This window comes from Anomalospiza imberbis, chromosome 5 (assembly GCF_031753505.1).
Source record: "Anomalospiza imberbis isolate Cuckoo-Finch-1a 21T00152 chromosome 5, ASM3175350v1, whole genome shotgun sequence".
Taxonomy (NCBI): Eukaryota; Metazoa; Chordata; class Aves; order Passeriformes; family Viduidae; genus Anomalospiza; species Anomalospiza imberbis.
The window spans coordinates 22,293,328-22,559,631 of record NC_089685.1 but is presented as its reverse complement, the minus strand read 5'-3'; the positions used below and the strand labels follow the sequence as shown (position 1 = coordinate 22,559,631).

General features: G+C 38.6%; 4 protein-coding genes and 1 long non-coding RNA gene across 11 annotated transcripts in view; 4 read left to right on the top strand and 1 right to left on the bottom strand.

Annotated features, from left to right (window-relative positions):
* Positions 1 to 13,246, top strand: part of ING3 (inhibitor of growth family member 3) — a 16,892-nt gene extending 3,646 nt beyond the window's left edge. The window contains exons 2-12 of one of the 5 annotated variants that reach the window (XM_068189888.1): positions 506 to 612; positions 794 to 894; positions 2,281 to 2,346; positions 4,443 to 4,539; positions 6,695 to 6,766; positions 7,061 to 7,180; positions 9,125 to 9,282; positions 9,635 to 9,825; positions 10,965 to 11,157; positions 11,653 to 11,691; positions 12,305 to 13,246. In XM_068189888.1, the coding sequence (XP_068045989.1) occupies positions 799 to 894; positions 2,281 to 2,346; positions 4,443 to 4,539; positions 6,695 to 6,766; positions 7,061 to 7,180; positions 9,125 to 9,282; positions 9,635 to 9,825; positions 10,965 to 11,157; positions 11,653 to 11,691; positions 12,305 to 12,421 (1,149 nt within the window). In that variant the 5' untranslated portion in view covers positions 506 to 612; positions 794 to 798 and the 3' untranslated portion in view covers positions 12,422 to 13,246. Of the gene's footprint in view, positions 1 to 389; positions 613 to 793; positions 895 to 2,280; positions 2,347 to 4,442; positions 4,540 to 6,694; positions 6,767 to 7,060; positions 7,181 to 9,124; positions 9,283 to 9,634; positions 9,826 to 10,964; positions 11,158 to 11,652; positions 11,692 to 12,304 lie in introns of all 5 variants that reach the window. The other 4 variants (XM_068189889.1, XM_068189887.1, XM_068189886.1 and 1 more) reach the window with 4 other exon arrangements.
* A 13,864-nt stretch (positions 13,247 to 27,110) lies between these two features.
* CPED1 (cadherin like and PC-esterase domain containing 1) lies at positions 27,111 to 167,811 on the top strand. 2 transcript variants are annotated; one of them, XM_068189884.1, is made up of 23 exons: positions 27,111 to 27,400; positions 27,887 to 28,362; positions 40,732 to 40,915; positions 62,133 to 62,239; positions 64,097 to 64,172; positions 74,792 to 74,948; positions 76,444 to 76,609; positions 87,330 to 87,472; positions 88,852 to 88,924; positions 90,562 to 90,729; positions 91,732 to 91,836; positions 92,869 to 93,038; positions 98,882 to 98,949; positions 99,276 to 99,320; positions 101,167 to 101,353; positions 102,735 to 102,903; positions 147,044 to 147,161; positions 152,472 to 152,608; positions 160,156 to 160,376; positions 160,638 to 160,739; positions 160,948 to 161,035; positions 162,876 to 163,022; positions 166,605 to 167,811. In XM_068189884.1, exons 2-23 carry the CDS (start codon positions 28,111 to 28,113, stop codon positions 166,830 to 166,832), a joined length of 3,111 nt encoding a protein of 1,036 aa, XP_068045985.1. In that variant the 5' UTR covers positions 27,111 to 27,400; positions 27,887 to 28,110; the 3' UTR covers positions 166,833 to 167,811. The 2 variants fall into 2 exon arrangements, with proteins under 2 accessions (XP_068045985.1, XP_068045984.1); XM_068189883.1 differs by lacking the exons at positions 27,111 to 27,400; positions 27,887 to 28,362; positions 40,732 to 40,915 and having other exon boundaries at positions 62,086 to 62,239; positions 91,708 to 91,836.
* An 18,534-nt stretch (positions 167,812 to 186,345) lies between these two features.
* On the top strand, positions 186,346 to 197,808 carry WNT16 (Wnt family member 16). Its single transcript, XM_068189882.1, has 4 exons — positions 186,346 to 186,455; positions 186,554 to 186,801; positions 188,722 to 189,008; positions 195,496 to 197,808. Exons 1-4 carry the CDS (start codon positions 186,370 to 186,372, stop codon positions 195,958 to 195,960), a joined length of 1,086 nt encoding a protein of 361 aa, XP_068045983.1. The 5' UTR covers positions 186,346 to 186,369; the 3' UTR covers positions 195,961 to 197,808.
* A 3,469-nt stretch (positions 197,809 to 201,277) lies between these two features.
* FAM3C (FAM3 metabolism regulating signaling molecule C) lies at positions 201,278 to 230,885 on the bottom strand. Of its 2 annotated transcripts, XM_068189880.1 has the most exons (10): positions 230,745 to 230,885; positions 218,884 to 218,943; positions 214,562 to 214,666; positions 213,395 to 213,424; positions 212,874 to 212,997; positions 208,292 to 208,350; positions 206,697 to 206,747; positions 206,204 to 206,288; positions 204,128 to 204,254; positions 201,278 to 203,109 (listed from the first exon to the last, which is right to left on the bottom strand). In XM_068189880.1, exons 2-10 carry the CDS (start codon positions 218,894 to 218,896, stop codon positions 203,020 to 203,022), a joined length of 684 nt encoding a protein of 227 aa, XP_068045981.1. In that variant the 5' UTR covers positions 218,897 to 218,943; positions 230,745 to 230,885; the 3' UTR covers positions 201,278 to 203,019. The 2 variants fall into 2 exon arrangements, with proteins under 2 accessions (XP_068045981.1, XP_068045982.1); XM_068189881.1 differs by lacking the exon at positions 213,395 to 213,424.
* On the top strand, positions 208,371 to 210,031 carry LOC137473844 (uncharacterized). Its single transcript, XR_010999018.1, has 2 exons — positions 208,371 to 208,626; positions 209,528 to 210,031. It is a non-coding gene; the product is annotated as an uncharacterized lncRNA (long non-coding RNA).
* Positions 230,886 to 266,304: the final 35,419 nt, after the last annotated feature.

The following is a 266,304-nucleotide window of genomic DNA, read 5'->3' as shown; positions in this document are numbered from 1 at the left end:
AACTCAGTGGGAGAAGGGTGGAGGAGAAAGGGAAGGGAATCCCTGTTCCTGCCTCTATAAACAATGAAAAAAAATAGCTTGTGGTTGACATTTTCCTTTCTAGAGATAGTTAATGTTAGAAAATGGGTGGTTTTATTTTTTCCCCCTTACGATATTTCTCAACTTCATGAAAGTGAGAATCCCATCCAAATAATACTTCATCAGTGCATTTACTCCTCTGGGGGTGGAGGGAATAATTTGTGAATGCTTTCAATTTGCTCTGACCCTTCCTAGCAAACAATGGAGAGGCCCTGGACTAAAGGCAGTGACTTTGCTCTTCAGTTGGTCTACCTTTTTGAGACACTAATTTTTTCCAATTATTTGGTTTTGTATTTGACTGTTTCTCTTAGGAGAACATTTTGTTTCCTGCTCAGTTTGTAACTGGCTAGAATGTTCCAAAGTCAGCAGTCTAGAGCCCTGGGTGAGGAGTTTGGGTCGTGCTTTAAGTCACTACCACTGCTCTTAGGGACAAAAAACCTTTAGAACTTGGAGTCCTGCCTGTCCCATGCTGGAGAGCACAAGAACCTTGATGAGAATCCTACCAGAATGCAATTCTGCTTCTTGGAAATTAAGGTAAATATTTCCCTCCGCTGTCCACTGTTGCTTGGTTGTTTTGGTTTTTTCTTTTTTTTCCTCTCTAATAGTTTGCACCTCAGTCCTGTCAACTTTGTTTGAGAAAAAAATTTCCCCTTATTTTCTAATGTTTATGGACATGAGAAGATAACATTTGTCTTAATCTTTTCCTATGCTACAGATGCAATGGATCAGCTTGAGCAGAGGGTAAATGAATTTTTTATGAATGCAAAGAAAAACAAACCTGAATGGAGAGAAGAACAAATGACATCAATCAAAAAAGTAAGGATATCATAAGAGTGGATCAGATTTTTCTTTTGCAAACTAAGACAACCTTAGGAAAAAGTAGTTTATGATTGATGGGGGATTTAAGTGTTCAGAACTGTGCCTTCCCTTGGGCTTTCATAGAGTTGGATGGAACTACATTGGAGGAGAAAAGTGAATGAAAGGTTTCTTTGATCAAGAATTTCTCTGAAGTTTTGCTGAGCACTTGCTAGCATTTAAAAAAATGTAATCCTGAAATGGTGAGGAAGCCTGGTACTAAATTTGGAGCTCAGATTTTTTTGTTTCTGTTTGTGTGACATGAAGTTGCCCAAGTTAATGTGCTTTCTTTTAAAGGATATTTTTCAAGCTTAGTTTCAGCATTTCCTGTGATTTTCTGCCTATGTCCTTCTACACATTATACATATGGTCTATTTAGCTGGAGAGAGGGAGGAGTGAGAACATGAATATGAATGTATTCTGTGTTATCCTTCAATACTTTGAGCATTGGTGATGGTATTTTTAGCAATGTAGCCAATTATTTTGTCAGGAGAAACTCCTTTGTAGTCTCCTACAGTGGCTACTTTAGTCCCTAATTTGGGTAAGGGTTGTTTTCTTCTTTAATTAATGCAAATAGGTTTTTAAATTCTAAAAAAGTAAAAGGTCAGAGCTCTGACTCTGCTAGAATAAATTATTTTTTTTCTATTGACTTTAGTTGAATCAAAATTTCAAGTAGTTTTCACAGAAGATAATATTCAGTGGAAATTGAGAATTAAAAGCCAGTAAAATCTGTTCAAATCTAAAGTAAAAGCATCTGAAAACATACCTTTTTAAAAAAAATTGTCTGCAAATTTTCATTGGTTAGAGGAGGCTTTTGGATTGTTTTAGTCAAATTATTTAGAATGCACTTATGAGTTAGAGAAACTTAATTTAAAGTAATTTAAATTATATACAATATTATCTCTGTTTTAACTAGAGTGCTGGAAGGGCCTCCCCACAGAGTACTTTGGCATCGTTTTGAGGAGCAGTAGGATTTGTGGTGGTCCTGAAAATAAAAGACACAGTCTTATTTTAAGTCCATACCATGATGCTGTGTAATATAAAATCAATCCAAGATTGTTTAATTTCTTGTAGCATTACTTGCAGAAATCTAAATATCACTGTAGTAGGAAGTGCCTCCTTCTTGTAATTTGGCTTTTTCTAACAGAGAGAAAATAAATTTGTATATATTATATCTCTCATTTAAAATTCAGATGATTGTTGTTTACAGTAAATTTTCAGTCTTTCTGAAAACTGACTTAAATTTGTCCTTTTGACTTCTATTTTGTGCTTCATAACAGCAGCCAAAACTTACTGAAATTAATTCAGTTACATTCATAATTTAAAATAAAATTCTCTTAATAACAGGATTATTATAAGGCTTTGGAAGATGCAGATGAAAAAGTGCAACTGGCCAATCAAATATATGATCTGGTAAGTGGACTCAAGACTTGTGGCGAATTACCTAAATTTATGCCCTAAGAAGTTCTAAGCATTTTGGTAAGCACTGTAGTTGTGCTGCCTGTACTTTTATGTCATCTACATACAGATGTTTTGCTGGTGAAAGAAACATTTAATATTTTACTGACTTCTAAGAATTTTGGGTAGTAAGTCACTTAAATATAAAACAGAGAAATAGTATTAGAAATAATAAGATTTTAATGCATGGTTTCAGCCTGTTTAGGAGACTGGTTGAGAGAATCCCTTGTGATGCAGTGTTGAGGAGCCCAGGAAGGCTGGACATCCTTCAGGAAGGAAATCTTAAATGTATAGGAGCAGCCCATCCCCATGTGCCAAAAGAGAAGCCAGCAGGGAAGAAGACCAGCCTGGCTAAATACAGAGCTTTGGCTTCAGTTTGGGAGAAAAAAGAGTGTATCGCCTTGGGAAGAATGGGCAGGCAACTTGAGAGGGCTACAAAGATTTTATGAGGTTATATGGGGAAATAATTAGCCCATGTTGAACTTTATCTGGTTACTGCTATGAAAGACAAAAATATTTTAAAAAATATATCAGCAATAAAAGAAGGGCTGTGGAAAATCTCCATACTTTACTGGATACAGAAGTAAACAGTGATGGAGGACGAAGAAAAGGCAGAGGTACTTAATGCCTTCATTGCCACAATATTTAATAAGAAGACCAGTTGTTCGCAGGGTACCCAGCCCCTGAGCTGGGAGAAGTGGGTGGGGAGCAGAATGAAGTCCCTGTAATTCAAGGGAGGCCAGCAACCTGCTGTGACACTTGGACACAAACAGGTCTAGGGCTGTGATGGTATCCACATCTCCCCACTGAGAGAGATGTGGAAGAGGTCACTGAGCCCCTTCTGTGTATTTACCAGAGGTCCCAATAGACTAGAAATTAGCAATGTAATGCCCACCTACAAGAAGGGTCAGAAAGAGCATCTAGGGAAGTTAGGGCCTGCCAGCCTGACTTCAGTGCTGGGGAAGGTCGTGAAGCAGATCATCCTGAGTGTCATGACACAGCGCAAGCAGGACAACCAGGGGGTCAGGCCCAGGCAGTGTGGATTTAGGAAAGGCAGGTCTTGCTTGACTGACCTGATCTTTAATGATGAATTGACCTGCTTGAGGGAAAGGCTGTGGATGTTGTCTACCTGGACTTTAGTAAAGCCTTTGACGCTGTTTCCTACAGCAGTCTCCTGGAGAAACTGGCTCCTCGTGCCTTGGGCAGGTGCACTATTCATTGGGTGAAAAATTGGATAGATGGCCAGATTCAGAGAGGGATGGCATGTGATTTAAAGTATAACATTTAAGTATATTTATTTTACATTTCTCAAGAGAACAGAACCTGCAAGTCAGACTATACTCAAATATAGAAGACATAAAACAACTGCTTTAGTTTCACTAGAGCTAGCCAAAAGTTTGTTCTAGAAGTTGGAACTGCCCCTTCTCTTTTGCTTAGCTGGTAACTGGAAAAACCTCTCAGTTTTTAATAAAGATGGGTAAATTTTGCTGTATGATTACAAGATGTAGAAAGCATTTGGAATGTAGTGTTTCTTTTCATTATAGTGAGTTGAGAATTTTTTTTGTTAAGTTTTGATACCCAAGAGTACATCATAGTTTGCTGAAACACACAGGAGTCTCCACTTTGAGTTAAGACTCAGTACATACTGAATTTACTGGTGTTTATAGTGGCACACAAATTGCTCACAGGTTTCAGTTCAGAACTTGTGACTTCCCCAGAGCAGCCCAATTTCTACTGAAGTCCATGTTGTGTACTGTTCTTTCTCTTCCCCTTTAAGTTTGCATAACCAGAGTACCTCCAAGTCTTCATCTTCATTTCTGAAAAGAAGTATCTTGGAGCTTTCCCTATGCTATTTTGGTGTTAACAGCAGTGTCTCTGCTGAGTGAGGGAGATGGAGGTGACCAAGAAGATCCCTTCTGTGCATTATTTGCTTAGTGCTGCATGGCACAAAATTTCTGGAATGGAAATACTTAGCAAGCCTGAGATTAAGGATGTAGATATTCATGTTCCAGAACTGGATGCTATTTATTTTTGCTTCATCTAACAAACAGGTAGACCGTCATTTGAGAAAATTGGACCAGGAACTCGCTAAATTTAAAATGGAACTTGAAGCAGATAATGCTGGAATTACAGAAATATTAGAGAGACGTAAGTACGCACGATTTTCTTTAAGAACTTGACAGACTTTCTGTCAATTTGCAGAATTAAAGTATCATACACTTGTTAGTGGCTGCCAGTATTTTCACCCATGTTTTAACCCACTTTCAAATTTTAGTTTAACCCACTCTCAAATTTTAGTTTCAACCTCAATTTATAGCAGTGAAATCAAAATACATTTGAGTAAGTAGAATAATTTTTGCACACAGCTGTTATCCTTGTGAATTGCTACAGTAAGATACATAATTCTCTAAACCAGTTTTTAATGGTTGTAGGTATTCAGCCAAGTACTTTGGCCTAAACATACCACCTACCCAGTTGCAAGGGTAACATTTCTTCCTTGAACTGTTTGCCACCAAACTAAGGAGGATCATTATTTTAGTTTTCCACATATTTGGTGGTTTTCTATTTTAAAGGGGCAAGAATGGGTTGTTCTATAATGGGCCAGTGAAGGAAAAGTACTTTAGGTAAGAAACCTGCATGTTAAATACAACCATGCTGGTATTCAGAATGTGCATAAAAATGTAAAATTACAGCTTTTTTGCCAGCTTGGTGTAGAAGAATCTGGCTTTTCTGTACTTATCAGCATTTAGACATCAAATTCAAATGAGATTGTGATAAATTTTTAAGTTGATTTAACTACTGTGATTTTGGAGGCAGTGGCTGTCCTCATAGCCAAAGATAATGAAAATTGACTTAAGCCACTTGGGGATATTAGGAATAAATATTCTTTCTTGGAACTTTAGTGGCTGTGTTGTATAAGTTGGGAGTTTGGGGCTATTTTATTTGTAATTGCTATTACAAGTAACAGGCACAATAAAAGAAAACTCTAAATTAAATGCTATTAATTAACTGGCAACTACAGAAAATCACTAGTTTAGTTTAGTTTAAATCCCAGCTGGTTTTATGATGTGGTGCTATCTTCTGTTGAACCGTGTGTTTGGAGAGGTTGCTAGATAGGATTTCAAGATATCAAAATAAGAGAAGCACTAGACTGCATGTTGCATCTTTAAGGTTTGCTTGGTTTGAGGGTTTTGTTTCCTTGTTTGTTTTTAAATAAAGCTAAAAATAGGAGACTTAACATTTTTAGCTTTCAGAGTAAGTAAATTACATAAGGCTGAAGTCCCACCAGAGGGCAGCCTTTGGGCAAGTTCATAACGTGATTGAAGTTCGTTCAGCCAAAATAGCTCCTTATGCTTTGATCCTCTTCTAAAATAATTATATTTAAACTTTGGTGATATTTATGTAATACTCATGTATTTCAGTGCTTTTTAAAAGCACTGGAAGAGGTAAAGAAATGCTGAGGCTACAGATTTTGAAAAATGAATGTGAATTGCTTTCTTGTTTTGTCTTCTGTGTAAATGTAAGTCAGTAGGTATTGCAACTGCTTCAAAATCTTTTTGTTAGAGATTGATGAACAAAATATTGTATATTGTTCCAAATTTATAGTCAAAGTCTCTCCTATGTTGTGATTATTTAGCCTTATCTTACAAGAAATGTTATTCTTAGACATATACTTGGATTTATGCCCATCTGACTTTTCCCTTTTTTGGGAGGGAGGATGGGGGGGGGGTGGGGTTTGGTGTTGTTTTGTTCGTTTTGTGGAGTTTTTTGTTTTGTTTTTATTTGTATTGTTGCTCTGTGTATTTTGGATGTTAAGAAAATCTGGATGATGATCTGCAGTTCTTTCTTTTGAATGTTAAATCATCTTGAAAGATGAAACTGTTGTTGTCTTGAGTTTTGACTGAATGTGACAAGGTAGACTCCGTGGGACAAGATGCCTTGTTTATACAGTTTACATTGTTCATACTGGTGTAGATTGTAAGCACTTTTGTGCAGCCATTCTGCAACTTATTTGATTAAGTGGCATGGTAAGGGCAATGTTGTTGGTTTTTCTTATTGGCCTTGATTTTAAGTTCTTGATTTCAACAGTTGGACAGTAGCAGTCCAAAATTTTATTTGAGAACTAATCTCACTGGCTCCTGGTTGTATTGTAGAAAGGGTTTCAACTGCAGCAAAAATTCTTCTGATTAAAATAAATATAACTGCATTGTGATTTGGTTAATATTTTAAAGATCCTTTTAGTATGTAAAAGTTAAAACGGTGCCAACTCTCAGTTTTTGTATCCTTCTGACCTCCCTTTTAGGGTCTCTGGAGCTGGATACACCAGCACAGCCTGTGAATAACCATCACTCCCATTCTCACACTCCAGTAGAGAGTAAGTATTTGAAACTTATAAAGATGGCCACTTTTTTTTTTTTTGTTTTGTTTTTTTTTTTTTTTTTTTTTTTTTTTTGTTGAGTAGTATGAGGGAAAAGATGGTTCGGAACGTTTTTCCCTCCATCATTGCAAGGAGAAAACAAAGTGTAATAAATACTAATAACGTCTGTTAAGAAGAAGTGCATGAATGAAATAGGTTTTGCTGGTGAGAATTAGTTGAAAGTGCCAGTATCATTTGCATTTCAAGCTGAATAGATTTTACATTTGAGTTCTCTTCATTTATTTCATTTAGAAAGGAAACACAATCCATCTTCTCATCATAGTACAACAGATCATGTTCCTGAAAAGAAGTTTAAATCTGAAGCTCTTCTATCTACCCTGACATCAGATGCTTCTAAAGAAAATACACCAGGTAATCCTAATTGTCTTTCATTTAATTGCTTTTTAGTCAGAAGAAGAGAAACTTAATTATATTTGTGAGTTAGTCTTCTGAAATCACAGAATCATGGAATAGGTAAGGTTGGAAGGGACCCCAGTGGGTCATCTGGAACAGCCTCCCTGCTCAAGCAGGGTCATTCCAAAGCACACGGCACAGGATTGTGTCCAGACAGTTCTCGAATATCTCCAGCGAGGGAGACTCCACAAGCTCTCTGGGCAACCTCTTCCTATGCAACCTGTCCTGTGTGTGGCCACCTGCAGAGTACAGAAGTTCTTCCTTATATTCAAGTGGAGCTTCCTGTGCATCAGGTTCTGCCCATTGCCTCTTGTCCTATTGCTTGGCACCACCAAGCAGAGCCTGGTTCCCTTCCTGTGACACCCTCCCTTGACATGCTCATAGACAAGGATGGGGTCCTGTCTCAGTCATCTCTTCTCGAGGCTGAACAGGCTCAGCTCCCTCAGCCTTTCCTCATAAGTGAGGTGCTTCAGTACCTTAATCATCTTTTTTTCACTCCACTGGACCCACTCCAGGAACTCCATGTCTCTTGTACTGAGGAGCCCAGAACAGGACAAGTCACTCCAGATGTAGCTTTGCTAGGGCTGAGTAGAGGGTCAGGATCACCTCCCTCAACCTGCTGGCAATGCTTTTCCTAATGCACCCCAGGACACCACTGGCCTTCTTAGCCCCCAGGGAACACTGCTCGCTCAGGGACAGTTTGTTGTCCACCAGGACCCTGATGTCCTTCTCCACAGGGTGGCTTTTCAGCAGGTCAGCCCACAGCCTTTGATGTTGCATGGGGTTATTCCTCTCCAGGTGCAATGCTCTTTCCTTTGTGGAATTTTTAGACCCTGTGCCATCGATAATGACCTTCTGGGATCTGCCATTCAACCAGTCCTCAATCTGAGGCTGATACACCTTTCCCTGGGATTTTCAGTCACTTGAAACATGAGAAATAGCAGGCATTCTTACTCATCTGTGTTGTCCATTAAGTGTGTCTTCTTTGTTGTTATTTAACATCTGTATGATGGCTGTTTCTTTTTATTTACACTTTGAGAAAGATAATAGTACAGTTTCATTCAGCTAGTAGTAGAAATATAAGAGGTCAATGCATTATTTTTGGGAAAAAATGCACAGAACAATTTCCAAAGTAAGGGCAAGAATTTTCACACCTTTTTTTTAAGAGTTGGTCCAAAAATAAAATTTTTTCATGTGTTGTCTATGTCAAAAAAGAGAAGTCTTTTTGTATATAGTGACTAAAAAAAACTAAACCTTTCTGCCTGTTCTCAATATTAAGGTACTTCATAGTTTCTTTTCTGAAAATTAAAACTAAGGAGTCTTAGTAATAGACAACTACCTGAGTCATGTTTGTCAGTTTTAAGTAGTTCCAGTCATGACTATTTCAGTTTTATTTTGAAGAAACTTCACATGACGCTGCAAATAAAATGTAGTTATATTTGAGCAGCTGTCATTCTGCAGATGACCCTGGAAACTGTGTGGCATTAAAACTGATCTGTAGTTTCTCGAATTAAAATGGTTGAAAGTTTAACTCAGACACAGTATAGGTGTGTAATCATTCTTATCCTCTTCTTGATGATTATGGTAGTGAGAATTGTTTCAATATAGGCATATGTATAGTAGCTGCATCTGTTCTTCAATAGCTGAGTATCACTGTGAGAGCTGTCTTTCTAAAAGGACTCCTTGCACATGAGGATAGATAGGGAACAAGCTTATTTTTTTCCCACATAAACAAATACTGGCTGTGTCTAATTACTTTTAAAACCTTTTTTCCAAATGATTAGACTGCTCTGATGCGTAAATGGAGTTCCTACTCTTTCACTGGTTGTCATATAACTCTTCTTAAAATGCAAAGGAATTTAGTTTCATTTTAAATTTCATAAATGTGTTCTATTCATCAAGGGTGTCGAAACAGTAATTCATCATCCTCTTCAAACAATGCATACAATACAAACTCTTCTCAACCATTGGCATCATATAACCTGGGCTCATTATCTTCAGGATCCGGGGCCGGTGCAATTACCATGGCAGCAGCTCAAGCAGTGCAAGCCACAGCACAGGTAATGTCAAAATATTCTTGTTATTCTGCCATCCACTTAAGATTAAGAAGAAAGGCTAGCGACTACTTTTTTTTTTTTTTTTTTAATCTGAATTCCTATGATCACTTTCAGCTGATGTGATTCAGTTCTTCTATCAGAATTTAATTAATATGCGACAGTTTCATCCTGTTTAGCTTGCCTAAAGGGACAACTTGTTTTCTGACTTTTCCTGGAAGATTTTTCACACATTTAACTGCTTTCTGTGTGTAATTTTGTTAACAAAATAATGAGTGAACCTGTGCATATTAGCAGTTAGCAGCCTTATGTGGGAGCTTTACTGTGTAATCTGATACAATATCAGCATTCTTTTTAGATGAAGGAGGGAAGACGAACATCCAGTCTAAAAGCCAGCTATGAAGCATTTAAGAACAATGATTTTCAGCTTGGAAGAGAATTTTCATTGTCCAGAGATTCAGCTGGATATTCATCATCAGCTCTGGCCTCTACATTAACTCAGACGTTAAGTTCATCAACCACAGATTCACGAAGTGGCAGAAAAAGCAAGTAGGTTTTCTTACTTGTTGACTGCAATTGTAACTTTTAAGACAGATGAGTTTTCTTTTAAAAGGTTATGGGCGATATTAGAAATACATTGTATTTAATATCAGTGCTGGGGGGAATCAGCAGAAGGTAGTTACTGCCTCTTGGGGCCATTTTTTGTGCAGGGCTGTGTTCCTTAATCCTTCCATTTATTTTTCTTTAAGCAAACTCATTCCATTGAATGGCTTTTTTATCTGAGATACAATCAAGTTTCTTCCCTCACTTTTCTGTGTTTTGGAAAGATTTGATCTAACAGCAGTTGTTGGGAATTATTGTGCAATGGTTGTAGATGGTTTTGAATTAATCTGGAGATGTTTGATGCCAGTTTCAAGTAAACATGACACTTTAATGACTGACCATCTAGAACAGGGAATAAATTTCATTTCTGATTGAAATGAAGTTTTAAAACATGTTTAACAACAGACTATCACAACACATTCAACAATCAGAACTTGTACTTGAAAGAATTTTTCTCAAAATGCCCATTCTTTTAAATTGTCTTGAGTTTTTCTTCATATTTGTGTGTGTTTACAACTCAGTTAATAATGCTGTTTTAGAAGCATTTTTCATCTATGAATATCTTGGGTGTCAGGTCTGACCTATAAGCAAAAGCAGAGAAATTTTATTCTGGCACCATTCCCATGGAGTGATTGCTCATGCTTGAATGGATATTAACAGAGAATCAATCATCTTCCAAACAGTTATCTGTTGTACATGACATATGACATTATTTATATGTAAATTCCTGTTTTATTGGTAACAACTTTTATAAGGACTTGACATGAAGGCGGTTGATGGAAAACATTGTGAAGAAAAGCATTTGTTAAAGCCACTTGACAGTTTAGAGCTGTTAAATTCCATTGATTAGAGCAGTGCGTCCTGCGCTTGTAAGCTGGTATGACTTGTTTCCTTTTCCAAGAGCATACAGTGGGTGCATTCCAGTGCTTGCAGTGGTTGAGTGAAATGTGATGGTGAATAATAGCTTTGGGATTTACATACTGCAGTATTTCAGAGTCAACAAAGTACTTATTTAGCGATTCTTTGACTTGGCAGAAAATAAATCATCTATGCTACTTTTTTCCTTTTTTTTTACTCTTCCTCAGAAACAACAACAAATCCTCAAGTCAGCAGTCCTCATCATCATCTTCTTCTTCCTCTCTATCATCATGTTCTTCTTCATCTGCACTGGCACAAGAGCTGTCTCAGCAAACTGCAGTAATACCAGAGTCTGATTCTAATAGCCAGGTTGATTGGACCTATGATCCAAATGAGCCACGTTACTGTATTTGTAATCAGGTAAGGATGGCCCCCAGATTGAAATACAACTACAGCTGCTGTTTTGATGTAGCTGAACTTCCTTCTCTGAATTCTAATTTTGAAAAAACTATATTTTTACTCTTGAACTTCTGATCTGTTTCTGTTTGCTTACTGGTGATGTGAATAATGAACTGTTGAAGGTGAAAATAGTCAATTTTTTAAGTGATGTGATATCCTTGGAGAGTTATAAATCTGGAAATGGAGACTTCAGGAATAATTAAAATAAAAATTGAGGGGGTTTGCAGTGAATTTAGTTTTTTATCCAATCTGAAATACGCCGATGTATCTTCTTTTGCATAAACAATTTTGGAGAATCAATTCACTATGAATTGTCATGATGGTGTTTAGGTTGTGTAACAAAAGTAAAATGGAAATGTTGTTACTGCTATTAATGGAAAAACCTCAAAGGAAGAAATTTGAATGTGGCCCTTTCAAAATGTTAATTGCTAACGGTTTTTTTTCTTATTTTACTAGGTGTCTTATGGTGAAATGGTAGGCTGTGATAACCAAGATGTAAGTAATAAAGTTCAAAAGGTTCATGAGAGGCTTGTGCATATAACTATTGCACGTAGGAGTTGCTTTTTTTTAGAGTTTGAGTAGAGATTTTTTAGAGTAAATTGCGTATGATTTGAACCATCCTTCAGGAAACTTCTCATGTCTCCACATAGCTTAGGTTCTTTTAGAAACCTGCAGCCTTTGCTAGGTTCAAAAATGCCCTGCTTCAAAATATCCTTTATTTCTGAGAATTTTCAGCTATTTCACTACTAATAAGAGTTCTCCTTTTCAAATAAAAAAGTTTTCAAATAACAGTTCAATATAATAATGTATTTATTGAGATAACTGCATTTAAACAGAAGTGAGTAATAAGATTTCTTTGTCAAACTAAGTATTTCAAAGCAGAACGTACTTATTTTGCTCTGTAATGCGAGTCCATATATGACTCCTAGAATTTTTATCATTTTTCTTAGTGTTCTGAGTGTATGTTGCAGATCCTCCCCTCTCCTTGTTTTGTCCTGTGATTTGTGTGAAATGCAGAATCTACACTTTCCACTCATGTTTCATTTTCATAGAACTGTATTTTGAAAAAACCCAAGTCACAAACCCTCTCTTTTAACTCTTTTTATAGTGCCCTATTGAGTGGTTCCACTATGGATGTGTAGGACTGACAGAAGCACCGAAAGGGAAATGGTACTGTCCACAGTGTACAGCTGCAATGAAGAGAAGAGGCAGTAGACATAAATAAGTTTGTTCATCTGGCAAAAAAATGCATACTAAAGGCTTTATAAAGGACTTGGGAGGAGAGGGGCAACTCTCACCACACTTCCTTGCAACCACTGAAGAGTAACATAGCAATCATAGAATGGTATGGTTGGAAAGGACTGTAAAGATCTTCTAGTTCCAGTCCCAGTCATAAGATCTTGAACTATTGGTTTTGCTAAGTTGTGTTTTAATATAGTAGGTAAATTATTTATGCACCTTGATGTGCTACAGATACTATTCCAGTGAGCCTTGGTTTGTTCCAGTGGCCAACATATGCAGACATTTGTACTATCAAACCATTTTCTCTAAGCAGTGGGCATTCTACAATTACTCAATCTTCCAAAAATTCAATAAGTCAGGATTTTAAATGTATGTTTTATATACAACAGATATATTCTGCTGCATGTACTGTACTCAAGAGCTGTTACGTAACACTATGTATATTAATAGTGCAAAAAATCAGTGCTTCTGAAAGGAAAAAGAGACAGTCATTTTTAAAATGCCTTTATAGCTTTGGTTCTTTATGAAACTTAATTCAGCAGGCTGAAGAAAATGGTTCTTGTATACAGCGGGCTGTTGTCCTTTAGGGTACTTGAGTATGTAAAAACAAAAAATGCTGTAGAATACAACAAACTTGTGCCATTAGTCTTTATATGTTTCTGCTCCAGAGAAGGTGGAGGCCGTAAGAAGAAAAAACCGTGTTAAAGTGACGATAAATTTTTATACCAAATGTGTTTATTTTTTTGTGCAAGTAATCCTTTAAATTTGAATTGTATTAGGTGTAAAATAAATGAACCTCAACTCCTCAGATTAATGTTTCCTGTACATTTGTCAAAAAAAAGGTCTCTCGCTGAAATGGTTTCACAAATTTCCTTTTTTTTTTCTGTGGCTCTTTAATGCAGCAGCACTGAACAGAAAGATGGGGTTTATGCCTGTTTTTTTCCTTCCTCCTTCTTTCTGCTATTAAAAAATATGCTTTCCCTTTGAAATAAAGATTTTACTTCAGCCCTGTGTTAGGCTGAAAGACTGTGGCTGTCATGTGGTAGCTTTCCAGATCCATGAAGAGAAGGGAGGGAGAGAAGTAAGCAGTGTTCCATTGCATGACCGTGCAAATAGGGTCAAGGGAATAAAAACAGATAGGTCCATTAATAATAAGAGTATGTGTAGAGAATGAAACCAGGCTTCTGTCACACCATGTTTTTTTCAAAATGAAAAAAGTAGGCATTTAAATAATGAACTCAGGAGAAGTACATGTGAAAGAAGGGAAATGTGATTATGGATGATAAATAGACTTTGGCAAAAGAATAGGATAGAAGTTGGTGAAAATAAACAGCAAAGAGCGATTAACTAAGGTTCCCTTGAAACTGGGAACCCAACCTACTGTGTATATATTTCTGTGGAAATCTCAGTCTAAAAAAACACTTGAAGACTAGAATATCTGGTTTTAAGTGAGGCTGTTGAGACAGTGGAGATAACAAAGTGTTTGTTTTGTGGGAACCTGGTGCCATGCTATAAATTGAAATTAAATAAGCAACCAGTAATCTAGACTCCCTACACTGAATGTCTGTCCCAAGGGCTACAAACTAGTCCTTTGAAAATTAAGACTGTATACAGCAAAATCTCTCACTCTGCTGGTAACCATACCTAAGATGGTACCAAAACTACAAATCCAAAATATAATTTCAACTTTTAGTGTGAATATTGGATCCCTGTTTCATTGGGAAATATAAATTATTTTTTCATTGAAAAATTAGAGACCTCACAAGAAGAAAAACTTGTCCTTATTACTAAATTAGTATTCTGTGTCAAGAAAACAGAAATGGACAAATGTGAAAATGTGGGAAAAATTGCAATACCTAAGTCAAAGATGTAGAGCAATAAAACCTGCATATACTTCTGCTATCTAAATAGGAAGCCTGTAAAGAAGCTTACAGTTCAGGTGATTAGACCGTAAAAGCACTGAGCACTGTGAGTAGCTACATATTGAGAGAGTTCATGCCTCATGGTCAACAGAGTTGCTGGACACTACCCTAGGTAGGCAAGTACAGGTGCAAAGTCTCTCATTAAAGCTTCTTTAAAATCAGTGATGCAGTGGTTGAAGAGTGGGCATCCCTTGATTGGGAGATCCACATTGCTATTTGGAAAATAGAATAATAAAGAGTAAAGGAATAAATTAGTAATATCCCCAATGCACTGCTAAAGAAGAGCAGGACTCTGCTGCTCAAGAGTTACACATGAGATCAGTTAAAGAAGCCTAAATGGGAACATAATATTTGCATGTATGTTTTTTTTTTAAAAAAAAATGGAAAGTGCTAAAAGCATCAGACCAATCTCATGACAGACTGTCTGATAAAGTGGAAAATGTATTTAAACATTTTGATAAAACAATGTAAATATAAAATAATATGTAAAATAATATTTAGATCACACTTTACCTGCAGCTGAGTCCTCTGAAGTAGCTACTGCTATGTAGGAAAGTGCTTTGGAAGTTATCTAGTAATTTTATGGAAACCTCAGCTTACTGTTCAGCAGCAGGTCACAGAAGTGCTGAGAATGACTCAGTAGGAGACAAAAAATAAAAGTTTTACACTGTGTAAATTGATGGTGCAGTTAGGTCAATGTAGTGTAAAATTCTCGTCTGCTCTTACAAAAAGCAAAGCTAGGAAAAGGCACAAATTGGAGGGTCAAAGCTGTATAATAACACAGCTGAGAAACAGATGAATTGTCTGGGACTTTTTTGGATGGGAAAGAGGCAGCTCCATGAGAATATAGCAGGGATCTGCAAATTAAGTAGTGGTGTGAAAAGGTGTGTGTTTTGATAGAAGTAGTGGTACGGAAGAAGCCAGTCTAAAATGAAAAAAATGAGCAACATTTGTTCACATGTGACATTACAAAATGGGACATACAGCTAAGATCTCTGGATCGGAAACGCACTGAAGATTCATCAGTAGAAGTCAAAAAAGTTTGTTGAGGGAAGCGTTCCAGGTTGTCTCTGACAGTCCTAAAATCCTCTGGCACTTAATGAATGCTGTTTGATACCAGACACTATGTTAGGCAACCTTCAGCATAAGGCAGTGCAGTTTCTTTTAGTTTCAATGTTCCAGCATTTCGGTGAACTTTTCGGATGAGGGGTATTTGTAGTACCACAAACTGAGAACCAATGTGCTAAGCGCTCTTAATGGAACAAAACACTGTCTATTCCTCGTAAAGAGTATTGTCTGTGTGCATTGGGGAGCTGTAACTTTTGTTTATTCTAGATCTGAAATGAAAAAGGGGGAGAAAATACATGAATGGATACTAATCTGAAAATCCCACTAGGTTGTCTCTCTGAATAGCAAGGGATAATTTGCATTCTTCTTTACCAAACTTTGCAAAATGTTATTCACACACAGTAAAGGTTAGAAATTCTGAGGTTTGTTTCACTTTTCTGTTCTGCCTCACCAGGGAGATACTTTCCACTGTGAGTTGGCTTTTCTTGGCAAGTTTTTTTCATCTCCTTCCTCATTCTTCTGGAATTTTTTTTCTGGACCATACATTTTTCTTCTTCAAGAGAGATAGCCTTTACCTTGACAGCAGAGTATTCAATTCTTTTAGACTAAAATCTCTGAGAAGCAGAATTGCAAGAGGAATAAGACTCTTGAGTTTTTACACTCTCTTCAGGGTACACATGAATAAAGTTAGGCCACACCATATGAACATAGTCACTTCAGTTTTGTTACTTCTCCCTGGTTTGACTAAAATGCTCTGAGATTAAGGTAACTAAAAGGAGAAAAATGTCACACTTCAGTATATACCAATTTACAGTAATATTCCTCTTAGCACTTTCAAATCTGTATCTTGCTTTTATACTCGTATAGTATTCAATAAAGACAAACAGCAACTTTTTCCTCTAGATAAATCTTATAGTTCAGAGCCATTTGAGCATGCAAAAGTTGTCAACAAGTCGCATGACTTGTCAAGTCATGCAACTTGCCTGACAAGTTTCAGGCTTATCCTTCCATTAGTCTTATATTTTAAAACCCCCAGTAATTTCCTAAATTAATTCATTATAGATATAGCGTCTTGATTATAAGCATTACTTTAACTGCATGCTCTGTTATCTCTTTATAGGGATAAGAATAATTCCCTTATTCAGTCCTCAAAAAAAAAAAATCCTGAAGGTATTGAAAAGAAAAATCCGAGCGTATTACAGCTAGAATAGAGAAATACTTGCCTTGTGACTGTACAAGAAATCTACCTGATGCAGTAGAAAATGATGAACAGCGTTAGGATCCACAACTGTATTAATATTTTTAAAGACCTAATACCTATTTGTGTCATGTACCTTACATTATGAAGATTCCTGTGTATTGTGGCAGCTCTGTTCCTTTCTGAATACTTATTTAGCGATGTTATTAAATCAAAGACGTCTGCCCACATCTATGAAACAGGCTACTGCCAATTAGAAAAAGTTTTATTCAAGTTAAAGAGAACAACGAGCGGATTAGATGCAGTTGTTCAGCTACAATTTTTATACATTTCTTAAAAAAGATAATTTTTTTGAGGAATCTTTGTTGCTGAACAGATTTAGTCAGTTAGTTAGTTAGTTGACAGTTAATTTGGTTTGCCTATTTAAGGTGGTATAAGCCTTCTTTAATAGAAAAATAAATAACAGTTATACTGTATTTGCAAACATGAGGATTAGTGAAACAGAAATAGGGAGCAATGTGAAGATAATTTTATGCTTCTTCTGCCTTCAAAATTTTAACCTTATAATTTCAAAGCAAGTTTTATGTTTTGTTTTCAGAAAAGGACATGTGGGATAGATGTTTAGATAAACATTCCAAGCGTGAGTGTAGTTAAGAGCTGGAAGGGGTCAGTCAGGGAAGTGTTAGGGAATTAGGGAATCCTTTTTTGTTAGATATACAGGAATAGTTTTCCCTGTGATAATAAAAGAAATTTTGTTTACAGCTCTTTTATCTTCTCTTTTAATGAGATAAAAATTACATTGTTATTAGGGGATGGTGTATAAAAATAAGTGCTCATCATATTTAAAAATTGTTCTAATAAATGTTCAATTATGTAGCTTGCATGAAAAGATGACAAGCTAGAGTGTTTCTGCTGTAATGAATTCAGTTGGATATGCTCTTCTTGATTTAAATTATTTAAAAGTGTGTTTAATCTCTGTGTCATTGTATTTGGGGCTAGATTAATCTCAGGCTTTTAGACAGCAAATTCTGTAGATTGAAGGATTAGCCAATAGCTGAATGAACTGGCCATAAAAACATGTGTTCATTAGTCGGGTTTGGAAAACAAAACAGTTCCGTAGTATTGACCAACCCCTTATTTTAATTTAGGAAGGTATCCCATACATCCCAGGGATCTTGCTGGTAGCCTAATATTATTGGAATGGCTAAGGAACTGAGGAATAAGCAGAAGTTAAGGTAGGAGTTACTTTAATATTGCCCTAAAAAAATCTAAATTATGTATTAATCATTTTAATCCAGAACTGAAATTTTCTTAGACAAAGACTTACAGCTTACATGTTTTTGCACACAGAAGTGAGGATTTCAGAGTGTACCTCTAAGAGTGTCACATAGAACAGTTCTGCCCGTCTCTACTACAACATGGTTGGTTGCCCTTGTAAGACATAAATACAATCTAAAAAACACATTGGGAAAACATCTCTGTGAAGTTTTAGCCCAGGACAGGGAAATGAAAGATGATTCTCAAAACCAGAAAAGAGATGAAAATCCAACTTGAAGTTGGATTTAACTGTTTTTATTATCTGCATTAATGTTCAAGATTTTCCAGTGCTGAAGTACTTTTCACTTTGAAAGTGCCCTCCAAACACTCACCCACAGCTATTTACCTAAAGACTTCTGTTAAGAGGGTGAAAGGAATGTACTAAAAATGTCTCTCTCTGGAGGCTGACAAGCCTTATAATATAAAAGAGTCTAAGTTTTCCTCTTCCCTATTGTTTGAATCTTAAGCAGCCATATTTAAACTCATGACGGAACGAGACACCAAAACATATTGTTCCTAATTACATCATCACATCATAAAATCGTAACCTGATTTCCTTTTTAGCAAATGATAGTGTGATTTTAAATTAATCCCAAAACTTGTCTGTAGCTCTCTCTCCAAAGACTCTTTTAAAATAAGCAAATTAATTATCAGTCTTACATACATTTTATTAATTTTCGGTGTTGGCACTACCTGATTTTACATTATTTTCCAAATCAAAGAGTCTCTTCATTATGCTTTAGTTTTTAAAGTTCATCAAAACATAGTTATACAGAAATAGTGATTAAATAAAAAAAATGCATTAGGAGGTTATTCAGCTACCTCATACACTTTTTCAGAACAATTCAGACTTGGTTATATTTTGGTTATGTTTTAATTTTTTTCCAAATCAAATCCTAAGTACATCTACCTCTAGTCCTAGAACATAACTTCATAGTTAAAAAATATAACAAAACAACCCACAAAAGAAACAGGCTCCAACAAACCAGTAATGAGACAAAGAACAAAAATGCTTTCATTCACTTTTCAGCCCCTCTAGACAATTCCAAATATGTGTGAAATTTTGAAAAATTACAGCAAAACATTTTAGATCTCTCAGACCTGAGAAATATCTTTCTTAAACCTTGGTTTTTCAACCGACTTTGCCTGGAATACTAGTTTTATACATGACCTCTTTAATCAAAGTGGTCAAGATCACCCACTGGCAGTGTGATGTTCAGCCTTCTCCCAGCTGTAGCACAGCAGTTCCACATGACATCCCTCCCCACTTTCAGCTTTCAAGCCCATCAGGCACGTTTTGAGCAAGCTGTGTGGCCCATGAGGCCGGAACTGAGAGGCAGTGTAGTGACTCCGCATGGGGCAGGACACAGAGAACGCATCAGACCTCATACCAGCTGCAATGCAGATGTTCTGTGTGGACTCCTTCACTCCATTTATTCAGGCCACCTGGCTTTGTAAGATGTAAAAATGGTTAAATCTAATTTTCAGCTTTACTTTCAGAAATATCACATTGAGTAGGTTGTCAAAAGTCAGTGCTTAAAAGATGTAATGTACTTAAAGGTATTTCTAAAGTAACTTCTGTGCCACAGTGGTTGCTGTTACCTTGTTCTGCAGCAATCACGCTGAGGCAGCTGGACTTGTGAGAGAAGCTGTACTGTTATAATTAGATCGAGAAGATAAGATGTATACTGTTATCTTTTCCTTCCTATCCATAAGAACAACAAAATAGCATGTCTTGCATCTTCATGTATTCTATTCACTTGTACAATATTTTCTCATATACGCTCACAACATGTGGAGTGCCCCAGGTGACACATTTCTGAGCTGGTTCATTGTATATTCTGGCAGCACCAAGAGAATGCAACAAACTGTTACAAACTGTTATATACTCTGGCATATATAATAATGTCTGGCCTTGATGGGGTTAGTTAAATCTATGGCTGGCTTGAGAGGCACAGTTAAGTACTTAGTCAACATTTCTGTGTAATGTGGTTGTCTTAAAACTCTCCTTGCTAACAGAAGAACTCTGTTAAACAAATATCCATCAGTACAAAGCCTTTTTATAGGAAAAAATCAAGTTCTTGTTCCCTTGTGCCTAAAACATCCACATATCCTCTGAATTTAGTGGAGGCCGTGATGTGGTTTAACCGTTATGTTTGCATGGATGTTTACTGTACTGGGATGAACAAAAATGTAATGACCAGAATGTCTGAAATGAATGGCACCTGGAAAAATTGGTCCAAAACTACAGAATTTCTTTGTCAAGCCTGCTGGTGGCAGGCACCCCATCTGCACCAGCACAGACTAAATCATCTACAGGACAGCACAAACACCTGTACGTATCTAAGAGCATTGCACCCTTGTGTAATGGACACAATAGAAGTGACAAAATTTGTTTGTAGGAGACTTTCATTTGTTTCTGTGCTGCAAAGAGGCATCAGAGGACTGCTGAACCTAGAAGATACTGGGATAGTCATGCAAAAGTCTGAGTGGTCTCAGCAAAGCAACCACTTTGCCAAAGAAATAGAGGATGTTCCTTATCATGTAAGCAGTGAAAAGGAAGAAAGGTGGCCAAAGATAAGGATACAGAATCAAACACAGTTTAGGGGATAAACTGGAAGATGAGGGTTTATGGAATGAGGAGTCTAATTGTATTTTTCTATTGCATCTTCTTAAAGTGAGTTTATTTGAAACCGACACCTCTTCTGAGAGGCAACAATATCAAAAACAGTTCTTGGGGGTGAGTGTCGTGAATTCTTGGGTGACCATGGCTTTTTTTACATTTGGACTGAATTGGGTCCACTTATGGTGTAGGAGAAAAAAATAAGCACACCACTAATCTTGGATACTTACATAATAAGACCAGGCTAAAGTGAAAAGGGAACACATGGCAATGAAATTACTTAGTTTACACAGAAGAAGAAAGATCTTGTGACAGGACCTGGAGGACCATGACATTTCAGTTCTACATTAGGGGTTTATTGAAACAGAATATAGAACAATTAACTCCAAAACCAAACAAACAAAATGCAGAATGTTAAACATCCCAATTAAAAACATTTGTAAATACTTCTCTTCCCTATGCAAAATGCCCTTACTGAATGATTATTTCCTTCATATTTGTTGCTCTTGTTCAAACAACTCCATGGCTGGCTTGCAAGCATCATACATTCCCACTGCAAAGGCCACTATTTAGGATACATCCTGCTCTCACTCTAGAGGTCTGGCTGAGGAATTAATCTTTCCCCTCGGCAGTAGCCTCCAAACTGGTACACTTACCTCTTGCTCTCCCTCTCCCCACCTCCTTCTTATGGGAGCTTTTCTGATCTAGTGCTAAGGGAGGAGGGCCCAGGCCTGGTGTGGGGCAGGTGTTCCCATACAGGAACACTTGGGGAGGAACAGGGGTACCCTTATTGCAGATATCATTGAGCCAGCATGGAGTGGCTAGGACAGAGTCAATGACACTGGTATTCTCATGTTCTTTCCACTCCCACTGGTCATTTTGATAACATTTTCATCTAAATATATGCAGCTAGGAAAGACTGCAAGGAAAATACTATTTTGCACTTAAAGCTCTACTTTGCACGTCAGAGCCCTTCTGCAGTTACAAAGAAGTGATGAGCTCTGCTTGCAACAGAAGTGCATGAGAAAGCAGAAGAGTATTTGTGCAAATGCCTTTCATATAATAAACCCAGAAAATGTAACTGAAAGACAATAAGAAGGATCAAGATCACCTATGCAAAGAGATTATTTACTGTGTTAAAATAAGAGAATGATCTTGAGAGATAACAGAGATACGGAGATTAGAAAAAGTCTGTAGGAAGACCTGAGAATGGAAGTTCAAATACTTTAACCTGAAGTGTGAAGAAGAGGGGGACCAACAAGATGCCAGAGAAATTATATGGAGCATCACAAAATAAAATAATTGCTTAAAGTAAAAAGGAACACAGATGCTGTCAGAGGTCATAAGGCATTTCACTTTGTTCCAGGTTCTTGCAGCCAATTTGGGCACTTTTTGATTACCACTGATTCTTATCCATTTTTCAGCAGTAACCAGTGAGTCTGAGCAACAAAACTGGCTACAAAATCCATACATCTTTTCTCTCTGAATGACTGCTTCAAGGGGATTATGTCAGCAAATAACTGTAGACAGGGAGAAGCAGAGAATTTGCTGATTGATTTCTTTCTCATGACATTCAAATTTGCCATTTAAGCAGGAACCAGTATATTAATAAGACTTTGGTCTTCAAATGCTTTCCTGTATCCTCATGTCCTCATGTCAAGCAACTTGCTGTATTATTAACATATATAAATAAAGATACCTCTGTTTCACTGTAACCCTTCTGCCAAAACACAGTACTGAAGACTATGCCTGAGACACAGAGATGCCTCTGAACAAATAACTCAACTGGCCCAGATTCTACCTAAACTTTAGGGAAGCTGGTAGGTTTGATAATCTGATGAGCTGAGTATTGAGCTTTGCCACTACCTAAAGGATCCTGTTTCTTTCCTCTGTTTGCATCCTCTTTCAATAACATTCTCCTGCTGCTTAACGTGTACCAGCATGAGGACTCACTGGAACTCTCCAACTGTCAATTAAATTCTCTCACATGGCAGAAAACAGCCAAGCTGTGTACTTTCTTTTGAAAGATCTAATGAGCAGCACCACCAGGTAGGAAGAGAGGAAGGGAAAGAGCAGGATCAGAGGTAAGGAAAGTGCCAGGTTCTGCACTTGGGATGGGGCTACCCTGGATGTGTGGACAGACTGGGGAATTTGATACTGGAAAGCAGCGCTGAAGAAAGGGACCTGGGGGTCCTGGTTGCTGACAAGTTGAATTTTAGTCAGCAGTGCCCCAGGAGGGCCACCTGTGTCCTGGGGTGCCTCAGGCACAGCATCACCAGCCAGGCAAGGGATGGGATTGTCCTGCTCTGCTCTGAGCTGGGAGAGCCTTACCTCAAGTGCTGGGGGCTGGTTTGTTTGCCACAATATAAGAAAGATATAAAGCTATGGAAGAGTGCCCAAAGGAGGACCACAAGGAAGGTGAAGGGCCTTGAGGGAAAACCGTAGGAGGAGCAGCTGAGGTAATTTGGTCTGTTCAGCCTGGAGGAGACTGAGGTGAGATCTCATCACAGTCTACAACTTCCTCATGAGAGAAGAGGAAGGGCAGACACTGATCTCTTCTCCTTGGTGACCAGTGAGATGACTTGAAGGAGTGGCCTGAAGGTGTGTCAGGGAGGTTTGGGCTGGATATTAGAAAAAGGTTCTTCACCCAGAGGGTGTTTGGGCACTGGAACAGCTCCCTGGGGCAGTGGTCACAGCACCAGCCTGACAGTTCAAGAAGCGTTTGGACAGTGCTCTTGGGCACATGGTGTTACTCTTGGGGATGGTGCTGTGCAGGGCCAGGAGTTGGATTCAATGATCCTTATGGGTCCCTTCCAACACAGCATATTCTGTGATTCTCTACTTGCCTGCTTTCACTGTGAACCAAAATCAGGGAGCTGAGTTTAAGTGGGATTAAGACATGAACCTTTGCTCTCTGGAGCGGAGTGAAATCACTAATTTCAGGGGTTCTATGAATGGGACAAGGAGAGAGAATCTGGCCTTTTACTGTGCTGGGATTGATTTTAACTTCAGTGGTATCAAATCTTCTAATATGCAGAACAGTAATGTATTTTTCCTGTTTTTTTCATTTGTTCTGTTCTTCCCCATTCACTTCTTATAATGGGACCACACACAGGATTAAAGACACTACAAATCTAATTGCAGTCTGGAATGAATTTAAAGAGATGTAAAAATTCAGGGAGGGTGCAGCTGAGCTGGTTTTCTCCAACACAGCTTAACAAGATGCTTTGCTTGAATATTTACAGTGCTATGGAGGCCTATTCTTCATGAAGCTTTTAAATAATTTTTGAAGTTAGAATTTATGGCCCTTGGCACAATTTTTAGTATACTAGAAAATAAAAAAGAAATTAAAGAGTTGAGCATAAACAATGAAAATTGCATGTAGGTTTGCTCTGTGAAGATGACAGATGATTACAAGCACTTGAGTATCAGTTAATTTAGAAATTATCAGTTTCCACTTACTTTTCATGTGATCTCATTTATCACAGAAATGGTTGCTAGGATGCTATGCTTTGAAATTTGAAACTTTCTCCAGACAAAGAGCAATTGTGAAAAGGTTTTTTTAAACGTATTTTCTTTTTGGCAGCCTCTCTATAGTGAAATTATTGATGCTAAATGGTTTTCTTATATCAAGACTCCATCGTACTTAATTTATGGTTTATGTTAGATCTCTGAGTGAAGTTAAGCATGCATAAGATGTATGTATTCAGCTGACCTTAAACTCCTGTTAACTTTCTGTGCCTAATATTTTCTCCTTGCTCCTGGCAATTATGTTTCCATGTTACTGTTTAGATCATGGAAATAATTTTTCAGTGGTCACTAGCTTTCACCACTGAACAAATATGGAGACTCATGTAAAATGGAAGCTGTGTGTGTATAAGCTGAGTTGCTTAAAACCCCAGTGAGATGATGAATAGTGAACATTACATGCCTGCATGGCACCTTGGCTAAATCCTCTCAAATCCCAGTCCCTGAGATTTTTTAGCAAGTCTTGCGACTTTCCTCTCACCTTTTCTGTGTCAGGGTCACTTTAAACACTTTTAGTCTATTCCAGAGTATGCAGATGGAACTGGGATTCTGTCTGCAAGCACTGGAGATCACTTTTGACAGTCATGGCTTGCTGCTTTTGGCACAACCTTGCCTCATGCTGAGCAGGACAGTAGTTAGCTGCTGTAGGGAGCAGCCTGGCAAGAAGTCCTGAGTGAGAGGCAGAAATAGGAAGAGGTAAACAGACTAGAGAGCCCTTAATCCATGCAATGGGAGCAGCCACTGGAAGGAACAGGTCAGGGAATCTCAAACAGAAAGTCAACACTAAGCTTGTTTTGTATTTCAGAGAGAGAGGGTTTATACATTTCTTCTAAAAATTATGAAATACACACATATACCTATGAATATAAATACTTAGCTGGATAGTTCTGATCTCAACAACAGTTATTTGAATATTATATACTGAAGAATCTTCTTTGTGAATTTGAGACCCAGGAGGCCTGACACTTTATCCACTTATATCCTTTTCCTAAATGACTAGTTAATGCCAGAGGAATTAGTCCCCATATGCAATACTCCTGACTTAACTTTTGACATGTCAGAATGGGGCCAGGTAAGTTAGTAGACATGTAAGCCCATAAATGTTGTGGGATCCTGATTCAAAAGACAACAGGAATTGTGTTCATTGCACACAAGCTGTGACTGAGAAGAGTATTTACATCCTAAGAAATGGGCATTACATGCTATTGTCATGAAAAGAAACCAAAAATTATAGAGAAAAATCCAGCTCACTCCTCAGAACATCTGGGGAAAGCAGATGGATAGAAGGCTGATTCCAAGGAATATACAGGAGGTAGAGTGATCCACCCGCCCTCTGCTGATAACTCCTTCATCTGTTTCCTGCTTGTCCTGAAGTCTTAGAACCCATGAATGGTTTTGGGGTTGCAGGAAAGATGAATTGACTCTGAGACATTGGGGAAAATGCGAGGATAAAGACTCCACTTAAATGCCTGAAAGGGGAACACAATGTTGGGCTGGAGGGAGAGCACAATTACTTGCTGTGCTGAAGGTAACTGAGGGAGCTGGGGGTAGGGACAGAGAAAAGTACTTTATTCTAGTGTGGGATTCTCCAAGGAGGTATGAGCTCCACATTATGAAGCAATCAGTAAGCCAAATCCTTATAAAATATTTTAAATCAAGTCTTTTAGGAATAGCTCATAAAGCTCTGACTAACATACCCTCACTAGGAGTCTGAGAGAAGTTGACAACCATGCAAATGCCACCCACACAGCTGGTGGTTGTGGGCCCAGAAATCAGGGCATTCCAAAATCTGCAGGACAACACCTTATAACAATAAAGCAAGTCTCCCCTTCTGTTGATGGCATCCCTGTGGCTCCCAGGTAGGCTGGCATTAGTGTCTCTGCAACCCTCCTTTGAATGCACCAGCTCCCTGAGTATCCCTCTCCATTGGAAGGAAGAGACCTACCCCACAGACAGCTGCAGGGAGTACCATGGTTTTCTGATGTCCTCTAGCCAGATTTGTTGGCTTGCTAGAGGTTTTGCAGCACAGGTTGGCTGGAGCAGGGCCTGAGAATGTGAAGTGGTATGCTGGGAAGGAGGGAACACAAGCAGCATGTCTCCAGAGAGCAAAGATGGGAGTTCCTCTGTGGCTTATCAGCATTGATCACAGCAGGGTACAGGAAACTGGAGTAGTCTCATCTTGCTCAGGATAACCCAGGAGTTTAATTTAGGCAACTACAATCCCAGACATAAAACTAAAATGCAGTGTGTGTGACCACTGAGGTCCTGCATGAGGTATTCAATCACCTTGATGGCATTTTTCTTTGTCTACAAACTGATAGGTTTCATTTGGGGGGGGGGGGGGGGGGGAAAGAGGAATTTTTAAGCTGAATAAAAATCAGCACTTCAAAAAATATATAGTCCACCCTTCCTTGCTGTTTATAGGTCTCTAATTCGGTAGTGCTGCTGCAGCTGCCAAACTGTAGATTGGCTCAAAGTTATCATAACAACATTAATTTCTTATATATGAGGCGGTGTAGGAAGAATTGTATTTTCAAAAATCGTTAACTAAGTATGGAAGATAAAATAGATTACTTATAAACAGATATTTTTAGTTAAAAGAACTTGATTATATTAGAAGTTCTGGTCTATAAATATAACAGAGTTTGTGAATTGTTCCCATCTGTCTGGTCCCTGTCCTGTGTCAGTAGGGGGAAGTAGTAACTAAGACCTTCTCTGGCTTAGAAACTAAGTGCTTTCATCAGAGTATTTTTGTCCACCCTCCTTTCTCTCCCTCTTTTACATCAGCAAGAAGTTTTATTTATATTCTGCTATGAGATATTATATCTACTACGGAAAATTACTGACAATTGCTTTATCCAGTGATGCTTATGTCCAAGTAAATCTGCTTAGTTTACAACATTTTTTGTTAATCTGGATTAAAATACTGCAGGTGCTTCTCCCTGAAAGATATTAATATTGTTTCAATTAAGCTAATCACTGTAACAGCAGTTTTCTAAAAATTGCAGTGATGGTGGCTTTGAGGCATGCAGCATGAGCAAGGACACCTCTCGTTCCCTTTCCAGACTTCAGGCTGTCTCTCCAAATCTTGTGCCTGCCCTGAGCAGAGCCAGTTTAGCTCCACCCTCTGAGCAGTCCAGCCCTTATTTATATGAAGTCTGTGGTCCAACTGGCTTCAGATGGTGTGTGTTATGTGCGTGTGCCTGCCTCCTGAGTGAGTGAGACAAGCTGGGATCATGAGCCAGGGTTGTTCCAAGTGGTTTTAATCAGCAGCCCATTAGAGGAGAACGGAAAACTTCAAACAGGGTAAGAACCAAGTAAGTAAACCTAACTTTGAACTTGCAATCTGGACAAAACAAATGCAAATGAAAATCTTCATAATCTGTCAGTTTCCAGATAAATTATCACTTTTAGAGAGAAAGCTGTGCCTTCTAACAGGAAGAAGGAAATTTAAAAGGACTGGAATGAAGGAAACTGTAAAAACAAAGTGGGAATTGAGAATGCAAGAGAGAAAAAACAGCAAACGATTGTTCACAAAGTTGATACACTCTCTTACGTTTTTCAGCTGTGGACAGGACATGTTAAGCTTTAACCTCTTGCTTTCTTGAATACTACTGTCTGGCTGAGTAAGCAGTTCCTTTTGCAAAGGGGGTGAAGATTTCTGCTCTTCACCTGTCTGCTGGCAGGTTTGTTTTCCTGAGAGCGTGGAGTGGAAGAGCTCTCCACGGCTCCTTGCAGGATGCCCCATGGCGTGCTGCTGTTTTCTGCTGCTCACTTGTTGTTTGTTCACAGGTTGTTCCAGTAACTCCATGGGATGGTGTTCCCCAAACCTCTGCTCCTTTGGAACTTGTGACTTCTTGCCTGGCACCAGGAAAACACTCAGCAGCAGAAATGGGAAAATTCATGCTAGTTTTGGGTGAAGTGTGCCTCTGACGTTTTTTTATCCTGGCAAGACGTGGCTACTTGGACTGCATCTGCAATGTGGCAAAGGGCAAAGTGAGGTCGGCAAAGAGGCCATGGTGTGTGGGCAAGTCTCCAGATGCCGCAGGCTTTGTCGCCCTCGTCCCTTCCTTCTGGCCCTAGTGGTGGCCCTCTGTCTGTTCTGCCAGACCCTGACTCCTCTCATGACCAGCAGCATCCTTTCAGCAGTTGTTAATGGGATTGCACCCAACAAACTGACTAAAACACAGCAAGGAAGATACAAGGAGGTCTCCCCAAGCACCCTTCACTGCTTCCTCCCTGGCAGCAATTCAGAGACAGTGAAAAAGGTAAGTCAGCTGGAGCAGAGTGCTGAGCAATAATTAGCAAAGCAAGGGATAGCAAGTCTGGCAGGATCATCTGAGTCCAGCTAAAATTAGCCTAAGCTTGGAAGTCTGGGATCTGTATACAAACAAATGGGTGATCTAATGACAGCAGCATATGCACAAGCACATTCCCATGACCATCTCCTCAGTGTGCTGTTATTAACACAGGAATCCTGAAATCTTCAGCTGAAATATGGCATTGCTGTGTGACTCCAGGAAGATTTCAGTTTGCTGCACAGACCGTGCTTTATTTTGGCTTTAGGAATTGGTTTAGAGGCTTTACAGTACAGGCACGTAAATCAGGAGCCAGTGGGGTTTCATGGAAGTGACTGAGGCTGTTAATTGGCACAGGGACTGCAGCTGCCATGTATTAAAGTTATCTGCTCGTCAGCTCTGAACTTTACTGGAATTCTGCTGAGAAGCTGAATTTAACTACATTTGAGAAATAAAAGTTAAATTCAGCATCTCAAATGCAAAACTGCATTTGAGAAATAAAATAATATTTTCAAATCACACTGTATACTTTGGAATCTTTGTCTCAAAAATTTTACTTTGTCCATAGGTTACCTGACTTCATGTTTATTTTGGATAGGTTTCCTAGGATGGGTGTTAAAAACCTAACAAAAGGAGACGCTGTTATTTTTGTTGGAAAATGTAGCTTGTTAAATGGTCTCCAGACTGAGGTAGTTATTTTTACTCTGGAATCTGTGATCAGCACAAGCACAAATGTTTCAGGCTTCCTTCAGTCCTATAGAGGAGCTGCTAATGGTCCAGCAGATATCACACTGTGAAATTATCATTATGCTAACATTTTCCATACAACTTTAGCAGAAATATAAAAAATTTGTGACCTCGCAAATTCTGGACAGCAACCACATAAAGCAGTTCAAATATTTAAAAATAAAAAAAAAAGTACCAGGCTGCTTCTTTGATTAGCCAGAGTTCATAGTCTAAAAGGTCAGCAATATTGATTTTAGGAGAGCAGCTGTAAAGTGCATCTTCTGCAACAATCAAAAACAGATATGGAGAATGACTGTGGCATGAGCTCTTTAACCTTAACTCTTAAAATACTGGGTGTTTTTCTTACAGCACATACTGCATTTGTCATAATTTTATATTTTAATGACCTTTTAGTACACTAGGTACCCAGATTCAGATCTGATCTGCAATATGACATAAATAATTAAAGCTTAAAGGGAAATAAGCACAGCTGACATATGCGGGTTGCATTGTGTTACATCTATAGAAACAGTCCATTCCTTTTTACTCATTGCTGTTGTAATGGCAAAGAACATTTCATACCTTGGGCTACTTAATGTCTGCAGGAACTGGTGAAATAATGGCAAAGTTTTGCTAATATGCTGCTTGGCTGAAAATATCTGTAGTGTCTTCTTTTGCAAATTGCCTGAGAAAAAATGCAGATTGACATCTAACTTGGTGTGCTGGCCAATTGAAACAAGAAGAAAGCTTTTGTTTTTACAACATGCTGTACTTACTCCTCTCCAGCATACGTGGCTGAATGTGACTATAACATGCACATGCTGGACCTGCAGTACAGATGTGTGTATATTAATCCTTATAGGTATGTTTTCCAGGGCTGTGCTACCTTAACACATTCCTTTTCAAGTTCTTAAGACCACCCATAGCTGGCTCCCTGTTTGTCTTGAATTTTTCCTCTAGAGCATGATGAACAAAATGTCTTGCACATGTTGGGATGTTACTCTAAGTTGCTCTCTGTTTCCCAACTTTCTCTGCTGGTTGTGTGGGCTGAATAATAATCTCAGAGAACAGAAAAGACAAACCTCGCCAAAAATCTCTACCACTTTGCTTTGAAAGTGTGTTCTTGAACTGTGTATTTTCATCCACTGCTTATTCAAATAGCTGAACTGTTATCTGGCTTGATTTTATTGGGCACTCAGTAACATCTAAGACAGATGTCACCGCTGAAACTTTACACTGTTTTATTTTACAGTCACGTGCCCACTGACAGGAGCTAGTTTGGAAACAACTTTTCATTAAAGCTCTAGTTAAAATCTTCATGCATGAACCTGGAAAAATACTTTAAAATATAGTTATTCACATTTGTAATTAACTAGTCATACATGTATTCTTATTCAATAAATAGTCCAGCAAGAAAATTTAAATGCATTAAAAACAATCAATTATATAGTTAAATGGTGACTTAAAGCAAACACTGCATCACGTCTTATGAAATCTAAGTTCATGAATAAATTTTAAGGAAAATAAGACCCTGCTGGAGATAGTATTTTATAGGTAGCACGTAGTTTTTAGGGGTTTTGAGCAATTTGTTCTTGCTTCCTTCTTGTTCTTGCTTCCAGTACTGTGAGCCTGTTGTGAGAATTTGGTTCTGATTGTTATTACAGGGGAAAAATCCCCTTCCAAAATCTAATAATGTCTTCATTTGGAGTATGCATAGCACTAAGTGCCTCAAAAAAACCCCACAAAACCAAACCAAAAAAAAAAAAAAACAAACCAAAAAAACCCTGGCATCTTTTATGAGCCATTTGTTGGAAGCAAAGGAAGAGACCTTAGGAAAAGTCCAGCTTTGCCAATGTATTTCTGATATCAACTTTCACTTCATTTTGAAAAGTTACAGACAAGTGTGGAAGAAGCATGGGGATAGACATTGTCAATTACATCTGTAAATGTGTCATCCAGGATGCTCTGGGATGGAGCCCTTCCTGTTGGGCACATAGTACAAGCTGTCTTTTTTAAATTGCAAAAATGCAGATTTCATTCATAGCCTGGAAAACTAGACAGAGCTCATAGTACTCCTCTCTCTGATATCACACAGTTTTAAAAGCTGCCAGAGATCTTATCCTGAAGCTTTAAATTCACAGGAACAGAGGTCAAAATTCTAGTACAAAATTAAATGTTAATATCTGAAGCATGAAAAATAGAAGGCTTATTTCTGAATCTCCAGCATTAAAGGCAGTAGAGCGTGATACCACATCTAGCAGAAAGCTGTCTGCAGGTTTAGCAAGGCAGGAAGGATGAAATATTTGTGAATATATACAGTAGGGAGAAGAGCTGGTGCTGTAGCATCAAAACTGGAATAGGTATCAACAACAACAACAGAAAAAGCCATACAAACCCTCTGTGTAGTTTGCCTGGCATAGTATTGTGCCAAAAATACTTTTGGTACCAGCCAGCCAGCTGTAATACTGTTATGCTTATCTTAAGTAATTTTACTCTGCTTCTCTGCCAGTTTTGAGAAGAGCTAATTATCTGGTTAAGCTGTGCTTCCACTCACAGAATTAATTCAGCCAGAGGCAATTTAGATGTCTCTGCACATGAGTAATTTTGCCCAGGTAGATGGTGTACCTCTCTGCTGGGTAGAAAGTATTTAGACTCTACTGTTTTTAGGAGGGCTCATACCTGGTGTTCAGTTGCTTTCCCAGTCATAAAAGACCCAAAACCACTTTTCCTTTTTTTCTTAAAAGGCCCAATTCCCAAGCCATTAAGCTTTACATCCAGGCTCAAATTGTGAGCCTGGTTCACCATACTGGCAATGGGAATTTCTGTTGGATCCTGGAAAGCAAGATTCTTTTCCTTATTTCTTCCACAGCTGGAGAAAAAGAAGGAGGAAATTATTAATCATCTTTTATAGTTATTACTCCTGTGATAGGCACTTTTTTTGGCATATTAGTTTTCCAGCCATTGTGAACATATTTAAACAAAAAACAAATACACAAAAAAATTTCCCATTTTAAATTGGGTTCCGAAAGAGATTATTTCATGGATACTCACCAGACTTCACATCCCCTGGCCATTTAGGCCAGCTGAGAACAAGAAAACAGAGAAGATACACAGCTGATTATATGAGAACTTGATGAGTGGGTTAGGCTGGCATCCAAATAAATGAAATACCACAGGTGTGTCAAAAAAACCGCTGTCTTCCTTTTAAGGCCCTGAACCTGGCATTTATGTTTTGTGTAAAAGATGTATCTCAAAGAGGAACTATACTGAAGTGAGCAAACAGCAAGGACAAGAAAAGGCTTTTTATGGCTTCATTCTGAACAAACAGGATAGGATATAATTTCCTAGAAGTGGACAGTATGAAAGATTCAAGATAATAACAGCCTGATGTGGCCATATTTGAAAGATGCTATGTAGAAAAAGAAGGAAAAAAAAAAGAAAAAAAAAAAGGGAAACATGATGGTTTAATCTTAACCAACATCTAGAGGAAGATGCAGTTGAACATCTTGCATAGGTTACTGGGCCAGGCATCTATATTTGAAAATTGACAGCGAAATTACTGAAAAGCTGAGAAAATGTTACTAGAACATTAGAACACTGGACATCCAGAGTGGAATTATCCTCTCTTTACTTGAGTGCTCCACTCTGTCAGAGGCAGAAAGCTGCACTTCACAGTCAGTGGAAATGAGACTGTGTCTAATGCAAAATTCATCATGAATTAATACAGCCATTAGAACAATTCTAGTGAATTTCATCCTCTAAAGACATGTCTCCTTTTCTATTGATTTTTTTTTTATGGAATATGCCCACTTCAGACAAAATAAGCAGGCAACAAAGGAGACAGGAGCAGAGTCTGTTATGGAAGAAGGCATGGGGAAAGGAAAGAGATGTAGGAGATGTAGGAGAGTAGGGAACTACAGCTGCAAAGTAATAGTAACCTCAGAAAGTACAGAACAGATTGTGTACAGAGATGGTTGAATTTGTGCAAGGGAAGAGAAAGCGAGATGAGAATGGAAGTGGAAAGAAAAGAAGACAAAGCTAATGAGAACTTTTGAAATGTAAATATCTGAAAAAGGAAAATTGAAGCTGGATAATAGAATGAGATGATTTTTGCTGTTATGCAGAATGGAGAGAGCTCTGGATAGAAAAGATTGCATTATGCATAATAAGGTTTGATCCATTTTTAAGGTTTGATGCATTTAAAAATAAAATTAACTTAAAAGCTACTGTATAGAATAAGTATGGGAATGAGAACTTTTCACAAAAGAACAAAGAACTTTGCTAGTATGGAAGCTGTTGCAACTAGAAAGCAATCAACATAGGAGGGTACAGTATCAGCAACTGCTTTCCTTGGAATGATACCACATTCACATTGCCCCTATGAAAGCAGGACATTTGTTTTCCCCTTTTGTAATACGGCACTAAGGAAACAACTATTTTTACTGAGCAGATAGCTAGAGATATTCTGGTGATAAAGGGCAAGGCTATTGTGGTAGCAGTCAGGAAAAAGGGGCAGGGTGGAGGCTTTGCAGGAAGAGAACTTTGGGAAGGACACATGAGGAGCAAATGGAGGCAGAATCTCACTCCTACATTTCACTGCAACTTCCTCCAAAACGAGGTGTTTTGGTAAGTGGTAGGATTCTAGTTCTACTGTCTGTCTTAAGACAGGGCCGTTGGTAAGTGGTAGGATTCTAGTTCTACTGTCTGTCTTAAGACAGGGCCGTTGGTATCATGAACTACATGCAGGCATAAAGCAAAAAACATTTTGATAAAATATCTCTGTACTTACTGCTCAGAGTGTTGGTGATGACTGTGCAAATAACTCCAGTGTTGCTCTTGGATTTATAATATCATCAGAAGACAGCCATCAAAGTAATGCCAATAATCCAATTGCTTGTTCTGTATTTATCCAACAAATAATTCAAAGCAGAATTACATTTCAGCCATTTCATTCTACAACCAAGTCCTTTCTGATTAGGAAATTCAACAGAACATAATTCAAACACATTTCAATATCCTCCAGAAAGTGAAACAGGAAATTAACTTCTCTCTCACTTCTTGATATAGCAGCTATGCACACTTTTAAATAAAATGGTAGTATGAATAACTTACTATTTCTATGAACTCTTATGCAAACACAAAAAGGAATTTAGAAGTCACATTTGGAGTTAATAAACATCTGCATAGTCCCATAAATGAGTGGCTTGGGGTATTAGAACCACATACTAAGTTTTTATTATCATTCTTCTTATTGATGCTGTTCAATAATAGTTCAATATTTTCTGGGAGTCCCATTCATGTATTTTTTGTAATGTTGTTCTGCTAGGTGATATTTAGTAGCAAAAGTAGATGCTGACTTCCTTTGCTAGCTAAATGGGAATTTAGGCTGTTCACTGCCTGTGAATATCGCTAATAGTACTGGCCTTGTTTTTATAGGGCCGGTTTTCCTTTGTGGTATTTTTGTTGCGCTCTGCTTTCATGCAAAGGCCTTTTGGTTTGCACAGTTGCTCATGCATCTCCTTTGCAGCTGCTCAGTACCGGCAGGAAGAAGTGGGGTTAAAGTAAGCTGAAGTCAAGTTACTTGAAGCTACTGGACCAACTCTCTGACAGTCTTGGCTAGCTCAGTGTGAAAAGTGGCTGCTTGTAATCAACACAAGCTAATGTGGGACTAATGACACCAGAACTGGGTAGCTGAAAAGATGATTCACAGTTTTTGAGCTCTTTCCTGAGAGAAGCTTAGGCTGACATGAGTTGGGCCATTATGTTAGGATGGAGAATTTTGTTTCTGCAGCTGAAGTGATAGTCAGTGAAAATCTATGGCAACAGTTCAAACTGAATATTTACTTCTTTTCCAGGCATAGACAATGCATCAAAATTTATGGAATTATGTAATATTCTTGGAATCTGAAAAAGCTGCCAAGGAACTGTTTTGCTCTCTTCAACTTGAAATATCTTCACTATTTTCTTCTTGGCCAAAACAAAAACAGTAATTATACATCATAAGATTCAGTTACTGACCAAATTCTAGATTTTTGGAACAACCCAGAAATTCTGTACAATAGAGGAAAGCTTCAGAGACTAGTAGAATCAATTATATCTTTATACATTCATAACCTAGAATTGGATATACCGGTTTCAAGGGAAATGTCAAAACATTTTCTTTTTAATAGAGAACTTCACAGCTCCTTGGAAGTTGCAGACAGACTGAACTAAGAATTGCAACTCTGAAAATGGATGTCTATTTTCAGTTGCAAAAGGATGGTTATATAATTAATCATATTTTATATTATATAAACTGGGCCTTTTATCTTGTTTGTTAGGACATCAAAGAAGTATACATTTGATACAATTAAAAAAAATCTTTAATAAATTTTAATGGAGCTCAGTTTGTTTTCTTTTGTGTTTTTCATGTTATTCTGTAAAGTGAAAACAAAACTACAAAATTCATTTTTATGCATTTTTATTTACTTTACAGCCCATTCTGGTTTGTTTGGACCAGTTGTTAAGGCTGTGGATCATCTGTGTAACAGCCAATTAACCTAAAATGAGGTCAGTGACTCAGCTAAGTGCAGTATTTTGTAAGCTGTAAGAGCACATATATCATGTCAAAGCTGACATAGGTCTCATCCAAAATCACATGGGAAATCTCAGCCTCGCTGTAATGCCTTATTAATTTCTGTGAAGAAAAGCACACTATTTTCTAGGTATGACATGGGCTGCAGATGTTCTTACCAATCCCTTTCATGTAAGATACATTGAACCTGTAATAAACTCACCTACTAACAAATAGTCTGAGTCTTCAAACTGAGAAAGAGTTGCTGAGAAAGAGAAAAAAATTGCTGGGACATGGGAACATTTGACCATTTACCAATTATTCTCAAAATTTTTAAATGTTATGGATACATTTTTTGTGTGTGTCTGTCTGCTGTACATTAAAATCATAGGAATGCCCAAAAAATCAGAACCATAAAATGTGGAAATATGTGAACAGCTTATTTTCATCTATTGTACGCTGCTTCTCTTGTATTAACTCTCTGTCCAGACCTCATTTTTATGATTGAGAAACATTTTATGAAAACCAGCAGACTCTTTATATATATAAATATGACTGTTATTGGTACAATATTGGAAATTCTGAAAAACATCTAGTAGTAACTAGATCAGCATGTCCAGTGATGCAAGGCAACTTGTATAAAGCTTTGGAAAAAAGTATGGAATCACTTGCTACAAGCATGCAGTTGGCCAGATTTTAAAAAATAAAATTCTATGTAGCTGACAACCCGCCCCACACTGCACTGGCTTGGCAAACAGAGAGGACACGTTGCATGTATAACCTGGACTGCAAATCGCTATGAAAGGACAGGGCAGAGAAAATAAATTTGGCAACACTAAGAATGGATCTCAAGCAAGTACCCTAAAAGGTGTGGATATACTTCATATTATTAAATAGTACCAGATTAGACATCAGGTCAAGCTGTTAAATTTAGGCTCCTGAATTGCTTCCATGTCCCAGAGACGCCGTTGCGGCTCTTGCGGAGGCTGGTGGACAGAAGCGCCTGTACCCAGCGCCGGTACGCAGCGCCCGGCCGGCGGGCAGGGCGCCGGGGCACAGGTCAGTGTGTCCCTCCCCGCTCGCTCCCTCCCAGCACTGCGGCAGCAGGTGTCTCCGGAGTGAGTGTCCCAAGAAAAGTCCCCGGAGAAGCGGGTGCTGTGCTCTGTCTGTGAGGGCTGTCGCAAGCCCTCTGATCACCCATCGGCGCCCGGTGGGAGCCGGACGCTGCGTGGGCCCCGCGGAGGCGCTCCGGGCCCTTTCCTGTGTGTTTTGTGGAAATGACCCAGGTCACTGCCGCTGCCTGAACTTCCTCTTTTTTTTTTTTTTTTTTTTTTTTTTTTTCTTTCTTCCCCTCCTACGGTGTTATCAGTATACTGTTGAATATTCGTCACTGCCAAGCCAGAGCGTTGTACACACAGCAGCCCTTAGCCCTTCCCCAGGGACCTGAGGAAGATGCCTTCCGCATCAAGGCTGGCGCTGGGGCGGGATCTTCCCTGGCACACCCCGCTGCAGGCAGGCGGGCTGAGCCCCTGGGGACGCCTCGGGGCTGGCTGGTTCCTGTCCTCTGTGCCTCGTCCCTCGGGCCCGGAGGGCACCGGGGCCAAGGCCTGTTGCAGCACATGTGCCAGTGGGAGAGCCCTGGGATGCTGGCCCTGGAGTACTGGCCACAGTGGAATGGAGCCAGTGCTGTTTGCTTAGTGTTTGAAGCAAAATACTTCAGAGGTGACACTGCAGGAGGCTTTGCTTCCAGGAAAAAAGGTGTGTTTTCCTGGCATAAAAAAAGTTATGGTAATTGTTAGTGAGGAGGGAGGCATACAAAGTGAGGTCACATCCAAGGCAGGACCCTCGCCCCAGGCCACGCGGGGAGGGAGGGAGCAGGAGAAGCCATAATCGCCAGCAAAAATGGAACAGGAGCAGAGACGCTCCCGGTGTGCAGCCCCTCTATACTCCCCACGTGTCCCCAGTTCACCCGGCAGCGCTGGCCCCTGCAGCACACGTGGGATGGAAAATGGAATTTTCTTGCAAAATAAAGCAAAAGCAGTCTCTGTCTTCTGGGTTTCTTCCACGATTCAAGTGAAAGTAGGAAATGGAAAGTAGGAAGTGTTTGGCTGCAATGCCTGAAGAGGAGGGAGAGAGAAGGAAGAAGAAGGGAGAAGTGAGAAGGAAGAAGGGAGAAGTGTTTGGCTGGAATGCCTGGAAGGGAGAGAGAGCACAAGAGAGGGGCTGGGAGAAGGGCTGGATTTAGGACTAGGGAGGGAGGGAAATGAAGGGCTGCCAGCAGCTGCTGGCGCTGCAAGAGAACAGGAAATAGAGAAGAGGAAAGGAAGGAGGGGCAAAGGCAGAAGGGGACAAGAGTGACGTTGCTGTGATGGGCAAGGGCCATCTGAGACTCGAACACTGTTCCTGCCGCTTGTTTAATGTGTTTGAAAAATTCTGGGATGTCAGGAACGCTGTCAAACAGGTGACCTAACACAGTTCCGATGACTTCACCCTGTGTTATGTGTGCTTACTCTGGCCAGCAAGGATCAACCTTTACTTGAATATCTCAGTTGCTAAACTAGTTTGGGGTTGCACGTTTAGCAAATATATGTGGAAGACTCTGATAGTGTTGTATTTTTTCAGGGTCCCTTCATCAATAGTGCTAATGCTTTCCATGGGCAATGACAGCCCTGGAGCAAAAGAACATTTGGTGTTTGTTAGTAGCAAAGGGCTCTGAAATAGTTTGTGCTCTTTACTGCTGCAGAAAAGCTTACACTTCAGCCAAGCACAATGTAAAACTGCATCCCACACTCAGGGGACTGCTGAGAAGAGTGACTTTAGCAGTAGATCCCAGATCTATAAACAACTAGACACAACTTGAAGGACATTTATTTGTATAAAAGCATCTGTCTCTTTTCAGCATAGTCTACTGTGCAAAAAATGTGGTGACTTGTTTGTGTAGTACTTCCTATCTCCAGTGATAAGCTTACTAAAATTAGGAGTTATAACTTAACTTTTAAACTGCTGACAACTGTTGAATTTCACGAATTTGCAAAGAACTAATTTAATGTCCTGAATTTAATCCCTGCTGGTATGTTTCAATCCTAAAGACAAATATATTTCACCAAAATAAAGTCTTGGTTTTTAATGGTGTTTTTATTCCCACATTGAGCATCCTATTTTTATGCTTTATTTTACTGGGGTTTGAACAGCAAGGTTTTGGGGTGGGGGGCTACCAGGGTGGCTTCTGTGAGAAGCTGCCAGGAGCTTCCCCATTCCCCATGTCCCACACAGTCAATGCCAGCCAGTTCCAAGACAGACCTGTCACTGGCCAAGGTTGAGCCCATCAGTGATGGTGATAGCAACTCTGGAATAACAGATTTTAAAAGGGGAAAAAAGCGATTGTGCAACTGCAAACCAAAGAGAGGAGTGAGGATGTATGAGAGGAGCAACTCTGCAGACACCAGGTCAGTGAAGGAAGAGAGGGAGGAAGTGCTTCAGGCACCAGAACAGAGCGTTACCTGCAGAATGTGATGAAGACTGTGGTGGGGCAGGCTGTCCCCTGCAGTCCACAGAGGTCTGCAGTGGAGCAGAGATCCACCAGCAGGCCATGGAGTACCCATGCTGGAGCAGTCTGTTCCTGAAGGACTGCGCCCAGTTGAAGAGGCCCACGCTGGAACAGTTTGAAGAATTGCAGCCTGTAGGAAGAACTCACGTTGGAGAAGTTCGTGAAGGACTGTCTCCAATGGGAGGCACCCCACACTGAAGCAGGGGAGGAGTGTGAGGAGTCCTCCGGCTGAGGAGGAAGGAGCAGCAAAGATAATGACCAAGCCCCCAGTCCCAGCCCCCTTTCTCCACTGAGGGAGAGAATTTGGGAGGGAAGCTGAACCTGGGAAGAAGGGAGGGGTGGGGGGAAAGTGTATTGGTTCTATTTCTGATTATCTCACTCTAATTCCATTTATTATCAAACAAATCAGTTTCCCCAAGCTGCGTCTGTTTTGCCTGCGACAGTAATCAATTAATGATCTCTCCCTATTTTGATCTCTACCCACAAGACTTTTAGTGTATTTTTCCCTCTGTCCAGCTGCAAAGGGGAGTGGTAGGGTGGCTTTGGTGGGCACATGTCTTCCAGACAGGGTTAACCCACCACATTTATTTAAGACATAAAATAGCCCCCTTACCCAAAGATTTGATGGCAACGCCCCAGTGATTTGCCCTTTTCAGAAATTAATGTTATGTTTGCACTATGACTGTGTGTTTGGGGTGTCTCTTTTCCATTTTTTTCTTTCAATAAGCTCATACCCCCAGGTAGATATAGAGGAAAGGTTTTCTTTAGATGCCATTGTCCCTAGGCACTGTATGGGAAGACAGTAAGTGGTAGATTATCCACGTGTTCCTTGGGATTCATTGGAGATATCAGATACCTTTCCACTTGCTCTTATATACAAGTGTCTTTGCCAGTCTTCCTATGGGCTAGATGGTGTTGGACTAATAAGGCAATAAAGGACTGACAAGGTTACATTTAATTTTCTAGAGCACAGTAATCTCCAGTTCTGTTTAGGAATCCTGTGTATGATTTTACCCCAGTACGCTTCTTACTTTTCTTAATAATGCTGTATAGCAAAACTCAGATGCCTGCACATACTAACTGCATAGGACCCACATTCCTTGGAACAGTTCACCTGGGACCTACCAAGGCCCCTCTGTTCAGGTGACCACAGTCACAGTCAAAGTCAGATAGCAATTGCTGTTACCAGCTCACCAGAGCAGCCCAGATTTCAGGAAAAGTTGTTTCAACAAAGGGAAGAACATGGTTGAAAGATCCTTGAGTCCTAACCATAGCTTTCAAACCTTTATAGTATCAGTTCAAAATTAAGATAGAAAAAATGGAGAGGGAGACAAAATGGAATTTGTGGTCCAAAGTCCCTGATATAAAGGAAATTCTTAATGATACTAGAACTATTTTTGCTGTTGTCACACTAAGTTACTAGCTGCGTTTTGTGAAAAACAACAATTGTATTTTGTACTGCTGAGGAATGTCCTGTCTTACCACCATTGTCTTTGCACTGTGTTTGCTGTAGATTGATGCCTCCATTCTCCAGTACTTTGGAAGCCACACGAGAAGAGCAGTTCTCTATGCACCTCTTGCTCACCATGAAACTGACCGCCAGCTCTGTCAGCGCATCCTGGCAAAACATGGATATACAGTCACAGTCCTTGAAAACAGGGGACTCGTGGAAGATCTGAGGCATGAGGGCCCTTACAGTAAGAATTATTGGACTTAGTTAAAATGTTAATTAATAAGTGTAATCACTAAATGTAGAATTGATCCAGTGTTCTTCAAGAAATATAAAGCATAAAAACTCTGATAAAAGTAATGATAGAAGCCAAATTCTAGCCCTTCTCAGATGTGTGGATAATTTTCCACAGTTAGGTGATTCTTCCATTAGCTATATCCTTCTGTAAAAAAATGCAGCAGACTAGTTCATCATAGTCTTGACAACTAAATCAGATCGGTTTGGTTCCTGATGACTTCTCATACCAACTTCATCAGTATAATGAAGAATTTCAATAGAATGTTTCATAACAAAACACGTACCTGCTACATTTTCTACCTTATCCTTTTCTCTCCTAAAGAAAACTTGTTTGTGTGAAGGTTATTTTTTCCTCTAGTAATGTTTTGATTGTTCTGTAAATTTGTTATAGAACACAATATGGAACATTTTGCACTTGATGCTGAATCTGGGATAGATTATTGTTGGTTCTCAATTCCTCTTGAAATTTGATCTGCACTTCAAGCAGTCTACTGAAGAATCCTGATCTCTTGCAGAAAGGACTGTAGCTTGATTGTGTAGAGTTACACTGTGCTTGATAGAGAAGCTTGGGCACCAGCTAGATATGTGATGACCATATTTGAGTGTTCTTGGACACCTCAGAGGTATGAACTGAAACTGTGATGCCAGTTTGGTCTTGGAAGTCAATTCAGGAAATGGAAGGCTTTGAAAAAAGTACATAGGCTACTATTCTGCCAGAAGAAAAATGGAATAGTTGGATATTTCTTATGCTAAAGGGAGTACTCTTTGCATCATTCAGGCTTGCAATATACTTCTGGAGCTACCAGAGAGCTTGGGTTTGCTTTGAGTTTTAACCAAAACAGATAATTTCATAGATAAAATCACAGTTACTTAGCATGCTTGAGATTGCTCAAAATTCCCTCACTGATTTCAAGTTTCTCTAAAAAACTTTCTTGAAAATGAGATACATGTGGTTTTCTTTGGCAGGCTGTACCAAAAAAGTAGTAAAATGTCTTCATCTTACTCTTACTTTAATCTAGTTTTGTAGTCACCTTTTAGTGACTCTTTGCCTTGAGTGCTTTCCATCTCAGAGTGACAAGACGCACCATGTCTTGCAGGCTTTGCTAATGTCAGATGCGCTGCAGAAAAAAGTTGGTGTCTCTGGGGACCACGTGCACCATCTCTGTGAAATACTTTTGTTTCCAATGGCCAAGGAAGTGGGTATGCCAAATTCAGTTACAACTTATAAAAAAGAAAAAAAAAAGACTGTACTAGATTTTCCTACAGTGCTGAGTTCAGATTGAAGTTCTCCTGTTTTTAAACTCAAAATATTGCCTGTGCAGAAGTGAGCTTAACTGTGGATATTTATACTTTACAGGCCAGAACCAGTACTTCCTGTAGTGTTTTTCCAGTAATAATAATAAAAAAAAAATTATAAAAAGCTCAGGTATTTTCCAGAAACATCCCACAGCTTTCAGCAGATGTTGGATTATGTAAAAACGTCAAATGCTTGCCAATTTAAGGCAAAGAGTAAGACTCTACTGCCATTTCATGGCAGCATAAATCTGCCTTTAACTGTTCGCTGTTAAGTAAGTGTCTAGCTTTAAGGTTATGTTTTAAAAACAAGAAAAAAGTAGTAGAGCGTGTCTACATACCAACCTAATGATCTTGTCTTTCAGCTAAGCAAATTACAAAGTTAATTTTCTTCCCCAGTAGATGATGGGGTTTACTCTTCTGGGTGGGATAGTACTCCTTATTTTGGAGAAGGGTATTTTGAGCTATACTTTGGCATAATATTTTTCTAATAGAAGTGTTATAAGTTATTAAAAATATGCTCCTTTAGGCCTCAATTAAAAATATATAGATAATGAACTGAGAAACACAGTATGAGTGCTGTGGAAAATCTAAAAAAAGAGTACATTTCTTATTACTTGGTATTACATAGCAGCTCTATAGGGTGCTTTTATTTGTGTGCAGTCTTTCTTACTCATGTATCTTTCAAAGTTCACTCTAAATTTGAAAGGATTTTTTTTTGTTTTGAATGGCTGAGAGCCAAGACTGTAGCTGAAGTCATATATGGAAAAAAATTCACCACAAAACATTCCTAACTTTTTTTTGTGCTGGCCTGCTAAGAATTTTGGGACCAGTTCTGCTGCTGTTTGAATCCCAAATGTGACAGCTCTGCACACTGATCTTCCAGAAAGATCCTCAACACCTGGGCTACAACACTGTGTTGAGTTCATTGCAGTCAGAAAGAAACATCAGGGGAATAGTTTTCTTCAGTGGAAATTTTTCACTTCTTACTAACCAACCAAAACCATTTTGAGTTTTGGTAACTGGAAAGCAGTTGGCTAAAATGAAAAAGAAAAAAAATTAATCATAGCAAAGAGACTGTGGTTTATGGGTTTACTATCAAAAATCCATACAGATGTATTCTGCAGTAAAACATAAATTATTCAAACCCCTAAATTTTCACTGAAAAATAGCTTTGTCAGTGAATTCTCAAGCAGCTTTGCTTGAACAAAACATAGTTTTGCTTTCACCATTCCTTAGCAATTAAACCCACATGGAGGGAAAATTTCATGGACTGATGATATCTGTGCCTGCTCGGAGCTCTTTGAGACTTCCTTTTGCAACAGCCCTAAATGAGCCAGTTTGCTGTAAGTTTAATATGTCTCTTACTCTGCTGCTGGGAGGGAGATAGAGAGGTGGAACTGTGTTACAACTGTGTTAGTAGCAGATGATGGAATAGTCAGATTTTGTAGAGAGATGGGATTACCACCTTGGGAAATCTGCTTTGACATGGTCAGTATCTCCAGTAAATATCTGTGGTAAATCTGTTTTGAAGTAAGCAGTTCAAAAGAAGTTGCTGATGAGCAAACAGCTCATCATAACAGCTGATAAGAAAGGTACCAGGTTGTATTGGCCAGCGCATCTACAAATGGCACGTTTGTTTGGTCTGACAGGTCTTCCTTCCTCCCTCCGTCCTTCCTTCCTTCCCTCCCTCCCTCCTTCCCTCCTTCATTTATAAAATGAGAAAATCTGCCTGTCCTCTGGAGAAAGCCCTACAAGCCTTACACTTACTTCCAGGCTTTCTCAGGGGAGATTTGCCATACTCATCTGTACAAGCCTCTGGGCTTCCTTGCCTCAGCCCAGGACAGAGCTGTGTTGCTCTATCAGAGTTGAGTGGGATAAGCCACCTGGCTTCAGAGCCCCCTTAGATCCTCCCAGAGTGGCAAATGCTTGGGAAGAACTTGCCAAATATTTTCCAGTGACTTGTGCCTTCTTCCCTGTTCTTCCATTCTGAGAAGCTCTCATCTCTGTTACCACAGTAAAGATTAACAGGTGTGTGTGTCTCTATGACTCTGTGCTACCCTGCCAACATTTTGACAACATTTTTTAAAAGGAAGGTTTTATCTCAGAAATTAATTTCACTAGTAGGCATTTCTGCCCTCCAAAAATAATGTTCTCTAGTTACTGCCTGCTGCCTGAATCTTTCCTGAATTCCATACTTTGCCCAGATGACATCTTCAAAGATAAATAAATTACTTATATCTTTTCTTACAGAGCCATCAGTTTTTCTGTCCTTTGCTGAATGTGCCTGCCTCATTACTCTTTGGTGACCCTCTCTTTGTAGGCATTTCCTTCATTTCTCAATTCTTCACATTTACTAATAGTTAAGCAAATTTCAGCAAACTTCAGGCTCCAAGAAATGCGTGCAGTTGTATGTTACAAATCTGACTGGCCACTTTTAATTCATTCTGCAATAACATGCAAAATTCTGTCATTACTGCTAGCTTTTGGAATGGACAAGATTGTGCATAAGCTCAATGGTAGCCCATCAGTTTGACCATGGAAAAAAAGCACAGGTATTCAGTCTCCTGACAAACTGAGTGCATAATATTATATGCTCCCTGCTGCCTTAGACTGTTAGTAATTTGGTGGAAGCTTTTGCAATTACAATGAGGGACTTTAAAAAAAGAATCATAAACCATTTTCATAGTATTGCTTTTTCACAATAATTTCCTATTTTTAGAATACTGCAGTTAAGTATTTAAAATTTACTATTGCCTCTTTTTCCAGTTTGAATGACATCCATTGAAGATTAAATTTTAGCCATGCCATTAGAAAGATCGCAACAGTACAAATATTGATTTGGGTTTGGATTTTTTGTGTGATTTATTGTTCCATAAAATAAGTATTGAAATCATCTTAGCTTTGTTCAATATTTAGCTTTTCTGTCAATTTCCCTGGAAATCAACACCATTTTCATGTCCTATTCATTTTCCTGACATTGTTAAGTAGGGATAATATACTACCTAGATACTTAAATGTACATATATTGCAAAGAAGATTAGATCTGAAGTTATTTCCTCTTTTCTGACATTGTCAATATACACTGAATTATGTTCTGTTTGCTGCCATTTTAAAAGCATGCTATGTTAAAATACTTGGCTGTGTAAACTAAGCCCTGGTTCCAGCAACGAACATGATCTAGCTTTCTGCAGATGTGGGAGTGATACTTGGGTGGAGCTGCACCAGGAACAGGAAGGGATGATTGAGACAACAGACCCATGGGAGCAAATCTGAGCAAATCTTGGCCTTTCTCTTTATGTGCTTGGGTCAAGAGATCTGTCTGGTATTTAAAGTGGCACTACTTTATGTATTACAGCAAGGAGTAAATGCTCCCTCACTGGTAAAGCCACCTGAATTATATTCAGGCATAACTCATTTTGCTGTAAAATGGTGGCATGAGAATTGTGTTATTATGGCAGATAAGGCCTCTGCTGCCCCCCTCTTGGCTCTCTGTAGAGAGTTCATTTGTTTCTTTGTACCTAGTGGTGGTCATTCCCAGTGGTAAAAGCTGGTGCTTGAGAAATATCAGGGAACATGAGGCTGCAGGAGCAAGCACAGGTGTTGATGTGGAGTGATGCTAGCTGCAAAGTTTTCTGTCTCTCTATATAGTGCATGAATGAAAGGGTAGCTGAGGGGGTGGACAGATGAAGGAAAATTCTCATTTGATTTTCTCCAAAAGCAATTTTCCAAGTCAGTCTTTGTCAGTTTTTCATTTTGGTTTGTTCACTCGGTTCACTTTACTTCACAGTTCGAGTTACAAGGCCAGAAAATGTTGCCACATCATGGAGAAAACTAGGATAGAAACTGTATGAGTCACTGTCAGAGCTATGATGAAATGCATGCTCTTTGCTGTATATCTTTATTCCTTTAGCATATTGTATCACCTCTCACTGTTCATACTTTTGACCAGAGGCTAAATAGGAAAAGTATCAGCTTAATTGCTGACATCTGGCCAGCAGCAACCACTTGCAGAAGTGCTCCTTCGTGAGTGCAGCCATTAACAGTTTCCTCAGAGCTGCTAATTAGTCTAGAGAATAAACTACAGCCATGAGTTTCAGAGGCCCCCAGGGCCACGGCTGGTGACTGTCAGACAGGCGTTTTTCATTTTCCAAGACATACCATATCAGCAAAATAGTGAAAATGAGAGAAGGTGCTGGAGACAGGAAGACACAGTGATGCTTTTTCTTCAGTGAGTGTGAAGGCTGGTATGTTTGGGTGGAACAGAGGTACTTGTTAACACAAAGCGTTAATAAATTCTGCTGCCAAGGAAAAAAGAACAATCTGTTCATCATGCCTGTAGTAATCAGGGCATGATGTACTACAACAAAGTTGTTGTTAGGAAATCTGTTTTGGGAGTAAAGCTAGTGAAGTAATCAAATGGATTCCCTGGAGCTGTGGAGCATTCAATCTTAGACGTCTTGAAATATTAGGTAAAGAGATTTGTTTGGGTGTAGTGAGTCCCCTGGTGGGGTAACAAGATGGTCTCTCAGTCTTCTTGGAGTATATCACTAGCTTGGAGAAAATCAGGCAGACAAAAAACTAAAGAGGGAAAATGATAATTTCTAAAGATAGATTCCAGGTATTAATTAGCTGTGGTGACTCAGAGCTTGAAGGAACAAACAATATGTGGTTTACAGCATCTTCTTAAAATGCAAAATATTCTCAAAACCCCCAAAATTTATGAGAATATATTCCTGACAGGAGTGGGGAAAAGGGAAGGGAGCAGAAATCAGTAGTGCTTAGGTAATAGCCAACTGAACTTTGAGAAAGTAGAAAGCAAATAGCGTATTGTGAAATAGGGATGTTTTTCATGGGATGGCATGTAAAATAAGTACTAAGAGAACCAAACTTTCTCCCTTACTGAATATTTTTCTGTGAAGTTAGAAATACAGCAGCAAGAGAAGGAAACATTAGTTTTAACTTTTTTCTTTTTTTTCTATTTTAAAAATTTTTCAGAATACAGGTAGGAGGAGCCCCTACTTGCTGTTTATTTCAGCCTCAGACAAATTTCCATGAAATCCAACTAACTTCAGCAAACAATTATAAAGACTAAAGGCCCCAAGGAAAATTTCTTGTGTGTTCTGTAAACATCTGGTTGCCATTTTCAATTACAAGGACCAACCCACTGAAGGAAGCAGTTTAGTTTTTTTGGAACAGAAATGGGACACTGGGGTTTTTGTTCTTTTTCATAGTGGAGAGTAAAGGAAATGTCAGGAATAGAGAGGTCACTAGATGCTCAGCTTTTATAAATACAAAAGTCTCTGAGAAAATTAAAGTAAATTGAAATCAGGTTCTGAAAGTGTAAACAACCCTGTGGAGGTAAGGTTAGATAAGCAGGACTGGAGATCCTAGCATGCCAGCAAAAGCACAAGATCATTCTGTCATAAGTAAGTAATTTAAAATACTGTGCAAAATAATAATGGTGAAGCTAGCCACAGAAATATTTTGTGGGTTACCATACAAATACACATGTATATTCGAATCTAGCAGATGTAACTTCCCAAAATCCTTTTGGTTAACTGTTGGTACAAATATATAACCAACAGTATACAAAACTGGTTGATTTCCTACTGCAAAATATATGTCATGTGAGTCCTGAGCTAAGTTTTGACAATTAAAACACACATTTTTGTATGTTGTTAAACAAGGAGCTTTCTGAACAAGCTGAATAGGTAGAAATGTGATCCTCAGAGCATACTGAGTTACAAGCATGTAACAGATTTAATCTGCTTCCATAACATGGAGGTTCATTTAGTTTTGGGGAGGAAATGCATACCAGAAATACATTATCTTGATCACTTTTTAGTTTTGCTTTTAGCAATTAATCTCATGCCACACACATCATTGGTTTCAGTACAAGACATAACTTTCTGACATACACAAAGGAATTCTGCTCTCTAATGTGATGCTGTGGTTTCGTGTTAGAAAATCTAAATGCATCATATAGTTTTCTGAACAATATGTATTCTTCTTCCTAATTACTAGCAGAACATGTTCATGCTTTGTAGAAGGGCACACAAACGATTTCTTTGTATTACTAAAATAAACCCTCTGTAAGATTGTACTGAATCCTCTGTTTCAAATGCAGACTTTTCATTTAGAAAGTGAAATTCTTTATTTGTTTATAACAAAATTATAAGGACATTGAGCTCTGCCAGGTAAAACCAAATTATAGCATTTAGTCCTAAATGTACCAAATATATCTTTCTCTGATTTTCTGTTTACTTTTTAAACAGAACATACAGTCCAGTGGAGAGTGGTATTTAAGGGGCTGACTTAGAGATTACAATAATTAAAATGATACATGCTGATTACACAGTGAGCTAAAATTAAAACTTTACTGGAATAAATTATGTCATGTTAACAGAATCTGAAAAACACCAGTGTCCAGGAAGGACCAAAGGAAAGCAGCAATGTGCACGGCTACTGAAATTAAATAAATACAAGGGATTTAGGCATCAGTATAGCTGCTTTGTAATACGCTAGTAACATGCGAATCCTGTAAAAAGCTTTGAGGCAATTTTTCATAACTGTAGTGTGTTGGATAAGAAGGTAACAGCATACAATTGCTTTTTAAAGTATTTTTAAAATGTTTCCCTTTAAGAAATGAATCCCGGCTCTGATAGGGTTCAAGCAGAGTCTCTGGTTTATAAATATATATGTCTGTTCCTAAATGTCAGGTAATTGTCTGCTAATATAGGTGCTGGGAGAATGTCAGTCAGTCTAGCCAGAAGCCTGTCACCATCCTGTCAGAGCACTCTCTGTAAGGGATTGTTGTTAGGACTGCTCAGTGATTTGGCTGCTGGAAGCTGTGGACCCTTTTTGATGAAGTCACTGGCTCCGAGCCCTGGTCAGCTGTGAGAAGTGTGCTGCTGCCTTTCATCACTGTGCTCCCATTTTAGGTAGCAGCATTATATACCACTGAAACAAAAACTGGTTTTTTTTCTTTTTATTTTTTCTTTGGCGACCATTACTGTTATTGGTTCAGGCAGCAAAAAGCTTATACACTGTGTAGGCCTTCATTGTAATTTACAGCCAGCCCACTCCATTCCTAGGTTCAGATTCCAACTTTCTCCAGCTGCATCCACTTTCAGCTGACAGCTCTTTTGAATGCTGCAAAGCCACCCCAGACATCAAAAGTGCAGTAGCCACCCACAGTTTAGAACATGTTCCTGAAAATTTCACACAACATATTGTTGTTATGCTGGCTTATATTACCTCAAAAGGGAATCTTTTCTTCATGATTATTCTACCCTTCTGATGTTCATTGTACTCCCTCAGAGCTGATTTTTCAATGTAATATTGAATATTTTATTACTTAGCTCCTTAGGTTATCCATTTAGAGGTAATCCTAGTTTGCACAGATGTCAAAGAGAATAGAGGCTCCTCTGACGTTCTCAGAAATTGAAACTATTTCTCAGTTTCAAGTTAGTTATGAGATCCTTCATATTTCTGGAAAAATTGTTTAATACAGAAAATGATTACTAAAAGTGACACACTGCCTTGGTTAAAAAGGGAAACCCCCACATATCATGACTTTCTGTCATTTTTGGCTGGCATGTTTTCTTGCAAAGCAATGTCCATTTTTCAAAACAGGCAAAATATTGAAGGGATTTGGATTGAAAAGTAACAGTGGATTAGGATTTGAGCAACTTTAGCTGGTAGCAGGATTTTAAAAATATAGTCTTAACATATTTCCTCAATGGTGCCTCACATAAATAACATACAGTCCTACACTGAAAGAGGGAAGCACAGAGGAGCTGAGTGCTATGCATTTTGGAAAGTTTGAAGCAAATTGTTCAAGTCATAAAGTGTTTCTATAACAAGATTATTGTTGTAATGACTTTGTTCCTGACGTTTGTGGTAATGCTTTCAAAAATAAATATTTAGCTATAAAAAGGATTTTCAGTTTTAATTTATAGCAACTACTAAAAGTGTATATATAGAGAGAGCTTACAGAGTGTTCTGTGTTTTGTAAATGCAAGATGAAACTGGCAGAACCACTGTTATTTTAGATCTGATAGAATACATCTCAGTTGATCTGTTTATTGAAGAAGGATTTTTGGTGTAAAATGGAGAAGTAAGACAAGATCATTTTTTGTTCATTTCGAAGAAGACCAGTTCACTACTTTTTTTTCTGCAATAGGTAAAATAGAGGACATATCAGCATACCGAAGTACTGTTCAACAGGCTGATAAACAAAATAAGAAGAAGATATAGCTGTTTTGGAGAAAATCAAGAAGCATTTTTCTGTCTAAATGGGAATTAGGCATTTAAATATTTTTTTCCCATTTGGCTTCAGCAAGTGTATAAAAAACCTCTCTCACTTCAGGTTTCATAGCCACAGTGAGGCCAAGTATCAGTGGAGTCTGTCTAGAAGTCATTCTTCAACAAAAAACAATTGAGGTAATTTTCTATAAGGATGAGGCTGAAGTCATGGACTTTAAATATATAGAGCTTGACACGTTAGTCCTGTTTTCCCTTGGAATGTAGTGTTAGGGCTTTAAAAAAAGCTCTAAGGGTAGAAGTCAAGATGTGTGAAGTAAGAGAAAACATCAGGTTTTCTTCTTCCTTGACCCAGCTCCATGGCATATATGATTTACACCACAGATGTTACAGTACACATTTTTTTGCAAATCTAACAATATGAGGGTATCTGTTGATCTTCAAAAGTGAGGTCTGATCCTACATTTCTTTAAAATGTTTGCAGAGATAATTTTAAGGTCTCCTTTAGAGTCCATGTTTTATGGATGCTCTACATGGCATTCCAGATATCTATCGACTTCCACTACCCCATGGCGTGCCAGGTGAGTAGAAGTGAAAGGCAGCATAGTGTGATACATAAAAAACAGTATCTGTGAAGTACAGCTGGAAACCTTACATTAGGCATGATTTAATTATTGCATCACTGTCTTCTGCAGTTTTGTCTAACTCATAAATAAAATGGGTCAATTCCCCAGGTCTAAGGACAAGTGATGCAGTATGGCTCATGTCCATGTATCTAAACTGTTTTCTCTGACTGACGGTGGCCTGCTTCTTGCTGAGTTTTAGGAACTGTCACTGGCTTAGGCTGTCTCCTGGGACAGTGCATGGCCACCCAGGGAGAGGAAAACAAACCCAGTACATGATTGCAGGCCAGTGGTTGAGCCTGTGTCCTGACACTGTTTAGTTTAGCCATTGCCTTTATTCCCAAGCTTCTTTTTTTCAGTATTGTTTCATGTCTCCTGGGTATTATGGAACCAGGCACATTAACAAAGGTGGGTATAGGTGCCTCAGTGCTCTAATTGCAGTGATCAAGGTCTGCGATTTGGATCTTAAAATATGTTTTTTTTTGTTTCTTGAATATGTGATCAAACATCATTATTTTAACACTGTAGTTGGCATTCTCATTCATTGTAATTAGAATGAGACAGGACATTAAGACAAATAAACCCATTTACTCCTTAGCTGCTTATCCTGAGGCTGCTATATATGCATAGAAGGAAAGAGTCTGTTTTCTCAGCTCTACCTCCGTTTCTGCCTTTTAAAGTGAATGATGAATTCTCATTAGTGCCATAATTCAGAGGGCTTCTCAGCTCAGGTACCTAATGTTCTGTTGCAAAGAGTGGGAGTGGTGGAAATGTTGTGATGAAATGCAGGGTGAAAAGTAATCACAAGCTGGCAATTTGGTTTCCTTGGGTAGAACTCCTCCTCCCTAGGAACTACTTTCAAATTAAATCTTCTTTCCAGCCACCAGCTCTTTTTGTTTGTTGCGTGTGCCTTTCTAAAAGCCCAGACTTTTCCTTATAAAAGTATGATCTGCAGGTTTTGCAATAGTCTAGTGGGAAAAGTGCCTCAGTACCACATGTTCTTGTTAAGTTCTATGTACACACTCATCCAAGTTAGGATGTGCTTCCACAAGGTCTACAAGGTGCTTTGGGGCTCCTGTTCACTCATGTTCGGCACTCATGTGGAGGAGTCTGCCCAGGGACATCATGGGGGTACCAGGGCAGGGGCTGTGTCTCTCTGACAGGGTTACTGGGGTTACCCCACCCGGCATTGTGCCTCTGTGCTTCTTTGTGTGTGCATAAGAGAGAAAGGTATTTTGTGGGTAGATCCCCTTCCTGTGATGTCCCTGGGAGCAGCTGGAGCAGGGTGCTGTTTGAATTCTCCCACCTGCTGCTGTTCCTCTGGGTTCCATTGCACAGCCTGGTCCCTGCATGTCTCAGCTGCATGACCCTTCATCCCACATGCACATTCTCTCCTTCCAGTTTTCACCTGGTTCTTCATGCCAATCTACTCTCAGTAGCCTGTCTCTAATATTTCTCAATCTGTCTTTTTTGTCAGGCAGTTTCCTTCTCTACCTTCACAGAAGGTAAGAAAACACCTACACAGATGGATTTAGCTGAGCTTTGGTGGATCTGTGACGTCTGTGCTTTAATTAGGTACCAAGTACTTTCATCCCACTGAAGGTTAAGTCTAAGTCCCACAATGTGTGGGTGAGAAACATATATAGCAGCTTTGGCCATCGTGGCTTATGTTGTGTATTAAATACATATAAAGTAAGAATTCCAGCATTTGGGTGCAGTTGGGGTTGTAAGTTATTTTTGCTTGCATACAAGAAGAGCATACCATATTGGATTATTAGGAGCTTTTAGTTTCACTGAGGCTTGCTGTACAGAAAATATCCATGTGTGAAGAACATACCAGAGTAATCTGAATATTCATCCAAAGCATGGTGTGTAAGCACAGAAGTGGAATAACAGGCTTGAGTGTTTGAATTGCCCCAATATGTTTGTCATTGGGTCAGAACTGCATATTTTCCTTTTATTTGCTGTTGAACTCTACTACAGCTCAGAAAGTATTTTGACAGCATATTTTCATACCTTTACAGGTTATGCTATGATAAAACCTATAGGCTGTTAGAGTTGCAATCTGTAATACAACTCAGTGGAGAATTATTCTTAGCTTGACAGTCTTTCCTGGATAGACTGAGAACCATCTAATGCACCTGCCTTACAATACTGCAGTATTCTTATCCCCATATCAGGCTAATGTAATTTTTGAATGCACTTTTATTTCCAGTATTATGCCCATTCTTTGGATGCACAGAAAATTATATGGATATAGTTTAATAATACTGCAATTTAATTTTTTTTTGCTACCTTTGGTTGTCTTACCGACAGTTGTCTGCAAATTGAAAACCCAGCTTTAAAACTTTTCTGCGGTCTGAAATTTCTTTTTTTTTTGTTGTTGTCTGCTATAGTATGGTAATTTATTGATTGAAGAAAGGATTGTTAATCTATTGCATAGATTATGATGTAAATGGAGAAAGGATTGTCCTGTCCGTTCTCCATTCTTAAACATATGCCTGCAATAGATTTCTTTTGCTTCTTTTAGAGAAAGTCATCTACCCTGTATTATCAATTGTTCCAGTAAAGAAGAAGCTAACTCTTTGACTTGGTACCTAGGTCTAAGGCACTTTTAGAGTTTGAGACCAAGTGGAGAAATTAAAATATCTTTACATGTTTGAGAATATTTCTGATAGAAACAGGTAGCTCTTGGCTTGCAATGCTAATTTTTTTTGCTTTTGAAATTTGCCTTTGGATTGACAAGGAAAGCAAGCTTGAAACCTGTCGCTGATATAAATAAACAGTAATAAAATAATTTTTTCTTTCAGGCAATAGTGGAAGCATTATGCCTCTTCATTTGTAATTAGACCCAATATCCCTCCACAACACTTGCAAAATAGATACAGGATAGTCAAGCATTATTCTGTTTTTATGAAAGGCACTGCAAACAACTTCAAATGCCTATTTTAATGCCCAAATTCTGAACTCAGATGTGACTGTGCATTATTTCTGGAGCATAGGGCAATGTTTTGTGCCAAGCTGTTCAGGGACAGATGAAGTGTCCTTGGAATTAAACTGGTTCCATTTGATTCACACCAGCCTCTCCTCTACAAAGAGTGCTTCCCTTGACACTTCAAATCCTCTTAGTTAGGGAGTAGTTGAACCAAAAAAAAAATCCTCATCATCCTCAAGGGGAGTGAGTAGTGACTGTCTTCAGGATTCCTTCAGCCTTTCCCTGGCAGCCACACAGCAACTGCACAAAGTATTTTGTGAATGAATTGACTGTGTCCAACCATCTCAGCCTCAATCATAGGGTAGGGTATTTTTTTACATTTAAAATACTCGACTGTGATTAATGTGACAATAGATTTTAGCCTCATTTGTCCAGCTAAGCTAGTGGTTATGGGGCTATGTATTATGGCAGAGTACAGTCAGTCTGAACACACTTTGAAACAGTGAAAGATTTGCATATAGGCAGGTGAATAGCTGCTTTCCAGAATAGTTAAGAAAAATATCAGAAACCTCACCATCTTGTCCTGTGCTATCACTCATGTGGAGTGATTGTTTCTTCACTGCTGTTGCAGTGAGTCCATATTTGTAATAGCTCATGACCATCAAGGGCCACACCAAAAAAGAAATTAAAATGCTTCCAATAGCTACTGTTTTAAGGAGAAAATTTCCAAACACCTAGGTTTGTGACATTCCTTTAGGGAAAGTCTTACAAATGAAATAGTGATATCAAAAACTTGCAAGAGGACATGTCATTAGCAAAGAAAAACTGTTCAGTCCAACATGCGGTATTCTGATATTTGCACAAGACAGTCAAACTGCTGTAACCAGAAATAGGCTTCAAAGGATATTTTCCCCTGGAGTGCTATCTGTGAAGCTCACATCTTCAGAGGTGTAGAATTCCCACATCCCCAGCCCCTGTCACACAGCCTGCCTGATGCTGCTGCCCACTGAGACGCAGAAGAAGATAAAATTCAGCCTAGAATCCAGAGGCAATTAGTGAGGCAGAAGTTCTGTCTTTCAGACATCTGTTAGTGCTTCCACTTTAAACTCCTGGCTAGCAAACTATTGGCTCTTATAAATTGACTACATGGCAGGGTTGAAGCCCAACATATTCCTCTGTCCAATTTGAAGTAGGATTTGTGCACAAACAGCTAATTCCATAAATATGTGCTTTTCACCCGGCTCGGTACAATCTGTGCTCCCTCCATTACCAATCAGGAGCAGAGGAGGTTAACTCTTTTTATTTTCCTTGTATACTATGAGGATCATGACTCACGAAGCTTGTATTCATCTAAAACTTTTTTTTTTTACAGATCAGGATTACAACATGCTATAAGTATAACTGAGTACAGTTGAATGCATCAATATGTAAACAATAACTTTTCCTGAAAATCTTCACTTTACATCCAGGCAGCTTAGAGGTGTCTGAAAATATATTTCAAGTAGAGCTGACATGAATTTTTCTTAAAAAAGGATCCTGTACGAATATCAGGATCTCCCTTAGCAGAGGTTCTATAGTCTCCTTAGAGTAAGGTATTCCAGTATTTGATACATGTGTTTAGAAACTGTTCTTTATGTACCCTTTGCTGCAAATTAAAATGTTTACTTTGTATCCTGTCTCCACTGATTAAAGAGACAACTGACTTTGGATGGGTAAAAATTTATTCAGTAATGGTGTGGTTTAACCCCAGCCACCAGCAAAGCACCACCCAGCTGCTCGCTCATCTCCCCCTGGTGGGATGAGGGAGAGAATCAGAAGGGTAAAAGTGAAAAAACTCATTAATTGAGGTAGACAGTTTAATAGGGAATGCAAAAGTTGTGTCTGAAAGCAAAGCAAAACAAGGAATTAACTGACCAGTTGCTGGAACAGACAGCTGTTCAGCCATTCCCAGGACAGGAGCTTCATAATGGATAGAACTAAACAGGTTAGTTGGGCAAATGCCACCACTCTGAATGTGTGTGTCTTCCCCCACCCCCTGCTCCCTTCTTCCTTCTTCCCCCAGCTTTTATTGTTGAGCACAGCATCATATTGTTATGGAGCATCCTTTTGGGCCAGTTGGGGTCAGCTGACCTGGCTGCGTCCCCTTCCAGCCTCATGCTAATCCCAGCCTCTTTACTACAGGTCAATGGGACACCAAGAAGGCACTGACACTCAGTTAAAACAGTGGTGTGCTGTAAACTGGTTTGTACCAAATCAAAAAGACATCACTGTGTGAGTTGCTAGACAAAGGATTGAATCCATCCAAGTCAGCCCCTGTAGGAGGTTTTCCACAATCTATCTTCTTTTTCTAACGCTCTCCTGAACCCGGGGAACAATGTTACTGGAAAGGTATGACCAACACAAAATGAAGCAGAAGGATTAACCCTTGATCATTGTTACCACTGTAACCCTCATAAATAGGATTGGTTACAATTCTTGATATCTGCAGGGCTATTATTTAGAATTCTGTGGGGAATTGGCATTGAATGAATTAAAACTGAAATTTTAAAGGAGCGGATTCAAGTCTTTCATCATCAATAAATACTTGCCAACAGCTGAAAAGTTATTTATATTTGCTTTCTTGGTTGTTTTGTGTGGGAGCCCAGGGTACAGGTAATATTTCTCTGTCTGCTCTGAGGGGTCCTGACACTCAGAGAAGCACTGACTTTGACCCTCACCCATGGAGAAAGCTTCCAAGATTTTGAGATAGACTAGGGTCTACAGGAGTGTGAAATAGATAATAGAGAATAGTATAGTTTATCACAGGGAGAAAGATTTAGGTTTTGGGGGTTTTTAGTATGGAGGCAAGATGGAGGATTTTGGGCACTGTCCTAAGCTGCTGCTTCTTCTTCTTCATTTACCCCATTTTCTGCAGTGTTGGTGGCATAGGGTGATTGGTCAAGGAAAGCTTCAGCCTTAGGTTACGTGGACAGACAAGGGTTGAGTTATTGGTGGATGAATAGAAATAAAGCATGTTTTAAGAGTTAATTGGGTGAAACAGCTTTAAAAGACCTTGAAACTGTACATCTTGTGGCCATTTTGTGGTGCTTTTCCTGCTACCAATCTGGTACAGACAGTGTGCTGAAGTTTTGATAACAATAAGCAACAAGCTGAAGACCGAAAAAGTCCCGTGCATCTCTCTTTCCTGGCACAGAACTGCTACAGGTGTGTCTCCCCCATCAAAGGAGCCCACTGTGGGGCCCAAACACCCATAACTGGTGCCCCGTGTGTCAGTGTGACTCAACTAAGAAGAGATCATCCCAGGAGTCCCTTGGAGCAGAGCTCCAAGAGTTGGAGGGTTTTTTTTTGGTAACAATATTGTATTGTTAGTTCATACGCAATTTATAAATTTGGTCCTTCTCTGCAGTAGTGCTCTATGGCAAATTGTTCTTCTCCATCTGATTTCATCTTATGAGCTATGGCACTTTTAACTTGTTTTGAATTTGCTTGGATTGAATTTGGACCAATTATCAGAATTATTTTGAATTCTGACCATGCTTTGCAAAGTCCTTATACTTCTTTTCAACTTGGTGTCACTTGCTATTTATAAATGCACTTATTATTCCATTATTCAATTTGTTACCAAAAAATTTGATCAGAACTGAATATATAGTAGAGTATTTTTTGAGGTTCTGCTCAAAAAAAATACACTTTGATAGTGGATCTGACTTCATTTTTTCAAATAGCGGTGCAATCACCTCATAGGTATGTTATGTGGAAACAATGTCAAAAGACTTACTAAAGTCATATTGTTTCATTGCTAATATTTGCTTTGTTCACTAAAACAGTTACTCTGATTTCTGTTTACTAGGTCAGTTACTCTGTCAGAAGAAAGGAGACTACTTTTATGTAATATGCTCTTGAAAAAAAATGCTGGCTGTTTCTTGTTCTCTTCTTCTCCTCTAGTGCTCATAAACTGGTTAATTTCAAGGTAGTGGTGTGAGCAAATGCAAAATTGCAAATTGACTTGAGATTAAAATAAAAAAAAAAAACAAGTGGCTTTTTTTTTATTTCTCAGAATGAATGAAATACAGGAAGATAAACATGAAAGATGAAAATTTCATTTGATTTTCAAAGTTCTTTCATGTCAAAATTTAGAATGGAAACCTTAATACTGCAAAATGAAATTTCAGCCTATAGTAATGACATTAAACTTAGTCATTTGATTAAATTAAGTAATATACACATAAAAGATTAAAATTCCAGAGGTGCATGCATCTAACAGTTTTCCTGCAAAATTTAGCCTCCAATGCTATAGCTCATGGGGAGAATGTGATCATTTCAAGGACTGGAATAAAATCACTTTACTTGAGAAATCACCTTCAGAAATTCTTGAAGTTTAGCTATAAACTTGAAACCCCATTAAATCCTACAGTTCTCATTTGCTTTCTGTTAACTTTGGTCTAATATATCAGAATACAAAAACTCTCTGCAGAATACTATATAGAAAAAGCTAAATGCTTTTATTGGTGTCTGCATTGCAATTTCCTCTGCTGCTAAAAACTGTTTGCTTTTCTCCCTAGACTATTATTTTTTAAATTATTTTTCCACATTAGCTGTTTTAATTATTTCAAATGACATATCAATGTCAAAGCCAATGAAAACACTGTTATCTTATTGAAAATTCGAATTTTTACATAACATCAAATTTCACTTGGAAGTTATTGCTCTCTGAATTAAATAGCATGTCCTTTGACTCATTCAGAATAAAAGGTGATCACATCAGATTTCAATCAAATTATGCTGTGCTACTACTAATTGAAGTAGAAACTTGGGTCGGTATTCTTAGGTAAACATGAGATACACATTGCAGGTACAAATACTTTTTGATATGGGACTGGATGATGGCTACAAGGACTGCAGGAGAGGAGAGGCTAAGAGCTGGCAAAAGATAGGTGAATAAAAGCATCATGCTGCCAGCATGTATCCACCTAATGCTCACTTTGCCCACATAGTTAGATATAATTCTGCAGATGAGCATTCCTTGTGTATGCAAGGCCTTAATTAACAGGCTGAACTAAACTGTCTTGATTTGAGAAGGTATTTAAAGAGCAGAAGAACATGCAATTGCATATTCTTGTCTTGTTATCACTCTTTTACTTGTCCAAGTGCAAAATAATACAAAGAGTAGGAGAGTATCTCCATGGCCTGTGATTTCATATTGTCTAACTGATCTACAGCTCCTGTGTGCTAAGCTCCACTGGTTTGCTGGATAAAGCAAACAGGATTTCCATAACTAAAGACAAACTTCATTCTGTGGGAGAAGATTTATGCAAATTGCTAGTAATTAAATTGTTCAGATATGAAGCATTCTTTTTAACCTTCCCCCTCAAATGCCCTGTAAAAGCCTGCTTCTGGTTTGAATTTGAGAAAGCAGCAAAACTGTGTACATTGAAAATGGAATATTAATGGCATTATTAAAGCTTCTTAATAGTCTCTAGAAACATTTTGAAACATGAGTCCTTCCATGCAGATGGTGTTTATTATTAATGTCACTTTTGTTCTTTCTCTTTTATTGTAGAGTGTTTTAGCTCACACGTATCTTGCTTTACTTTAACAATAAGTTCTGTGAATGGGATCTTCGGTCCTTTGTGTGGCCCATGTGATGTTGTTGGAATACTAATAACAGTAGAACTTTTTTCCTGAGATATAGTTCTGCTGTTATTAAATATGCAGAAGGAAGACAGACTGTTGGTTTCCTGGTCATAGATGTTCATTTTCCACAAAAAGTTAAGCTCTGGAAGGAGTGACATGGACAAATTTGAGGCAAAATGGATTCCTAGAGGAGCCTGTTCTAGAACTAAATAGCTGTTGTAACCCATGACCCTTTTGTTTTTGTTTTCTAGTAATGTTTTTTTCAGGTATAGATTATGAGGAATGTATCAATACATTTAAATAGGAGTCACACTGCTCTGTCAGCCTGAATCTGAGAGACAGCACTAGGTGTACACTGTTTTTCAAATAGGAAGTCTCCTGACTTCTATAAATAGACATGTTTCAGTTCTGATTGTTCTGTACTGAAATAACTGGCTCAAGGTTTAATTACTCTGAATAGAAAACACAAGTAATGGCAGGCATTCAAACTCTCCTGAACTGTTCTACTTCCTGGGCACTGGCTTAGAAGCACACCAGATCTGAGGGTACATTTTCCTTTTCTTCCCTTAGGTGCATTCATATTGATCGCTCTGATGTATCCTAAAGGCAAATACACAGTGCAGCATATCCTCTGGAGTCAGGGATCAAATTCTTCCCAGGGCAGGATGTGTCACAATAAACAAGGGAAGGAAATTAACTGCTTCTGAGAAATGGAGTTCCCTCCAGCTCCCTTTCAATTTGCACACAACTAGGCATTGTGATTTATATGTAATTATAATGATTTATTCAAAGGTGTTTACTACTCAGAGGCATAACCTCTTGCTTATCTGATAATTACATAGCTGGTGAGGTCATTGAGTAGGTTGTTAGCACTGCCAAACTTCTGCACTAAAGTGAGGTATTTGCTTGTACATTTCTTTAATGTTTTGTTTGTTTGCTATCTGTGGCATTTTTATCTACCTGCATGGGTTTTTTGTTGTTTCTTTCACAAAGAAGCATGTAGTGAATCTGTCTTGCCTAAATTTCATGTACCCTAATTACTTTTATATCATAATACTAGTTGTCATAATGTGATATTGAAGGACTTGTTACAGTAATAAATGCAGTGTAACTGAAAATTGATCTCTTCAGATTTGTCACACTGCTTAGAAACATAAAAAGTGATAGTTACTTTCATAGTCCTGGATCCATTCTACACAATCAGTTCATTACTGTACTTAACATAAATTGAGTGTTAAATCTCCTAAAGTGGAATCTTTACCTTGCTTGACATTTGTAATCATGATTGGGATAGGAAAAAAAACACATTCTGGAGAAAGAAAGAAAGGAAATAAATAAAATAAATACCTCTGTGGGCCATTGGTGGGACCAAATTAAGGGAGTAATCTAATAAAATTAAGAAGGTATCACAGATGGATAGCACAAAATGGTATAAAATAACATGTAATGTTCCCAACCCTGGGAAAAAGAACCAACCAGTCCCTGAAATAGCTATTCTGTAGGGAGCTTTGTGACCTGATTCTATACCCTTGGATGCTGTACTGCTTCTCTGACTGCCCTTTCTGCTTGTAAGTTCATTATTACTGATTGTCTTCCTGTCAATGAAATAATTTACCCTTTATTGAACATACTCATAGTGTCCTCAACAGATGTAATAATTCCGTTGTGAGCTGTCACCATCTCTAACTGGTCCAGATAACAAAGGCTGTATACAGAAGAAAACAATTGAGCATGTGAGGAAGCTGACTAAAGTTCTTTGAAGCAATAGTGGCATTTCTACACCATATCACATGCTGAGATATGAGCAAGTTCAAGGCCTATTTGTATCTTCAGGTCAGCTTTGCCCCAGGAAGGAAGCATCACATTAGCTTGGAAGCTAGCAATCTAATTTCCACTCATACAACAGTTCTAGCTCTGGCAGTCTGGTGTCTAATATTTAGGAATCCGCTACACCAGAATTCCTGCTTCTTGCAATAGCATGACCAGTAATATTTCCTGCAAAATTTACTTGCCATTAAAGAAAGACCTCACAAGATCATATTGCCTGTACTGGATACATGTTACAAGCATGCATGTTGTGGAGTTCAGAAAAAAAAAAAAAAAGAACAACTTAAAGCAACATCATGTTATCACACTTTTTAATTTCTGAATGTCAAACAGGTCAAGCAGCAGGGTTTGGACATCGGTAGGCAGATATAAACAGGGAATGCCCGCTGTGAAACACCTAAATGTAATTCCAAAGCTTGAACTGTGGTAGCAAATATGTCTTTTATCCTTCTGCCACCTGTAGCTGCTCATGTAATTAGCTCTCCAACAGTTTGCTGTTCTTCAGGATATCACTCTAAGTAATTTTTATGCAAATAAGAATTGCATGATATTTTCTTTCTCAAAGTGCTTCTTTTCTTTCTGGATAGGTGGTATGAACCCTTGGGATCTTTTCATCTGCTTATCTTCCAGAAAAAATGGTGGCACTGGCTGCTTTCAAACAGAAGATTTGCATAATCTAGAGCTTTTCCAGAAGGTATGAGATTATTGTGTTATCCTTTGTGGGAATGTAAGGACAGGCTAGCCCAGATTTTCAGCCCTCACTCATAAAAAGACAAGTATCAAATATTTATTTTATACTGCAGCAGCATTGTTCCGCAGAAATTAAGTTTTTTCATGTTTTCTATTTACTGAGAAAGACTTGTCAGGTACCAACATTTCATTCTTCTTTGTATCACGCCCAGTTATCAAAAGGAATTTCTCATTTGAGCATATTATGTTAGTTTGGTTGTAAGTATTTCAGTGTAAATACTGAAAATTGTTACAACTTAGTGTCAAGTTTCCTTTTTCTCTTCTTTAGCTTGAACTTTTGCATTCTTGGCTGCCCTTAACCAGCATGTCTGGCCTCAAAATTGTCTATAAGGGAAATTATTTAAGCTATTTTCCTTATTGGAAAAGATAATTTTGAAATTGTGAGAAACAAGTATAAAATGCATGAAATAATGTAGAATGATAAAGATGGATGAATTTAGGGTTCATATCTTATATCACTACTGAGTTTCACCTAATGTAATTCCTTTTTTGTAAAGAAAATTTAGGCACTTCTCCAAACAGTGACAGCGCTCCTACAATCGATAATGTATAATTTGGACCAGGGCCTTCAAGGAAGTTCTTTGCTCTGGCACTGCAACCTTCTTCCTCATGGTCCAAAGCATCAGTATTAACAACTATCTTGGTATTTTCAGGATTGCATTGTGGTTTTTTTCTCACTTGAACATGTTGTGGGCACAGTTTAGGTTACTTAGAGGTGCAATTTCTATGTAAACACTTGACCTGTTGATAAAAATATGTGAGTGATATAAACTGAAATCTTTGATAAAATGTGACCAAGCTACAGATACAGTTTGACTAGTATTTTAAGTAAAAAATACTTAAAACAATAATGATGGCAAGACTCTAAATTATTGACTCCAGCTTGAGGGTCTGAGGGAAATGGAGCTGCTTTTAAAAGGTGCCCCTGGTGATAAAAAAATCCATTGATGTCCACAGAAGTCACAGCTTTGAGTATGTACACTGGGGTTCCCTGGGACAGGATGCCTTATCAAAGTGTATGCAAAGTGAAATTTTTTATGGCAGTTATAATTTGCTAGAAATATACATGCTTTGAATATGCTCAGATAATAAAGCACCCCAGGCTTCTGCAAACTGCTTTTTTCTCATTCTGCCTGTATTACCATATCTGAGCCTCTAATGCTGTGCAATATAATAATCCTGACAGCATGCTGCAATGTCCAGATGTGTCACACATGAATAACTCAGACACAAAGTGATCAAAGGAATTGTCCAAGTTCTCTCAGGAAGTCTGCAGCAGAGCAGGGACTTAAACCAGATGGCCCATTCCTCCAGAAAACTTTAAATGTTGAACTAATATTACTTGCTGCTGGCATGTCCATACCAAAGTGCAACACAGTGTTTTGCTGCAGAGCCTGCCTGTGATTTAGCTGCATTAGCTTACTACAGATCCCAAGCACAGCAATTCAAGAGACATAGGGTATTTCCATCAGGGAGAGACAGCGGTTGGTAACTGGACAGAGCACAGAAGCTACAGAGACTGAAAAGGGGACAGGGAACGGATCAACACTCAGCAGCCAGAGGGAAAGATATAGGCCTAAAGTTTTGCACTGTTATGAGCACGGAGGAAGAATCCACACCTTAACTTCATTATTCCAACATTGCATAACATTGCAAAGTTACTATTTCCTCTTGACACTGATGGGAGTTTTGTGCATGAGTTGTCTCTGATAAATTAAACACAAACCCATTGAAGACATTTTCCATTGAAAAAAGAACACTTTTTGAATTAAATCATTAAAGCTTCTCTTTTTACATACAGGTAAACCTACTTCCAGAAATCCAGCATTTTCTTTGCAGAAAAGAGGGATTATGCCAGATAACAAAAACCTTTTCAGGTAATCTGATTTTTTCAATTATGCTTATGTTATGATGATCTTTTAATAGTTGTCACAAGAAGTTTTTGAAATGAGACTGTCAGCTTACAATTCCATTTTATTTTTAGTCATGAATGCATAGAGGGAAAAAATAAAAGACTGATAATCCATTTTAAACACACTTAAATATAGATTACAATTATACAGTATCTTTCCAGGTAAAGACATTGCATTTTTGAGCTCTTGCATATTGCAGAAATAATTTGGCTATAAGTGTCTTATTTTTGGACTGTCTTGTGTTAATATAGTGTACTGTTATTTACACTTCTGTGCCCTGGGTTTGGTGTAATATGTTTGTTCAGCTTTACAAAAATGTTGTGGCATGGAGAAGGAGTCAGAGCTTGGTTCCCATCCAGACATAATTTACTGATAAAAAGCCTTTATTGTGTATTAAGATCATCAACCAGAAAAGTTTAAAGGTTATGGGCAAATTTCCAAAGAATTCTAATTTACCATGGGTAAAATCCATCTTTGAATAGAAACTGGAAAAGAACCTGTTATGTACTGTATTAGGTCTATTTAAACCTCATTCTCTTTCCCCCTTTTATATATATATATGCTAAATTTAACACAAAAGGAAAGGATTCATTACATCTCATTTAACCATTTAGGAGTATGTATCTTCTGAAAGCAGTATTCTAGTCTTCCATTTAAGTCAGTGGAGAGAGAGATACCTACAAATGCTACTTCTTTTTATCTCAAAATATGTATTTAAAATAGGTGTGTTGAATTAGTTTCTGCAATTATGTTTCACCACTGCCTACAGAAATTGGTGGGCCCTGCTCACATTGTAACAGATTGCCTTCAAAAAACATTGGTTTGTTCTGCTACATGAAGAAAGGCCAATTGCAGTGGTTTTATTATTTTACTACCACAAAACCACAAACACGAGAGGCACTTACTACACACAGAGCTTTCTCTTTAAATTATGTGCATTTCCACTGCTGTCCACGGTGCAAGCCACCTTGTATATGACCCTTCTATCAAGCTGTTCAGTATTTTCTCCTGTACTGGGTTTACATGGCAAGCGTTTGGTAGTGGGGGGTCACAGGAGTGGCTTGTGAGAAGCTGCCAGAAGCTTCCCTTAAGTCCAGCAGAGCCAATGCCAGCCAGCTTCAAGATGGATTTGGTGCTGGCCAAGGCCAAGCCCATTAAAAATGGTGGTAGCACCTCTGGGATAACATATTTAAGAAGGGAAATAAAACAATTGCAGAACAGCAGCTGGAGAGATTAGTGAAGAAAGAGTGGGAGGAGGTGCTCCAGGCAGCAGAGCAGCAGATACTCAATTGCCTGCAGCCCGTGGTGCAGCCCATGGTGTAGCCCATGGTGTGACAGCTGTGCCTCTGTAGCCCATGGAGGTACACGGGGGAGCAGAGATCTGCCTGCAACCCATGGAGCACCCAGTGCCAGGAGAGATGGGTGCCTGAAGGAAGCTGTGAGCCTGCGGGAAAGCTCCTGGCAGTACCTGTGGAGAGAGGAGCCCAGGCTGGAGCAGTCTGTTCCTGAAGGACTGCACTGCTTGGGAGGGACCCACACTGGAGCAGTTCATGAAGAACTGCAGCCTGTGGGAAGCACTCTCCTTGGAGAAGTTCACACAGGGTTGTCTTCTGGAGAAGGGACCCCATGCTGAGTCTTCCCACTGAGGAGAAAGGAGTAGCAGAGGCAATGTGTGATGAACTGACCACAGCTCCCATTCCCCTCTCTGCATCACTGCAGGGAAGAGGTAGTGACTCAGGAGTAAGTGGGCAGATTTGGCACAGGACCCATTTCCTTTTGGTCCAGCAGTTAGAGGTTCAGAGGGATATCCTGTGGTATCCTAGATGGCAATAGATGTCTCTTTGTGAATACTGAATTTTACACTTGGTTTTTAGAGTAAGCAAATCCAAAAGAGCATTTATTTTCAGCATAATTCAGGGTTAGGTGAATTGCTCCACACTGACTGTATAGACTACACTGAGGTACACTGACAGGAATGTGAATTTAGATTGTGGTACACAGTGGGGTCATCTCTGACCACACCAGACCTCAGTTTCAAACCATGAATTAATCCCACTCAGTATCACTGGATATGCAACATGTAGTTTAGAATGAGTGGGTCTCATCCATAAAAGGCGAAATTAGAATCAGAAGGGTAAATAATTTGATTTCAGGTTCAGTGGACAAAAAGACATAAGTTAGAGCAAGCTAGTCTAGAGGTGAGACTTCAGATACTTTCCCTTCCATTGATCTGATAAAGCCAGTTCTTTCCACTTTCTTTTGCTTGCATTCTCCAAAAGATCTCTCTTTCCAACAACAGCAGAGTTGCCAATTAGCAGGATATTTTTGATCCTCAATTTAAAATTTTTTCACAGAAAGAACAGTATTTCCTTCACAGAACAGTTTGTTCCTTTCAAATCACTTATGTACTTTCACTCTTGTGTGTTTGAGTCAACAGGGTTTTTCTGCAATTCCTGTTAAAGAGGATCGGTTGGTTTGTTATTACTGTCATTTAGTCAGTCTTCGAGGAGCCAAGCAATTTCCTGTAAAAGTAAAAACACAAAGAATTATGTTCTCTAATTAAAGACATAGTAAGCTGGAGAAAGAAACACCAGGAAGCAAGGCTGAGAAAATGGTATACTGGATTTACTGTGGCTACGACAGTGTTGATGTTGATAAGCAGTGGTAAAGTGGTTTTGGTTTTTTTGATATTATTTTATTTGTTGTTGTGCAACTCTTAAACTACTAGGCTTTGTATTTAAGACAGCATGCCCATTCTCATACCCCTTTTGTATAGGAAAGAAAATTATTTATACAAAATACCAGACCAGTGCTTGTTTCTTTGCTCTTTCTCTTTAATGGAAAGTGTTCTTGTTAGTCTGACATTTGTATTGCTTCTATCTCTATGGGGCAGGGGGAAATAATGAACATACCAGTGATGACTGCTTTCTAGGAAAGAAGCTGGGAAGAGAAAAAAGTTAGGAAAATCAGTCTGGGAGAAGAGTAGGGTAGAAAAAAGGTTAAAAATACATGCTGTGTGTGGATAAATTGGATTACCATTGAAGATGGGGTTGCTGGAAGATGGGCATGTGGATTTGTGGCAATGGATTTGTGATGAGGTGTAAGAATAGTAACAGATCTTAGAATTCAACATGGAAGACTACTTGCTGCAGTCTGAGAGGATTGTTTGAACCTCTGCTTTTGCAGGGCTCTTGGCTCAGTTTTTACTCAAGTGCCTGATGTCTGCTCACTGTATGGGACTTGGGCTTTGAGAAGGTTCTGATATAGCTAATGAAGAGCCAAGGAAGGCTCCTGGCATTTACTGCTCAAGTCAGCAAAAGTTGCAGTAGTTGTAGTGATCTGGAAATTAAATCTTCCGGCAAATGGCCCAGACCTAGAAACACTCTGAGGTTTGAGAATGACTGTCAAAGAGATTTCAGGTGTTCATACCTGGTAACACACTGTATGTGGCTTTAGAACTGGCCTTGGCTGCCTCCTGGAACTACTCCCAGCCAAGAGATGGAGAGGACTAAAGTCTCCAGTGTGAGAAGAATTGCCCAGATTCAGTATAGGGCACAGGAAAGGCATCCTGATGCATGCACAACAAATACTATATTTTACAGGCTTTGCCTGGGAAAGTAGTGGAACTGCTTATAGCATTGCCTCCCTAATTTTCCTGTTCCCTAAAGAATCCACACTAGTCTGTCTTTCCATGTGAACATTTGTCTCATTTCATCACTTCCAGTGCCCAGCCTGTGCTATGCATAGCTGTCTCCTCTACCCACGCAAATCACTGATCCTTTTTTTTTAAGTACTACTTTTGTTGTATGCCTTCCTTCTGTGTTTCTGTTTATTAGTGTCACTAGTGCAGAGACTTTATGAGTGTCTGCCAGCCTTGTGTGCTCCCATGATTTCCGGCTGCTCTGGCCAGCAGCATTAATCACACAGAAGGTCTTGGGATAGGCATGAGCCTAATGAAATTGTACGGGAGGGAGAGCCAAGATAGTGACTGTGCTCCCATTCTGTCATATGTTTATGGTCTGGTGCTAACCCTGTGCTTTCTTTTCCTGATGCCTATCCCCAGTGTCCTTGGGTTACCCTGCAGTCAACGTGAAAGGTTGTGACCCGAGGGTAGGAAGCAAGACTCAGTGGAGCCACCTGTGGAAGAGAGAAGATATAGATCAAATTCATTTTCTGTTGTAACAACTCAATATCTCTGAGACAGGAACTTGCTTTTTTACAGGGGGATGCATTTCTTTTGGCCCTTATAAATATTTGCACACCAGTTTTGATCAGGTTTGTGCCTATTACCTTTCTGCTACTGAAGTTTATAAGAGCCTCAAGAGTGGCCGATAAAACCAGCATCTGATTTTTTCCAGTTAATTAGATTATAAACCATGTGGGGCAGGAATTTCATTGGTTTTACAGCAGTGTCAAATCTCAGCTACATAAGAACAGCAACGTAACAGCAAATATTAGTGGTTTGAAAATAAGTAAAGCAGCTAAATTAAGTTAATTACTTGGCCTATACTCTGATATTCTACCCTGTCACTAGTACAGAATTGTGACTCTAATCATGCAACACTCAGCCAGCATTTTCACTGAGTTGCTTTTTCCAAAGTTTTATAGCTTATCTGTGTAATTAATTTCTAGTATGAAGGGTGCACAAAGAAGAAGCAGCCCTTCTGAAAAATATTGGAAAAAAACCCACACCTCTAACTTTAACTCTTAGGATGCTTTAGGAATGAAGACACAAACACTATACTTAATACTGTAAATACTGTTTTTCGTGCACCTGCCAAAACAGAGAGGCAAAAAACATGGTAAATGCTTAATCTAAACTGAGGCTGTATTTGCTGAAGTTTCTAAAAGGAAAAATAAACAGCATCATACAAATGTAGCGCTGTCATAATTTTATCTATTTAACTCTGAAACTTCACAATGAATTTTAGTGCATTTCAACCCAGAGCTTAAATTAATTTACCTTTAAATCTGTTTTACTATAAAATTGTTTTGTTTTTAATACTAAACCTATTTAGGACAGATTAAACTTCCAGAAATGACACGTAGGTTAACAGTTGACATTTCTCCATCCTAAATATAAAGAGTCTGTTGCTTTGAGATTAAGTGTATTACAGAGGGTGGGATCACTGCATTTTTTAATGTGAAAAGCTTTTAAGTGCAGCTGAATCAGTAGTCAGCAGGAGGCAGGATATTGGACTTGCATCAATGTTGACATCACAAATAAAGCTCATAATGCGTATCAAGACCATCACATATTAAGTTTCAAGCAAGAAACTGTATTCCAGTGAACTCAATGCAAATTTTTCCAGGACTTCACTGTGGGCCAGGATTGCCCCTAGTGTTTCTAGTTTCCTTCAAATATTCATCATCTACTTTGAGTTTCACAGCCACACTTTTCTAAATGCATAGGTCATAAAGCTGAGTGCTAAAGGTTCTCTCTCTTCCTTTAGCAACCTCAGGGCATAATGTGTAAGCCATAGTAAATTACTAGTATTTGTTTCAGTCTTTTAATCCAAAAATCAAATGGGTAACAGGAGGCGATTGAATGGAATAGATCTGCTTTCTGTGACAAGTCTCAAGGCATGTAGTGGCAGTAGTTCAAGTGAAATCATCCATCCTCCAAAATCAACACTGAAAAATGGAAAAAAAAATTCCTTTTCAATGCTCATTGCTTTCACAGTTGTGCAGCTTAGAGCAGGTTGCTGTACCTGATTTAGCCAAAGGTTACTAGGCTTTATTTTGATCAAAATTCCTTGTCCGGGAGAACTGAGAAGTCTGCCTAAGAATTTGTGAAAGCTTTTTAGGCATCTCCTGATGTGGAGCAAACTTTTCAGCTGTTAAACACACCTTTTCAACCTACAGAGGCTGGAAAATTGCCCAGCTGTGAATTCTAGAAGAGAACCAGGTTGTAGCAATACAAGTTGCCTCGTCTGTATCACAGATAAGCTGTTTGTGTTGCAGTAGCCCACACCAATAAGGAAAATGGATGATCCCAGAATAGAATGCAATATGGAGTTCTTCTAGCTCACTGAGGTGCCCTGTCAGAGTGCAAACCTGCAAGGCTGACAGAGAGGACCTGTTATCAGTTGTTCCTGAATATTGTACTGCAGAAACTGCTGACAAATGACATGAGATACCATTCTCTTTTTTTTTTTTTTTCATGTCAGAGAATTGAGTCTGCTAGAAACAGACTACCACTATGAAAATCTAGGAAGACATCCAAAAGGCTTCTATGCAGATGGAAAGGCTGCTGTAGCAGTTTCAGCATCAGTGTACTTCAAAGTTCTGAAGCAATGATTTTCCTGCTAAAAAGAAAAGCAATCGGATGAATACCTTGCAAGTACAAATGTGCTGAGTTTATAATTTCATTTTATGGAAGAAATCAACGATGTGCTGGGCTCAGAACAATGCACAGCACTTCAGTTGCATTTCATTCCATCTCTAGCTTTATTAGACAATCAGGAGCTCCCAAGGTGACTCAATCATTCTTGAAATGTTTGTAACAGAGCTGACAGTTGATGGGCACTTGAGAAACAAAATTACCTTTTTCTCACAGACAATAGTTTTAATTGCTCCTTGCTCCATGTTTGAAGTGTGTAAAATATAGTCTATTTTAATTATGTACAAAGTAAGAAATTAACTAAAAAACCCGTATCATAACCTTCCTTGTAACACCAAAGGATACTATAGAAGGAAAGATAAAGAAGAGGACACACTCTCATTCATCTTCTGTTTCCTTTTCTTCCAATCAATCCTTACTTAGTTCAGCTAGTAGGGTATTCTCCTGCTGAATTCCTTGCCTTTGCAGATGTTCCTGTTAATCTAAGCCTTCCATTTACCACCAATCCAGGTGGCTGCAGCCTGGCTTTGCTCCAGGAATTCTTAATTTGTCCAAACGTACTTCTAGCTATTGGCAAACGTTTTGCTCAGCCACACATTGTAATTCCTAAATCAGCTATTTTTATTGTGTATGTGTTGAATCTCTTGTTACACTTCAGAGCTCTGAGCCAAAGACAAGTAAATAACTTGTGAACCAGAGATGGAGGGAGAAGGAGCAAGAAATCGTAGCTGTGTAAAAAACGTGAAAGGCCTCATTAGATGTCAGTAAGGCCGCTGCATTAGGTATCAGTTGTTACTGCCAACTGCTCTGTTTGACTGTTTGTAAGAGGCCATCTGAAGCCCCCACATCGGATCGTGACACTGTTGTACAGAGATTGCAGTTGACAGAACAGTATCTGCCACCAGTTTGTGTGACAAAGAGGTGCTGCATTTTTTTGATGTAGAGGTGTTGACTTGCTTTGGTGGATTTTATACCTCATCTCTGCATATGCCATGCAGCTGTTCTTATGTCTCAAGCCTGTGTTTTACCTGCTGTTGTGGTTATTGTGTGAATTCAGGTGAAAACATGTAATGGCCTCCTTAGTCATCAGCGTGGCCTCCCAGTGAACACCCTAGGAAGAGGTAAAGTGGTGTTGTTGTTGGTATTTTCAATGGTAGCATTCCAGAGATGTCAGCATCAGAAACCATCTTCAAGCCAGAATTTCAAGGAAATTAAGTTGTGTTTTTTTTCGAAGTGAAAGCAGGTCATAGGTCCGGCCACAGGTCCTTTGCTTTACACTGGAGCATCAAAAATGGCAGCAGCAAAAAGTACTTGTGGCAAAGCCTGAAGCTACCCCTCAGGAAAAACAGCACTTTGTGTAACATTTCCATTACTGCATAGCCACTGTAAAAATAAATATTATCTTTTTTTTTTTCTTTGATCTTTAGACTCTGCTACAAAAAATTTTAGAAATTACAAATAATAAGATTTGGATTTTTAAAAGAGGTGATGTAGTCTGGACATGGTATTAGGATGCTGGGACTCTTTCTAATTTGGTTTCCCAAGCTGCCTGACACATCAACCACTGAGCCTGCTTCACCTCTTCCTCTATAAAATGTTGATGTTGTTTATGTACTTCAAGAGGGCTGCTTAATTAACAGCTTGTAGAGTGATTTCAAGATGGAAAAACATGGCAATTACTGCAAACAGTAAAGGCACTGCAGACTAATTTTCATTGATGATAAAGTTGATTAACAAATACACAGCTCTAATAAACACTGTTACTGCTTTTGAGTGCAGGAGCAGGTGAAGAGTTGCCATGAGAACTGATGCAGCTGAGTGTGCTCAGTTCAACACTACTGATGTCTCTTTATTATTATGGTAATTGTGTTCATTGATTACTAGGAATAGATTTACCAAAGTGAGGGACTGTCACTCTCTCTTGACTCTGCCTGATGGTGTACATGCTCTGTGTCATCTCAAAGGAGTAAGCACCTAGTTACAGTCTCACTTCTTCTTAGAGCCCCCTTGTGATGTGCTGTCTCCCAGGGGGATTCCAACACAAAACCAATAAAGGGCTGGAAGGCACCATACAAACAGGATGCTCTATAGAAGAGGCATAATTTATGAGCATTGCCCTTTTTCAGTTTTCAATGCTAATCATCAGCATTCTGAAATTTGTTTACTCTTCTCTTCCTTAAGACATTGCAGGTGGTTTTGTTGTTTTGGGTTTTTTTATTTTGGTTTTTGGTTTTGTTTGTTTGTTTGTTTTTTGGGGTTTTTGGGGGCTGGTTCGGATTTTGGTTTTGTTTTTTTTTTAAGTTGAGGCATTTTGCAATGATTTAACACAATACTAAGGATCTTCTACCCAGTAGTTTGAGAATTCAAGAACAGTTGTGTTTTTCATCTATCCCTACCCACTTGTTTTATTTTGGTATATCCAGCTCCAGGAAATGGTCCACTGCATAGTAACAAATGAATTAATGTCAAAATAATCTTTTTTCTTTCCCTGAAACAGCTAAAACTCTCATTGAAGAGGGATAAATACAGGTACACAAACCTCATCTCATTATTTTCAAATTCTGTATTGTAAGTTATTACTTGTTGCTTTAGCAACACAATCAGAAATGTTTTTAAAAGGAAAAGACACATTGCTTTCTTTTGCGTAATGATCTGTACAGCCCTTCTCTGCCATGTTCTTATTTTCAGTAAAATGTTTACTTTCTTTTACATAGCTAAAGTGATGCATAGGAGTAGTTACATGGGATGATTGCTAATTGTCATGATGAAATGCCATTGTTATCTACAGGGTAGAAATTGCCATAGTAAAATGCCCTTGTGTCTTTACATCAAGTCAGATATGGAAAAAATACAACTTGATTTTGCAGATCTGGTTTCTATGCATATTCAAAAACAAGTCTGCTAAATAAATCACTTAATGGGAGTTTACTGTTCCTCCTGTTGTCACTACACAGTCAAGTAGGCAGAGCAGTCTGCTTTTGTCACTGTACCATCAAAAACCAGGTAGTTCCAATCAGTTATAATGCATAACACAACAGAAAGATGTCAGTGTGAATATAATTTGAGCATGACATGCTCTATTAAATAACTGCCCGGTTTTGATTATTAGAGCCTTTAATCCTACTAAATGGTGCATGTAAGGCAGAGGACCAGATTAATTCTAGATCCCAGTTGAGACTGGAAGGTTGAGCCGAGCTGATCTGATGAACAGCCAATAAATACAGACAATCACAATGTCATTTTAATAGCCTCTCTGGGAAAATGAATAGATGAACAGTTTTTTATTTAAATGTCAGTCTACAGCTCATCACCAGGAACACAACTTCACTTTTATTTTTCATTTCATGTACCAAGGTTGAGAGTGCAAGCTTTAGAAAAGAAGTTCTACAAATAAATCCATACCATAGCACAATGCAGTTTGTCATTAAAAAGAAAAGTAATAAGGTTTGGGAATAATTTGAGCAGCTTGATTTTTCCTGACCATTACTTAAGAACTTGAAATGTGAGGTCTGTTAGAATTAATGAATACTACCCTACATGAAATAATGACACAACGCAAGGGCTTTGTGCCTTTTTATCAAGCACAGTAAAAGCAGAAAATACATGCCACCCCTTGACTGATCTCACATCACAATATTTTGATTACTGTTAATAGTCACATGCCTCACTAAGCTTGAGAACTGTGGTACATCAGTCCTGCTCCCACTGTGTTTGGTGGCAGAACTAAGACTCCCATAGGTTTCAGTACCTGCAAATTGTAGCCTTAGTGATGAACATAGAAACAAGGATATGAGCTTATTTATTGAGCTATGTTATTACAGTAGCAAAGTCTCTTGGTCCTTATTCAAAGAAATTGCTTATCCCCATTAATTGCAATTAGTGCTCCATGAGGAAGTAAGTTTTGGTATTCTATATTTGGAAATCAAGGATTTAAATTTTTTTTAAGGAAAAAGGGGATGCTTTTTGTATGTAGTATTGCTGCACTCACCTCTGAAGTGGGAGTGGCAGCTAAGCCTTTCAGCCTGCAGCTTGCAGCTGGAAGGAGGTGCTTGGTGTGGGTGAAACTCTGCCAGCAGATCCAAAAATTTATATTGTCTCAGAATTTTTTATTTTACATTTTCATCTGATGTTAGTAGCTCCTCTCTATTGTATTTTATAGAATTAATCTTTAGCAGCAGGAGTCCACCCCTGCTTTCAATGCTCTGCTGACTTCCTTTCTCACCCCTTGGTACTTTTTCAGACCTGCAGCTCCCACTTGTGACCCCAGACTGTTCTGGCCAGCCTGGACTGTCAAGGGCCAGCACCACACGAAATGTGTCCCAGGGCAGCACAATCACTGAGCAGGCACGTGCCTCCCATCTGCAGCACTGGTGGAAGCAGAGCATGAGCACAAAGCCGTAAGTTAATGATAACCCACCCTCAGAAACTGCCAGGACTTCAGCACAAAGTTATTTGGCAGTCAAGGATGCAGCAAGAGAGGAGACCACAGCAGATGGAGCACTTGGATGTATTGCATCCTATACTTGCAGAATGTTTGTGTCTGTATTAGGCAAATTTGCACGTGTTTTGGGTATAGACATCTAAATCTTTGAGGCATTGAAACACCTTGAGAAATAAATACAGACCCAGAGACACCCCTGAACCTTTAGGTCTCACGGTGGCTGAGCTGTTTCCTGCTCCTATCCCTGCTTTACCCCTACCACAGACACGCATATGTAGTCCTTTGCACAAAGATCCCCCCACTTAAGGTGAAGAACCAAGAAGTACTTGATAATTTGTCTGTTATCAAGTGCTGTTATCAAGTGCTGTTTCCTACATCACACTATTTCACGAATTTTGTGTTCTGAGGACCTGCTATTCTGCAGAGGGGAGAAGAATTTCTCTTTAAGATACATGTTATTAGACTTACTTAACAGATAGCAAAGTTGAGGTCTGGAAAGGCCACATATTGCCAAAAATTACACAGAAATGAAAGAAGAACCCCTTGTCTTTTGCCAATAATCAGTCTTAGAGACCAATAATTCCTGTAGTCATCTTCCCATTGAATTTTTTATGAGGTAAATTGATACTCAGAAATCTTACCAGACAGATTAATAACGCCATTGTGAATATGCACAAGTATAGCTCAGATTTCCCCAAGTAATGAGCTTTTAAATAACAGGTTTTTTCTTGGGTTTGCTTTTTTTCTGTTCTTTTTCTATGGCTGACTCTCTTTGTGTGTGCTATGGAAGCTGTAGGCCAGTTTTTAGAGAGCTGCATCACTTCTTAAACAAAATTGCTTGCAAAATTCTTAGGTTTAACAGATTTGTTATAGGTTATTTCTAGGTATCCTAGTCTTTCATAATATTTGGAATGATTGTATATGGTTTTGATTAGGGGAAGTATGCAGCACCACATGTTTCTGTCCCTTTATTACAGAAATAAATGCTAACAATATTGCAGTCTTTCCATAGGGTTGGGTGGGGATGTTCTTCTGATTTCACTACAAATCAGCATTAGGGTACCTTGACTATGCATTTCTGTTATTTAACATACTTGGATTTCTTTAATGTTTAATTTAATCTGGATTTAATCATTCACTCTTAATATCCTAGATTTGTAACACTTAATTATTCCCACAATGCAGTTACCCATATGTTCTCTCAAATATCCCTCCCTCCAAATATAATTGCTTCCTGTGTTTGGAAACTAAAAGTTAGAAATGCTGAAATCAGTAAAATTACTTGATGTAAAGTTTTGTTCCAGCCAACTTGATTTAACCTACTGTGTTGATTGTTGTTGGGGTAAAAAAGACTAATTTCCTATTTCCATTAATTTCACTATTTCACTACTTTCTTATAGCCCATTTGCAAAAGAACTGTATTAATGCTACATATTTTTATTGCTTTCCAGGAATCAAGTATCAACATCAGACCACAAAGACATCCTTAAAGCTCAAGACTTTTCTGTGATCATCAAAGCATATGTGCTTGTGACATCCTTAACACCTCTGCGGGCATTCATTCATTCAACCACCACTGTCTGGCATCCACCCAAGAAGAAGCATTTTACCATAAAGGTAAAACATTTAATTTCCTCAGTTTCCCATCTTTCAGGCAAAGTACATAGACAGAAAACTAGAGAATATCTTTCTTCTCTTTTAGTCCTTCTTTATTAGCAGCCCACAGCCTACAGGGAATATTCTTCTAATGTACAGTTTTCGTTTCCCAGAACAAGAGGGGTTTGCTTCACGAAGCAGGAAAGCATTGCCCTGTGCACTGGGGACCTGGGATTTTCAGGTGTCCAAGCCCATTTTTATTGGTCACAGTTGCAAGATCATAGTTTTCTCTAAAGCACAGCAGTGTGGGTGCTGCCATGCGGTAGCAACTTTTGCTGAGATATTGACAGTGTTGTGAAAAGGGAAAGTAAATATTTAAAACAGTTTGTTTCGATTTCTTTTTTAGGTGCAGTAAAACAGACTAGAGGAGGGTCAGGGCACTTCTAAATAAGGGGAAGAAAGTATACAAGTATACCATGGGTAGGGTGGTTCCCCCATGGTCTCAATTTTATGAAGAAGGATGTTTCATATGTGCCTTAGATTAATTCTGGACATCTCCAAGTGCATGGAGATACCCCTCTCACTCCACATCTTGCTTGCGCAGCAAATATGCCTTCCCATTCCTTTCTTCTTCTAGCAGGGGACTGTGCTTGTAACACATCATCTCTTTGTGAAGAAGCTACAGTTGTGCTGCTGCTTCTTCCCTTTTGAAGAATTAAGGTCACAATGTGGCAGTGATTTCTTGAGGTCACATAGATCAGCTCCTGCAGCAGCTGTTAAAGGATGGGTGTGCTTTGTCCATGTAGCCTTCTTGGGGTAGGAGCAGGTCACATCTTTGGATCAGTCTGAAATCACTGTGGTATCACTGTCAGGACTGTTGATGATATCAGCTATTTGGTACGTTCTACAATTTTAGCTCTTACCAAGTGGAGTGCCTAGTTTAAGCTCATTATCTAAGCCTAGTCATCGGAGAAACAGACACCTCTAGAGAACAAATCATCCCACTTAATTTAGACACCAGTTTTGGAATGAGCTTCCTGGTGAAAGTGTTTGCTTCCTTCTATGGGCTATGACATTCTTAGAAAACATGCCAAATTCTGGATTGCTAAAATTAGATGAGCTGAATCTACTTCTCTCTTCCCCCCCCCCCTCCACTTTAGCTATGGAAGCCCATGGAGATACATTTCTTTGCCATGTATTTTCCTCCATTTACATTTATGAAGAGTAATGGTCACTCACTTTCAAACCCCGGTATTCAGTTTTAGTTTTTTTTTATTAAAATAGCACAATATACAGCAGCATCACTGTTGCAGCTGAAGTAGGGACGACTTTAAAGGCTAGTAGTCATTAGTAATTGTTATATGGCTCTGGAAAACAATTCCCACTGAGGGAAGTCTGCTGAACAGGGTTCCAGCCATCATTTACAGAGCACTTTGGCAGCTGAAGAAGCAATAAAAATGATAGATGGAAGTAGCAGTGCATCTACAGTGGTTCCAATCTGTTTACTGCTGTTGTAGCGTTATGCCTTCCCATAGCTTCAGACATACTCATCAAAATTGTGAAAAATATACAGAAGATAGGCACCATTTGTGAAAGAAAGCACATTTGTAGTGATGTAGATACTCAAATGTAAATTAACAAAATTATGGAAAATGGGGTGTGTAAGGCTGCCTCTTAGCACAATGTGCCCTGTAAAGCACATGGAAGGGGCCAGGGAGCTTCCAGAAGGGAGACACTGGGAATTCATAGAGTGGCTGGAAAGCACTGCTGGAAAAATCATATAGAGGGTCTGTGCTTGATGCAAAGCGAACAGGCAAGTCACACACCAGAAAATACTTGGGAAGAGGCAAATTCAGCCTGTAATATCATTTCTTAAGAGATTTTGTCAAGTTTCTTAGAAACTTCATTAAGCCCTTCGTCACTTGCCAGTGCAACATACAGTGCCAGGAGAGTCATCTCTCCCAAAGGAGCCAGTGGAGCAATGCATGCTTGTACCAGCCAAGGAGCCTGGTCCTGAAAGCTCCTAAGGTTCAAGTTTCTGCCAGCTCTATTGTATAGGATGGAAATTGCCACGTTTTGAAGTTTCAACCTGTCAATTGTCTATACAGACAGAATCTCCAAGACCTGTTTTTCCACTGATTGACAGAATACCCACTGGGTACTCAACATGACTAGAGGGGAGATTTTGGTCTGGAAAATTTGCAAATACTTTTTCCACAACAGACTGAGTTTTGTTTTGTTTTGGGTTTGTTTTTTTATTTTATGCAGAGATGAGAATAACTTTGATTATCTGCTTTCGGTAATGTTGTACCATAATTTAGAGACCTCCTCAGTGTGTATAGACCTCTGGTCAGGAAATTTTTTCTTGTACCAGTATAATTACAACATTTTTAATGAGAAATTAATCCACATTTGTGGTTAGCTTAGTTTTGCTATCACAAACTCAGTATGTTAAGTATGTTTAAAATTTAATCTCCCATGTACAGCAATGCCTTATGGTTGCCAGGAGTTACTAGAATGTGGGATATATGAAAGAGAGATAAAAAAACCCCTGGAGATGAGGTAGCTATATGATATCAATGATTGAGAGAAACTGTGTAAAGAAAAAACAGGAGTTTCATAAAAGAATACTGCATTCCCCACTGCCTTTTTGTTTGTAAACTATTGTAAATTATTTTTGCAATGCATATTTGCTTTTTATAGTCATAGAAGCAAGACTTCAGAATGATTTCTTGAATAAACATTGGTCAAATGGCAGTTCAGGAAGAGTTCAAATGTGTTTGCTCACCAGCTGCCAGGTTTTCTCTGGATTATACATATTTTAGTATTGCATTTCAGAAAGCAAAAGATAAATCCTGAGCTGACTTGAGGGTTTTGTGTGCAGTCAAGAGGTAACAAAAGTGGGACTCCAAATTTGGGCCCAGCATGGGAAGATGCAAGAGATGCAGGGAAGAGAATGGCTTTCTGCCACACAGGTGTTTAGATATGAGGCTTGTGTAATAGCCCAATTTCTTTGAGAAGAGTTGGAAACTGCTTATTTAGACTATCTGTGTGTTGAAAAAATATTAATAAAATAGAAGCTTTGTGTTTTGCGTATTGTATCAATTAAAGGAAGGGTCTCTGTCAATGTATGCAAAAATTCCTTTTGTGTTAATTGACATTACCTATGTGCATTGAGAAGAATGCTGACCCCTAATAATTATTTCTTTTGTAGAAGCCAGTGTGCAAACCAGTAATTTATGATTAATTTTTTCAAGCTTAACACACTGTGAAGTTCTTCCTTTGCCCTGCCATTAACCTTTCCCCACGTGATCCCAGTGCTTTATGAAGTGATGCACTTTTGTAGACAGAAGTACCACATCCTACATCATCGGGGGGACTCTTCTGTTCTGTCAGCAACTTCCCGTGGCCCCTGCTATTGCTCATCATCCTTTTGCTCATCCAAAATAGAGAGGTGCCTCCTGGACTTGAGTTCCTTGACTGGTGTTCTTGCGTAACATTTGATGTGCTCAGATGCAACTCTGTTCTTAAGTAATTTTCCAGTTGTGAAATGCAGTAAGTATAATTTATTAAACAAGTTTGCTGTTGAGCTTGCTGTGGTGTGAATCACTATAAAGGAAACTCTCTTTGTGTATTAAGCATTTGGAAACTTGAGTAAAGAATTTTTTTTTCTACTTAACATACATGCAAATAAAACTGGACCCTCACCTTTACAGGAAATCCATCTCTTAATATGTCGTGGCAGTCTAGCTTAGAGCCAAGCATGGTGGAAATTAAGTTACAGTATTGCCCTCAAGTGCCCAGATTTGGTACTACTTGAAGTATCACCCACACGTATTTAAAGTGAGATGGAATGCAAACATACATACAGATAAAGAGCAAAATGCTTGCAAACAGCAGAAAAGGCTTGGAATATTTTTTTCCTTTATTTTACGTTTGTTTGGGGGTTTTTTGATTGATTTTTTTTTTAAATTTAATATCACTACCTTGTCATTTACAGGAGCAAACACAAAAGAAAAATTACCATCAATTCTTAATCAATTAGATTGCATGTTTACTTGGGACTAAAATTAAATTCACTCATTAGGTTCTGTTAGAATGCTGTAATGCTCTTTTTTTCTGGGATACTGGACATGATGGAATGCCATCTCTGTTTTCTTTCCTCATGGTATCTATAATTTCTCTTTTCACTGATATAAGAACAGAAGTCAGTCTGGACTGGGGAGATCCAAGACATGCTTCGTCTGACCCTCCATTTGTGGCAGTCAAGAGAGCATCGTGAAACTCTGTAACAGGACAAACATAAAGTGGTAGTGTCCCTAGGCAGACGATATCTGCTTCTGGTAACCTGAGGGGTTAGAAACACAAAACTGGAAGTGGAATATATGTATTGATGTTTAATAAGCTCCAGTGACTTTTATGCATGCAATTCTCTACTAGGTTTTTAAATTCATTAATACTTTTGGTCTTAGCAATGTCTTTGAGCAATGATACTGTACAGATTATTTACATATCGCTTGGGAAAGAGTATTTGTTTGCTTTAAAACTTAAGCAAAATCAAATATGACTTGATTTCATATCCTTAATTATTGTTGTAAAAGAAAGAATAAGAAATCCTTTCTTCTTTGTCTTCTTCTTCTGTGTCAACCTTTCATGCAGTGCACAAACAAAATTCTTTCTGGAGTTCTTTTCTGCTTTTCTCATTCTGAACATCCCTATTTAGCTAAGTAAGAGCTTGAGACTGATTGTCCTCTACAACATGTGGATGTCTCATATGTTTTTCCAGTATTATCCTGGCCCTTAGCTCTCTGGTGTTTTTCTAGTTCACATATCCTCTTGCTTTGGCTGTTCAGTCAGCTCTGTAAGCGTGCCCTTCTGTGGCTTCCAGCTTTCCTAGACCTGCCTCCAACTACCCTGATTCTTCTCATTCTTCATTTTTTTGAATTCCATCTTCCCTTAGTCAAGATGATACACTTTTGGTCCTTACAGCAACCTGGGAAATATTGTTGGTAAATCACCTTTACTTTCCCACTAAGAAGTCAGAGCTGAATTGGGAAACCATTCTTAGTTCAGACTCAGTCAAAAAGCCTAATTTCATGGTTGCTGAAGCTGGTCAGTGGCTTTTTGCTTTTGGACTTAGTCTTGTGGAGAAAGAAGCTTTAGAGAAAAGAAACCTTTCTCAGATGGCCTTTTCTTCTCAATGTAATTAAGTTATAAAAGTGTTAAGGGGCAAGATGTTGGGGTTTTTTGTGACTATTTTTTTTTCTGGACAATTTAATATAAGCTTTTTTAAAATCATATGTAATTAAAAATATATACAGAACTGAAAAATCTACTGTAAAAAATAGTTGGACACTAATGTGATTTCCCCTTTCGTCAAGTGCCATGTTAGAGCTGTAGAGAAAGGGCACTTCCTAATAATAAATCAGGACTGGAATAAACAGATCTACCTGGAGCTAATGCAATAAACTTATGATAAATTACTGAACTATTTTCTCTATGTTTTATTCTGGAACCATTGGTACCTGATTCATGGGTACATTTTTCTCCCATTACATGGCCTTTGACTATTTTTATATGCTCTGGTCAGTAGAAAGGTCCACCTGTGCTAGCAGAAAATATATGAAATAGCTTCATTGCTTCTTCCTGGCCTTCTGTGTGGAATAAGTTTTTATTCTTGCAGGCATGTTAGATATCTAGATACTTCCATACATACAATCAAGGAGATTCTTGTTTGTGTGTAAACCAGTATTTTTATACCTATGAAAAACTACTTACACCCAAAAGTATTTGGACCTGGTGAAGAAATTTCATCAAAGATAGATCCAGTAAAAAGAATGAATGTACAAAAGTGAACTGAGAGAATAAAGCCTATGTTGAAAGTTTTTAGAGATTTATTGAATTTATCCAAGCTATTTTCAAGAAGAGGTAATTACTCTTCTTGAGTAATAATTGTAAGACCTTGAAAGCCTGAAGATCCAGCTGGTCAGAAAGAGTGCAACAGCTCCAGTGCACTACAGAACAATCTGGAAGTATGCCCTTTGCTACTTCAAAAAGGGTAATTTCTGGAAACCAAAGGTCATACTTTCACCCCTCAGACATAAACCTTACTTTCAACCCTTATCCTGATAACTTTGTCTACCATGTCATTTTGAAGGCTACTACTAGGAACAGTAAAATCTTTCAAAATTGATTATTATGAATACTATAAAGTAGGATGTTCTAAATCCCAAAATGTAAACCTCAAAATTGCATTGAATTACTCAGTAGTAGTCTCTTTTCTTCTACCTCCTTGCCTCTGAGGTAGGTTCAGAGCTCATCTATGCTTCCAAAGGGGAGTTACTGTTACAGGAAAAAATGTAGGAGTTCACATTGTTTAACCAAACCCAGAAGTGTCTAACTGATGATATACAATCAACTGGCAGCCAGTAATTATAATATACCTTCTATCAATTTCAGTAACAGAAGAGATAAATCATGATACCAGGCACTTAAAACACTTAATTGAACATTGCACATTTCTAAACATCCTTCTGTAAATACTCTCTGAAACTCTGGTGGCATCTGCTCATTCACCCATGTTTATGCAGCCTCTATCTCACAGGCAACACAGGTTAGACACAGTCCTGCTCTCCTGGGATGCAGCTTCCCTTCTTTCATGCACCTCTGCTTGGAGAAGTGGAGGCCCCTGCTCTGTGGTTGCCCATTTCATGTGTACCCACGCAGTACCTGTGCCCATCCTTACATTCTGGATTTCCCTGAAGTCTAGGCAGAAGCTGTGGTCCCGGCAACCTAATTTGTGGCAGTGTCTGACCAGGTTTTGGTGGCTGCTTTCTCCACCACTGCTTTCTCCACTCCTTCACTTTCTTTCCCCTGCTCCTTTTCTGTTATTTCCCAAGCTGACTACTTCTTTGTTTCAAAAGTCACTTTGTAAATTCCTGGTTACTGTTTAACCTTGCTGATGGTCACATTCCTTTGTATCATGGTAAGTTGGGTCAAATATCACCCCAGACAGTTCTGCATACTCCAGGCACACAGATGGTGTTGTCCGTGGGTAGGCTGTGTGAGCACTCCAGTGACAGATCTCCTGTCTGTCTTCAATGTCTGACTTAGATTCCCCAGGGGGACCAAGCAATTTTAGATTGAAATTAATGTCATTGTTTTGAGACATCTACCTTAGTATGGCATAAATTATGCTCTTCAAGCATCTGTTTTCTGCAGTGAGGTGTAAAGGGAACCTAGACATTTAGCTTGTACATAGACATAAGCTGTGTAGTCTTGTAGTGTGAGATTCCTCTACAATATTGGCACCTGAGTGAATTTTCTTCATGTGAGCTGTGTCTCTGAACACCTGTTACAATCAGCAGAGAGATAATCAGTGCAGTCAATAAAGGAAGGTATTCTAAGTTTGCATTTATGGCCATTCCCAATGTTAGTTAAGAAAAATCTTTCTTGTTTGTTTCATCAGGAGGCAAGACTGTTTAGCTTTGAGCTAGAAGGCAATCTCAGAAAGATCACTACAGTTTGGTTTTATACTCTTTCTCAGGGCAATCCTCAGCTGACCATTCAGGTAACTGCCCCAGGCTGCTCCAGCAGCTCTCCTGAGAAATTAATTTGCAGCAAAATTGCCCGAGGAAAATCTTCTTGAGGGAATTACTACAGTCATCATAACATTCAGCCCATCAGGCTCCATGGCTCTATGCATGAAGTCTGCAAATCAGAATTCTTTTGTCAATTAAATTGCATTTTTTCCAGTGTGTCAGACCTTTACCTGATGATTCAGTGTATTTTTGAGGAGCCAGAGGGATCTATGTCATTGAGATTATAAGGCTAATTTTAACGACTGCAGATTTTAAAAACTAGATGTCAAAATAGGTAAAAGAAAAAGCATCATAAAATTAATATTGAGTTGACCTTTTTTTTCCCCAGTGGCTTTTCCTAAAGCAAGAAGTTATTGGGCAGTGAGAGGTCAATGAGTTTAAACTAATCTGAAGTGTATTTCTAGTCCATTCTGCCTTTACAGAAAGTGTGTACTTGATCCACGTAACTTGACTGCATTTGCGCACTTCTGTAAGTTATTACATAAATATTTGGAACATACCTCTGACTGTATGAGTCCAGCATTTGGATGAACACCTTCAAGCTTCTGAGAAATCTTGCAGTGCTGTATACAATGGTGTCATTGTATAAAATAAATGTGCATGTCTGCGTTTAGTCGTACAGCCTACTAAAATTTGAACCCTATTCCTCTGCTTAAACATTGGCCAGCCAGAGGTCAGCTTTCTCCTAGAACAGGTTCCTGTAACTGCCAACAGTAGTTCCTACTCTGTCCTCTCTGAATTGTTCCATGCTTTTGTTAATCACAGCCCATCAATGGTGCATTTTGCTGGACATGCAGTATGTTTCCTTTGAAAGTGAGAGGATCAGCATCAGTGGTGGTCACTTGAAGAAGCCTTCAGCTCTTTAGTATTTTGCAGTTGAACACAGATATTTATATACTTCTATTCACTCAGAAGAACCTGAGGTTGCTGCAGATTTTCAGATATTATCACCTTTATTCCATACGCTCTAAATTTTTCCTATCTGTTGCTGTAAATTCTGTGGAATCTGTTGGAGGCAAACCTAATCTGAACTTGTTTAAGTAGGATTTTTTTATGAATTGGAATTTAACCTGAAGTATTCATCTCATCTCTATTGGTCCTGAACCAGCCTGACTAAATATTTATTTTCAGCCCTTGGCTTAGAATAATCATTGGTCTAAAACCTGATATCCTCTAATGAGAACCTGTTGAGCAATGTTTCTTTTCTAGCCTGGCTAAGGAGAGCTGTAACTAAAATGCAGTTTCTTGGAGATGCCAGCTTTATTTTAATGCCGGTTCTGATGGCAACAGTTGACTATTAATAGCCAACAGCATGCTCTGAGTACCAGTAGGGCAAGCCAGCCAGTCTTCATCAATTGTTACTAGAAATGTATGCATTATGTATCCTTTGTGTTTACTTGTTTTGTGTTTACTTGGAAATTGATCAATGGTGAGAGAGGAGATGAGCTAATGGTGCTCTTGCTCTTCCTTCCAGTAATCCCCATCTCTCCTTATAAAACTTCAATTCCTTATGTTCCCTGTGCAGCCCAATAGCCCATCTTCTCACTTAGTCCTTCAATAACCAGTGGAGGTTTAAGAAGTTAGAGAAAAGATGTAAGCCAGAGCAGCAGGAATGTCAGTTGTATGCAGAATCTGGCAGAGGTGCTGGAAATAATTGCAAAATTCAGCTGAAGAGCCACCTTGGTGAGATGGACCTTCATTTTAATTTTTTAATTTATTTCACATGAACAGTTTAATTAACTGGTTTTTCCTGAACAAGGAACTGAAGTGGAACAATTTCACTTGGAGATGAAAAACAAACACTGGCACAGGTTGCCCAGAGAAGTTGTGGAAGTCTTTATCCTTGGAGGTATTCAAAAGTTTTCTGGACACAATTCTGTGCAACCAACTGTAGATGACTCTGATTAAGCAGGGGGGCTGGACCAGATGACCTCCAGAGCTCCCTGTGGTTCTGTGATCATGGCTTGGAGACAAAATATCACATTAAACTTTGTTGTGGACTTTTACCAAGGCCCAGGCTTGGGTAACCCGTGTGCTGTGGATACTTGTTCATGGCTGTAGCAGTCCAAGGCAGATAGAGAAGTGCCAAGCGTATCAGTCCTCAGGAGGGTTGTCTACAGAAGCCTACATGCTTCCATCATGTTACCCCACTGGAGCATGTATTAGTGGATGATAATAGAAAATATATACTGACATTTCTAAATAAATGTCATAGAGAAATTCCCAGAAATAATCAGAAATTGTTCCTTTCTTAATATTAATATAAAATGTGTTCTGCATATACTTTGCATGCCTTAATTCTGAAGATAGTATTTTTTGCTATGTGAAAGTGTCTCTTTGGTAGTATAGTGCTACTTTATTATCTAAAGTTTTACATTGTTCAGATCTTAATTGTGTTATGTGCTGTATGGTAACTCTAATGGAAAAATCGTTCAAAGGCAGCCCCTTTCTTAGCACCAAGGACTCTGATACTACAAAACCTGCCTATGTCCCACTCTTCACTGGGTCTCTGAGCTGCTCCAGTTGTTTCCCTGAATCTCTATCTGAAGTGATGATAAGGGTGAATTTGCATGAGTGATGAAAGCACCTGAGGACAGTACTGTGCAGGCAAGTAAATATGCCATTGGGAGGATTCATGAGTCTTAAAGCCACAGAATATGCAGAGTTTGGTTAAAACACAGGCTCCAGTGGCTGACCATTTTTCCAGCATCTTTCTTCTATACTCTGTTTAAAGCTTGTTGACTGGGGGCAAAGATTTGTAGTTGAGGTTCAATGGGATAGCCCTTGGCACAGAATGTTAGGAAGAGAGAAGGCTTTGAGTGTGCTATTACCCACTGATGAAGATAAAAGCATTTTTTTGAGTATTTTGCCTAAAACCAATGGCAGCAAAAGATTTTATCAAAGTAAGCTTAGAGTCTTAAAACCATTAATACAGATTTTGTTTCTGATATACTTATTTGTAAATAGTCATTCTCTATTAGTATACTGTGTGGAGCTTTTCCTTGCACTTTATTGTACGAATGAATAAGAATTGAAAATGATATTCCAAGGCAATTTTTATTCCCATCAGTCTTTTAATTTATGATTTTAAGCACTGATTTACTATAAATGCTCAAAAATATATGTATTCTCTTTCACAGCTGCAAAGGTTTTTTGAGATATTCTTCAGGAACAGTTCTCCCCAACAAGCCTTCAACAACATGAAGGAGGCTATAAACAAACTTCTACTTATAACTGAGGTCTTCAGCAAATCATCTGCCTCAGGACCAAATTCTTTCAATCAGTAAGTGACTTGCAGTAGTCATTGAAATGCTAGTGTCAAGATAGCTCCTTATAACAGAATAAAAATTGCAGAAGATACACGAATCTTAAAATAAAAAATTCCCATCTATTTCATACTTCTTTATAAAGTAAGGACATGCTGCATTTAAGGAGTAAAACTTCAATATCCACAATGTTTCTAGTTTATGAAAAGGCTATGATGAATACTTAGGACCAGATGCTGTCCTAATGAAGTGTTTGAGGCAGCACAAATGAACAGAAATCACTTGCAGTTGGGCTAGTCCTAACATAAATAAAGCTGTATTTCCTTTCTGTTAGCATTCTGTCATATGTCAAATATTTAATGCTAGAGTAGCTCAGATTGTGTAGAGCTGGCTCTAGCAAGCAATATGAACAGAAGATACTGTAAAACACTTTATAAAGTGTATGCTATGAAATATACCTAGGCACCAACAGTCACATTTCTGTGTGTAATCACTACTATTAGTGTTATAATTCTTACACATAAATCAACCACAATTATGTAATATCTTAACTAAGTAATTATTTGTTCTATGTATATTATGTCCCATCTCTGACATTTTTATGATAACTACTAAATAAGTTGCTATTTATTAAATTTATGTATTAAGCTATTTTGAGAACCAGGTGTTTTAGTAGCAGTAATGTAAAGCTCATTATGTGACTTACACAAGTTGGGAATAAAGCTTACATTGTGAGTGGAGAGGGTAGCAAGGAGGGGAGGAGTGTAATGAGGATGAAGCTATTTTGACAGTGGTCCAAAATCTCTTTTTTACCAATGAAATGGACTCTCTTGTTTGTGTAACACAAGACTTGCTTATAACTCCTGGCCCATGCCTCCAAACATCCTCATAGCTGTTGTTAACGTGCAGCCGCGCATAGCCGCTGCAGAGCTCTTTGGCTTAACTGAGCCTGGAGTGTTTCACCATCTCTTCCCCTCCAAATGTCTTCAAAGCTTTTGCAGGACCTCATTCACTCTTCTCAAAAGGCATTTCTTCTATCAGCATAATTCACCTCCCTCTCTGTCAATCATTAAAAACACTTTTATATAGCACTATTTTCATCACCTCACAATCTGACTCCTTCCGTGTTTAATGCTGCTGGCTCTTCTTAGAAATTTATTTCGTCTGCATCACATGTTATTTTTTGACCTATGTGTGTACGTTTTCCTGCATGTGTTCTCTGGACCTGTGGGTGTATTGAATTTTACTGTGTATAGGGACATGGTTCAGTTATGGGCCTGGCAGTACTAGGTTTATGATTGGAAGCAATGATCTTAAAGTTCTTTTCCAACCTAAATTATTCTATGATTCTTTACCTAACCTCACTGAAAGGGATTCCTTTTATGTTGTATTTCAGATGCAGCCAATGTTTTCAAATGCTAACCTTTGACATTGGATTCAGCATGTCCATACACCCAGTAGTTCTTAAGGTGAGAAAATTGCACAAATTATTGCTGCACTCAAAAAAATTACGCCAAGAAGAACACAGCACAAACACCTCTTTGATAGGTACCCTCAAATGTCTAAGAAATGTACCAACACTTTAATATTAAGTTGGGCTGATTGTGGAGAATTCCTGTAGAAAAAAATCAGTTTATAAGAGTCAGAAATCCTGTGATGAAATTCACCAGACCACCAAAATGTGCAAACTTCTCAGTTTACAGTTTACATTAAAAGATTAACTGTTACCCCAAATGAATATCAGTGAAACAAAATCCATGGGAAGCACTGCATGAAAGTGGAGTTAGGTTTTAAATGTGACAGAACAAAGATGAATGGAGGAAGTTAAAAAACCACAATTGGCTTTTAGTACAAATTAAAGTTCTCCATAAATTGGATTGTACTTCTTCATTTCATTACCTGCTTTGACCTCCACTGTGCTGCCTTCTTCCTGGATTATCCACAAGGCCCTTAAAACCAGGGAAATGAGACCTGTGCCAGTTTTTGTACCACTCCTGCCTCAGAACAACCTGTCCTGAAACAATTATTGTACTGCTTTCCAGCTGTTTTCATTACCTCCTGGATACACATGAATATGCATATGCCTAGATATACAAAATGTTTCTTTATATTTAAGATATACAAATATTAACAAAAATTAGTTAATATATCCCCACTTGAAATCTATTCAAGTGTCTGGTAATAACAGTGCAGTCAATATCCGCATTCTTCAGAAAAAAGCCTTTAAATACATAGGAAAAAATCCTTTAAACACATAGGAAAAATGCACACATGAAAAGAAGTTTGCAGAATTTAAAAAGTCCATGAAGACAATATTTTTAATTAGTTTGAGAAAACTTATTTAGTTAGTATAAGAAATGTGGTATGTCATAACAATTCAATAATTGTATACCAGGCTGTAAAAATTATCCCCGAAGAGTTAAAAAAATAAACATAAAACATAACGTTTACCTTCCTGTATCGAAGTTTCAACTATTATCCGTTATCCATACGTTTATAGTAAATCAGTAGGATTTAGTATTTTCTTCTGAAAAAAACCCAAATGTCTCTAGAAAATAGCTGTTGATAATTAATGCAACATTAACCTTTAGTATTATAACTTGGAATTTATAGTATGCACACAAGCTATTCATATTGATGCTACACTCGTGTTTATTAATGTTTTAGTCATATTTCATAACCATGAATTTGTTAGTTGTGTTTATATAGTGTAAAACTTATACTTTCATTCGTAGTAACAGACGTTCTGTAGTAATCCTTAGCACATGAGTTTTTAATTAGTTATATTAACATATAATCTGATATTTTACATTTTTAATCAAATTTCAAATCAAATAACGGTAAAGAATCTTTTCACATGTACCTGCAATACTGGATTCTGTCCACTGGAGGGCAGCAAACATTGCGGTATGGAGTTGTGACAGTCCATGTGGCACAGCATTTGTTGCTTTATAATCCTGCCGGTTTGTGTTGTTATTACCTTTTTTCAAAGTTCCAGATTAGTATTTATTGCTATGAGAACACTGGACTTTTTATTTAAACTATAAATTTTTATAATTTTTTTTTTTTTTTTTTTTTTTTTTTTTTTTTTTTTTTTTTGCAAAAGGTGCATGAAAACTTTGATTTCCAAGTTGAGAATGAATCGACTACTCAGGACCAAATTTCCAAAGAACTTCTTTTTGAAGATACATTTAAATTTCTCTTATCTAATGAATCCTCAACATCCAGTTTCATAGAAGCTTTGCAAAAAATATATGAGTCATCTGTGAGCAAGGTAGTTCCTTCCAACTTTTTTGTATTATTATTTGAAAATACTTAATTTTAAATTGTGTGCTTCTGAAATTGTTGGTGCCATCTTATAGAATGAGGGATTTATTTAATTAGAAACAACTTTTATTGTATTCTGAGGAGTAAAACTGCTATTATATTGAACAATTGAATTTTCTTTTGTAAAAAATTCTACTCTCAAATTTCATTTTCAAAAATACCATGATTTAAAGATATATTTAAGGCTTTAAAAATAAAATTTACCACTCTTTTTAAAAATTGTCTTTTTAAAATATACTTTTATAATATACTTTTGATTGCTTTTATAATATACTTTTATTAATACATTTTTTAATATACTTTTAGTATACTTGTGTTTTCACAATTTCATCCAGAATTGGTTAACTCATGCATGGAGATCTGTGAGCATCGAATGAGATTATGTTTCTTACAACTTTGTGTCTAATTCTCAATGCAAGATCCAGTTCCAGTACTTTTTTTTTTTCATTTATAGAATCTGCATAAATTTTACTTCACTAGTGAAAATAATTTCTGATAAGCGGAGATCTCTTTCAGTAGTATTTCTCTCACTCTGGGAGCTTTTTAGAATGCATTTCTGAGGAGTCTCCTGCTTGAAAGGCTTACGGGGACTAAATTATCCAGGCAACTTCTGCCTCTTGGACAGATGTGGCTAAAACAGGGTCGTGGGTTCTAAATTTATGTTAGGATAAAGTAGAAAGCTCAGATATCCAGACATGCAGTGATACACAGCCTGTGTTCCGGAGACCAGTAGTTTCTGTGGGTTCATTTCTAGACAAAGCTAGGGCACAGTCAGCTTTGTTCTAGACTGAAAAATGGGATGAGCTATCTAGGAGCTGGCTGGCTGAGGTTAGGGCTAGTTGAGAGCTGTTGTAACTTGTTCCTGTGATCAGTGAAGGGATTGGGCTCTAAGGAAAGCACATTGCTATCCATGTGATTTCACCAGACAATGCTGCCCTTTCCTTCACAGGATGGAACATACAACAGAGAAGATGAGCAATGTTTCTCTTTGGAAGAGATAAATTCGATGACTACTTTCATAAAGGAGCTGAAGAGTCTTGGACAATTTGAGCTGGTAAAATAAATAGGGTTTTGTTTTACTGGATATATATTTTATGTAAATCTCATAACACTTCTCCTTCATTACCATTCTCTGCTGTCTCTGTAATTAGGCTGGATGGGCAGAGAAGCAAGAATATAGAGGTAACACTGATTTTACTTTGGTGGATCATTTGAATTTAATTTAAAATAGATAAAGAAATACAACAGAGTATTTGAAGTGAGCTTCCACTGAACAGGACAGCTAAAGCAGAAACAGAGACCAGGAAATAGAAGGAAAGGAAAAGAAGGAGAACCATGTAAATGACTAATGAGGTGGTAAGAAAATAGAATGACAATGAAGCAAAAGCAGCAATGAGTGGATGGACTAGAGAAAGTACAATACTGAGATCATGATCAGAGAGTAGATATAGATGAAAAAGTGGCAAAAAAAACCCAGGTGGAATATGTTCTCTTCTTCATGCTTTGAGTTCATTTTTAGAGAAGAGCACAGATGGAGGAATAACAATCAGTGTCTGTGAATAGGCGCAGTTAATGAGGGAAATGATGAGTATTCAGAAAAGAAAGGATCTGCAATTGAATCTGTTGTTCAGAAAGTGTGCATGATATCAAAATTTCTGTGAGACTTCCTGGATGAGTATTAGGGTTGGAGATGGATGACACTTTCTGAAGAAGCACTGAGTCTAATAGATCTGGAATACATAGAATCATCTGTGTTGGAAGGGGCCCAGAAGGATCATCAAGTACAACTCTTAAGTGAATGGCCAATACAGGGACTAAACCTGTAACTTTGGCATTAGCTTCATGCTCTGACCAACTGAGCTAACCTCAGAAGCAGTTTAGAGGCAGAGGAGATCAACTTCCATGTCAATACTGGTAATCCTGATTTGCAAGGCTGGGCATGACAGTCCTTTTCTAAGTACTTGGGAAAGAACATTAATATATAACCAGCCCTATGCTGTATATACTGTCTTCTGATCATTTTTCACATCTTTGCACTCTACAAATATCATACTATGTTGTCTCAAATCAGTGTCTCTCTTCTCAGCTTTTCCCTTCTTCTGCACCCAAGATCCAAATGTTGCTGCGCGACCTTTATCGAATGGTAGACCCAATGAGGCGGCTTAGTTCAGTCCTGACTGTGCATTGGTGGCTTTCCAGTGTCCTTCAACAGTTCCAGTTCATGAATAAAGAGGCACATACAAATCTTTCAGAGTGGTAAGATAACTATTTTATATTTTGAAGGTGGTTTCTCGAGTTATATAATTGCAATATTTCCAGTGAGCATCATAAAACTTAATCCTTCAGTAGATGTAGGTGAACTTGCAACCCTTGAGATGAAGATCGATCATCCCATATGGAGCCCTGTCAGCCATTCTGCCATCAGAACTGTAGCTAGGTTTCTAAATAGAACAGGTTTTGTTTCTTTATCTAATATGGAGGACTCTGGATTAAAAATTAATTGGAACTATCATAATTTTTTTAAAGAACGTTTAATAAGGTACATTTTTTCCTGAAAATATGTAAACTTTAAATTAGGAGCATTTCCCAGGGTTAAGACTGTCCTAATTTATGTACCAATTAAAAGCAAAACTGTAAAGAAAATATAAAATTTCAGGTGAAGATTTTTCCAAAAGAATTAATAATTTTGATGGGCCCCAAATTTTCTGTCCAACAAAAGACAGGTTAGAGAGCATAATACTCCGAGAACATCATTTAAGCTCCTTATGAAAATATGAAAAAATGCTGTAATGACAAGGTTAGATGCACTGAACTTTTGGCAAGAAGTTTTTATTTCATGAGGAGAGAAAAAGAATGATAGAACAAGGGAAGGAAGGAAGGAAGGAAAGGAAGGAAGGAAGGAAGGAAAGGAAGGAAGGAAAGGAAGGAAAGGAAGGAAGGAAAGGAAGGAAGGAAAGGAAGGAAAGGAAGGAAAGGAAGGAAAGGAAGGAAGGAAAGGAAGGAAGGAAAGGAAGGAAAGGAAGGAAAGGAAGGAAGGAAGGAAGGAGTAAACTTATAGTATACTGTTAGTTATATATGTTAAGTATAAAATTTTTCAAAATGTGTTTTCTGTTTTCATTATCTCTTAGCTAATGATATTTCATGTACATGTATGCCATATTAACTGCTAGCATTTATGATTTACAAACAAGGACTTGGTAACAGAGGCACATTAGACAATGTATATGTTCCATTCCACTGAGTCTCACGATGAATGTGTGAATGATATTGGTAAGTACATTTTGCTGGGAGAATGCTGTAGTAAGTATCTAAGGCATCTGTAAGATTTCTTTAGTTTTAATTTTGTTCCTCATTGAATTGGGCGTGGCTTTCAGCCAATCTCTGTATGTTTGTTTGCTTTACTGTAAAGGGGAGCTTATACTTTATCACTGTACTAGCTAACTGTTTATTAGTGTTTTAAATATACACAGCTCCATGAAAGTGCTAAATTATTGTTGTTCTGCCGACCACTCCGATCACTCTGTGAGAAGTAACTCAAAGATGCAGCTGCTTGCATTCATATGTAAGCCCTTGCTCTTTTGCAGAAATATTTAGGTTTACATATCAAAGCATACCAGCCTTTAGCAGCTTTCTGTTCTAATCTAAGCTGTGCCACTCACTCACTTTGAGCAAGCCCCTTGGCCTCATTTTTTTCCTTCAAGCTCAACATTATTGTATGTGTATAAATATGCAGAAATACCATGACCTTTCTCTAGGGCATAGGCCAATCTGCTTCTTTGCTATTTATTTTTCTGCAGTGGCTAAGCTAATAACACCGTTCTCTTCATTCACTGTATAAAAAAAACATGTCCATTGACATTGCTAAATCAGAATCTTCCACTCGTTTTGCTACATGCATGTGAGGGTGATGCATGTGTGAGATATGCATGTGATTATACTTAATTGCAAGGAGGAAAGAGCTTAGTTGTACTTACTCCCCAAATAACTCAGGTATGCATTCTCTTTGAGCTTTGATTAATCTTTTTTTCCCCAGCTTTGATGAGTTTTTATATCAGAACACTTTTCCTGAATTTCTTCAGTTAAGGCCAGGGTGTTTGGTCACTTTATTTAAGAGTTCTTATTTCTCTGATTGTGGAAAACTGGTATTTCTGTTTATCAAATCTAGTGATTGCATAACTGACTGTCCAGGCAAACAAGAAATATGTGGGAACAGTAGTGACTCCTAACTGAGGTCTTGTACAATTACTTCGTTCACTAGTCACGACTCCATAGGATGAAGGCAGGATATAAAGACGTTTTCTAGTCTACATATTTTAACTCATTTCATCTATATGACTAAGTGTTGAAACCGTAAATGGTATTAATGAATTCTCTGAAATCCTTACACAGGAGAAACAGAAGAACTCTAGAAACTCATCTCAAACTATAATGAAATAATTAGCCTAGGTGAAAATAACCACCTCAGATGTATTGGTATAAGATATTACACTTAACATGTACTCTGAAAACATTTTCAGCATTTTTTATGAACTTTCTTCAACTCTATGCAGTTTATGCTCATGATATGACTAGGACATACATAAATGCTGTCTTTTGGAATAGGGGCAATGAGGTGTCATGGAAAGTATATTTGGCTATGTCAGATAGCGTGGAAGAATCAGATTAGTGAGTAAAGCTAACCCTTCTGTATGTGCAAAAGAAAAAAAAAGCCTAAGCAGCTCAAAAAGCTGCAAATGTTTTTTTTTGAAATCAACTGATGTATTTGGAAAAGTGATTCTAGCTTTTCATATGCAAGACCTATTTTAGTTCCAACTGGAAGCATCAGTCCTTAGACTGAATCTGGGCTGAAAATACTTTTTTGGAATTTAACTTAGTCATGTCAATTACCTGAGAAGTCTGAGAAATTAACATGTTTCAGACTATGGGACAGAAAAAGGTAATGACAAAGGAAAAAAAGGCTAAGATCACTGACCTGGAATGGGAGGAGTGAGAGACAGAAGGAAGGAGGAAATGAGAGAGACAGTTTTAAGTGCCAGAAAATTAATCCCATTCTTGCATCTGAATTTTTTTTATTTCACTTCTGAACATCACCACAAGGTATTTCATTTAAGGACCCAAATGCCCTCATGGAAACTGTGACTGAAGCCAAACAAACACTCTACAAAACAGAGAACTTATTTTGGAGAGAACTACATAACATCATCTAAAGAAAGAAAATGCATAACGCTACTGAATATTGAAATATGGTTTCAATCTTGAGTTTATAACCCATTAAAAGTTGCACCGTTCACAACTAACATATCCATCAGAGACACCTAAAGTGACTAGTTTTTTTTTTTTCTTTTTATATTTAAATTTTGTGAAATATTCTATTTATACATGTCCTTCATTGCTTATGTCTGATTGCATAGACAATCAGAGCTATATTACTCTTCCTAAGTCAATCCTTTGCCTTTCTTGTTTACTGAATCAGAGAGATTCCTAAAGAGCAGGTTCACAGTTATTAGTTTGGGACGTACACATTGGGAAACTGCTGAAAGGTACATTTATTTGATGAGTATGCACTCACCAAGAGTACTGACATACAAACATTAGTTTCATTAGAGCTAACTGCAAAGTGTGTAGGCAAAGAGCACATCTGTACTTGACACCTCCAAGATACCTAAGTAAATAGTAAATAGGGGGCCACTCAAACAGATGAAGGTCCTTTCTTAAGTAACAGCATGTGAAGGAAAGGAGTATGCAAAGCCATTTTTTAGGAGGAGCTTCATAATTGCATCATATATCAGTCTGCTGATTGCAAGGATCTTGGACAAAAGAAAGCTTCATGGTGCTGATGATTAAAAAGCTCAGGGAGCAGCACAGATAAATCATTGAACCACAGAATCATTTATATTGGAAAGGTTTCTCTCATCCTATCCCTTACTACGTGGGAGAATGACTCCACCTGGTACAACCTTGTTTCAGGCAGTTGTAGAGAGTGATAAGGTCTCCCCTGAGCCTCTTTTTTTCCAGACTAAACACCCTCACCTCACTGAGCCACTCCTCATAAGGCTTGTGCTCCAGCCCCTTCCCCAGCTTCATTACCCTTCTCTGGACATGCTCCAGTGCCTCAATGCCTTTCATGTAGTAGGAAGCCAAAACTGAGGATAGGATTCAAGGAGTGACCTCACCAGTGCTAAGTGCAGGGGGACAATCACTGCTCCAGTCCTGCTGGCCATGTTGTAATCTGAGTAGCTTTCTCTAATATGATTTCCAAATATTACATTTTGCTACCCCGCTGTACTCAGATATAGTTATTATATGTCTCTTAATGCTGTCTGAAGTTAATTGCAGTCTCTACAGATTTGAGATTCATACAGGTCATGCTGTTCCTTTGTGAGTGGTGGTAGCTCTCCTGCCGCAGTCCTGAGGTGTTCTCTGACTAAACCAAAGTTGGTAATTTTATAGAGTTAAGACATGTTGCTTTCACTGTAAAACAGGGTTTGGGACCAGGCAAGCAAAAAAGGAACAGCAAAGATAAAAATTTTTTTGGTCGGGCACTAGATGTATGAAGCAAAGTGACGCAGAGTCCCCAGGCGGATGCAAAGGAGAGCCGCTTCATTGCAAAAGCCAGGCCTTTATAAGCAGCCAGGCTTTTATCAGTTACTTAGTTTTAAATCATAACAAACATAATCCAACCATACACTACAATGTGAACATGTAATGGTTATATAACTTGTTTTTCTCCTTCTAATTCAGCTGAGTCACTTTGGGATAGTCCTTCTACTTAGCTGAAGTAGCAGGCCCGAGCCACGATTTTACAAGGGTAACAAGGCCCTTATTTTATAAGGCTTTACCTATGTGCAACAGTATTTGACAGATATTAGTTTTTACTTCCTTGACAAGCAGAAAGAGGGGTACAAAATTACTTACAACTTGGAAAGCAAGCCCTGCAAGAGTTTGTTAAGTGCCTCCTTTGCAGTAGGTAATGAATTTGCATGAATTTAGGGTGGTTGTCTAGACACTGCAAGCTCAGAACTACATTTTCCTTCATACACAGGTCTGCCAGCTGCTTCTTTCCTTATCTCATTGAGTCAATGCAGAAATCTGTTTCATCATGGGGCAGTTTTTTATCACTGGACAGTTTAGCTTTTTCCATGATTGATCTCAATACAGCTTTCAGAAGCTCCTGTTCAAACATCAGTGATGTATGATTGCACAGAACAATATTGCCACCTCCCTTCCTTGGCACAGACAGTGGCTTTGTGTCCTTCAAAATCTGAATTGCAGTATCCACGAACAAGCTACATTATGAGAACTTCTTAAGGAAACACTGAGAGGAAAACCAGTGAAAGTTTCAAGAAACGCTGATGGACCTCCAAAAAGGTCTTATCAGCCAGAGGGTCAAAGAGAAGCCTACTCCCTTTTTTCTACCATGCTACCAAAATTCTACTTGAAAGAAAAAATCTGCAGAGTTCACAATATGGGCACCACTGACATATTGATTATTTGTTGCAATTTACTTGTCTTTTTTTCACAAGGATTTTACATTTATACACACACACACATACATACACTCACACAAACACACACACACACACACACACACTGGATTTGTTTTGAGTTTGCAAATAAAGCAAAACACACAGAAGTTCCATTTTAGGAATTCATGCTAATGTCAGCCTAGATAATCCCCTGGAGGCATGCCTTCATTTTTATTTAATTCTTTTTGACCAAAGTCTAAATTTAATCTCAAGTATATGCAAAAAAAAAAAAAAACCCTGTCATGGAAGCAGTTAAATAATATGGTTTATTTTCTTCTTGGCTACATCCACTCTCCCTCTTTCCAGAAATGCAACTATATTTTCACATATTTTGTAAATTTTTTTTCTATTAATGTGATGTACTGCCGTGTATTTTGGAATGTGTATTTCCTGTTACATTCACTCAGGTAATATCCCTAATGCTGGGAATATGAATCCAGAAGGTTCATTTTTCTGTGGAGAATAATAAAATACCATGTGTCCTGGGATACCATAAAGATTTTTTTTGCAAAATATTTCATTGTTTCTGTTCCTTCCATTCATGTAGAAATATGTCTGCTATTGAATTGACAGGCAACTTTTTCAAGAAAATATGAGTCCTAAGCAGAATGTGCCTTCTGACTTCAGGAAGAATCATGAAGGTAAGGGTTCAGAGTGAGATCATTTATACAGTATGTTTTCCCTATTTGTATTATACCTGAAAACATGTGGATTTAGATCACATTGCTTTGCATTCCAGCTGGAAAGTCTTAGCTTACTACATATAAAAGATCAATTTCTTGCTTATCTTATGTAAGTTGCTAAGTGGGGCCCATGAGCAGCATTGGCAAGCCTAAAGTGAAGATCTTGCACTGTAAAGAATAAAAGTACAATGTTTCTCTTAAAAGTAAAAGATAGTTGCTGCTCCAATAGGACTGTAATCAGAGTGAGAACAGAAAATTATTAGCTGTTTCTGTTTGTTTTTCAGCATTGCATTATTCCAGTAACACTGGAGAAAGACAATGCAGTTATGGTAAGTAAAGGTCTTTCTAGACCACAGAGGAGAAAAAAATCTTGAAAAAATTTCTTGGGTTTCTCTACATTATCTCTAAGTGAATAGAGTATTTGTAGGCTTTTACTGAGAAAAAAAGGATTTTTAAGCATCAAGAATGTTTATAAAAACTCAATAAATTGGCTATTGTATTAAATAAGCCTCAAAACTAAAATTAAACTTTGCTGTATGTGCATATTAATGTGAGTATTCCAGAACTCATTGATCCCTTGTCACACTTCAATAGACTTTTGCCCCTCCTCTTTCCAATAACCTCAGCATACATTTTTTCTTGTGGAGAAACCTTTAAACTTGTCTGGAGTTTAATCAGCTTTGTTTAAAGCTTTGTCTTCAGCTCAATAATGGAGTATTAAGGACCTACTTAAGAGATGAGAAGTTTTTTCTAAAATATCTGCATGTAGGAATATTTAAAGTATTTTTAAAGATCTGTAAAGATGTAAAATACATATATTTTTTGGTGGTAGCAATGCTTTCTACTGTCTTCCTCATTCTCAAATTATTTGAAGGGCATGTTTTTAAATGTGAAGCCATTACACTATGGTGGAAAGGTTTTGCTAGCCATTGAGCCTCATGTCCCCTCTGTTGCTGATCTCATGCTGCCTCCAGGAACTATTGTGCCAGATAGAGACCACAAAAACTCCTGAGCTGGCTGAGTGGCATCACAATTCTAACTGTATGATCCTTTATTTTAAAAATACCTCAATTAATTTTACTTTGAAATTCCTCCTCATTTTTAAGCTAGTAGTGAGACAACATTTCTAAGTAAGGCATACAGAATACAGAGAAATGTTTATACTCATCTGTAGGGGGGTTTTTAAATACCTTCTGTGTGTCAATGTGTCTCTATTCCCCTACAAATCTAGCCCAAATTCTGTCCTTCCATTGGAATATCTTCCCTTAAATTTTATTCCATGCAGGAGAGTTCTCAAATTGCCCTGTTTTGTTTCTCATGGCAGATATTTCAGAGTAGAAATAAAAATATTTGCATAATTTTTGAGTCTTTTAGGCCACAAGATTTTTCAGATATTATAATAAAGGAGTTTCCTATCGGTCATATTTTCTGAAGTACCCAGTTTAAAACATGTACTAATGAATATATGTGTAAAGCAGTTTTGAATGTGTTATACTGTAAATCTGAATCCAATAGGCTGGATTAAAATATTTGTCATAAGTAGGTTGCCAACAAATAATTATTCTCATGAGTAATTTGGCAAACACTATGACATAAAGGACACATTTGAGCAAATAGGATTTGATTGTGGAGATTTCATACACAGGAAAGGAATATTTGTTGATATAGGAATTTTAATAAAACATTCTTCCAGCTGTACTGCAAATGACCCCATGGGTCTTGATATCTTCATGTGACTTGTTCTTATGAACAGTAAGAATATGTCTAACTTATTTTGATTTTATTGGAAATTACACTTGTACATAAACCCTGTACGCAGCCTGGTACCTAAGCAGGTTATGAATTTTGGCCTACCTCTCCTTTAAGTTTCAGTTAACTAACTAGAGACAGATCTCCCAGATTTAATCCTTCCATTTTCAAAGACTTACCCTTGGCTTTGAGTTTTGTGACTAGGACTTAAGTGATTGGACACTGAATGTTTAAAATCTCTCCAAGGCCTACAGATTTCTCTCAAGTACCATTACAAACTCCATTAAAACTTTGCAGCAGGATTATGAGTCTCAAAGTCACTAGGCATTAAATATCTTGCCACTGTACATGGTATCAATCTCCCAGAAGTTGCATGTTCCAAAATGTTCGTGCAGTTCACTTTTTTTTTCTATCTTCTTGGAACAGATAAAGATACCCTCTCTCATATCAGACAGATCTTCACCAGTCCACAGCTGGACTTGAATCCTCAGTTTAACCCAAAGATCAGAGAATACTATGCAGAAGTGCCATTTGACATGGTGACAGTGAAGATAGGAGCAGAGCCCTCTAACTGTCAATGCCGTGTACACCTCGACAACAAGAAAGGGCCAAGGTATGAGCAACAAAATATGAGTGTAAAAACTTAATTTTGGAAATATGTCATAGTGTTCCAGATTTTTTTTTTGTTTCCAAATCCCCAGAACACAAATAGATTAATCACAGGAAAGTCAGCGGGAGTTCAACACTGAGAAACTTGTATTTATTTCTAACATCCTGAAGACAATGGTCATATGTTGTTCTCAAGCCATAATTAACCCTAACTTATTGGAGTGTACATCTCCAATATCTCACCCAGCTTCTGCAGTCACTGACAGCATCAAAGCTGGGTGGGAAAAGACTATCACTTCACTGCACACAGTAGATGACACAGAATTTAAGCTTTTGTATCCAGGTGTTAATTTTGCACAGTGTCCTAATCTGCCCCTGCTGGGCTTGGTCTGTTTACATGGCTCAAAATAGGGCAGCTGGCTTCCAAAGAAGAAATAAGTTCAAGTTTACTAACTCAGAATGATCCATTTTTGTCATAGTTGTAGTATAAGGGATTGTCATAGAATCACAGAAGTCACTTTAAAAAAGACTTAAGATCATCATGTCCAACTGTTAATCCAGCATTGCCAAGTCCATCACTAAACCACGTCCCTAAGTGCCACATCTACAGGGCTTTTAAGTTGCTTCCAGAATGGTGACATAGCCACTTCCCTGGGCAACCTGTTCCAATGCTTGACAACCCTTTCAGTGAAGAAATTCTTCCTAATATCAAACCTAAACCTCCCCTGGTGCAACTTAAAGCCATTTCCTTTTGTCCTCTCTCCTGGGAGAAGAGACTGACCCCCACCTTCTACAACCTCCTGTCCAGTAGTTGCCAAGAGTGGCATGGTCCCCCTTCAGCCTCCTTTTCTCTGGAATAAATACCCCTGGTTCCCTCAGCCACTCCCTATCAGACTTGTGCTCCAGTGACTTCACCTTGCTTCCTTCCTTCTCTGGATATTCTTCAGTCACTCAGTCTCTTTCTTGTAGTGTAGGGCCCAAAACTGAATGCAGGATTTAAGGTGTGGTGCCTTAAATCCTCACCAGTGCCAAATAGTGGACAATTTCAGCAGCTAGCTACACTTCTGATTGTATTTGTCTCCCTACTATCTTCATCACAAATTTGATTTCAAAATTATTTCATTCACAGATTTCATGTCAGAATATTTGCCACTGCCACTGTTTTGATTAAATGTCACTCTCAATATTTTTTCTTCTTGAAAGAACTTCAAATACTTACAAATCCTATTTTGCATTGTTTTTATTTAAAAGCTCAAGCATTTTGTAAGAGAAATAAAATATTAGAAGTAGCAGTCTCTAGGAGCAAGTTTAGCAGCCATAGATAAAAGATGTAAATCTTTGTTTCTTTAGTGTTTATTGCACTTCTTTCCTATTTTGTCATACAGCATTGCTAACTATCCCCTTGGCCTTGGATCGAACAAAGTCATCATTCTCTTAACGGATGATTCGCAGCCCAGCCCTGAGATTGTGAGCAGCTACAGAATCACAATTTATCGAGAAGACCGCCCTAGCCTCCCTTTGTTTGATGACTATATGATGTGTGGGTTTGTGCAGGTATTGTCTCTGCATTTTTTTGCTATACACACTAATAGGTGTAGCTGGTTTCTGTTCATCCCATGGTATAAATTAGGGTACATGAGCCAAAGCTCATGCAGAGCCAGTTTTTGTTGAGAAATTCAGCATTTACGCAACATTTTGCATATAAAAGGCAAGCCCAGTGTAAGTACCTGTAACCATGTATTTGAGAGCTCTAGGTTAAGTAATCCTTACCTTGGTCAGCCAAAACTTTCTTATAACTTTTCATAACTGTCTTTCTCTGACATTGGAGCCATGGAAATCCTTTTATCAGGAAAGATATTTATGATGACAGTCTTTTTATCAGCGTTCAAGACAAATGCTGCTACATAATTTATGAATGAAAACTGTTTATTCTAGGTCAATAAACACTAAAAAAAGACTCACTCATAATTCCAAAGGAAGGGATGACTGTTGCTTACGTCAAATTTATCCAAATACAAATTTGGGAATGCACATAATTTACTCCCAACAAATAGCAGTCCTTAGGAAGGAGTGGGTCTGTTGAATGAAGAAAGGAGCAGTCTATCCGATATGGCTTAATAAGGCTGGGCAAGGGGAGTTCAAGCTAAATTAGACACAAAAATTGAAGGAACTTAATGAAAGTAAGAGTGAATATTTCAGTTAGTGAAACTATAGTGATAAAAATATTATGCATAAGAGAGAAAACCTGGGACACATTCTGGATCAGAGTGGTTTGTATTCCAGTTTGAGGACTAAATGTTGGGTGCTGCTTGATATGATGGGCAAGGATAAACCAGGCAGTTCAAAGCTTCAAAGCAGGAAGTGACATTGTAAATGGTTATCACTGGCAGTGTATTTTTCTTTGGAATTTTAGGCAGATTAAAAATATTGGTGGGTTCATTCCAGAGCATCCAGGAGTAAAATATTTTGTCACAATCAATTCTGCAACCAGGAAGCACAATTTTCAAAATTATTGTGTTGAAACTGTCATGGTTGTTCATGTCAGATGTCTAATCCTATCTTTATTTTCTGTATGAAAATCTTAGTATATCCTTTAGCAAAACTTGCTTCTCTTCCCTGGTTTCTTTACATATACTGCAAAAGAGGTTGGGAGACTAGGGTGGTGGAAGGCAGAGCATTTATATGATGGGGCAGATCAAGAGGGTTTTTGTTTATCTTGTGGAGAATTAAGCACTAGGGCTTAAAACAGGAGTCAAAGAGATTATAAATGTTGATAGCAAATTCTATGTTGACAATAATTATCTCAATCTGCAAATCAGGACTGCCAGAGAAAATGAAGGTAGTAGTCACAGTGTACTGACTGCTGACCTGAATACCTGATTATGGTGCTGTCTGGCCCTCCACCTACTCTCTGTCTTTTCTCTTAGACTTCTCTTACAAGCTCAAAAGGTCAAGGACCGTCTTCTTACTGTTTGCACTGACTCAACACTACATCTAGTAGTTGCTACAGTAAAACAAGAATAAACACATATAATAGCTGAGATTTCAGTTCAGTTGTACAGCGACCTTGACATATTAAGTATGATTTAATATGAAAAGGAGAACAACAGTAAATTGAACTAGAGTTATATTACTAGGAGAACACACTGGCTGGAAAGATGTGAGGAAAGCTCTTTTTGTTTCCTTATTTGGGACAAGTATCTGAATGTAGGAACAGGAATTCAACCTCAAAAATATCTTCTGACACCAGAATTTACACTGTTGTTAATGTTTTATGATACCGTTTATGAGACTGAATGTGAATCTTTGAAACACTGTGAAGGCAAGGAGATCTAGACTTGATGAAAAGTGTTTTAGAAATTTTTTTTTGATTGAGTTTGGTTTTCTGCTCCTCTGTGAATAACTACCCTCTAACTAATACAGTTGTTCAGAGCTAGGGATGACTTCAGGAGTTTAGAGTAAAAATGAGATGAAAAGCATTCTTGTGGTATCTAATAAGCATTGTGAAGATACAGTATGAGATTCTAAAACAACTTTAAGATATGTTAGAGGCAAGCTTATCAGAGAGTGCCTTTAAAAAACAAACAAAGGCTGGAGCTGAAGATAGAAATGGCATTCTAAACCATTTAAAAGTCTGCATTTTTTCCTATTTGCTAGAACAGTATGTATTGCCTATTGCTTAGAATACTTTTTTTATCAACACAAAACTCAGGTCTTAAACAACATCATTACATTTTGCTCTTCATACCAGAGGAAATTACACAGTCTTGCAGAGCCAGTTGATACACCCCCATCAGTGGCATGAATACTGGTTCTCTTAGTAATGAAATCCTGTTTTTGGAGAAAAAGAACATGAGCTGATGGAGTCTTTGGACACTTGGACACTTGGCACAAGTGGGATCACACATGAGGAGAGACAGGCCAGTACTGTGGCCTGTGGTCACACTATAGTGATGTGGTCTTTCTTACAGAAGGCTTCAGTTAAAATTCTAATCCAGCAGCTTTTTTTCCTCACTTTCTTTTATGTTTAATCTCTTGAGGATATTCAGGTTTCACTGCAAGATGATACTATAAGGAAGCTTATAATAAAAAGACAGAGTGTAGGATGTGGTTTCCAACAGTCTAACAATTCTCATGCAGCTGAACAATCCTGGATTAATTTCAAGGTATTGAGTTGAGAAGTGTGTGGTTCCAAGCCTTGCAACCCCTAAAAAGGGAAAAAATATTGTCTCCTGTACTTTTTGATAGCAGCTGTAATATCCCCATTAAAACCAAATTAGTGGAGGATAAACTGTCATTTCACAATAGCACCTTCAGCAGATTTGGTTGCCTTCCATTCTGTGTTCTGCATTTTGACAGTGTTGTTTGGACTGCAAATGAAGAGGTTATTGATTTTTCTTGAACTTAATTTTGTGCAATTGCTGACAATATTCAAATTAAGTCTCCATGAAGGAAGTGATGCCATTTCATTATCACCTCTGAAGCTGTGATATGGAAGATAATCAAAATCCAAGGCAGTCAGCAGAAAAACCAGTGAGCTCTTAAAACAGAGTTATCAGCATCACTCTCAAGTGAAAGATCCCAGACTATGTACATACTGTCATAAAGGACAAAATATTTTAATCATTCTTGCACTGCCCATTATCTTTAAAATACAAACAGAACTATGCCTCACTTGAAATGTGTAGATGCTGCCTCTTTGATTGCTAATATTTGCCTAGTTGCAGTCATGGGGATTAACTACTGATGTGCTTAGGGAACATTTTTTGACCCTGTGAACTTCTGCATCTATTTGTACCTACAGTGTCCTGTTTCCACATGGCTTGTTTTCTTTGTTTGTTTCGTCAGTTGGTTGGTTATGGGTGAGTTTGGGTTTGGTTTGTTGTATTTTAATAATACAGATATTTATTTGGGTTTGCATTTGTATTGAGAGCAATGGATAGCTAATGCTATACTTTATTGCATAGTGTGTTTCATTCTCTGTCATTTTCTTTTGTGCATTTGTACATTTGATTCCAAAATCAGTGCAGTGCAGTGAGCTGATGTTCTGGCTATCCTACAGCTTTTGCAGGTCTGAAAGAATGAACTTACAGAACAGCTTCAAAAACTTTCCTGATGTTTACAGAACACCTTATTCTTATGTATTATTATCTCTTGAATTTTTGTAAATCCTTTTATCATATTGTTTTCCTGATAGCTTAAGAAGCCCAACAGAGCTTATGATGAGATACTGGCATAGCATTGCTGACATATAACACTAAACAGCTGCAATGCAGCTGGAAACAAAATGCTAGCAGCATGTTTATTTCTCTGTCTGTCTACTAAACTTCTATTGATCAAAAAACAATTAAGACCTAAGACTAGCATATTAACTATATTTAACTTTATAGACTTTTTGGAGTAGAGATGAAAAAAATCTTTAGAAAGGAAGAAGCCTTAAAAAAAAAAAGGAAGTAATTTCATTTTTATGCTCAGAAGACAGAATACCTAAATGAGAATGCCTAATTTTTTTTTTTTTTTACATCTCAAGTTATACATTTCCAAAGGAAAATAAAATGGTTTTACTTTGTTTCAAACTGTGTGCTGTTACCATTGCAAAGCTTTTCATACCAGACAGTAGAAGTAAAAACTGTCAGTTATAGAAACACATATTAACTCTTTGCCTAGTACTTTCATGCAAAGATTTCAAAGAACCTTGCAAATACTAAATAATGTCAAAACAAAAACCCAACCAAACAGATTAGGAGAGAAACAAAGAACTTGTCCTGTAGTAGGACAAGCTGGATGCACCCTAGTCTCTTCTGAATTTCCCATTGGCTTCATTAGATTCAGTGTGCCCACCCTTACAAATGACCCATCTCTTCTGTCCTAAGGACATTGTAAATGCCATGAACAGACTCTTAGGTTTTGCTGTGATTATTGTAGCAGCATCTGACCCTCTTGGTATTTCTGAGTTTGAGTGTCTTTCTTGAAAAGTCATGGAAAGTGCACCTCTGGAACAGTCTAATTATATCAGCAAGCAGACTGTATCTTATTTGCAAAGTTAGCTTACTTCCCTTTTAGAGAAAAAAAAGAATATCCATTATAGGAGCAATCATGTGTTGCATTTGTCTGCCTTCTCAGGTATAGAGCTGGTGAAATTTTTTTTTAGTGGTTTTGAATTTTTCAGAAAACAACATAAAAATGTCCCAGACATCAAAAAACTAGTTTTAGTTATTTTTTGTTGTTGTTGCTATTCAAAAGAGGATGTTTTGATTCAGTGAGGACTATCTGACTTAAAATTTTTAGCATTCAAAATTTGTATTGGTATAACTGTTAGATATTTTATCCATTGCGAAAGCCCAGAATGCTAACTCTTTTCAAGGAGGGAGTGGCTGGGACAACCAAAAAGTTCACTCATTAGATCTGAAATAGTCAAGTCTAAATTTTCCTCAGAAACACTGGTGAGAGTACAGTATGACAATCATGTTTTCCAGGAGCAATGCCAACTTAAGCATCCTTTTCCCTGCTTGCAGCTACTCATGAACCAGATGGGAAAACATTTTTAAGATTAACTAGTTTCTAGGATAAGGGTCTCATTCTCTCTGTGTGAACACAAGGGAGGGGGTAAGTGCAGGGGAAGAAATGAGCTGCTGAGCACAGAAGAAGGGTAAGTGGGTGCTGTTTAAGGCTTTTTTTTTTTTTCATGAAAGAAACTCACACTGAGATTGGGTTTAAAGCTCTTGCTGGTTTTAAATGAGCAGGAGCTTCATGTTCAAAAATTGTAGAATTGATTTATGGGTGAAAACACACAAAACACTAGAAGTACTTTTGCATTGCTATTAACCTATAAATTATTTTGTTTCTGTGTGACTGCAACCCACTTCCCAGGAAAAACAAAATGAGGTTCACAATAGCCTTGAGGAGCAAATATGTAGCAAACAGAACATGTGTTAAATTGTCAGCAGTTCAGGTGAAAACCACAAAATAGAGAGCTAATAGAGAGAGACTGCCATAGAAAGGAGGCTGAGGTCCTACATCTTCAACTGCTTTATGTCAGCATGGTTCAATTAATTTCAGGAGAGCAATTCCAAGTTACACTGATTGAGTACCTGTCCTGACAGAAATATACAGCTGAATTATTTTCCGTTATATATGCCAGGCAATGCTTTTGAGTGAGTTCACTTGCATAAAACTGCTGAATTTTTTAGTGATTTTGCTAAATATCTAGACCAAGAAACATCCAAGGACAATCTAAAGAACTACTTGAAGGTGTTTTAAAGTATTTAAAGATCAAGGGATGTTTAATCACCATTCACTGTAAGTATAAACTGAACAAAGACCTAAATTGAATAACACAACTTTGTGCTTTAAATTAGTATATTTAAGATGATGTAGAAGGGAGAGATTCAAATAAAAAATACACTTGGCTGATTTTCATGTAGAGGGTTAATTCATGTATGTATCTCAGAGCAAACTTTGTAGAGTCAGCGTGTTCTGTCTTTGTCAACTTCTATACCAATGGGGAGAGAAGGCTTACCACATTTTCTTAATTATTCCAAAGACTTTTGTGATGATTTAAAGCATCGCTCTGTAGATGAGTCAGAGGAACAATTAACAATTATGATGGATATTCTTTACATTTATGCAGTTCTGTGCTAAACTCATTTTGGATCTCAGAATCAGGATGTTGCTGTTAAGCTGACATCTTAATCAGCAGCCAGCATTTGCTGCTTTAAGGAAACATCCCAAAACCACAGCAGAGCATAGATCCATCATCTGAAGAAATTAATATAATGCTCTAGGAGTCAAGCCCATCTTTCACCTACAAAGTTAGCTTCATAGACAGTCTGCACTATCATCTGGTAGTCATGAGTTCACATAATCAGTGCTCTCTGTGAGACATCTGCTGCACTCCAAAGAGGCCACACACAGCAAATGGGCAGAACTTGGGAATAAAATGGAAAGAAATAGCAAAAGAATGAGTCTGTATGTGCTTCTATTTAGGCATCTCTTGCTCTGAGTATGGAATAAAAATTTATAGTTTTATTCTGTATCTTCAGTAGGCTGTGCCTGACTAGAATCATCATCCTACCCTCCAATACTTTGGGAATGCCACATTACAGAGCCCAAACTTTAAGGCTCAAGTTATGTTGGCTCCAGCTGCCCAAAGAAAAGTTTACAGTCTTTCAGTTTACAGTATTTTCTTTACACTCCTGATTTTATACTTGTTGCACTTGGTCTTCTCTATGTAGCTAAGTTTCCTGTTTAACATATGATTCAATATTAATACCAGATACCCTCTAGGAAATGTTTCCAGAAGTTTCAGGCAGAGACTGAAGAGAGTGGATGTTTCCATGTAGCAGCAGCTAAATATGTCATTATAACAATGCACTGTACTTGGGAAATAGTGTGTTACACGGATTACTGATGGATAAATTGCCACCAGTACTTTGAGACAATCTATATGAATAGATTAATGAATTGTTGAATGCAATGATTCAACAATTATAAGCCAACAGTGACTGGGATGACACCAACAAACTAATTTGGTTTATAATCATTAGCCAGAAGTTTTAAGTTGCTATGATAATTAGGCTTTAAAGACTAAGAATTTTATAGGCAGCTTTCAGCCTTAGTTTTTCCAGTGTTCCTTTTCCTTGGTTGGCACTCTTGTGGATAAGAATTTCTTAAGTCAGGAGTGATATCAGTCTTCAGCACCACTGAATTTATTCACACAACTAGAGTTGTTTGTAGCACCTCCTACCTCAGCTGTTGAAAATTTAGTATTTCCTACTGTTCTTTTCTTCTTTTATGTGTTTGCAATTTAGCACAGTCTTACTGGGAACATCCCACCCTCCTAGATACTCAGGTGACTCCTGACTTGAATTGTTATTTAGCTGTTATGCTGCCACAGAAAAATGTCATTAGTAGAAAACTATGTGATAAAAGAAAAATCTCAACGACCTGAAAATTCCATTCTTTTGTGTGCTTAAGCTGTTCTTCCCTTTCATACAATTACTGATGTAATCCCATGAGTGTGCATTAAAGATAGAGAAGATGAAGATCTGCCCATAAATTAGCCAAGGAGAAACTCATAATTGCTTAACTAAAAATGTCAGGGAATTCAATTGTGACCTATATGATTGCACCTAGTGAACAAAATCCCAGTGGTGCTAGTGGGGGGTATGGTTGGACATTTCAGCCTTACAATGGCTGCTCCCTATGGTGCTGCAGGATGGGAGATGCTGAGGCAGATACAGTGCTGCGGGTGCAAATTCTGTAGATACCCTGCTATCTCTGAGCCCATGACAGACTGCTAGTACAGACTGGAAGAGATCCAGATTTTTCTGATTCCTTGCCTTTAACCTAAGGATTAAAATGTCTTTTTAAATAATAGCAGCAAATCATTGTGGGTGGCTGTGAAAGGAGACAGATGACAATAAATGCTGGGTAGGCAATTCTGCTCCTGGGAGAACACTGTTCTCTGGAAGAGTTTATCAGAAAAACTATTTTTATAAAATTTTTGTCAGCTATGTGGTTTTTTGTTTGTGCTAAGTTATCAGGCAATCATCCCACATATTTAGATTTTCAGTTATGATCCTTCTTTGCTCTTGTTTTGGATGTTTTTTTTTAATATAATAGAGGTCCAGTAACACTACTGGAATCAATTACATTTTGCTAGAGAACTGGTAGCACTAACTTTTGCAAAAGATTCCTCACACCACAGAGTTTTTTTGTGCTTATTCTTGCTTCCTCTCTCTGCCCTACACAGTAATTTCTCCATGCATTGCTGCATTGTGGTGCACTTCAGGCAGAGACCTCTACCTTGGTGGACTGATGGCCCTTAGGGAGATAAGGGAGCCACACACTCAAATCACCTCAACCTGAGGCCAAGAGAAAGAGTGTTTGTGGGGGTCCTGGCAGAGCCTGACTAGTTGGGTTTCTTCCTTCTGGCTGCTCCTACCTACAGAAAGGCACTGCTGGAGCCAGACACTGGACAGGCAGAGGCAGGTTCTCTTGAGTCATACCCTGTGTTGTACTGATGATATTACCTTGTGAAGGCACCTGTGGTGTCTGGAGAGGAACACATGAGGTACTTGAGGACTCTGTCTCCCTCTACCAGCTGCTGTTGTTCCATGATTCCATAGGGAACTTAGCTTAGCTGTCTCAATCACCATGTTGGGTCAGGATTTGCATTGCCTACATTAACTAGGCTAAATTAGAAAGGTAGAGTGAAGCCCATAATATTTTGATTTTTCCATTTCCAACTATACAATATCAGGATTTTAAAAATAACTGCTCAGTAAATCATAAACCCTTACAGGTCTTTGAACCACATAAGTATGAAAACTTGAAAGTTTGAGTTCAGCAGTTCTCCTTTACAAGTTCTAGAAAATCCAACATTTAAAAGTACAATAGTTGAAGGGGGTGGGGAAGAAGAGGTCATCCAGAGTTTCTGAACTGAAATATTTAGCTTATGTTTTGGGTAAATAGCTGTGTCAGTGTTTGCAATCTGTCAATGTATTCAGTTCTGTCTGAGTAATGAAAATAAAGTTCATTAATTAGAAATAACTTGCACTGTATGACAGCACACAGAGTATTACAACCATGATCAGACTGCCACTTTATAAATCACAGACAAATCAGTACAGGCATATGGGTGAAATATTTGCAAAGTATATGTTGAATGTAAATCTGTGGGGTTTTTATAAATGGTCACTGCACTTTGTACTGAAGCTAAAGTTGTTGTTAAGTTTAACTTATATAATCCCATATCTCAGTGAATACCTCAAACAAAACTGAGACCTGAAGATTTTATCACAAAATGGCTCAGTCCTTGAGTTCTGGGCCTGTCCATGATAAAAGGGGGAAGAAATTTGGTCACCTTTGTTAAGAAGCTTGAGAAATAGCTTTGTGTGCTACACCAGGGCTCTCTGGTGCCTTGGTTACATTTTTTGGTGAATGGTGGCACTCGTTAAGAGGCTGACGTGGCAGTGGAATTAGGGGATGTTTGTGCTGACTGTGCACAAGCTGGTCTAAGTACAAGGAACAAAGTGCCTGTGCTACATGGCACACAGGCCATTCCAGCTACATGTTAATGGAATATCACAGTTTCTGGTGCATGAGCTTGTTACTCTGCAAGATTTTCTGTCAGGCGCCTAGACATACCATGAGGGATGTATGCTAAAACTGTCTGGAGCCACGTTTGAGGCACACAGAAGTTGCATGTTCCTCAATTATACAGTTGTACACCTCAGCTCTTCCAGTTCTGGGACTCTCTAAGAAGACTGTCATTTGGATTCAGTAATAGCTTCTGTGCCCAATTTTGTGATGTGTATAGCAGTAAAAGAAAAGAAAAATAGCCTTGATTCAAGCCCTTTGAATAAGGAAAAGGCTCCCTTTGGCTTCCATGTAATTTGTATCTAACCTAACTAGACTTATTACTTAACATGTAGGATCAAAAAATGAGTCTGCAGAAAAAAGTATACTTCCTACTGCATCTCCAGAAATAATTGCTGGTATTTGATCATCTCAGCTTTTGATGCTAGTGGAAATTATTGGTGGCATTTTGGCATTGAAAAGCTGTGAAGGTTGTTGTGAATATATAAAGGGAAGTCTAATAAGTAATAGTAATGTCATCATAAGTCTTAAAAGCAATTTGTCTAGACTTTTAATGACAGTCATAAAATTCTGATTTGGTAAAATAAAAGCAAAAATTATAATTCTGCAATTCAGCCAAATGGCACAATAGAACAATGAAGAGTGAAGTGTTTTATTGCTGCACTGCATAAAGGCTGTCACCTCTTTCAGCTATACAGTCACAATGTATATTTGAAATGCAGATTGTTTTCCCTGTGTGCCATTTTAATAAAGATGGGTGGGACCTGACTAAAATCCTACTGTGGGTCTCATGATCATGTATAGGGATTTGACCATTTTTGTTCTCCTTGAAAGAGCTGTGGATGCTGTGGCTCCAGGTGTCAGTAACTCACGCAGTCCACCACACCAAAAATGGGAAAGGGGATAATTCCATATCTCAGTGAATACCTCAAACAAAACTGAGACCTGAAGATTTTATCACAAAACGGCTCAGTCCTTGAGTTCTGGGCCTGTGCATGATAAAAGTGGAAAATTTGGTCACCCTTTTTAAGAAGCTTGAGATGTCTCTAACATCAGTCAGTAGTTGTACCTGGGTCACAGAAACCTAGATGTTTTGTAGTTTCATCTAGAAAAACTTAGGAAACTCAGAATCCAACTTCTTTTCTCAAAGTTCAAGAGAAAAATAAGGAAGTTAGTTTTCTAGATTATTTTACTTTGTTCCTCAGTAGCTTCTTCTTATAGAATTGAGGTCCAAAATAGAATCCTAGCTAGCTTGTCAGATTCTTTTCTGTACAGAGCTATAAATGTATGAAAAAGGCTTTACTGTTCTAAAGACTGCAATAAAACATCCTAAGTTTCTGCCTATGGTGCTCCTGAGTAAGATGGTAGAAGCTTCTTGCATAGATAATCATATTTTAATTAGTCTGATTTTGTGTTTGTTTAACAACTTCATAAAGAACAGTAAAATTAGTCATTGAAAAGCATTTACTATGCAAGATGAGTCCAATACCTGAAGGACAAACTTCTGCCAAAGTCAGGAAGCCATTCCATCGCTGCTCTTGTTCCTTTTGGAATCAGGGTAGGTATAAAACACAATCACTTATATAAAACACGATTACTCATATATATCAAAAAGGAGACTCAGATTTGATACATTTTTCTTTGCTGAGAAAATCAGTTTCACAGTATAGATCCATTGCTATTTCTGTAGCTGTAAAATCTCTGTATCCAACTGTTATTCTCCTTACCTGTCCCTCTACAGTCTGTGTTTCAAAGCTGAAATCCAGGGCATTCATTATTGACAGTTCAATTGGTGTACTCTTTTTAGTTCACCTCATATACTGCTCTCAAATTCATCTGAAAATGTGAAATAGCCTGTTGAATTTTCCCCTTGATGATACTACAATAGATGTGAAAGAAGAGCCTTCAGCATAAGGCTTCCTAAGTGTTAACAGATCATGAAAATTGGTGACAACTGTTGTGCTGAGAGTATCATAACCTGCAAGAGGAGGGCCAGCAATTCCACAGTGATGAGAAGAGTGCTTGGTGTTTGAGCTGTGGTCACATTTGCCTTTCAAGTCATTTGGACCTCCATGCCACACTTTTCAGGAGAGGAAAGCTAATGCAGCTGCCTTTGTTAATCAGTCAGTATGACCTAGGCCCTCAGGGAGGCAGGCGAAGGCAGATACATACTGAGACACACAATCCTTGCTGATTAACAGTGAAAGCTGGTAAAGTTACTCTCTAAGCCTGTCTGGCCCATCAGCTGCAGAAATGTAATTTAGATGATTATCTACATGCCCATTAAACCTTGTGACCCATCACTAGTCTGTTTGAAGTTTGCCTGCTTAAACTCGCTAATAGGAAGAATAGAAGGATTAACTCAGAGGTCATGAAATAAGAGAGCAGCAAAGAAGATGACAAAAGAGCAGAGAAAAACTTCCTACTGCATGTATTTGGCAAGGAGAAAGAACTACAGTGCCATGATCATCTCAGCAGATACTGTTACTTTATGGAGAAAGCAAGCCATCTGGAATTCAGGCCATTTAATCCTTTGTGTGTGTGCTTTCAAACTGTTTTGTTTAGCTGCACAAATAAAATGAACTACCTGTGTGATGAATGTTGTCAAGTTAGGTGTTTACTAAACATAATGCAACATAAAAGAGTGTGGAATGCTGGTGGACAATAAGTGTTTCTGATTTTGTTCGGGGCTTGAGTGTATAGATATAAACAAGGGAAAAATTTAAATCAATCACATCAGAGTAGCTGCAGTCAGGTCAGCATCAAGTCCAGTGTTGTTTCCTTTAGGATAAGAAGCTCCAGCCACTACAGATGCTTGTCAAATTAAGGATTATGAATGGAAATCTTAAACAGTGATCTATCTTTTATTTGATAAAATTGAAATAAATATAAACATTTATAATAATCTGCCGAAATTATTTGCAGAATGTTGCAATGAAATTGGTAGCCAGTTAAAACTAAATTCATAGAGAAAAGTTGGGATGCATTGCAGAAAACAGAATGGAATACATGAGTACCTCAGTAAGGGTGACCTAGGGTCTGACTAGTTACTGGGAGAAAATGAGCTTGAACTTTAAATGGACTCTTGAAGGTCATTTACCTACTTTTGCATATACTACCACTCTTGTAACGAGTCCTTGCCCTTTTGCTAAAGACAGTCAGCCTATTTGCTGAGAAACATTGGTTGGAAGCATATTTCACTGTTTTTCAAAGAAGAAAAATCTATTCCTCTCATGCAATGTTTGGATCCCTCAGTTTTGCAATATTAGATCTCTTAATAAAGAAGTACTGTGGTCTATTTTGCAATACTTTTGGTATATTTATTTATTTATTTAGATTTTTGTTCATATTGTTATGATTGAACATAGTTCTGTTTCTCATTTAATTGTATTGAATCAAGCATATTTTCCAGTTTTCTCAGACTGTTCATTTACATGTACAGCTCTGTATGAAACACAGCAATATGATACTGGCAATATTCAGTGCTGTAGCAATTCATTTTAGAACCTGAGACTTTTCCCCCAGGGTTTTTAGTATTTTTGTGACGGATAATGTGAACTCAGATACCTGATGCCCTGAAGCTAATGCCTGGACTTTGTAATAAAATGCATAAATTTTAACATTCCACTTTAAGCATCACCTGAAGATGCCTTGCACATTCGTCTGGTTGTAAGTTTTACAAATTAGTGTCAACCACAGTTGGATCTTCAGTGTAAAACTCTGTCTTCATGTGTTGGCCACACTGGCAGTGATTCTCATCTTGTAAAATATATAAGTTCTAGGAGGGAAACAAACTTCTGTTGCTGATCATAAATCTTCCATTGAGTGGCATGTACTCAGCTGTTTGCAACCAGACTGCTTCAGAGGACAGAAGTTATTCATAAGTCTCATTCCATTGGTGTTGTCTGAAAAATAAAGTAGATGCCAATATCTGCTGGGAAGCCTTGTAGAAAACAGATCAAAGGCTTCTGGAGTTTATTTAAGAAGGAGCAGTTGTGAGTGGCTTAATGTCTGAGCATGGCATGAAAAGTGAAACAGCCATGACAATGAACCACCATATGCAGAAGTCCTCTGGACTTTAGTAAAGAATTTGAGTAATATGTGGTACAGGTGGACTGTTGTCTCAGCGTGTCATTCTGTTATTCTTTTGTCTCTAAGGAAGGCATTGCCTCCTCTGTCTAACCCCATTAAAGAGGGGAAAATTTCTTTTGCAAATCACTGCAGCATAAAGTCACCTTCACTTACACAGTGTTGTCCCTGCAAAAGAGATACTGTCTTCTCCAGGGCATTTGGTTTAAAGGTCTGAGCTTATGTATAATTCACTTAACCTGTGGCCAGTGTTTCAAATTCACTTAACCTGTGACCAGCATTTTTATTTTAATGGCATGAAGCTCTCAGACAAGATTTCGGCTACATATTAGGAAAAGGTTTCTCATCCAGAGGATGTTTGGGCACTGGAACAGGCTTCCAGAAAAGTGGTCACAGTACCAGCCTGACAGAATTCAGTAAGTGTTTGGACAATGCTCTCAGACACAGAGTGTGACTCTTGACCCTGTGCAGGGTCAGTAGCTGAACTCAGTGATCTTTACGTGTCCCTTCCAGCTCTGGGCAGTCTCATTATATGATTTGAAAGTTTCTGAATGAAACCCGTATCTCCGTTTCAGGTGTGAGAAACAGCCTATTTTTCCATTAGAATTGTTTATTTTATTTATGTTTACTCCTCATATGTCTTTGTGGTGGCTTGACCCAGGCTTGACCCAGGCCAACCAAAGCCACTCTATCCCTCCCCTTCTAAATTTAGCAGGGGAAAAAAATATGATGAAAGGCTTGTGGGTCGAGATAAGGTCAGGGAGAGGTCGCTCAGTGATAACTGTCATTGGCAAAACTGACTTGACTTAGGGAAACTAGTTGAATTTATTACTAATGAAAATCAGAGTAGGATAATGAAAAGTAAAACAAACCTTAAAATCGCATTTCTTACCACCCTTCTCTCCTTCCCTGGGCTTAACTTTGTTCTTGATTCTTTACCTCTTCCTCATCAGTGGTGCAGGGAGATGAGGAATGGGGGTTATGGCCAGTTAACCACATGTTGTTTCTGCTGCTGCTTCCTCTTCAGGGAGAGGAGTCCTTACTGCTGCTGCAGCATGACATCTCTCCCACAGGAGACAGTCCTCCACAAACCTCTTCAGTGCGAGTCCTTCCCCAGGCTGCAGTTTGTCATGAACTGCCCTGGCATGTGTCCCTTTCCATAGGGTAAAGTCCTTCCGGAACAGACTGCAATCACAAATCCTGCCAACAAACCTACTCCAGCATGGACTCCTCTCCACAGCTTCTCAGGTCCCTGCCAGGAGCCTGCTCCAGGGCAGGCTTCCCACGGGGTCACAGTCTCCTCTCAGGCATCCACCTGCTCCAGCATGGGGCTCCTTCATGGGCTGTGGATGGATTTCGGCTTCACCGTGGACCTCCATAGTCTGAAGGGGCACAGCCTGTCACACTGTGGTCTGCACCAGGTTTTGAATGGAAATCTCTGCTCTATCACCTAGAGCAGCTCCTCTTCCTCCTTGTCAACTGACTTTGGTGTCTGCATAGTCATTCATCTCACATTTTCTCTCTCCTCTCTTCTCTGGTCACAATTACTTCTGCACAGTAAATATTTTATATTCTTCTTTATTCTGTTATCCCAGAGGCACTACCACCATCTCATTGGTTCAGTCTAGACCAGCAGCTGTTTCATCTCAAATCTGGCTGGCATTGGCTCTGTTGCACATGGAGGAACCTTCTAGCAGATTCTCACAGAAATCACCCCTATAGCTCTGCCCTGTACTAAAAGCTCGCTATGCAAACCCACTACAGTCCTGTAGGGTGCCTTGATTTATAAAATACCTTGGGACAGCTGCAACATCTTCAGTTCATACCACTAATAGATTGTAATAAAAATAGGGCCTGGACTTTCCTATGGAATCATTGCTCCTGTGTTTTAGGGACTTCCCATTATTTTCTTCTTCCTGAAGACATTCCCTATGTGCTTATGTTTTCTTCATGGATGGCAAAAAACAGCAGAAAAAACCCAAAAAACCAAAACCTTAGAAGAGCCCAAAAAGGTGTAACTATTTAAATAAATGGCTATCCTGATATCTCAAGGTGGTCCCGTTCCCTTAGTCAGCTTTCTCTTTGTTGACCTCAGTGGAGTACAAAGGCAAAAACCTTTTCCTGGCCATACCATGCTCTGCTGGGAGAAGGGCTGAGGAATGTTTCCAGTCACTCTGATCTCTTAGTTTGAGTTCCTTTATCACTTTAGAAATCACTTTAGAAAAGGATCAAGGAACCTACAAGGAACTGCCACATGGAAAAGATACAAAGAGAAAGGGAGCAGGTATCAATTGCCTCAATATTCACTTCTTATCACATCAGAAGCTTGGTATCACAAATTCCTTCAAGCTGCTGATCCCAAAGAGACTAGGACTGTGCATACCTGCCAGTTCTGTGTAAGTGCTCAGTGTGTTCAAAATAATTTTTTATACCTTAATGTATCCAAGTGGCCCTAGATACCTGTGTTTTCGTACCTGTACCAAACCCTGAATACTCTGAATGTTGCTGGCAGGTCACCTGATAGGGTAAGGTAATTTCCATGACCTCTTGTTGCTATATTAATTTTTTTCTATGAAGTATGTTGCCACAACTCAAAAACCTTACTGATACTCCTGATAACTGTCCCCATTGTGCTATACTTTTCCTGATCCAACAGCCAAGTGTTTTTCAGACTATTGAGCTACAGATATAAATTTTAAAAAAATGGAAAAAAAAACCTTATTGCGGGATTGTCTTCTTTTAATCAAAACTAAAACATTCCTAAGCAAAGTTATTGTGCAATATGCCATAGTATCATTTTCAAGTGATGAAATGCTTCACAGAAAAGTTGCACAATTTTAATTTAATGATACTTTTGGGGGGCTTTTTTAAAGCAGATGTTTAACACTTCAAATTTTATTGTGAGAGAGTTTGGATGTACTGGAAATTGCTTATGATAGTAACAAAAATCTCTAAGAGATGCCAAGTAAATTCTAGACAAAAGGGAACACTAATAGAATGCAGGAACTAAACAACAATACAGTAACAGCAAAAAGACAGAAAATACTTCAGGGACCTCCAATCCCCATGGCTTGATGAGATTTCAGAGGGAAAACATGAAGATCTAGTGCATTTTTCTGCAAAGTGGCGTGCAAGCTTTACTTCCCACACTGGACATTTCCACTGAAATCAGTGGGATAACTTGTTCTGAATAATACCATATGTCTCCATCTTCTCAGGCCCAAAGTCTTAAGCTATATTTATTAGGTCTGGGATGTGTATAGTTGTATCCATGTTCATATTTGTTCAGGACAGTCATTATTTATTTATTCCTAAAACAGAAGCATATTTGTAGTGTCTATCAATGCTCCCGACTTTTGGCTTCTATGTCTTTTTGCTGTTTTGCATGATGACATGCTTCGATGTCTATGAAAAATGACCATTTGTTAGATACGAAAAAATAAATTATCGGTTTAATTTTTTGTGTGAATTATCACATTATTAATTCAGAGAAGCATATTCCTTGATTACACACAGTCGATAGGTATCAAGGATTTTCTTATACATATGGTGCCTGGATACTGTCTTCTGAACTAGTTTTGCACTGGGATTTCCCGAAGTCTTTACAAATTGGCGGAACATAATCTGCTAGAATACTTAGAAAAAACAAAGAAAGAATATAGCCTCTTATTCCTTATTTTTTTCTTTTTGGCTTTCTTCCTGTTTATGTGTCCATCAGAAACATTCACTTGTTTTGTTTGGGCATGTTTGTGGAAAAATATCTGTTAGTTCCACCATCAATGTCCCTTTCAAAATGAAAAACTATGAAAATGAAAAATGCTATTCTTCCTCATCTGGTAATGTAATGCAGTTTGATCAAATTTTGGGGGGAAAACAGGTCAAAGACATGCAATTTTGGAAATTCTCAAGTGGCTTTAAAATTCCCATTGGGCCAGAGCCTTGGCAAGTAGGGGAAGTAATCAAAGGAGAGGGAGAAAATTTAATTGTATATTTTGGAGTGATTGATCTTTTATCTTGTGAGCATCATACTCGGGTAACTCTTCAGACCTCAAGTTGTCATTTTTACCACTCATTTATGAACAGAGTAACGAAGTATTCAACTGGCTATAAGTTAAGTACTTTGTTACATGGTCCTTGCATGTACCTTTAAAATTTCTCCATAGAAACATTTTATCAGCAGTATTAAATCAAATGCTTTCAAGTATTCTATAGCTGGTTTACTCAAGACTAAAAAAAGTATATACAAAGAAAACTTTACCTGATCAAGTGATAATTGAAGCATTTTTTATTTTTAATAATAAAATGCACTGAAGTATCACACAGTGCACATTATATGTTTTGCCAAATATGATTTTATGTTCTTCCTTTCCTAAATTCACTGTTAAACACAGAGCTTTCATTTGTCAGCACTATGTCAGGTGTTGAAACCCAGAATACAGTGACCCCCTGCAATGATGACCTTTTCCCCCTGTTGCAAACAGGGTTAAGCCCTCTTAAATATTGCACCGAATCACTGAGCACTTTAGAGGCTGTTGGTGAAAAGGACTTTGAGATCCAGGATGTAAGGACATGGTCTGTGAATTCTTGGCTAAATAGATACATTAGCTGTCCAGTTTTCTCAATGGTGTAGAAAATACTCAGAGGGAGCCACTCTATTTCCTTTTACCTGAGCCCATGGAAGGCTTCTCCAGAGTTTGTTTGGCAGGGTGCTAAGACTCAGGCCCTCTATCTCCTGATAGAGAAAGTGCACTGTAAGCTTTTATACATCAGCAATTCCCAGTATTACTAACACTTTGATACAGATAGAGAGCAGCTAGTGTGATAAGCAATGCTACCTGGCAAAAAACCTCCCAGAAGAAAAGAGATCCCTATTAAAGGCATAATATAAACAGCAAAAAAAGCATTGTAGATCACAGTGGGAGAAACTTGCATAGTGTCTCACTATAGGCAGTTCTTAACTTGCAGTAGTAAGGATAAATTGGCACTTTTTTTTTCCCAAGGAATTTTTGCCGAGGGATGAGAAAGTGCCTGGCTCACAGAACCCCAAGTATCTTTAGTTCTGCTTTGAAAAACACACTTTTGCACATACTGTTTTAAATTGTGCACACAGCTTTGGCCACACATTTCAAGATTTGTACACATTACTAAGATGTATTTTCAAAACTAATAATAAATATTCAGAAGTCTTTTAAAAAATGTGTGATAACTAACACATATTCAAAACAACCTAAAAGCCAATTCAGACTGTGAGACACAGGGTCTTGAAATGTCTACCAGAGAATTCAATATTAACTGCATGAAATTCTTCTGTGTAAAAGAAGGGAAAGATTATTCTCTTTATTTTACTTATATTCATGCATTTTTTCAGATATATTGCATACTTTATGTTAACATTATGAAGCACTTTACTGTAATCCATAATAAACTTAGATTTTTTTTCTTAAGCTGTTTTATACTTTTGCATTTTATTGTTACAAATGAGGACTGAGCCTACATTCAGCTGTTGCTGTGCCAGCTTGGAGTAACCCCACCAAAGTAATTGAAGCTTTGTAATTGAGTACAGACTGTAGATTTGTACATTTTGCAAAGCATCTGGAAACTTTGGTGGATCAGTGCCAAACCCATAACTCATTGTTATTGCTTTCATTATGTGATGATTTTATGACATATAATATTCCACTTTCTTAACAGCACTCTTTTAAATGCAAATGTCTTGGAACTGATACATTTCTGTCCCTAACCTTTGTTCATTGCTAGCTTGGGTAAGGGTGTTTTATTGGAGACTGGGTAAGATGTATTTGTTTTAATCTAGTGCTTGATTATGACAAACTTTTAGCACCTTACCTAAACTGTTTAGGCATCTGACTCAGCTTCCAAGACAGGACTGAGGGCATCATAATGCATCTGATCTTAAATCAGAAAATAGTATGAAGGACTGTACCATTCATTCACTGTCTGAAAGACTGATATAGTCTCCTTAATAATATCATTTTCCTGGGAACATCGGAGTTCCCATTTGAAATAAGCACATCAGAAAAATGGAATGAAACAAGTTGAATTAATTTTTTTGTACCTCTGTCTGTCTTTAGGAGTATAAAGAAACTAAACAGATATATGCCACTTTGAATGCTTGCAGTGTTAACCCTAGGTCTGAGACAGGATCATTTATTTTCATTGAACAGGTGGGTTTTTGTACTTAGGGTTTCAGAAATCACTGAATTTCACATTTGAATTATTGCATATAACTAAACATTCAATTTTAAAGAATGGGCTAAAGCATAAATAGCAATAGAAGGCATTAAATAGTTTTGTTATCATCTTGGCAAGTGCTACAGTAAAATGTGAATAATTTCTTTGGAAGTTAATTGATGTATGTGTTAATTAGGTTCAGAAATACTGATTCATTGTCTGTTCAGGCTTTCAGTTTTTCTACTCCTACTTTGATTATCAGATGTCCAAAGAGGCTTCTTTTGAAGGCTGGTTCAGCATACTGGAATTGAAGCAATTTGGTGAGTTTTTCCTAAAATGAACTTTAATCCAGAATGTCCTTCTGCTTCCTCCAGTCTTACCCCAAAATAAAAAAGAATGTAGCTCCTAGTTTCTTTTTCTTCTGCCCTCAACTCAGTTGTGTCCTATCTTCCTCATTCTTAGTGACCTCCTCCTGTTGTTCTCAATCTGCTCCAGGTTCTTCTGGCTATGTAACAAAATAGGTAGATTATTCCTCAGAAAGCTCTTCTCTGACGGGACAGAATAATTTGCTTCCTGGCCAATAGTTTCATTGGTGATATGCCATTAGTGAGGAGAGATTCAGATGGATGCAAGATGAGTACTTCTGTGTCCTCCTCCTGACTGGCTTTGTCCTTCATAAGAAGTGCGACAGCACCTTAAATAATTGTCCTGCTGATGGTCTTAAAGGTTCCTTCTGAATCATATTCCAATGATCATCCTGGATCAAAATATCTGACTAGTCAATTTTCAGAGAAGATTTCCATTACTGGTTTATGGAATTCTCCACAGTTCCAAATCAGTGTAGTTGTTCTAAGGCAACTTTGTCTGCAATTTGATGGCTTATATATATTGATGATGGATTGATGTACAAAAAGATGGTTCTATGTCACCTTAAATACCATGCAAACCTAATTTTCCAGTCAAGAAAAAAATCCACTCATTTGGGATTTTATCCAAGACAAAATATTTGCACCTTGAAGGTTGAGTTTTGGTCCCTACTACACAGAAAGGACAAGGACAGGCTGGAGAGGGTCCAACACAAAGATGATCAAAGGACTGGGAAGCCTGCCAGATGAGGAAAGGCTGAGACTGCTGGTTTTGTTCAGTCTTGAGAAAAGAAGACTTAGGAGAGACTTTAGCACCATGTTCCAGTATTTAAAGGGTGGCTACAAAGAAGATGGAGACTCCCTTTTTACAAGGAGTTACATAGAAAAGATGAGGGGTAATGATATAAATTACTCTGGGAGAAATTACATTTGGACACAGAAGGAATATTTTTCACAATGTGGTCAGCTATTGAAACAAACCACAAAGAAAAGTGGTGGATTACCCAACGTTGGACAGCTAAGATTCAGGGTGCTGGGTCATTTTCTCTAGACTGTGCTTTTGACAAAGTTAGACCAGGTGATTCTTGAGGTCCCTTCCAACTTGGTATTCTGTGTTTTTATAGTTCTATGGCAATTCAGATTGAGACTCCAAGAAGGAACATCAGACAAAGCTGGATTGAGAAAGTTAAGTCCAGAACAGATTAAAACTTTTGACTGGGAAATCTTTGGCTAGAGGTGTGTTAGTGGCACACTGGTGGGGTGCACCGTGTCTCTGCTGTATTGCTTTCTGTTACTGTTGGTCAGCTGTTTGGTACTGCTTCCTCAGCAGTACCAAACATGCAGTCACTTCTTGTAGAAATTCTCCTATACTGCTTCAAAATAAAATTAACCAGCTTCACTAGACTGCAGTATGTGAAAGTTGAAATACTTTGGAGCCCTCAATAAATGAGTTATCACATTTCTGCCTGCTTTGAGCCTCCTAAAGTCTGTTTCAACCTAAATTGTTCTGAGTCTGAAAGTGTGGAGTCCATGAAAATTAGTTGTGTATCAAGACTGTTGAGAATGCCGCAGCTCCATGGATTACTTCGTGGTAATAGTAACTCTATCCCATAGTATGTCTTTTCTGAAATTCCTGTACATAGGAATCCCAGGTGAGTTCTCTCACCTCCTTTGTATATGTGTCCCAAGAAGGAAAATAGGGAATATTTCCACTGCATCTAGCAAAATTTCAGCTATCTTTGAAGGTCTGGGTTGACTGTAGCCCTTCCAATTTGCTAAATCCCACAAGTAAGACTGTGCCTGCCAGCTGGCAATCAGACATACAAGTGAATAGAACTCATTAGCAGGGACTGGTTGTATTTGGAGACTGGACTTGCTGTGTACATATCCCACACATAGCTGCAGCTAGATTCCAACCTCTGGACCTTTGGCAATGTAAGGCAGGAGCATTGTCTGCCAAGTTAGACTGCAACTCCCCACTCAGCTGTGCCAAAATTGCCTTACTGTGAAGTTAAGTATGATACAAGTTGTGTCCTACTACTCTCATACAAGTTAATCCACCTGAGAAAGGGGAACACATTCACAAATATTGTTTTTCTACACAGTTGTATTTACAGTTTTGCAAACAACTGTTTATTTGCATCACATTCAAATAAAAAAATGCTAATCTTGTTTCTCTAGTCTAGTATTACTCTTGACAGGTTGAAGGATAGAGTTGATTAAGGTCCAAAGGAAGCAATGTACTCCTTCATATCATATTTAATCAACCATTCCACTCAGAAGAATTTTTCTCTTGATCATATTCACATGAAAGTAACCGGGGTTAGTAATCAGTGTCTTAGATGAATTCAATTTTTAATAGTTTTAATTGAAATGAGTATAAATCACCTGGAGTTTTCTGTTAGCGGGTCTTTTGGTTTAGAATTCTGGAATCACTTTTTTCTGAATCCTTCTTGTGCTTGATGGAAAACGCGTTCATGCCTGTTGAGTCTTCTCTTTTGTCAGAATTAAATGCATGAGACAGTATTTCATGTTCAGACTCAGATGTTTATTCATTTTTATCTACATTGTATTCTCACAAACTGTGAGTTCTACAGTATTTTATGCTAAAAAACTAAAAATTGAGTTGTATCTCTTTCTCCATAAGGATAAACTGTCTAAATAAGAAATGACAAATTATTTTTGCTTTTAACTTAATAACTAACTACTCATGGTTCTCAATGTGGATTTTTTTACCTAATTATACAATATTACTTAAACTCATGAAGAAGAAGGTGATGAAGAAGGATTAGTCTGTCTTAAAACTTCTATCTTGTTTTACATATAATACTGTATTCTAAAACGTTTTTTACTGTGTGATATTGCACACTTTTATTTAAACTATACACTTATAATTTCAGTTCTACCTTTCAATTTTGGAAGCTTTCTCTATGGCCTCAGGTCAAATGTAGTGTTTTCCTGGGGGTCAGTGCCTGTTAGCACAGAAAGTCTAAAATTCTCAGCAGCCAGGGTTCCATCACATGCCAGAGTCACTTCTGTATTGCACTATTTTAAATTAACCTTATAGTTGCAAATGTCTAGAAAATTGCTATTTGCTCTGTGAATTACTTTCTACTAATGGTTAGTTAATTCATCTATGAAACAAGGGAAGGTCCTAAAAAGATGAAATAATAGATGTGAAACAGATATTTGGCAAAGAACATTAGTGCTCATTTCTTTTGCCAATTGGTTTTTCCTAGTATTTCATGAGTGGTAGATTATGTGGCTTCTCACAGACTTTTTAGCTAGGTTGTGGAATGCCCTTTACTGGAAGACTTTAACTTAGATTAGTAAAACTGTTGGAACACTTGATCTTGCCTCGGTATGGGAAGACCAACTAAATGACCCTGTGGATTTCTTTGCTGATGGGTTTTTATCCTGCTTTGTGTATCCAGGATTCTCACAACTCAGATTTTTTTGTAAAAAGCTGTGCTATGCTACATTTAGTTAGTGTAAACTGGAAATAAAGTGGAACTGATAGTGATTTTATCCATTTATTTTTCTCCTATCTAAGCTTAAGAACTTCTCTTTCTCTTCAGTTTTAAAGAAGTGAAAAAAGAAAGAAGTACAATTTAGAGACTTTTTATTGGCAGAAATCTTGCTCACAAATGCTTTGCTCTGTAAATTAAAGGTCAAGAGGGTTTTAAACCAGGATATTCCTTGCCAACAATTGCAATTTAGGAAGCAATTATTTGTAGCTAATATGGTTTGGGATGGATGCCATCATTAGAGCAATGAGACTTTTCCCTTGTTTTTGACCCAATAACCATTCTGTTATGAAGCTATGTAACCATACATATGGACATTAGGGAAATGAAGGAAGAGTTTGAGAAGGAAAATCTCTGAATTGAAGGCAAACTCATGATACAGATTTCAACTCCAATTGAGGCTGGGATTGAGAATAAAGACGTCATTTATGGTTGCTGGAGACTTATGAGGTTGTTGGAGGTCAACAGAACTGTGGTATTGTGATTTACATAAAAGTATAAGAGCAAAGCAATTACTTTAACCTATTGTCCAAAGCAAGCTATTATGTCTATCCAGTTTAAATTAACAAACTGTGATGTAGTAGAAAACAAAGACATTTTCGGACATGTTTTACTTGCTAGCAAAGTAATCTCCAACTATATATTGCTGCTCTAATGCTTTTCCAGAAAATCAGCCTAATCACTAAAACTTTAATTTACCAGGAGACTTTTTCTAAATATTGGCTTCATAAAACCAAGTTGAAAAGGTAGACTATTTTTTTAAAATGCCTTTTTTTATCTGAAGGAAGTTGCTTTGCACAGTTATGAGAAGTGATATATGGTGACGAGAGGTAAAGGTCTAATATTTCACTTTTGCAGCATATTCAAAGGAAAATTTTAACATTTTATCTGCATTTCTGGTCAACTGTGCACAATGAGGAAAGATTATTAATATTTTTCCTGTTTTTTCGTCTGATATTGGTGGTAATTCCAACTTGAAAGGAAGATGCATTTACTAAACAAATGTGGCTAAATGTGTTTTAACCACACAGTTCCTGTTGTATCTCCTGTTAGAGTCCTGTGCAATGGCCATTGTCCAGGAACACAAAAAGACATAAAACATCTGTTTTAAATAAATAAATATGGGAAACTACTTTAGGAGACATTTGTATCTATTAGCATCAGCTGTGTTACATTTGTTAAACTTATACTAATTTCTAGTGTTCTGAACAAAGCCAGAGTATCTAAAACCCTGTCCTTTTGAAGGAGGAGAACAGAAATAGGACAGAAATGAAACAGTAAAAAAACCCCAAAAAAACCAAAACAATCAGCTGCAGAAAGAAGACCTGTGATCACACATAAATACTGAAATATTTTTAAATGCCTTTTAAAAAAAATTAATATTGCTACACACAGATACCAGAAGAGCTGAACATATCTTGTCAAAAATTATAATGATTTATTAGCTTCAGGATCTGTCTGGTTTCTGAAAATAAAATTTGAACTGTGATTGCATACATATCATTAAGCAGGAGTATGTTCAGCTGCCTTTTTTCCTCTTGTAAAACATGTTACAGATTTTACCTAAACACACTCCACTCTATTAATGCTTTAATCCAGTGAAGGAAGGCTCAAGGCTCACATATTTTCAATAAGTAAAAGAACAGTCTCAATTACTGAGATTTTGCTTAGTCTATCCAGCAAAATGCTGACTTTAATTACAAAAATTAACATGTACCATATTTTAAGCCTAGATAAAACTTCAAAAATAGCCATAGGAATCTAAAAATGTCAGCTTGGTTCCTCTGTGTAGGAACATTCTGCTGGATAATGCTATGGAAGGCAAAAATAGGTGTAGGCTTTATTGTGCACGTTTGGTGTTTGGTCCAGGTAGGTGAAATCATGATGTCCTTAGCCAAGGGACACTTTCAGTGATCTCTTCCAGGCACAAACCCAGAAACACAGAGTCAATACATCATCCACACCTTCTTTATTAATTCTTTCCATTGGAGATTATGCTAGGAAATAAACTCTTTATTCTCTGTTGCTTCAGTTTGACAGAGTTTGAATGCCTGACTGGCCAAATTAAGATGAAGCATTGTAGACCAGGCTCTGTCAGAAAGGTTAATCAATAAAAACAGATGCCTCTGGTAGAAAAAATACTGTTTCAGAAAAAGAAAATGCAGTATTGTAATTGCTCTGTTCTACTTCAATAATTCTGTGTTTCGTGGCTGTTTTCACCAAAGAACAGATGGAAAACTGAGTCATGGATCAAAGGTATACCACACTCTATGGGAATTTAATTTTTCTGTTTAACAAGAAATTAAACTAATAATCATAAACTTCAGACAGAAGCACAGAGAATTGTGTAAATCCACCAAAAAAGAAGTGTGAAATTGTACTGTCTCCTCAAAATGCATTTTATTGTTCCCTCGGAAAGCAAGATATTGAAAATAGCTTAGCTTCAAAGCTCTGTTTTTCATTATTGTGACTTATTGCCCACAATTAGCTGCTTCCAAAGCCCATTCAAAGCTCTTGTGTTCTTTGACTGCTTCTCCTATAGACTGTGAAAGAAATTGCCAGACCATTAAGTTGATTTGCTATAGGAAAAAATATTAACAGTATCTTCTGCTGCCTGCTATTCTTACAGTAGGAAAGATGGAGACGTACGTATGGATTGCCTCTGTGCTTTATGGCAGACTTAAAAGACATTTGTTTGCTAAGTTGCCAGAGAACTGACATGGTACCTGAAGAGCTACCATGTGCATTTCTGACAGCTGCTCCTGTAGCTGACAGTTTACATTGACCTTCTGTGCCAAATATTTTCTTGGTTCCTGCTCTCTGCAAAAATGAAAATATGACAGTGGGATGGAAGGGAAAGTCTTCTTTCCCAAGTGACCCAAGTATTTTTTTGGTCTGTACACTATGCATGGGATTCAGCTTACCTGACTTCTGTTTTCAACAGTGTGACCTAGTTCCTTTGGACGTCTATGTACTGGGGTGAATTAGCTATTTTAAGGCACAGTTCAGTTGATCTGTTCTGAATATCTATTTTATCTATGTCTGAGTGGCTTATCTGTTAAGTTGTAGTGTCTGTGTTTCAGCTTCTAATATTTGATCAGATGAAACCTATCTTCTGTAATTTATATCCTGATAAATCTGGATAAAATATGTTTGACTAAAACAAATCATGCAAGCAAAGTTACATGAGTCTCATGTGCAGAGGAGGTAGGGAATGTGCTACAGACTCCTTTAGCAGGGTGTTGGTTGCATTCATTAGCACATGAAATTCATGTAGTTCAAACCTGATAGTGTAATTCTTGGTACCACTTTGTGACTACTGAGTATCTGATGATGGATATTTAGGCTTGAATATTTACGGGGTGCTGAACAGTCTGTATACATGCACTTGAGCAGAGTGAAAGCATTTGACCCCTAAGGGATTGGATCTGTCTTGGATCTCATTCTTCACCCACTGAAAATTCCTAAAACGCCTATAAATACAGGGTAAGGTCATTATAGGGGTAATATGATTTTTGCATAAAGGTTTGTTTTGGAAGAGGAAGTGAAAGAAGAGAAAACAGGCCAGGGCGTGGGAAAGAAGTCTGGTGAGGAAGAAAATTGAGCAGAGAAACCACTTTTCCAGTAATCATTTAATTTGAAAGTATAATTTCATAACCTTTTTTTACTTTTTCTTTACATTGCTTGAGGTTTTAACCTTCATCCAGGGTTTTATCATCTGTTAGAAATTTAATGTATAATTTAAATAAATGATAGAAAAATAAACCCATTAGTGATAAGAATGAAGGCTCTGCTTTTGTGAAATTAAAATTCAAAGTGTTCACATCTCACCTTATAAAGTTATGAAGCTTTGCTCCAGTCACATACTTTTATGATTATTCCCTACCTTTAGGTGTGAAAGTCATTATTAGCTGTCAAAAGCTGTTGAAATGTGAAAAAGCTGACCTGTAAATATTATTTGCTCTTATTATTTTGCAATAGAATTATATGAACAGCAAATTAACATATAGTATAGAAGTTTAAAAATGCAGTTTTTATTCTTTTGAATTTTTAAGTTCCTGCCTGGCAAAAAGGCTCCTTCAAATGTGTCTATTAATGCTAAATAACAACTTAGAAAGGAAGTAAGGACCATCTGGAAAAGTATCTTTTGTGGGAAGAACAAAGAAATGTATGGTGTCTAAGTCTTGGTGTAGATTTCTGTCAAGATGGAAAGAGCACATCATATACTTTATTTTGGATATGGTTTTGACCCTCTCACTTGCTGAGCAAATGCTGGACTTTAAGAAGCTTGGAAACTTAAGGACCAGATCACTTTCATTGCTCTTGATAGGAGCATTGTCTTTGCATCGGCTCTTCATGGGAGCATGTCTATTAGGGGGATACTTACCCTGTGTGGCAGATGGGCATTATCCTGGTTCCTCCAGAAGGCTATTAATTTTGGCACCATCCAAACCAACTTCTGAAGCTACTACTGTCCATTCTTTGACTCAAAATGGCTTCAGCTGTTGTGACATGACTTACAGAACCTCATTAAGCTGGAATCAAAGAATCAACTCACATGCCAAAATATGAATGACACAATGGTCTTGGGTCAATAGCTTATCTCTGTCATAAAATGTTATAGTGAAAAAAATTAAGACAACTTGGGATTTCGTAGTCATCCTAAGTATGTCCAAATTTGCTTTGATTCCCTGTGTCTCTAGTGTGTTTGAATAAAATGGAGGTGTTTATCTCTAAGCCGGAGCATTAGTTAGTCAGAGTCCTCTCAGTCCACTCAGTAAAGTGAATGGAGAAAAGTAATCCTTCAAGGAGTGAGCTGGAGAACCTTACAGATGCCATCACAACATTACAGAAAACAGCTCTTTTTTAAGTCAATAGCAGCCCTATCCTTCTCCTTCTCAAAGATCAGAGATAAGGATCACTTTTTAAACCAGAATTATGGTTTAGGTGAAAATGGTAAAAAAGAATTCACTGACCTTGTACTCTGCCTTTCCGTAGTTTTTGCAAACTGTCTTGCAGCTTTAGAAAAGACCTGTGAGGTTCCTGCATACTGTCTGTGAAAAGGGACTCTTGTAATAAAGATACTACAGAAAGAAGGCTCTATGCCGGTAACACCAGTTCCTGTAACCAGGAACGGAAGCAGTTCTTCCTATGAAGTGGCTGAATATTTTGTTCTCAAGCCAGCAAAGTACTAATATGAGTGCTCATTCTTAATCATGTGATCCTAAAGCAGGAAAATGTGAATGGGAAACCATGTCCATTTCCCTAATGATGGAAGCAGAAGCTGATATAAATGAATACATAGTTTGAGCTTTGTATTGCTAAAAATATCATGTCTTTATAAACCAGAACTGATAACCAGTGACTGATAACCAGTTAATTGTGAACTCCAAGTGCTGAATTCCAGCTCCTTTTTCAGTTGAAGCTACATAATATCTGAGTTGGTTCTAAAATAGTAGTAACAGCAAATAGAGAACTTGACAATCTTTCAATCATTCCAATAAAACTTCATTGCAACAAGTATAGTGCAGCTGATAAAGTTAGGAGTTCTATTTTCATTTCATAGAAAAAAGATTTTTGCTTTTTTGTGTTTGGGTGTTTTTAAACACATGAAACCTAAAGTGGAGCAGAATTCCTAGGCCAGATGAACTCCTACTTTAGAGTTTGTAATTTCTTATCCCATTGGAGACTTTTTTACTTAAACCACTAATTGAACTCACATCAATCAGTACATAAAGGATTTGACTTTGCATCTCCTACATCTCAGTATTTCTCATGAGAATTACAGCATCATCAGATTGTAGAATTTGGAAGAGAGCTTTAAGATTTGGAAGTGACCTCTAAGTCACGTTCAGCTATCAACCTAGCATCACCACTGTTCACCAATAAATCATGCCTTCCAGGCCATATGCACATATTTCTTTGAACACTTACAGGGATGATGACACCATCACTTTCCTGGGCACCCTGCTCCAATGCTTGACAACTCCTTCTGTGAAGAAATTTTTCCTATTGCCTGATTTAAACCTCCCCTAGTGCAAATTGAGGCCATTTCCATTAGGGTCTTAAACATTACAGAGATGTTTCAATTGTATCCTACTGGACTTAAATCTGGCATATCAATTCCCAAGATATTTACTAATCAGCCTTCCCTGACTAAGCTAGAGGAATTCCCACTCCTAACTTGAAAATCAGCACCATCAGGTTTCCTATGAGTGTGAGAATGAAAAGTTGCACCATTGGAAGCCCTTGGGGCACTTTTGGCCTGCAGCAGTTGCCTCAGGAAGGATGGCTGAGGGAGATGGTCTATTTTAACCCAGAATGCACACGGTTTCAATGAGAGTTTGTAGCAGCTTTCCTGTGCAAGAGGAGGTTGACAAGAGACAGCCAGGCTCTTTATGGAAGAGGTTCACAGCAGAATAAAAGGTGATGGTCATGAATCAAAACATGCAGTTTCTGGCTGAGAGTAAGTAAGGGAATGTTTATTTGTGATTCAGGCTGCATGGTGGGGCTGGGCAGGTTCCATTCTTGGAGGTCTTCAAGAGCAGAATAGCAAAGCAATCTGGACAACCTGGTCTGATTTAATAGCTGAGTCTGCATGGAGCAGGATATTAGATTAGAGAACTCTTGAGGTTCTTTCCAAGTGGAATGATTTTGTGACTCAGTGATTCTGTGAACTGCATGGAAGAAAATGCACATTTTGAGTTTGTTTTGCAACCCTCAAGTGTACTCTTTGACTGTTACAAATTGTTATGATATGAAAGATTCCAAGCTATATGTGTTTGCTTATATTAATTATTAGAAGTGCCTTTTTGATTAGATTCTATGATTTGATATTTGAAGTACATTATATAACTTATAAATTATGAAGAGTGTTACAACTGTAACATATAAAACACAGATGAGCATACCACAGTGTTGCAGGATAGGCTGCAGTCGAGGCAGCCATAATACACAAAGTATCACCATACAATATCAGAAGGCTTTCAGCATCCACCCATACAGACTAACACCAAACCATGTCAGATGGCTTCAGGTGTCTGCCCATACAGAGCAACATCCCATCACTCCAGAAATCTGCAACTATCTGCCCTTCTTGTTCTTTAGCCCAACATTTATACCCCTGATGTTCATGCATTGCACCTGTGTGCCCTCTGTTCCCTTTGGTGGTTGCTCAGTGCACCTGGGCGCTCCATGGCTCACTGCTGTCAATGCTGCTCACCTGCTTCTCACAGCTGTGCCCACTGGGGATGAGGCTCAGCTGCAGCCCACTCCCAGTTTCCACAAACTGTGTGCCTACACCACAGCCTCAAGGCAACCCATTTCTTGCTTTATAAGCCAGAAATACTTGTGGAAGTATAATAGTATTCCAGAGTGCTACACTGTGCAAACAGATCTCTACTATTAGTTGACAGATGTGGAGCAAAAATATGTGGTTAGACAACCCCTTAAACACTGCACCTGTGGGTTTTGCAGGTAGCAAGTTATTCCCGATAAAATAATGATAAACTATGATCAGCTTGCTTCTACTTTGTCATTTTTCTGACAGCGTATCATGATTTGACATGGTATTTTTTTTTATACCATTATATCTGTGTGAGGAAAGCTTCAGATTAATGACCTTGTACCTCAGAAAAGAAGGACAAACAGACCTGAAGAGCTCCTCTGTTGGAAAAAAAAAAACCACATATATGAGTTGTATCTAGTAGGGTGCAAACATGAGTATTCAGGGAACTTGCACTTTAGCTTCTGGTGTGTGTGACATTCTATATAAAGCATGGTGGAACAATAGAAATTAATTTTGTAACTTGCTGTATTTGCTGTGGAGAGGTACTTGTTAGTCTTGCGGACCTTAGAAATAATTGCACTCAATAGCTGATACTGAGGTTAATCAGAAGACAGGGAAAAAAAAATATCTTGGGAAATGTCCAAGTTCTTGTAAAAACTGGTTATGAGTAGCATACTGCCAGGGGACCATCAGCACTCAAATAATTATAGCACAGCTTTTGTTTGGCTTTAACTCACTAACTAACTTCACTGCTTCAGTCAATTGCTGGAGGGTGAGAAAGGCAGAATAGGACTGAGAGAGCTTTTTTTGCTTTACATGAAATGCCTTACAGCACATTCAAGTCGCATTTAATCATTGAACCATTGAGGTAGGAAAAGATCTCCAAGATCATCAATTCCAACCTTCATTTACACGAACCTTCACTTTTGCATTCTGATACAATGAAGAGGTTTATGTTGTTTTACCAAGAGGAAATGGGATCATCCCTAAGCCATTGAACTTGGCAGTGTGAAGGCCACCTGGAGCTTCTGCATGTCTGGGATTTCATGGCTGCCTTGAGGTCATTTGTTGGACCTTTCCATTCCCCAGTATGCTAGATGATGAAGTTCATCAGCCTAGAAGGAGCTTATTTAATCCCCACAATCACTATGTGGTATTCTATTAAAATCAGTCTTTGTATGGACATTTTGTAGTGCAAAACAGTAAGCTAGATTTTATCTACTACATGTTTTCTTTGAAGTTCACTCTTTAGTATGAAAATAGTAATGCAGTGCTTTCAGACTAGCAGCCAATCTTGAGCTGTTTCCTTCTATGTTTTTCTTTCAACACTGTAGTGTACTAGGTTTATTTTTGTAAAATAGAGGAATTTCAAAATATTTCCAAATATTTTTAGCAGTTGAAAGCAATTATTTAGGTGATTCTATTCAACTACCATAATACAGCACATCTAGACAGTCATGCGTCCTAAGAAAACAATTTATTGTTTGTATAAAACCCATATCCTTCTCTTTCACTTTTCATCTTTCCCTTTTCTGACCTTCCCTCAAGCTTTCTTACTGTCTTTTCTCATGCTGGTAGTATAAAAAAATAATTGGAAAAAGACAAGAAGTTCTCAAACATCAATACTTTTCTATAAGTATCCTCCTCTGATTCAGTCATGCAGAAATGCCATTTTTATGAGAGAAAGGGTTATTAACAGATTAGTGGGTGGATCAGCACAGCAAAATTATTCCACATCTGTGTAATCCCATAAAAAAAAAAAAAGACTGTAAAATCTATACAGTATCTACAGTATCTACTGCTGTCAGATTGTCAGATGATAAAAAGGCTGTAAAAATGATGTGGAAGGAAGTAAAATGAAGTAAAAGCAAGATGGCAACATCCTTGCACTAATACTTAATTTAACTTTTCTTAAATTAATATAATGTATCTAATATAGATTACAGTTTACAGTATATAATGGAACCTAATATATGCTATATACACTTTATACACTGTAATCTGATACTTGTTGGAATAGATCAGTTCCATTATCTCAGTCCTTTTGTTGCTAGTAAATCCTCTAAGTCTGATTCAAACTGGAAATATTTTTGTTTTCTGCAACAGCCTAGTCTTCTGCAGGGCCACAGTCTCAAAGTCCACAGTAAGTTCATGCAGCTCCTTGCCACATGGAAGAGAGCTGGCACTGGAGTAAAATTTGGTCTGTGTGATTGGTTCAAAATTTTTACGGCTTTTTTGTAGAGCCTTTTCTACTGCTGGGAAGACACTGCATAAAATTATTGTTTGAGATAGCCATTATCTTACTGAGGAAAAGTAGGAAGATGAAAAATAGATGGTTAAAATCTAAGAGTATAGGCAGGTCCAGGGCAATGCATCGGCTAGACTGTTTGTCTAAGGCAAAAATATTGAAACTATGATATTCAATCCATTATTTTAGAGCTGCTCAGGAAGCATTTCTTGTAATTAAATAATCCTTTCAATCAGAAAACAATGTGAGTCATAATGTGTGAGGTTTTGTGACAGGATGTGAATGTATGCATGACAACTCTGCTGAAGGAAAAACTTGTTCCACATCTCCAGGAAGCTGAATTTACAATAATTAATTGTATTAGTAGACACAAGAAAGTTAAACACTAAACACCTCACAGGCTGACTCAAAATACTTACGAAAGGTGGAGGAGTCCACAGCTCTACAGAGAATTATTTCTTTGAAGTGATGAATCTCGGTGAGTGAGTTTCACCTGGGCTGGGAACATTGCCCAGATCCAAGTGTAACCTCTATTCTTATGAGAAAAACAGTAGTTAATATGTTTCTAACATCTCAGTGGAAACAAACTGAGTCACTTTGATCCAGTTATGTTTGTTGTGCTACACTGACTGCATTATCTGTGTCCTCTTGGCTCCCCAGACCTGAAGTAAATCACAGAAATCTTCCAGATGTCTCCCTATAAAGGAGAGTGAATTTCTATATTAAAGTATTTGTATAGGTCAGGGGAAATTCTGTGTCCAATAAGATGTAATTAACTGCCTAATACCTTGTTGACAGAGCCTAAATTTTGATTTGTAAGGTTTTTTTTTTAATTTCTATTTCTACTGTGTCCCATCTCTGTGCTAATGTGATCTCCATATTTAGCAAAGCAAGACTTCAGCTCAGCATCACTTACCATGCCTTGTGCAATGGAATAAATATAGTCATTAAGCACATAATTTGGTTTTCAGAAGTAGTCGGTTTTTTTGAGGGAGGTCTTGTTCAACTACTGTCTGCTTGATTACTTTAGCTGAATGAAAAGTACTTGTAGTAAATTACTGCAAGAATGCTGTTGGAGAAAACACGGCAAATTCTAACTTCAGCCTGCTTATTTGGCACTAACTGCATGCAATCTGTTTCTGTCCATGTGTGAGAGCTACCTGCATGCAGTCTGTTGTTCAGTGAGCCATCAAGCTGTAAGCTTGCATTCAGTCTGCTGTCCACCAGAAGGCAAACCTTTAATCAGTATCTTTAAAAGAGATCAGGGTTAGTAAAAATCCAGTATATTCACCTCTGTGATTATAACAGCCAGTGTGCTGCAAATTCATTAGAGTCAATTTCAAACCCATTATAGTTTAGAAAATAAATCCCTACTTGGCTAGTTTTTTAGGTGTTCTAGGAAAACAAACTTACCCATCTTGCTTCTGTGTCCCAGCTGTGTATACTAAATGAGTATCTGGTAATATGTGAAATATAGTGCTGGTCACAGCTATTAGACATCAATGAAAATACTCTAACTCAAAGGCCCTTTTGAATGAAATACATAATGACTTTTGAAGTCAAATCAGTCCTTCATTATATTATTTTTTTTATGGTAAGCCGCAGTGTGGTATAAGGGAAGCCTAAATGATAACCAGATACTGTCTGTAAATATATTTATCTTTTCTGTTTTGATACAGTCTCTGTTATGAGTGTTTTCAAGAAACTTTAGTCTCAAATGATGTTGACTTAATTCCTTTCAAGTAATTTTATTTTTACCAAAGCTTTAAACTGAAGAGAAAGAAAAGAGAAAAAAAACCCATCACTTCTTTAATCTTCCCATCTTCTGACTCTCTTTGAAACATAAAGTCATAGTTATGTTTTCTGTACTACCATGGGCTTATACAGCACATTCTGAATATAAGTAGCTGCAGCTGGAGTTATGGATAGTGTTGGATGGAGACCTATCCATGCACTGCCCATGTGTCCCAGACATTTGCACAGATACTTTCTCTAGTGTCATTTATACATTCTTAGTTTTAGCCCTCAAATTTGTTGTATAGGCAACATTGCCTAAACTTTACGTCAGTAACAGATTTTTCATTATGTATTTACTGGTTAAAGTTAGGAAGATTTGTGTAAATGCTCTCTATCTAAAAATACACTACCTCAAGGTCTCTTGACTAACTTAAGCAAACAGTCTAATGTTTTAATAAGAGAAGGGTCTGATCTTTGGCCAGAAAGCCTCAGAGATTGATTCTTTATCAGAGATGGGTTCTTTATTGAAGGTCACTTTAAAAAACAGAGCCAAATAAAGAAGAGTAAAGCAGCTGCTTGCAAGATTGCCAGGCACTATCATCTGGCTCCTACTGAGCTGCTGGGAAAGCTCAAGAGGTCGGGATCACCCCTGCCTAGAGTGAGGTCATTGCAATTAGCACATACCTATTTCAGGTGCCTCTCTTCTTGGCGCCTTTCGGATGAGAAGCAGTAGTGGATGAGATGGCCTTCCACAGAAAAAATGTCCACAGGCTCAAGTGTGACCCAATGGGGGCCTTGTGTCCCCCTGACTGTGTGTATACAGTTGGGTGATATTTTTCAGTTCATGCTTGACCAGACAAACCATTTGGAACATTCTCACTGGTGAGCAAGAGTAGGTCCTTTCACCAGCAATATTGCTGTCTGAAGTGGAGGGTGTTTGGCTCTTGGGAATTGAGTCAAATGCATCAAGTGTTCAACATGACTGCTCTGAGCATCTGACCCTGTGTGTTCCCTGGGGCGTCATTAGAGACAGGCAGCATCAGAGCCCATGGCTTCTCTGCAAACACGTGTCAGTGTAGATGTGTAAAGGGAAATTCCTCCCGTTGCCCACACATACAAGCATAGTTTCCTTTAGAGTGAAGCTTCCATGCTTATGTAGACTCTGTCTTTACACAAAAGGGAGGAACTCGCAGGTTTTTTTGACATTGTCTGGGAAAACATTTTCAGAATTCTTCTACCTGGTGTTTCTGAGCCTGTATAAATGGCTTTCTCAATATTCCCCAGACCATGTGTGGCTGTGATGTGTATTCCAATACATACCATACCATGGAGAACTGAATTTCTGTATAAAGCAGTGTGTGAAGCAATTCCTTAAACAAAAAATATTTTTATTTGCCCATTATGTACATTACGTACTGAAATCTTGTTTTCAGTCTATCCATGGCTCACTAATATCTTTTCAGCCCTTTAGGGCCCTTAAAGCTCAGTTTAGAAAAATTAGAGTAAGAAGAAATACTGATGTTCCTTTTTTTGTTTTTGTTTTGTTTTGTTTTGTCACATAAAGGAAGCAAAAGAAACAGAATCAGTGCACCTATTGAACTGATTTTACAGAATTCCATTCTTTTGCATCCTGTCTGGCAGTCACCAGGCTTGCTATTCATGATTAATATTTTGCTGAAAAAATCAATGTTACATTCCTTTTCTGATGTTCAGGTAATATCAAGGAGAATCCAGGGCAATCAGTTGGATACACAGAAAGATTTGGGATCCTGAGGTCTAGGGAAACAGAACATGTCCAAGCAGTGTAACCAGGCTCATTATGTACTGTGGAGGGAGTGTTGGTGAGATAAAGCTTGCAGAGAAAGGTTTAATGTTTTTTCTAGTAGAACATTGGATATAAATGGGGGGAAGAAAAAACACACACACAAAAAAAATGTTTGGGTACAACCCTTTGATAAACCTGAAACAGAAGAGTTCCATTTGTAAATCTTGAGAAGATTCTCTACATGCCAGCACAGTGATTAGGGAGTCAGATATATTCCCCCACAGATAGTGATATGGAAAGGAAAGTACCTTAGATTTACATTTCTATGGGAATTATACATCCAGTCTTAGGTTACAAGAGAACCTCCACTTTGAGGAGGTCCTGCACTTTTTTTTTGCCACATGATCTCTCAGGGATCTAAGCACCTACTTCAGTCAGTCCTTTCTCACACAGCAGTTATCAGGGACCTAATGGTGCTCCCTCCCTCTGGTTTCAGCCTATGTTTCTTATACACACCTAGTCACACCCACACAGTGGGTTCAAGGCTCTTTACAAGTCAGCATTTAATTGTGTGTACAAAGCAAATGCAACCAGCTTCCTTGTGAGAGTCTGAGACAAAACTGACCAGAATATCCTGTAGCCCCCTGACTGGAGGGAAAACATTGGGAGCTTGAACTGAAGTCTCTGCTGCCAGTCAGTTCAAAGGGAAACTTTAAACTGTGCTTTCTACATCACAGGGAAATATTCTACTAGGGAAATACCAATTCACGCTTTATGCACTGCACACTCCCAGTAACATGTCCTGAGAACACCTATTAGATCAAGCATTGTTGGCAAAGGGATTTTTAACTCTGTTAGTGTTGAAGGGACTGACTTACATATCTCTGTGAGTTGTGGGCAGCTTTGCCTATGCTCAAGACAAGAAAATTAGGCACTTAAGAGGATGGTGGTAACTGAATGAGAGTTTTGAGATGATACATTACAAGGGTGAATAGTCTTGGATGGAGCTCCAAGATACAGAAAAAAGAGACATAGTTGTGAATTGGATGCAAACATCCTAAATCTCTCCTTTGAATCCTAACCTTAGTGTGCTCCAGGCCCTAAATTTAAAAAAAAAAAAAAAAAATTAATAAATATACTTCACCATCTAAAGGATTTGGTGCTGGAAATGAGAAGTACTTTTGTTACAGTATATTCTGAAACACTGAGTTCATATCTTCATAGTTATATCTTCTCAGTAAGCCTTGCTTAATGTGAAAGCAGCTTCAGCAGTAGTGTTGGCAGATGTATAGCTCACTGGACCAAGTCCTAGGCTAATATGTTTTTTTGATGCATTGCATTCATTGTCAGAGTATTTAAACTTTAGAAATCATGAAGGAACAGTAATGCTTTTCAACTCATTCTTTCTCTCATCCCTTTTCATACTTTCTGATTGTAGTGATAAATTTTCAGTCTGAGAAGTTCTGCTGTGTTTGTCATGGCTGTGACATAAAGGTCTTAGCCTAAAATCAAAGGGACAAGTCTAGAGCTCAAGTGCTTCTTCTTGCACTTAGGAGGCTTAGAGTATAGATTTTTCTGCAGTGTGATCTGAGAGTGCCATATACCCTGAGCATGGGAGGGTAAAGATAAATGTTCCTTATAAAACGCCACAAGGCTGTAGGATTTCCCAGGTAGTATTGAACATTTTTTACCTAATTACCAGGGAAAAAGTCAGGGTCACCGCAGGACTTTATTGAAAGAACCATAAATACACAGTAATTCCTTTGGTTATCACTTAAAACATTTACTTTTTGCACTGTCAAAGCACATGGTTTTCTCAAGCTATTCCCCATTTTCAGATAGTGGACTTGGCAAAATTCAAGTCATTTCACATTCAGAGCTTGCACTTAAAAAGATAGATGCAGAGAAGAAGACAAAACCGGAATCAAAAATTGATGCAGCTCTTAAAGTCTCCAGATCAACAGATCAAATGCCTCTCTTTATCCATTATTCCTTGTTCCTGTTTTATCTTCCTTTTTAAGGAGGAGGAAGTACTAAATTCTTTTAATTCCTCTTCTTTCTTGCTTTGTGTACTTTGTTTATAAAGCATACAAGCTGGAAATCATCACTGTTCCTGCTTGGGAAAAATATCATTAGCTTCATGAGCAAAACATGTTCGCAAAGAAAGCACTTGAAAAATCCATGCAGATGTTAACTACAAATACTAAAAAAAAACCCCAAACAACCCCTCTGTATTCATAATTCAGTACATTTTGAAACATTTTCTGAAACTGAAGTTTCTAGTATTCTGTTCTTAATGGAGTTGGAGCTGGATTTCACATTTAGTTGTCTTAGTTCAACTAATTCTGCTGGATCTCTGAGCTGTTCAGCATGATAATTCACAAGACTTTGCTAGATTAAGAGTCATGCTTTTTAGGTCTCATTTGAATAATTTTGTTCTGTGGCTCACAAATGCAGCACTTTAAACTGTTTGGGAGCAGGAAGGCAGATAGGGTCTAACTTATGTGTATATAAAATGGAATTGAATCAGAATCCTTCATCGATTAAAAGGATTCTTTTATATTCCCCATGCACATAAAAGATACTGAACTAGTGTTATGAAACGTGTAATATTTTCTTGAAACAGTTTTGTAGCTTTCTTTGAGGTTAGCATTCTTAATGCAGAGAAAACACTGCATTTGCTGTAGTGTCAGGATGAAATTTATTTGTCCATATAAACAGTAATGCTTTAAGTATTTGTGAAAAGGCATCTACTGGGATTTTCAAAATTTCTTTAGCAGTTAGTAAAGATACTCTGTAGTTATGACAATCTCCATTCACTGGTAAAAGCATGTGACATTATTCTCAAAGAAATTTTATATGCAGAAATTTGGGACTAAGAAAAATCATGCAATTTAGGGTATGCTTCTATTCTTAAGAAACAATAATATTAATTATAGTAATAACATGCATAGCACAATTAAGAACTTAAAAGCAATTTAGACTGATGGCTGTACTTTATTCACATATCGAACTGTTCTCTGATGCCCTGACAACATGACCAGTATCTCAGCTTTTTTTATCATTCCCAATCTCCTACTGATATCTGTGTGCTGCATTTTTCCACCCAGGTGTGCCCAGACTCCTTTTCTAAAGTGTTTTTATGGCCTCTACTAGGTCTGTGTGGAAATTAACATCTCATAGTCTTTTAGTATGTTATTTGTGACAGTCTCTGGGGTCATTGGGGAATTATTACCCCATATTTGCAGATACAACTTATTAGGTTCCTTAAAAAATACGGTGGTGATATAAAATACAGTTTCTTTGCTTTAAAACATAGCTGTAGTACAAAGACACATTACTCCATCAGTTCATCTCATTAATACTATATTCTCTGTTTAATGGCTTTGTTTGTCATTTGATGTAGACAATGTCTTTATGTATGTCTTAGACAGTGCTTGATGGCTAATTATAGTCATTGTTTCCCATCCAACAGCAGTAGAGAACTGAAATTTCTTGGACGAATGCCTCTCCTTATGACAGGTCTCTAGACTTATTGTGCACACACACAAGATTCAGTTCAATCTAGTCAATTTAAGTGTTGAACCGAACTGGCCTGAACTTCTGGATCTTTAGCGGTTCATCTATCACAGAATAATGCAGCTGGACAGAGGAAGACAGTTGAATAAAGGACAGTATGCTAATTGTTCCTTCATTTTTTCCTGCCATATTAAGAAAGTTGATAGAGTGTAGCTAATTTATCTGCGCACAACTTATTCCTTTGCAATAAGATACAGTTTCCCTACTTCATGGGCTCACTCTTTGACTAATTTTATTAGAAGTCCTTCCATAGCATAATTTGTAATCACTTTTCATTCAGTTTTAGTTATGTGTGAAATAGTAGAAAAAGATGGACTAAAGAGATATGAAAGGATTTCATGAGAAGCTCAGGTCAGCTTAAATAGAACTAGATCCAATAAACTTAAGTCAGTGAGCCTACAAAGACCAACAGAAAAGTGTTCTAAATTAGCTTTTTCACATAAAGCTTTATTCTGCCATGTCTAAAGTGCAGTCACAAGGAGTGAGACAGCCCTGGCATAACCATGAGAGGAGGCAGGGCTGCAGTGCCTGGAGGAGGTGGCTGCATGACCTGCCAGGTTGATGGGCAGTGCTGGCCAAGAGACCACAGGGTCAGAGCTGACAGGTGGAGGGGTCTCACATCTTCTTTACCAAGAACACTCAGTGGGGTTTCTCTCATCCACTAGTTCTCAGCCATGCATGGGTTCTGGATGTTAAAAAGATGCAGGATTTTGGCTACATATTAGTTGTATGCAACACTAAAATGAATTCCTGTAATCTTAGTTATATTTGTCTTGTTATTTAGTTTAAATAACAAGAGATACATTGATCCTTTATTAGACTGGTAGGGGTAGTCTTCAGTGATTTGGGCTGGGTACAATTTCAGAAATGAGTACTGAAACAGAAATTGCCTGTTTTTCAGCGTTGAGCCCACCACTCCCATTGATTGTTAGGGTTTTTCACATAAGTGCAAGAAGGACTTTTACTGAGTAGCTGACTGTAGAGCCTGTATACAGGCATTCTGGGAGGGAGTTTCCAAAGCAGTCAATTCATTAACATAAGTCTACTTCCACCAAAAATTATGTGTTTAGCCACAGCTGTGAATCAACAGTTGGATTATTCCATAAAAATACTGAAAAGCCTTCCTTTCTATTTAAAAATGCCTTCTTGAGCTGATAGGTAGCAGCAGGTGTAGATGTTAAAAGTAACTTTAACCAGTAAAAAGTAACTGTAACCAGTGCTCTGTCGCTGCTGGAGCACCAACAGTTAAAATGAACACAGATGGACATTTTTTCCCTAAGGAAAGGTTTCTTACCTTCTTTTCTTTTATTGCAGTTTCAGAGTAATCATTTTTCATTAAGGTGAATGTGGTGAAAAAGGTACCACAGCAATTAAAAATCCATTAATTGTTAAATCAGATTTCTTAATCTGAACCATTACTCCAATGGTCTTCACTGTATGACATTCATCCCATGACATCAGCTGCATGAGTGTGGGTCAGCTTTATAATGATTTGTTCATCTCTCTGTCTCTACCTGTGAAATTTTAAAAATTGTTATGATTTTTTTTTTACTGTTTATATATGCCCGAGTAAAACTATGTATATATATGTATACATATAAGTACATAATTGAGAGGAAATATAGTTATTGGTTATTGAAAGGTGAACTAAACAAACAAAATTCTTATTAAATTAGGCACCCAGACTATAAATAAATGAAGTGCCATGAACTAATAGCCCCAAATATTTTGAAGGTAATAATTGAGAAAACTCAGTGAAGTAACAGGCTTGAAAATCTGTTTCATCTCTTTAAGACTAAAACATTATGAAGAATCAGGTTCACTACAGTGTGATCTGAAAGAGACAAGGAAATTGTCATTTCACATAGTAGATGGACTCCAGAAATGTTCACTCTCTAAGTATCTACTGATGTTGATTAAAAGCTATGTAGATGTACAGAAGAAAGATTTATTCCTCTTTTATTTGCTAGTGTCCAGAAAATCTTCCATAAAGATAAAAGGAAGTTTACTAGCGAAAAGCCACACCAATTTTATAGTCAATCCTTAAAGTGCACTAAAGTACGTAATGCAAGGGAATTTTTCTTTTGATTCTAATCCAGAAATTACAAGAGCCTTTTTATGTCTCCTTTCTAAAAATGAAGGTTTGCAGGAAGAACAGACACAGAGCAACAACTATCATTTAAGTTTACATGTCTGGCTCTCATCTTTGCCATGAGTATCTTTTGTAAACATACTTAAGATCACAAGATGTTTCATCTTTGGGCAAGGAAAGAAGGATGTCATGTCACTGCAGCACCTGAAGAAAACAGTAAAAAATCTACATGCATTTAGAAAAACCCTCAGTGTGTCATATATTTATGAAGCTGCAGTAAATCTGTAGCTGCCACAGATTCATTTTGCATATTATATTAAATATGTCAATGATGGTAAAGGATTGGTCTTCTACAAAGGTAAAAATGAAACAAATAAGTCTTGTTCAGGGATTCACAATCTCTCATGACATGACAGTTTAGATGTGAATTACATATTAAATGCAAGCAGTGTCCTTTACTTTGAAAACACAACAAAGTCAAAGGGAATCAGTTACATAGTTCCCTGCATGTTGGTTGTAATTAGCAAAAAAACAGCCACAAAAAATTGTTGTTAATGGTATTCCCAAATAAATGTGATTAAAATAAAATTTTGTTTGCTTAAACTCATACCCTGAGCAGAATGAACAAGAAAATCCCCATTATTTTATGGTCTTATGTTGAGGGCAATGGCAGCACATTCAGGAATTTGGGACTCTCCTGTGAAGTCCTGTGCAAATTGTCCTGTGCAAGGTAGGAACTTTCTGATATTAATGTTAGTTGAAGTTATACTGTCAAATAGCTGTACAGTGTGTCCAGACCCAGAGACTCTAAAAGACAGTTTAATACTAGAAGATACTGTGCCATTCATTTTGTCATGACAGCTTTCCCTAGTTAGAGAGATTAAGTAGAGAACAGGACAACCCACACGTAACCACTGTTTTGTTGATTATTTATGCACAGATATTACCATAAACCTCTGAAGTCACTGGAAAGTTTTTTTTTTTTCACCATCATGGACTTTAATGAGATCAGAATATTTGTGAGACAACTATTTCATCTTGCCTCTTGATTGCATAATCAAGAACCGCCAATATTTACCAAATTCCAAGATGTGTTCATATTGCTATGTGCAGTAGCACATATTTTACTAACCATCAGTACCTTGATTCTATTAGGACTTAACTGTCCTTTGCTCATTGGTGCAATTTAGGCACAGCGTCCTAGATGTAGCAAAATTTCATGACAACAGTGAATGATACTATGTAACAGTTGTGAAATTAATTTTAGTACCATTTCAGATATTAGATTTCTTTTTTCCCTTTAAGCACCTGTGTCTCCTGAAGCTATTTTAGGGCATTTAATCACAGAAATGAATCCCATATGACTACAAATAGGCATACAAAATTCCTAAGGGCAAATAGGTAGAGATTATATAATGTGTAGAGACAACGTGATGTTACATGAAAGGTATGTATGTTTGACTTAATAAATTTTATTATATCTTCAGCAAATGTAGTATCTTATATGTTTACTGTGGATTGGGATAATTTATTGCAAAATCTTTGTCTGAATGGTAAAAGGATTCTAAATTTCATATTAAACTATATATTGAAGAGCTAAGGATGAACTAATTGCAGAACTACTCCAAATAACTTTTTTACTCTTGAAGAGGATTTCAAGGTGATATGGATGGGCACAGTGCTGTCATTTCCCCAGATTCTATTTATTTCAGGACTGTGGTTCCAAAATTTGCCCAGAGGAGTCCTGTGGCTTGCAGCCTCTCTCTCATGAATACCTCTCAGCAATTTCACAGACAGTGTTTAAGACCTGTGAAGCTGGAGACACAAAAGGTTTGTACTTTATCCCCCTTTTTTTCTGAAAATTAACTCATGCACCTCATCAAATAAAAACTAGAAACAATGTTAACTCTTTGCTATGGACATGCACTAACCTACACACAATAAATTGAACTAATCATTCCAAATTTGTGGCAGCCAAATTATATACCAATCCTGCAATGAAGAATGGCAAATGGCAAATTCCCTGCTAAAGCACTAATATTTCTTAAATAAGTTAAATTTTCAGAGAAGCCAAGCAATGTCATTTCCCCTCAGAAGATAACTCAAAAATTCTGCAGAAGTAGGTGGCATAAATTGTCCTTGAGCTATGTACAGAAGCTGAGATGGAGCAGCGAAAAAGATATAACCTTACTTCTTCTGACATTAATGGTAAAATTTAGAAGGCTGCTTTATAGTTCAGTACAACCAGGATTTCATTACTCATTTCTAATTGTTTGATGCAGAGCAGAGACAGTAATTCAGGGTCCGACCAAAGACAGAAGTGACTTCCTCCTCTTCTAGTCACCATGGCACTTCTTTAGAGGAATCTCAACACCTTACCAAAGATACATTTAATTTATACAATTTCTCTCTCTCTCTCTCTCTGTCCCTCTTATAATCAATAAATGCAAATTGGAATATACAACAGAGGAAGTGTCTTTCCTTCGTGTTTACATCACAGAATGAAATTATGATTTATCTACCAAAAAATCTTTTTTCTTTCAGAAGTTCTCCTTTGATTCACATCCAGTTTGAACCAGGCTATTGTATCAAAATTAGCTTATTGTTCAATATTGTTGCATTACCAATAATACAGAAGTCAGCAAACATTAACTGTGTGTTTGGCTTCTCAGAGGGAAAGAGAGGAAGAGAACTAAAAGAGAACATGAGAGCCCAGCTTGTGGTAAATTCCTGCAGATGAATCAGGTTACTGCAATCTGTAGAAATGTGGTTTGTAGCAATAACAAAATCTGGTGTGTAAGACATCACGGATTCACTTCTAATTCTCTGTTGCTGTGATGCATATGTTTTAATTATATCCCACTTTCCATTCTTCCTACAACTGTATCCAGTTTAAAATAATTCTGTGTGATCTCTCTCTGCATTCAACAGCTGTCTGGATTTGGGTCCAGCAGAGACATAAATTGATGTCCAACCAAATGAATGTGTCCGTTGGTTACAAGGAGTAAATCTCAGTTTGGACATAAGTCCATAGGCCTAAGGCTGTTTATTCTGTAGCAAGTCATGTCCTTTTAAAAATAGTTTTCACTTTTGTTTTTTTCATCAATACAGCTAGAACAAAAAGGAAAATACTTCCATAGCCTATTCACAGAGAAAAAGCTTTTTGAAGATCTTAGGGTACCAAATAAACACCAATACAAAAGTAAAGCAGTCATAAATCAACAAATTAGAATCCATGTAGGTTAAATATTTAGATTTTGAATTACCAAGCTAGAATAGTATTTTCTCTTTACAATGATAGTTGCTTGGCACTATAGAAAAACCTTGATTTTAAATTTGAAAGCAAAATATGTTTAATTGTGGCTATGGCAATGTAAAAGGATAAATAAAAATAAAAGACTCTGAAAGAAAAAGACTCTGAAAAAAAAAATTTGAAACAATCAAATTAAGTGTATAGCTGTTATTGGTTAAAACTTTCAGTTTTAGGCTAATATTTTTTAAATGGAAAGTAAACAATCCTAACTAATTATTTTGCAAGTATATTTCTTTTCATGCCATTTTATGAGAACAGTTTTAGGGAGTACTGGCAATGTTTAATGTCGTATCTTAAGAAGATTTATGTATGCAACTGATAACTACTCTAATGAGCCAAAAATCCAGCTTTCACTCTTCCTGTGGAAACCTCCTACTTAAAGGTTTTCATAAAAGTTTGATTATGCCAATTTTTAATTTGTGAAGAAACTAACAGTGTGTCTCTCTTGCTGTCATTCACTTAATTATTGGTAAACTTGCCCATGCCTGATAGAGCCAGTGCAAAATGCTTTTGCCTGAAGCACCACAAAATGCTGCCTGATTGAAATGGTGCTGAAAGCTGCATTGTGTGCTGCTAATTTATGTAAGTGAGGAAAGAGCAACTTAAAATTGCTATAGAATATAAATCTAATTTCCAAACTAATGTTGTTTGCAATTTTTCACTGTTGTCTTCTTTTTTATGAAATTAATTTTATCTTTTAACACAATCCTATTTTTGAAGGTTAAGAATGCATTGACCAACTGCTGGGAAATTGCAACAGGAAAAGTTCATAACAGTTGGATTTAAAGTGTATAAATTTACATTCATCATTAAAAAATCTATGTAAATATAAAACCAGGAATTATTCTGTTAGCATTAAATGCTAGAGCTTCCTAAAAATATGAATTTATCTCCATATATCCGTATTCTCAAATCTTTTTACATTTGCTGCTAACCTTTAGCATGTGCCAAAAACTGATCTATGTTTTTCGTTAATATACCTAGGGAGCTATTGAACATAAACCAAGCTATTCAAAAGAGGCTTTTTAAAAGTTACTTATCACTTTCAGTTGCCAAAGTTTAAACTTTTATTGTTCAGATATTTTGGCTCCTCAATATTCATTTTATACAGTTCCACTTTTCTAGTTTATTACCTTAAACCAAATCAGTTCGTAAAAGTATGGGATGTTTAAAAGAAAATTCCATAAGATGAGGGATCTCATATATTTTAGACATTGCCAGAACTTTTATATATTTGGGTTGAAAGAAAAATTACACATCAGAAAAAAAATACTGAGTTTTCATATAATTTTAAAATATAGATCACTACCTAAAACATCTCTCAGATCATTTATTAAGACCTCTACAGCAGTGGCAGGGTCTGAGTCCAGACTTCAAACCAACCAACTATTCTGTCCCTGCTCTATTAGTCAAAAGATTCAAAGCAGTAAAAGGTCTTGGCATGGCACCTATTGCTGGGTTATCGGAGACCTGGCACTATTCGATTTCTTCATGAGACTGCTGTGAAGCTGGGAATGACCATTTAGTCATGGGTTGAAAAGTGGGAGCACACAGCAAGATCCACAAGTGGCAATAGAAATCCTGGAGGAATACTTAGAAATCTCAAAGTATTCCTGGCCCCAGTGGTGGCCAGGAGACTGCAGCCTGGAACAAGGGTCCTCAAAGCCGAGGGAGGGTCACCATGAGTAAGGGACTCACAACAGTCAGCACTGGGAAGCCACAGTAAGAGAAATTGCTTAAATTCAGCCTCTAGTGTCCCAGCTGAGGAGGGTATTCATTTGGAAGAGAACTCCCTGCTCTAGAACTTGATTATCCACTTTGTATCTTCAGATAATGATTCACTTTAACCTTTGATAAAAATTCTGCATAGGATCTCTCTTAGGGACCAAAGTTCAGGTCTCTTTTTCACAGAAAAATTACCAGGTTCCAAGTATGCTCTTTTCCTGTCCTAATGCATTTTGAACTTTAAAGTGGTCCTTAACTGAGTGGGGAATATTTGCCCTAAGAGCTGCATGATTAGGATGCAGAAAATGCAAGTTTGAAAATCCTCTGAGCAAGAAGCATGGGGTTTTTCTCTCTTCCTGCTTGCACCATCCCACCATGGTCCTGAGTGTCCCTCCTTCCTCTGTCCATGCTGTGAACTGGACTGCTGTCCAGCACAGCCTCCATGAGGCACCCATGCGCATGGGAGCAGGGGAAGCTTGGTTATGCTCACTGAACCACAGTTCAGTGTGCTCAAAGCCATTGTCCAGGGTTTTGGTTAGGTTCAGTCTGCTATAATTTTCTCCAAATCAACTACAAGTGCATCTGAGGGTGGTGTGTGTTCTGCACAGCTCAGAAGTAGGGGCATCTGTGCAGGGCACACAGAAACTGGTATTGCATGGTTGTGGCACTGTGGGATGTATTTGAGCTTTAGATGCAGCCGTGCGGGCTCCCATACAAAAAAAAAATCTTGATGATTTTATTTAGAAGGACTTCTTTATCTGCTAAGATGACTCACCCTGCTACTTAGCAAAACATAGTCACTTGGACTTTTGCCTAAATGGAAACACGAGCTGCCTCCCTGGAAATTCTCTTGCTCTTGAGGTAACAGCTGACTCTCCCAAGGCCGTGGGGATCCTTCAGGGTTTCTTCACTCAGCCTTTCCCTCAGTCCCTGACCAGGTGAAATGTCAAAAGGCAGCCTTGGGTTTTTTTGCTGTGGCTTTCTGTGAAGCAGCAATCCATCAGACACAGCTGGCTGAGCTGCTGCCTGGTGGCAGTGGTGGGGACTGACTCTAAGGACAGGTCAGATCTCCAAGTATTTGATTTTGGGGCTTTTTTCTGGGCTGTAGTGACAAATCCATCTGTGGTAGAATGGCCCAATAGCACTGACACAAGGACCTTAGGCCTCTGCACTCTTCTTTGTGCAATGCCTTTAATACAAACAAAAAAAATGTTTTGCTGGCAGTGACATAGACACTGGAAGATACTGTCAGCACTGTGTAGTTATAAGATCTAGAAAAATAGTTTATTTTGTTCATTTAAATACAAAGGCAACTCTAAAGTTTTCTGTCTTCCTTCAGAAATTAAATCTGACAGGCTTCCAGTAAGATTTTGCAAAGGAATAGTTTTAGAAACCCAAAATAACAAAACCATTTAACTTTAGATAAGGGATTTCTAAAACCCACTGATCACTTTGTGCTCCTATTCTTCAAAATCATTTTTGTAAATAAGATGAGGCTCTAATAAATCACATATGTTATTCATTTCACTTTACTGTCATCTTCTGAAATGTATTTGTGTATTCTGGGACAGTCCTCTGAATTCTCACAAATTAGAGAAAAAATAGTGTATTGGAAGGAAAGTCTTAATCTTGCTTCATTTTTATATCAATTGCTCTCAACCATACACCCAACCTTTAGATGTTTCATTGTAGATGACAATTAATCTTCAGACATGTCTGAATGTGAATATTTTCTTTTTGCATTCAACCTCCTTACCCATTTTCTCTTTCTCATATCCTTTCTGTTGAGAAAGGACAAGCTGCTACAGTAAAGGCGACATGGAGTCAGAAATGAACCCAAAAATGGCTGTCAAATTTGAGCATTTGCATTTCCTTTCAGGGCAAGGAAAAAACTCCTACCCTAACTAAATGAAAAGGGCATAACACAGTGACAGGAAATAGTCTCTTCAAAGGGTTGGAGGGCATTTAATTTAGGGGAAACTCCCTTATGAGTTTTTTTTACTCATACATGAGTAAAATACTCAAATAAATCTTACTTCCTGTGTAATAAAACTACTCAGAAGAATACAGAGGAGGTGCTGACGTTCATTGCTGTTTTCCAGGGCAATGGATTGTCCCTTGCCTCAGCTGCTCTGACAACAGGACCTGCGACTGGAGAGCAATAACGTGGCAGCCCCACGGCTGCCGATACTCTGTGCTGGCCAAGCCCGAGCTCCAGCGCTGCGTGGAGGGCAGAAGGGTATGTACCAGGCTTCACATTTTAATTCATTCTTATTTACCTGGAAGATTTCAAAATATTTTTAAGATTGATATGTGACAAAAATACCTTTTCAGCTAGAGAAATATTTGGGTGAAAAGTTCACAGGGATGAAAACCAACCTTAGTCCTAATTTAGCCTCATATGCAGACACAGTTGCCTGCTGCTGTTTCACAGAGGATCTTCGGTCACACCACTGGAGTTTCAAGACATATGTGTGTGTGATTACCAGTCAGACCTGCAGTGAGTACACAAGGACAGCAAATGGAGGAGGAATTAGCATTGTTGTCACAGTTTTGTCTCACATAAAAGTTGGTTTTCTTCTGCTGCATACCTAATGCATGGCATTGCTTGGGCACACTAATCTTACCAAGTCTTCTTGCACATTCTTTTCTTTTAGTGAAGCTTCTAAAGTGATTGCTTGGAAATACAAGGTCTCCTTAATAAGCATGCTATGACTGTTATACTGTTGAGAGAGCTCTGATCTGAGGCTCAGGTACCTTACTGAGGATACAAGTATCCAGAAAGTAAGTAATTAATTGTTATAAAGCTCTTTAAAATGTATTGCCTAGGTAAGAAAATAGTTACTAAAAGTGGAATTTTGATAAAATTTAAGAGCATCTCCTTTTAGACATATACAAAACCAATTAACATTTTCTCCTTCATTTCTGAGAAATTTCTTGCCCTGCACAAGGTACTTTATTGCCATTTTGCTTTATTTCTGCCTGTGATTTTCCCTGTTACTGCAGAGCTCTGGGTTACTCCTAGAATATTTTTCTAAAAATATATTGCTTGTTATGACAGAGGAGAAGTTCAATTTGCTCCTTATGTACAAAACAAACTCTTCTGGATTCACCACAGAAAAAAAATATTCAAGAATTTAATTGCTTTGCTTTGGTCTTTAATTTCCACGGACATCAGGCTGCTTTGACAAGCAACCTTCCTTTGGTCAGGCAATCAAAGGACAGCAGAGGAACAATATGCCTCTATGGAAGTGGATTGCCAGGGTATTGCTGAGAGGATTTGCTGACATTTCCACATCCCAAATCTGACCACTCATATTGATGAGTGTCAAAAACAGGACAGCATTTGTAAATGGTTTATTAAAACCAAGTAAATGAAGTGAGTGTCTGTGAAGCTTAATTTCTTAATTCAAATTTCTTGATGTTCTAACTCTCTGACATCACTGATCTATTCCAGTGTCAGATGACAGCCAGATCCTAAGTGAGCTACATTAACACCTTGAGAGAAATCTCTGTAACTAATAGCACTTTTTTCCCATTCTGCATCTTTTACAGAAGGTCCTGACACTGTCCAATAACCTTTGCTGCTCTGTAGAAATCTGCTGAATTACCTCTGTTACCTTTGCACGGATGTATATTTAATTGGTTTATTCTTTTAAAGTCATCACTCCAAAGCATGTTCCCCTTTTAGTATATTTCTTCTATCTCTTTCTCTCAGATGTTATTTTTGTCTTAACTTCATAGTGATTTTAGTTTTTTTCTGAAATTCACAGTACAGAAAGCCTGTTGGAATGAGTCCAGAGGAGGGCCTGTGGATCCCTGGGCTGGGGCACCTCTCCTATGAAGACAGGCTCTGAGAGTTGGGGCTATTTTGTCTGGAGTAGAGAAGGCTCTGGAGAGACTTTAGAGCAGCCTAAAGTATCTGAAGGGAATCTAGTAGAGAGATGGAGAGGGACATTTTTTACAAGGGCATGTAGTGATAGGACAAGGGGGATGGCCTTGAGCTGAAAGAAGGTTGGTTTAGATATGAAGAAGAAATTCTTTAAGGATTTTGAGGCTCTGGCAGAGGTTGCCCAGAGAAGCTGTGAACTTGCCATCCTTAGATCCAGGCTGGATGGGGTTCTAAGCAACCTGGACTACTGAAAGGTTCCCTGCACATGTCAGCGAGTTGAAACTAGATGATCTTTAAGCCTCCTTCCAACCCAAACTATTCCATGATTCTATGATCATGCTAAGACATAAACAGCATAAATCTGTGATTACATATTTAATTTAAATAGAAGGTGTTAATCCCTATACCATTGTCAGATTTCAACTTTGTTAGCTGGAGACTGTTTTCATGTGCTTCTCTATTAGTTTTATAAGGGAGAAAAAAAAGTTTAAGAAACCTACTTATATTTCTATTTTGAATGAATGTGAAGGGAAACATGCAACGATTAACCACTGCTGTGCTGTGTTCCTGACTAGTGTTTGCTTCAGCAAGTGATGAATTAAGATGTAAAGTGAATGCTCTTTTTGACTGAAATGCAGCACATGAAAGAACAACTGTGTCTTTAAGTGCAACCCACCAACCCTTCTATTTTTCTTGTGTTTCATGGAACAATGGTAAAAGGCAGCAGATATCTCTTGGTCGCTAGTTTCTCGTATTCATTTGCCAGTGTTTCTGAAATGTATTTATGGTCACCCAAACAGAACACTTCTTTTCTACCTGCATCATAATTAAGCCTTCAAAAATGCTTTCTAATTTCCTTTCTAACTCCAGGGTGCTTTTATTTCTTATTTTAAATTGATTTGTTTTCCAAAGCTCATCTGAGCTTTATAATCTTTCTCTGTAACCAAAATCCATTTCCTTGGCTATGAGTTCCAATTGATTTCACATCATCATTAACTGCTGTTTTAGTTTGTGTGCATATAAAACTGTTTGGGCTAAGTTGTTTCTGTGTGTTTTGATTTAACCTGGCAGGCAGCTGTACAGCACACAGGCGTTCACTCACTTGCCCACAGGGATAAGGGATACAATCAGAAAATAGATAAAACTTTTGGGTTCAGAAAAAGACAGTTTTAGTAGAATGGAAGAGGAAGGGAAAATAGTAATAATAATAATAATAATAATAATAATAATAATAATAATAATAATAATAAATACGCAAAGTAATGCACAATGCAATTTCTCAGCACCCACTGACTGATGCCCATTCCATCCCAGAGCACAGTTGCTGCCCCCCAGCCAATTCCCCCCAGCTTTATTGTTTAGCATGATGCCATATGGTTTGAAATACCCCTTTGGCCAGTTGGGGTCAGCTATCCTGGCTGTGTCCACTGTCCACTCCCAGCTTCTTCTGCCATCCTCCTCTCTGGCAGGGAAGAATGGGAAGCTGAAAAGTCCCTGACTTTGTGTAAGTGCTGCTCAGCAGCACAAAACCCTCAGTGTGTTACCAACACTATTCTTATCCTGAATCCAAACCACAGCACTGTACTAGCTACTAGGAAGAAAATTAATTCTATCCCACCCAAAACCAGGACACTTGGTTTCATAAAAACATAAGACCACCTGTTGTGAAACAATAACACTCAAGCTGGTGGAGACATGAGAAAATATGTACATGCACAGAAACAGTTTTTTTGAGGCCTTATTTTGCTTTATGATGTGTTAGCAAGTATAGTCAGTCATATGTTTGTATTTCATACATAGTAAACAGGAAAATGTTGAAGTGCTGAGGTTAAGGTTGTTCCGGCTGAGTAGATTTTTTTTCAGTCCACTTTTAATATCAGCAGTCTTTTTTTCTCTTCCACTTTAAGGGTAGTGAGATGCTGACTGTCTCATTCTTAGGAACTCCATATATATGTCCTAATTGAATCAAATAAATTGTTCACCATAATAAAATATTTTACATCATAATAAAATATTATATCTGTGTTATACTGGCTCAACAAAATTCTCTGTAGCTGTGATTAATGTCTTTTTACTGTAAGACATATACAAATGTATTGATAATGCTTTGATTTTTTTGTACAAGATTAATTTTGTACTTTTAAAAATGGGTTCTAACAGGTTATTATTTTTCCAATTAGCAGTATATAGAAAGTTGGCCTCAATAGCAGGAGGGATATATATTTTGCTTATCATTGAGAAATACTAACCAGAGTTTAGTCTTATAATAAAATACCATTGAGTCATGTGTAATTAAGAACAGGAAATACAACAAGGCAATATTTGCTGAAGTACTTAAAAGTCAGCTGTTAAAACAGGAATTTTAACTTATGATTTCTTAATAATATTTTAGAGTTAAGTAGTGTTTTGAACTTACAGGTGTTTAAATTTCCCAAGTGTGGTTAATTTTTAATGATAGGTCTGGTTAAGAAGTGAATTCCACTATGCTTACTCAATCTTTCAAAGCCTTTAAGCTATAATGGGATTTTTCACACAAAATATTTGCAACAGAAGACAGTGAAAACATCTGTCTGTGTGGAAGTGTTGTTTTTTGAATGGTAAAATTATAACCTTATGTTTGTCTGATCATTTAGTCATCCTGCAGACAGCTGCCCCATCAACTTGAACAGTACATGACTAAGTCTTGTGCAAGACTTGTTAAAAAAAAAGAGATATGGTTTACTCTACACACCTAAGCCATCATGTTCCTCATTATTGTCATAGAGATAAATACAGAATCATCCCTGGAGCCTTTTGTTCAAAACATATTAGATACTACATGGCACATGTAACTACAATGAGTTCATCTAACTGTATAGAAATAAATGTGGTTTTAGTCACCATTCATTCAATTACATTGAGAGATTGTTTTAATGCATGAGAACTCTTAGATTAGTCAAAGGACATAGGTTTTCTTCCTCAGGCTAAACAACACTTATTTTAGCCTTTGAGTCCTCCAAGCATTTGCTAAAAATGAAGCTGATTTGCAAAAGGTGGACTTTGAAAGATGCTTTCTGATGGCCTGCATACCATAACAAAATGTATTTGGCCAGCTCTGCACAAGAGCAGTTTGAAAAGAGGGTAAGATTTCCTCTTTGTCCACTTATTTTTTTTTTCTTTTGAGGAGAAGAAAAAGAAAAATTTGGGGTTTTTTACAGGATTTACACATATCACATCATGGTTGAGCCAATGGTTAAAAGCAGACTGTTGGATACAGACCAAATCTTAATGAATGGATGCAGTGTGTATGGAGATGTGCTGATAATGTGCTAAGCATCCACCAGCCTGGGGTGCATCAAATTACAAGAAATCCACGCCTATCTTTCTATCTGAGATCTTCTTTAGACTTAAGAGAGAGCATTCCCTTCAAAATGCCAACGCATGGTCTCCAGAGGATGACTGCAGACTTTAGAGCTCTATCTCAGAGCTAGAGGGCAGGGATCATAGGTTTCACATACTGCAGTCCTAGTTTTCATACTTTTCAAAAAAACTGTGATTTCACCATGGAAGACAGAGTTAAACAAATTTCCCTGATGCCAGTGATACAGTCCTGATATGGTTCATACCTACTTGAACAATCAAAGACCTCATGACTGTAAGTTAATCTGGTTACTATAATTGACTGACATCTTTAAAGATGAACTCCTCTTTTCATCTTTCTGTACAACTACAAGTCCACTTTGGCTCATTTCTTTCTTTCCCACTTGCAGCAAGCCTTGACTATTCTCATAGCAGAGCTGTTTCTAAAAGTCTAGGTTAATTTCCCTAGTGATACAACCTGTATTCTTACCTAGTGTGGTGTTGCTGTCTTTCTCATTCCTGATTTGGAAATAGGCTGAGTGCAGTCTCTTCAGTCTTGTGATGGTATTTGAAGAAGTATGTCAGGGCTTTAACAGTTGTCTGTTTCATCTAGTTACACTAATTTCTCTAAAGGAATCTGCTATGATTCCTGTCACCTATTTCACATTCTCAGAACGTCAGGACAACAACAATAGTAATATGTTAAGGTCCACCTGATATTTTCATATGGTGCCCAGCATCATGGCATTTCCAGACTAGAACTGCCACTTTAAGACATGATCATAACTAACTTGTTTGTTCTGGTAGGGGTTTACTAAATGACTACACATAGTGCCCTCCCATCTCCAGACCTGGCCAGAAAGGTACCCAGGGCAGACTTGAAAATTTGTTCACGGGTCAACTGTTTGTACCTATGTAGGTGTAGGAAAATTACAAAGCCCTATAATGCTAAATCATGTGATAGTGTGGATTGGGATGTGTGTGTGTGTTTTGCTCTAATTTTGACATAACAAAAAAAATGGGAAAGAGATCTTAACCTTTGATGCTCTGCAGTGTTTGAGACTTAGGAAATGTTTGGCATGACTCTTCACACCTAAACTGCTAGTTGCACAGAGTTGTCAAAAAAGATAGCTGTGCATCCTGTTCAATGACATTGGCCATGGTTCATTTCTTCTTTTTTTTCCATGGAAGTTGTTATCCTGCTATTTGAAATCAGTAGTAGGTGAGATTAGATCAAATATTGTTAGGAGAAACCAACAATGAGAATTCTAGAATGAGATAAAAATGTCCCACCTACCAGTTTTGTGTAATTAATAGCTGAATGTGCTTCTTTGCAATTCCCATGTGCCGTGATAACAAAACGGTGTCATATGATACTAGAAGAAGAGAAGCAGTCTTGTATGTTCTACAAACTGCTGTATGTGTGTAACTTGGTAGGGCCTGTTTGTTATTGCTATTGCTAATGATGTGCTGGGTTTTTACAGAAGTGTTCTCACCCACATTACAAGCTCATTATGTCCTTGCCTGTGAATATCTGAGAACTACTGTTTAAACAGATATGCATCAAGATACAGTGATGGGCTTATGAAATGGAGATTAAATTGTCATGGATATAGACAGGCTGGAGAATCAAGAGATTTTGCAACCTAAAAGAATTGTTGCTTAAAACCTCAAGTTAACCTACTTTAGAATTAGGACATATTTTAAGCATGGACTGTCTTCCTAGTTGTAAATCATTTTATGCATGTATGTGTCCGTCAGAGAGGGAAAGAGAATATGCAACCAGTCCTTCCATGGATCCAAGGATCCTTGACTTCTGTGAGTCATGTTATACTCACATGATTTAAAGAGGTTTATACATGATTTAAAGAGGTTTCTTCTGACATGATGTGAAAAGCTGGAAACCCCCTTGTGTGTGAGAGAAATGCTTGTGCAATACAAACATGAACAGCAGCTGTTTAAGAAATTCCTCAATGAAGAAGCTTTGAGACGTCTAGGACGGGAGTTAGAAGAGCCTCTAAGAGCTCAGTGCTACTTTTAATTTGTTTGCTACCATACATAATCTATCAAGGGCTTCTCTGCAGCCCACAGTGGGCAAGGCATGGGAAGTTGAAGGCATTGTCATGAATCCCATTTATAGAAGAAAAATACGTGCTGTGCAGGAGCACACCACGTGAAAAACTGTAGGAAAAAAATCAGGAAGCTGCAAGCAATCATGAGAGCAATTGTGTACTGGCAATTAGAAGTAAATATAAACTTAAGCAAAAGAAATTATCACCAAGGATGAAAGATGCAGGGCTAATTTTGCAGCTGTAGCCATCTATAACCTGTACTTTTTGTATTTAAAATACATAATGCAGCTTTTATTAATCAAATCACACAGATTTTGCTGAAGAACAAATTCAATATTAAGATGCCTGGGTACAGGCTGTTCACAAAGATATTTCTGGAACATTATAAGAAGCATTTAAAAACCTCCCAACTAGCTGGATTATTTTCTAAGCTTTTGGTTTCTGGATTGTACAACTTCTAAGTCATACCTTTTCCATCTGAAGATTCTTTTTATAGGTGACTCAACTAACAGAGGGATGATGTATTATCTAATTGAAAGAGTGAATAAGACTCTTCAGGAATGGCAGAAGACTCATGATGTTAAATTTTATCACAATATCAATGAGGGGAAAACATTTATCAGTTACTCCTACTACCCCCAGTTCTGGATGAATGCAAACCAGAGACCAACTTTTGAAAAAGCACTGGAACAGCTGCTGCAGAGGTACTGCGCAAACTCTGAATTTCCCTTGTTTGTATTATTGTTCTATTCACAAATATGTTTAACATGTTTTACAATTAAAGTCAGTAAACAATAAAACATAAGGTGCACAGATTATATTGTGTGGTTAAAAAATAGCTGAAAATTACATCAGGCCTCTGATCAGGGTGCCAGATACAGTTCAGTGAAATGCAAAGCAATGTAGTTAAAATGTTTGCCATCTGTTTAAAGCAACATGTGTTGTTTTTCTTTTCTGGGTTTCAGATCACGTCCCCTGGAGAACACAGACCAGACCGTATTAATTGTAGGTGGTGTTCAGTGGCTTAATTCCAATCATCTGCAAATTATCCAAAAGGTGTTGAATAGGTAATGTTATGTACTTGGTGTTATTCCAATTTTTGATATGATAAATTATGAGAAACAACAAAAACATTTAAATATAAACTTATCTTTTTTTTTTATAGGCATTTATTTAAGTGACTTTGAAAAAGGTAAAACATGCATTATCTTTTGATGTGTCTGTTAAGTAAAAAGTGTGTCCTTGTTTTTTTTTTTTTTTTAATTTGCAAAACAGGGAAAATCTATCAAATATCCTGGTAATTGTCAAATCCATAGGGATGGGCTTTCATCTTCCAGCGGATGGAATCCATTCTCTATCACAGGTAAGCTACAGTACGTGTTGAGTGCATTTTCATGGAAGACTTGTCATTTCATCATTAATTTTGCTGTCTGGTCTAAATATGTTACAACGTCTGCTGAGCACATTTTACATGGATCAAAGGAAGATTAACATTTGTATTTGCTCATACTGCTTGATAGGGATTCAAACCAATTTCCTTATTTCATGGATTCTGCTGCAGTCAGAGAGCCATTTGAGATGCCATGCTTGGTCAGTTGTCCCAAGAACAGAAGAAGCAGCTCCAATATGAATCCTGCTGCCAAAATTGAGAGATCCTGCTGGGGATAGGCAGACTGCTCCTCATACTTCATTGCACATAGGCCCTCCCCAGGCTTCCTCCATGGTTACTGCTGGATCCGATTCACTTGTCTGGCTTGCACAACTCAATAAATCTATCTTAACCCACCTGTGAAGCCAGAACATTACAGAGCAGCTGGAATGTACCGGTGAATCCAGCCTGTTATTTGCATGTTAATCAGATGTTACAGTCCATTTAAATCATATCCAAGACTCTCAGAGTAACAAATAGGCTCATTTCAATGCACTGTGCAACACACTCAATTCACTATTTTTATTTACAATTTGGATAGTGATTCTCTATTGAACACACACAAAATGCATGGATGAGAAGCACTGGAAGGCAGAATGGAGTAAATGCCTACCAGTGCTGTGTGTCATGCTCCAGCTATTCCCAGGTGTTGAAAAGAGAAAATTGCTGCCTTTCACAGATTACAGCACTCCTTGAGTGCTGGGGACTAGCGCCCACGTCCTTTTGCAACCATAACACACTGCTGTATTCAGTGTGTGACTTCCTGCTAGTCTCACCCTTCTCTTTGCTGCAGAGACTGCCCTGTCTGATTTTGCCCATTCTTTCTGTCTAAGTTAGTACTGCCTATCAGCCTTGTCTCTACTGAATGTCTTCTTATTGATTCAAACAATTTTCTTAGCTTTCTGGAGGACTTAAATAGAATAAAGTAAGGAAATTATTGTCATCAACATGAAGAAACATTTTCATAGCTCCTATCATAGTTTCCAGCAAAATTCAATCTTAGAATGAAGATCTTCAATCCAGGGTATGTGAGACAAAGATAGAGTATTAAAGGCTTCCTAAGAAGTTTTCTTCTTCATTAAATTCACAGAACTCCAGAAATCAGCTACAGTGCATAACCAATATTCTTTTCCTTTTCAATATTGGAATCATATGCCAAATTACCCATGTGGTTTGTATGCTCTAGGCTTCAGGATTACCCCAGCTACTCTCAAAGGCCTTTTGTCTGCTGTGTCGAATCCATTGCCTTGCCAACTTTATGGCTAACTTTTTTTTTCTATTCTTGGTCTTCCTGAAGTATATTCAGAAATAATAATCTGTTCTTCAGTATAACCATATTTAAGATACCTATGACCCTATAGTCCCTTTTAAGCAACTGCCTCAATGAATTTTATTTGAAGATGAATTTTTCTTTAAAGGAGCATTTTCACCATTTGTTACATACAAACTTTATAATTGGAATTTTTTTTTATTACATCTCATATTAGTGAAATACATGTTAAAAACCATTACCCAAGAATTATATTTTAAACAGTCATGAAATCTTCCTATAAAGGAAGATGCACATCTACTGAAGAGTAATTATAATTTCTGAAAAAAACCGTACATCAGTCTTGGAGTAGTAGCTTTTTTGAGAGTGAATTTATAGTAATTCATGTCTGTAGTATAATGTAATTGCTTATTCAAAATGGAGTTTTGCTATTTTTTTCCATGACACAATAACCTTTAAACAGTCCTTCTGACAAGACATTGCAACATTTTATCTGGAATGCAGGCAGAAGTGCAAAACTTGTGGAATGAAAACTTGATTATTCTGGATACAGCAAAAAATTTGGGCTATGAAGTGGTTGACACCTTTGTCATCACCATGGGACGTTACAAAGAATTCCTGCAAGGGAAGTGTGGCTGCCATTTCCATGAGGTAATAGTTTACACTTATATCATTCCCAAGTACTTAAGCTATTTTAACTGTCAGATCTTAGAAACAAGAAGGTGCATGGTGAAGTCAGCATCTGTCACTCAAAGTTAGGCCTGAATACAAATCATGGGGAAAGCAGTTTGTATGGTGGCACTTGTCCATCACTGATCCCAGTGCGAGGCCACCCAAGGACATGCTGAACTGCGGGCATGATGAAATGAAAATGAATGTACCCTTCTGCAAAGGTAACTCATATAAAAGAATGTTGCACATTTTCCTGGTTCTTGTTCTTTGTTACATGTTATATATCTCTCCTGCTTCTGCATGGACTCAGTTTCTCTTTTTACTCATTCTCATGGGTTTTTGACTGATGCATTTGTAACTGAACAGCTCAGCACACTCACATCAAACCATATGTACAGTTAAAATGGAGCTTAAAATTGAAGAACCAATCTTACTGCTATATATCTCTTTTCCTATATCTGAGAAAAAATAATCTGGAATAGTTACAGTGATCCACTGTACAAACAGAAGTATAGATTGCTTGTTCTCCCTCACACCAGTAGTCTTGCTTTCTTGGCTGAAATCTATAGAATTTTTTTGGGAGTGTTATCAGACTCACATGAACTCATGTGGCATGCATCAACCACACAGCTGGTTTCCACCTCAGGCTCCACGGCAGCTCACATGTTTTCAGGCCAGTGCCATGGCCTCTATCCTGCTTTGGGGCCAACATCAGCAGGTGTGGTTAGTTAACCAGTCCTCTAATCCACTCTGCTCAATACTTGAGCAGCACAAACATAGCTCAGTCCAAATGAAGCTGGAAAAGAGGGAGTAAGTCATAGGGTAGATATTTATGTGATAAATAGTCACATGGAGCAAATGCTTCCCTCCTTTTTATGCAGACAGTTGTATGGACCCTTTTTTATCTAGAGCCGAGATGCTGATGTTTTTGTGGGTCATTGCTGATGTTTGCCATTTCCACAGATCTTGTGAGTGAAACAGAGAGCTTCAAAATTAAATATTTGAAATGCTTTGTGTGGAGCTGGGTGGAGAAAACAGCAGGGCGTTATCAGTCATCAGCATTTTTCATGTACTGCTCCGATCATTTTGTATGACCTCATGTGTAGATTTGCTCTTGCTTCTCTGCTGAAGGAATCTCAACAGAGTATGTGTTTCTGGGGGAGATCAGGAGAGAATTTGGCTCACAGAGGTGTTGTTAATGAGGCTTGAGAGGTCATTGTGCCTGAAAGAGCCATAGATATGCCCAGTAGAATCGATCATGCACCAAAAACCTGACTTGTTCCTTGAGGAAAGCAAAAAGAAAATCTTTGAGTTCTTTTGATACTTCATTAGTTTTAATAGTTTTGTCATCAGCTTATTTATGCATCCTGGCAAGTGGAGTTTCATTAGGTGCTGAAGCAGTTTGCACAAGGAAAATGGCATTTTGCCCCCGAGAACAGAGCCAAGAACACTGTGGGAAACCCCAGCACTTTCCATGTTTTCTGAAACCAGATGAGATAGATTAAATCTTGTGCTTTGTACTTTCACTTTCTTTCTCTTAAAAACTGACATTCCTAAAGTATCAGAAGATGGCACCCCTGTGTAAATGACATCTGAGCTAAAGCATGGCTGTGCAGGAATGGAGGACTGGCCATTCTGTGCAGTCAGAAAACAAGAACTAAAATGCCTTCAGCAGTTCTCATTTAACTCCCACTAGCTGGCTGAGGAGAAAGCTATTTCCTCTGAATGGCCTGAAGAACTGAGTTCCCACCAACCCATTTCAGAGGGTCTCAGGTGACCATGATAGCATGGAAATCTCCATCTCTGTAGACTCTACAATCTTTGCTCAGATTTCTAAGGGATCTGGATTTTCAAAGGGATTATACTGAGCTGGGACAAAATACCTTGCATAATCTTGCACTTACTGCCCAACATAATTCTAGTTCTATGCACACATGAGAACTTGATTTTTTAACATTCTTTGAAAATGCTTATGGACGTTGGTCAGCACTATACAAATATTACAGAAGCTATTTTTAAATTCAGATTGATTTCCTATTTTAATGACAGTGAAGTAATAACCACTACACAGAAATTAGCAACCTTGGGATTTTTGTATCTTAATAGGTGGCTGGCTGCTGGTGGCTGGAAGAACATTAGATTGCATTCCTGGGAGATTATGCCTAACAGGAATGCAGTTTGGGTGATTGGTTCAAGGTGGCATCATTTTGAAATAATTGTAAGATCTAAGGCACTAATTTAGAAAAATGAACCTACAGTAATTGCATGAAAATAAATAATAGCCCTTGGCTTAGCTGTATGAAATTGATCAGAGGATATATATTAATTTTCTACATGGATAATTCCTGGTCTGTTTTCAGTTCTGCCAGCTCCCTCAAAGTCTTTCTGCTCAGTCTTTCAAGCCTTTGCACGTGTTATTTCTTCACTCACACCTAATTTTGTATGATTTATTTCATTTATTATGAGCTTCACCGCATATGAGTGTTGATTCTGATTGTTCAGTGACAGTAAATATACATTATATTTTTAAAAGCTAACATGCTTCTGCATAAATATGTGCATTAATAAATGAATTCTGCATTTTCAAGTGTCTGCTGTGATTGATACAGCAGGAAAAATTATAGGCATCAGAGCTATTAAGTCAGCATACATATACTATTTTAAAAATAAGTTGACCAACTTTGCTGCATTCTCTGGGTTTGCCACTGCCTGGGCTGAGGTCCTCTCTCCTGCATATGGGCAAGGTTCTAAAGTTCTGTCTCTCTCAAAGCTGCTTCATTACTTATCAGTGACTGAGTATTCACTGAGACAAGACGTTCAGCATTTCACTGGAGATCACCCCCAGACGTTAAAGTCCTGAAACCGTACCTTTCACTTTCTCACTTGCTAGTCCCATGAGCACAGTTTTGTTCCATACAAGTTGAACACAATAATCCCAGAACTTTATACATATTTCAGGGACCAAGGTGAAGCATTCTTCAACACTAAGTTACTGAATCATGTTGTGGTTCTGTCCATGTGGTGTCCTGGGGAGAGGGATGTTAAATTGTGCCATAACTCCCTTCTTAAAAGGGGAAAAACCCACAGCACATGAGGGTTTTCATCTCAATGTGGGTCTGGGCCACGTTTGCATCAAGATGTCAGAATGAGGCATTCTCACAGGGCTCATAGCTGAGACATGTTATATGTGCCTCAAGTGCTTGGTATCAGACCAGGACTTAAACTTTTCTGCAATTTGGAGCAGTCATGAGTTTTGTTTTAGGTAAATTGTCTCTAATGAAGAGAACAGAGTCTAATACACAAAGGAATTACAAAGTCAAATGACTGAGTATAATGGGCCTATGCATGTAGATTTCAAAAATTAAGATCTTGCTTTTTGGTTAGTTTGCAACATAACAAGTTGGCCATTAAAAGAATGTTTATAAGCAACTTGCACCTCAAGGTAAGGCATCTCAGGACCTGCCTCATGGACAACTGTCTCAGCATTTCTGCACACACAGCTGTGTGTCTGTCTTTCTAGGTGCAGGCAGAAAGCACTCACATATGTCATTTCTTTTGCAGGTGGTGAAATCCAATCCCTCTGAAGAAAGGCCACACATAACAATGACGTTATCGAAGCACTATACGCTGGGGAAATATTTCAGCAGTCAAAGCAAACCATCACAACTGCAGGACCATGCAACAGATTCTCAGTCCCCATACCATGTCCGAGGTCCAATAAATCAAGTTTATTCTGAAATCCTTCTCAGCAGGCTCTGTGCAAGTAAGAGGGAGTTTGTCAGCACATAGCCTCTCTTGGATGTAGCACCGAGACTAGGGAAGTGCCACTGCCTGAGTGACAATTGAAGGACCACGGTGGATTAAGATATGCTTCCTTGACTGACTGAATACACACAAAGAGAGTTTGGGACATGGTATTTTCCAAAAAACCTTATGAAATTAAGATATGCCCTGGTGAGTCTGTTGTGTGAAAGTGAAAGATGGAGGGTTGCAAGGGAGAGAGGAGGGGAAGTTACTTGAACTGTTGTCAAAGACTAGAACAGCTGTAGTTCAAGCAAGTGTGTATTATTGATAGTAAAAAGAGACCTATATATTCACCTGAACATTTGGAAAGGGCTGTTTTAGGTCTTCAGCACTATCTAGTTTTTATTTGTAGAGACACTGTAATATTTGAATGTATTTAGAAACTGACTACATTCCGTTTGAAAGAGTTTTATTTTATGTGGACATGTTTTCCTTATTAAACCTTTTCTGTTTAGACACTTGGTTTATAGAATCTGAAAATGTCTATTAGCATTTTAGTGCTGATGCTGAGTTTTGAACTCTAGTGTTTTTAGTGAAAACACATATCTTCTTTGTATCTTAGATGGAACAGATATCTACTCTATTTTTTTTGCATGTTCTGAAGCTAATAGGGAGATAGATTACCTATACTTGAGACTGATTGAAACTGTCTTATTGTAACATGTAAATATAGTGAATTTGTTAATATTAATTTATTTATGGTCCCAGTTTAGGAGTGTCCATATGCAGGAAGAATGCTTAGATAAGTGCTTCAGTGTCTACCTTGGCCTGTAAGCCAATCTAATATTCTTCCTGCATAGAATGCCATTTCTTTAATGATTTTTTTTATAAAATACTTGCCAATTTGTGAAGCCAGTACCACAAACATAACAAAAATCCCCCTTGCAAGCACACATAAGGTTTTCAGGATCTGGTAATTTATCAATCATAAGAAGCGTGTGGTGTGATGGCAGCAGAATATACTGCCAGCATCTCTTGCCTGGCATGGACAAGACCTTCTCTGAAAGCCAATTTCAGCTCAGACCTTCTCTTAACTGCAGTTTCATGCTGCAGCCCAGCCACATCCCCAGTGTTTGCAGACCTTCTTTGGGTGACACCCCAGGGAGAAGCTGTGTGTTGGTCCCCTCCCACAGTGCTGGCAGCCCACTCATTCACAGTTCTGGTACCCGATGGGAAACCGTGCATGGCCCGGGATTAGCAGCTGGGTGACAAGTTAGTGGCAACCCATAGGACTGCTGTCCCTAAAAATTATCCAGTTATGGATTTTTATTCATCCAATCACACAGCAGGCAAACAAGGCACCACTCTACCACCATGCATTGGAGAAGGGCTTTTTGACCAGGCAGGTGCAAGTCTAACAAAGGGTCTGCTGAGTTCTATGTCATGCTTCCGTGTCACAATTTTACATATAATCCTCCACTAGCTTCTTTTTTGGGAAAAGAAGCCACAAACAATGTCAGGGAATAAACAAATTATAGCAAGGAGCTACTCATCATCTTATTTGCCTTAGTTGCACACAGGGGGGCTACCCTATATTGAAGTAGGGCTAGTAATTAATGACACAACGTTTAATATTTGCCTAAGATCATGTATCTATCCACAGTTTGTGTGCCCAGCTGTAGTTTTGTGAATTTGTGCTTCTTCAGGTAAGATATGTAAAGTTGTAATAGGAAATTGTCATGCAATATGGAGTTTGTCATCCTAGGTGATAGAGAGTATTCTCCAAAATAGGATCTGGCATACCTAATTTAAAGCACCTTTCACCATACTGAAAAAGCTCCTAACTTAGATAATGACAAAATTAGTGAGATGGTATGATTATATCTATTTCTGTATAATATGCTGCTGATTGCTTACAGCAAATATCCCCAAATTTCAATGTAAGGTTTTCCCTGGCATGGAGATCTACATGAAAGATGGATCAGGAGCTGTGCATAAATACTGAATATATCAGCATTTGGTTTTGAGCAATATGATTATCTAAAGAATATAATTGTATGCAAATGATGTAATATATTCTCTTGGGTGTGGAAATCCAGGGCTGCACAACCTTAAAGCTGAAGGATAGAATATCATCATTAATATTAGTAGATGCAAAATGCAGCCAGATGTCTTTGGTGTTAAGATGATCAATGATAGGTATATTGCAGTTCTGTTTCTGATAAGATTTTTTTGTAGCTCATTTAAATCCACATGCTGTTACTGTTATTGTTCTGTACACAAATGTTTTTAAGGCATTAACTGGGCTTTTATGTTTATGGGTTTGTTTTTTTTTAGCTAAAACATATTGCTGAAGCATTAGCTTAGTGATGAAAAGAAAAGAGCTGACTTTGTTATACTGTGGTGGATATCAGTGAATGTGCAATTCATCAGTTCTGGTTTCACCACAAAATGGTTTACATGTGCTGTACACCCAGATGTCTTAATGTTTTCCAAATCTTGATATTTTTCAAATGTATTGTGTATATTTTCCTGTGTGTTTTCTATTTTTACATGTCTATGTACATTAATATGTCTGTACAAAGTCATTGGTACAATTTGCAAATTGATCTTTATTTAAACAAGTTTTTTGAATAAGCTGTTTCCAACACTATGTATGATCCACATAGTCTTAGGAATAAACAATGGATACTAAGCTACATTTTTGTTATTTAACTTTAAAATATATCTAGTATCTCTATGTATGTGAAAGATGAGAGTTGAGATTCACATGCAAGGATTGCTTGCTCAAATGCATTAAAATTTATGGATTAAGACAATAAAAGGATTACTGTGTTTTAATTCCAGTGAGAGCACATGTTGCTATCTACAGTTTACTCTAGAATTATTTTATCTGCTGTGACATTTTGCCCAAATAAACATTAGCATGCTCCTATAGTCCATATATCTACCTTAGTCCCTTACCCTTAAAATAGCAAAGGACTTAGTCGTCAGGTTGAATTCCACCTCCTGATACAGACATGAGTGGCCCTGGAATTAGTGGTAGGATTAAAATATTTAGGCTGGGGAACAAGTACTCTGAGAAGTGGGGTTTCCTGTTCAGTGTCTGCCAGCATCACACAGAGCTTAGAACAGAACTAGGGCATACTTTAAGCTACAGGTAGAGTAAGAATGTAACTGTGTTGCAAAATAAATACTCTGATATATGGAGCAGTAGTCTCAGTTATTATTGCATGCCTTTAGCTGAAGCTGGAGCACGATTTACCAGTGTCCAGTGAGTTGCAACTCCTCACCTCTCATATAACTCCACAGCTGTTGAAGAGTGGTTGAACAGTGAATTGGGTTAGAGCAGGGTACCTGGCCACCATGATCAAGTCCATCTTAATAAATATCTTTGGAATAACTGATTGACTTTGGAATAAAAAATATTTCCCTTTTTGTAGGGAAATGCCTTGGCAAGTCCTCTCTGTCAGCAGAGTTGCCAGATTTCAGGGAGCTGAAAGAATGGGCTACAAATACAACATTTAGTCTTGGTCTTCATTTGAAAATTATAATCTTTAGAATAATCTCTTTCACACTGTTAGATACAAGGCCTTTAGTTTTCTCTTCTGTGACACATTAAAGAGACATCAAAGTAAGTTTATTTGCTTAGTGGGTGGGGTAGTGAGGCATCAAATTACCTCAAGGTTGAAATAACCACTAATAGTTATGATTCTGTTGCTATGTTGAGCCAAAGAGAATGCTTTGAAGATGCAGATATGTGTGATATTAAGTTGACTGCAGTCCAGGGATCTTCAGATTACTCTTTTAGAGTAAAGCAATTTTTAGAGGTGCAGTGAACTATTTGGCATAGACCCAAACTGCTAAACAAGTCTCTGTAGGGTCCCATGAAAAATATGGTCTTACCCTCTTGTTTGCCTGCTAGCTTTGCATCTGGCTTGTCTTACCTCACTGGCTAGCTGCACCTGCTCTACTCCACATCTGCCTTTCTTTCAGATGACCTTAGAAATTTGTGTTTTGTCAGACTAGCAGCTTCTGAAGCAGATTCAGTGTGAATCTTCAAAATTTATTTTTGTCAAGCCCAAAAGCACTAGAATATAGCAGGGGTAGAGCAAGCCTCTTATCTAGGGCAGTGATTTTCTCTGATGAATTTAAAACAGCTGTGTTGCATTAAGTAGTTTTCACTCGCACTTAACTCTTCGTGGAGCTTGCATTTACCAAGAAAAAAATCCATCTTTCAAACTCCACTGCTATCTTTACCTGTGTAAATCTTCCAAACACCAGAACAGTCTGTGTAAAATACAGGCATAGATATTTTTTGGTGCTGGTACATATCCTGAAGTATTTGCTGGTACCTTCACAGTATCCATTGAGCAGAAAACTCTGACTACACAGTAAAAAGACACGGTGTAATTTAGGCTTACTTGCTTATGATTATATTGTACTAAAAATAGTGCTGCATGTCAGTCTAGGCCAGCACCTGGAGCTAAGTGTCCTAGAAAACTACTCAAGTCATTAACTGCAATGGTCAAGATGAGCCTGTGGGGTCACAACAGGGTCTTCTGCAGCACAAGTTTCTGTTGTGATGGACTTCTCCCATTTCTATGTTTTTTCATCTGACTGTTGGGCCAGCTCTCGGCACCTGCGGGCAGCCCTTCCTGCAATCCCTCAAGTATGGTCAACAGCCTTGGCAAGGGACATCACACTAAGCAGCCCTGAACTGAAGATCAAGCATATATTTAAATAAAATCTGAGGTCTTTATGAAACACAGCATCTATTAAGCATTACCTTCATTTCCTCTAGTACTGAACTTCCCTAATGAGGAGCAGGATTCACCCCCTTTCAGCTGAAACTCAAATACCAAGGTGTTTTCCCAGCTTTTGACAAACGTTTTTTTCCCATTGCTTGCTTGCCTGAAACAAAGGGAGTGAACTGCTCTGCATGCTCCTGTCTAACAGTGGCATGTGTTCACACAGTCACTGCAGTGGGCTTTTCCCTCCTAACCTCACAGTGGGGACTACATTCCCACAGCAGACAGAGTTTTCAATATTGTGATTTTTTTTACCTGTTTTGAGCAGTGACAGTCTATGTGGTTAAAACAGTTCAGTGTCTGCCAGCACCACCTGCCCCTGTGCTGCTCTAAGGACGCTGAATAGACTCTGGGTGAAGACATGACTGCAGAACTAAAATCATTGAGTAAGGAATAAAAATGACTCAGACACCTCTTGACAAAGTCAGGGCAGTTAAGAAGAGCTCACTGCAGATCAAGTGTGTGAAATTAATGTTGTCAGGAGCCCTTTAAAGTTAGTAAATTATATGGATTATTGTGAGGGTTGGAAGACCAGATCTGTGTTTGGCAGAGTTTCTCACTTACCATGTTCCAAAAACATCTTTTATATTTTCTTTTGTTCCTGTCATTATCATCTTCCATATTTCTTTTATGATTCTGTGGGACTAAGAATCTTGAAGTAATATTTCTACTCTGCCTGATAATGATTGTGCAACCTCCCCAGATGGTAGTCAAATCATCTAACAGATGAGAGAAGTTTTATTACATCTGAATGGTATTTTTCCTTCCATATGCCAGCTCAAAAGTTTCTTTATATTTACAGAAAGCTCTAGTTATGATAGCTCTAATGCCTCCAATGTATTCAAAGAAACCTGCCAATCCCTATTGGTCCTAACAGGACAGAAAACTTTAAGCCTTGCAAACCTGACCTTGCAAGCCATTAGATAATGCAGCACACAGCATGGTCTAGCCCACAAATGGCTTCCTTTGAAACAGAGAATCACAGTTGTGTTTTACTGAAGTTTTCACTGGGATGATTACAATTTAAAGATGATTTTTGTGGACTGATGTGTTTTTTTTTTTTTAGCTCAGTGCCTTTGTTGAGCACTCTTTGCAGCAAATGGTATCTATTAGCTACTGTAAAATCCTGTTTCAACATCCTTTCACACTGTGTCCTGCCCAGTTCTTATAAAACACATACATACAATGGGATTTACTGGTGATGGTAAAAGGTTAAATCATAACAGCTCTTACTGCTCCACCCATTACAGTTCCCTAAATTCTACATTGCATCATTCCTGGGCAATAACAAGGACTCGGGGTCTAGTAATCTCTTAATGCAGGGCTCCTTAGTCTCTAGAACAGTTCAGCACTGTAGCCCTGATGGAGTTATCAAAATAATACACCTTCAGCTGTGAAATGCATACAGCAGAGCCTGCAGGCATACTCAAAACTTGCCTGTTGGATCAAGGCCAGCCTGGAAGTCAAGGACAACAGCTTCTAGAGACTGTTCTCAGGCACCAAAACCTGCTTTCCTGCTTAACTCTACATATTTAACAGAGGCATTGTAATTATGATTGTGGTCACACTTGGCTTCTTTGTAATCATCAGAGAAAGACCAAAGTCTGAATTATTCTCTAGAGATGTCTATTATTTCTACAACATTGCTCACTGTAAAGGGAACCTAAAGAAACTCAGATTTTTCTTATTGGTGCCTAAAGTTTTGAGAGAAGAATGTCAGTTCAACAGAGATCTATGTGTGGGATTCATTATGTAGGCAAGAGATGTTTTTACATCCCCCTTCTACTTCTTTACTGCAGGAACTTGATCACAAGCATCACCACAAGATGCTTTCAGCTGCATGCTACATGGAACATTCTCAACCTCTGCTCCTGGAGCTGCTTGTATGTTTAACAGTGCACTGATCAGAGGGATGCCAGTCCTGCTGGTGAGCAGGACATTTCATGGTAGTATGGGATATACAGGTTTAAGACCCTTCATTTGGGTAAATGGAGAACAAGTCTCTACCTACTGCCTTACAAGAGGGCTAGGTGAATGTCTGTTTCTGTGACAAAAGCCAAACTGACAGGCACCTAACTCCAGGAAAAAATAGAGATTATTTTTCAAGTTTAGAGGTAATATCAGAGATAGGTACCTGGTTGGTATCTGAGGGCCCCAGCTTCTAGCACTTATTTCTGTGCCAGAAGTGAATTGTGAACCCAAATAACTTAGGGACTGCTGACCACTATGCAGGAAAAATGTCTAATAGGCCTTAAAAAATGAGCCTAACCTTGACCACATTCCCCATTTTGGCTCTATGAAGAATTTAGTGCCCTTAGCATCTCTGTACACCACACACACAAGTACACCCCTAACGTTACCGCTCTGTGTGTGGCTTGTAGCTTTTCACTGTCTAGCTCAGTTCAAAACAATACAGTGTAGAAGAGACCTTTTTGAATTGTGGTGTGTAAGCTAACTTGTGCAATTTCAGATAGTTTGAGTGGGACAGCTGTGAGATAGCAGTTATAACGGGGTGAATGGAAGCATCCCTGAAAACATAGAGGGGAAAGGCAAATGGAAAGCTGGAGCCAGGAGGGAGCTGACAATCTTCCCACATGTTACATGCAGAAAAAACACAACCATCCTCACTTAAGTGCTCTTGGTGGACTGGTCTGCACCTCCTGGGGTTTAAATGCCTGGCTTCAAAGAAATATTCTTAATGTGACTAAATACCTGCTACAAATACAAATTTGTAAATGAGATTAAAAGGGTCAGAAGCAGGAACTTCTAAATGTTTGGTAACTATATCTAACTGTCTAGAGAGCCTGAGGGACTATAATGAATCTGTAAAACAAGTTAACACCTGCTCCTCACACTTCTGTTAATTAAAATTCAGAAGAGATCCAAGTCATTGAAATGAGTGATCTGTCACTCCACAGGAGCCAGTCTGGAGAGGGGCGTCTGTCTAGACAACCCTGCAATTACCACATTTTGTATCTGCTATGCCATCTTCCATACACCTCCAGCCTGGGCACTTGGGTTATTTCCTAAGGCATGAAGGAGAGAATATCAGCCCTCAAGTTCACAGTCATTTCTAGTCTTGACTAGACAAACTCCAGACAATCTGTTTTGATAGTGGGGAGGTCAATACAAGTGCAGAACTGCCTATAAGCTCTCAACCTCCAAATGACAGCGCCACCATCTCAACACTACAGAATATGGTCCTGCAGTTACTGGAAAAGAGTCAGTGCAGTAGCACAGCCCAACCTTTGGCAAGAAAACTGACTGCCATATGCCAGACAAGGGCAGCACTTGTACATCTAGCAAGACTTCTCGTGTTCAGAAGAGATGCTACCTGAGGTGGATTTGCTTCAGTTTATTCCACTTGGGAATTTAAGATCTAGCCTTGCTGCGTCCACCATAATGAGGTCTCTACCTCTTTTTGGGGCTTGGGGAAGCTGGGATGGTCCTGTCCCTTTCAATCCTCCTGACCACACATTTTCTGGGATGTTTTTAACTGAAAACGCCACACTGACTATTTGTTGCCTGGTTCAAGGCTGTCACCTCTGCTGAGCCAAGGCTTTCTATGTAGACCACAGAAGATCTGAGGAGAAAAGTCCTATAGAACATTTAATGGTTTGACAGTAATTCAGCCACAGACACGTTGCTGAAGTGAAAAGCATGGCTAATGTCCAAGTGGCAGTGCACTGCAATATAAAATGAAAGAAAAATCAAGCCTTGATTTACGAGTGCTCTGGTAAAAATGCTATGACACAACACTGGTAGATTTTAAATAGGGATTTGAGTCTTCAAATCTTTCACCAAGTAATATTGAAGGATCTAGACTTTTTTTTTGTTTCAGATGGAATATTTGTGGGATTTTTTCTCATCAACAATATTGATGGCAGTGCAGGTTGGAATAGAAATCTGAGGTCCAATCCTGGCTTGTTCACGCATAATATCTTGTTACTTTTGAAGAAAATAGAGATCTCCAGCAGAAATTCTCCGTATCTTTCCAGGTTATTTGTGACAGATTTAGAGATAACTGTTATGAAAGCACCTAAGAAAATGCCCTGTTATGGTCACATATTCAACTGTAATCAATGCATCTGCTTCCTGGATCCATAAATATTTTATGGCCACCTAGCCAAGAATGCACATAACGCTGTGTCTTGCACACAGGTATAATATGTGGATCTGTTCATGTCTAGACTCCTTTTTCCAATTGGTTACATTTTTGTTTAAAAATATCCCCAACAAGATCCTTCAGATGGTCAGAAAATGACAAGCTTCAGAAGCCCAAAGTTCTTCAGATTTGCTCGTGCTTTACTTAGGTACACATGCTTTATGACCATGACTGCATGCAAGGAATTAATGGATTCTCCTGGCACATCTTGATGAATCCTGCAAACAAGTAATTGTCGTCCTCTTACAAAAGCATTCCCAGTCTTTTCCTTTTCCTGCCTTACTTTGAATATTTCTTATTAAAATCTTTCAGCCTTTGTTTTCCACTTCCATAATTTTTCCTGAAATCTTCATCTCCCCTTCCACCTCCATTGTCTCTGAACAAGTGACAAACCTCATTTTCCAATCTCCATACATCACTTTAGCCTGCTGACTAGTATCCAGTTCTGATGAAGCTGTGATCTCTATCAGCTGTATTTTGGTGAAGGCTTTGTGAGCAAGACAATGTGCCTGTGTTTACACAGGCCCACTGCATAACTAAAACCTGTTAGAAGCAAAAGTTGTAAGTCTAAAATTAAAATAAGGTGGGAATGCATTTCAGTTTTTAATTTTCTCTTACAAGATCCATCACTTCCTTCATCTCCCTCATTTTATTTTCCAGCTAATTAATTTCATCAAATTCTTATTTTCATAGAAACGTGTCCTACCTGTCCATTTGTCTTCCATGCCCTGTGCCTGTATAGGCAAAATTAAATTTACACACCCATGTCCTCCTTTTTAGCTGATCCTAATACGGGGACAATGTACTAAAGGAAGGAAAGTTTTGTTTTGTTTAGGTGGAGACCCCTGATTTAAATAGGTGGAGCTGTATTCCCGTAACATGGCAGATTTGGGGATTTGGGATTTGGTGAGTAAATTGCACCAACTCTCACACTCACACATGCATAAGTGGTCTCAGGAGTCATACTGTAAAGCAGTCCCCCTTGTAACACATCACCTCAGCATAGAGCTTTAAGGGTCTTAAAGCTTCTATAAAAAAGTTGTTTCTATAGTTCCTGGCCACTTTCTGAAAGTGACAGATTCTGCAGCTAGGGAGTAGTTTAACAGCTGATTATATATATTTTTAAGCCCATTTGCTTATTTTTGTAAGGCAGGTAAATTTAAAGTCAATATACAGCCCTTCTATAGCCACAAATAATACAATGAGCCTTTGTTCTCCAATATTGCAGCAGGGACACTTACTGTTAAGTTTATATGATGTAAATATAGTCTGATATAACTTGATTCACCATTTATTTTTCTGCTTTATTTATACTGTACAGGCAGTGCCACTTATTCATTGAAAGTAGCAACAGATATAAAATAGAGAACATATGGAATATTTGCAAGCTCTGAAGTTTGTATCATCAGATTTGATAATATGTTTCTTTCCATTTTGAATACATATGATTCACTTAACATTTTGTATTTAGGCTTCCCTTTGAGCTATGCTGCATTAGTTTTTGCCTTCACCAGTTTCTATAAGAGTACAAGTAATTTTTATTGGTAAAGATATGTGATTGGTATTTACACTCTGCCCTTAAATTCAGCTTATATTTTTTGTTTTGTCTTTGTCAGTGTATTCTTGTATTCAGTGTATCTCAATATCTACATTTACCATAAAGAGACATTAGTGTTAGCATTGCTAACAATATCATCTTCAATCTCAAATGTAAAAATAAAAAGAGTACATAATTTCTTCATAACTGTGATAATATAAAATTTGTGACAGCTACAATAAACCAAAATATATTGACTTTCCTTTCATGTATTTTTGCACCTGAATCACATTGTCAAGCTCCCTCTACAGTCATGAAATTTTTTAATCACAGGTGCACATTAAGTTATACTTCAAAGCACAAGTCATGTATCACCAAGTCAGTCTCAAAATCTTTCCTGTTAAATGCCCTATATTATTGGCCAGCATGCTATGATATCCTCTATAGCCTGAGGATGAGATAAACAGGAAGTGCCCAGAGATACTAGATTTGCATGCTAACCAAGTCAGCTGTGTGATAATAAAAATAGAATACTTTGTTCCAACAGATATGGACATGTAACAAGCCTTGGAAAACACAACATGAAGTAAAGATCTAAAGATAGTAACTTCTGGAAAACAGGCTTATTATCCCTTTTTTTGGTGTGGACCAGGCCTGCTGTATATCATCATGATGTTTGTCCATGACCAAACGGACTCTCTTGGATCCTTGCAGATAACACCTCCCAGAGTGCAGCTGAAGAGGATGTATGTTCCATTAAAACACAGATAATGGGATGTCTGGCACTGGAAAATAATTTTGAGGAATAACATAAAGCTTATGCTCCAAGTTCATTATCCAAAAATATTTCCTAATCACTTCTGCAGAAATAGTCATAAATAATAATAATAAAAAAAAAAAATCAGGGACAGTAATGAAGCACCTGTCAGGCTCTCACATGCAAAAGTACCAAGCACAGCTGGGGCAGTAGTGAGCCCAAGCAAATTCTAATGAAATTGCTGAAGATAATTAGAAAATAAAATGGATTGTATTTACAGAAATTAGAAATTAAAGGACTTGATGGTCCTGATTGTTGTCTTTCACTACCTAAAAGGCAGGAAAATTTTGAATCACAACATAGCTGAATTTTCTGAGCAATAACAGAGGTTGAAAGCATTTGCTGTGAGTGTATTGAAACTGTAGAAATATGCTTCTTTCTAGACAGAAGATGTCATTAACTTGGTTTTGAGGCTGTAAATAATTTGTTCATTCAGGAGAGAAACTTAATACTGTGTGCACTATTAAAAACAGATATTTATGGCACCGTGACACTTAATTTTACAGCTGTGTTTGTGAACTCCTTTACACTTTGTCTAGGGAATCTTTCACATACCCTAGGAACTGCAACAAGACAGAGATTCGAGGCATCTGGGCAGCAGCCTTGTCTCTGCAGGATGCTATAGAATGGCAGAGGGAGTGACAGATTGCCCAGCTCCACTGTGGGAGTCAGGATTAATCACTGCACTTTCGAGGTACTCAGACACTTCCATCAGAGGTGTTTATGAAGTCCTGGCATCACCTGGATGCTCCAGGGCAATACTGGGCCATGGACCCCTGCTTGTCTCTTCCAGCAAAGACTACCTGGCTGCATCATCTTCTGAAAGGCATTGGGGTGCAGGGTGCCTTGTCCTATTCTCCAGGATGAACCTGAGGCATGACTGCTGCTGCCCATGCCATGCTAAGGAATATTGATGTCTCCTCACTCCTTTTACTCCTCAAGAGTAGGGGAAATTGTAGATTCTTAAGCTCCACACTGACCCCATTTTCACTGGTGGTCACTGGAGGTTTTTGCAGCTGTTGAGCAGCTCAAACATCTCAGAACACAGGAGTAAAAGGAAATTTTCAAATAAAGAATTATAAGCACAATAGGAAACTACCAGTGGGAAAGGCATAAAAAAAAATTTAAAAAATCTTAAACCAACTCAAATTATTTCCTTTTATTCCCATGGCTTTAACTTTTGCATGATTTAGATCAATGCTATTAGAAGGTTGCTGAGATGTTAAACCCCAGCTATTCTGATAACTTGCCAGTTTAGCAGAGTTCAATTAGCTGGGGACAGCCTAAACCCTGTAGACTTTGGCATCTTGCCCACGGCTACACACATTTTAAACCACAACTACCCCGCCTTGTGCAACAGTAGAGAAATATCACAGCTGCAGGAGTATAAGAAAGGTAAGGTTTCCAAAGCTGAAAGACTTTCTTTGACAACAGTGTTAAAAGGTTGAGGTGGGTTCACATACTCCAGTGCCAGGGCCAGTCAAAAAAGAAAAAATTGTTAGAAAAAGAGAAGAAGGCGATCACTGAGGAGAGGAAATAAGGAAGTGGCTCAGGAAACAGGTAACACTGACCTAGCAAGACTTAGTCAGATTCGAAGAAGGATTTGATGTTTGTCATCTAACCCAACTAAAAATTTTGACAGTCTTATGAAACCTGCAAGTGCAAGACATCCTATAGCCATCTGACGTTAAAGTGAACATTTACGAAGGGACAGAATGCTTTCTTACTAGGGAGTTTGTCACACCTTGATTTTTAAGATCTGCAGTGCTCATTTACCAGTGAAGAGATATAATTTTATATGGGCCTTGGGTTATCCACAATGTAACTGTATAAGGTTTTAATTTTTTAATATTTTGCATTTTTTTCATTCAAAAAGTACTAAGTAGAAAGGGGGCAAGAAGTATAATAAGGATTATTGGGAATATAAAGAAAAAATGCTGAGACACAAAAGATTAAATTCATGCACTGAAATGGGAAAGATATTGAAATTGGGGGCGGGGGAAATATGTAATTAATTATCTGAATTTGGAATGTTTTAAATGCTGTCCTATAACTTGAAAGGCTCTTAACTTGAAAAAGTAGGCCATTAATTTCTTCCATCACCACTACACCATGGGTAGAAAGGTGACCTTGTAGGTAAATTCACATGTATGGTGCAAGTTGTCTGACCACTGGAACAAATGCTTTGCAAATTAGGCACAAATCCATTACTTGATGAATGAGAAGATAACAAATAGAGCTTTGTATTGCGACAGTTACAGAGTGGATTCTTGTTTCTATCATTATCCTCACTCAAATAAGTAACTCATTAGAAATTGAATTAGCAGTAAGAAACCAAGGACCTGATCATGGATTTGATGATGATGCACCCTCTGACGTCAAAAAATTAAATAGGGCCCTGACTGTCACTTCTCTCATCATGGGATGGCAACAGTTCTGTGTGTGTGAATCATGTCTCTATTAGGAGATGTAACAAAATCATCTATGAAATGGTCCTGTAGAAAGTGTTAATGCAAATTATCGGTTGGGGTGGGAATATAAATTGTGCTCCTAGGGGAGCAGTTCTTCCTTCTTCCTCTACCTGTATTATACCTAATATTCAGTGACCTCTTTGGGAGCAAGCATGCTGCTTCTGCGCACACCAGGAACATGCATAAGCACACACAACAGTACCTTATCCTGCTTATCTCAGGAAATTCTGTATAAGGCTTACACATACATCAGCAAAGCAGTGGTATTACATCCTCAGGGGAGACTGATTTAGAACTAAATAAGGAATACCTCCAGATGTCCCCTGTGCACTGAAGCAACTTGGATTCTTCCATGCACTTGAGCTACTCTTTTCACCACGCTACACAATTACCTCCTAGAAGTTCTGCAACACCAGCCAGCAGCACCTACGCTTGATCTAAAAAACAAACAAAAAATTATTTTGCTTTAAGTACAAAGAATACATTAAGCAAACTTTAAGCCAGTGAAAAATTCCTTTTTTCCTTATGTCCTGTGTAAAGACATAATGAAAAAGAAAGGTAAGAATATTTCTCATCATCATCAAAACAACCAGGGAAATTCATTGACACCATACAGGCACACTGTTATCAAATACAATTTTACTACTAATTTTAGCTTTAAGTAAAGTGAAATCCAAATTAATAAGTGGATTTTATTCTCACATCTTTCACATCTTTGGAGCCTTTACAGCATTCTCTTGGTAAATTTTACTTAATAATAGTATGCTGAAAATATCACCCTGGAGTAACTCTAGAAAATACCTACATTTAGATGGTCCATGTCAAGAAGAGAATTTGCTAAGGGCACTTTAGAGGAAACTCACACCTAGTCACAGGATTCCCCCAAAAATGAGCAATTCTCAAGCACTCATGTAATTATTGGTAAGCCCAGGACACTGTCTCTAGATTTGTGACCACAGGAAACATCAGACTCTAAAATCAGACTAAGTCCTCTCTTCCTAAGCCCCAGCTTTCTGGCAGCACATCACCAGTCGATGTAGACTGCCAGAAGACCTGCTCAGCAATTGGCTCAGCAACCATCTGGAGTTATGGGCTCCAGAAAGCTTAGTTTTCTTCTGAATCCCTCGTCAATAACAGAAGGGATTGTGAGAAGCATGCATGTCCTTTCCTCACCTTCCAGGTGCTACTTCTCCCTTTTTTATTATGTATCCATGCACATAGAAAAAGTGATTCCATATGCTGTGTTGTGCAGCTATAAATATGATATTCAGACATAGCTTTGGAACCATCACATGTTTGTAAGGCCTGTTTGTGAAGTCTCCATCTGACATGTGACTACTGGATGCATTTTAATTGCTGTCCCAGTCATTTGTGAACTCAGCACGCTATGTCTGAATCAGCAACAGTGTGTACTTTCAAGTATAAATTTTACAATGAGTAACAGCAATAATGTTAAACCTCTGACAAGGGGCAGAGGGATCTTGGAAGGTCATGTAGGGCAGAAGGAGCATGTTTGTTTTCCTCTCCTAACTTCCCTTCTACTGCCAACCTGACCTTATTGAAGTCCTGAGACTTCTCTACAGACAATCCCCTGGCAGAGAGATGCTGCACTGTGAGGGAGCACTGCACTAAGAGCACGAGGACTCCTGCCCTGAAGTCCAGGGACTCTGCACATCTCTCCTCATGTCCCTTCTCACTGAGGGGCAGTACTCTCACTACCCCCATGGTGCAATGGCTCTGCTTGGGTACCACTATTTTGCCAACGAGGTTCCTTCAATGCAAAGACTTGGCAGTTCTGCATTTCCCAGAGTGATGACACATTGTGCAGCCAAGCACTGGGGGGGATTGAAAGCGTGCTTTTGGTATTAGAACTACAGATTTTGAGCTTGGTCACCACATGTGATAAATGTCATAGCTGAAGGGATAACCTGATAAGATTTTTCTCTGCTCATTTTTATAAGATAACAGGATAATGGCCACATTGTATGTATAGGTAGGATAATGCAGTTTGTTCTGTCTTATTCATGTCTCTGCTGGGCATAAGAAGTTCCAGGAGAAGAGAAATAATTTGAACAAAGCTTTCAAAAGGGGAGTCTTGTTAAGGAGAAGTTAACTTTGTATGTGCTTACATCTAATAAGACAACAAACTTTGATTATAGTGAAAGCACTAGCCACTATATTTTTAAAGAGATAATTGGTCTATCTCTGAAGTATGTTATCTTTAAAGTGAAGCTTATTCATGCCGATTCTGCACAACAGAGTATTTCTTTATATATTAGTGAAACATATATATTAACACATATAGGTACATATATGTATGCATGTATGTATGTATGTAGTTGACCCTGTCAGGATCGCACTAATGTCCATTAAATATTAAATTAATAAATGTCCCATCAGGAAATACAAACCTGCTTAGACACATTTCCCTTTTTTTTTTCCTTTTATCGACATTTGAATTTCTTCTTTTTAAAATAAAAAAAAATGTGGGCATTTTAGTGTGAATGGCCACAGATAGCCCTACCAGGGCCAGAGAAAGCAAGATAAGCAGAAAGTCAAATTTATCTTCCCTAATTTATGGTAAGTTTTGTTCACTGAATCTTGGCACTTGACCTTGGCTTGGATTCTGCTTCACTGTCTCTGCATCCCACTCATGCTGCTGTCTGTGATGGAGTGAATGGTCTTCCAGCAAAGAGGCCTCTGAAGCATCAGTGAATTAGAATTACAGCCTTCAGAAACATTTGACAAATTATAATAAATTTTGGGAGATCAGCAAGGCATTTCTAAATTGTTTCCCTCTGCTGCTTTGCAAAGCACAGAATGTGCCAAGTAAAGTGTTTGCCCTTCCACTCCATTGGTATCCAACTGACCTGCATACAGACACAGAGCTCTAGACTAACAGAAACACTGCTGTACGTGCTGCCTTTGACTAGGGAAGAGAGTATTGCTGCAGGGAATAAAGCAGAGAGACAGTGCAAAGAGCAGGCAAGAAGCTAAAGCGTAGATGGGCAGAGGATGGGAATCTGGTGGGGAATCCGGCTGTGACAGCAAACGGGGAGTGGTTTTAAGGGAAACAGATGGGAAGAAAGGCAGATGGGAGATTAGGATTCAAACACGTAGTAACCCAAACTTTTTAAAATCAGATTGTCATGGAAAAATGTAGTTAGCTTCCAGTCACTCCTAGAGATTGAATTGGATGATCTCAAGAACTCCTTTACATTAAGTATTACTTTTTATTTAGCATCAGCCCTCCAAATTGCAAGTGTTTCACTCTACAATGTATAGGATCAAAGGGTTTCCCTAACTAGACAAAGATGATTGTAGCAAAAAATGTACATAAAATCAGATCCCCATGAGAACCCAACAGAAAGGTAATTTATTTATTTAAGGGGCCATATAGGAAATGCTACAAATAAGATTGGACTTATTTTAAATCAATATTTTTAATAATTCAATCTTACATTGCTATTTGTATATAAAATTCTGTAGCTACTATATAAAAATTTACATATAAGAATTTAGAACTAAAATATCTATAATAACTTTAATAAATTAAAAATAAAAAAAAAAACAGCACCAACAAAATCAAAACAAACAAACAACCATGGAGAAGAAACTTGTTTAAAGAAACTGCAGGAAAAAATAATTTCCGAGTGGATGATAAATTCATACAGCAGATAAAGCAGCACATAAGGAATCCATGTCTGCTACAGCAAGGCTCTGAATTAACTTTAGAAGATGGAGCCAGGAAGCAGCAAAGAGGATAAAATAACTCAAGTGTCCTGAAATAATTAGGTAATTCCCTGACACAGCCCATGCATTTTGGCTGGTTCAGGCCTGTTTCATGACTGGTTCCCTGTGTTCCAATGTCCCTCACTCTGGTCTAAGTTCCTCTGCAACCACAAGCAGATGTTCTCTAGACTAAAATTCAGAACAGAGAAAATAAGTTATGTTGAAAAGTTTAAATAACTAGTGGGATCATTACCAATCTGCCCAGAGTTGATGATGCTTTGGAGACGCTTTGAGAGCAGATACATAAGCATGAAGTGGGAAGGAGGCATCATTTTACAGATCTAAATCGACCACAGATTGTGCTCTTAAAACATCTCTGCACCATGTTCATGGGGAAAAAGGCAGGGAAAACAGCACATCTACGTGATTATTTCCCAAGATGTTGTACTCATAAAAATGTTCATTTGTCATTGAGATGATTTATTGTGTTCTTCACTTGGAGCTATTGTCAGTCCACAAGAGCTATTTCACTAATTTACAACTGTGGCAAATCAAAGTTTTACAGATCTGTCATTTTATCCAGATTATTTTAGTGCAGGTGTTTTGCTTACACAGAAGGTAGCAGCAATATATTGTGATCAAAGAGGACTTGAAAGTCCAGAGTGCCAACACCAGCCCTCCATCAGGTGCTAGCTGACTCACTGGCTTTTAATGTGTAACTAAGGGCTAGCAATCGAGGTAGCTGTTGATAAGCCCGTCTCACTGAAGTTAACAGGAAAGAGCAAATGCCGTCCGAATGAATACTGATGCTGACTCAGTTAACGCTGCTAAAGCATTAGAAAATTTGAATAAAAAGTGTAGGGAATGTTATGATTTATTAACATCTCTCTCATTCCTGTGGATTAAATCACTGCAGACCTACGGGCTCCTTTGCCCTCAGCTCCGCTCTGCCGCGTCCGGTCCCCGCTACAGCCCTCGCAGCCGCTTTGGGCGCCTCGCAGCCCGAGAGGCAGCACCGCAGAGGCGCGGCGGTGCGGAGCCGTGCGGGGCGGTGCAGGGCGGTGCGGAGCGGTGCGGGGCCGTGCGGAGCGGTGCGGGGCGGTGCGGAGCCGTGCGGGGCGGTGCGGAGCCGTGCGGAGCGGTGCGGGGCGGTGCGGAGCCGTGCGGGGCGGTGCGGAGCGGTGCGGAGCCGTGCGGGGCGGTGCGGGGCGGTGCGGAGCCGTGCAGAGCGGTGCGGGGCGGTGCGGGGCCGTGCGGAGCGGTGCGGGGCCGTGCGGGGCGGTGCGGAGCGGTGCGGCGGTGCGGGGCCGTGCGGGGCGGTGCGGAGCGGTGCGGAGCGGTGCGGAGCGGTGCGGGGCGGTGCGGGGCCGTGCGGGGCCGTGCGGGGCGGGGCGGTGCGGAGCCGTGCGGGGCGGTGCGGAGCGGTGCGGGGCGGTGCGGAGCCGCGCGGAGCGGTGCGGGGCGGGGCGGAGCGGTGCGGGGCGGTGCGGGGCGGGGCCGTGCGGGGCCGTGCGGAGCGGTGCGGAGCGGTGCGGGGCGGTGCGGGGCCGTGCGGGGCCGTGCGGGGCGGGGCGGGGCGGAGCCGTGCGGGGCGAGGCGGGGCGGTGCGGGGCGGTGCGGAGCGGTGCGGGGCGGTGCGGGGCCGTGCGGGGCGGGGCGGAGCGGTGCGGGGCGGTGCTTTGTGCAGCGGAGCCCTCGCCGCGCCCCCGCCCGGCCCGCCCCGGCCCGCCCCGGCCCCCGGGCGGCCAATGCACGGGCTGGGAGGCACAGCCGGGGAAGGAGCCGGGGAAAACATCAATCCCAACTTTCTCACCTGGACGGGAACTGAGCGCTCCCGATGTGTCCCCTCCTGCCACCCTCCCTGCCTGCCCAGCCTCCCCAGGAGGGCCGTCCGACGGCCCGGGCTCGCCTCGCCGGCTGCCTCCTGTTCCTGGAGGGGCAGAAACCCGAGTAGGGGGGTGCCCCTGGGTACAGTCCCCCTCGGTCCCTGCTGCCCGGGGCCGGGCCGCGGGCAGGGGCGGCTGCGCGGCGGGGCTGGATGCGGCTGCCATGGGGCGCGGGGCTCCCCTCGGACCGTGCCTGCTGCGGGCAGTGCTGCTGCTCGCCCTCTGCCCCGCCGCCGGCAGCACCTGGATGTGAGTAGCCGGGCGCGGGGTCAGGGTGGGAGGGCTGCGCGGAGCCCGTCCCCTCGTGTCCGTCGGGGCCCGGCGCTGACGGGCGGCTGCCTCCGCAGGTGGCTGGGCATCGCCGCGGCCGGCGGGCCCGAGAAGCCGGGCTGCGCCAGCCCTCCGCTGAGCCGCCGGCAGCAGGACCTGTGCGAGCAGAAGCCGGAGCTGATGCCCGCGATCCGGGAGGGAGCGCGCCTGGGCCTCCAGGAGTGCCGCAGCCAGTTCCGACACGAGCGCTGGGACTGCCGCTCGCCGCCCGCCGCCCGCCGCGGGACCGCCGCCCCCGCCGTCTTCGGGCAGCAGCTCAGCAGCGGTGAGTGACCGCCCCGGAGGGGCCGCTGCCGGCACGGCGGGGCGGGGACCCGCGGCTGCCCCGGGGTAATCGGTTTGCGTGGCCAGGAGCCCCGCGAAGCGGCGGCGGGACCGTCCGGGCGTCCCGTCGGCAGAGCCGGGCAGAGCCGGGCCGGGCGGTCCCCGCCGCCGTCCCGGGAGGTACCGCAGGCACACGAAATGCACCGAGCAGACGAAACCTGCCCTCGTCTTTGCAACCTTGTCGTTGCTTCTTGTAATTTTCGCGTAGAACGTCCGTGGTTGACGCTGCCCGTAGGTAGATCCACTTAACTATGTTGAAATACTGTTGTTGTTAGACTTACGCTGGGTTTATCCCCTTATGTCATAGTTGCTAAATAAGCGGGCTTATGACATGTTATTTCAAAAAGGTCACTTGCAGATAAAAAAGTCTGCTCAAGGCACTAAATACAATGTGAAATTCTTTAAAATATATCATATGTGCTCAGTTATGTGGTATTGATCAGCACAGTGAAACCAAAGCCACTTTTTTTTGCATAAAATAATTATGAAATTGCTGGAATTTCCACTGGAACAAGGATGAGATTTTTGTATCAAATGCCACACCAAAGCTTTCCTGCAAGTTGCCGGGATCCTGCAAAAATTTTTTTAGCTCCCTGGTCACTGATTGTGTGATGGATATGATTTTAAGTATTGTGGTACTTCACTTTGTGTTCATGCTATCTTCACTTTGTACTAAAACAGTGTAAAACCCACAAGTTTTAATAATGAAAACATAAAGTGAGGAATAAAAAGTGGTGCATATTCCAAAAAGGAAAGGGGGAAAAAAGAAAACGAGTGTTTTCCCCACTATATGGAGCCATATGTGTGTTAGTCCTGTTCAACAGGAAGGACTGTTCCTGAAGACCCATAAATGAAGGCCACTGTTCACCCACAAAGCTTCACTAGGGTGTACTGTGGAAGACTTTTATGATGGTACTGGCACCACAGACTAATACAAACAGGAGAAACAAACAGGACTTTTCCTGCCCATGAGCAGAAGCTGTGAAGACTGGAAAGAAATAATTTTCACAACCGTGAAAATTTGCCCACTTCAGTAAAATTTCAGCTACATTTATTTACCACTCAATGATATTCAATTTGCTTAGAGTATGCCTTACTTACCACAGTAATGTGTTAAATGTGGCTGGGTGCCACATTATGCCAGAAGTGTCAGAGAATGGGGCAGGCTTAAGAAGCCCAGGCAGGTCCCTCCATGATTCTTCTGAGATACATTTTAACAAGTAAAGGCCTTTCATGCTGCTGTCTTTCCTATGGCCAGCTTATTCTAGGAAAAGCACATGGCCTAAATATCTTTGTGCTGATTTCTGTCTGGTTTAAGATTTTTGGGGCTCTTTGCAACCTTTGTGAATTAGAAGAACATCAATGTTTGCTAAATTTAGCATGAGGTAAGTTTTGGCCCTGTACCAAAGTAACCTGGGGTCATGACAGCTTCTCTGAGATTTAGACTGACCTTTTCTTCTTCAAATCAGTAGGAATAGTGAAAAACAGAGTGGAGAGAAAGGAGTTTGGAATGTGGTTGGTTTGGAGTTTGATACTTTATCTATTATTTGGTTCGAAAATTTCTGTGGCAAATAAAATTCCTAATCAGATTTAGAAAGAAGTTACCAAAAATTGCACGGTATAAGTAGTGAGAAACAGCATCATTAATAGCATGGCCATATGAAGGGGCCCTGAAGTAATTTTGGGGTATGAACATCTACTGCTTTGAACAAGTTCACACTACAGACCAAGCTGAGATGACTTTAAACTTGTAACTGTTCCCTTTTAATCATCATCTGGCTTGTAAAGTCCCTTCTGTAGCCCAGCCAGGAAGGTGATCAGAGGCAGTTATGGAGTAACGTTTCCACGCCTTGCTGTGCAGGCACGAAGGAGACCGCGTTCATCTCGGCGGTGACGGCGGCTGGGCTCGTGCACTCGGTGACACGGTCGTGCAGTGCGGGGAACATGACCGAGTGCTCCTGCGATGTCACCCTGCAGCACGGCGGCTCGGCCAGCGAGGGCTGGCACTGGGGCGGCTGCTCTGACGATATCCACTATGGAATGTCCTTCAGCAGAAGGTTCCTGGACATGCCTTTCAAGAATGTAACAGGCAAGAGCGGGAGCGGGCTGGTGGCAATGAACCTGCACAACAACGAGGCTGGGAGGCAGGTAAGTGTCATTCAGGTGTGGCAGCAGCTGCTTGATCACCTTCATTGACAAAATGGCATCAGCCAAAGGAGGTGGAGCCTTGGCTGCAGGTATTCATGGGGTCAGTGGCAAGAACCAAATAAACATGTAAAAACTCAGAATCCGAGCTGGTTTTAAACAACTAATTTCTCTGTGTTAAAATCCACAAAATAAGTAATGCATCTGCAGTGCTTAAATGGTAAATTTATCTTAATTAGATATTTGATATTCAGTTGCAGTCTTGAAATAGTCCTGTTATCATCATAATATATGATTTTTGTCACTGATTATTCTGTTATTATCATGACCTGCATTTATAATTCTCTGTAATACTGACTGAGAAGGCCAGCTGGACACAAGGCCTCATTACTCATCTGCAGCCTGCAGTCCACACCTGAGAGTGCAAGTTTAACATTGTTCAGAGGGGAAATCAAGAGTTAATATTTTCTTTAAAAACACAGGATAGAAATGACACCTTCAAAATAGCTCATTGATTAGGACATGAATCAAAGAAGTGAAAGGAGACTGGCTTTTTTTCAGTCCAAAGAACTTCCAACCCAGGGTTGCTGAGGAAAACTGTGTGTTTGGGTGTGTGATATTGGATTCTCCTTCCTGTCCTGCAGAGGATGTAAAATGGGGGCAGCAATAGCCTATACAGGGACATGTGAGCCTGTAATCTAGTGCTTGGAGCTTTCATCTGGAATGGCAGAGATTTGTATTATTTTTCCTTTAAAATTACTTTCTTTGCTTTACCTTGGAGATTTCATTTTTAATGGCTCTCTAGGCCCATAAAATCAGTTTTGCTCAGTGACACAGCTTTAACTAAAAGAAAAAAAAAAAAAAAAAAGGGAAAACCTCTGGTTTTGACTACACACATTGATGGACTCCATTGTGACTCCAAAATTCCCTGTAGCTGGAAGCAGCATCAGTGTGTTTTACTGTAATCAACTTTTCTATCTGCCATAGACAAGGAGTAGCCATAGTAAGCTATCCTAAGAGCCATGGTGACATAATTGAAAATGACTTTAATTTGAAGTAATTTTTACAGGTAATATGTGTTATTTCATTTAAGCTATGTAGTTGGAAAAGCAGAAAATTTTTCAGGTTCCTTCCAACCAAAATCATTCCAGGATTCCAGGTGACAAAGATACATTTTATAACTGAAGTAGTTGAAGCAAACTTTAAACCTAAGTAAAAGCTGAGAACTAAAAGCTATGAGTTTAATTAGATGTCAGTCAGCTAAATCATCTCCAAGGAAAGTGATTGGCATCTTGTAGTAGATGTTAATAAGAGGAACAGAAGATTAAATTATTATTTCCTTAAGGAAAGAGCAAAGAGTTGTTTATCATATTTGTAGAGTGAGATAGTTGAGGAAGAAATATATATAGTCAGCTTCCATGCATTAATATTTTGTAATTTAATGGCAAAATTTAGGATAAAGCAAATATTTTGATCACTGTCCAGAATGAAAAAGAATGTTTATTGTTGGCACTTGGGATTTCTAGCAGCAATATTATCTGAAGTAAAGTTTAGCATAACTCTTCCTTTTTGTTTTTTCAAATCTTAACCAGGAGATGCTGAAAAATGTTGGCCTTCATGTTTTGGGGCTTACAAGAAGAATGTTTTGATATCTTATGACCTTATGTAATAAATACTATCATGTTGCTGGTTTAGTGTCTTGCAAGAGCAGTCTTCTAGGGACAGTACTTCTGTGTTTGTTTGGAGTTAGTAACAGAACTGGTATGTGCAGAATTCTCTTGTTTCTCTCCTATTTCAGTACAAAATGTTATTTTATACTTCCACATCTCATAGTTATCATATCAACATATAAAAAATTTTAAATCTATGTGTCTTTTGAGTTGTCTATTAATGTGACTCTCAGAAGATTCAGATTACATCCTTATTCTGCTACAAGTTAAATATTCATCATCTTTTAGCATGGCAATTTTCAGTGTGCTTACATGTGTGTATGTGAGTTGGGCTTTTCTGCTCCTTATACATAAGGATGTGGGAAGTCAGGCACTATGGGTTCACTATAATTTTATTAATATTATTTTACTGCTGGAAAAATTCTGCTCACTTTTCCACTTGTGGAAATTTATTTGATGTGGGACTTTTTTGGAGAGTTTTTTTTTAGTGATACTTTTGGATTGGTAAGAGACTCGCCAAGCTTGGAACTCTTCTTAAGTGATGCACCTCTGGTAGGACATGTGCTTGTCTTCATGAATAATCATATTAGTTCTACCAGTGTCTGAAATTGCAACATTTGATTACAGGCATTGGTTCCTGTGACAAAACAAGTACTGGCAGTCCTTGTCTCACAGCTGAGAGCAGTGCCTGCAAACAGAAAGCTTAACTTGAATGTGTTAAGCATTAACTGGCATTAGAGGGTATGCAAACTGTGCTTCCATTGACACTCTTCTTTGCTGCAAATCAGTCTCTGCTTTCTGCCCCATCTGTCTGTTCTAGCCACAGATTCCCACCCTGTGCTGCTCCATCTGTTAATTGCACTGGATCAGTGAAAGGAAGACAGATTAAAAATTATCTTTCTCTCAGTTTAATTTTAAAAAAGAGCAGTGTTCATCTCTGTTCCTCACTTAACCCTGTGCTCTTGTTGTGCGTGTTGTACCACCAAGGCTGAGTAGCAATAGGGGCAGGAGGAACTGCTCAGATGGGCTTGTGGCTGACCACAACGCTGGTGGACCCAGCTCAGTCACCACACTGGTCATTTCTCACCAGCTATCAGTCAGCTCCATAACCCACCTAAGAAACTTGTCCCAGCTTGCTCAGAATGACACATCTATCCTCCAGGTTTCTGTAACAGTGCTCCTCTGAAGCTCTCCATGAAATTTTGTTTCATATGGAGAATCCTCTCACTATTTCATGAAACACTGAACAGATTTACCATATGAACTTCATGTGAAACAGAACACTGCTTGTGTAGTCAGTCTGGAGGTCATGGCCCCAGTAACTCTGCAATCACTGTGCACTGCTGAGACACAGGTGTATGCTGCAGCTGTGTCCCACCTGAAGGCCATGTTGGCTCTATAGGCACAATCTTAGGTTTGATTGTACCATCAGGAGATGCCTAATCCCTAAATTTTGCCAGATGTTCAATTATGGGAGCTTTTTCATTTAAGTTCACATGACAGACTGAGATGCAGTAGCATGTTCTGTGATCAGGCAAAGCAAAATGTCACCTCCCTGTGCTGGCAACTTAAAGAATATTGGAGTCCAGGCTTAAAATTTGCCCATCCTAGCAGCTGGGAAGCAAGACACTGAATCACATTTGTATTTCTTTCATTCATCTGCTCATTCATACACTGCTAATGTATGCTGCATTTTTATATTTTTAAATCAGTCTAAGAGTTCAACTTTGGTTTCTGCTCCTGTTTCAAAATCCTGTCTCCTTCTACTTTAGTTTAATTCATCCTCAGAGAAAAACTCTGAGTGTCATCTGCTGGGCTATTTGCCCACATGGAAGTAACTCACCCTTAGCACCTAGCAGGCATGTCCAGAGCTTCCTCTGACAATTTCTGGATCCTTCTGCCCTTAGTAAGAACCTTATATATAACCTTATGTAACCTTATGTACCTTATATGTAACCCTATATAAGGTTACATCTGTAACCTTATAAATCTAGTAGCACAACATGATTTAAAAGTACTTTGAAATTCTAGTTACTTGACAAAAATAACATCATTCAAAATTGGAAAAATGCTATTAAATCCTCTCTATTTTTAAGTCATGTGTAAGATTTATTTTTTGATATTTTGTTTTCCTTCACATTTTTATTCGGTCATCTGTCTTCTGACAGACTTTCTGTCCTTGTATTTTAAATTCTCATCTACCTTAATTGCTCTTACATCTTAATGATTAATATTCTTACTACTCAGTGATTTTGTTATTGACAGATTCTTGAGATATGTGCAAGGTCAAGTCTATCTATTAAAGAGAAACTAGTCTGTGTAGAGGACATGGTAAGTATCAACCAGTATTAACCAGCAGATGATTTGCCACTAAAAGAGTGGAGTCTCTCATGGGTGAGAGTTTGCTTGTTGCAATATTCTTATTTCTTCCAGTAGTGCAGAAAAATCTCCAGTCCACAGGATGTGGAAATATTTCTTGTATGGGAGTACCTCTTTGCCAGGTTCAGTTTGCAAAGGCTAATGGCTGTTCTAGGTCAGGGCATATGCCTGCTCTTTCTTGCTAATGTTTTTTGTGAATGTCTTGCATATTTCGCTTCCATAGTAACCTCCATCTACAAATTGTTCCTGTTTATTTACCAAAGATGCAACTCCAAGCAAAAACTTCAGCCATGTGGTTTTTTTAAATGTTTGTAGAATTTTATGCAAATGCCAGCTCAAGTTTGAGTCAACGTCTTTGGGGAAGAATGTGCCAGGAGGCCTCAATGCCCAGTGAAACCAATGCAGTAACCATGCTGGACTCATCCCAAAACTTCAGTGACCACAGTCACCATGATGAAAAGTTCCAGTTTAGCATATAGATTAGAAATAGCTAATTTAATTTGCTGTATGCCTTGACTGATTTTGGAATTTTGAGGATGGCATTTGTGCTGCCCGAGCTACCAATATGGAGTCTGGGACTTGAGTTTTTTTCTGGTCCTACAGAGGGCCAGTGGGGTTTAGTAGGATTTCAGGTATCAGATCTCACTGCAGAATCAAGGATTAGGAACTGTCGCAAATGAAACTACTTCTTCAGGGGCAACCAGAGGAGTATGTTAGATTTGTCTTCTGTTTTTTTAATTCAGTTTCAGAAAGACATAGACTGACAGCAGCTAGTATGTGTGGAGACTGAGGGATAAGCAAAGGCTTAGGATGAGATGTAATAAACATCATGTAGTTGGGATGTTGGTTTCTTTTTTTGTTTTCCCCATGTTTTGATAAAAGCAGTTCCTCCAAAGAGGATTAATTTGAATATGCATTGACCTTGATGCATGAGAAGTTTCAAGACAACCTTACTATAAGTTAATTTAAAATCTACAGTTACTGTTAAATTTCCCACTTGCTTTGATTGTGGAAATCAAATATGGGGGCAAAGGTTAGGAAAATGGAAGATGGCAACATGGGCTTTCCACACTACTAACCAATGGCCCATATGAGTCTACAGGATGGCTCCAGAAGGTACGTTAATGCAAATGTAAAACAAACCAAAAACTATATCTTGTACTATATCTGCACATGTGTGATTTTTCAGTGCCTTTTTCAAATGTGAGGGTTGTCACAAGACTCATTATATGATTTTATACCATGACTATTAGATGTTAGAGAAGGAAGCATTTTATTGATTGTCTCCTGAGTGTTTGAATCAGTCTCAAGGATATGAGATAGAGGAAGTTACGCTTGTTTACAGATTCCAGTTATTTGAGACTTGATAACCTATAAACTGAACCAAAATTGTGTGTTACAAAAAGTTTAACACAGGCTTCAGATTTCCATTGTTGGTGAGACAGATACTGTTCAGCCCAGCCCTTGCTTCTGCATGGGCATGGAAAAGTATCTCATCTAAGGGTATTTAAGTGTTGGCAATAACTGTGGAAACTTTGCTAAAACATTGACAGTTTTAAAAGTAATAGGAATGCAACTACCTTGTTGTGTTAAATAGAGCCATTACGAAACTGGAAACACTAGAAACCCATACTAGAACTAGTCATGTCTAAATTAAAAGAACAGGGCTTAAGACTATAAGTGAGAAGCATCTGAGATTTACTACAGAATACCTGAGCCGAGGACACCTCTGCTAAGCCATGGTGGGTCTTTTGACAGACTTACTGTGAAGCTCAGATATGTGGGCATCCTTCTGCTCTTCCAAAAGTTTGCCCTGAGGTGCCTCCTCCTGTGCTGCTTTGGGTGCTGAGCCACACTTATTTGCCCAGGCATTGTTGTGTGACTTCAGCTATTCCTGTGGCCTTAGTTGCAAATGGTTGTGAATGTTTAGTGATCTTCATGCTAGCTGTAAAGTATCCTTAAAAGGCAACATAACTGGGCACTTACTTGCCCAGTAAGTGTCTTCCAAAATAGGAAGGATGTCATGACCTGTCCTATCCTTGCTTTCCCTTTCTGCTAGACCCATTAGACCTTTTTGCCCATGAGAGCCTTTTGCATTCCAGCAATGGGAGGAGCAACACAGGACATGTCATTCGGGTATTTAGGATCCTCCAGAATGAAAAGCTGTCCAGAAATCACAGCTTTCACTGTTGTGATCAATATTGCTACATTATAGCCATTTGAAACTGCAAATGAAGAGCAAGTCTGAAGATCATGCCTCTCATAGTGGGGGTCCAGGATGGGAAACCTGGTTCCTAACACGTGCTCTGACTTCCCTGTTATGGAAATGGCAGTGGCAGCTGTAATATTAAATACTTTGAGACCTCTGTGCTACTGATGTCAGGCAGCATTCCTGAGGAATGAAAGACCACATTCAAATGTTGTTCTCCCTTTGCTTTCAGGCTGTAGCAAAGCTGATGTCTGTGGATTGCCGTTGTCATGGTGTTTCTGGGTCCTGTGCTGTGAAAACTTGTTGGAAAACCATGTCATCCTTTGAAAAGATTGGCCGGTTTTTAAAGGATAAGTATGAAAACAGCATACAAATATCAGACAGACTGAAAAAAAAGCTACGCAGGAAAGAGAAAAGCCAGAGAAAAATACCAATTGGGAAGGAGGACCTGCTGTATGTAAACAAATCACCCAATTACTGTGTCGAAGACCAAAAACTGGGGATCCCTGGAACTCAGGGAAGAGAATGTAACCGCACCTCGCAGGGACCCGAGGGCTGTAACCTGCTGTGCTGTGGGCGTGGGTACAACACCCACGTTGTCAGGCATGTGGAAAGGTGCGAGTGCAAGTTTGTCTGGTGCTGCTACGTGCGCTGCAGGAGGTGCGAGACCATGACTGACGTACACACCTGCAAGTAAGATGAAGTACAGGAAACATGGCCAAACCATCCACCCTGTGTGGTGCACACAGCTGCTGCAGGAGCAGCAATCTCTGTTACCGTGTGGGATTTCAGAGGGATCGGCCTCAGGGGGAACAGGTACTGCCAGACAATGGGTATCCAAGCATGCCTCGACTGAAACGACAGCTGAGCAAACATCAGGCTGCATGTAGGGACAGCTTAAACAGCAAAAAGGACTCCTGATGATCCATTTGAACGTGTTACTCCATGAGCAGAGACAGATGCTAAAGAGCAGAGACAGATGCTAAACTTTTCAAGTATTTAATAGACACAATGTCCTGAAGATCCATGTGGTGGGTAGGTACAGTGGAGAAATCTCAAGATCTCATTAGCCTGAGAGTTAAGAGAGTTTGTAAGCCACATTAGACAGAGTCCTCATGTCTGTCCTTTTAAAAGTGGGACTAGATGGATCCACTAGATAGTTCATTTCTGCAGACTTCAGAAAAACCCACAAAGATGGGGAAAGAGACAAAGATAGGGAAAGAGTTCAGCTGTTGACCACGAAGCATTTGCTTTGCAGCCGTGCAGAAAATTGCCTTTTGCATAATGTGCAGAAAAGCGTTGGGAAGCGAGGAACGTCTGTGACTGCAGAGAGCTCAGCAGTGTCTGCCTGGAAAAGGAGGGTCAAGCTGTGCCCAGGGGAGAGAGGCCGGAGCACAGCTTGGTGAATGTGAATGGGGTACCAAACAGCAACCTTAGGATTTTTAACAGGTTGTCCTTCAAACACACAAGGGACAGGTCTGAGAAGGGACAGAAATACAGTTTGATATCTGAAGGAAATAAAACCCTCTGCAAGCATTTCCTAAATATCTGAGCACACATTTTGCAAGTCAGCTGGTTGTCACCCCACTCTTGAATTCTATGCAATACCTGCCACATTCAACCATCTCACTGGTGGTTCACCATCATTATCAAAATTAACCACATGAGATTTAGACCAAAGGAATCTGCCATAAAGCAAAGGAGTTTTTAAAACAGATTTTCTTTATGGAATCAGCAGCTAGAATTTTTCATTAGGTTGCATCCTCAGTAAGTTCAATGTACAATATAATTTATGGATTGGCTCACACCATTAAAATATTTAAACTGTTAATTATAACACTTTCTCCATATGTTGGCTTAATTTTATTTTACATCTGTGAAAGGTTGTTTATTTTCATGCAGTGATTTAATGCCTAGCTTAAAAAGCATCATGTGAAAGGATTACTGTTGTTTAATTGTGCAAAGAACTATTTTTGATAAGACAAGAAAGTTTATATTTTGTAAATATTTAAATTATGCAAGTTATGTAAAAGGTTTCCACAACTAATGTGGTAAGACTACAGCCCTTGAGATTTGTTGGTTAGATATTTGTTAATATTGTAGTAGCCTTCAATTGAATTTTGTTTGCATGTGCTGGGGTAAATTAGTCAGAGAAGTGCATAAATGTTAGGGCTTTGTATCATCAGGGTGGTTATAACTATTGCAGTTCATACACACTGATGAAAAACACTACGATTTTCTAAATGGTCAGTTAATTAGTATTCTGCATACTTTCTTTTTTATTATTCTCTTAAATGCATTTTACAAACACTGAAATCCCAGCTCCAGTGGTAAGTACTCCCACTGAAATCCAGGGAATTTGGAAGGGTTTGCAATGCCTTAACTTCTTCCATACTAACAGCCAGTTTGTAGAAGCTTGAGACAGTTTGGCTGAGGGTTTCAAAGTTACTTTGAAGAAATCATTTCCTAGTCATCAGTCATTTTCCCAGGAAAGATGGTGACCAGATTCTGAACTGTCACTCTTTATTGGATATGTAAGTCGGGAGGAAGGAAACAAAATCTTCTGTGTTGTGGTATTTCACTGCCTTATGTGGATTATTTTAGGAACATCAGTTCAGCAACAATGAAGTCCATTATCTGCTGTTTGGACCTTTACTCCATCTCCATTGGCCTGACCAAATTATTATCTTGGGACCACAAAAAATCTGCTTGGGGAAGGGTGCCCAGCATGCCAGTAAGGCACTGTCACAGGAGGTTTAAACACCTTCTCTGTGAACACTTGGATAGGGAAGACATATCACAGCGGAAGACGCTGAAGAGAAAGTTGTCACCCCAGGTTGTTTCGGCAGTGAAAATAAACACACAAGTTCCTCAGTCTGTGCCACAGGACCAATTGGCAGCATGGATGGGAGATGACTAAACAGCATTAAATCCTGATAGAACAGTATCATACTTTCTGCTGAGACCATACTTGGGATAATACAATTTTTGACATCTAAAATGACCTTGAAATATTATTTAAAATCAGTAGTTTGTTGTTCTGTTTTTGTTTTTTTTTTTTTTTCTTTCCTGTTCATTGATTGCAAGATCAGCAGGGGAAAGAGAAGGAAGCAGCTGCTTTGGCTGCCTCCAGGGATCAGAAACTTTCCAGAGGATGGAGTGATTTCCATGCATTTTACATGTAGTAGACAATGGAGTTGGACTATTACGGTGCTCTGTGCTGATCCCTACCTCCCTGCCTATATATTCTAATTCCCTGAAACAGAGTTTTCATATCTGCATACTTCAAATGACAATAAACAGATGATGTTCATTTTATTAACTAATATACTACAAAACTTAACACAAGGTGTAGTTATCTACATGGTGGGTTAGGTCCTTTTGAAGCATCTGTGAGAACTAAGATAGAAAAGTCAGAAATCAAGGTATCCACCAGGTTTTTCAATGGGGTGATTCAGCTGCAAAGACCTGGGAACTTGACACTGTAATGATAAAAACAATGCTGAAACATTCAAGGCTGAAAAGGATAATTAGAAAAGATTGCTGTAGCATTTGGTAGGAAAAAACATTTGCAAGCTATGTTCCACAGAAGTTAGCACTCTCTTCCACTGCCATCCATCAATCTCAAAGAGGAGTCATAATTCCTCCTCAGTCTAGAGTGCCTTTCTTCATGTTTTTGCATAAGCCTGTAGCTATATCATGCTATGGACAACACCCTAAGAAAGGAACAGTCCTTTCTGAGGCAACAGGTGATTAAAGATTTAGAGATTATAGCAACTGAAATACAAGATCAAAGGAACTGGTTTGTGTGTTCTGGAGAGGAGAAAATAGGTATCTTTTTACATTCTTCCTTGCCCTAAGTGGAGAGTCATCCATTTTTAACTTGCTAAAAACTAATTGTTGATTTTCATCTAAGAAGATTTGGATAGCACATGAGCCAACCCACCTAGATGGACAGTTAAGCACAGGAAGTGACATCTGAGGAATCTGTTTTAACCTGAGTCTATGAAGGATGCCTTAGATCTCTGTAAACTTGAAAGGGATAAATGCGGAGGCAGCAGGGAGGAACTAAAAGTGGCTTTAATGTCATCAGAAATGCATAGAAATATCTCAAGTAGAACATGTTCTTTCTTGCCATTCTTCACTTTTTCAGGCCCCAGGGAGGCAGGAGCAGGGTGTGGCTGAAGCTCAGGTGTTTGTGCCCTGTTGCTCAGAGGGTAAGAAGCAGGGTCCCTTACATCTCTTGTACAGCATCAGGAGTCACTGACACCTCATGGTATCACTGAAAAGGTCAAGAACTGTTCTCACACTTTCCTACTTCAGCCCCAAAGTTCCCATCTAGCCCTACAGGTTTCTTCAAGTTTCTTTCACAGGCCCCTTGTATTAAGGCTAGGCAATGGCCTTACAGCCTTAAAACTGAAGAGGATTTCATCAATAAAAAGTCCTTTGTTCAGTATTCAGCTTAGCCAAGACCCAAGTCAGTTAGGGAGGCACTGCAGCCCTTCCCATCCTTACACAGGAAAGTCAGTCAGCACTTATGGCAGTATGATTTTCCCTTTTGAAATTACCCACCTGGCCTCTTATTTTATTAATACACTTATTCTTGAAAAACACTCAGACTGCAGAAAAACCAAACAGTTCAGGAGACATTATATACACATCAAGCATTTAGCAGTCAATTCAATGTTTGAGGAAACTAAGTGCCACAGTAAGACATCTGGAAAGCAAAGCATGCTGAGCAAAATTAAGCTTTTTCCAAACTGGCAATCAGGAAACCAAGGCTGTAAAAGGGTCTGCTTTTCCCAGAGAGAAAAAAAAAAAAAGCTGGATCATGAAAGACACTAGGGAAGGTGCAGAGGGTACATCAAGGCAGAGACCCCCTCCAGTTTATTCATTAGGACTCCTATTAATCCATATAAAGCACCACTTGTAAAGCAGTCTAGAGCTGTGGTTTACATTGAAGTCATCTTCAGGTGCCTTGACTCCCAGCTGGGTATTCCACAGTGAAAATTAAGTTGAAACCTTCTTGTGTCCTTCCCCCTTCTCTTTTCACAGCTCTAATTTTTGAGGTAGACACACCTCACAACCTTTCTCTTCCCTTCCCTTGCTGCTCTGTTCTCAAGTCTGCAAGATGCTACAAATGCTCCTATCACCTATGTTTCCATATAGGAAAATATGGATCCTGGAGCTTTGTCACACACACACAGGTATTCATGCACCTGTACCTTTATCTTTGCAACTGATTTCCTATCCCCAGCTGGAGAGAGGCCAGAATAGTCATCTTTGTGCTTGGCAACTCAAATGAAATGCAGATAGATTACCAGAAGGTCCCACTGGTTTCAGAGAGTTCATCTCAGCAGCAGGATACTGTAACTTGCCCACTCAAGGCAGAGAAGGCTGGACCAGATCTTGCAGCAAGTCAATAAAGCATGGTGATGGAGAAAAGCAAGGAGACCCCATTTGTGTGGCCAATCCAGTACAACTTCTAAATATTTGGCAAGAGTCTTATTAAATATGATACCATACAGCTGTGAGGACGTGGCTTAGAGAGTAAGAGGAAGATTTCCATCAAAATTTTAAGACTCAAATTATTTAAGATGCAACAAAAATAATTTTACCGTTTCGTTGTTTTAAAATACATTGTTTAAAATGTTTGCTGCAGGTACAACTTTAAGGGGTTAAGAGAATTATGGTATCTTTACTCAACTTGGATTGCTAATAAAGGCACACATCCTCCGTTTAATTTTCCAGTTAATTTGAATAAAGATGAAATATTCACTGGCATTCAAAGCCATAGCAATGAAGACAAATGTAGTCCAGGAAAACTACTAATGCAGCCAAATAAGGTTTTTTCCTCTTAAAACCCTGCTGAGTAACTTCAAAATTATTTTGGTATTATTCTGGATAGCAGCGTAGCCAATACTGGCATATACACCAGCAGAACTGAATTTCTGTGAAAATTCCAGGAATTAGACAATTCGTTTTTCACTATAGCCTTAAGTAATGAAATAAAATTTCAAACTGATTAGGAAAAGGGATTTTACTTCAATGAAAGAATACCTATGACTTTAACACATCTTTCTACACAGGAAAATCTGGAAGATTTAACAAAAGGAATTGCACTGTGTCAGGTGCATTGATAGCTATTTCACATTAATATTGAGGGAAACCCACATTATTTAAAAAGCTAGTTAAACATAGAGAACAACTCAGAATCCAGTCTTACTGTGGTATCAGAGATTATTTATTTTTCTTACAAGGCAAGTCTCAATATTGCTTGAAATTTTTAGTGCACAGAATTTGATTCAGAAAACATCAACAATAATACTATTTCCAATGCCTCTGTTATACTCACTGTTGATTCCTGAAAAATACTTTTTGGCTTTTGCCCCATAGTACTAGCTTGAAGTTTTTGAGTAATATACCAGAATTCATAACACAAAGTTCCAGGAGATTACAGCCAGTTCTGTGTCAGCCCTAATTTTGTGAATATGGACACAGTCAGAATGGTATAACTCAGTTTCAGGATAAGTTCAAGCTGGCCCTACTTAAAAGAAATACAAGTTTAAAAAGAAAGCAAGGTCTTCACACAGCTCTGATACAAGCTAAAGAATAAGGCCACTTAAACTTGGTCCTTTTTTTTTCCCATTAAAAAAAGGATGACAGAAACATTGTCAGTTAAGTTTATAAGTCACACATTGCATAACTCAAGACACACTGCTCTCTCTGACATTCCACTGAAGAAGAGATTGCCCCAGCTCATGAGAAGTACGGTAGGTGGTGAAGGTACACAGCTGTGTACCCTGAAACAACTCTCACTAGAAGGCAGACTGCTTTCTAACAGGCTCTTTGTGACGGGGAAATTTTTCCTGATGTTAGAACTAAAAGAGGAAGCTCTTCCACTACACACATCCACTGCATGACCAGCCACTGCAGCTGAACAGCCATAGGGAGAATCAACGGTTAAGCAGCAGTACAAAAGCTGCAAAAAAAAGAAAAAATTAGCCACAGCACTGCTGCTTAACATGCCAGTCCCTTCTATAAAGAAAACACTTTCAAATTAAGTACAAATTCTTCCAAGCTGCTTTTAAATATCACACATACTATTTACATATTTATCTTAGTTCAACCCCTAAAGATAGAAAAAAATTTCTATTGTGCTTTTCATAGCATATCTGTGTTATATTATCATGTACACTTCCTTTGCTGATTATTTAGTTTTGATGGGGGACAACAAAATAAATTTTTGGAGCACTTGGTATTAGAATAACCAAATAGTTTTAATAAAAATTGATGATGCCATTAAAAAGGCAGAGGATAAAAAAAATAAAGCTCCTTATTAATGTATTACTAAAATCTACAATATTCCACCAAGTTTACATAGTCACAGCAACATTGCACTGTTAAGAGGACAGTACATTTGTCACAATCTATTTATTGTCCAGGTAATTTTTTAGCCAGTTATCTACAAGTATTATTTACCACAGGCAAACTAAATACTGTGCTTTTAAGAAATCTGCATAGAAATGATTGGATGTTTCTTTTATTTTGGATATATTTACAAAAAGAATTTCTATGTGTGTCAGCAATAAATAATCCCAATATTCAAAATGTCAGTGCTCATGCACACACTGACAAGATGGCTGCATGCTTTAAAAATAATTTTTACAGTACAGTCTCCTTCATAGCCCTCTCTCTAATAATAGCAGAAAGTGCATTTTCTTCCATATTCTTTTCCCTTTTCTTCTGTTTTCATTTAGTCTTGCTTCTGAGGGATACAGCCTTCCATCTCAACAACTTCTGGCCAGCCTTCATACTTGTTTGTGTCCTTGTTATTCTTTATATGCTATAAATGGAAAATATCAATCTGCCATTAACATGAAGTCATTTATCATTTTGGTTTAACTCATAGGTTTAAGACATGTACTTATTTTCAGGCCATGGACAAAGAAAAAACATTATTATCTTCTTGTGCTTTGAATCAAACATAGCAATCTATAAGTATTCACCATTTAAAGTAACTTGCTTAGACAAGTATATGGTAAAAAGTTAAGCCATACAGGGAAAACATTTTTAAATTTTATTATAGATATTTGCTTAGGAAGAGAGAATCAAGGAAATTACCAACTGCATTAAAGCATGAAGCACTAGGTAAAAATAAATAAGGATACTAAATTTACAGGGCAATGAAAACAAATAGTAAGATTTAAAAGAACATTTTATTTCTCTACCAAACAACCACCTACAGTCGGTAAGACATTATTGCCTCCAAGAGTCTGCCACTGTTTCTGCACTTAAGTTTCCCCTCCCTTACAAAGCTGGCAGAAGAAAACACATGTTTACTCTGCTAGTACAAACCTACTTTTACCAGTAATTAAAGGCAACATTGGCACATGCTGAATTGTAACAGCTAAAGTATAGGAATATCTTCTATTTCACAAATTTTGCAATGGCAGCAATTTGAGAGAAGAGCAAAGCTAACAGCTGGGAACACCAACACCTTAACTACCCACTTATCTCTTGGAAGCTCACTGTTCTTAGTGCATCTAAAACACAACACAACTCAGGCAGAGAGCTTTGACTTCTTCAGTTAATTTGATTCATTAAAAAGATGAATAATCTAGTTACTGGCATAGTAACATCTATACCATATAAGAATTTTTTTCTTATTTATGAGTCACCAAAGAATCTTTTTTTTTTGTATGTTTAAAAGTTTAAAAGTAGGAAAAGGAAAAAACTTGAAAATAAGATTGTGTGCCAGTACTGCAATAGATACCCATCTTGAATAAATGCGTGGCATTTATAAAACATGCTATGCCACTATTAATGCAAGCTGTTAAATTCCAGGTTACAGAATCACAAACCTGTTCAAATGGACTTTTAGTCTTAATTCCTTTACCACCGCAGAAGACCCAGTTGTCTCTGAAGCCAAGGTTTGCAATGGATGTGCTTCCTAATTCAGCGATCAGTTTCCGTGCTTCCTCATTAAGCCTTGAACAAACCAGAGAAGTTCATATGTGAATAAACCACATGCCCTTAGAGCTTTCATTGTTCAGTGCACCATTCTGCTTTGATCTTATTTAATATACTTTAAGTCAGTCAATATTGGGCAAGATCTCTCTTTCAGAATCAGGTAAGGCTAGTTCTGAAATCACCTGATGCATCGAGTGCTGCTCTTTCATACTATAATCTCAAGAAACCAGGATATAAACCTATCACTACACCAACAAAAGCCAAGAACTCTCTCCTGTGAGAATTTGTACATCTCAAGTTCTGTTAGCAATTCTCCAAGCAACTAAAAAAGTCAGTCTTTAAAGTAAACATTGGTTGCAGGCTCAAGCTGAAGTCTAGATGAAGTAAAAGCTCTTTCAGATTAGAAGAATGAAATTAATATCTGAAATAAGTTCTCATCTTCTTGGGGCAGTTAATTCAAAAATCAGAATGCTGCATCACAGCATGGTTCAATGCCTGCAAACCCAAGTAGGATAATTTTAATATCTAAAGAAAAACAGTTCTGTAGGATATCATTCCAAAATCTCCAAATAGCAGCTCTTTATTTCTTCCTTTAAGTTAATAAAGGTGCTTGATTACCAAACAAGACAAAAAACTACAGCTTACTACCACCTATTGAGATATAGCTGTATGACTCACTTTAGCCAAAAATATGAAGATTATTAAATACTTGGAGATTATTTGCCCAACCCATACTCCAACTTTCTCAAGCATTAGGGCAGTTTGACTCTTCACAATTTTGTTTCCAAGAACTGGCATTTATATGTACTATCAACTACCAGTGGTAGTTGTAGTATTGTCAGTAAGCAGTAGTTCCTGTCTGTCAGCATGACGAGGCCAAATACAACTTCTTGTTTAGCTGTATTCTAGCTACAAACAACTTTCAAAAACATCAGCTGTAATATGATTACTGAAGCAAAACTAACTCTACTTATTATTACTTAACATCTAAAATGTCAAAGAAGAAAGGGAAGAAGGTAAAATGTAAAGTAACAAAACAAGTGAACAGAACAACAGAGAGAAGATCCAACCTTGGCTAAAACCCCAGTAAATTCTTTCCTAAAAGCAGTGAATGTAAACACACTTGACTATTTACTGTAAAGATCACACACTGCAAAGTCAGGACTTAGTCATAGGGAAGCTGCTTCTGTATCAAAAATATGGACAAGTTGTAGATAACAAATTGAACCAACGGAGGAAAAAAAAACGTACAGACCACATTAACAAAAAGTAAATTAGTAAAACAACAGAAGAAAAAGAAAGAAGCTTCAATTTTCACTGTGAAAAGCAATCCTTTGGATAGGATGACTTAAGTGAGGAGTAGATTATAATACATATTCTACAGTAATTATTAGCATTTATTGAAACTGACCTAAGCTGTGAATGCTTCAGGAGACCTAAACCCACTTAGGCTACATCTAGATTAATAAATCTAATAGCTTTAGGGTGAAACAGTAAAACATTCAGGCCAAAAAATATAAGGTTCACAATAGTAACTTATTTAACTTTAAATGTAAGGATACAGGCAAGGCTTGTTGGGAAAGGTCTCTGCCATCCTGTAACCACCAAACTCTGTCTTGAAGTTGATCTGAAGAAAGTGCTGATGGAACAGACACTTTCAACCAGAGTATGTTCTCATAATCATGTTTCTATATCTGGACCTATCTGAATTTACTAGCCTAAAACAGAATGAGCCATCAGCAATAGAAAAATCAGCACACCTATATCTGCTTAGTTTTAGTTTGATTTTTATTGTGCCCAAATCACATCTACATTACAAAACTAATAAACTAAAAGTATAGTTTCAAATCTGTCATCTTGGAAGAACAAAATCTTATTAAAAGTGGTTGTGTGATAATGTATTTTTTCAGTATAAAACAGCATGTAAAAGTTTAAGCAACATTTGCTGTTTAAAATCAATTACATACTTGGTTGCACCATCATCATATGTTGCCATTAACACAATTGTTCCATCTTGGATGGTTTTCAGAAATTCAATAAGTGGTGCCACATCTGAAAAGAAAGAGAACATAAAACTGTTTAATAATAAGCAACAATTCTGTATTTAAACATCTGCAAAGACATTACTTTTAAGAATATTTGTAAAGATAATATATACACTATTTATATATATAAAATAGAACTCTTATTTTATAGAAAGAGTTTAATCCTTATTGGGTAAAGACATAACCACTAATAAGAACTACTCTGGAGAACAAGTCTGTTTGATTATCTACACCATTCCCTCCCACCTCAACTACTTGTGTTTCTTTAAAGTTGCACTCTCCTCACGATTACAAAGGTAGAGGTGAAGCACTCCCTTAACTATCACCTTAAATCACACAGCCAATGGAGTCTGGACAAGAAGGAATAAAAAAAGCACATCTGTTGTTTCTCTCTGACCAGTGTACTTGCACCTACCTCCTCCCCACATGTCAAAGAACTTAGTATCTAATAATTCTCCTGTTTTACCTGAAAGAAAAGAGAAAAAGAAACATTTGGTGGCATCAAATATAGACAAAATTATTTTACAGATAACATGCCCAACTCCTCTCATACTCTTTCAGACAAAGTACTGCAGAAGGCACTAAATAAATGAATTGTGGTAACTTCTCTTTTAGTGGTTTGTGAAAAAGTGCAGGGGAAGGTAAGAGGAAAAAAGTGAGAAGACCCAGGGAAGTGTTGGAGGCCAGGCTGGTTATGGCTTTAAGCAACCTGGTCTAGTGCAAGGTGTCCCTGCCCATGGCAGGGGGGTTGGAACTGGGTCATCTTAAAGGTCCCTTCAAGCATAGACCATTCTATGATACAAGGCAAAATTCTGATTTTGCTTCAAGTGGAATCTAAAATAAATCAAAACACCCACAGACTCTAAAACCAACACAGAATATTCAGTTCATATATCTGCCCTTTTTTAAAGTTGGTTTTGCAAAAATAGACAGTATAGCTATTGACTGCCATCTAAAAAGCCCATGAAGTAGCAAGTTTTAAAATTAATATGGAAAGTCAGAAAGATTAAAATTAGACTGCATGTTTTGCTGTAGACTTATTACTGTAAGTAGATTTAAACATCCAGAATAAATAGGAAAATAGTGGACAATATAGTATATCTTATTGCCTTTTCTTACTATGCTGTCTGCAAAGGAGTATTTGATGGAAGGTGGAGTTTTTTTTTAATATATACATTAATTTAAAGTTTGGAAGACAGAGAGAAAGCCTGCAGCTATAAAATACAAAGATAGGTATTTTGGTTTTGAACAGACTGAGACAATTTAGGAAAGCAACATAGGATTAGGAAGTATTGTTCAAATTATGCTTTAGATGATGCAAATCTGAGTACAATCTGCAAATAACAAGAATTTATATTGCAGTGAAATGACAAAGTGCTATCTCAGTGCTACAAAGAATCGTTTCCTTTACATTAAAGACAAATATGGCAGTGCTGACATTCAGTTCAGCTTTCAAGGTAACACACAGCTAAACTTGTTTGGTTTTCATGAAAATTACAAACCCGTAACACAATCACTTAACAGGATGTATTTATGGACAAAGTCTATAGACCAAATATACTGATTCAAGTGAGGAAATAATGAACTGGTCTTTGTAGCTACAAAACTGTTAAAGATGCTAAAGAAGTTTCACTGAAAACAGAGCAACAGAAGAGTGCATTCTACAGTATAATTAGTGATGGCAATACACAAGGTCAAAAGAAGTAGCACGCACCTCATGTCTTTTTCTGGTTTTGCATTAGGAATTTATGTGATGTATCAAAAAGACAGTACCACTGCACTCCACATTACTATTTTTACAACCCATTTTTAGAAACAAAAATGCACTGAGATTTTGTGCTTTGTAACAACAAGGCATCAGTGCCAATATCTGTCATTAACTCAGTATAAATAAGCTGAGTACTTCCTTTTCTCCTTGGTGCTTGCCTTTCACCATCCCATAGTATTTCACATTAAATTTCAGAAACAGTTTGAAAATGAAGACAATCTGTCCACTTAAATGTCACTCACCATTGACCAAGGCCATATTTATTCCTCTGCCAACATTATTTTTTACTCCACTCATTAAACTGCAACAAAATGAATTTTCATTTTTAATCAAGCAATCTTCTGCTGTGAAATATTTCTGTTTTTTAACTAGGATCAAGTTCTAAGAGAGACATAGTTAAAAGACCACATGTTCATGAGTACTTAAATGAAGCAAAATCTCCTTGAACTAATCTGTGTTATTAAGGAACCACTAAATTAAGAATAATACATCAAGTATCCCCAGCTGTATTGATTTGATTGCTTAATCATGGTTTCAAAGTACATCTGTATATTAAAAGTGCCACAAAAATAGTGCTGTTTATGTAGTTATTAATGTTTTTAAAAATAAACAAATGTTTATTTGTGGAGCTCAGCACAGTCACATAACCAGCATTTTAAGCTTTTTTTTTTCAAGCACACAATAAACAAAAATGAGTTAATGAGTTTAAAAGGTAACTGAACAGAAACATTTAAAATTCACATGAAGAAACAAGAAAGGCAAAGCACTTATGTACTCATACATGTAACAGGAAATCTAACTGCAAGAAAAATAGCACACTGATGGGACTTTAAGCAAAAATTGCATACAATCTTGGACTACAATCACATATCCCAAAAACATGTCAGAATCTAGGACAGCAATTCATTGATCAAACTGAAGAGAGGCAAAGGGGCTGAAGAGTCCCATTGTGAAGTGGAAGCCCTTCAGAGTGGCAAAGAAGAGGTAACAGGAACATTAAGATTTAGGTAGGATGCTGTGCCTTAGACCATGGTGGCTGTACCACTCCAGTGAGAGGAAGCTTCCAGACCTCCTCATCCCTGTTCACAGGCAACTCACACACTTTGAAGAACTCTGTTCTTCCTTCAGACCCCAAATATCCCAGCACTGACATTTTGAAGCTAGGGTTAAAAGAGGTAACATAAACAGGACAAACAGAAGTTTGGAACAATTACATAATTTAAGATAATGAAGAAGCCTTCAGCTGAGATTAAAGAAAGCATCTCAGCAAAAGCACACAGGTCCTTACATAGGTGCACACATGTCCTTACTTACAAACACACTCTAGAAGATGCTTTAATTTAATCCTGATTAGGATTTCTTTAACCTCCCTAGCTGGCTTTAGGAAGGGGCTGCAAATGTGTACAATCCTGTTATGTTCAAAATTTTTTCACATTTCTTCCTCAGCAATATGATTTTCTGGTCATGTCTGAACCAAGCAATGCATCCTTACACACACAGCTTCCATGTCATCTTTCTCCTGCCAACTTCGTAGTGATAGGCTAGGAACAAGAAATGGTCTATCATAGAAGCACGTAAAAATCTTCCTCTCTGGTGCCATCTTTTGCACCCAGGATGAAGACAGAAGCCAAAATTTAGAGGAATGACAAACTGAACAGACAAGTATCAGAACCAGACTCAGTATTCAGAGAGGCTGTGAAAGACTACCAGATAAGGACAACTCTTGGCAGAGTGATTTTAAAAGGTTTTAAAGAACTAGTAATCAGAGATGACGGAGTTCACATTCTTCTGTTAGTCCCTTAGGTTATACTATCTGCCAAAGACTATGATTTAAATTAAAACTATAATTCAGCAATTTCTTAAAGAAAATACTTGAAATTTCCTGCTGAAATTCAGAATCCAATTCTGCTTAGTAGGGAACTCCACAAGTATTTTAGCCACTGGAGGATCATTTCTGCTCTGATCATGTCATTTTCATGTCACGTCTGAGCAAGAAAACTTCTGAACAAGAAAAACATATGGTAAATAAAGACTGGAACTTAAATGAATAAAGGCAATGAAATTCTGAACCCGTTCTTTTCCTCCTGCAAAATTTAGTAGGCACTTAATTTACAAAAAAGGAAAAAATCCTTTCATTTTAACTACAAAATTCTCTGTAAATATGTAGCAAGAGAAAAATACCTAATACTGAGTTTACTAGACACTGAAACTCCACACATGCATAAAGTTATAAGGGATTCAGATAAAATCTGCAATGATGAATACAAGAATTAATAGTTACTAAAGGAATGTAGTACAACATTCTGCTATTGGGTTACTGTGGCACAATCATGCAACTGGCTTCACACTGAAGTAAAACTGCATGGAGGAGTTGCTGGTAAAGAAGTAATTATAGCCCTTTCTAAAAAGCCCATGAAGTAGCAAGTTTTAAAATTAATTTTAATTTATTATATTTAATATTTTGATGATGGGTCCACTATGTTTTCTTCTAATTTAGATTATGGTTTCCCAATATAGAATAAGGCTATAACTGAACTTGTCAGAAATCAGAACTGAACTTGACAGAAATCCTGTCTCACATTAAAATATCTATATAATACAAAAGAGAAGTTGACAAATTATTTGCATTCTAAATTGTATCAGCAACTTTAGTGCTTTCATAATTCAAGTGACATCCTTACATTTAATACATAGGAAAAATACTCTACTCTGTAAATATCATTCACAAATTATGAAAACATTCCTGCTGTCCTGTCTTGGAAGTATGAAGAGCACAAAGTAATCAGAAAAAGAAAAACCTTTTTGCAAGTGTGAGTTCACAAAATATCTCTAAAATAAGAGCTACTCAAGAGGAAATGAGTTTTTTTCCGAGCTCTGATATATTACTTTATATCCCGGAGACAGCTTGTGCATCATCACAAACACAACAGGCTGCAATGCAACAGCTTCTCACAGGAGGGCAGCCCTTCATCAGTTTTAGAATTCTTCCACGAATTTACGGACTACAAGTTCAGAGCTTTTGAAAGAGAAATAAAACCTCTTATGAGCAAAGAAGGAAATAATAAAAAACCAATCAAATTTCCTGCTGGACAATTAGACAGACATGACCAGTTCCCCTCTGAAGGAATTCAGAAAGATGTTTGCCAAGGAAAGCTGGACTTTAGAATCCAATAGTTGTGCCCACTTCGAGGACTTTTTACAGCAACTACTTGTTTTTCATCACTTTCTTCAGCAAAATATCTAGTAGAGGATTTTTCTTTTTTTTTGGACAGAAATAAAAAAACTCTTCTTATTTAATCAGTCAGCAAGACATTTAAACAAAAGAAAAAAAGAGTAAAAAATCCCAAACAAAACAACCCTACAATCCTGAAATTAAAATATTACTTGCATTCCCACAACTTTTAATCATTGAATCAGCTTAAGTCTCCACAGATATTAAGCTTCCTATATTAAGCAAGCAGAATAAGACAGCAGCATGTTTTGTAACACCAGCAGAAATACCATGCTGAGATTAGATCAGCCTGCCCAAGGTCACCAAGCAAGTCCCCAGTAAGAATGGAAAGTGGAAGGAGCAGCCTGTAGGCTCTGTAGGTGCCCAGGTGAGCTCCTGCTGAGCAGCTGCTCCCCAGCTCCCCCGGATGCTCTGCTGCAAACTGCCTCCCACACAAGCCAGCAAGCTTGAGCTAAGCCAGCCTTACACAGGAATGCTGCTTACTGCTAAAAACAGTCTTCTCTTTAAGATCACTTGAGACTAGCCTGACAGTTACTTTGGAGAGTAAAGTGATGGAAACTGCTACCAATACATTTTCTTCTCTTATACATGTACTATCCTATTTATTATGTGGGGTTCTGTTGTTCACAGAGAAGTTGCCATTGGCTCTAGAATTCATTAGCACTAGCTGCTGTATGTGCTACCTGTACTAATATAGTGTGAGCTGAGAAACAGCTAAACTGGAGTAGCTTAAATGCAAGTGGAAGGCAAAAAGTGTTAAGTGTGACTGGTATTTTTAAAAATCTCCTTGCAACAACACTAACATTATGTCTTTTCTGACATGTCACCTGCAAAATCAAGTGGATTAGATTATGTTATAGGAAGCTGCACACTCCGGTTGTTCCTGCTCATTATCACCCAAAGAGGAAAAACACAGTCTAAAAATAAATATTAATATTCCCATTATGGGGGTTTACTGAAAAGTATTCAGTTAAATACTTTATGCACAGTATTATTGATAATACTGCATCAAAAATGTTATTAAAAAGAGGACTTAAACCAAGCTGTGTCTCGAGGAGTTGTTTTCCTCATTTCACAATTATATAAAGTTTATTAATTTTAGCTACCATCAGCACAGTTAAATAACTACTGATCATTAAAATACTATTTTTCCCTTTTGAAGGCAACCTTAGAAGAAAAGTAGAAAATATGTTCTGACACTGGTACTGAGGAAATATAGTTTAAAAGATTACTTGCAAAAAATACAATTATTCACTGAATTCCTATTAGAGGCACCAGGACAAGTTACATAGAGACAAGTGTTCATCTCAGTTGACAAAGTCTAACTAACCCTTAAGTCTGTAAATCTGAAACAAAGTGCAAGCTATCTTGCATGTATTAAAACAACATACATTTCTGCATTTACTGCAGAGCATTAAGTGTGCTTCATTGGAGATAAGGTTATAATGCAATGTGACCTTCTCATGTCACAAACTTTGACGTGTTTTTTTGCAAACTGCTTGTAAAAAACTCCTAATTTAAACAGCTAATTTTGTCTGCAAAATGTAAGTATTTGAAAGAGACACTTAGAAACAACAGGTAAAAATACTTACACATTATCCTCTACACAAATTTTAGGTCCAACTACATTTGCTGCTCCACTTGACATTTTGAATGCAAAATGCTTTTCAGGACAAGCTTTAGAGATCCCACACTTGTATCTTGGAGGTTTTGTAGCTTTCAAAAGGAAATAAACCAAGATTTTAGAGAACACTACATGTAGGATAACAGACAAATACATTCTGAAGGAATTCAAGGAAGAGAGCAAACACAGGCACACTATCTCATCCATAGTTAAATAGCAGTTTAAAATAATCTGAGTTCCTGAAGCACCTCATTATTCCAACTTCTTGTTGTCACCCTGCTGCTTGCTCTGGCACCGTCATCAAAAGCCACATGCCAAAACTACAAAACAGACTTTACCAGAAATTTAGGAAAATCAGGAGAAGAGGAAAATTAGTTTCTGATTGCATTTGAAGTGTAATTAAGACTTTCTTAACTATGAAAATTCATCAGTCTTTCTGTTATTAGTCAAAGCAAGGCACAGCAGTAATACATGCCTATGAATACTCACAGCGTGCAGCTGCATCCAATGCTGATCTAGCTAAAATGAAAAAAGAAAGTTTTATAAGATGTTACTAATAAAGTGTCATCTGCTATATCATATCCTATAAATGTAAAATATTTCTGTACCCCTATAAAAACAGTCTGGTTGAAATGAAGTATCAAATCCACCTGATTATTATGCTGCAATAAAGAACAACTTTTATGCATTAGCAGAATGAAAGTGATTAGGAATCCCATTCAGAAGCGCTGCTTTAATTTCTGGCTCTTAGAAAGTTATGGAGTCAAAAACCCACAGAGATCCAAAACCTCTGAGAATTTATGGAGTTCAGGGGATTGAAGTGAAATTAATTCCCTCCTTACAGCTTCACTGGGATGGGGTTCCTTCAACCCAACCATTCATGACTCCCTTTCCTGAGGTATGAAGAGACACAAGTGCCCCCACCACGCACACATCTGAATGACACCTCGGTCTCTACAATGATTACTGGAGATGTCTCTGCTGACTGCTAAGGATGGCAGCTCACGCTGCAGCAATCCAGAGGTAAAGAACACAAACTCCACCCATGTACCAAACAAAACATTGTTTGTGTGTTTTTTGGTTTTTTTGTTTGGTTTTTTTTTTGTTTTGTTTTGTTTTTTTGTAATAAAAAGCACCTTGAAAGAAAATTCTGGTTCAAAATAGACTCTGAAATTTGAGACACGTCAACTGCTAATCTTTATCTGTGTTGAAGACTTGGACACATCTGAAATGTTTTGATTACTGCACATTCAACTTAACATGGTAGCATACCTGCACAAGAGAAAAAACACCCCCAAAACAAACTCTAAATCTCTTTAGCAGTAGTAAGGCAGAGCAGAGATTTCCAGAAACATGAATCAAGTCACCTAATTTATTACTCTACACTAAGAATGCGTTTCCAGTAAACAACAACAAGAACAAAAAAGCATGTAAAATTATGCATCCTTGGCAGACAAAAGAATCAAAGTGATTAAGAGAGTAGGTTAAATATTCCATACAGAAAATAATTTAATACACATATATATAAAAAATAAGCACACATTAAAGATAAACACAATTTTTAAGTTGAAGAGCTCAGGCAAAACTAATATGAAATTCTTGATAAAGGCTCAAGTAAACATTAATGTGTCCAGAGAAAACAAAGTCATCACTTACCAAATATGTGTCCTAAGTTTGCATCCATTTTTATTTCAAACACTTGAGATATGACATAAAACGTCAATAAAAATATTGCTATGACTACTACCAACTTTGCAGCACCTGTTCAGAAACAGAAAAAAGTTTCAAAAAATTACCTGCAAATGGTAACATTAGTTTATGAAAATTAGCAACATCAGAAATGTGTATCAGATTACACTCTGGGGAACTCAGGATGATAATTTGTGGACCTACTAAACAGAATAAATATGAAAAAAAAGGAAGGATATTATGGATAGATATTATAATGTAGGATGGATATTACAATGTAGGATGTAACTGCACCAATCCATGAGGTTATCATACCAAATGCACTCTGGTCTTAACTTTCTCAACCTTCATGCTTGTCTGACACTGTAGTACACCAACTCAGCTCAGCAGCCAGGAGAAACCAGACTTCCATGAAAATCCAGCTTAATCAAATGAACTAAGATGATCTACCTGGCTGTTGTCCAAAGGCTAAATTCCCACCTCCTCCATTCCACTTGCATGTTCTTAGTCATGAGTACCTGGTTCCTTACTGTTCACAAATACTGTGTTTCCCCCTGCCCTCAAACTGAGCTACTTCTCTTTTAATATATAGCCCAGACTGAGTGATTAGGGATCTGTTTATATAGGGCAGCTTGGCTACTATGGTCAGTCAGCTCCGAGTATGACATTAAAAAAAAAAAAAAAAAAAACCAACAAACCAAAAAACTCCCAAACCACCAGCCAACCAGAAACAAGCATTCTCACTTACTTTTCAAGAAATGTATCTTAATGACCTTCAAAAAGCAAATTGGATGACTCAAAGGCTATTTAAAAATAAGTAAGAAAAAGCAGTACCTCTCCTGTCTCCCTTTTAATATACTGAAGTAGGCATTTCTAACTTTTACAAGGCTAAGTTCCTGCAGTGCTGAGTGGCCAATCTACTTGCTGGGAAAAAAGCTGTAAGCACACAACCACAGCAGCTTACATCTGAAAGGGAAATGTATGTGATAATGCCACAAACCTCACCATTTTTTAGTATAATCTGCAATACATTTTTACAGAATACTCCACTCTTGTCTGTAAAATACTGACTGAGAGTGCAAGTCAGGTGAGGAGGCATCTGACCAACATCCTGCCTTCCTATCTCACTGCAGTATGTCAAGCTGGTTGGAAAAATCAACCTTAAAGCATGCTTCGTTTTCTCAGACTGGCAGCCAAATCCTTTAGAAAAAACCAAACTTATATACTCCTGCAGATCTCAGATGGCTGCTGTGATGGGCTGCTCAGAAAATCTTAAAATAGACAGATTACTCAGCCTTCAGAAGGATGAGAGATGCTAATCGATCCTCCCAGAAGGTTGAAAAAGATAACGGGATAGAAAAAGAAAAGAAAGATGAAGAAGGTGTTTTCACTTGTAGTTGGGTCTTTTTCATCTGTGAGCACACATATATTATGATGTAAGAAAACACAGGTGTAAACCTAGCTTAAAAATATTATGCTGGAACTCCAAAGATCACTGCACTTGAAAGGAAGGGAACCATGTGCAAGTACTGGAGAAACAGATGATCTGAACATATGTTAAGAAATGGGGTAAAGGTTTTCCAAGCAACACTGCTTAAAACCACAAGATGGTACCAGATTTTGGAATGTGTCATCTAGCAAGTGGCATTTGGAGAGCATGTTTTAGTATACAGTATGTGAGATGAACAAGAACTCAGTCTGAGGACCAGCCATCCCCTCTACTCTATATTCTGAGCTTTTCCACTGATCTACAAGTGCTCCCTTCAAAGGAACACTAAGAAATCTCCTAGAAAGTTCCTTAAGCATTTGAACCAAAACTGGCATGTTTGCTACAGGTGAAACATCCTATAGGAACTGCCATATATACTTCGTGGTTTTTAGCAAAAAAACAGTTGGATGGAAGGGAAAAAAAAACCTAAACGTGTTTGGAAAGTAATTTTCCAGGTGTATCAGGCACCTAAAAATTGGAGTATTTTCCAGTTCTTTTATCAGATTCACTTTAGCAGACTGCTTCCAGTTATACATATTGTGGTTAATAAAGCAAAATTAGGAGTAGTGACAAAAATTGTATGCATTAAACAAGCTCTTAGAAAAGGTGTCATTTTCTTCTACAAGAGGCAACAGTTTCTCCTTCTGCAAAATAACACTGTAACTATTGAAAAAAGTGCAATGTACCAAAAACTCTGAACTATTCCATTGCTACACAGGCTATTCTACTGTGACAAAATGTCAAAAATAATGTTTTCTTTTAATGTAATATTAGCAAAGACCTTATTTTTACAACCACTATTCCTTCTGTAGAATTAGTTTCTTAAAGCTTGTACTACAGTAACTTAGTTCTATGAAAAGGCTCTTATAGTTTTCAAACTCCCAGCGACCATTCAGAAAGTTTCAGACATTTAAAACAGCACATAGCAATTTTAGTGAGGCAGGGAAGAAATGGCTTAAGACAACCATTTGCCATTTCCTTATTCCTTCATCATGTTACAATAGTAGCAGCCAAAATATGTCAAGTCATGGCAGCTTAAGCAGTTACTGCAGATCTGCTACAGCATTTTAACAAGGTGATTGCTCTTCCACCATCCCAATTCCAAAATGAGTTTCAATAAACACCAATAAAGTAGAATAGCAATGCCTGTTATGCCAGTTAAGTGAAGTGTCACCTGACAAAGTTTGATGAGGATACCAAAGTGAGTGGAAGGGGGCATGTCTAAAGGGAGAGCCAACCTGCAGGAACACCTGGATAGGCTGGAAGAATGGGCTAACACTACCAGTGAAGTTCAACAAGGACAAGTGTAAAGTCCTTCCACCACAGAAATCATAAGCCAGGAGTAAAGAACAGACTGGAATCTACCCAGCTGGGGAGCAGATCTGTGGAAAAGGACTAGGGGATTCTGGTGGACAACCAACTCAATACAAATAGAGGGTGCTGGCAAAGGAGCCAACAGGATGCTGGGCTGCATCAACAAGGGCATCATCAGCAGACAGAGATAAAGTCATTATTCCTCTCTGCACAGCACTTGTCAGGCCACTCTTGTTCCACTCCCTTCAGTGTTGGGCCCTGCTATTAAAAAAAAAAAAAGAAAAAAGACAAAAGACATGGACAATCTAGAGACAGTCCAACACAAAGATAATCAAAGGACTGGGAAACCTGCTGGATGAGGAAAGGCTGAGACTGCTGGGTTTGTTCAGCCTTGAGAAAAGACTTACAGGAGAACTTAGTACCACATTCCAGTATTTCAAAGGTGGCTACAAAGAAGATGGAGACTCCCATTCTGCAAGGAATCACATGGAAAACAAGAGGGGAAGTGGGTACAAGTTATTGTGGGGAAGATTCCAGTTAGACACAGAAAATTCGTCACAATGTGAACAATCAGCCACTGGAACAATCTCCCCAGGAAGCAGTGGACTCCCCAGCACTGGTCATTTTAAAATCTGGCTGGACAGAGTGCTGAGCTAGGGTTCAAATTAAAGGAAGTTACAGCAGTATGTAAATTATAGAGTAAAATACAGCTGCTTCTTCCTGGATGGAATGCTCTGAGTATGCTCAAAACCTATCCCACAACAATTCCATACATACACAATCTGCAACCTCAAACACATGCTAGAGGGCAACAGAAGGTGGAGCAGAGTGGAAACACCTTGGTCAGGCTCTGTAGAAATCAGATGGCACTTTGAAGCTGATAAACCTGCACAGCACCTGGCAACCACGGGAGATAGGAGCAGGTATCTTTCTGCTAAACAGCAACTGTGGTGAAATCACTCTCCTGAGATGAACTTGGTTCTTTGTAACTTAATTGTAATATTAACTCACATCATCATCCCAAAGTCACCTGCCTCCAATGTACGACCACTCCTCACTGAGCACGTGCTCTATATTTTACTGACTATATCTGTAGCAGCGAAGCAAGAGAATTTTATACCAATGAATAACAAAAGTATGCATTACTAGAGTCACTCAAGATCTACCCAAATGAAAAGGAAGCTCATTAAAGGGTCCCCATAACAAGACACAGACTAGTCAGGCACAAGGGTCTCGGCTTTCCTGGTGTGCTGAGAGACTAATCAAACAGTAAAGGTTTGAGGAAATCACCACTTTTCACATGACAGCTATCTTGTCTAGACCGTGCTTCTGACAAGAAATGTCAGACCAGATGATTCCAAGATCCCTTTTAACCTGGTATTCTATGATTCTATGACTTTAAAACCTTATTGTCACAACTTGTCGATGTTGTCCATAGCAGTTGTTTCATAAATTACCGAAGTCTGATTTTACTGAGCGTACTTACCTGCTATTCTCATGTTTAGTCTTCAGAAAGCTAATGACACTATTGCATTAAAACAGCCACCTATGGGAAACAAACAAACAAAAAATAAAACAAAAACTAAAAACCACTTCACCATAATTACTGCCAGAAAAGCACTTTTGTGATGAGCAAAAAACCCCATAGATTTTCTAGTCAATAAAATTAATGATGATTGTTCTGAATACTTATTTCTTAACAGTCACAGTCAAAGGAAGATTTAAGATGGATTTCTGATGCCTTGCCTTCACTTATTTCTCCACAAGACAAGGGTTCTGAAATAACACTAATTTTATCTAATCCTCTATAAATTCAGTTCAACTTTCAGTCCTTCAAATTGTAACCTAAGTACTTTATCAGTGCTCTAAGCAGTCTTTAGCTTCCTAAAGCTATGTGGTAAAAGTCAACAACTGCACTTGCACTCCTTCAAAACCCTACCTGCTTCTAGATGCAAGTTGCTATTTGGCAACACAGCATAGCAAACTGTTTAAGCATTTTGGTCTCTTGGATACTACATAAACTGCATTCAATGGAACTGATAGAAGGTCAACATTTTAATCTCTGCATTACAGAAATGTAACGACATATTTGTCACTCATAGGTACAGACAGAGGAATAACAGGATGGGCAGTGATGACAGAAGCACCAACCCTAGTACTCCAATTATTTCAGAATAAACTGAAAACCACTCTAAGCAAATAGTGCCTAAGCACCCACAAGCTTCTTGAGAAGACCATGTCACCACACAGAGTCAAAGCGGGCCACAAACTCCACAGGCTGTAAACAAAAGCTCCCACCTCCTCCTCAAGCGATGCAGGGTCCAGAGGCCATACCAAATCTGCCCTCTACTTGCAGAGCAAGAGCTGCTCCTGGCTCTCTTCCATGCTCATGCTCAGTCCTGGTGGGCCCATGGTGCACAGAGCCTGGACATCTGGCACGACTTTCCCCCAGTTCAGGGATCTTGTTGAATCATCTACACTAAGGCCACATTTGAATCAGCTCTCGCTCTAATCCAAGCAGCTGTCTCAGCCCCCCATCATGAAAGCTATAGCATCCCTAACCCTCTGCAGTCCTATGCCATGATTTTGAAAAACATCAATAACATTATCTTTAGAAATTATCAGAAAAACTGCTGTTATTAGAAATACAAATTATTTTAAGACAAGCACCGAAACACCCACATAGTTCTCATGGTCTATACTAGAGAGGAAAAAAATGGTATTATGCAGAAAAGCTTTTGCCTTCACTTAGTTCAGTATCTTCAAGTTCAGTGATTTGTGTCTTTTCTCTTTGTCAAAGACTCAGTCATTGTGCTCTATCCCTTCAAGTTTACAATAAAACGGTCAGCAGAGAAATAAGTAGAGAAAAAATTACAAATACAGAAATATTTATTTATATTTATTAGAATTTGAAAATACCACCTATGTTTAAAAGCAGACAAATGTTTTTGAGAGCTAATATTGTACTGTAAATTTCACAGCATATTATAGAACATAATATATCCATTTAGCTTTAGCCACACATATTATATCCTCATATAATAACTTCTTTCAGTGAAAGGCTAGTATTTATCTCTCTTGTAAGAAAGCAGAAAAGAATCTGTCGGGATAGATAAACTCATTTTATTTCAAAGTCTGTGAACAGAATTATTTTAGGCTTCTTCTTCCAGACACCCAGAAATAGATCGATACAATAAACACTGGCTGTACTTTGAACAGCTACAAGGTTGTTTTAAGTCTGCACTGAAAAAAAAGTTTCTTTTTTGTTTTACGCTGAACAAAAACAGATTGTGAATTCAAAGCATGAAAACAAGAATATGAACAAAACCAGAAAGAAGAATCTAAGTAAAACAATCACATGATCTAACCTTGACTGCTTTTATCCCAATATCCCCTTTCACATGTCTCAGGGATCATTATTTGTTGCAATCAACAAATAAGAATACACATTATATTTTAAGTGTGGAATGTGTTTTGATTTAGAAAAAGGAAAAATTATGCTATGCCTCAACTTGAAAGGAATTTTTAAAAATTAGTGATTATTTTTCTAAATTATGGTATACTGAAAACCCACGAGGTTTGATTTACCAAATAATACAGTAGTGCTACAGTACAGACAAGTGTTGTTGCAGGAAAATAATTTATAGACATCAAGTCCTTTTCCTGCACTTATTATCTTAGATTGTTTTTTTGAAGTATTTCAAGACAGAACAGGAATAAAACAGGATAAACTGTGAACCCCTATAAATGCCTATGGACCATTACTCCACATCTTCGGCATTAGACATCATAACTGAAATTAGAGAACTGATTAGAAAATTGGTTTGGAATTTTTAATAGTGCACATTTTAGGATCATTTTAAAACAAAGAACATAGGATCAACTGAGCTCGCTGAAACTCAGATGCACAAAAGCAGTACCAACAACATTCCTTTGACTGCTTTAGAAATGAGTCAAAATAACCCAAACACTATTTTTCTTTTCTTTGATGTAATATTCCATCAAGCAGAGGCAGGAGAAGTAGAACCTTAGTATCCTCCTGACTTATGAATGTCACGTAATACAGATAATAATTTATTACTACATAATTCTCTGTCAAGCAATACAAAAAGGCTCCCCTGTATCACCTATTAGAGACTGAGGCAGGATGTGCAGCCCATAGCAGGGCTGACAGGCAGCGTCCCGAGTACAGCAGAACCCTACAGAGATGCAAAGACCAGGGAAAACACCTCACAACAGGCAACAGCAGCCATCAACATCTTCAAGTTGCAAAGTAAAATGGCTGGGTTTGGGAAGCATTATGTGACTTAAATATGGATTTTCTTTTTATTCAGACTGTTTTCTTAGCACAAAACGTAAGAAGTTTTTCAGTCAAGGTCTACAACTTAGCAGAAAGAAAGCAAAAATTCTCTCCTGCAGCATGAACTGAAAAGTTATCCACAAAAGAACCCGAACAGGAGAAGACAAGAAATTAAGAAGTTATAAATCCTTCTTGAATGTTGGCGTGTCATTGTCCAGTTCCCTGCATGGAGTTGCACATCCATCCAGGCGAAAAAAATTATTTATTCTGGATACAAACTACTAGGGAGAGAATATTCGGAAAGACAGTTCAGACCTGAGGTTACTGGCTGCTTTTTTTCTGCATCCTTGTGTATCAAACAACCCCCAGTCTAAAATGCTCTCTATAAAGCACAGAAAACAGCTTACAATAAAAAAAAAGGAAGAGAAAAACAAAGGGCTTTCCCCCATTCTGCTCCACTTGTTAACTTGCGTGCTATGACATACACAACAAAAATACAAAAGATTTAATCGTAACTCCACAGAGCTACTGCACGTATTTTTGTTCATACCTAAACTAGTTTCAATAAATAGACCAGTAGATGCTTGCTTTTAAAAGTAACCTGTGTCTCTTGACGGAACCCTGCTAAGTCCTTCCTGGAGGAAGCTTATAATGACTTTGTTTAGGAAAATTACAAGCCTATAGTCCTTCCAAGCAAATTACCATCATATTTTGTTAGATGATGTAAAGTTTCTAACACACCAAGACTGAGTTCTTTCTACATTCATGTGTCAGACAGAACATGTATAGCCATCATGCAAGTTTCCCTCCTAGAATCATTGTGCAAGAGGAAACTGCATTGAGATAATTGACAAATTAACAGTTCCTATTAATCCTGCCTCACTGACTTAACACTGAATGAAGCACAGATTTCAGTCCCAAGCTGAATGCAGTTCAATTTGATTAATTCTCTATCAGGCTCTTCTCAACACTTGTCCAGAGATGGCGCCGTGGGACACACTTCACTAGGGCAGGAGCACAGCCTCTGCCCTACTTACCATGCAGAAAGCTGAGGCCACTTGCAACAACTTTGTTCTAAACGGGGTTTCAAATACGATTGTAATTAATGTTTTGAAGGATGATAATGAAACATGTAGATTAGTCTATTTCATTCCCAGGATAATAGTATTTCCATTAGCAACTTGATAACATGAGTGGTTTATGCTTACAAAATGGGCACACAAAAACAAGCAAAGATGAGAGGCAAGAATTTAGAAGGTCAAGATAATTTCCTTAGCTGATTAGGAAGAGGTCCCAAAATCAACAATGATATTTAATAAAACAGAAAGTAATATACCCCAAAACTGACATAAAGTGCAGCAAAATAAGCAGCAGAAATGGAAAAGGATATTATAGCAGCTGCCCAATATTGGGGTCAACAATGTCCTACTGCCATAAAAGTGTAACTGTTCATTGTGAACTGCACTGATAGGACTGCTGTGTATGGAACAAAAAGCAACTACTCTGCTCTGCCTAAATAAACAAAAAATACCTTGCTCTCTGTGCTATCTTGACTTAACTTTGACCCATGTGCAGTTTTTTTCCTAAGTCTATCTCAATGCATAATCCCCAAATGGAAAAATCTAGATAAGAATTACATGACCTAAATAAACCAACTAAGGGATAAAAGAATCAAGTCTGCTCTGCAAGGAACTGTGAAAGAGAGAAGTCAGGATCAGACATCTTTACCTCTTATCTTCAAGGTGTAATTCTAAATTTTTATAGAAATAAACACATATTTAAAAATACTATTATTTACAGCAAATCTAAAATATATATTAAAGACATTATTACTTTAAATATATATTTTTATAATTTAAAAAATGCTGAGAATAACTGTTCTCAGTATTCTCTGGCTGATGCTTACCTATTTGTAGTTATAATATTAAAGAAAATTAACCTTACAGTTACAAGGATAAACAAAAAATTTAAAAGGAGGCTTTAAATCATCATAAAATCTGGAAACAGAATTTTGCTTAACACAGATAGTCTACAAGGTATGAGCTGATATCCCCTTCAATATTAAGCCCACATTTCTATACTATTACATGCAAATTTGTACTCAGGTTATATAATATTAAATATGTGGAAGCCTGAGATGCTTTGCATTCAATTCAGAGGGATTTTTTTTCCCCAAACCAGGACTTAAGTGTTTGTACACTTTCTAGCAAAGTCAAATAATGTTATACCTGGTTTTGTATATATCTGCTATTTGTTAATATGACTAATATATACTATACTGTAGTTAAACAAGTATTTAAAATTACTTAGCACCAAAAAAAAACAAAACCAAAAACCAAAAAAAGCAACAACAACAACAAAAAAATACTTGAGCTTTTATTTTTATCTCCAAGACTTTAGTAGATTAGGACATTGTCTTTTGTTGGTGTTTTTATTTTTTTTAGCACAAACTGCATTCCTCAATGATTAGTATATGCATTTTATTCCTGACAGAGAACATTAAAAAAACCTTCAAACAAACAATAAAAAATTAGCTTTTCATACCTGGAAAAGTTAATCAATGAAACAATATTGTGTTTAATCCAGCCTCTGTGGATAAGATATTTCAGTGTGTTATGTTCAAGCAGTTCAGAGCAGTGGTGTTTTTTCACTCAATATTACACAGTGAATTAGATACATCAAGGACAGCACTAGCTATTCTTATGTGACTTCTGGTTTTAAAACAGTGGTTGTGCCAGCCTGGATTATATGCCATGGACAAAAGAGCTGAGACATTCAAAATCATTTAAGACTATTTCATTTAAATGCAGGATGCATTGTCTTATCCAGATGATTGCTCACTTTTCTGCTAGGCTATGAACAGTTTTTCCAATAGGTTTACAAAATTGTTTTAATTTGAAATTAGTGAAGGACACACATGGAAAATAATTATATCTTTAAAAAAGTAAATAGTATAACTTAATTTTATTGTATAATCATGCACCATTGTGTCTTCTGGAAAAACAGGCTATGACCCCAGTAGGTGCTCCATACAGGCAGCACTCCTACATCCGTACAAATTCTTTGAGGTTCTGGCAGAACTCCACATAAAGAAAAGCTTTGTCCACACAGAAAAATTTAGACTCAGGAATACATATTGTCTTTTCTCCTTTCTGACAAACGGTACCATGAAGTAAAATTATTAATTTCTTATAAAAATGAGACTTAGAAGAATCGTGTTCTTCCATATACATATCAAGATTTATCTTGGTATTCTAGACAACTGAATCAGACCCAAAGTGTTTGCTTGTAAATACAAGATTTTATTTTACTTCTATCAAATTATATCTACAACAAATGAATGCAGATACATGTAGGAAATTAAACACAAGCTTATTCCAAAATTATAAATAGATACTCCAGCTACTGTTGCCTGTCTTGTGTTGTGACTACCACTCTGTGGTTTCACTCTTAGGAAAGGAAATACACATGAGAAGCAGCATTGTGCTGGATGTTTTGAAACTTAAAATTCAAAACAAATCTTTCTCAAATTACATGTCAAATCACTGTCCATGCAAGCTTTTGCTAGTGGCATCAAGCCAGTACTTTCACCTTAGGCAACACACAAACTAGTCAGTCTCAAACACTGAAAAATTCTTCTGAATTCTGAGAAGCTGAGATAAAAGTACTAAGGCATCCATTCGTCCCACAGAGAATGAAACTTAACCCACATTCCTTCTGCAATTAAAACAACAAAATCAAACCAATCCAAGGAAAAAAAAAGCAACAAAACCAATCAACAACAAAAAAATTTTAGCCTTATAAGCACTCAATCCATACTTTGAAGACTCTTCACAATTATTGCAAAAATTTATTGATCCATATAGTTAAGAATGTGATTTACAGTCCCTAAAAACCCACAATATTTATATGTGATAAAGTATATCGTACCACTGCTGTTGACATATCTATTGAAGAGAATCTTAGCTCTGTGTTTCACAGAGTTGGAACCAACTCCAATATTGAAGTTCAGATAGATAAAGTCATCAAGGACAAATTGCTGAACTTCATTCACCAACTTACTTCTCCACTTCATCCTAGCAAAGTACACGCTGATCTCACAAGGAAACTGGGGGAAAGTACTCCCCAGTGACAGTCACTGCTCACAGCATTGCCTGGTTCCTCTTGTTCTAAGGGACACTGTGGAGCCCCTTTTCATCTATTCATCTCCTATGTGAGGTAGCATTTGGATAGGTTTTGGCTCTTTGCAGGATTAAAAGAGCATGTCACTGGCTGAGCAGAGCACCCAGCAGAGAAAGCACTGCATACCAGCTCTGGGAAGAAGGGCAGCAGCAGGCACCACACACCATGCTACGCCCACAGGATATTGCTAATGGGATCACACTGCATACGTGAGACTGCTGCTGCTGCCTGATAACCTCCATGTGCATGACGCACCCAAAACCCAAGTGCTTCTGTGGTGCAGGCAAGTCATTGCTACTGGTCCATATTAGCACTGGACAGGCCATCATTTGTGAGTGATGAGGTGAAACAGACTTGAAAATGGAGAGGAAGTCAGTCAGTGACAAGATTCCTAACAGCTCTAGACTGACTCACCTCTTCCTACTGAAGACACACAAAAAGCCCCAAAACCTGTAGTTTCTAGATTTCTGAGCATAAAGATATCAGAACAAAGATCCACAACCTACATTTTGGCTAGGTGTAATCTTACAGCAACCACAACCAAACCCATAAGCCATATCTGTGAGGAATAATTTCACAGAAAAAAAAATCTAGGGACAATGTGTTCTTTTTTATATATTATATATTTACATAATTTGTACACTTTAATATTTATTTAACAACTGGTATTCATCTGCTAACTAAAATCCAACACAGATATTTTCTATCCTTTGAGATGCTATAATCTAAACATCATCATGAGTGGGGAAATCTAAAATTATGCTGCATAGCAATTCACTGTATGTCATTACCTATGTAGAAATTTACCACATTAGGAACATATAAACTCCTTCGAGGAACAGCATCCCTCAATGACAGGAAGGTGCTTATTACAGTGACCTTACCACTGAGACTATGCACAGCTGACACAAAGACGCTGATATGCAACCACTGCACGCTCTAGCAACTCCCAATGCGATCCCCTCTGGATCATGCTCTTCTAACAGAAATTATCTAACTCTTATGGGAACTCCTTTCATAAACCTCTGCCTGAATCAACTCAAATGCAGTTCCAAAACCATTCACGTGTCACCGATACTCAGCTGACCAGCAAGCACACAAGCAGCCATGGCAGTTCCACTAATCACCTCCCCCAGAAAGTGAAGATATCAAGGATGATCCAAAAGCAGAATTGAGTGTCTGGGAGCAAGTCAGCAGCAATACTAGGAAATACCAGCTTAAACATTTGTGAAATGATGACTCAACAAACTGATGACACCAAAACAGATCAAAATAAAATAAAAAACCTTTGCTACTAGGAGATGGTTACTGTCTCCTCAGACAGTACAGATACAATTGGAGACAGGGTGGGAGAAGGGGAGGAAGCCAGCCAGTCACCAGAAAGCAAGTCTTATGAATAGAGGGGAGACTGTAATGTATTTCAATGTTAAGATTTTAACTGGACTGTCACGAGAACTAGCATGTGTTTGTACATATAAACATATTGTGCAATTTTCTGTCACTGACTCAACAGTAACATCAAATGCAAGGCAAAGCTTACTTCAGCAGCTCCCTCTGTCCTGATAGTCTTACAGAGGTTCTCCTCTCTTCCACAAAGACTGTTCCACATTCTCTTGGCACTGAGGATATGTGAGGCCAAGGCTGCAAAATGCTACTGGGCAGCTCAGTCTGCCTATTTTTGTATTATGAAAATACAGTAATGTATATGGGGAGCAAAAATAGCTGAACAATTCCAAAAGAGTAACTACTGTTAATGTGACAACTTTAGTGTGATTGAATTTCAGGAACCTTGCGTGAAATACCATTTAACATAGTCATCCACCACTTACTATAAACATCAATGAACTACTGAAGAAGGATAAGATTTTTAAATTTGTGGATAACACTGAGACACAAGTAGATGGAAACAAATTACAGGGTGGAATTAGAGTTGCAAATTCCCAGAAAAATATTCATTTATTTATTTTAACAAAAAAATTCCTAAAGTCCTCTCAGGATGCATATACGTGTAACAAAAGTATGAGGAATCTGTGCTTGGATTCATGGTAAGACACACAATTTTAGATGATGAAGCAAGAAGCCATGGGCACCTATTTATAGGTTACAGATTCTTAATCCAAGAGATAGTAGGAAATGAGATTTCAAGCAGCAATACCGGTTCAAAGTTACTTCCTTATCACCCTTCTATTATGTCCTCATGCCTATATAGTATTAGGAAGCATGAAAATTTATGAGATAGGTGAGTTCACCTGCCAGGCTGCTCCAGCTCACATGATTTTGCTCATTAAGTAAAAGAGAATATAACTTTAAAAATAGATTAGAGGACAACTTTCAAGACTGTTGAGGGGCAAAGTGCAGCAGCATCGGGCTGCTAGTTTTGCTCACCCATGTCATGATCTCACTGCAAGACTATCAGATTTCTGACACTCATGCAAATTACATTTTTTTTTCTGAGAATTTATGTACAATCTTGGTTTTAGAATAATATGAGACTTCTCAGATGGATCCTACTAAACTGAAAAACAATTACAGTAATTCCAATAGTGTTGACAGCAAAACAATTGTCACAGGTCTAATACAGCTGGCCACTGGCAGATAAAACATGGAGGTTTACAATAATTATGCCTCAAGCCCTACACAGTCTCAGCAAATTTTAGTGAAAAACTCAGAACTGAACATACATATAACTTATATAATGACTCATGGACACACTGGTTACCAATATAACTCGAAAGACCTGCAGCCATTACACTCATATGTCAATTCCCTGACTTCACTGGAACTACAAGTTTAAAAACCAGAACCTAAGTTCTATTTGAATAGCAAATTCTCTTTGATCAATTTAAATATTTAAGAATAAGTTCTCTGTATCTGCTGTGGATTCATTTTATGGACACCTAATCTTCAAGCTGCAATATAATCTGCAAGTAGACTGTATTTTTGCACAGTATCAATCCATCTTATGATTTTATTGAAAAAAATTAAAAATCTGTTTCCTGTATGTCAGTATTTTCCCCAAAATCCTGAAAACTAAACATTCAGGAATTCACTTTTTAAATATTAATTTTCCAAAGTTCCACTAAAATTTTAAACTCTGTGTACATCATCCATCCCTTCTATACTCACTAATAGTTCTCATTAAATGTGGGTGGCCACTCCAAGAGTTATAGTCGGTGGCCCAGTGTCCAAGGGACTAGAGCAGCGTGCCTCTGAGGTTGGTATTGGGATGGTGATTAGACACTGACACAGGTTTGCCAGAGAGGCAGCAGGTAATCCATCCCTGGAAACACTCAAGGCCAGGTTGGGATGGGGCTTTAAGCAACCTGGTCTAGTGGAAGGTGCCCTGCCTATGGCAGGGGGCTGGAAATAGATAGTCTTTAAGGCCCTTTCTAACCCAAACCAGGTTATGTAGAGCACATATGCCCTGAAGCACTCGGGCTACACTTAGAGAGGCTGGCCAGGAACTCGTGGTCCGGTGAAGCAATGATTATTATCTATTTACTCTGCGCTCTTGCTGGGTGAAGTGGTCAGGACTTTTGCAAAGCGATGGAAGCAAGCCTGAAACCAAGAGGTGCGTCCTCCATCCTGCAGTGATCCGATGTTATTACATGACAATAGCAAGCTATTAGCTTGTGGAGAGCCTACCTGCAGGCTTAAAGCAAGTCACAAAACTTGTTTTGCCACACAAACAACTATGCATAAAAGAAACCCTGAGGGAAAATATGTGCTAATGAAGATACTCATACCTTGAGAAGTTTCGAAAGTTTAAAAAAAAAGAAAACACGATAGTCATTAGGTAGCCATTTCTGCTGTGAGTCTGTGGTTTTGATACTTTTTCTAAATAACTCCCTAATTAGTATTAAATAAATACTTCGGTAAACGAGAGGAGCAGTTCACCAGCAAAGAGCCACCACGGGCTCCAAGTCTGTGCGGCCTAATAGGCCACACAGAATATTAAAATAACTGGTATATGCAAAGATCTTCACCCAAGTCTGAAGTTACTACGTTGTGATTTAACCTCTTTCAAATGTGAGAAAATGGGAAAATAAACAAATCAGGTAAGTTACATAGCCCCTTAGTGGCTCAGCCAAACACGTGACCTAACATATGGTAGCATTTACTTAAGAGGGAAAAAAAATATATAATTTGTATACGTTTTCCTACTTCAGCAACTCAGAGGCAAGTAACCAAAGGCATACAGACCGCTACGACAAGTATCTCTCTACAAACAGCACAAATGACTTCCTTAGGAGTTCACGGCTGCCCTCTGTAACGATGCATTTTAGTTAAACAAGAGCTGAGCCCTACAACTCATGGGCCAACAGTGTCCGCGACCCTGTACTCCACAGAGAAAGCCAAAGGAACACCACCACCGAGCAGCAGCACCACCTCGCTTTCAGGAAGGGGCTGCCACGCTGCCAGCGTTTCACCCATTTCCCTGGACCGGGCCGTCCTGCCGACCCGACCGCCGCCACCCGCTGCCTCCTCCCGCGCGGCCCCGCCGGCAGCTCCGGGCGCTCGCCCCCTGCCCCACCGCCGCCTCCAGCCTGGCCCTGACCCCGCGCCGGGCTGGGACGGTGGAAGGGCGGAGGACGGGACAGAGCTCCCGCCCAGCGCCCCGCCCGGCTCTGACCCGCGGCCCCGGCCCACCTCACCCTTCCCGGGGCAGGAGGGGATGGGGGAAGGGCCAGGCGGCCCGGGGAAGGGGCACCGCCGGGGAAAGCCAGCAGCGGAGGCAGGGGCTGGCAGCCAGCGGCTGCCCCGCGCAGAGGAGAGCGATGCGGAGGAGCCAGCGGCGGGATGCCCGGCGGGAGACGGGCAGGGGCCGCCCCCCGCGCAGCCCCGCGGAGAACGCGAGCACCTACCGGGGCTGTGGGGCGCGGACACGTCGCGCAGCGTCGCCTCGGCGGCCGCGCCGCGAAGGCTGCCCCGGCCCGAGCAGGAACCGAGCGGAGCCGCCGCCGCTGCGCAGCCGGAGGAAGGCGCGGAGGGCGCACCCGCCCCCTGCCGGTGGCGGACCGAGGCCGCTCCGCCCCGCTCCGCCCCGCGCCCCGCCCGCCCGCGGGCCGCCCCGGGACGCGGGGGCTGCGCGCTGCCCTGCGCGGGGCATCCGCGGGGGATCGGCGGGAGCGCCCCGCACACAGCGTGCCAGGCGTGCCCCACAGCCAGCCTGGTGCCCATCCCGGGAGCGACTTGGACACCCAGGTGTTTCTGCTTGTTTTCTTTTATATTTTACACGCACTTTCTTTTCTTTTTCTTTTTTTTTTTTTTTTTTTTTTTTAACCCAAACACACCAGAAGTTATCTTCTGTTGCAGAACAGAAATGGCATTTTCTGTTTTAAAACAAAGTCCGACCTTTTTCTTTCAAAAACATTGTGATCAGCAGGATGGAGGCAATCTGTGTTATTGCATAAGAAGAAAAGATATCCCTGTCTCTTCTTTATCCTATTTTTTTTTTTTTTTGGCACTGATTTTCCTCTAACCCCACCATGAGCTGGGGTAGGTAGGGAGTTAGGGGTAGTTGGGGTGGGTAGGGACGCAAGCAGGAAGAACAGCATTTTATTTTGTGGAAGACTTTCACTGGCCTAACTCAGCTGGGCTATTCCTGGGGTGGGTATGGAAAGTGCTGGGGAAGCAGAGCTCCAGACCCTGTAAATTCCACTAGTGTTAAGCCAGCAAGAGAGCATTTTTACAAAATCAGTGTGGCACTTCTCTTAGCAGAGAACAAAACCACAGCCAAAATGTAGGGCATATCGCACATCATCAGTGTCAGGTAGACAAAAGGAAGTTTCCATGTCTTATTTTAACAACTTCTGGACAATAGATATTTCTTTTATTGATTTTAAAATAGCATGCTTTGAGACTGATGTCTCATTGGTGTGAGATGGTTATTTGAACATCAATCAAATAATTTCTTTAGTAAGTTTTCACAACACAATGAAGTTTCAGGCATACTGTTATCTCTAAGCAAAGGAGTACCCAGTGGGAGAATTAACACAAAAAAAGACAGTATTTATAGCTTTTAGGTCTAAAAGATTATATAGATATATAATACTTTGACAATTAGGGCTTAATGTATTCATTTTAACCATGCTCTCCTGATTACTTATTAGGTGGCACTGTCTACAGTAACAGATTAGTAAAGTCGGTATGCTAACAGAGGTTAACTCCTTTGATAAGCAAATGCTTGCAATTGAAACAAACATTTAAAAAAGATTACATAAGTAGCACTATCAAATTATTTAAAGAAGAAATAATATTATCTGCACAATAACCAATACCTCAGAATACATCTGTATCAAAGTCAAAGAAATAAGTTAGACTTCAGAATGGCTGCAGTTGAATCCCATTGATTATTTACTTGGCTGAAAAGGTGCCACAACACACAGAGGGTGTAGAGTCACACTTCCCTGGAAACGTGGCAGCTGACAGAACCAAAGAAAAAGGGGTATTGCCAGCCCTCCCATTGTCTCAAGAAGACTCACAATTCCTCTTTACCTTCTTTATTTCTAATTTGTCTTGTGATTGTCCCTTTTTCATATATTAAAATTGTTATGCCCATTAAGTAGAGGCCTTCCATAAATATAAATATCTATACCTACAGGAGTTCGCTTTCTATTATTGTCCATGATGAACTGATCATTTTTCCTTCTATAGATTTTTTGTCATGAAACAGAACATGTTTCATAGCCACATATGTGCTACAGTTTTAGTAGAGAAGCATCTGAAGAACATTTCCAACTGAGGTTGTACTCATGGAAATCAGGAATAAGCATCAGCTGGAAATCATAGATGTCCTGAGAAAGACAGACTACAGATTTTAGTGTTCATGAGCTGCCTTATAAAAGGTCTTGAGTACCAGTCCGAACATCTTGTGACAGCATGAGAATTCTTCCACACAATAAACCTCCTCCAAATATAACTCTTTGTCATAGAAAACATATGGAGTTTGCTTCCAAGTTTATTCGTGTTTCATTTCAGCAAGATATTTTTCCTGATCCACAGGCTCTCAACCAGATCCTACATCTCCCCAGGCAGAGGTCCATGCATCACTGCTGCTCTCTCAAAGTCCTCCCCTCCCTGTCAGTCCTCACTAAACTGCCTGTATCCTGTATCCATCAGTTGCACCACCCCCATGTGTGAACTATGCCATGACATCACAGTGATCCAAATGAGATATTACAGTTCTGCAACTGCATTCAGACATCTAACCCCCCTTGTAGATTCTCCATGCTGTATGCATTTATGTACAAGCACATCACATAAGGCACCAGGTTGAGCTGATGTCCCAGGAGAAGATATGAGAACTTTTTCCATAATGCCATACAGTTGGCACTCTCTGTTGCTGTGTATCCGCTGAAGTTGACCTCTCTCACCCTGTTCTGTTTATTACACCTCATCCCACACCACTTCCATACTTGACTGTAGGCTGTCATCTCTTTCCCGGTTGTTTTGTCATTCCTAATTTACAGCTCTCCTTACCATTCTTGTCAGTCATATGGCAGAGCTGCTTTAGCTCCCCTTTGTCATAAACCCCCAGTTTGTTCCTAGCAGCTGTTGACACTCAGATAGGATCTTATAACCATAAGAACCAGATCCCTGTTATTGATGCCAGCTGCATGATTCCAGTTGATGATCTGCAGTGTCTGTCCACTCCTCCTCAAGACCTGTCTTTCCTTTCTCTGGCAGGATCAATCAGAAAACCACCAACCAGAGTGCCCACTATGTCCCTGACCCTCGCTACCAGAGCCATAGCTATGCCTAATATGTTCACAGCTTCCGATGGCCATATCATTGCTGCCCCTGTGGAAGAGCAACACAGTCTAAGGCCCCACAAGTCTTCAGTATCTGAAATACAGGCCCCAGCAAGAAGAAAATGCCTTTTGCCAGCAGGTGAGGTCAGCCTATGGGGACCTTCTCCCCCATAGCGGGAGTCTGCCCCTGCTCTCACTTGCAGGTTCCACCTGGTGTTGTTGCAGGTTCAGGCTTAGCTGGTGCAACTGTTTTCCTGGACCAAGCTCTTGGACAGGACACTCAGAATTTTGTAGGTGCAGATCTGCAGATAGGAGTGGGAGCCTTCCTCCTGTTGCTGGAATCCACAAGTTTCCAGCCTTCTTTCCTCCCACCTGTGTGAATGTGTGAGGAATGTGCTCTGGTTTTTTTACAACACATCACAAATGATGAGAGAGGAATTGATGGACAGTCTCTCCATGTCCACCCACACCTTAATGCTTAATCAAGATGACCACTCCCCCTGTCTTACCAACATATAAACTATTGTGTGTAGTTACCATATCTGTGGTTTTCTAGTGGGGTGGAAAGAATTTAATCTTCTGAGAAAACTCTCAGGGTGATGGGGCAGAAAGACAGGGCAGCTCAGTAAATCTCTGCAGGGTAGACACTGTACTCAGTTAGGCCCTTAGGTGCTACTATAATAAAAAAATTAAACCCTGTGTATCCAGAAATAGAAAGCAGCCTATATAATTAAGCATTCTGCCAGCTCACACATTTTTCACCAGGATGGAATGACCAGAGCCCATCCATCTAAGCTTCAAGTGATGAGTAAGATAAAAAGTGTACTGGCAGTGGTGATCATTCCATTCTTACTGTCATGCTTGGCTAGACCACAGAAAAGTAATTGCATCCTTAGCTAGATTGATAGGAACAGCCCTGAAAACGGGATTCTAGCTCTAACCACAGAGTTACAGAACTGATACCAGAGGCATCTGAATGTCCTTGAAAGTGAAAGAGAGATCTTGGACAGCAAACATGGTTTAGGTGCAACAGACCAAAATGCAGAAGGTTTCAGATCAAAGGGATTTATCTAGAGACCAGACTAGGCTCAAGCTAGTACAGTCATCTCAAATCTAATGAAAGAATCCCTGGTAACTGTGGAAGCTCCAGGAACAGATACATAGTGATGCAGCAGAGCTCACAAGATCACACAGCAAAAGTGATCTCTTCAAGGGCCAAAAAATATGGTACTTTGAGACTAAAATACTGCAGCTAAGGTAGTTTGGATGCTGAGGTTAGAAAGCATTGCTTTGCAGTTGTGGGCAAAAGAACCAGAAACATGAGAACTTCTGGGATGACTTGGAAGTTGCTGACTCCTCATTTAACCCATATGCCCTCTGATACTGTTCACTTGCTATCTTCACACTGGGGTTATGCCTCTATAAATCTATGTAGCAATGGTATTGCTGAGGATCTCAAAGTAGCACAATAACATTCACAGGGAAATGCAAGCGGGCTCTGGCTTCTCCTGCAGCTAACCAACTCCTGTCTCAGAAGCTCTTCTGGCTGGGACACAGGTTCAGCCTTTCTGAGCAATAAAACAAATGCAGTGAATCCTTTCTCTTCACCACAGTCATGGTGGTTTTCTGAGCGCAGCAGTTTAGGACGAAAAAATATTTCTCATTGGTTACTTCCTTCTACTACAGAGTTGATATGGTCGCTTAAACTCAGATGTCTTTGAAGGAGGCTTACCTTAATAGCCAAACAGGTATGGTATGAGAACCGGCCAATTTTGATAACAATCTCATTAAGCACAGTAACCTGTCAGAACTGACACCTCCTTTTTGCAGCAGTGCAGCCCTTCCCTATGCATCAGCACTTTTAACTGTTTCTCACACTGCTGGATTCAATACTATACAAGCCTATTACCACAGATTTTCTGACAAAAGAATAGTATGATTTTTAGTGAATTTAAAAAACATAGTTCCATGTGATACAACTACAGATAACTTACATTTTAGTTCAAATAAAGGCTCTGAAAGATCATTTGCTTTGTTCTGCAGCAATGTGCTGTACAAAGACCAAAGGAAGGAAAGAGCTTGTGAGGTACAAGAAGATGCAGCTTGTAAGTGATTCCAAGGCAGGCACCCTTTGGTGCTGTGGTGTTTTGTGCTCTGCTTTTGCTGGGTCTAGTCACCCAGTTTGTTAAACTTCTGTTCAAGTTTCAACTTGAATACTAGTTTGTAGATTGTCCAGACAGAAAACTCTCCTGTATTCCCACACCACTCCCTCCCCCCTAAAAATGTAGAGGTGTACAACAACCAGAGGAAGGCAAACTTCTCCAAAACACGAACTTCTTCCATCAGGTCTACACAGCAGGCCATGACCTGTCTTTTGACCCTGTGTCTCTGTAGGAAACCTCACTAGTTCTACAGAATGTGACTTGCACATGTGTCTTGCAGTGTATGTGCACAAAATGTCTTGCACTTCTGAAATAAAATGCTAACAGCCCCTTCTAGCAACACTCCTAAAACAAAACAGACAGCAATTTTGGGTTTTGGCATTTGTATTTGCCTGAATGTAGTCTTTCTTCTTCTTCTTCTTTGTTCATTGGTTTGTGGGATAGGGCTTTTTGTTTGGTTGGTTGGGATTTCTGGGTTTTTTTTTTCCTTTTTTTTTTCTTATAATTTTCAGCAATAAATGTTGTCAAAAGGAAAATCTATTAATTACTTTAAAATAATCTAGGCAAGACTTGAATTCTCAAGTTTTATTTCTTGCAATCAATCTTTTATCTTGCAAACAGAGCATAAAGGAAGAGGAAAGGAAAATACTGTAGGAGTGAAAGTCTGTTCTGCTGTTACAGTTAGTTTCTAGGCAGGACACAGTGAAATTAAAATCACTCCACTTAGACTAGACAGAATTATTACTGTAACAGATTTGCATTACAAAGTATTCTTTTTATGTACTTTCCTTCTTGAAGTGCTGCATTTCTGTTACAAATTCACTGAAGACATTTCTCCTAGTAAAATGGTTTAAATTATCCCTAAATCTGTTCCTTTTAGAATTTGCTAGAACTGATTGGTTGATCAGATAAAAATATACATAGTTTTCATAGATGTCAGGAAAAAGCTGAAAGGGGCTTCTGGGGGTCTCCTGATTCACCTTTCTACTTCCCATCAGAATCACAAAACGTTCCTTCACACTCCATCTGGTGAGGCAGAGTCTGGTCTCTCTAAATCATCTATGCCATTACATATCTATATTTATGATCCCAATGTCTAACCTAAACCTTCCTTGTTGTAGTGCATGCTCATTTCTTTCTCTCATCTACCGTGATCATGTACAGAGAACCACATATTTGCTTTGCCTGTGCTATTCTTGTTTGTGCTAGTCTTGTTTGAAGATTTTTTCCTTCTGTTTTCGCTCAGCCTTCCCTAAACAAAACAGTCACACTCCCTCTAATCCTTACTCACAGGTATTGTTTCACAGACTTTCATTCTCCTTCTCTGGATTGCAATTTCTTTGAAACATGGTAGCCAAACCTCAATACACCTTTCCTATTTAGGGATCACCAATGTAAAATTATCTATGGCACACAGTACACTTACATGAGTTCTTCCTTTTTTGCCACAGCAATTTCATTTATTGACACATGTCTGCAGCTGTGTATGACCCCTACATCCTCATCTGTGGATCTGCCACCCTGCTGAGAGTTTCCAGTCCTATATTTATGCAGCTGATTTTCTCAAATCTAAGTTGTAGCCTTTTTTATATTATTTCTTCTCTCTGTCAAGATCATTTTGAAGATATTCCTGTTCTCTAAAACACTTACAGGCTCTTACAGATTGGTTGTAGCTCCTTATTTAGCAATGCAATACTTCATCATCTGGAGCACCAATGGGAGCAGTGTTCTTTACTAGAGCCAGGACAGGATAGACTGCTGGGAGCAGCATAGGAATTTTGGCATTACACAGCTGAGTGCATTTTTCTTCCAGCAGTATTGCACCTGTGTCATGGAAGTTTTCTTCATGTCTTATCTGCCAAGATTGCACCTGAAAATCTTAAAAAGAGTCCACAACCCTCCTACCATATTACAGCCACCACATTTCTCCTATCTGCATGGCCTGTTTACTTGGTTAGATCACTCACCTATAAAATTTTCTTTTTCTTTAGCATAATGAGGCCTCTGATTATGAACTGAGAAAAAAATATTTAGTCTCCGTGGTGTTTGAAGAAACATTTCTTCTTCATTAACAGAATTCTCATTGATTTCACAGCAACAAATGACATTAATCTGACATTTGCCCAACTACCGATGAAATAAATTTACAGTCGCAGAATGGTTTTTACTTACTACCATTTTAGAATTGAAATAATCAGAACCTTACACTTTTTGAACCTTTTAGGGCTACAAGATTTTATTTCTTGTGGCACTATTAGAAGCTGTCTAAGTGAATAAAAACTGCTTACCGAAAGATATATCAGGACTTCCATAGGAAATATCCCTTTCCTGTATTTAGGACTAATCTGGTATTAATGCCTGTCTTTAATCAGAGGCAGACTTCTAGTTCAATTAATTGTTTTAAACTTAAGAGCATTTAGGGATATTTAAGAAATGTGGAAGTAGAGAGCAATAAATTATCTTCTGGTATCAGCTTCACTTGATAACAATTTCAGTAACTGAAGCCTGAATGATGGAGCGGGAACTTAGATTTCAGCTCAAGGGAGGGGTTCCTGGAGCAAAACCTCAGAATCAAATGCCACGGAATGTTCAGAGTGCTTTGCTCATTAACCTGATCCTACCAAAACATGTGGGAGTGGAAAAAAATACCTGACAAATAAAAAAAAAAATCCATAAAAATAGCTTAATCTACTTCCAACAGAGAACAATCTGGCTAGAAAATTTCTGATGAAACATTTCTTCATCAGGGTATGTCATTCATTGAAATCAAAATGTTCCACAAAAGAATTTCCATTTTTGACCAATTTCCAATGGAATCTAGGCAGGTTTCCAAGACAAATGAGCCTGCCAGTTCTCTTCTTAACAGCCGTTTGCCTGGTTCTGGGAGATCTTGAGCTTACAGACTGCTTTGCCTTGGGTTTGACAGAGTGCTGAGAGCTGGGAAGGAAGGAAGGACCCTCCACTTTGTGGCTTCTTGGCAATCCTGATTCCCCAGACATGTGGGGGTGAGGCTAACAGGCTTCCCCAGAACTGAGGCATCATGCTATGAAAAGACTTAACACTTCTTGGTTTCACTCCAAATTTTGAAATATTAAAATCTTCTATTGTATAAAAAAAAATCTGCATTTCATCCAGATGCTCTAATGAGTCTTTATTCCAGATCACAGCCTAATCCTGTAAGCATGTGCTTATCTATTTATCACAAGCTGTTGTACAAAATTACACAGTTATCAATGGAGTTGTGACAGGCTGACTATACATAGGCATGCAAATGACAAAGGCCATACCTTAACATAAGACAAGGCAGTAGTGCCCATGTTGATGTGGGCATATAGCCCTGCTATTGCTAACACTTTCTTCATAGTACTTAATAACTGACTACTTCTTTCAATATATCTTTGAAGTACTAATACATGATATTCCACTTTAGAAACAACAAAAAAAAATATATGGAATTGTTACTGTTTTTTTAGAACCACAAAAAAAAATATAATCTGATTTACTATTTCAAAGTCCAGCATTTTCTATTGAGTCTTAGATAAAATTAAATGCCTTCTTTTGTGCCTTAGATGATCATCCAATTCTGTCTTCAGTCAAAGAAAAGAACAATTTCATTGCCTGTTGTTTATGCTTTTCACTTCTCGCATGCTAATCTGGCAGTCAAGGGACAGTCCTTACAGCTCAGCTCACAGAGTGAGTATGTGTCTGTTTCTTTTTCAATCCTATGTTGCTCCTGTCTCAAATTTAGTCTAACATGGCAACATGACCTGTATACTGATGCTACTTTGACTTGGTGATCTACACAAACAGGAGATTAGAAAACAGTTATGGAGATGGCAGTGACTTCAAAGCCACACCAGATTTTTCAATAAAAGGCTACTTGCTCTTTATATGTTTCACAGTTTGGTATTCTCATACTGAAATGTTTTGTGAAAAGCTCCAATATCCCTTTTGTCATGCACAATGTCAAATATACAATTATAGTTACTAAATGCGATAAAAACTACTAACAATCCCCTAAATCAGGGTAATGGTGCCCTGCCAAAGAGTAGACATTCAGTCCAGGATGACTTTTGGAAACTTGATGATTGGGCTAACAGAAACTTCATACAGCTATAAGAGCAGAGGTGCAAAGTTCTGCACCTGGAGCAGGATTACCACATACACTGAGAATTAACTGGCTGAGTAGCAGCACTGATGAGATGGGCTCATGGGAGGTCACAGTGAATGTGAAGTTGAGTATGAGCCACTACCATGGTGATGGGGTAGGAGCAGGTCAGGGAGTTTGTCCAGACTGAAGAAAAAGCCAAGAGAATAATACAATTGCTATTTTAATCTGTATAATTAGGGAGGGTTTAAAGGCAAGACAAGCTATAGTCCTTCTTTGAGTGAGAATGGAACAGTCAACCTCCACATTTCTATGATTCAATTAAAACTGTATTTTCTAAAATTTTATTTCATTAACATTCAACACAATTGTCTAACTGAAACCAAGGTCCTGGAAATCCCTTATTGCAAATAACCAGGATATTATGGTAGGATATACCATGAAAAAATATGTTCTGTTCATGGTTTTTCCTGACTTTTTTCCTTAAATATATAGTATGAGCCATTGTCAATACAGAGCTAAAGGGACCGTTGACCTATCTATTAAGGAAAATATTGGTTCTAGATTCCTAACAGAAATAACAATGACTTTTACGCATTTGTAGAATGTAAATATTTGCTGAAGGTAATAAAAATCTGACTGTCTTCCAGTCAACAGTCACAACTGATAGATACAATATGTTCAGATACTGCCTCTGAGGCAGCATGAAATCCCAGTATTATCCAACATCCAGGAATGTTTTTGTATCAATTTCAGTGGAACAGTATTCAAGCATATAGTTTTAATCTGCCCACTTAAGAGCTTGTCAAACAGTGTTAATTTACCAGTTACATGATGAAAATAGAGAAGTATGAGCATTTTAGAAACCAAACTATGGAAATGAGCATGCCTTTTGAAGGATAGATATGAGTTGGCAAAGATGACGCATTGATTGGTGAGGATTCACCATTGACTTAATACTCCTTGCACATATTAAACAAGTTTTAAAGTATCCTCACTTTTGCTGTCATGCTGAATACACTGCCACGTGAATATGAGGGAGATCCTGACTCCTTTGAAATCATGGCAAACTTCCCGTTGACTTAATTGGCCAACTCCTTGTATGGACATGACTCTATGAACCACATGAGGCAAAATTTTGACAAATGTGAGCAAGAGCTGCTGGCAGAGTTGTATCTAGTATCAAATTATCTGTTATGTGGTGATTAAACTTTATTTCTTGCTTAATCAAACATCCAGTCATGTTATGCGATAACAACTGCTATGCCATAGATGGAAAACACAGAGTGACTGGGAGGCAGATGAAAGGCTGGTGTCTGAGCCTATCTCAAAACTGAGGCCTTTCTCTCTGTTACAGCATTCTTAGGCTAACCTACACTCAAGTTTCTTGCCTCAAGGATGATCTTATTTCTTGATTTTCTTTCCAAAATACTGGGTCTCCAATTTTCCTTTCTTTGACTTCAAACTAAGCTGAATCAGTCCCTCTGTGGATACATTTTCATGTACTCTGCTGAAACATTTTGTATTTAATGAGCTGCTTGTAAATAAAACTTAGGGGTTTTTTGTTAAGCAAAACCTCTGTGTGGTTTTTACTCAATCTGGAATCTATGTATCTTTAAGCTCCTGCTACTATTTTTCTTGGCTTGCTTTGATAGGTCTCATTTCTCTGTATATTGCAGTGCTTGGGAACTCCACTGGTGATTTTTCTTGCTCTTGGATAGGATTTTTCAGTCTTAGAACTTAAAATTTCTCCAGGATAAAAAAAGGAAATATTGGGTACAAGAGCAATACAAGGGAGTTATTTTTCCTGAGCCTACTGCTTCACTCAGTTGACTACGTGGTCAGTCAGAAAAACACAGCTGAAAAGGCATTTAATAGGTATAAAGTAAAGTTCAGGTCAATTTGGCACACAGTGGAGAACCCCACCCAGATGAGTCAGAGATATCAGTGGAAGTTTAGTTACACCTATTCTCATTTCTTACATGGGTTTCCAGTCCAATACATCCCCTCAGACTTCCTATTCTCAGTTTATTGTATATAATGTTTAAACAGTTTCCAAGCTCTCTGAAAATATCTAAGAATCTAAATTGGTTTTGTTGTAATGTGAATGGTCATCATTCCCTGATTACACTGCAGTCTGGCATTACAACTGAGCTTGCATTGGGGCCACAATCGAAAACTAGTCTGCAGCACAGCTCTGCTAGGCATTGCACACACTGGCTTTACCAAGTTCAGCAGCTGGTTACTGCTTTCAGGAATCACCTTCTGAACTACTGGAGTTTTGCCATTTGTCAAGGATTTCTAGGTATCTCAGTGTCTGCATGTCCACAAATCCAGGACATACAGCCACTTTTCTAGTGCTTACTTGTGCTATAGTGTGCAGGCACAGCCTGAGAGGTTTATAGCACATGGGATCTACTGTGCAACTGACTTGTGCATGCACTGGAAGTAAGACTCATTTTGAACACTGGTTTTGCAGCACATGCATTGAAGTTCAGTCTGCACAATCTCTGTTGTGTCTGGGGTGCATCAGGCTCCATACATATGCAAACACATATGATCCATGTCAGTCTGAAAGAAGATTGCAGGGATAGTAGGCAGGGTTGAAAAGATGACAGTCCGACTCCGTTGAGTTCACCAGCAGAATGACATGCTGCTCAACAGATGCCTGCAATATCACTGGTTTTGGGCAATGTAGATCCTTTCCCAAAGGCTGCAAGATAGTTTGAAATCAGAAGGCCCGGGTGCTCATTACTAAGGAAAAAAGCAAGTATTCTCATCTCAGTCTCATACCCTGGTAAAACCTATGTAAAACTTGACAATCACAATTCAGAATAAATGGCTATGCATGAATTGTTACTTCTTTAAGACCTGAGGTAGTACAGCATGACCTCCCCCTCAAACCTTTGTGACCAAGATGGGTGTTTGCCACATGATCAGAATAGAAAATGTGTCATATGAAGAGACATCGTTGTGGCTTATCTGCCTTACATGATTGATAGCAGTGTGTGGGAAACTTTCCTGACTTCCTATAAGGACACAATGCTGTCATTTTATCCCAATGCTTTGGAAAAGCAAGGAAACAAAGCAAGGAACAAAATGTAAACCTGTATATCAGACAAAACCAACACATTAGGCTTCGAAGCGGAAAGAAATTAAGAGCGAGCTAGTGATGCAGTAGCTGCTAAAAAATAATTTTGTTTTCTTCATATGCAAGCAAACCACCAAACCTGCCCACAGAGCTTCCTAAGTTTGAGCAGGCTGCACACATATAAGCATGGTACAGTATATTTATACTGTAATAATTTCCATTAATTTCCATTGTGTTGAAGGGCTAGTTTTGAGTAAGCTGAGCAATGGTGGAATCATGGAATGGTTTGAATTGAAAAGGGACTTTAAAATTCATCCAGTTCTAATCCCCCTGTCACCAGCAGGGACCCTCCACTAGACCACGTGGGTCAAAGCCCTGTTCAACCTGGCCATGACCACTTGCAGCGATTGGACATCCAAGATTTGTCTGGACAACCTGTTCCAGTATCTCACCACCCTCAAAGTAAAGGAATTCTTCCTAATATCTAATCTAAATCTACCCTCCTTCAGTGTAAAGCCACTCTCTCTAGTCCTATCACTACTCGGCCTTATAAAAAGTCCATCAGAGGGTCTTTTGAGAAACTAAAAAAATTACTGCTTTCTTACTTCTTTCTTTTTACTGACACACACTTGTAGTTGGAGATAACTTCTGTTGCAAGACATAGCTGTTGCAACACCAGGAAATACCACGTGATTTTTCCCACTAGACTGGTAAAGAACACTGTGAAACAATATCAGTTCAACCTGAACTGCATTGGCTTGAGGTATGAAAGTCTATGTAGATATAGGCATTTTCACTTAAACCACAGATTAAAAAATAAATCAGTTCCAATTATACTGTGCCTTTTAGATCTTCAATCTAAGACCTTGAAAAAAAAATCTAATTATTTTTTTGCAACTGTTGCTTGATGAAAGGAATATTAATATGGTGGTAGCAGGTTACAGCATGTAACACTATAGCCTTGACATTTCTTATTAAAAATTTAACTGCTAGAAACGGTATACTTGATGAGCATTTGTGAAAATTAAACCTGTTTCTGAGAACACACGGTTGATACTGTAAAAATAAGGATGAAGATATGGATAAAGGAAATATTATAAAGTTGTCAAATATTTTTTCATCTCTGAGAGAAGAATTTGATTTTTGTGATATTTGTTTGGATGCATCATTTTCCTGTGGGACAAAAGTTAGTAGACTCACTAAAATAAGTGCATTTAATTCACAAACTGGTTTGATTTAGAGTTTTTTTCCACATAGTATGTAAAACACTCCTTGTGTTTGTAAAGCAGACTGCTTTTGAAAGATAATGGTCTAAAAAAGGCAAACAGTGAAAAGATGGAGAAACTCATGAAGATACCAAAACTTTTGTCATTTGTACATGACCTCAGAATAATTTTTTTTGCAGTGATACTATAACACTAGAAAACATCTCAGTTATTTTGCTTTTGAGAGTTAAAAGCTGGTGCTGATCAAAGCCTCTGTAGGAATTTTACCTTGACAACTAGATGAAACTTGGCAAATTAAGAATTATTCCTCTAGTTCTTGTATTAAAAAGCTATTTTTTCCATGGAAATAATAAGTTTTATGATAAATTAAATAAATTGCCTAAGCATCTTCAGATCTTTTCTATTATGTATTTGCTATACACTGCATTTGTCTATCCACATTTTACTGCAGCATATGGGAGCATTTAAATTTTGATTGTAGCAAGGCCTAGTAATACCTAGGTTTTGGGATAGGAATGCTCTAAGATGCTGAGGAGGAACCTTGGCAGAGACTGCTTCTGAGAGAAGGCTAACACAAGTCTATCTCTAGTTGTTTCTGAGGACAGCAGTTCATTATTTTCTGTTCAGTATATTCAATCCCTTGAATTAGAGATCGTGTGAATTTTTCTAGTAAGGATGGCAGAAATACCAATTTAAAAGCTGATTCAAAGGACTGTAGTAATCTTGAATGAAATCTCAAAAGCACAAAAAGTGGCTGAACAATACACAGATCACAAATAAGGACAGCATTACATATTTGGTAATGTATTTAAATAATAGAATAAGGTTCCTGTATGCATACCTAGAATATACTTAACAATTTGTACTCTTTCTTCAAAATTAATACATACAGAATATCAAATCTATAAAACATATCACACCAACAGGTCAGTAATTAGAAGGCCTCTGTTCACCCCAGATGGAAGTCAACCATTCCTGAAACAAGTCTCAGGAACCTGGCTTTGTGCCCAGTGACAGTAGTGGAAGCAAGAATAGCTTTTTTATATGTGGTAAATCATTAGTCGGCTCACCTCATTTTTTAAACCATTTGAAAGAAAAAGGGAAGGAATGCTTTGGTATTTCAAAAAATGTGAGGCAAGCACACACACACACACACACACACACACACACACACATTGCTCAAAGTAACTGAGAGATGAAAGCTGTGGAAGGACAGATGATGGCCATAAGGCAGAGTTGTTGGGGAGCTGCAGGCTCTCAGGCAGTGCATGCAGGCACTCTTTGCTCCCTACTACTGCACGTGTCTTGTGCCTGTCCCAAATGACAGCCCTAAGGAGCAGTAAAGATTCTATTCCCTATCTGCTGGCTCTGCCTTCAGCTCTTCCGTTGAAAATACCAGCACAGATGCCTGTTAGTGGCAGAAGCAGTGATGATTTATTTTGGGATGAAGACACATCTCTCTTGGAAGCTGGATGAAATCCATGTAACTTATTTTGCAGAACTAATTTCAGCAGACTGTATTACAACCTCTTTCAGTCCCTATGAGCCTTACTTGACTCAGATGAGCAAAGAGATTCAGATAACAAACAGGTATTTAACTGCACTCTTGAAGTTGCATTGCCATATCTATTCCTGTTTCTATAGGTGTATTTCTGTACTTTATTAGCACTGTTTCTGAGTCATAGTGATTTTTAACACCTAGCTGCCTAATTTAATTCCCCAAGAAGAGACCCAAAATTTGATGGCATTAGATGCTTTTATTATATATTATATATTATATTATATTATATTATATTAATTATATTAATTATATTATTACATTATTATATTATTATATTATTATATATTATATAATACATTTTTATTAGACCTACATCCATCAATGTACTGGGAAGGACCAAGCAATCAATTCCGCCTTGCCCTTGACTATCCAGCATGGCACTGATAATGGCCACAGTCACAAAGCAGCCTGTGTGAGTTGACAGTTAATTTGTCCATCTCTCCATTGCTCTGTGGATGAGTTTGGAGTGCTTTTGGATGAGTGTGTTCTCTTTGTGTTCCTCCATAAACAAACACCACAGAAAGTTTTAGGTTGTGGCCTGCCTTTCTTGTTTCACACCAAAGTTGTTGTGAAGTTGTGTGTAGATGCACTGATTTACTGTAACTACAGTGTTGCCTCCTAATTCATCTTATTATCTTAGTAACTAGAGTGATAAAGGCTGTTAGCCTGCCAGGAGAGCTATGGTGAACAACAACCAAATCTCCAGGTGTGCAAAAGATTTCTGTATCACACAGTACATAGAAGGAAAATAACAAAAAGTTCAAAATAAAGAATACCTCATTTCCACAGTAAGTACTTCCACACTTGAATTTGTCCCTTGAAATAGAGGGAGATATTATGGTATCTGAAAGTATATGGTATACTGAACAGCAACTGCAAATGAAGAATGACTTCTTAGTGGCAATTTTTTATGCACAGTAATTTATAAACATGTCATGGAGTGTCATAACTGTATTATGGAAAATAGTCAATTTTGCATATATAATAGGGCTATGAGATAATCTGTGTTCATGTCCTGCTTTGCTGATGGTCTCTTAACCCTCTGAAATTCCTTGACAATGTATGAAAATGATTGCACTGTTATACTTCAAAAGGGCATTTTTTCATTTTTGTTCTGTATCCTTCTGTGGTTGCAGAAGGTGTACTAGCAGGGATGCCCAATTCTGCCCTGCTAGAACAGAGCTGATCACTTTCTCAAGAGATAACAAACACTGGGACTGTAATCATTTCACAGGCAGAGTAAAAAGGGATGTCTTCTGATACCATTTCACCTTCTCAGATGAAGACAAAAAAAAATCCTGATCTTACTCTTAATTACTGCTCCTTAATTGATTTCAAAATCAAGCAGCATTCCCAGCAGAGCATTTCTGAAGGCTACTTCTATATCTCTATCAGTCAGTCACTTGGCATGCAGGATCATGGCTTACAAGCTCCATTCCCTGAAGTGTGATAATAATTACTCAGAAAAAGATTTTGTTTGCTTGAGAGAAAGCCTTTATTCTTGAAGTTGTCATGATACGAATGCTAACAAAAGCCATAGGCTTCCAAGGTTGGACTCAATCCTTTTTTTTTCATATCAGTATAAACAAGCTCTGCATAATTAAATTTCTAATTGAATCTCTCATCTCAGACACAGCTGCTTGGCTAATCATGCTGTGGTTTTTTTGTTTTTTTTTATTTTTTACTTGACTGGCTTTTAAAAATGGTTACTTCTGTGATATTGCAACTTAAAAGTAATGTTATTTGGGAACAGAGGTGTCTTTATTATCTAATGACTATGATAAAAGTGAAACCTCCACGCTAGTAAAGTTTATTTTTGGTGCTATGGTTTCTACATTTACTGTAAGATAAATGCAAGCTTGTCATATAACATTTTGAAACTTTTTAGATAGCTTATGTTAATTTATGTGATGTGGAGATTTATCTCTGTCAACTCTCAGTCAAAACTAGGTTGTCTGTCATCACTTTTACTTATTGGAATGCAAAAATCTGACTGCAGAAAGCAGAGGGACTTCATGTGAGTGCTATCAAGAGAAGACAGATTGGTAGAGCTGTGTTTTTCAAGAGAAGGAGGAATATAGTGGAACAGTAAAGTTGACAGAGGCCAAAGGTTGATTCCAGCTCTAGGGCATGACTTCAGCTAGCAACAAATGAATGGGGTTTAGGGGGGGTATGTAGACCAAAAGAAAAATGAATAACCCATTTTTATTTCTTTCCTTTTCCTTAATGCAAAGATATGAGCTTGATACCTGTTTGGAAATAATGAGAACAATAACAAAGAAACACATTGCCAACGACTTTTACAGAGTAAAGCCTTTTACAAAGGCTTCTACAAAGAGTAACTCGTAAGTCTACCAATTTTGGCTAGCTGATCAGGATGAGGGGACTAGCAGTATTACATAAAAATGCTTCTTTTTCAAGAATATTTTGAGTCTGAATATCTTAGAATAACATTATTATTATAGGGTTTCATGAGTTACCAGTCCCAAAGGAAGACCAAAGCAAAACTTTCTCAGGTAAAATTTCACTACCTTCCTCTTACAGACTGAAACACTTCAGATGCCTTTAGTGCAGCATGACACGGGGGGACAAAGGTGTAAGCACATCAGCAGATCAGTAATTGTGCAGGTGCAGGGAGGGGTCCTTCCTTGCAGCACGTTGTGGGGACAGAAGCTTAGCAGGACTCTGCATCCCCTGCAGCTGTGGATCCTAACAGGCAGAGCTCCTTCAGCTTCTTGCGCCATCCCACATGACTTCAGACATGGCTGCTCGTATTAGCTAGGTAGATTATACAGCATTTTTTACTGGTTTCTCAGTATCTTATTTCTTAAATTTTATATGCTCCAGGCCTATAATGGGTGAATTTGTTGAGAAACATGGCTAAATGAGGGAAGAATCTGATACAGAAGTTAATTAGTGTTGGAAAAGCACCATTTGCTATGCTTGACAAAGATTGACTGCATTTTAAATCTCTTTAAGAGAAGAATATTCTTAGCTCTGCAAGCAAAACTCCCTGTTTTCTGTAATGCAGCAAACTGCTGTATGTAAGTTCATTGAGAGTCTTTGAAAGCTAGAAAGGAATTAGGAAATAGAAGATTAGTAATCTGAATGGCAGAAAAGCAATGGGAGAATGGAAAAAATTAGAAGGAAAGACACTGTAATAACTCACATACATATCTTGGTATCAGAAAACAACTTCCAAACTTGTGTTTCTTTCTAGCATAGAATTTTATTATTACTATCTGCTTTTCCAGAGCATCAAGTGATTGAATGAGCACTAGGAATGAAAGTTAAATATTAGGTCTAGAATTTGAGAATTAAAAAAAAAAAGAAAAAAAATAAAATTCACATTTGGAACCTATAGGATTATAGAATTGAGGATCTCTGTGTAATTTTAAATTTTAATTTGCTCTTTCAATGTACAGACATTGTGATTGTCTTTAATAATAATATGAAACTCTACCTACATTTTTCAATACTTCCCCACCTCAGACCATGGTTTGGATTAAAAACAAATTGCATTTTCTTTACAGAATTTTCACGATTGCTGTTTACAGAATAAGCTAAATAATTCAAAAGCATTATTATAGTTACCACCATTAATTAATGTGACTATTACATTATGTGGTATCATTATTCTCATTCTATAAGCAGAGGTAGAGAAATGAAAACTAAAATTATCAATACACAATATATTCCAATTTCCGTTTAAAAAAATTACATCAGGGCCCTAAATTTTCAAAGCACGAGGCTCACTTATTGGCCAAGACAGCAGGTTAAATGTAAAAAAAATGTCTAGAATCATAAAAGCAGTATGTGGTTGAGGAAAGTTCAGTTCCCCAGAAAAGCACTCAACCACATAGTCTTAAGGTCATCACTTGCCATCCTGCTTTTCCCTGGCTTACCCAATGCATGTCTATTCATGTCTTTAAAGGAAGCAGCCTATAGTGTCTACTCTTACAGGCTCCAGATTTTTCCCAGAGTATCATCCATTCCCTTTCTGAATCTGGAATATCTTGCCAGTAACTTAAACATGATATCATAACACACACAAGGAAGAACAAACTGAGACTGAATGGAGAATGTCCCCTCACTGGGACCTATTACAGGCATATGAATGCTGGGATTTACTATCTCTTTTTTTTCTAGTGGTTGTATAAGAAAGAAGAAAGCTAATTTGAAACAGGTTTCCAGAGAGAGAATGATCAGCAAAATACTTGAGTTGCACTGATTTTCAGTGTTAATAAAAAAGGAATTGTCAATTAAAATAATCTTACAGTAACTGCTGCATACTCAGCTGTTCAAATGAGTAAAAAGGAAAGAAGTAATTAAAATTCTCAAAGCACAGTGCATTTTTTTAATGCTACAGGATAGTAGGCTGCAAATTCATTCTTTCACAGGTGTGATAATTACCTGTCATATTTGACATGGCCAAGTCTAATCCCCCTCCTACTGGAATGCATGAAAATCTTTTCACCATCCTCAGTGAGTGCAACTGCATCTCTGGATGGCTGTAAGGTTTTTTGGCATTTGAACAATGCAGATTCAGCACCTGCAGTTTCATGTTATTGTTATTAGTTCTTTTGTCCTAAACACAGTAGTTTCACAGAGCTAAATCATTCTTTCATTTGTTTTTTGAAGTGATCCTTTGCAGTCATTATATTGTCATGTATTCTTAAGCCTATGTCCTGTAGTAGCTGAACCAAAGAACAGACTCTGCAGAATTGTGAAGAGAATGTCCCTACCTAACGGCAGCTTTTCAAGGAGCTCATTATTGTTCTTACTACAGCTGCACACAGAAAATTAGAAAGAGAAGGAAACAGCACTGACTTATAACTAACACGCCCCTACCATACCCACAACTACAAGGAAGTTCAACTACAACAAACCCTCCTGCTGGAAAAATGCCAAATGTTTGGACTGAGTCCAAAGTTTTTGCAAACTATGTAATAATATAGTTATTGCTTGAATAAAGAACTCTGTAAGGTCAAGAAACACCCACCTCTTTCTCAAACATTCCTACTCTGTCTTATCAGGGTCATGTGGACTACTTCTGATACACTCTTCTCTGAACACCCACAGAGGGACTTTGCATCAATGTGCAGGAACAAGGATATACTGCACCCCAGGGCTCCCATGTCCATTTACTAGATGCAGAGCCCTGTAAACTTGCCAGCCCATTCCTGGTTCTCCCCAGGAAAACCTGTCCATCACTGCTGCAGGGTGGATGCCCCAGCAGATGAATCTGACTGCAGCTGTGAATGTTAGGAGTGGGAAGAGAGAGGCAGTGCACAGTGCTGGTGCTGGCAGTTCCCATGTCCATGACTAGGGATGACACTTTACATCATCTTCTTTTCTAAATAAAATCTTGTGACTTGTTTATTATCTGGTACAGACTGACCAACTATACATTTCTTATAATTTCTTGCTGCATTTTTCTGTGCTTTTTACACCACATTTTTTGATGATTGTCAGATTTCTAAAAATGTGACTAGATCCTACTGCCCTGCCTGTTTCTGAGAAATCACAGAATCATAGAATGGTTTGGGTTGGAAGTGATCATTAAAGATCATCTAGTTCCAACCCCTCTGCATTAGGAACGCACACCTTCTACTACACCAGGTTGCTGGAGTGGGAGAATCACCTTTCCTGATCTGCTGGCCATGCTTCCTTTGATGCACCCCAGGGTACAAGAGCCCTTCTGGGCTGCAAGCATGCACTGCTGGCTCATTTTGAACTTTTTATCAACTAAATTAATGGAATTTCATAACTACAACTGAATAATTGACCTTGGCTGGCTGCCAGACACCTACACAGCTGCTCTCTTAGTTTCCCTCCTCAAGATGACAGAAGAAGAAAATGTGAGAAATCTCATGGATAAAGACAGGGAGATCCTTTGCAATCACTGTCACAGGCAAAACAGTCTTGACTTGGAGACAACTGATTTCATTTACACCTATTAAAAAAAAGAAAGAAGGAAAGTAAGGTAATGAGAAAGACAAAACCAAAGCACATTCATCTCCACTCCAGACCTTCTTCCCAGCTTCAACTTCAATCCTTTTTTCCCAATCTTCTAACTCTTCTGCTTCCTCCTACCCAAGTGGGACAGGTGGATGAAGAAGATGAGAATGGGGGGTTGCAGTCTGTGTGTGTCTGTTTCTCTCTGTTGCTTCTTCCTCCTCACATTTTCCTGTTGCTCCAGTGAGTCCTTCCACTAGGGTATAGTCCTTCAAAAACAGACTGCTCCATTGTGGATGCTGCAGCTCCTTCCCGGAAATCTATGTGAGCTGCATGTTTCTTCAAGGGTACATCCACGAGCTGCAGCATAGGCAACTCCATAGGTTGCACAGTGAATATCTGCTCCATTGTATTCTAGGGGCTGTAGGGGAGTCCCTGCACCTCCTTCCTCTCCTTTTCTGATCTAGTTGTCTCTAGGGCTGTTTCTCTCACATTTTCTCAATCCTCTCTCTCTCTGCTGCTCTGCAGGTTTCTAACCCCTTTTTAAATATGTTTTTGTACAGATGCCACGAACATGGCAAACAGGCTCAGCTGTCATGTGGTGCCTCAGTTTTGGAACAATTTGGAACCGTCTCTGCCCAATGCAGGGACAGGTCCTGGTTTCTTCTCACAAAGGCCACCCTCGCAGCCCCCTGCTGCCAGCACCAGGGCACAAACACCCAATACAGTTGCTGTGCAAGTGTGCAGTGAACCCAGCTTGTCCAAATGCACCAGCCTTCAGCATTCATCCAGCTCCACTCTGCAATCAATCTGTGACTGCACATGTCCCACCTGTAGTGAGTCAGGGTGCAGGTCAGGTGTACTCTGGCCACGGCTCATTGCCTTCCAGAGGCTGTTCATGCCCTTTCTTCCCATGCTTGCCCTTGCATATCTCTCTTGCTCTCACATGCCTCACAGCACGATATGCTTGGATTATGATTAAGTTTCTTAATCCAATGCAAAACTGCACTCTTTTCATTTGAAGACTTAGCTTTTTGCTGAGTTTGTTTCCTGACAGATAGTGAACACCTTAGTTCAGCTGTAAGTTTAACTGTGTATGAATAACCATGATGGGCACTGTTCCTAGTGTGTATGCATGTTCTTTATTCCCAGAAAACTCAAATGAAAATATGGGATGCTTTTTGAATATGGAGTAAGGACAGGTACATATGATTTAAAAGAGTTGCAAATGCCCATGCCAGAGTCTGTTACAAACTTAGAGTTCTGGGAAAGAAACTAAATAAGTTTGCAGGATTTATTTGCAGGAAAACAAGCAAGGTTGCAGGATGTTCAGCTTTGCACATTACAGTCCAGACAAAAATTAACCCAAATTGCACAAAACAATTCAAACCAGGCATAGGACAATAGGTTAGAAAACCAAAGATCTCCAACTGAAGGCCCAAAAGAGGATAAGGGTGTTCAAGTGTATGAGAGGAAAAGATTTGCCTTCTAGGCAAAGCTATTCAGCCAGGAGTGCTCCCCTGAGATACAATATGAGACATGCCTATAAAATCATGAGCATCACAGTGAAGATAAATAGAGGATGAAATTAATATTGTCTTGGACCCCAGCCAAGGTGATAATACCAATGTTTTCAAAAACTCAAACATCTACAGGGCAGAAGAGAGCATCCCAGAAGGTGCTGTATATCTTACTCCTGGATGTCAAGCAGCCCTATCCAGACAAGCAGGAAGAAAGGGTGGAAAATTGTGGGACTGTCTGAGGACTGGAATTAAGGAGCATCTGGGAGCAAAAGAGCCACAACAAAGAAACTCAGTTGATTCTTCATTTCTGTCTTGGTAAGGCTCCCATAACCTGTAACTTTTATAGCAGAGAGCTCAGATTAGATAGTTTGATTTGGAGCAGGCATATCCAAAGTATTTAGACTAATCAGAAGAATTAAATGTTAATAAGTCACCAGGACCAGATGACATTCACCCAAGTGCTCAGGAAGAAATGAGACATAATACTGCAGAACTATTGGCTATCCACAGCACGTGCTGGAGGGGGAACCTGGGAACTACTTAGCAGTGAGTCTGACTCATGAGAAAATGGTAGAACAGGTCTGTAGGGATTGCTGAATACATGAATAAACAGTGTCTATTGATAAAGTGTCAGCATGACTGGAGCGAAGGAGTGTCCAGTCTCCTTGGCCTATGGAATTATAACATGGGCAAAGGGAATAGTACACTTGAATTTCCAATAAGTCTTTGGCTAGATTAGATGCCAAAGGTATACAGAAAACCCAACCTTGCATAGCCATAGGATTACAGAAAATGACCTTTTATCTACTGGAAAATGGATAAAGGCTGGAAAATAAAGGCTAACCCTCTACAGAGTGGAAAAATATTGGCAGTGGATTTCAGTAGGGACTAGTATGAGGACCAGATTTATTCATATTCTTCACCAGTGATCTGGAAAGGGAAAAACACCTCACATTTGAAAATTATACCAAACTCTTACAATAGGCTGTGAGGAATTCCAGAACAAGTTCACAAAACTGAATTTAAAAAAAAAAAAAAAAGATAGCTAACTCATTAAAAGAAAAGCAGTGCATCTAGAGAAAAAGAATTTGAAGTGCATCTACAGAATTCAGGATTCTCAGGATTCCAGCTCAGGAAAGTGATCTTGGAAATATTGCAGTCAGTTTACAGAAATCATTGTGATAGTATTCAGTATAAGCCCCCTATAATGAAGACAGCAAAATGCAGAGCATTTACAGGAAAGCTGTTGAAAATAACACAAGGAGCAAAATTTCACCATGTAAATCCCTCATCTTGTGAACTTAAAATTTCTGGGTCCTGAAGAAAAAATGATTGAGGGGATGTCATAGCAGTCTTATAAGGAAAGATTCAAAAGGTTGAAGCTGTTTGAAAGGAAAAAGGACTAACATTTTAAAAATTATGAGGGTAGTGGAAAGGTCAATGCAGAAGTAAAATTTACTACATCTTGCAATGCTAGGACTAGATAGCACTTGGTAGAGCTAATTTAAAATAGGCAAAAGGGAGATACTGTCACAGCCTTAAAAAGGCTGTGATAAATTCCTTAAAGGGAACGGGCAGTGATGCATGTTATCTTCTGACAGCTTTTAACCAAATCTTGTGGACATTAGGGAGCTGGCCTCTTCTGCTTTCTCCCAGTGGCATTTTCTACTGCCACTGTAAAAGACAGTATGGGCACTGATGGTTTGTCTCACTCACACAATAATGACTAAATGAACTGAAACTAGGTTTCAAGTTTTCACAGCTCTCTTCATCTCAGAAATATACAAAAGGTTTCATTGTCCTCCTACTCTGCCCACCACTCCTCCAGCAGATATGCAAATCAAATCTGCTCTGCTCTCTCACTAGTTCCTTTCCCCCCAAGAAATTATAAAGAACAAAACTAGAGTTGCTTTCTTTACTTCTCATTCTGTTGCTGAGCAGGCTAAACCCTAATACCATTTTCAGCCACATCATAAGAGAGTTGAGTTAGATAAAGAATTCAGTGTGAGATTTTGGTCCAGTACTTTCCTGTATGGTATGCAGTTACTCCAGACATGCTTATTATTACATTGCATGAATACACTTACATACATTATTTTTAAATTAGGAAGATGATTACAAAAGACTTCTCACTTTTTTCTCCCATTCATGACCACAGAGAAAAGAAGAGAATACTGCATTACTTCCTGGTGGTACCCATAAAACAGAGGAAGTCAAAGCTTTCTTTTCTTCCTAGAGTCTTCTCTCTCCTATATACTGGCTTACTTACTGTCCTCCTATTAATCCCAACGAGATGGCACAGATATCTTTAGTAGTTTCATTATCTTCAGGTGGCTCCATCCTTCTGTAATCCTCATCTATTCAGGGCTCATTCATCCTCTTACCTTAGTTGAATGGTTAGTTATGGCCTCTCACGTGTATCCCCCACCTGCACCTGAAGTCCTGGTCGTTTTGCTTTGAGTTGCCCTCAAAGCTGGTTCTGCCCAGTGTTGCCTATTACCCACGTAACCAATGCAGGGTGGCCATGCAGCAACAGATTCCACAAGGCTGGGCCAGGAGCACCCCTCCCCTGCCTCTCACACAGACACAGTGAAAGGGACACATAAGACCCCTTCTCCCCAGTGAATAGCCAGTGTTATTCTTGTTGAGCTGAACTGAGTAAGGGCAGGTGACTGGAAAAGCACAGTCCTGCCATTCCTGTGCTCAGGAGATTTAGATCGCTCGGCTGGATGAGGTTGGTTCAGTTGTCCTGAAGCAGAATAGCACTTTGAGTTCAACCAGTGCCCAATCCTGGGCAGTGCCCTAACCAAAGTTATCTGTCAAGAGGAAGTATCTGTCAAGCTACCCCTCTCCCTCGTTCTTGGTTTCCTTGGCCCTGCAGAATGCAACTTCTCATATCAGACATCCCATTTACTCTAAAACTAGTCATTCATGCATCCAAATGCAAAAACCCACCCCAGAACTCTAGGTGAGCTAGAGAACTGCATTCTGTTGAAGGGTTTATATTCTGCCACTGAATGGAATGAGCAGTTAGTCAGAGGCTTCACCCAGCAGATCACTTAAACAGCTAAGAGAGTCATGGCAAAATATATCTTATCTGGACAGACTGTTTTTTTTAGAAAAGAAGCATAACTGTGTAATATTTTTGTAACTTGGTGTTATACTCAGCTTTTTATAACAATTACAGATTTTTGTTCCTATTCCTTATAATTTATTATCTATTATGTTTATTAAAAGGTTTAAATGGATATGTGGCATGTGAGCAGATGTGACATATTTTAAAGGCTGTGAAACATGCCAAACCTTTAGATAGAAAAGTAAGTCAACTTAGAAGGTGATGTAAGGAAAAAAGTCTTTATTTTAAGGGGACAACGTAAGGCTTTTATTATTATCTTTGTTTTTCATGAAGACTGAGCACATACAGCTCTGAGAGAGAAATAAATGGCAAAACTTTCCAGAAGCAAGAAATTCTCTGTGAATTTTCAACACTTTAGTGCAGGCACCTTCAGACACTCCTCTGTGTTTTGTTCCACCTTTCATTCTGTACCTCCAGTCTGTGTCCCACGTATTTGTCCCAGTAAAAATTTTCGTAGCAGAACTACATAGAATCTTTTCTGATAGCAGTTGTATTGTGACTGAGGCAAAAGTTTGAACAACTTCCAACACCAGAGATAAAGATGGCAAATCTGAAATCACTCTGTAACACTTACATCTATATGATACTCAACACAGTTCAAACAGTGGGCAGATCTTGCCTAGTAGAATCTGGAAAAGCAATTACTTTTTGTCTGTGAACAAAATACTCATTGAAGCTAGCCAAATCGTTACCGAAAATTTCAGCTAGTTTCTGGTAATATATTGTGATGCACAGCACTGACGTGAGCAGAAAATCATAATAGAATTAAATAATGGATTGTATACCCCAGCTAATATTTGAGAGAAGTCTTCAAAACTTGACTTCTTTTTTAAATTGAAAATAATGTTTTTCAGTTTCTTCTAGTTTGAGTACTATATGATGATAAAAATAAACAGAATGCTACTTCAGAAAACTGCACCATTAAAATACCTGTGAAATTTATGTCTTCTCTTGTAATTATGCAGTGCACACCTAACATACAATGGTTTATGTATGCAATCAAGAAATAGATCTCCTGTGGGAGCAGAAATGTGGATGATGTATAGTGCCATTCTAAGGAAATAGAAACACATCAACAGAAGGTTCTTGGTCAGGGACACTGTCCATTGGACTGAACTAGTAGTATTTTAAAGAGAGAGACTTACAGTAATGCTTTTACAGTTAAAAACATGGATGAAATTTTGACTGTCTGGACATACAAGCCTTTGATAGGCATTTATCATGTATGTTGAACAAAAAATGTTTTCTGTACAATCATCAGAAAGACAAGAAAGGGCACAAAAATGGCCATAACAATTAAAAAAAAAACCAAAAACCTGAATTCTCGGTGTTATCATTCTAGCAATGTAATAGTTTCTCAGGTGATTTTTGCCTGTTTTTTTTGTTGTCCAGTGCATCAGGGTGTGGAACAGTGACTCCAAATACAGGAGAACAGAGAATTATTCTTCAGAAGAAAAATAAACCCTACTTCTATTTTCAGCCACATCATTAAAGAGTTGAGTTAGATAAAGAATTCAGAGTGTGAGATTTTGGCCTAGTACTTTCCCGCATGGTATGCAATTACTCCAGACATGTTTATTATTACATTGCATTAATACACTTACAAACATTATTTTTAAAATAAGAATTGGGAAGATGATTACAAATGCAACTGATAATCCTAGAAGTCTGACAACACTGAGTGTTGTCTGTTAAGTCTGTCTAGCCATGAGTGAAACACAAAGATTAGACAGATAAATATAAAGGGATCTCTCACTCTGGAACACAATTTGTAATTAATCCATCAAATTCTGTTAGGCAACAGGAGAAGGCTTGGTTTATAACAGAGGCTCCATTAACATAAGGGCTCATAGAGGAGCTTGGCACATTGAAGTGGTGCTTACCACCTCCAGGTGTTAGGCAAGCTGTTCAGAACTTTGAAGAATGATGTTTTACTTACTTGCACATAAAACTCCAATTAGTGTGCATCAGATTCACAGACCTGACAAAAAAACCCCAGAGTAATTATCATCTGCCTACTTAGTTATTGCTAAAGATAATCTTACAGTGTGGAAGAACTCCTATCTTTTGAGAAAATTTGTTGGTTTAAGTAAAATGGATTTAGTGTATGGTTTATAATTCATAAAATCTAGAGGGAGCACAGAATTTGCCTATGAATTACACTTTAAATAAAAACTGAAGCAACAGAACAAAATAATTTTTCCTGTAATATGAATGATCTCCATAGAGGAAAAGTGTCTCATCAGGTGTGCAAGGAATTAAACAGACACTGTCAAAGCTAAGGACAAATTATAATAAGTTTACAAAATCCATTCTATTTCTTTACCTGTTCCCTGTAGCCACAGTGTTAATATCAACTTTCATTCAAATTTGTCTCAGGCCTATTTTCCCAGACTATGTTTTTTTAATTTTTCTAGAGCAGTTTACAAATCTGGAAGATCCTTATACAGTTTAAAAAGGAGGAGGTGCATTCCTCATGCCTCCGAGAGTCCATTTCTGGGAACCATCTGCATTTTTACAGTAATAAAGGGTTGTATTCAGAATTGCTGGTAAGTGATGCAGGAAGACAGTCAAGAATGAAGCCTGTTTGTTTGCACTATTCATTTTAAGAAAGACTAAGCCTTATCTTGGAAGCTCATAAAGGATCTGTGATTCCTGACCACACTCACTAAGGTTCTGGTAGATTTTATATTGGCACTTTGTTTCCAAATTAAGAGGAAAATTGTATCCTCTTCTTAAGATATACTCTGTGATATGCACATTTGGCTGAGAAAATGTGCAGTTTAAGTAGAGTCAATTTCATTTAACTCATTAACAGCTGTGTCAGTCACCCATCTTTTTGGTCTGCATTCACCACCACTGTGCTCTATACACTCATTATTTTTCTCAGGTCTGAAATGAATGCAAATTGACTTGCTAGCAGTTAACCTCACTGGTGTCAGTGGCTGCCTAAGCTGCAGAAAAAGGGTGATTCAAATGTGCTGCATGTGTCTGGGGCAGACATGATGAAGCTGCCTCCTTGTTGCTCTTGTCAGAGGGATCTCTTTGGCATTCTGTCACATTGCACTGCACAAAGCTGTTTTATTCTTTCACAGCCTCAGCGAGCAAGGTAGGCTCAGTGACCTCAGTAAAGCAGGCAAATGTGTTTTTCTTCCCCAAAGCTGAAAATTAAATGCATTATTTTGTCCTCCTACTGGGTCATAAAAAAATCAATTTTGTGTCAGCAACAAAGCTGCTCACTGAAGTGTTGTCTTCCATGGCCAGCTGGAAGCCCTGAGGCTGAGCAAATCCCCCTCTCTGCAGAGATATCTCATGTATCTGCTACCTCCATGCCTGCACCCAGAAAGTACCTGTCCCTCTTCTTCCTCGCATCTCTTGTGCCAAGCCCTCCCAGGTGACACTATGTAACTGCCCCGAGAAAGGTGAGACAAGGCAGTGCTGTCCACCCCTGGGGCTCCTCTTTGCTGTCATCTCTGTGCTTGGGAAGCCTCCTGCTAGCGTGGTTTGTCCCCAGAAGGTGCAGAGGTAGACAGGAGTGGGCAGGGGTGCAGGCTATGTAATACAGGGGCTGTGGGGCTGACTTGCTCTCTACCCTCTGAACCAGTCAGTGCAAATGGGGCCATGGAAAAGCCACTGTGTCACTGGTACTGAGCCAGTGTGGATTTTTCTGCAATCATCTTCTTCAGCTCTTTTCAAAGCCATTCCTACTTATATAAGACCTGGTTATTTAGATTCTTGTTGTCAAAATGTGAACAATGGGGATTGATCATCTTCCTGCGACATCAGTGGAATTTTTTTAGCCCGTTTTTAGTGAGAGTATGTTCACAGCCCAGATGTGAAAAAGAAGTTGTGTTGTGTGTTTACTGGATGAGGAATAGTAATGGAACTGACAGGGAAAATGGCTTGCTGAGAACTGTAAATATTAAAGTTAGAATATAGTGTGCTTAGACTCCACCTGCTCTGTAACCCTACAGTTAATTTATCTGTTAATATTAAACCAAGAGATACTACTGCAAGCAGTGGACATCCCATTTCAGGTTAGCACTGTCTCCATGTGCATAGGGTGTGTCACAAACCTACAAGACTAAGTGGCAGACAAGTTACAGTTTCTCATACATCAGTGGTGTAATCCTTGAGAATTTAGCTCTAGTGTGTTAATAAAAATAGAGAGCACTTTTGTGTAGTATCCACTTTTCCTGTGTCTAAAGTGCTCCATAAGTCAATTCTGTAAGCTAATGGGATGGTAATGGATCAATAGTAATAGCATGAGAAAATGCTACTCTAGCACACAGAAGCCAGCAGATTAGCTGATTAATGTTCCATCAGTCATCTGGTACCATAGAAATAGTCATTATGAAAGAACTCCAGTATGTGATCTCTTTCAAAAATAAACACTTGACACTGATTTTTTTTTTTTTTTTTTTTTGTGATTTTTTCTCCCACAAATATTGGAATATTCCCTAAAAGTATTTATGAAGTAGATGAAATGTCCTTTAAAGGATAACCTAGAGAGGGATTGCTTTGCTTATCATTTGGGAGTGTACAAAAGGGCAATTCTGTCCCTCACTTTTCCACCCACGGACTAATCTGTTAATTATACCCAGGAGTGTGAAGAACACAAGGGCATTAGGATATGAGTAATGAATGTAATTATTATAAATAACGTTAGGCTTTGGAAGACAAAACTGAGAACAGGATTGAAATCTCAGTAAACATATAAACCGAAACTGAGTCAAGTGTCACTTAGAAACCTGAGAAAGCCAAATGACTCCCCAGCCAAATTTAATGGAAAACACATTATCACTGACAAGTGCTGAATGCTTTGACAAGGGGACAGGAAAACCTTCATTACCTGAGGAAAGTTTAGGAAGACTTGAATAATTATCACTTGTTAATAATAGTAAATTACACAGTCCTACCAGTGAAAGTTCCTTACATCCTTGAGTTTTTCTTCCTTCTGCCTTCAGATGGCTGTCAACTGTAAAGATACTTAGCTCAGGGCTGTTTTCAGGGAAACCCCTTTCCAGCTGCCTGTTGTCTGCAAAGGAGCCTTAGTGATTCTCCTGGAGCCTCCTCCTGGTACTACACCCTGCAGCTCCAGCACTGCCAGCTGCTTCACAGTGTTTCTGCCTTATCATTTGCCTGTCTGTGTCACACTGCCTCTATGCTCCATCTGTTCAGTACCTCTCATGTCTCTCTCATGTGTCCCCACAGCTCTGAGGCAGAGCTATACCTGTTTCTAGTCTCCATTTCTCCAGGCAGTGCCTGGCTGAGGTATGATGGCTCCACAGCCAAGATGGTCTCTGGTCAGTAGAGTCCCGACAAAGGAAAGAGCATGTCCTCTGTCCAAAGCCTGGGTTTCAGCTCTGTGAGGGCACTTCAGAAATGTCTGAGTGCCAGGGACAGATCCTCCTACTTAAAAATACACCTCAAATCTTGCCCTGTGGCCCTTGTGTCTGAACAGGGATAAGGCAACTTGTTCACTCAGGAGTTTTAAAATAACTAATCTTTTTTGGCACCCTTCTTTTCTTTTTTTTTTTTCCACTAGCCACTGTCAGCTCCTGGAAATTGTTGCTGCCTCAATTTCTTACCATCAAGAGCAGTAACAGCTGCACTCTGTGACTGTCTTAGGGAGATCACTGCTGTAGGCAGTAAGGGGAAATTGGGAGAAGGTAGTTATGGCTGGAAAGTCTGTCTCTGGGTCCTGTCCTCATCTGCCAGGGGCAGCAGCAGCAGTGCTGTGGCAGCTCATTTATAGCCTCTGGAAGAGGCATCTGACTCTTCAAGTGTCATTCATACTTGAGTGACTATCACATCTCCTCCAGGGAAGACACCAGATGGAAGTGTTCTGAATGCCAGATTTGACTACAGGTTGCCAACAGGACCACACTGGGTCAGACATGAGGGTTCACTAGTTTATATCAGAAATCCAAAAGATTTCTGGCCAAATCATATGCTGTTTTGCCTGAAATCATGCAGAAGCTGCCTGCCTATTTCAACCCCTCCTGTGTATCCTCTATAGATGGCATCAGAGCTCTCTCCATCTGTGAGCTAAAGCCTTCAGGGCTAATGATGCTTTTGTCATTTTCAGTATTGGTTAATTCTCAAGTGTGAGACTTTTAAAATTACCACAAACCTGCTTTTTGCTGAAGTGGAAGTAGTTGATTCACACAGCAAGAAACAGAGAATGTCACTGGTCATCAGGATACTCATGCAGAGTCTAGATTTTGCAATGTAGACATGTGGCACGAGGCACATTATCTCCTGTGAAATATCAGGGTTAATCATACAGGTAATGCCTACAAAAATATAAGTGTAAGAAGATGCTGTGAACTAATTTAGTTTTAAGCATGATACAAAATTATGCTCACAGAATCAAAAATTACCTATTAGTGTGCCTTTGGGTGTTCTCATTGCAGAAGTGTGGGCGGAATTAGTATCTTACTAACTCATTCTTGGTTCTATAAAAGTTATTTCCCATAAAAAAATTTCTCAAGGGCATGACTTACTAAACCTCATTCTTTCATAGAGTTTGAAGCATTATCTGTAAAATAATCATTCTGTCATTGGAACACAAGACACCACTTTATTTTGGATGATTAGTATCCAAAATCATTCAACCACAAGACAAGGATCCCTGATGAGAAAACCCATGAGCTTGATCATCCCTTTTTTACCTGCTAAAATGTTCTCATTTGCCTTCCGTTTGTAAAATTTAGCTCTCAATACTCAAAGAGACTAAATTTCAGAAAAGATGCTTTCACAAAAATAAATCCCTGTATTATGTAAAAAGGAATGAGTTGAGGGGGGAGCATGTGGCTGTATCCAGATGAAAACGACTTCAGGACAGACCAACAGGTTTGATTACATCTGATCGAGGCAAGGTTGTGGCAAAAGGGCAAAGGGAATCCACTGTTGTAATGTACTGTGATCTCATTTAACCAGCTGATGCAGACTGGATGCCTCAGTCATTCCATCTGGGACAGAAAGCAAAGGAAGCTGTGCGGACTACCCGCCTGGAAGCACCTTTCAAAGGTCTGAACAATTGCCCTCTCTGAGAATTTTCATGACTGGCTGTGTGAAGGCAAGAAGACATCTTTCTAAATACTTTTTTGTAAGATGGAAATGAGCAGTAATCTCTGCCAGCTGCCACGAGACTGGTGGTGGCAAAATTGTGAGCTAACCTATCTGGCTTTTTATGGTGACATTTCCTAGACAAAGCATCTCTGTGTCTTGTATACAGAGAGCTGGGAATGTCTGCCTTGCAGTAAGGAAGGGTGGAATGTTGCATCACCTTTCTCACCTCTTCCCAGGGAAGAACACTGGCTCATGGATATTCCAGAAGGAACAGACTGGCTGCTTCAAATATTGCTTAGGGTAAAGCCATGTCCTGATGATGCACATCAGGCCAGATTTTTTTTGGAAAACTACTTTTCCAGAGTGGTCTGGCTGACATACTAATTATTCCCTACTCTTGGCACGTTCTTGCTCTGACCGTATGTCCTTCTGAAAGCTGCTGACAAGACCTACACACCACCCAGCAGAGCCTGGACTGCACACTGATCTATGCACACAAAGTATAATTTGCTGAAGTTCACAGTGTACAAGTGGGTGCTGGACAAAAGAACTAGCTGAAAATACAAACCAGGAATAATTGTGGTTGGCACCACTGCAGCTGTCAGGTTGAAATTAATTTCACAGATCATCCACAGGCAAACCTGAAAAAATCCTTGGATATTTTATTTCAAAAGATCACCCTGACATTCTGTCATTTTAGGCAGTGCAACCTTATTGAAGACTTTTGATTGTTGTCAAGAGAGGTTGTTCTCTGGATTTGTTTAAGTCAAATGTTGTAGTACTTGATGTCTTGTCTTCCCCTTTCCTTAGGAAGCATTCTTAGGCTGCCACTGTTTTTGTTGTCCCCAGTCTGAATTAAAAAGAACTCTTTCCTTTTACTGAGGAAATGCAGGTGCAACTGTTCTGCCATTATATTCAGTGGCAATGTATGAACCCTGGGATAAGCAGAGGTTTTGAAATGGAAGAAGAATGTCTTTACAGGAGTGTTTCTTTCATTGTTTCCATGGCTTCTGCTTATTTTCACATATGAGACCTCTCTTTGAACTATTTTGCTGTTAGTGAATTTTCCACACAATATTAGCCCTAAATAGAGATTATTTTTAAAGTGTCCATTTATTCAGATTGCATTTCAGTGTCTCTGCTTCTTCATGCTTCTAGTTCAAGGATAGTTCTGAAATCGGTTGGAGGATGTTTATTTTCATTTTGCTTGTGTTCTCAGTACTATATTATTCAATAGGGAAGAGAGGAAAAATGACTGGAGTAAGGTAGTGGCTAGTAACCATTTTAATTTTTTCCTGAAGAGAATGGAGTTCTGACAACTGATGATTTTAATCTGCTTCTGGAATTTTAAATTACATTTTTTTTCAATTAGAGTCCAAGAAAGAAATGAAGCAGATTGCTGTCAGAAAGCTTGGGATGAGGGATTAATGAACTTTGTAGTAATATTCTACTTTAAAAAAAAAATCCCTATTACAGGGATTGGTAGAAAATCCCTCAAATGGAGAAAAAACATAAGTTGAATTAAAAGGTTTTGCAAAGTGCTTCAGATGGATTTCTTGGGCCGGGCCTCTGTCCACTGCTGGCTGTGCAGTGTCCTGAAGATTACACTAGGATGCAGCCTGCTTGCACTTCATTCTGCAGCACCCATCCTGCCAGCACAGAAAGAAAAAAGATATTGCCATGCAGCATGAGGCCACTTCAAAATTGGCTTTCAGTTGTAAGATTGCAATTACTCAACATGTTCTGCTTCCCAAAGCTTCCCAATCCCCTCTTGCTTACATAGGAAAATTTCTGTAGATTTATACAGACTGAGCCATTATTAATCATTTATAGTAATGTTTAATGCCTTTGCTCTCTAGTTTCCTAGGTACTTATCCAGAGCCACTTATCCCACAACAACTACCAGCTCAGGACACTGTGGCCTCCCCCTGACAGCAGCAAGAGGAGTAGGTGGCCTGGCTTCCAACTGTTCTTATCTGGACAAAGTAGCTTCCAGGCTGTGACACTCTTCTTTCTCCCCTTCCTTCCCTGCAGTCCTGCACTCTATCCAGCTGCCTGTTCACCTCTATCTCAAAGCATCCTAAAAACTGATGGAATACAGGTGACCTTATGCCAACCCAATGCCAGGGCTTATTCCAGAAAAGCACAATTGCAAAGCAAAAGTGATGTAAGCTCTTATAATACTTTATAGTAGGTGCAGCTGAATGCAGAAAAGAAAAATACATTGAAAATGTCCACTAAGAATAAACCCAGTTAGTACACAGTAAGCTTTTATTCAGCACTGACAGTATAATTTCTTGTTCTGCAAGGAAAGCTTTGCACATGCTTCTCTGTTTTCAAGAGCTCCTTCATTAATATTACTCCCTCATCTATAAAGTGAACTCATGACTTTGCATAATCATTCTCCCTCCTGTATGGGACAGAATTGAGCCAGCATTGCACATTCCATTACTGCTGAAGGGCAGCTTCCAGAGCTGCATTTTAATTAGGGTGATAGGTTGTTTATCTCTAATGGTTCAGGTAGACTAGTGGGTTTCTGAACCTTAATAAGTTACTGCATGTCAGCCAAGGGAACTGCCAGTGTGCTTGCTCCTTACCTGGCACTTGTTACGGAAAACATTTTTTCTTCTATTAACCTAGACTGAAGTCTGAGCTGATATGTTTTACACCACATTTGAAGTGGAAACCTCCAATCAATTACCAGTAGCTTGTTAAATTGCAGGTGAGATAATCTTAGCTCTTAGTCCAGAGTGTTTAGGCACAGTTGTGACACCTCTCATCTTCCTAGGAGAACTTGTTTAATAGGAAAGGGCAAAATCCATCTTACCT

Coding starts and splice junctions, on each gene's coding strand:
- FAM3C (XM_068189880.1), bottom strand. Junction 206,748..208,291: donor AAATATGGCCTTGGTCAATG/GTGAGTGACATT, acceptor CTTTTCTTTCAG/GTAAAACAGGAGAATTATTA. Junction 206,289..206,696: donor CTTTGACATGTGGGGAGGAG/GTAGGTGCAAGT, acceptor CTTTCTTTTCAG/ATGTGGCACCACTTATTGAA.
- WNT16 (XM_068189882.1), top strand. CDS start 186,370: ATGGGGCGCGGGGCTCCCCTCGGACCGTGCCTGCTGCGGGCAGTGCTG. Junction 186,456..186,553: donor GCCGCCGGCAGCACCTGGAT/GTGAGTAGCCGG, acceptor CTGCCTCCGCAG/GTGGCTGGGCATCGCCGCGG. Junction 189,009..195,495: donor ACAACGAGGCTGGGAGGCAG/GTAAGTGTCATT, acceptor CTTTGCTTTCAG/GCTGTAGCAAAGCTGATGTC.
- CPED1 (XM_068189884.1), top strand. CDS start 28,111: ATGGTGTGTGGGCAAGTCTCCAGATGCCGCAGGCTTTGTCGCCCTCGT. Junction 62,240..64,096: donor ATCTAGAGCTTTTCCAGAAG/GTATGAGATTAT, acceptor TTTTACATACAG/GTAAACCTACTTCCAGAAAT. Junction 88,925..90,561: donor TACACCCAGTAGTTCTTAAG/GTGAGAAAATTG, acceptor TTTTTGCAAAAG/GTGCATGAAAACTTTGATTT.